Source organism: Schistocerca serialis, chromosome 7 (genome assembly GCF_023864345.2).
Source record: "Schistocerca serialis cubense isolate TAMUIC-IGC-003099 chromosome 7, iqSchSeri2.2, whole genome shotgun sequence".
Taxonomy (NCBI): Eukaryota; Metazoa; Arthropoda; class Insecta; order Orthoptera; family Acrididae; genus Schistocerca; species Schistocerca serialis.
Genome location: NC_064644.1, coordinates 512,661,463 through 512,949,820, shown reverse-complemented (window position 1 = coordinate 512,949,820; position 288,358 = coordinate 512,661,463). Strand labels below are relative to the sequence as shown.

General features: G+C 44.7%; 1 protein-coding gene across 1 annotated transcript; it reads left to right on the top strand.

The window, feature by feature from the left end:
• Positions 1-50,406: 50,406 nt before the first annotated feature.
• On the top strand, positions 50,407-283,253 carry LOC126413181 (furin-like protease 1, isoforms 1/1-X/2). The gene is made up of 13 exons (XM_050083077.1): positions 50,407-50,574; positions 171,681-171,821; positions 187,635-187,763; positions 209,475-209,640; positions 211,470-211,642; positions 214,614-214,823; positions 220,432-220,639; positions 233,687-233,804; positions 239,116-239,197; positions 262,127-262,337; positions 273,253-273,578; positions 273,798-273,912; positions 282,823-283,253. Exons 1-13 carry the CDS (start codon positions 50,407-50,409, stop codon positions 283,251-283,253), a joined length of 2,478 nt encoding a protein of 825 aa, XP_049939034.1.
• Positions 283,254-288,358: the final 5,105 nt, after the last annotated feature.

The window sequence follows — 288,358 nt, the reverse complement described above, 5'->3', positions numbered from 1 at the left end:
GTACTTTTCCTCGTCTTGCCGGTGCTGTCCGGCATGGCGTGTGATTTGACAGCTCCCTTGATTGGGGTATGGATAATTGTTTTCCTTGTCTATCTGTGTTATAGTCGTTCCTTCTGCCTTTGGTGTTTTAAACACTGGATTCTGGAGACGCAGTGCTGTCTGTCACTTCGCTCTCGCCTGATTTATTCCATCGTTGTACTGGTTATTTGGCGTTAGGTGGATTTTCTAAGAAGGTTGATCGGCGTTTAAACCGTCTCTAGTTTGAGTTGCCCTCGTTAGGAGAACATTACTCTTGGCTGCCTGTCTCATCGCTTACACAGCTGTAGTCACCTTCCTCAGGTCGATCCAGGGAGCACTGCCTGTGGATCACTCAGTCTTATTTGCACAAGTTGTCACAATTGTTTAAAATTTACCTTATTGTTTTAACATGTTATTGCCTTCCCCACTTGTAATTCCGGCCTTCAGCCGTTAATTGTTACTAATACTGCTTGTGGCCTTCAGCGGACACATTATTTTCAATTTTCCCTTAATAATGCCTACAGCCGTCACTATAGCCTGTTGCAGTTACTTAAGATTGTTTTAAAAAGGGATTAGTATTTTAATATGCAACTGCCTTCCTTACTTGTAATTCAGGCCTTCAGCCATTAAGTGTTCTGGAAATTGCTTGTGGCCTTCAGCCGACGAATAATTTTGAAACTTCTTAATCAGGCCTTCAGTCGTTGATAGTGTGTAACATGGTTTGTGGCCTTCAGCCGGCCAATAATTTGTAGTTTTTTCTTAATAAGACCTTCAGCCGTTACTATAGCTTGTTACCGTTTTGCCAGGCGGAGTGGCAGAGCGGTTCTAGGCGCTACAGTCTGGAACTGCGCGACCGCTACGGTCGCAGGTTCGAATCCTGCCTCGGGCATGGATGTGTGTGATGTCCTTAGGTTAGTTAGGTTTAAGTAGTTCTAAGTTCTAGGGTACTGTTGACCTCAGATGTTAAGTCCCATAGCGCTCAGAGCCATTTGAATCATTTTTTTGTTACCGTTTTGATTGTTAAGAAGAAAACATCTTATTATGTGTTAACGTGTAACTGCCTTCGTCACTTATAATTCAGGCCTTCAACCTTTGTGTATTTTTGAAATTCCTTCTGGCCTTCAGCTGACGAATAATTTTGAACCTTCTCAATCAGGCCTTCAGCAGTTGATTGTGTGTAACATTGCTTGTGACCTTCAGCCGTCAATAAATTGCGATTCTTCTAATAAGGCGTTCAGCCGCCAGTGTAGTAAAATCTTTTAAAACAGGTTGTTGAGAGTTTTAGTTTTTTAAAAATAAAGTGTTTGTGTTTTCTGTGCAACCAACGGTAACTGATTAGGACCCATCCACGCCTTCCTTGCTTTCCCTAAGTACCACGTCTCAGTGAGCTAAGTGAACATTATTGTGAACCACCAGCATCGCTTCATGCTTGAAGTCTCCCCCTATGGCGATGACTTCCACCAGCATGAGAAGTATCCGTTTTGCAAGCTCAGAATTGTGCTGCAGTGGTTTGAGGGGCAATGTAGTGAACTCACAATGATGTGTTCAAATGGTTCAAATGGCTCTGAGCACTATAGCACTTAACAACTAAGGTCATCAGTCCCCTAGAACCTAGTACTACTTAAACCTAACTAACCTAAGGACATCATAAGGACATCCCACACATCCATGCCCGAGGCAGGATTCGAACCTGCGACCGTAGCAGTCGCGCGGTTCCGGACTGAAGCGCCTAGAACCGCTCGGCCACCGCGGCCGGCACAATGATGTGTTGGCCAGAAAATGTGCGTGATCCGTACCCATTGGAACACAAATCGGGCACCAGCTGCGTGTCCGCAAACCGTCATCCACTCATTTGCGGGACCTGCTTGATCTGTGCGTAGACATCTGGTGCCACGTACTTCTGGAATCCTGTCAACGACTTGTAGAGTCAGTGCCAGTCAGAATTTGTGTTGTACTGTGTTTAAAAAGTGGACCAACATGGTGTTAAAAATTGCCAACGTCAATTAAATTCACCAACAGCCATGTAACGTAAGATGTTACTTTACTTTATTTTGAAGGCTACCAGTTTCGGCAGTTCACCGTGCCACCTCCAGGTCCCATGTGAATCTCTCCAAATGGTGAATTGCTGAAACCGATAGGTTCAAAACAAAATAAAATAACGTCTTCCGCTATACGGCTGTTGGTGAATTTTATTGTCATTGATAATTACTTAATTAGCCAATGTCCACTGTCCGTGGTGGACCAACAGAGATTGCTGTTTAAAAGACGGTTATAATGATTTGGCTCATGGTTGTACATCTACTAAGAATCATCAGGAGCATATTCGTTGGTCTTTCGGCAGATATTTCCAGTTTAGTTTTTGTTATGTGTAGCTGTAGTCAGCCCCAACAAAAACCGCTCATCATGTCTTTCATGCGATGGCCACCGCCGACGGAAGGCGTCGGTTTGATTCCTCTCCCATGTAAATGGGACCCGCTTTCCTCCATTTCCAGTCAGAAATCCGTCCCTGCAGTTTCTCGGTTTTATTAATGTTCACCCTGGATGTATAGACTATGTAAGTAAATGGAAAGTAAGATTCTCGTTTAGAAGTCACTGGTCCTCATGGAAAAATGTAGCTCCGAGATAGGCGCTGTGTACGTTTGCTTAGGCTCCCGAGGCCTTTCAACGACCATAAAAGGCTTCCGGGAGCTTGAGTGTGACTGCCAACAACGCTTCCGAAATGTTCTCTGCAGAAATCAAAGTTGCGACACACATACTCTCTGGTTTTTCTGAATAAATGAATTGTACATGAGATTCGTTCAAATGGTTCAAATGGCTTTGAGCACTATGGGACTTAACTACTGAGGTTATCAGTCCCCTAGAACTTAGAACTACTTAAACCTAACTAACCTAAGAACATCACACACATCCATGCCCGATGCAGGATTCGAGCCTGCGACCGTAGCAGTCACGCGGTTCCAAACTGAAGCGCTTAGAACCGCACGTCCACACCGGCCGGCCTGAGATTCGTCTCGTCAGTTCGTTCAACTACACTACTGGCCATTAAAATGGCTACACCAAGAAGAAATACGTTGGACAAACATATTATACTAGAACTGACATGTGATTACATTTTCACGCAATTTGGGTGCATAGATCCTGAGAGATCAGTACCCAGAACAACCACCTCTGGCCGTAATAACGGCCTTGATACTCCTGGGCATTGAGTCCAACAGAGCTCGGATGGCGTGTACAGGTACAGCTGCCCATGCATCTTCAACACGATACCACAGTTCATCAAGAGTATTGTGACGAGCCAGTTGCTCGGCCACCATTGACCAGACGTTTTCAATTGGTGAGAGATCTGGTGAATGTGCTGGACAGGGCAGCAGTCGAACATTTTCTGTATCCAGAAAGGCCCGTACAGGACCTGCAACATGCAGTCATGCATTATCCTGCTGAAATGTAGGGTATCACAGGGATCGAATGAATGGTAGAGCCACGGTTCGTAACATATCTGAAATGTAACGTCCACTGTTTAAAGTGCCGTCAATGCGAACAAGAGGTGGCCGAAACGTGTAACCAATGGCACCCTACACCATTACGCCGGGTGATACGACAGTATGGCGCTGACGAAGAAACGCTTCCAACGTGCGTTCACCGCGATGCCGCCAAACATGGATGCGACCATCATGATGCTGTAAAAAGAACCTTGATTCATCCCAAAAAATGACGTTTTGCCATTCGTGCACCCAGGTTCGTCGTTGAGTACACCATCGCAGGCGCTCCTGTCTGTGATGCAGCGTCAAGGGTAACCGCAGCCATGGTCTCCGAACTGATAGTCCATGCTGCTGCAAACGTCGTCGAACTGTTCGTGAAGATGGTTGTGGTCTTGCAAACGTCCCCATCTGTTGACTCAGGGATTGAGACGTGGCTGCACGGCCCGTTACAGCCATGCGGATAAGATGCCTGTCATCTCGACTGCTAGTGATACGAGGCCGTTGGGATCCAGCACGGAGTTCCGTATTACCCTCCAGAACCCACCGACTCCATATTCTGCTAACAGTCATTGGATCTCGACTAACGCGAGCAGCAATGTCGCGAAACGATAAATCGCAATCGCGATAGGCTACAATCCGAGATTTAGCAAAGTCGGAAACGTGATGGTACGCATTTCTACTCCTAACACGAGGCGTCACAACAACGTTTCATCAGTCAACGCCAGTCAACTGCTGTTTGTGTATGAGAAAACGGTTGGAAACTTTCATGATGTCAGCACGTTGTACGTTTCGCCACCGGCGCCAACCTTGTGTGAAAAGCTAATCATTTGAATATCACAGCATCTTCTTCCTGAGGGTTAAATTTTGCGTCTATAGCACGTCATCTTCGTGGTATAGCAATTTTAATGGCCGGTAGTGTATATTTTGTTTATGCAGTTTTGACACCAGAAGGCCGTTACGTTCCAAACATTTTTAATTCAAATGTTCGGCGTATCCAGTGACTGCAGCAGGTAGAAGAGGCCGGGTGATGTCGTGTGTTGTCCTGTTCCTCCCTCGCCCCTTGTGGATGGCACTCTGGTTTCACTCCAAACTTTTTCCTCTCCACTGATCTTTGCCGAAACTCGCCGGCGGTATTGGTTTTATGCACGCCATTTAAATTGCCGATGGCGTCCCTCGCTTGTTTCGCTGTCGGCATGGGAGGCGACAGGTGGGACTGAGGAGGATGCCGGCTTACGGCAAAGACTCTGCTGGCGCATGCGAACAGGAAGCTTTCAATTTTTCACTGAAAACTGCGTATCTTTCATTTGTTTGGAGATGTTGCTTGGTGTTACAGAAGAACAGTAATATGACGGAAGTTGAGACTTACACGCAGATTAGAACTGTGTGCCGGATCGAAGTACGAGCTCAGAAACTCAGCTGTCGTGGATAGTTCCACAGCGATTGAACTGTCCAGGCACGACGACTCACGACGCGCCGTCGCAGCTCCACTCGTGTCAGAAGGTCTGTTCCACTTTCCAGACTTCACAGTGTTTGTCCTGAACGACTTACAGGATTAACACAGCTCTAGTAAGACATACCGCGCAGAAACAATTGAGCCACAACCGAGATAGAAGTCGGCCATTGTTTTGGCATGGGAGCCACTTTGTGGAAACGGTGACTGGGAGGGAAGGGCTGAAAAGGGGGGGGAAACATACCATTAAAAATGATTGCATTCATTAGTTATTTTGTCATTTCTAAAAGGTTGTATATGGTATCATAAAATAAATAAATATAAATAAATTAAAATGGTGCCCAACCTAGAATTAAATGATCAGACTCAATTTTCATTTTCCACCTTGCTACATTAAGTCTTCGTTACAAATAGTCGATTCAGACTGTAAACTAATTTTATTTCTGAAAATTTGTTCTATGTACATAAAATAAAAAATTTGTTTACGCCCTTTTTAGTTAATTTAATTATTGTAATATTTTAGAATGTGAACACTCGATCATTTTTGTACCTTCTGTGCAAATACGACCTGTGTAAGTCGCACGTCATTTTTATCTCTGTTTGCGACATTCAGTTGTCACCTGAAAATGGCCTGACAAGCTGGAAGGCGGCTCATGACCAAATAAATAAAATTTTGCAGAACATCAGGAAGTGTTCTTCCTTTTTATTATTATTATCATCATCATTATTATTATTATTATTATTATCATGCTCTGTCACAAACCAACGGAAAATTGAATTGATGTTAATATAGAATGTGTTATTTTGGCTGGCCATTTGGAAGAATTAAGGAAAAAAAAAACAGGGTTTCTGCGCACCGATGAGATCCATAGCTGTTGAAATGAAACTGTCGTTAGCGGGCAAACTCTGGGGAAACTGCCGCACCTCTTTTGTATAAGGCATACCCAGGCATGCGAGGCTCTGTCTGGGCGAACTCTTATTTTCCTAGTTCCTCGTGGGATCGAGATGGAACGCTCGAAATTTTCTTCTCCACCTCCCAGACGAAAGTGTGCGCCGCTGGTAGGTGTCAATACCCAGCTGAAACGGCCTCGTATGACAAGTCCTTCAGGTTCTACATTTATTCCGGGTACTTCAGTCTTCCGTAGCATAACGCATGCTGTGGGTCAGAATGCGTAGTTTTATAGCTACACGAAAGGAGGGAAGATTTTAGAAAGTTTTCCATCTCTACATTTCAAAAGGGTCTAGAGGGCATAGCAGATACATTAAAATCTAACAAGCGGCTACACGATGCGACGCTGCTGTTCGAAATTATGAACTGCACAACAGCTGTAATATGACTCATTCGCTGATACTTAGTGGTGAACGGTTTTAATGTTTACTAACAGTTCTATATGTGTTCATATGGAAACTTGACAATGTATTCAATAGTCAGAAAAATAATAACAATGTACATTAAATGTGTTCTGTCTCGGAAACAATTCTGAATAGTTTATATATCCATATGAAGATTTTTGCTTCAAATGATCGTTGCTGCCATATGCCAGGATATTGGAACTCCTGTGACACGCCGAAGGGTAACCCATACCTCACACCAGTATGCATCTCCCCCCCCCCCCCCCCTCGTTGCTGTTCTGTTGACATGTACCCCATTGGAGAACCTCTGGTTGTCGTGTTCGGAAGTAACGCTTGTTAGTAACGTCGGTTGCAATTCAGCAAGTCCGTCATGGCCGACGCCGTTATATGCTAGGTGTGGAGCCCCCCCACCCTCTGTCAGTTCTGCTGGTAAGAACTGGATCCTACGACGCATGGTATCTCGAACAGCCAGCTCTACCATTAAGGTGCAGAGAGCGAATGAAGGCCTCACATCGTAAACTGCACAGTAGTGGAAACAAAATAAAGGGAAACATTATTTCGTCGAATGATAAGCAATTTAGTATATTGAGGCAATTCGTGGTGGCTGTCGACTTCATTAAAAGCGCAATAATGAAACTGAGAGCAATGGGACGGCAGCTAGTAGAAACACCTTCCGTTCGCTAATGACATGGCTAGCGTTTGGGAGCAACATCTGAGGCACCGCCCTGGGATTTCAGGAGCTACACGGTTACAAATCCTCCTCTAGTCAAAGCGATTCAGGGTTTCTCGTCAAATGCAGATCTGGTTCCTTTGAAATGGACAAGGCAGATATGCATCTTCATCTTTTAGTACCGATCTTGTGCTCTGTATCATGTCATTTCTTACATATCCTTTGCTAAAAATTTTATCACTTCTATCTCAGCTATGTTTACTCGTATATTGGTATTTAATTATTATCTCTACTTTGTCACGCAGATATTTCTCTACGTCCCGTGTCGTTAGACTCATTATCTTCTGCATGCCATTCGTCAATATTAAATCACCCGGAAATAAATGATCTCTTCCATGTTTGTCACTAGTTTCTTAAATCACTGTCAATAAGTAACTTCTTACTACGTATTGTCAGAAGCAATGCAAATATTCCCACTGTGAAGCGAACGAAGCAGTTCGCCGCCTACATTCCCACGAACAGGCTTTCCAGTGCGGTTTGTGGACAAGACGCGTATATAGGGAATCCACTTGCATGCCTCTTTGTGTTGCCTTCCTTTCACAGAGTGTCTGCTCACTGTACGGACAGCGCCATTCACGCCGCGCCGTATCCTCAGGGAGAAGAAAGCAGCATCACTGAGGTCTGGGGCTTCCACGCACAGAACAGGCCTGTGTGGGCGCGAGTGGGGATGGTAGGGGGGGGGGGGGGGGGGGTTGAGGGAGGAGGGGCGGTCGGATTAGAGCGGTCCGCGTGTTTGTTGCCGTCACAAAAGGAGCTACTGCCTGAGATTCGCGGGCGGCCCAGCCCCTGGCAGGGCGGCGACCCGGCGCACAGGCGCACTGTGTGGGCTGCGCGGTGTTCGGTGGACGGATTTCGCCGTTGCCTCGAGGCGAGCGGTGTGTCGATGACACTCATGTATTCCATTCCCTTAGTGTGCAAAAATACAGGGAGTGCTGATGTTTTACGTGTTGTCGAAGATAAGTTCATTACTTTACGCTTAATTCTACTATGAATGGAGTTATATGTTCAGTTGAAATTGTTATATGAAAGCTAATTTGTAAACCAAATAAAGTCTCAGTAAAATGTTTGTTAACGAAAATAGTGGTTGGCGTAACACTCTTGTGATTAGTAGGTCACTAGTTCTAATCTCGCTACTAATGAAATTACTTTTATTGTTATTTAAATTTCAGATTCATTGAAAATAGCAACGAGAGTTAAGAAACTTTGAATCGAAATTTCTAATGGAAACAACTCTTGTTTCTATGTAATTACTGGTCGTGTAAAAACAATTTAAGATTTGTTACGGACGTACGAAATACCTAATTGCTAAGCAAATAATATATATACATCAACAGGATTGTTCAGTCTCTGGAAATCTAAATTTCTTTTGTTTTCTGTTTAACATTTTGCACCAAATTTTAACGTATTGTAAATTCTGGTACTTGGGAACAACTATGTTGCGCACGGCAGTGAGTGTTCATCAGAGATAAAGGTATCGTCAGTAGTGTCCCAAGGAAATGTGAAAGGTTGTTGTTTTCTATATACATAAACGATCTGGCGGTCAGGGTAGGCAGCAATCAGCAGCCGTTCGCTGATGATGTGGTGCACGGGAAGGTGTCGTCATTGAGTGATTGTAGCAGGCTACAAGATAAGTTACACAAAATCTCTAGTTGCTGAGATGAATGGCAGCTATCTCTAAATGTAGAAAAATGTAAGTTAATGCAGACGTGTACGGAGGAACACACCCATGATCTTAGAGTACAGCATTAGTAGTATTCTGCTAGACACAGCCACGTCTGTTAAATACCTAGGTGTAATGTTGCAGACCAGTGTGAAATAGAATGGGCATGTAAGGATTATAGTAGGGAAGGCGAATGATCGACTTCGATTTATTGGAAGAATATTAGGAAAGTGTGGTTCATGTGCAAATGAAACCACATGTACGAGTCTAGTGCGACACATTGTTGAGTGCTGTTAGAATGTTTTGGATCCGCACCAGTTCTGATTAAAGGAAGTCATCGAAGCAATTCAGAGGCGGGCTGCTAGACGTGTTTCTGGTAGGTTCGAACAAAACGCAAGACTTACGGACATGCTTTGCGAACTCGAATGAGAATCACTGGAGGAAAGGCGGCGTTCTTTTCGACGGGCGCTTTTGAGAAAATTCAGAGAACCGACATTTGAGATTGCAGAATGATTCTACTGCCGCCAACGTACGTTAAGGACCATAAAGACAAGATGCGAGAGATTAGGGCTCCTGCGGAAGGTTTTAGACAGTCGTTTTTGTCTCGCACTGTTTGCAAGTGGATCAGGAAAGAAAATGACTGGTAGTGATAGAAGTTACCCTCTACCACTCACCGTACTGTGGATGGCGGAATATGAATGTAGATAGATGTAGATGAGACGAAGTAACACGGGTCCAGTTCTATATCCCGGTTGACAGACAGAGGTCAATCAGTTGACAACATCGGTAGCTCCGTGAGGCTATTTGCAGATGACACGGTTGTCTACAAGAAAGTAGCAACATCAGAAGACTCGTACGTACTCCAGGAGGACCTGCAGAGGATTAATGCATGGTGCGACAGCTGGCAGCTTTCCCTAAACGTAGATAAATGTAATATAATGCGCATACATAGGGGCAGAAATCCATTCCAGTACGATTATGTCATAGGTGGTAAATCATTGGAAGCGGTAACGACCGTAAAATACTTAGGAGTTACTATCCGGAGCGATCTGAAGTGGAATGATCACATAAAACAAATAGTGGGAAAAGCAGGCGCCAGGTTGAGATTCATAGGAAGAATTCTAAGAAAATGTGACTCATCGACGAAAGAAGTAGCTTACAAAACGCTTGTTCGTCCGATTCTTGAGTATTGCTCATCAGTATGGGACCCTTACCAGGTTGGATTAATAGAAGAGATAGACATGATCCAGCGAAAAGCAGCGCGATTCGTCATGGGGACATTTAGTCAGCGCGAGAGCGTTACGGAGATGCTGAACAAGCTCCAGTGGCGGACACTTCAAGAAAGGCGTTACGCAATACGGAGAGGTTTATTATCGAAATTACGAGAGAGCACATTCCGGGAAGAGATGGGCAACATATTACTACCGCCCACATATATCTCGCGTATGATCACAACGAAAAGATCCGAGAAATTAGAGCAAATACGGAGACTTACAAGCAGTCGTTCTTTCCACGCACAATTCGTGAATGGAACAGGGAAGGGGGGATCAGATAGTGGTACAATAAGTACCCTCCGCCACACACCGTAAGGTGGCTCGCGGAGTATAGATGTAGATGTAGATGTAGATGCCGAGTCTCTGATTTGCAAACGGCGTTCTGACATCCCTCGTTTAAGCCGCTGTCGAGTTGTCGCATAAACGCGCAGCCAACTTCTCCCGTGCAGAGGATAGAATTCCGGCGCAGTTAAGTCTTTCCACTGGAGAACCTCTGTGTCGTCTCTACGTAGCAGGGTCATTCACTGCGGCTGAAAGATCTTGAACTTTCTCAAATAATGAACTGCTGATTGTTCTGGCGACGTGGCTCCACTTATAACGGCCGCATTTTTCTAGACGGGGTATGAGAGCGGGAACAGCGTTCCAACAGATGTCTGTTCACCGGGGTGATTACGTCAAAAAATAGCCAATACGTGTACACATAGTAACGCTACATCACGCCTTTCTAATATTCACAGCAGTTGCACCGTTAGGCTGTATCGGAGGTTACGATTACATCTCGCTCATTGGTGTCTTGTGACTAAAGTAAGGGGAAACATTTTTGGAAACAGTGATCAATAGAGTATTATATTTTAACTAAATTTCAGTATTGATCACAACACTTATGTCTCAATAACATAGGTGACCGGTTTCGGTTATGTTTACATCACCATTTTCAGACCTGTGAATCAATTTTAGAAAATACTAGAGACCAATCTTAAAATAAAATGAGAAGTATCTAATGACGACAAAATTTTAACAAGATAAAATAAAACTTATTATACCCATGGCTTCCTTGGAGGATGGTAGGCGGAGCTCTCCTCAGCCACTATGAAGTCAACTGATGGTTATGAGTGCTGAGCATAAGCTTTAATATGCAGAGGCTCCGCCTACTTCCTCTCACACTACTTAACAACTGCCAATCAGCGTTCATAATATGACGCTATCGTCAAAGTATAAAAGTACGAAATACACTAATAACATAAAATTGATTCATTTAAAATGTGTGGTTAACAGATAGTATGTGTAAAACTTCTTTATATTTTAGATAAAAACGGTAAACTACGATGTGTAATAGCTGTGGCCAACCTTAATACTGTTATAGTGCCAGTTAAATCAAAGATGTAAAAATAAAGGCTTACTTATGAATATCTTAGAAGAAATCGAGATATACGCTCATTTGGAAACCAAATCATCAGTGCTGCTCTTTGAACAATTAGATTTTCACGAAATATATTTTTACGACCTTTTTGACGAAATTTTATAATGAAGATGCACCTACTCTTTTGTTTTAAAATATAAGATTAGTTATACCCATGGCAAAAGCTGTGTATGAAAAATATGCTATACAACATATAACATTTTTTTATTAAATTGAGATTGATTTTTATAAAAACTATTAGATCGATGAGTTTTAAAAAGTTAATCAGCGGTTTCATCAGTTATTCAGACATGCAAAATGCGGAACGTACTCCTGGCTGCTACCTTACTGTTATAAAGAATATCACTATGAAAACTACAGTTAAAGTAAGACGATTCTGCAACATCCATCAAAGATGCAATTGTGATTTAGGCGACTCGGTATAATCGATATATACCACAACTCCAAGGACTTTTACATCTTTGATTTAACTGGTAGTGGTGGAGCACTTGCCCGCCAAAGGCAAAGGTCCCGAGTTCGAGTCTCGGTCCGGCACACAGTTTTAATCTGCCAGGAAGTTTCATATCAGCGCACACTCCGCTGCAGGGTGAAAATCTCATTCTGGAAACATCCCCTAGACTGTGGCTAAGCCATGTCTCCGCAATATCCCTTCTTTCAGGAGTGCTAGTTCTGCAAGGTTCGCAGGAGAGCTTCTGTAAAGTTTGGAAGGTAGGAGACGAGGTACTGGCAGATGTAAAGCTGTGAGGACGGGGCGTGAGTCGTGCTTGGGTAGCTCAGTTGGTAGAGCACTTGCCCGCGAAAAGCAAAGGTCCCAAGTTCGAGTCTCGGTCCGGCACACAGTTTTAATCTGCCAGGAAGTTTCATATCAGCGCACACTCCGCTGCAGGGTGAAAATCTCATTCTGGTGACACTATAATAGTATTAAGGTTGCCCATAGAGGGCACAGCTATTACACATCGTAGTTTACCGTTTTTATCTAAAATATAAAGAAGTTTTACACGTAATAACTATCTGTTAATCAGACATTTTAAATGAATCAATTTTATGTTATTAGTGTATTTCGTACTTTTATACTTTGACGATAGCGTCATATCATGAACGCTGATTGGCAGTTGTGAAGTAGTGTGAGAAGAAGTAGGCGGAGCCTCTGCATATTAAAGCTCATGCTCAGCACTCATAACCATCAGTTGACTTCGTAGCAGCTGAGGAGAGCTCCGCCTACCATCCTCCAAGGAAGCCATGGGTATAATAAGTTTTATTTTATCTTGTTAAAATTTTGTCGTCATTAGACACTTTTCATTTTATTTTAACGTTGGTCTCTAGTATTTTCTAAAATTAATTCACAGGTCTGAAGATGGTTATATAAATATAACCGAAACCGGTCACCTATGTTATTGAGACATAAGTGTGATCAAGACTGAACTTTAGTTAAAATATAAAGTAAGGGGGATTAATCGAAGTGTTGAAGTGATACGAGGTCTAGCGAGTGGACAGTGGATAGGCAGACTGGGATACTGTGCGCTGACTGCTCATAATCTTTCGATAATTGCTTCACTTCTGAGGAGGAGTCATGATCAGCAAAAGGAATGTTTTTTTTTTTTTAAAAAAAATAATAGGCGACAAGATTCAACACTCTTGAAGTTGGAAGATTAGTTTGCAGCTAACATAATTTCTGTGTCGTATTTGCACAATAAAGTAAAAATTACACTTAGCGTGATGTAGAGTGTTTAGTGTGATGAAATAAATTACTATATTCGCAGGACAACATAACGTTTTGTGCCCGCTACTGCTGCGTGTTAATTAGCGTCAGAGGTCGCAGCGGCAGCGGTGGCTGTTCAACCGTAACGTTACAAATTATCTGCAGCGTGCAGCACTTAGCAGCAGTCGCAGCAACACAGCATTACTCTCGCCGCACATCAGACACGGTCTAAACGTAACTACACAGCAAATGTATAGCTGATTCTTTCTTCAATACCTGATTCGATAAATAGATTTGTTCTAGGTAACACGGAGAACAGGGATTTCAAACTAACTCGTTTCATACTCAGATAGGGCAGGGAAAATACGAAACATAACTAAAGAGGCACAAACATTGCATTAAAAGACGCTCATGGATAACATTGAGGGACCTCAGCATCATATCATTAGGGAAATATGGACTGGCCGCTACGACTTGAGTAGCTGGTAACATCGCACAGATTGCAAGCTTTTTTTACGAGTATTCGACACAAGAGGGGTAATGTGTGTGTTGGTGTCATGGTGTTGACAATACCGTGGATAAACAGCGCACTCAATCGCATTCGAATTCTGGAATCATCATGTGCTGACGAAGCTCAGTGTCATTGGAACATCTCATTTAGGACAATGCTGATGAGTGTGCAATTCCCCGCTCTCTCTCTCTATCTCTCTCTCTCTGTCACTGACACGTACACAGAAGCTAGGCGTCTGAGCAAAAAGGGAGTGAGGACAATGAGAGTGGAGAGACGGGTAGCAGCGACACTCCTTTGATGGGGTAATTACGCGAGGCGGCAGGCGGCGCGCGGTCCCCACTGTATTAAACGCGCTCTGCTGCCGCTGCCGCGGTCGTGGGTGATCAGAGCCGTCCCTGACAGATGGCCACTCTTGAGGCAGGGACTGGGTGCGTGGCACTACTGGGGCACAAGTACACTCGTCACACCGCGGCCGATGACAAGGGGCGCCGCAGCAATCGGATGCGTGTCGGGTAATTCTTCGCACTCTACTCGATTACTAGGGGGACGAAGTCGCTTACTGCACTGCTTAAGCACCTCTGTTTACCGTATGGTTCTGTTACTGTCCTCCCATCTTCACCTGTCTTATGCTAGTTTCTTCGTCCCTATGCACCTAATACACAAAACACCTTCTACTACCTGTTTCGCATGTTCTACTCTTTGCGTGCCGTTACAATTTTTGGCCTCTACTGTTCTTGCCAGCACAAGGTTAACTACTCGTATTTCTGGTTACTGTAGCACAAGTCCCAGTATCTCCCGAATGTCGGCGTTTCACTGCATGCAATTCTGTGAGCCAGACGGACGCCCTCAGTGACTCAGTTACATATCAGTATGTGGTATTTGTAGACCTCCTGCACTCAAGGAAGCTTCATTCGCCCATGCCAATATACTTCTATCTTCCTCACTTCGGCCATTCTTCTACTATTGTGCCCAATTTTCATATTAACCGAGTTTCTGTTCTCCCTTGTACCACTGTTCATCATATTAGTATTTATCTTCGATAAGAATATAAGCTGAAGTAATGAATTAAAATTTGTGCCAAGGCCGGGACTTGAATCAGGTCTGCTGCTTACTCGCAGCTGCCTGGAGTAGCCAATACTGAAGATTTAAAAAGGAGAAAATCAAGATGGGCTGAGCTGTGAATTGAAGTTTGCGTTAGGAAGGGCATTGGCCTAGGGTATTCCGTGCCACTGCGTTAGCCACAACGGCAGGATGGTGTAGTGAATACACATCTGCCTAGTAAGCATGAGAACCATTTTCAAGGCCAGCATTGTCACAAATTTTAATTCACTTCTTCATCTTCTATCAGAAACGAAGATAAAGTTGAGGTATAATATGTGTCCAGGAAAAATAAATTACATTAAATCAATACGTTCATGTTTGCTGTTTACCCTTGAGGCAAATTCTGTGCTTCGGGTGCTGTCCATTCCTTACAACAGGTCTTGCGAGACCTTCTCATTCGGCCATTAAGTGCTATTTCGTCTGCTCCCCCTCCTGTCCCTAGGTTTTGGTACGTTTCGGTTCTTGCTTCTTAGATGTACAAGTACAGTAGTGATTTAACTATATACCTAAAAGGGACAATTGTTATTTATCGTGATTACCCACCTTGTTTCATTACAAACTCGTCGGGGTCACCACTATCGCAGTTCTCTCTGTGTTCGATGTGTTGAGCGTCTGTAGGTAACTGTATCAGATAGCTGTAATAACGAACAAAACTATCCCACTAGATTCGGCGATGGATATTGTGCACGCACTTGAGTGTTATCGCGCTCGACAGCTCATTTGCAGCGTCAGTCGTGAGTGGACACGCAGATGCGAACTCACAAGGTTGTTCTTGCTCTTACGATATGGGAATAAGACATGTAACTTCAAGGCAGAAACACGTTTCTTGTGCTCAGACACTTACAAAAATATGCTCTAAGAAAAGAAGAAAACAAAAACAGAAACGCACCACGAAGGAATTACCTGAATCGGACGGAAACCGGTAAATGTGATGTACATGTACACACGAACAAATGATGATAATTTCAGAAAAAATGAACGATTTTTTCGAGTCAGCTTCACAGACTGTGAAAGTCAATAAGGCATTGGTTCAGCTCTGGTCTTAACCAAGCAGTTATTTGGATTGTCATCGATTGATAGAACTGTAGGATGTCATCGTAACGGATATTGTGCCAAATTCTGTCCAATTAGCGCGTTAGATAGTCAAAACCCCGAGCTGGTGGGAGAGCAATGCCCATTATGCTGCAAAAGTTTTCAACAGGGGAGACCCCGCGACCTTGCTGGTCAAGAGGTCTGGCAAGCGTGAAGACGAGCAGTAGTACTCGCGCTATCTGCAGGACGGTGTTATGTTGTTGAAATGTAAGCCCAGGATGGCTTTCCACGAAGAGCAACAAAGCGGGGCATGGAATAAAGCCGAGGTAGTGGTGTGCTGTTAGGTGCCGTGGATGACAACCGAAGCAGTCCTCTTATGAAAAGAAGTGGCACTCCAGGTCACCACTCATGTTTGGTGGGCCGTACGCTGGGCGACAGTCAGGTTGGTTCAAATGGCTCTGAGCACTATGGGACTTAACATCTGAGGTCATCAGTCCTCTAGAACTTTAGAACTACTTAAATCTAACTAACCTAAGGACATCACATACATCCATGCCCGAGGCTGGAATCGAACCTGCGACCGTGGTTCCAGACTGAAGCGCGTAGAACCGCTCGGCCAAACCGGCCGGCTGTCAGGTTGGTATCCCACCGCTCCCTTGGACATCTCGAGCTACGTCTCCGGTTGTTATGGAGGCTCATTTCGAGGCGGGACTGACCACTGAAGACAACTGCATTCCAGTCAGTGAGACGTGTCTGGAGACGCCCCGGCAGCGGTGGGGTACCAATCCGACGCCCGTCATACTTCCCAACAATCGGGGGTTATGGCCTGGGGTGCTATGTCTATTCGTCCGAAGAAAATGGACGGGAAAAGTTGTTTAGGTTCTTTCGGGTCCGCTCTATAACATTCAGTGTGAAGCCATTACACGTCCTCCATACAGTTCCTATCTCTGCCCATGCGATTTCCATATTTTTGGAGTGCTGAAGAGTGACATTCGTAGCAGTTGGTTTGCTTCGGACAAAGAGCTGCACGTCTGGGTATAATCGTGATCCCGTAGGAAACCGCAGATATCTTTCAATGTAGGCCCTGACTGTCTCGCGTTACAGTGGGATGTCTGTGTTTACTGTTATGGCGATTAGTTTTGAAAGTGTTCGACAGTTCAGAACCCTTTTTCTGAGTAACAGGCTGACGTATCAAATTGAAATTTATGTCACATGTCGATATCTACGGTCCGTTCGCGATGTAAAAATGTGTAGATTAGAAATCAGTGCAACAAAAAGAGACGGCCATTTATGTCACACATTTCTAAAGCTGCATACTCACTCATCGAAAACTGTGGGGTACTTCCCTTGACATAGTCATGAAATTTGGCGGGTAGTTCGCTTGGCGTAGAATCAGGAAATATGGCAAGAAGAAAGGTTTTAACTTACACGTAAACGAAAAAAATGATAAAAAGGCCAATCTGTAAGTATATCACACGAAAAAAAAGTATTTCTTTCGTCATTTATTAACTGACTTCAGACTTGACATTATCGAAAATCTTGTAATCTCCGGGACAGATATCTTGACAGTATCAATATCGATAACAGGCAAAAATTCTTAAGATCCTCGATTCCCGGAATGGTTGAAATGTCTCTGAGTGATCAGTCTTCTGAGTGGTTTGATGTGACCCGCCACGAATTCCACTCCTATACCAACCTCTTCATCTCGGATAGTAGCACCTGCAACTTACGTCCCTTAATATTTGCTGGATGTAACACAATCTCTGTCTTCCTCTACAGCTTTTGTCCTCTACAGCTCCGTCTAATACCATGGGAGTCATTCCATAGAACTGTCTGAATACACTATTTTGTACGGAACTGTCACTGCGCGGGTCCCAATCACATTAGGACCAATTTTTCATTTGTCTCACTTTCATCCGACTGCCTCTCACTGACAAAGCAAAGCTCCTATTGCTGCGGTTCGTAGAAGTACGATTCATTAGATCCTAGCGGTATACAATTTTATTTACGTTTAGTAATGGTCATACCATCGTTGTTATTTCTGTTTCGGGTGCACGCGCGCTTGTTTGTTGATGTAAGTATGTGTGTGTGTGTGTGTGTGTGTGTGTGTGTGTGTGTGTGTGTGTGTGTATGTATGTTGCCGGCGGGGAGGGGTAAAAAGCAGTAGTAGATGGGGAATTATACACTGATACATAAGAACTGCATTACGAAAAAGAATACACCTTGCCCACATTAGAAAGTAAGCCAAAGTGAATAAGAAACGTTAAAAGGAAGATAAGACGTAAAAATTTGAAGCCATTAACAAATGAGTTTCTCAGAGAGAGTGGGTGCTAGTCTTTCTTAGACTTGCAGCCAATTTCCGTCAACGTGAAAGCACGGACTCGCTTCTGGCGGAATGTAAACTAATCCCGCTGCTCAGAGGCTGCTCGAGCCGTTTCTTGGCCGAGAGCGGACGCTTTTCTTTTAATGAGCGGGCCGGGGCAGACCCTCAAGCGGCGCGGCTAATTGGGTTCGCTCCGGACTGGAGTCCCGCGGCCCAGAGCCCGTGTTAACATCTCAGATCCGCTGCCGCCGGAAGAAAACCCGCGGTTAATTACTCGCCCCGCGTCTCGAGGGCGGACCGAGCTGAGACGCTGGTTGCAGGAGCGGGGCCCAGGTCCTCACGTTTACCTTTTTCGAGATTTCCCGATCTCGCCCGCGAGCAGTTCTCGGAAAGCACCGAGCTCGCCTTCCTGCCGTGCCCCAGCCAGTGATCCGTCTCTGACAGCTGGATCGTTTGAAGGAGGTAGGCCACCTAGCCATTAAGATCTGCCGAAGTTTCGTTGTTCTACATCAGTACTCCGCATGCCGCCCGACGTCGTGTGGCGGAGAGTGTTACAGGTACCACTAACTATTCCCCACCTCCATCCCCCCCTTCCCGTACCAAAAAAATCTCTTTCACATTCCCGAATAGCGTCCGGCAGGGAGTATGATTGTCGGTAAGCCTCTTCTCGGATTTTCTCGTTGTGGCCATTTCACGACTCTTGTGTGGGAGGAATTAATATGTTGCCCTTCTCGAAAAGTACTCTCTCGAGGTCTTCTCCCCCCCCCCCCCCCCCTCTCTCTCTCTCTCTCTCTCTCTCTCTCTCTCTCTCTCTATATATATATATATATATATATATATATATATATATATATATATATATAATCTCGGTACTATCTGGGAAAGGGCGCATATTGATGAACAATAATCAATCGAATAAGTGCCTTGTAAGCCATTTCTTTAATGCATGAATTTCACTTAAGAGTCTATAACTGTCTGACACCTGCGTCACGAACGTTCTCCGTCGCCACTCTAGGCTCAGCACACTCCCTATCCCGCTAAGCTACCGCGCTACCGCTGACAGATCTAAATAATTACAGCACTTCTCCTCATACGACGCTCTGTTTCTGCTTGACACATCAGCAGATTTGCGGCCACCGTATCTATTACTGATAATATTGCGAATTATTTATTACGCAAATACACGCTGAAGCGCCAAAGAAACTGTTATAGGCACGCGTATCCAAATACAGAGAGATGTAAATAGGCAGAATATGACGCTGCTACAATGGCAGATTATCATGATTTAAGTGGGTTTGTACGTGGTTCTATAGTCGGTGCACCTGCAAAGGACGCAGCATCTCCGATGTAGCAATGAAGTGGGCATTTTCCCATACGAGCATTTCACGACTGCACCGTGAATGTCAGGAATCCTGTAAAAAATAAAGTCACCGACACCACTGACGCCGGAAAAAGATCCTGGAAGAACGGGAACAACAAAGACTGAAGAGAATCGTTCAATGTGACAGAAGTTCAACCCTTCCGGCAAATTGCTGGAGATTTCTATGCTGGGCCATCAACAAGTCCCAGAGTGTGAACCATTCAACGAAAAATCATCGATATGGGCTTTCGGAGCAGTGTACCCTTGATGACTGTACGACACAAGGCTTTACTCCTCGTCTGGGCCCATCAACACCGACCTTAGACTGTTCATGACTGGAAACAGTTTTCCTGATCGGACGAGTCTCGTTTCAAATTGTATCGAGCGGAGGGAAGTGTACGGATAAAGAGACAACCCCATGAATCCGTGGAACCTGCATGTCAGCAGGGGAATGTTCAAGCCGGTGTAGGCTCTGTAACAGTATTGGGCTTGTGCATTTGGAGTGATATGTGACCCCGGATACGTCTAGATACGACTCTGATAGGGGACACGTACGTAAGCATCCTATCTGATCACCTGCATCCACTCACCTCCATAGTGCTTTCGAACGGACTTGGGCAGTTCCAGCAGGACAATGCGACACCCAACACGTTCAGGATTGCTACAGGGTGGCTCCAGAACACTCTTCTGAGTTTAAACACTTCCGCTGGCCACCAAACTCCCCAGACATAAACGTTGTTGAGCATATCTGGGATGCCTTGCAGCGTGCTGTTCAGAAGGGATCTCCACCCCTTCGTACTCTTAGGGATTTATGGACAGCCCTGTAGGATTCATGGTGCCAGTTCCCTCCAGAATTACTTCAGACATTAGTCGAGTCAACGCCACGTCGTGTTCCGGCTCTTCTGCATACTCGTGGTGCCCCTACACGACATTTAACAGGTCCAAATGGTTCAAATGGCTCTGAGCACTATGGGAAACCTAACTAACCTAAGGACATCACACACATCCATGCTCTAGGCAGGATTCGAACCTGCGACCGTAGCGGTCTCGCGGTTCCGGATTGTAGCGCCTAGAACCGCTCGGCCACTCCTGCCGGCCATTAAACAGGTGTAGCAGCACAATCAGTAAAAGTCACGTTAATATGCCAGTTCTAATTCCGAATTAACACAGACGTGGCCTTACGATAGCAGGTACCAATAAAAAAACAACACTTTACTCAGCTCAGGTGTGAAGGAGCCGTGACTTCGACAATTCCGAGCAAGGACATTACTGCCTCCAATCCGTACAGGTGATTTTCCAGGTGTCGTAAAATTTAAGTTTGCAGTGTTGGCCGGGAATTTGCTGACCAGCTTGCACGCGGCGTCCGCTTTTCTTCCATGCATCTCGCCACTATGAATTCTTAAACGAGCCAGCAAAGTGCAGACAGCAGGAGTCTCCCAAAACCAACAACTTGACAGCCACGTGCCCTCCAGAACCAGCAAAAAACCAACGACACATGCCTCGACCAGAGACCCTGCCTCCCAACATATGATCGGGATCGATATCGGTAGCCCGAGTAGAGTGCCATAGACGCCAAATATAAAGCCGCCACGGTTCAAGACTCAACTCTGTTTTATGTCCAAGCGGACCAATTAAACAGAAGAACAAAAATCATTTGAACAACTCTGTCATTACAACAATCATCAAGATCTGCAACCAATGAAATATTCATTAAAATCAAGAATTTAGTAACACTATTTACACACCTTACATACTAGGGAAGGCAAGTAATTCAAGTTATCAGTCAAGTAACAGTTTCGCTGAAAATGCCAAAGGCTTAACGATCAGTAATGTAGTTTCTTATCACCGAAGATCAGTCAACAGAATCGAAACGCCTTAATGAGCACCTGAGTCCCTAACGTTAACAGCCGTAACTCACCATACACTGGCAAACGGCATCGGATACGTTATAATAACATCATTTACTGGACATCCGCCCCCCATCCGAGACCATCGTATGTCAGACACATTTTTTTAAAAATCTGAAAAAATACATAATTAGTTCCTGGAAACAAACATCACTAACAGTTGACACCTACAGGAAGTTACCAAAGTCGCCGGTGACTACGAAGACGGCGTTGACGAGAATAACTCTGTTTCACGTCATAAATTAAGCAGTCGTATAGCATCACGGCTCTTACGTAAGGTCCTACCAGCATAATCATACAGAGTTAAATCAAAAGAAATTAGGTGCTAATACGAATCACTTCAATCGATTTTCAATAGTGAAGACACACCTTTGGCCTACTCAAAAACAAATTTCTACGTACATCGGCGTGGTATGCTTGCCGTTGCAAGCCGAACTTACAGACTCGTGGTGCCTGTGCCAAACAAAAAATACTACACGCCGTACCAGCCCACCAAGGCGTGGCCTGTGGCGTTCATAACTCTCAGAAAGGCTACGGAGAAATGGGAAACGACCTGAGCTCGCACACCAATAACACCTGCTACTCATACAGTCAGTTCAGCTGTGCACTCACAACCTTTCGAAGGTAAGAATCTTAAAAGTGGAGTAATTGGTCACCACTGGTATACACCGTGAACTGAACAACCGAAAATGCAGACCACCGTAGAACACAGCAGAAGTACAGGGCGTAGGAACAACCAGGTTGACCTATTGCCTCAGTCCTTTTCGAGACGTAGGTCTGTCACCAAATTACTCTTGTAAGGAAGTCCAGAAATCTCCGCCACAGCCGATCGTTGTGGCCGAGCGGTTCTAGGCGCTACGGTCGCAAGTTCGAGTCCTGCCTCGGGCATGGTTGTGTGCGATGTCCTCAGGTTAGTTAGGTTTATTAGTTCCAAGTATAAGGGACTGATAACCTCAGATGTTAAGTCCGATAGTGCTTGTAGCCATTTGATATCTCCGCCTCAAGTCTCAGTTTTATGACATTCTCACCTGCAGATTAGGCAATCAAATCGGGATAAGGAATGACGTATCAAAACAGCCTCAGCGTCGTTCACCAGACAAGAAACTTCAAAACCGCCAGCATTGCGCAGACACAGTGGACACCAAACGGCGTGCCATCCGAGACCCGCCAACCAACCCCGCTCCTCCGATTTCGGCCAGCGATGCCGCCACCGACGACTGTAAAAGAGACACTCAGACGCAGATGTGCCACTAACAGACACAAATGTTTCACATTTGATTACCAATCTGCTATCGATATAAACCCGTCCAGGCGATAGCAGCGTCACTTGGCGAGGAATGACTGCTCGTCAGACACATGGACGGTACAAGTAGTATCAGTGAGCGTGCTGTCCATGTGTAGAATGGGGATGGTGCACGATCTATATGAGTTTGACCGAGGGCAGATTGCGATGGCTCGGAGACTCTGCACGAGCATTTCCGAAACTGTCGAGTGTTTGAGAAGTGCTCTTGTGAGTGTCTTCAACACGTCGCGAAACCAAGGTGAAACAACCTTCAGACATCGTGGGGTTCTGCGACCACCCCTCATTAGAAATCTACATCTACATTTATACTCCGCAAGCCACCCAACGGTGCGTCGCGGAGGGCACTTTACGTGCCACTGTCATTGCCTCCCTTTCCTGTTCCAGTCGCGTATGGTTAGCGGGAAGAACGGCTGCCGGAAAGCCTCCGTGCGCGCTTGAATCTCTCTAATCTTATATTCGTGATCTCCTCGGGAGGTATAAGTAGAGGGAAGCAATATATTCGATACCTTATCCAGATAAGCACCCTCTCGAAACCTGGACAGCAAGCTACACCTCAATGCAGAGCGCCTCTCTTGCAGAGTCTGCCACTTCAGTTTGCTAAACATCTCCGTAACGCTGTCGCACTTACCAAATAGCCCTGTGACGAAACGCGCCGCTCTTCTTTGGATCTTCTCTATCTCCGCTGTCAACCCGACCTGGTACGGATTCCACACTGTTGAGCAATACTCAAGTATAGGTCGAACGAGTGTTTTGTAAGCCACCTCCTTTGTTGATGGACTACATTTTCTAAGGACTCTCCCAATGAATCTCAACCTGGCACCCGCCTTACCAACAATTAATTTTATATGATCATTCCACTTCAAATCGTTCCGTACGCATACTCCCAGATACTTTACAGAAGTAACTGCTACCAGTGTTTGTACCGCTATCATATAATCACACAATAAAGGATACTTCTTTCTATGTATTCACAGTACACTACATTTGTCCATGTTAAGGGTCAATTGCCACTCCCTGCACCAAGTGCTTATCCGCTGCGGATCTTCCTTCATTTCGCTGCAATTTTCTAATGCTGCAACTTCTCTGTATACTACAGCATCATCGGCGAAAAGCCGCATGGAACTTCCGACACTATCTACTAGCTCATTTATATATATTGTGAAAAGCAATGGTCCCATAACACTCCTCTGTGGCGCGCCAGAGGTTACTTTAACGTCTGTAGACGTCTCTCCATTGAGAACAACATGCTGTGTTCTGTTTGCTAAAAACTGTTCAATCCAGTCACACAGCTGGTCTGATATTCCGTAGTCTCTTATTTTGTTTATCAGGCGACAGTGCGGAACTGTATCGAACGCCTTCCGGAAGTCAAGGAAAATAGCATCTACCTGGGAGCCTGTATCTAATATTTTCTGGGTCTCATGAACAAATAAAGCGAGTTGGGTCTCACACGATCGCTGTTTCCGGAATCCATGTTGATTCCTACAGAGTAGATTCTGGGTTTCCAGAAATGACATGCCGTGCGGGATTAGCCGAGCGATCTATGGGCGCTGCAGTCATGGACTGTGCGGCTGGTCCCGGCGGAGTTTCGAGTCCTCCCTTGGGCATGGGTGTGTGTGTGTTTGTCCTTAGGATAATTTAGGTTAAATAATGTGTAACCTTAGGGACTGATGACCTTAGCAGTTGAGTCCCATAAGATTTCACACACATTTGAACATTTTGAACAGAAATGACATATTACGCGAGGAAAAAACATGTTCTAAAATTCTGCAACAGATCGATATCAGAGATATAGGCCTATACTTTTGCGCATCTGTTCGACGACCCTTCTTTAAAACTGGGACTACCTGTGCTCCTTTCCAGTCATTTGGAACCTTTCGTTCCTCTAGAGACTTGCAGTACACGGCTGTTAGAAGGGAGGCAATTTCTTTCGCGTACTCGTCGTAGGCTGGACAGACTGTAAAACAGGACAGGCGACCAACTGTGGCGGAACTAACGTCAGAGTTTAATGCTTGGAAAAGTAAGAGTGTGTGTGAACACACAGTGCTCCGATCACTCCTAACGACTGGCTTTCGTAGCCGACGACCCACGTATTTACTAATGTTAACACGACGGCACCAGCAAGTACGACTGAAATGGGCACGTGACCATCGGTACTGGACTTTGGCGCAGTGGCAGGGCGTTGCGTGGTCTGATGAATCCCAGTGCTGTCTTCATCATGTCGATTGAAAGCCGCAAACCCTTCGTCTTACAGTTGACAACTGTACTGCGGAACGGAGATAAGCTGGAGGTGGTTCCATTATCCTCTGAGGGACATTCTCGTGGGCATCCGTCGGTCTAGCGGAGCTCGTGCAAGGCACCATGACGAACAAGGAGTATCGCATACTGTTTTCAGGCCGCGATGACCATCATGTTTCCCGACTGCAATGGTATTTTTCAACAAGATAATGCGCCATTCACAAGGCAAGGAGTGTGACGGAGTGGCTCGAGAAACACAGTGGCTAGTTCCAGTCGATGTGCTTGCACCCGAACTTGGCAGATCTGAACCCGACTGAACACATCCGGTGTGTGATTGAACATGGCGTCAGAGCTCATCGCCTCCCTCTGCGGAATTTACGAGAATTAAGTGACTTGTGTGTGCAGATGTGGTGACAACTCCGTACAGCCATCAACCAAGGCCTCATCGCTTCCATGTCACGACGCGTCTCTGCTGTTATCCGTGCCAAAGTGGTATATACCGGCTATTACGTAGGTGGTCATAATGTTCTGGCTGATCAGTGTATTTGTATTTAAAAGTAACTAGTGATAATAAGCGACTTCGTTTGTAGCTATGAGAACTACAGATAAAACTATGTGAAGAATAATGACTGACGTTGGAAAAGGAAAACCAAGAATGGAAAGACAACTCGAATTTCAAGTTGTGTCTCCAACACTACTTCTTGACGGATATACGGATAATACGGATAATCACCACTGTCCGAAAAGCATGAAAACAGTATGAAGACAGGAAAGATGAAATTATTTAGATGAGTCTATACAGGTAATGTGCTGTCGTTTTAGTAAATTTTGACCACGAATGGGTAGTTTAGGCAATCAGACTAATTTATTACAGCTATTAATGCTCCTGTTCTTTTTCACAAACTTATTCTACATCTACATCTACATCCACATCAATACTCCGCAAGCCACCTGACGGTGTGTGGTGGAGGGTACTTTGAGTACCTCTATCGGATCTCCCTTCTATTCCAGTCTCGTATTGTTCATGAAAAGAAAGATTGTCGGTATGCCTCTGTGTGGGCTCTAATCTCTCTGATTTTATCCTCATGGTCTCTTCGCGAGATATACGTAGGAGGGAGCAATATACTGCTGGACTCCTCGGTGAAGGTATGTTCTCGAAACTTCAACAAAACCCGTACCGAGCTACTGAGCGTTTCTCCTGCAAAGTCTACCACTGGAGTGTACATATCATCTCCGTAACGCTTTCGCGATTACTAAATGATCCTGTAACGAAGCGCTCTGCTCTCCGTTGAATTTTCTCTATTTCTTCTATCAACCCTATCTGGTACGGACCCCACACTGCTGAGCAATATTTAAGCAGTAGGCGAACAAGTGTACTGTAACCTACTTCCTTAGTTTTCGGATTGCATTTCCTTAGGATTCTTCCAATGAATCTCAGTCTGGCATCTGCTTTACCGACGATCAACTTTATATGATCATTCTATTTTAAATCACTCCTAATGCCTACTCCCAGATAATTTATGGAATTAACTGCTTCCAGTTGCTACTATATTGTAGCTAAATGACAAAGGATCTTTTTTTCTATGTATTCACAGCACATTACACTTGTCTAAATTGAGATTCAGTTGCCATTCCTTGCACCATTCGTCAATTAGTTGCAGATCCTCCTGTATTTCAGTACAATTTTCCATTGTTACAACCTCTCGATATACTACAGCATCATCTGCAAAAAGCATCAGTGAACTTCCGACGTTATCCACAATGTCATTTATGTATATTGTGAATAGCAACGGTCCTACGACAATTCCCTGCGGCACACCTGAAATCACTTTCTAATACATATAGTAGTACGAGTGTTTTGTAGGTGAGGCCAAACCAACCGACAAACGGCCCTGGTGGGAGAGCTGCGGCATCTTCTGTAGTACTGGGGTGACCGAGCCTGCTGCACTGTCGTCGCGAGACGTCTTATCTCCTCCCCCCTTCCCCGCCCCCACCCTCACCCCTGCACACGCTATCTCCGCTGAGAGTGAGTGTCTCCGAGGCCATCGGGTGCCGTTTCCTCGGCTAACGCGAATCGAACTCGTTCCGAGAAATACGGTCAGTCGGCACGACCCGGCCGCAAGTCACGTGGGATTTACCGTATTTGTTGGCGTGGGGGTGGGGGAGGGGCTTGGAGAAAGGGAGCTAAGCTATCGCTTGTCACCCCCAGGCTGCGCCATTACCGTTCCGGGACCAATTTGTCTCGGCGGGCGCGCGCACCGGGGCGGCCTGGGAACGGTGTTCGCGTGTTGTTTCTCTGAGGGTTTGCGGCTGTTCGTCGATGTGCAAAAGACTATGTGGTTGGAAAATAAAACCCGGTCGCTCTCTTACAGTTCTCTCTCTCTCATTCTGTGTGTGTGTGTGTGTGTGTGTGTGTGTGTGTGTGTGTGTGTGTGTGTGTTTGCGCTACATTTTTTTACGATCAAGGTTCGATTACCTCAGTTTCTCAGGAGCGAACCGTTGTATTACTGTGCTGGAAAGAATCCAATCATTTTTACTGCACCCGCCCCCGCCACCGCCGCCGCCGCGTCTGGAACATAAGACGTGCACAGCCTCGGAATGCCTCTGTGGACGAGCGAGTGCTTTCCCACGCTTACGCCACCCTCAGCTTATATTGCACCAGTCTTTTATATACCTGCCACTTTCGACTTTTGTTCCGTTTCGCGCAAATCCATCGGTGTTACCTCGGAGAGAACGAAGTGTATCAGAGCGTGGCAGAAATTGAACAGCGCCGTGCCGGCGTCTTTGGTATTTCTGTCCGCGGCAGGTCTGCTCTAGGAATCTTTCGCGTCAAAGTTACGTAGGACCGAGCACGCGAAATTTTCCGGTTACCTAGAGACAGTGTGCATCAGATTTTCAACCACGGAAGCAGACTGTATGTGGTACGACTGAAAAGAAATGCAACAGTATTCGGCTTCGGGGGGTACGTTGAAATGTAACGGTTTAAAATTTTCAATGCAAAAATTCTTGACGGTCCTAAAATAAAACATAGTTTATTAACATTCCAGGTCTTTTTTCTTCATGTCTACAGTTTTACTCCTCAACACAGTCATATTGGCGACGAACACATTCCTCCCAACGAGAGACCGGTTTGTGATACCGTTACTGCAGAATGTTGGACTAACGGAGGCACAACCTCACCAGTTCTTGCACAGTTTTATCACTATCAAAGTGAAGTTCCCGAAGATTTTTTTTTAAAGTTCTGAAAATCGGATGGGACCAAGTCGCAATTCTACGAGGGTCGCTCCAAAAGAAATGCACACTATTTTTGTATAAATACAGTTTTCATTCTGCCTGTGTGAAACTTTTACAGTGTGTAGATACATCCTTCCCGCTTGTTTTCAAACTTAGTTCAACCTGTTCTCGTGAGTGGCGCTGTCACAGCAAGTCATCAAGATGGCTGCTATACTTGACGTTCGTCAGAAGCAACGTGCTGTCATAGAATTCCTGTGCGGTGAAAACGAAACAATGGGAAACATCCACAAGAGGTTGAAAAAGGTGTGTGGAGATGTTGCTGTCGATCGCAGTACAGTTAGTCGGTGGGCAAGCAGGTTACATGATGAAAGCGGGCACGACAATATTGAGGTTGTCCTCGCTGTGGCAGGCCTCGTACTGCACACACTCCAGACAGCTTGTGGACATCTTGCCAAGTGGAACCACCATAAATTCTGATACATATGTGACGACACTGAAGAAACTTCAAGCTCGAATGAGTCGTGTTCGACCACATTGGCAAAAGAAGGATGTTTTGCTGTTGCACGACAATGCACGGCCACATGTCAGTCAAAACACCACGGAAGCGATCAAAAAACTCGGATGGACAACACTTAAACACCCGCCTTACAGTCCAGACCTGGCTCCATGTGACTATCATCTCTTTGGGAAACTGAAAGACTCTCTTCGTGGAACAAGGTTTGAAGATGATGACTCCCTTGTGCACGTTGCCAAACAGTGGCTCCAACTGGTTGGTCCAGAATTTTACCGTGCGGGCATACAGACGCTGGTTCCAAGATGGCGCAAGGCAGTTGAGAGGGATGAAAATTATGTGGAGAAATGAAAATATTGTTCCTAAAGGATGTATCTACACAATGTAAAACTTTCAAACCTGTAGAATAAAAGATGGATTTAAAAAAATAGTGTGCATTTCTTTTGGAGTGACCCTCGTGTGGAGGATGATGGATGACAGTGAACCAAGGCGTCAGATTGTTGCAGACGTTGCAGCGCTTGCGTGTCTTCTGAGATTTCCATGCTGAGGGAGAGGTTGCTCCATGTGTGGATGCACTTTTCTGCGATCAGAAACTCGATTGCATCAAGCTGTTCCTCCCGCACCGACATAGTTTCTTCATACACCGCCATGCTACGTGCTGATATTCGGAGTCCACTAGTGGCAGAGCGTTGCAACTAGCGCAATGAAGCTAGAAAGTCTGCCGACTAATATGCATGACAAGTAATATCTCAGTCGGTACTGAAAACAGAGAAGAAAAAAAGAACATTTCGGGGGCATTACTTTTCAGCAAGCCCTCGTTTATTTCGAAATGGAAAATTTACTGGCGAAAACTGCCACAGTAAATATTCTGGAATGGATTGAAGCAAATGAAATGCACAAAATTTCTGACGTAAGGAGAACACCCCTAATGTGTAATAAATGTTCCAAGAGATAGAAAATTATCGACAAACGACAGAACGGAAACTCCTAGTCTTTGCATCTCTCCTATCTACTTTTTTTTTATTATTGGGGTAGAACGACATAAATTCGTAATTTTCTGATGATAGAGTTTATCCACATGGACGAATTATACAGGGTGGTCCATTGGTAGTGACCGGGCCAAATATCTCACGAAATAAGCGTCAAACGAAATAACTACAAAGAACAAAGGCGTCTACCTTGAAGGAGGAAACCACATGGCGCTATGGTTGGCCAGCTAGATGGCGCTGCCATAGGTCAGACTATATCAACTGCGTTTTTTTAAATTAGAACCCCCATTTTTTATTACATATTCGTGTAGTACGTAAAGAAATATGAATGTATTAGTTGACCACTTTTTTCGCTTTGTGATAGATGGTGCTGTAATAGTCACAAACGTATAAGTACGTGGTATCACGTAACATTCCGCCAGTGCGGACAGTACTTGTTTCTCGATACATTACCCGTGTAAAAATGGACCGTTTACCAATTGCGGAAAAGGTCGATATCGTGTTGATGTATGGCTATTGTGATCAAAATACCCAACGGGCGTATGCTATGTATGCTGCTCGGTATCCTGGACGACATCATCAAAGTGTCCGGACCGTTCGGCGGATCGTTACGTTATTTAAGGAAACAGGAAGTGTTCAGCTACATGTGAAACGTCAACCACGACCTGCAGCAAATGATGATGCCCAATTAGGTGTTTTAGCTGATGTCGCGGCTAATCCGCACATCAGTAGCAGAAAAATTGCTCGAGAATCGGGAATCTCAAAAAACGGCGGTGTTGAGAATGCTACATCGACATCGATTGCACCCGTACCATATTTCTATGCACCAGGAACTGAATGGCGACGACTTTGAACGTTGTGTGCAGTTCTGCCACTGGGCACAAGAGAAATTAGGGGACGATGACAGATTTTTTGCGCGCGTTCTATTTAGCGACGAAGCGTCATTCACCAACAGTGGTAACGTACACCGGCATAATATGCACTATTGGGCAACGGAAAATCCACGATGGCTGCGACAAGTGAAACATCAGCGACCTTGGCGGGTTAATGTATGGTGCGGCATTATGGGAGGAAGGATAATTGGCCCCCATGTTATCGATGGCAATCTAAATGGTGCAATGCTGATTTCCTACGTAACGTCATACCGATGTTGCTACAAGATGTTTCACTTCATGACAGAATGGCGATGTACTTCCAACATGATGGATGTCCGACACAGCTCGCGTGCAGTTGAAGCGGCATTGAATAGCATATTTCATGACAGGTGGATTGGTCGTCGCAGCACCATACCATGGCATCCACGTTCACCGTATCTGACGTCCCCGGATTTCTTTCTGTGGGGAAAGTCGAAGGATATTTGCTATCGTGATCTACCGACAACGCCTGACAACATGCGTCAGCGCATTGTCAATACATGTGCGAACATTACGGAAGGCGAACTACTCGCTGTTGAGAGGAATGTCGTTACACGTATTGCCAAATGCATTGAGGTTGACGGACGTCATTTTGAGCATTTATGGCATTAATGTGGTATTTACAGGTAATCATGCTGTAACAGCATGCGTTCTCAGAAATAAGTTCACAAAGGTACATGTATCACATTGGAACAACCGAAATAAAATGTTCAAACGTACCTACGTTCTGTCTTTTAATTTAAAAAACCTACCTGTACCAACTGTTCGTCTAAAATTGTGGGCCATATGTTTGTGACTATTACAGCGCCATCTGTCACAAAGCGAAAAAAGTGGCTCAACTAAAACATTCATATTTCCTTACGTACTACACGAATATGTAATGAAAATGGGGGTTCCTATTTTAAAAAAAACGTCGTTGATATCCGTTTGACCTATGGCAGCGCCATCTAGCGGGCCAACCATAGCGCCATCTGGTTTCCCCCTTCAAGCTAGACAAGTTTCGTTCTTTGTAGTTCTTTTGTTTGACGCATATTATGTGAGAATTTGGCCCGATCACGATCAATGGACCACTCTGTATACAAGTACAAATACTTTTTTGTTTAAAAAACATTGTGCAGAGAAAATTGACCTAAGTTATTACACAGTAAGTACCAATATAACAAAAGTAAAATAGTCTCTGTGCTAGGTCGAGAACTTTTCTTCCGGCTGTCGAAGGTATGGTTTTTTAACGTAGTTTCAAAAATGATAAAACATTGTGTAAAATGGCTCTGAGCACTATGATTCAAATGGCTCTGAGCACTATGGGATTTAACATCTGAGGTCATAAGTCCCCTAGACCAAACTAACCTAAGGACATCACACACATCCATGTCCGAGGCAGGATTCGAACCTTCGACCGTAGCGGTCGCGCTGTTCCAGACTGAAGCGCCTAGTACCCCTCGGCCACACTGGACGGCATTTTTGTAAAAACATATAGCACCGAAGCTGAGCGTTTTGTTGTCTGTTACACATGATCGAGAAAGCACAGAACGCACCTAGTAATACCAGCAAGTAGTGAATTAAATAATGAAGTTAATCGAAAAAATCAGTATGATAACTAAAACGTCATTGCTTGAGCTTGATTAATTCAGAGGATCATATTATTCAATTGAAAGCATTGTGAGGAGAACATTGAAGTTTTTACTCCTTACATCCATACTTTGTTTTCTCAAATTGCTTCCGTTTGGGCCATTGGTTGAAAACTTAGCAACTTAACGTATGGAAGCATCTCTCTCTCTCTCTCTCTCTCTCTCTCTCTCTCTCTCTATTTATCTATCGCTTTCGCTCTACCTCCTTTTTTTCTCCTTGTAATACTTATGGTATTTCTGTATAATTGGTAGAAAGAAATGTATGGAAGGGAGGATAAATACGATGCACACAGCACAGAATCGAGAATATGACCAGAGTCACTCCACTCGTTCTCTTTGTGTCCGTTGTCTCTCTTCTACAGCTGTGAAATATCGAGTGTTTTTCATGCGTAAATTTATTTGCGCAACACGTTACACGTCCAGAGGGCTAAATAGCATTAGCTGTTCCGCCGCAAACCACCGAAAGAAAACTTCGTAATTGGAAAATTCATCAGCGTGCAGCTATTACGTTATTCATGAACCGTTTAACTCTTGTTTTCTTGCTGCGGACCGCAGTAATTGCGACAAATTAGAGACAAAATACTGAAGTTATGAAGGGCGAAAGTGGCAAAACATGCGTGCGCATTCGTTTACGCTACTTTACGGCTGCGGGTCCGCTTGCACTAATCCCGTGTGGCGGCTGGCTGTCTCTTACGTGGTACTAAATTCATTTCAATGGCGCGATAACGTCAGCGATGCGAAATAAACACGGCACGCGTAGTCGCTGCTGTGAAAACATTCAGATTTTTGTACTACTTCGTTTTGATCAAATATCTTTTGGATTTTTATCTCTCACTGTACGATAATTACTACTATCCGATCATTACGTTTGGCATTTCCTATGAACACACATCCCAAATAACGTTTTTGTCACTGCATCTGTATTACGCAACACTTATTTGATATTTAAATATGCAGGGGTTGGACAAAAATACGGAAACGCCACGAGAAATGCTTGTTCAAACATAAATGCAGATACTAGTTAAGCTTGCAGTTGATTCTTCTGTAGCTGATCACGAAAGGCATATTTACAATGTCCACAATACGTTGCAAATGTCAGCCGTGACCAGAACAAAAAAAAAAAAAAAAAATATGGCTCTGAGCCCTATGGGACTTAACTTCTGAGGTCGTCAGTCCCCTAGAACTGAGAACTACTTAAACCTAACTAACCTAAGGACATCACACACATCCATGCCCGAGGCAGGATTCGAACCTACGACCGTAGCGGTCGCGCGGTTCCAAACTGTAGCGCCTAGAACCGCTCGGCCACCCCATCCAGCGTGAACATAACAGTGTTATGTGTAGTTGTGAGTGCATTATGTCGGAGGTAAGTGAATTCTAACGTTGGCAAGTTACTGGTGCTGGTATAGTGTAAGCTTTTGGTGTTTCAAGAGGTACCGTGTTGAAGGTTTATACCGCAGACAAGGAAAGCGGAAAAACATCAGCTACCAAGTCACAACGCGGGCGAAGTGTTGCTTGTGACAGATAGTCATTGAAGTGTGGCTTGTGATAGATGGTCACTGAAGAGGACTGCGATGAAAAATAGGGAGACGACAGCTGCTTGAACCCTGTCAGCGCCAAAACAATCCGAACGTTGCTTCAGAAGTGCGGTATTTCAGGGCAATCTGGAATTCCAAACCACTCATCAGTGATGCAAATGTCCATAATAGAAAAATATGCTGCTGAAGCCATAATCTGGTCTGCGGAGCAATGGAAGAAAGTAATTTGGACGGATGAGTCTTGTTTCACACGGTTCGCAACTTCTGGCTGAGTTTACGCCTGGCGTACTCCGTCACAAGCATACGATGCAATGAGTGAAATACGGTCGGGACTCGCAGATTGTTTAGGCAACCATATCGTGGTATTCCATGGGCGCCAAGCTCGTTCTGCAAGGTCTGATTACTACCAAGAATGATCCGAGCAGTTTGGCTGATCAGGAACATCCCATGCTACAATTTATGTTTCCCAGTGATGATGCTCTGTTGCAAGATGATAGGGCCTTCGTTCGGTCATCTCGTATCGTCCAGGATTACGGTCTACTTCGCAGATAAGGATGCTTGACCGTTACCCACCTCCACCATCATTACAAGAACTTTTAATTTACATTTAAATTTGTGGCAAGGTTCTATGGGACCAAACTGCTGAGGTCATCAGTCCCTAGGCTTACACACTAATTAAACTAACTTAAACAAACTTACGCTAGGGACAACGTACACACACCCATGCCGAAGGGAGGACTCGAGTCTCCGACGGGGGTAGCCGCGCGAACCGTGACAAGGCGCCCTTGACCGCACGGCTACCTCGCATGGGTACATGTACTTACCACTATTTTGCAGGAAGAATGAGACAAAGTTCCCTTTAAAACAGAGCAGCTTCTGTACTTCTACGTTACGAGACGACTGGAAGAGGTTTTGAACGCCAAGACTTTTGCCACACCGTATTAGACATGACAATGTGTTGTGTTCTTTGGTGTTATCGTATTTTTGTCCACTGTCTCGTATAAACAGAAACGGAACTGAGGTAGGAAGATCATTTCGTACCGGTAAAACTGAAACTACATTTTTGATTTTCCTTTCTTTTCTCTCGTCTCTAGGTCACTGATATTCACGCAGACCAAATTTTTTTCACTGAGTAGCTGGATTATTATTCCAGGAATGACTTGTAAGTGGAATGTCAGCTGGCTTCTGCGCCTTCGTTGGACGTGATTCTGTTGTTTAGCTGTTATCGTACTTTCACAGTTCAGGGAAACCATAATCGCAGGCATAATCATTTCCTCGAATCTCGGAGTTACCTTGTGGTAGTCGTATCACAAGCATCTTCACGCTTGTCAAGTCACTACATTCCCTCTGAGAGAATCCACTGGCACACACTTTTCGTCTATCCAGAGTATTTAATCCTCTCGTGGCCCGTGCGCCGTCATCGTCTTGCGCAAGATTGCTCTCCATGCACAAAGCTGGTTGGTAACCTCCGATACGTTATCTCGAACGGTACTCGAGCAGTTTGCTCAGAGTTCAAAGTCTCTTCATTTCTCTTCCAACCCAAGACTGGCCACTTGTGTAGGCGACCCAATTTTTTAGAGTACAAGCGTCACTCATGTGTTTTTTATTTGCATCAGTCTGCCACTGTGCCTAGCGTTCACGGAACCATCCTTTGGCGACCAAGTGTTGTCTCTTCGTCTTCCTATGGCGTGAGTACAGAGGAGCGTGTAGTTAGCACTAGGATATCCCGGTGATTAAATTCAGCTTTGCAACCATCACTGCGACTTATCTGTCAAGTTGCGCTTTAGTTGTACTGCCTAGGGAGAATGTATCTCGCTCCAGTATCCCAAACACGAAGGAAACGTTGGCTGCGTCTGGAATCGAACCCGCATTCTCTGAATAGGTCAGTCACTTCCAACATAGAGTGACTAATATTCTCTCAAATAACTCACTGCCTTTGCTCTTTGCCGAGGCTTTCGGAATGCGCACGTACTCCATAAGCCACTGCATGTTTGTAAGGTGGCGTGGTCTCCAGACCTTCATTTCTTACATACTCCTTCCTCAAAATCGTATTCTGCACATCAAGACGCTTCATTAGAACCCAAACTGGATAAGGTAGAGTCAGTTTTGTATGAATTCATGTAAGCGATATGCAGATCTAATAAGTAAATTGCAAAGTGCGCACCGAGGTTGAAAAAGTGGAGGCTGGTGTACACAAAATGATGGCCACAGGAATTTTCGTTCTAAAGAGGAAATCAGCCCACTGGGAAGACCGTCTGTTCAGAGGGCTGGATCAACAACATACCTACTTCGGCGGAAGCGACCGCACAGAGAGAAGACAGCTTTTGCCAGAGCGAAGGGATAACGGTCCCCGTGTTCGACTTAAAAGCAAATTCCGCTACATTGTGTGGGAGCGCGCAGAAGACGCATTTTTTCACAGACCGACTGTGTAGTTATGGAGTTCTGACAGGAGGACAGTATATGCCTAATGGAGATGCTACAGATTTCCGCATTGGTCGACTTAAACGAAACGTCATTCTCCTATTTAGAAGAGCAACGCTGATTGGTGGAATATTTCTGAACCAAAGAGTCAGAGGAGTGAGGGAAGACAGCGAATGATATACCCTTGCAACTTTTCCAGAAAAAGGGACCGTCCCTTTGTCGCTCTTGGAGCGGGAACACGTAACGAGAGCGAGTGTGCTCGTACGTGTACGCAAAGAGCGAGGAACAAAGTCTCTCCTCAGTACTTCACTGGGAGAGCACCTCTGTCGATAGCGAATTGGAGTGACACTCTATATTGAGTCGCTCACGATTAAGCGTTGTTCACTGTGTTGGCCGCCACACTTATTGTGCGGTGTGAACACAAAACAGAATATTAGTTAAACGCCTGCAAGCGAGTATTGAGTGGCATCGTGGTGGACTGGTCATCTGACCGGTGTACCACGTCAATAATTAGACTAGGGGTGCATAGGAGTCCTTGACTTCATCAAGGCGTAGGGAGAGTTTGATTGGCGAAGGTCAATCCACATTGAGATAGTTGTGTTACTTGTCAGCAGCGAGCGACACAGGCAGCAGTCGTTGCAGCTCACGGTATTGTATGCTACAGTGTATGCAAGCCCCATCTGTCCTCCATAACAGTACACTCCGTTACATTTCTCATGCGATAGTCTTGACCGTATGTAGAAAAGTTATTCAAGTTGTGTAGGCGCGGCTCTCAGCCATTCTGCCGAGTAAATAACATTCTTAAAGGAAAGGGAGAAAAGAACCTTTTAATACGTGGTAAAATAATAGCATTCCTATCCAGAGGCAATCAACTGTTCCGAAAGGAACCCAGATAATTGTTATTTTTTTACATAAGAAAAAGTTTCACTTGATTTATCAGAATTTTTTGCAATAAATAATATTTTTCGTTCGTTTAATGTTTTTCTTACACTAACTAGCAATACTCCCATAGCCAAGAATTCCACTAGTTACGAAAGAATCTATAGAATATTTTTGTGCCTTTTTCTTACAGCGGACGACTCCGGAAGATATTTGTTGCTGAATGTTTTTCAAGCAGTTCTTGTTGGTACATTAGGAGCGTCTGTCTGACTTCGGTAGTAGTGTGAGGTGGAAACTGTTTCTTGCAGGAGCCGAAGGGTACTTGTTGGACCAATCCATTACGCAATTTGACAAAAGAAAACCCACACACTCGCATGTTGCACAGCGGAAGTGTATGCTGAAAGTCGCCATAGACAGCTGATAGGCAATGATAAGACATGAAAAGGATTTTGCTGTAGGTTATTAAGGCGGTCGAACCAAGACGCTTTTCAAGTCGTTAAGCAAATTGCAAAGAAAAGAAGGTCAAGGGAAACAGATGACTACTGAGAGCTCGCAGGTGGACACAGCCTGCGGACGCGGCTCTGCATCGTATCTGTGTGGTGGCTGCCTCTCCTGCGTCGCCTCCATCCTCCCTGCAGGACTCCGGCCAGCAACCCCTCATCTGGCCAGAGGGGCGGTGAGGGCAGGGGAGGGATAATTCTCGCCCCCTGTTCCTTTCCTTCCCTCTGCGGGCAGAATAGCCGCCGGCCATTTCTCCAGGGACCCCCTCGCCTGTCGCGACCGCTGATTAAATATCCCCCACTGGGCACCAGCTGCGCTATCCTGAAACCAACCCTCCGCGGGACCCTATGCTTTACGTAAATTCTTCCACTTTCGAGAGGCTTTCACGGGTGATTCACTATTCACAGACTCTGAGCAACGGTCGGTTAAAATTAGGCTTCTCTGTATCAAATAGGGAACATACATCTCACCTTAGAGTTAACGGAGAGTATTTCGCTGTTTAATTAAGTGAGAAATACTGGATAAAAACTAACTTTTATACCATTTTCTTTCGCCATCCTTGTAGCAGTCGTAAAAATCAGTACGCAAGTGCTGTTATCCATATATTTACAACGGAACAGCTGTTCGCAGAAGAGCGGGTAAATAAAACCAAAGCGATTCCAAATATTGGCACCGGGTGAACAGCTTGAGTTTAAGGTACGTTAAGTAAAATTTCTACAATAATTTTTTCTCAGACGCAGCAACTTGTTGATGGGAATATTCCCACAACATAACAAACATTTTCAGTAACGTAGGAAACGTTCCCGATTCTTGTCTGTGCGTTTGCTATGTACGGGACTATTATTTGCATGTACTTCTGCTCCTTGCCTACTTGTGTATTGAATTCTCGTAATAAAATCTTAGTACGTCTTTCTGGTATTTAAATCGTTATTTCTCACGAGTCTTCCAAAAAGGCCTCGACTTCTTGCGGTTTCTTCAAAAACGGTTCAAATAGCCCAAGCACTATGGGACTTAACATTTGAGGTCATCAGTCCCCTAGACTTAGAAGTAATTAAACCTAACTAACCTAAGGACATCATACACATCCATGCCCCAGGCAGGATTCGAACCTGCGACCGTAGCAGCAGCGCGGTTCCGGACTGAAGCGCCTAGAACCAACCCCTCGGCCACAGCGGCTTGTTCTTGCGGTTTATTTCTGTTGAGATCGTTTGTCGGTACTTGTGCACTGATCACCGTGTATCTTTTGTGTATCTAAAGGTTTCTGTGGATATTCTTTCTGATATTGAATTGAAATCTAGTACGTTGTCTGTGACTGATTTGGGTGCTCTAAATTCTGTGCTAAGCGTTCCACTTCTGACAGCAGACATTTCCTCGTTTATGCTGTAATTTTTTGTGTCGAAGAAGTTTCCGTTTGCGAAACGCGTCTCTTGTATTGCAAGGATTTTAACGTGAATTTTTTCTAGTATAACCGTAAGCTATTTAGGTTTGTCTAATTTGATCAGCATAGTTGTGCTCAGTGTGTCAACATAGTATTTGCGAAGAGGTTAGATGTAAATGTCTTTTCAAAGTCTTTCCATAAAGCGTCTAGAGGCGATAGATGACGTCACGGGGAACAATTTTTGTTACGGGCAAAATGTTCCGCGATGCTTCTCGGCGACCATAGGCGTGTTTTTACCGAGTTCTCGAGGGCTTGGAGGACGACATTTCGGCGAACAAATAATTTATAACCAGTTGTACTGCATCTATATACTACCTATCTCTAGTAAAAATATAGTGATTTTCAACAAGAAAACGTTACGAATAAGTATCTCTATACGGAGAAAGATATCTTTGAAGCGTGTGCTTGCGCCCGGCTGAATCTTGCGGACATAATCAAGAATATAGAACCCCAAGCATCTGTACAAAGCATCAGCGAACATCTTGTCTCTATCAGAGTTGTTTCCCCTAGACGTTTGATGCAAAGACTTTGATACGCCCTGTATATATAGAGTGTCTCAGCTGTCCCTATCCATGAGCTTTGCGCAACGCACAACGCCTTCAAATGTCACGCGGAAGATTTTCATAGTATCTCGCTAGCTGTGAGCAAACTACAGAAAAAAGAATAGGGGCATTTTGTAGGAACTTCAATGTAGTTAACGTTTGTATTGCAATACGTTTTCGCTGGCGGCCAGGGTTTTCGAATTATTTAGAACAACGTGTTTGAAGGTCACTGTTGCATGTTTTTCTTGAATAATTCGAAAACTACGGCCTGTAGCGAAAATGTATCCCAGTAAAAAATTTAACTAAATTAAATTTCCTTCAAAAGGTGCTGTTAATTTTTTTTGCAGGACTGATAGTTTGCATGAAACGAGCGAGAGAATGTGAAATCCTTGCACCTGTTATTTCAGTGTGTTGTGGGTTGCATAAAACCTCTCGGTAAGCGTAGTTGGTTGGTTTCAGGGAAGGAGACCAGACAGCGAGGTCATCGGCCTCATCGGAGTAGGGGAGGATGGGTAAGGAAGTCGGCCGTGCCCTTTCAAAGGAACCATTCCGGCATTTTCCTGGAGCGATTTAGGGAAATCACGGAAAACCTAAATCAGGATGGCCGCACGCGAGATTGAACCGTCGTCCTCCCGAATGCGAGTCCAATGCCTAACCACTGCGCCACCTCGCTCTGTTAAGCGTAGTTGAATCACGTAGTTGAAGACGTAACTTTTCTAGTGCCTTAATTCTGTTCACGCTGCTTCCAATTTTCCTACATGTTAGGCGACGTAGTGGTTACAACAATGAAGTCTTTTTCTCGAGGACAGTGTTTCTATTATCTGTTAGAGTGTCACCTTATCTTACTGCTTAGGGGCCATGATATTTACCGGCTCTCTTCATGGAGACATTCTCCTCCTTCTCAGAAGGAACTTACTGACAGAGCTTCAATCGTATACTATCAGGAGAAAGAAAACTGGCGTTCTACGGATCGGAGCGTGGAACGTCAGGTCCCTTAATCGGGCAGGTAGGTTAGAAAATTTGAAAAGGGAAATGGATAGGTTAAAGTTAGATATAGTGGGAATTAGTGAAGTTCGGTGGCAGGTGGAACAAGACTTCTGGTCAGGTGACTACAGGGTTATAAACACAAAGTCAAATAGGGTAATGCAGGAGTAGGTTTAATAATGAATAGGAAAATAGGAACGCGGGTAAGCTACTACAAACAGCTTAGTGAACGCATTATTGTGGCCAAGATAGATACGAAGCCCACACCTACTACAGTAGTACAAGTTTATATGCCAACTAGCTCTGCAGATAACGAAGAAATTGAAGAAATGTATGATGAAATAAAAGAAATTATTCAGATAGTGAAGGGAGACGAAAATTTAATAGTCATGGGTGACTGGAATTCGAGTGTAGGAAAAGGGAGAGAAGGAAATGTAGTAGGTGAATATGGATTGGGGCTAAGAAATGAAAGAGGAAGCCGCCTGGTGGAATTTTGCACAGAGCACAACTTAATCATAGCTAACACTTGGTTTAAGAATCATGATAGAAGGTTGTATACATGGAAGAACCCTGGAGATACTAAAAGGTATCAGATAGATTATATAATGGTAAGACAGAGATTTAGGAACCAGGTTTTAAATTGTAAGACATTTCCAGGGGCAGATGCGGACTCTGACCACAATCTATTGGTTATGACCTGTAGATTAAAACTGAAGAAACTGCAAAAAGGTGGGAATTTAAGGAGATGGGACCTGGATAAACTGAAAGAACCAGAGGTTGTACAGAGTTTCAGGGAGAGCATAACTGAACAATTGACAGGAATGGGGGAAAGAAATACAGTAGAAGAAGAATGGGTAGCTTTGAGGGATGAAGTAGTGAAGGCAGCAGAGGATCAAGTAGGGAAAAAGACGAGGGCTAGTAGAAATCCTTGGGTAACAGAAGAAATATTGAATTTAATTGATGAAAGGAGAAAATATAAAAATGCAGTAAATGAAGCAGGCAAAAAGGAATACAAACGTCTCAAAAATGAGATCGACAGGAAGTGCAAAATGGCTAAGCAGGGATGGCTAGAGGACAAATGTAAGGATGTAGAGGCTTATCTCACTAGGGGTAAGATAGATACTGCCTACAGGAAAATTAAAGAGACCTTTGGAGATAAGAGAACCACTTGTATGAACATCAAGAGCTCTGATGGAAACCCAGTTCTAAGCAAAGAAGGGAAAGCAGAAAGGTGGAAGGAGTATATAGAGGGTCTATACAAGGGCGATGTACTTGAGGACAATATTATGGAAATGGAAGAGGATGTAGATGAAGATGAAATGGGAGATACGATACTGCGTGAAGAGTTTGACAGAGCACTGAAAGACCTGAGTCGAAACAAGGCCCCCGGAGTAGACAACATTCCATTGGAACTACTGACGGCCTTGGGAGAGCCAGTCCTGACAAAACTCTACCATCTGGTGAGCACGATGTATGAAACAGGCGAAATACCCTCAGACTTCAAGAAGAATATAATAATTCCAATCTCAAAGAAAGCAGGTATTGACAGATGTGAGAATTACCGAACAATCAGTTTAATAAGCCACAGCTGCAAAATACTAACACGAATTCTTTACAGACGAATGGAAAAACTTGTAGAAGCCGACCTCGGGGAAGATCAGTTTGGATTCCGTAGAAATACTGGAACACGTGAGGCAATACTGACCTTACGACTTATCTTAGAAGAAAGATTAAGGAAAGGCAAACCTACGTTTCTAGCATTTGTAGACTTAGAGAAAGCTTTTGACAATGTTGACTGGAATACTCTCTTTCAAATTCTAAAGGTGGCAGGGGTAAAATACAGGGAGCGAAAGGCTATTTACAATTTGTACAGAAACCAGATGGCAGTTATAAGAGTCGAGGGACATGAAAGGGAAGCAGTGGTTGGGAAGGGAGTAAGACAGGGTTGTAGCCTCTCCCCGATGTTATTCAATCTGTATATTGAGCAAGCAGTAAAGGAAACAAAAGAAAAATTCGGAGTAGGTATTAAAATCCATGGAGAAGAAATAAAAACTTTGAGGTTCGCCGATGACATTGTAATTCTGTCAGAGACAGCAAAGGACTTGGAAGAGCAGTTGAACGGAATGGATGGCGTCTTGAAGGGAGGATATAAGATAAACATCAACAAAGGCAAAATGAGGATAATGGAATGTAGTCGAATTAAGTCGGGTGATGTTGAGGGTATTAGATTAGGAAATGAGACACTTAAAGTAGTAAAGGAGTTTTTCTATTTGGGGAGCAAAATAACTGATGATGGTCGAAGTAGAGAGGATATAAAATGTAGACTGGCAATGGCAAGGAAAGCGTTTCTGAAGAAGAGAAATTTATTAACATCGAGTATAGATTTAAGTGTGAGGAAGTCATTTCTGAATGTATTTGTATGGAGTGTAGCCATGTATGGAAGTGAAACATGGACGGTAAATAGTTTGGACAAGAAGAGAATAGAAGCTTTCGAAATGTGGTGCTATAGAAGAATGCTGAAGATTAGATGGGTAGATCACATAACTAATGAGGAGGTACTGAATAGGATTGGGGAGAAGAGGAGTTTGTGGCACAACTTGACCAGAAGAAGGGATCGGTTGGTAGGACATGTTCTGAGGCATCAAGGGATCACCAATTTAGTATTGGAGGGCAGCGTGGAGGGTAAAAATCGTAGGGGGAGACCAAGAGATGAATACACTAAGCAGATTCAGAAGGATGTAGGTTGCAGTAGGTACTGGGAGATGAAGAAACTTGCACAGGCTAGAATAGCGTGGAGAGCTGCATCAAACCAGTCTCAGGACTGAAGACCACAACAACAACAACAACTATCTACTTACCTAGAACTTAAAATGTTCATCGAGAGCAATGGAATGTGCAAATAAATCCAAAGAATCTTCTTTCAAAATAAATTTGCAACCAACTGAGATAGTGCTAACTTCAGATTGTGCGGAGGTACTCTAGTTAGAAATATCATATATTGAAGCTGCCAGCGGTAGCCGGTATTCTGACTTTGAAGTCCTTGAAGCCGGAGCAGGCCTTTGGTATTCATTTAACTGGTTTGGCGACATCTTTCTCGTCACTTATTCTCGAAGTGCCGTAAATTTCCTAGAATTTCAGCAGTGGAAGTCAAAAACTAGCCTTCATGGATTCGACTTGCATAAATTTCTACACGAGTTCGAGCGAAAACATAAACTTGTACAAATACCTTAAGTCAAAGGCCACTCTGTCATCGCCCAAGATGAGATTGTAGACCGATTACCAAGGCCAAGTGTGACACAGAGTCTCAACTATTACGCGAGGTTACCTCATAGTGACTTCATTTCTACATTGAAGAGTCGGGACTTACAGAAATGGAAATACATGCGGTACTCATTCCAGTCGAAAAAAGGATTGCACTACGCAGAATTCGAGGCTTTTATGAAAAAATTCCGTATAAGAGCAAGTAGGTTTTGGGCACGAAGGGTTCCGTACAAACTTAATTATATGTATTCATAGTTTCTCTCTCCCGGAAATCGCGAATCCCGAAGATGTCCACCTGTTGTTGATATCCATACTGGAAAGATAACAGAATATATGACATTAATGACCGTATCTTCTGGCTGCTTTGCCGTAGAAACTTAGGTGTTTAACAACGCCAAGGAGTCGTGGACCTTAGTATGTGACAGAAATTTCAACGTAGTACGTCTACCCTTCATGAGAAAAAGGGCTTTAACAGTCATAGGCGAATAACAAATGGAAGAAAATCGTGTATGTAATTGCAAATTAAAAAGTCTAGGATTTTTTCCTTTACTTGTACTGTGGAACGTTGCTTCTTGACAAATTTCATGATTCTAGTCAACAGAAAAGTACCCTATAGGTTTTGATGAATGAGTGCGAGAATCGAAATACACACATCAAAAAAAGTTATGTATCACCTCGTTTACGAGAGTTCCGGAACTTGTACAGAAAATTGGAATAGAGATGAACATAAACATCATTTCCGCCCTTTTATTTGCTCATGAAAACCACACATTGCATGTTGTACCACCATACAGCGAGACCTTCAGAGGTGGTGGTCCAGATTGCTGTACATACCGCTACCTCTAATACGCAGTAGCACGTCCATTTACGTTGATGCATGCCCGAATTCGTCGTGGCATATTATCCACAAGTTCATCAAGGCACTGTAGGTCCAGATTGTCCAACTTCTCAACGATGATTCGGCGTAGATTCCTCACAGTGATTGGTGGGTCACGTCATCCACAAACAGCCCTTTTCAATCTAACCCAGGCATGTTCGATAGGGTTGATGAATGGAGAACATGCTAGCCACTCTAGTCGAGCGATGTCGTTACCCTGAAGGAAGTTGAGTTGGGTTGTTTGGGGAAGAAGACCAAACAGCGAGGTCATCTGTCTCATCGGCTTAGGGAAGGATGGGGAAGGAAGTAGGTTGTGCCCTTTGAAATCAAACATCCCCGCATCTGCCTGAAGCCATTTAGGGAAATCACGTAAAATCTAAATCAGGATGGCCGGACGCGGGATTGAACCGTCGTTTTCCTGAATGCGAGTCCAGTGTGCTAGCTACTGCGCCACCTCGCTTGGTCCTGAAGGAAGTCATTCACAAGATGTGCACAATGGGGGCGCGAATTGTCGTCCATGAAGACGAATGCCTCGCCAATATGCGGCCGATATGGTTGCACTATCGGTCGGAGGATGGCTTTCACGTATCGTACACCCGTTCCGGGGCCTTCCATGACCACCAGCGGGGTCCGTCGTCCCCTCATAATGCCACCCCAAAATAGCAGGGCACCTCTACGTCGTAAAATTAAATCGGAAGTGCATTAATGAAAATCTGGTAGCAGTAAATTTTGAAGGTAAGAAAAATACACTCACACTGAACGGGTGCAAACGAGCATTCACCATCAAATGGCAACGTAGCTATTGTTTCTCTATGTGGCCAGTTAGTAATACAAATTACAAGCAAACTGCGGCCGGTGTATGCCACACGCATGGTTACTCAAACTAGTGAAATAATAATTAGTTCCTGAATTAGTGTGACGCCATTTAGGATTTCGTCAATAGGCTCTTAATACAAACTATGACTGCCCATATAGGTAACTTTAACCAGGGTTTCAGTTTAAGGCAAGGAACTAACCCCTTCATAACTAAACAAACACTAGCCACAACTTTAAATCAAACGCCCTCTAATAGTAAGGTGAGCCTAAGGGTACTGAATCACGACCAAGTAGGTATATTTCTTGATGAAGGACTTTACAAAAGAAACGTAAGAGCTGCCATTGAGAGAAGTGGACGTCGACAACAACAAATACACGTCCTTTCTTCCTTCAGTACTGCACGAGGTCGTCTAAATAAATATGGAGACGCCCGTGACATAATCAGCATGTACAAGCATAAAAGTCGTTTATAAAACGAAACACTAAGCACTTGCCTTTTTAAAAGCACTAAAAATGTACAACAGGAAATCTGAGATCACACGTCAATCATAAACATGTCATTCCCAAATTACAACGGGAATACAAGAAAACAATAGAGAGAAAATCGACGGCGAACAACATTAAACATGCAGACGTACGTAAAAGCAGGAACAACAATATCGTACAACCAGACAAATATAATACTGTATCAGGCAAAGCTGCAACAAAAAACATGTCCACAGATCATACCTCTAAGCGGACATCTAAGGAACAGTGGAACATGCAGTCTGTCTTTAGTGACTGGTATTGCGCGAAGTACACAGACGTAATACTTTCCGGTCATCCTCTCGAACACGTACGAACTATTTCCTAGTCTCGTTGGATGGCCCGTAATTACCTCCTGCGAAGCTGTAAGTCTTATATATATATATATATATATATATATATATATATATATATATATATATATATATCGTTGGCTTATCTATAATAACATTAACACAGGTAAACAAATTACATATTAACGCCACGGTATCTATTTAGAAGTGTAAGACATGAACGAGGAGAGAACGGAATGGGTTTGCCGGCTGCTGCTGCCGCTGCTGGCTTGTGGATCCCTGGCCGTTTTGCGCCCCGTTGTCCCCTTCAATATGTCAGCCGAAATGAGTTTTCTTGTTTGTGTCGCACACTCGAGCCGCGGCGTGCGCGGCGCTTTGCCTATAAAGAGCGCCTCTGAAGGAGAAGTTTCCGCAAAAGAGAATGCGACGCGCGTCTCCGCCGCCCCGCTAGCATTTTATTTGCGACCGGAGTGCAGCTCTAAGAGTTTCTCGCAATTCCGTCCTGCCCTCACTCCTCCATAGCGGTGCTGTGCCGGGCGCCTCGCTGCAAGCCTGGGGCGGTAAAGCCTCCATAGAAGCCGAAGCCGATAAATCCTTCTCCCTCCCCCTGCCACTCCTCTTCCACCCCTCTTACCCAGTACCATTGCGCCTGCCCTGTCTCTGGTGGAACAACACGTCGTGCCCAGTGGTTGCGAACAGAATACCTGTATACTGTGTCATCACTACACTAGGGACCCTTGCCTACTAATACGAGAAGATAACGAAAAATTAACAAATCCAAAGTTCTTCACGCACCTCCCATCCGCAGTAAAGTGACGCAGTAAGTATTCCCAACTTCGTATCAAGAACAACTGCCAGTATTAGGCACTTAGAACTAGGTACCCTCGGTATAGTGAGTCAGCTTAAACCAATAAACGCACTACAGGCTGCATACCATAGCTTATTTTCGTAGAAAGCTGATGTAATAGTTCCATAATTAAAAATCGTACACAACCGTTCGCTCCACGTAAGGTCCGTACCTAACGACTGGAAAGTTGCACAGGTCACGCCAATACACAGGCAATCCAGTGAATTACAGACACACACCACTGATGTCGATTTGCAGTAAGATTTTGTAACATGTACACTGCTCCAACATTATGAGTTACCTCGAAGAAAACAATCTACGGACACAAAGTCAGTATGCACTTAAGAAACGTCATTCTTGTGAAACACGATTAGCTCTTTTTTCATACGAAGTAATGCGTTCTATCAATAGATGATCTCAGATTAATTCCTTATTTATAGATTTCCAGATAGCTTTTGACCCTGTTCCTCACAACTGGCTTGTAATCAAATTGCGTGCCTATGGAGTACTGTCTCAGCTGTGCATTTGGATTCGTGGTATCCCGTCAGAAAGATCACAGTTCGTAGCGACTGAGGAAAGGTCATCGAATAAAACGGAAGTTGTATCTGGCGTTCGATAAGGAAGTGTTGTATGCCTTCTTCGGTACTTTGCCCATATAAACGACTTAGCAGACAATCTGAGCAGACCTCTCGGTTTGTTTGGAGACGATGCTACCGTTTAGCATCATAACCAATTTGCAAAATGATTTATGGTGTGAAAAGTGGCAATTGTCTCTACATGATAACGAGTGAGTGTCATTCGCATGAGCATGAAAAGGTATTCTTTCATATTTCATGATAAATCACAGAAATTTAAAGAATGTAAAGTCAGCTAAGTACATAGGAATTGCAATTATGAACAACTTAAACTGGAAGCATCAAACAGAAAATGTAGCTGAAGGCAAACCAAAGGATGTGTTTTGTCGGCAGAACACGTAGAAAACGCAACAAATCTACTAATGTGGCTGCCTACATTATGCTCGTCCGTCCTCTTCTGAAATATTGCTGTGCGCTGTGAGAGCATTACCAGAGAGAACTGACAGAGGACACCTAAAAACGTCAAAGATGGGCAGCTCGTTTTGTATTATCACGAAGAAGGGGGGGGGGGAGAGTAATGGATATGATATACAACTTAAGATGTCAGTCATTAAAACAAAGGTGTTTCTCGTTTTCACAAAATTTCAGCGACCGTTTTCTTGTCTCAGTGTAAAATAAGAGAAATCAGAGATCGCACAAAAAGATTTAAGTGTTCGTTTTTCCTATGAACTATTCGAATTGGACGGTAGAGAGGTAAGTGGATTATAATTTAAGCAGCGACAAGCATGGTTTGAAAAAGCTTATGTAAGTAAAACCATTACTGGTTTCTGATTTATTACAAATCCTTCTGAGGACAGCCTACAAAAATTTCTTTGCTTTCCTGTTGAGCCTCGTTTTGTACTCGTTCCTGGTTCCGTTCACTAAAATAAACAAAGAGCTTTTCGTTCACAGTTCGATGAACTTAGACGGAGTTTTTCCACGTCCACAGAAACATTCATGAAGTGATTTTAATGATAATAGAACATGAAATGTAGCGAAAACTTTGGTGGCTTATATTTCTGTGGGACAAATGCGTCCTGTATTTCTGTTGTCGATTTTAACACATTTTTGCGTGCACTACACTTATGAGCCCAAACATTATGACCACTATCCACCGCGACGATAGACGCCGCCTCGTGGCGTTGCGGGCACGTAAAGCGGTAACAAGATGTGGGCTGCAGACAGTGAAATAAATTGAATAAACGACCTTGACAGAAGGCGGTTTATTGTTACGCAGAAACTGTAAACGGCTATCCCGAAAATGGAGAAACAGGTCGGATATTCACGTGCTACTGTCGTATCAACTGAAAGAGGTAGGAGGACAGTGAAGCCACCACTAGGCGCTAAATGGTTGCATGTCCACAACCCTTCACACAACGTGGGTTTCGGAGGCTTGTCTGCTCTGTAAAGTAGGATAGATAGTGGTGTCTCAGCCGAAAGAGCACAATGCTGGTTCACGCACAAGTGTTTCGGAGCACACCTTTCGTCGCACATTGGTAAACATGGAGCTCCGCAGTAGACCACCCCCACGTGTTCACATGTTGACCTAACGACATCGTGATTTGCGATTGCATTGGACACGCGACCATCGAGATTTTACCGAAATGTGTCGGCTCCTAGGGTGAATGACATTTTTGCTACACAATGTCGATGGTCGCCTCCACAAACGCCGTCATTGAGGTGAACGGCGGCTCTTAACGTGCAGCACGCCACGACCGCAGGCTGATGGGAGCAGTATTATGCTTTGGGAGACATTCTTCTGCAGCTGCATGGGACCTGTGATAGTAATCGAAGACACACTGACAGCTGCGAACCACCTGCATCCCTTCACGCTTGATGTGTTCCCTGACGGGGCTGTCATCTTTCAGCAGTATAACTGTCCGTGTCTCGAATAGTTTGAGGAGCATTATAGTGAACTCAAGTTGATTTCTCGGCGCCCAAATTCGTCTGATGTAAATCATATGGAGCCCATCCGGGCCGCCTTCGGGCACCATCACCGCGTACGCATCTCAGCGGCCGTTATTTACCGCGAATTACATAACCTGTGCGTATGTATCTAATGCCACATACTTCCACAAACCTACCAACAAACTGATACGCACAGTCAATGATGCATTTCGTTCTAAAGACGGAGAAACAAGCCATTAAGTAAGCAGTTGGTCATTATGTTTTGGCTCATCAGTGTTTCTAAGTGTACTTTAATCCTCTCGCGACTGCTACGGTCTCAGGTTCGAATCCTGCCTCGGGCATGGATGTGTGTGATGTCTTAAGTTAGTTAGGTTTAAGTAGTTCTAAGTTCTAGGGGACTGATTACCACAGATGTTAAGTCCCATAGTGCTCAGAGCCATTTGAACCATTTTTTTTAATCCTCTCGGAAATGCCTTAACATACAGATTTATATTGTTTATGGCAGCACACACGCTCAACATTTAAAAAAACGTGGCCCAGCTTGAATTCAAGGAAAAAAAATTTCCTTCAATGATGTTTACTAGAGATCTTTACTACTTTTTTGTAGGGTCTTAGGTGCCAGTCACTTTCATACCTGAGGGAGTAGCGGAGAATTTTCTGTGGAGTTTTTAATTGTGCAATGCGTTTAAGTTATTCCTATGGTGATTATAGCACCAAAATATAAAAATTCACCTGCGACTCAGTTCTGATCCAGAACACAGTCAAACCTATGCCAAATGTTGACAGTGTAAGGTGACCACAGAGAAACTCCTCTCATGTATGAGCGGACTAATGCCACGCAAAGCCGTGCAGCGGGTGTTTACAGAGTCTGACTCGTGTTTTCGCTTTGGCCTGTTGCAGATCTTCCCCGACCTGTACCACTTCCAACACAACTCCGTGGTGAAGCGTTCGGCCGAGCCCAGTTTGGAGCATCACAACAACCTGCTGGGCGAGAGGGAGGTGAGTACAGTACCAGGACATTCTAGTCCTCTCCCTGCCATAAGTGTTCCACGTCATTCATATGAACACGCCCGTAATGAGTTTCACACCAGCTTGCCTCTCAGATGTATTATGCGGTAAGCTTGACTCGTATGAAGAGCATTCGTAATTGAAGTATTTTCCGAAAGAAATGCACGTAGGACATAATGGTTATTTGAGGTAGGACAGTTTAAATACTTACTTTCAATATATCTGAATAACAACCTGATTCTAATACACAAGTATATTTTAACAAGATATGCGCTACTGTTAAGTAAATCTTCCCTAAATGCTAGATGTTTCAGCGTATGCTTTTAATGTGAAAATTTGGAAATTTGTGGTAGGGGCTTATGGGACCAAACTGCTCACGTAGTCGGTCCCTAAGCTTACACATTACTCAATCTAACTTACTTACGCTAAGGACAACACACGCACCCATGCCAGATGGATGACTCGAACCTCCGAAGGGGGAGCCACGCGAATTAATGTGAAAAATAATATTTATGATAACATTTGTAGGCCCTTTTCCTATAAATCGGTGTCAGTAGTCTATAATAAGCAAACATGCCTTTCACCAAATGTTACTGTAACTCACAGAAAACATTAATACATAACAGTAATATTATTGTTAGTGTACCTACCATCAGGGAACCATCAGAGAGGTACAAAAATAAATTAACAGAAAGTAACCCGATAGCAAAATACAACTAACCAAATAAAATAGCACTGTTTTGTCCTGTGGTCCATACATTATGATGGGCAGTTTCTCTGGTATAGTTTCTGATTACTGTAGGACCTTCTGTTTCTCTTCTTCTTCAAGCATTTTGTTATCACGAACTACATCATCCACGTACTTGAATAAATCTCTAACATGCATTTCTTTTTCTGGCTGCACTGTACTAAACGCCATTGTTAACAGTCTGAGGTTTTTCAATACACCATCACTGTATCTCTGTTGTCAAAACCGGAATGACGTATATCGACCTATGTATGTTAGCCAGCCTTGTACTGAACAATGTGCTTTGTATTTCAGAACAAAATACTTACGAATTTCAAGTACAGCTCCAGATGATTCAGCTGAATCAGAAATGGTGTCGCACATCAAAGGAACACTTCCCTGGACTCTAGCATTGAGTTAATCAAATAAAACTGCGGTAGAAAATTCTACATAATCCTCAGACTAATATTTGCAAATTTCGCCGAAAAAGGTCACTTAGACCTATGGACCTTTCTTTCGGAAAATGCCTTAATTACAAGAACATTCAGTTTTCATGCCCGCCAACCTGATTAAATATATCGCCCTCCTCCTTCATATGGATGCAAGTGTACGCATGTACCTAAAAAAAAAAAGCATTTGCAGTGTGGACGACATGAGACAAAATCGTCTGCCAGTCTTCAGAAGGCGAGGTATGCTGCGAACAGGAATAACTACTAGTTTCTCATTTTTGCTGTTGTAATGGCTTGAGTCCTTTCATATCACCAAGAAATCACTGTACTAAGTCGGGGTAAAAATGTATCGGATTGTATATAACCTGTTGCTCTGTAAGGAAATATATGCAAAAATCTACCAAATAATGCGAAGCAAAGACGACTCTGCACAGTTTCTCGTATCTTTAGTTACAAAATAATGCACATTTCAGATGGAACTAAACATGGTGTTTAAAGATAGGGAGCGAATGGATAAAAACGTATATATCTGCTGCCATGCGGTCTCTGTTGGATAATCTGTATGCAGGACGATTAGGAAATAAGATCAGGATTTGACGTCCTGACGACGATGAGATAATCAGAGACGGACAGATGAAGTACAGAGAAGAAAACAGCCGTGCGCTTTTTAAAGGAACATTCCTTGCATCCGCCCCGAGCGATTTGGGTAAACAACCGAAAATCTAAACTTGTTTTTTGTACAAGGATATGAAATACCGTCCCACGTCTCGCCAGTGTGCTGTGAACACTTGTGAGGAATGTGCTGTAGTTATAACACATAACTCTAACATAGAGCCATTAATGTTAATGCGGTAGGAGCAGAGGAGCATGCTAGTCACAGGACCTTACAGATTGTCACAGGAACTTGTAGTTCCTTATAGGAACACGTAGTTTGTCAAAGGAGTTGGAAATCGTCACAGGAACTTGTAAATCGTCAAAGCAACTTGAAACTGTCACAGGGACTTATAAATCACCACAGGAAAATGTAGATTGTCACTAGGACTTACAGCAGTATGTTTGCTGTGTGGTGTAACAGGCTGTTCTGCCCAAAATGAGGAAGGACCTGCAGAGATAATATTTACAACATGTGGTGTTCGAATTGGAAAATATGGCCATGGACGGAAATCCACAAGAGACCAGGTCACTGTAGTCACATAGAGATGGTCTGGCTGCTAAATAAATAATTTACACACAGAAAATTCTGAAGAAACTGTAGGAATTCGTATCCGAGAAGCGTAATCACTAAATATCGCGTCAGTTTTTAACATAAAATCACGCTTCAGACTGTACACTCCGCCGAAAGTGCTCACGAAGCAAAGTGCTGTGTTTGATAAAGATTCAGAACCTACAAGAGTCCAAAATATCATATCCTTTCTTTCAGGAGTGCTAGTTCTGCTAGGTTCGCAAGAGAGCTTCTGTAAAGTTTGGAAGGTAGGAGACGAGGTACTGGCAGAAGTAAAGCTGTGAGGACGGGGCGTGAGTCGTGCTTGGGTAGCTCAGTTGGTAGAGCACTTGTCCGCGAAAGGCAAAGATCCCGTGTTCGAGTCTCGGTCCGGCACACAGTTTTAATCTGCCAAGAAGTTTCATACAGGGCACACTCCGCTGCAGAGTGAAAATCTCATTCTGGATACAACAGTCCAGGTCACACTATGGATTACCGAATTTTTCTATTGTGTCCTGATAGAGTCAAGTTCACGCGTTATGTTCTCTACAACCTCCATAATAATGTGCTCGAGTGATGGACGTTCTATTTTGTAACGAGCGACGAGTCTGTATCAGCTTCGTGACTGGAGTTACGTAAACTACGGCGGTGCGCCAGCCAACATGGGTTTTGGTGCCCGCTAGTGCCTAGTTGTCGGACGGACAGTGCGATCGTTTGCATCTAAGAACTGCACCTTCGTCGCGGTAGTGAGAAAAATGGAAAGACTCGAGAGTACGGAGAACATTCTGGGAAGCTGTAGAATTGGTATAAAGACGACGCTAGCCACGTTCACATGCCGTCTGTTACTAGGGAATGTAAAGTGTTTGGACCGCTCTGCAGGTTGGTTCTAAGAAAGATGTGGACGGAACTGGGCTGCAGGCCACTAGAGTGGCAACTGGCTGATTTAATGGTTTAGTGTACCGGATAAACTGAAATAACCACCATTATAGACAGACTAAACTGCCCTGTCACATTGGGAACAACAGAGGTGGTCCCAGTTTTTACTCCAAACGTCGCGTCAAGTCATCGGTTTAGGTTGATGCTGTCCTCCACTTTTTCCTATACTGTGCTACTCTTTTTCATTTCTATGAAGCTACTTCACCAAATATCTTCTCATGTAGTCTGCTTTTAAATTCCTAGTCCGCCTTGCTACTGTCTCTCTCCACTGCCGCTTTAAGTTGCAGGTCAAGTATTCCTGGATGATGAACAGGCGATCCACTTACCTAGCCCTTCTGTTCTCCGTTCAAGTTCTTTCCTCACCTACTCTTATCAGTAGTTCTTGCTTTCGTATTTCATCAAACCAGTTAATTTTTGACATTAAACGTGGGCACCTAATTTCAAATGCTTACAGTTTCTTGTTCTCTAGGTTTCCGATGGTCTGCTTTTCACGTTTCCATATCATTATGTCATATGGTAGTGTTGTTGTTTGGTATCAAGTTTTCTCTCTCTCAATCCATTTAGTTCTGATGTCTCCCCTTCTTCGACCATCCCGTGTTGATGTAAATGTAGGGGAACACCTTCATTTCTTCCACTAGTACATAGTCAATAATTTTGATGTTATCCTTCTTTCTTCTACTCCTGAGGTTCGTCTTTGTTTATCTTAACCAATATTCTGCACTAAATACGCTGGCAATTCTACTCAGCAAGTCTTGTAGATCTGCATTACATGCTTCCAGGGGAGTGTCCTTTTAGGAATCTTAGTACTGTACCCTCTTCAGTTTTATTGCGCTCCTGAAATGTTGTTTCGTTGCTCCTTGGACGTACAAGTGATGGTGGCTTGTGCAATATTAATGTATGTATTGAAAGAATATCTGATGAATACATTCTGTTTTAGTGGAGATGTTCTGCAGCAGTCGGAAAACGTAATATCATCGTGTTTCGCAAGCGCTCCAATGTAGTTACTGAGAGAAGTAGCTCTCAGTGAACCTGTCACGTGCAGAGAGAGAGAGAGAGAGAGAGAGAGAGAGAGAGAGAGAGAGAGAGAGAGAAAAGGCGCCACCAGAGCTCAACAACCCGCCACCCCATGACCCTCCCGCCCTCCTCCCCCCCCCCCTCGCCCCCCGCACTTACACGTGGCAAGTACTCCGCCTGCGTCCCGGATACCTCCAGTGCTGTGAGCGGGTTCGCGTGGAACTCGTTACTGCACCGCGAAAACACACAGTGATTAATATCGTCGCTCTCGGAGGAACCGCAAGCCGAATATTTTTCAGCGTTAATATTTCCGAGATCTGCACGTTTTAATTAAATTTTTCTCTGCTGTTTCTTCTATCTTCCTTGCCTTTTATTCGCGTTTCAGATTATTTTTCTCCTCGTGCTGTGCCGTCGTCGTTCTTTCCGAGATGGCTACTGGTGACAGAGATAAATGGATGGTCATCAGAAGTAGAGGTCTGCGGAAAAGGAAAGCTATTTTTATTCGCTCTTTCCTTCTCGCGCCGTAGCTTTTTCGTAATTCATACAATTACACATTACCGCCACGGGCGACAATTTATGAGTGCTTGCAGCGTACAAATTAATAAAATTAACCGACGTTCAACCTTCCTAAACCATTATTGATCTATCAGAGTAAAAAGCGCTCACAGTCAGGGCTTAGATATATTCCTCACTTCAAAGTTCCATGATTTACTAAGTCATTATAAATTACTTGACAAACGCGGAGTTGCCAGGGATTTCATTTTGCCAATTTTCTATTAGAAGCGAAAACAAAAAACGAACTGTGTAATAAAGCACTGAAAACATTTCATTTCCATATATTTGTGAACAAAGCTCTGAAAGTGTGAAACATTCGTACTGAGGAATAAGCATAATGTACAATTGAGTAAGCATAGTATCCAAGAAATATAATACCGAACAGTTTCTGTACGCTCAACCAAACTGGTTCGCGTGTCTACAACGCGATTTTGTAAAAGTATCTGTGACAACTCCATTTCATAGCTCTATAGACGGCAACAACCATTTATGCATCGCCAGCTGTCAAGGATTTCCTTAAGTTCACTAGACTGTGGGAGTGTCTTAGTAGTAAAGAATAAATGCATTAAAACTTCACACATGACGCGCCACGTAGTGTTTATGACGTCATAGCTTCTGAAATGTGTGTGGCACCGAAGTGCAGTTCCGTAGGTGCGTTTAAAGGCATACTTGGATATTGACTATGAAATTCATGCGAACACATTTAGTAGTACAGAAGTAATATACTTAAACGTCATGTATGATGCGGCAGTGTCTCATACATCTCATTGTTTATGACGACATGTCTTCTGAATGAACCTATGATAGCTAGGTGCTTTTCACCCCCATAATGATTCTTGCCTGACAATAAGATATATGTGTATGAAGTTTGGTTTAAATCGGTCCATTAATTTAGGAGGAGCGCGCGCGCCACACACACACACACACACACACACACACACACACACACACGTGTGGATATCCAAGCTAACGTACATTTACGGTTGAATGACCATGTGAAACTAATCGTAGAAGACGCAGTTACCAAACTGAGAGACATTGAAGGAACCTTCAGGAAATGTACTCTAACCAGATGGCTTACGAAGTCCTAGTTGGACCGATAACTGAGCGTGTCTCCGAGTCTCGTACCCTTACCAAATTGGGTCGATAGATGGAACAGACTGCATCCAAAGAGGTGCAGCGTGACTCGTCCCGCGTTCGTGTGAGGCGACTGAGCGCAAAAGCGTTCCTAACCTCTCCATCAAAGTGCACTGGCAGATGCTACAAGAGAGGCGTCGCGTATGAGATGTACTTACTTCACTGTTAAGATTCCAAGAGCGAACATTATTAGAAGAATACACCGATCGGTACGCATGTGACAGCATGGACTGCCTAATATGTTTCAAAACGCCGCGCATAAAACCGGGATTTTTCGGCGTTCGTACCACGGGTTTTATAGTGGTATTAAGGCAGGGTCAAGTGTTTGGATAAACCTTGGGCTAGGTATCATTGGTATAACAAACAGAAGGATCGTCTTACTGTAACTGTCCTACATTACGGGTTCAGGATTTGAATATTGCACACTTCCTCCAGCTTAGGCAATTGGAGTAAATCGGTTGGTTCTTTTTTAATTAGATGGTGACTAAGGTGCGCATTAAGAGTCTTGTGGAGCCATCATTTAGTTTATAGGTGGTTCCTGAGAAAACTGGAAAATCGTGGTTTTTGGGTAACAAAACAGAGCCCCAAATGGCTGAAATTGTTACAATACCTTCCTAAGATTCCGATGTTGAATAGTCTTGAAAATTTTCTTGATCTCTCTATCTGTTTCCGAAATACGGAGGTTCAAAGTTACCCTACACGTATTCGTAAAATACTCTCGTAAAATCCGATTTGATGCAAAAACTGAGTTTTAAAGTGTCGCAGCATGGAGAAATATGCTACAAAGCGTCTCCGTTATCAGCAGAAGGGCTTTGGATACACAATGATTTTATAGCACTGAAGCACATGGAAAAATTTTGTGCACATAAAATCCGATCTGGGGAGTAGAATTATACGGTTTTGACTTACTTCAATTTAACATAAGTAAGCTATCAAAATTTTACTGACTAGTAAAGTTCTTTTCATATGAATGACATTCCCTGCTGTGGCAGTGAAAGAAGGAGCTGAAAAACCCTACTATGGGAGACGTAAAGAGGAGAATACGCTCTTGTTTATTAAAAGACTACTTTCCTCAGAACGTGTAAAAGTTTCCCAAAAATATTGGCACGGAAAAATGTTAACTCTTTTTTATGGTGAGACAAGAGGAGACACTGTTACTGGGAATGAGACGGAAAATTAATAAGTACTGGGATATAGTGGACAGGGGTTGTGGTATAGAAACACCGAAGGGGACGATGGCAGTGTAGAAAAAGAGAGGGAGACAATGGCAATGGAACATAGTTGCCAATCACAGAAGGGTGCTAGCAAAATAGTGAAGGAATCAATGTCTATTAAAGAGGATAAAAAGAAAGAGAAAGTGAAAGTGGATGAGAGCCATTGATAGTGAGAGACAGAGTCTATGACAATGCCAACGAGGAAGATACAGAGAGTGGCAGTGAGAAGAGAGAGCAGTTGTGGGAAGCAATGAGTGAGATAGTAACAGAGAGCAAGAGGGAGGCAGTGACAATGAGAGGATACAGCAGTAGTTGGACAGAACAAAGGAGACTGCGGCTGTGTGACAGGAGACAGTATCCGAGGGACACAAACAGATAACTACGTTGAGTTGGCCTGGAAGTGTGGATGCGTGAGAATGGGCAAGTGGGAGTGGATGGGTATTCGCGACTTAGGCGATGGACTAGTGGGTGTGAGGGAGCTATACTAAGGCGATATATTGGGAGTGAGTTGTGAGTTGCATGTTAAAAATTGTGAGAAAATTTTTAAAGGTGCTGAGGCAGCTGGTAACCCAATTCGCAGTCAGATTCTTTTAATTAACAGGAACATATGTGTCTTTTTTTGTGCTCCGACCAGAGCATTTTTCCGTTGTTATATTACTTCCTCCTATATACAGGCTCTTTCAGATATGTTTATGTCTGTAATGTACAAAATAATAAATTAATTTCGTTTCTGTGGAACATGCGCCGTCCGTTATAACGTATTGGTTTGTATTGGAGAAATATTCATCGAGCCTATCAAATATTTGTGTCATTTACATCTTATACTTCACTGTTGTATCAAAAGATAAAAATTCGGAGACTATAGATCAAGTTTTCCACATTAATTAACTGTGATTAACGAAATATATTCGTTTAGATGTGATAATATGTAGAACAGAAGGAAATGCTGGAGCACAACATTAGAATGCTGAAATGTTGATGCTTGAAGAGTACAGGAAGAAAGCTCTGTTTCGAAACTAAGTCTCCGACTTTCTAGCAGAGAGTGCGCTACAGCGATTAAAAGTCTATGTCGGACCGAGATTCGAATCGTAAACTTTGCTTTTGACGGGCATTTCTCTTACCCTATGGTTCTCCTGCATGCTAAGATGGAACGAGTGTGCTAGTCCAACGAGGCACAGCACGTGCGAGAACTCAGTGTTCTCGCCTGACAACAACACTCATACGCCTGCTCACAGCATAGCACAGCAGCTGGTACTTAGCGACGATTAAACCTGGAACCATTGAAAAGGTTAACTAACATGTTTTTATGTCATTCGTATCCAGCTTGTAAAAGAAACCCGCCTTTCTTTGTAACTGGGAACATTCTGTGGCAGAGAACTCTTCCAGCGGAACGTGTCGTACGTAGATGTTAGGATTGTACATTCGTTTTCTTAAGTAGTCAGTCCAAAAACGAAGTTAGTGTGTGGTAAAACACCTGGGACACACTCTGACTCGCACGTAAGTTCCTTACGTATTCATTATCACAGCTTGGAAATATACACTCCTGGAAATGGAAAAAAGAACACATTGACACCGGTGTGTCAGACCCACCATACTTGCTCCGGACACTGCGAGAGGGCTGTACAAGCAATGATCACACGCACGGCACAGCGGACACACCAGGAACCGCGGTGTTGGCCGTCGAATGGCGCTAGCTGCGCAGCATTTGTGCACCGCCGCCGTCAGTGTCAGCCAGTTTGCCGTGGCATACGGAGCTCCATCGCAGTCTTTAACACTGGTAGCTTGCCGCGACAGCGTGGACGTGAACCGTATGTGCAGTTGACGGACTTTGAGCGAGGGCGTATAGTGGGCATGCGGGAGGCCGGCTGGACGTACCGCCGAATTGCTCAACACGTGGGGCGTGAGGTCTCCACAGTACATCGATGTTGTCGCCAGTGGTCGGCGGAAGGTGCACGTGCCCGTCGACCTGGGACCGGACCGCAGCGACGCACGGATGCACGCCAAGACCGTAGGATCCTACGCAGTGCCGTAGGGGACCGCACCGCCACTTCCCAGCAAATTAGGGACACTGTTGCTCCTGGGGTATCGGCGAGGACCATTCGCAACCGTCTCCATGAAGCTGGGCTACGGTCCCGCACACCGTTACGCCGTCTTCCGCTCACGCCCCAACATCTTGCAGCCCGCCTCCAGTGGTGTCGCGACAGGCGTGAATGGAGGGACGAATGGAGACGTGTCGTCTTCAGCGATGAGAGTCGCTTCTGCCTTGGTGCCAATGATGGTCGTATGCGTGTTTGGCGCCGTGCAGGTGAGCGCCACAATCAGGACTGCATACGACCGAGGCACACAGGGCCAACACCCGGCATCATGGTGTGGGGAGCGATCTCCTACACTGGCCGTACACCACTGGTGATCGTCGAGGGGACACTGAATAGTGCACGGTACATCCAAACCGTCATCGAACCCATCGTTCTACCATTCCTAGACCGGCAAGGGAACTTGCTGTTCCAACAGGACAATGCACGTCCGCATGTATCCCGTGCCACCCAACGTGCTCTAGAAGGTGTACGTCAACTACCCTGGCCAGCAAGATCTCCGGATCTGTCCCCCATTGAGCATGTTTGGGACTGGATGAAGCGTCGTCTCACGCGGTCTGCACGTCCAGCACGAACGCTGGTCCAGCTGAGGCGCCAGGTGGAAATGGCATGGCAAGCCGTTCCACAGGACTACATCCAGCATCTCTACGATCGTCTCCATGGGAGAATAGCAGCCTGCATTGCTGCGAAAGGTGGATATACACTGTACTAGTGCCGACATTGTGCATGCTCTGTTGCCTGTGTCTATGTGCCTGTGGTTCTGTCAGTGTGATCGTGTGATGTATCTGACCCCAGGAATGTGTCAATAAAGTTTCCCCTTCCTGGGACAATGAATTCACGGTGTTCTTATTTCAATTTCCAGGAGTGTAGATACCGAATTATATTTGAACTGTCTAGAAGGATGCTATGATGGGGAAGGGTCATGGGACGCTCTAATGATACGTCGGAGTAGTGTTGAAATGGGATACATGAATAGCGCATGATATCCGAGCCGTATTAACGTCTCACATTCTATGTGCAGGACAATATTCCAGACAAATCTTTTTCCACGATGCTTTACGCTTATTTAAGAACTGCACGTTTACATGAAGTGACACAGTCCTTTAAATACACAACCGAAATCTTTCATGTATACTGCGGTGAGTATATGTTGTCCCGTTGGTTGCAAATACGCAAATAATTATAACATCAGTAAACTACCAGACAAGATTTTTGCATCGTAAAATAAAGATGCAAAGCTGCAGCATGACTTGATAGATGCCATCGAGAGTAGACGATAAGATTGGCCAGTTAGAGCGTCGTTGGAAGTGAGACGAAATTCGTGGTCGATCTGAAGAGCTACATCCCGCGAAACACGCGGATACTGCAGCCAGTGTGACAGAACAAAGCGCCGCAGACTTTACGACAGGGATTTGCTGTCCCGGAGGCCGGCAGAGGCGCCTGCGACAGACGCCGCCGGGGGCAGCAGCGTCGGCCGCGATGCATTATTCAGGGGAGTGGCCGCGCGCGCCGCTGCGACCGCCTCTAAGCGGCCATCTGCACCTCGTCTCGTCCCGCCGCGCCGCACCTCCTATTGGCAAGTCAGCGGCGGATTGCCTGGCCGATAGCGTCGATCGGTACCTGGGGGCCACGGAGGCCGGCGACGCGATGTCATGCAGTACATCTGGCTGCTGCCCGGAAAAGCTTTGTGTAATTCATATAGAAAGTGTTCAGAAACTGTTGGCTCCAATTACACTACTGGCCATTAAAATTGCTACACCACGAAGATGACGTGCTACAGGAAGAAGATGCAGTGATATGCAAATGATTAGCTTTTCAGAGCTTTCACACAAGGTTGGCGACGGTGGCGACACCTACAACGTGCTGACATGAGGAAAGTTTCCAACCAATTTCTCATACACAAACAGCAGCTGACCGGCGTTGCCTGGTGAAACGTTGTTGTGATGCCTCGTGTAAAGACGAGAAATGCGTACCATCACATTTCCGACTTTGTTAAGGGTCGGATTGTAGCCTATCGCGATTGCGGTTTATCGTATCGCGACATTGCTGTTCGCGTTGGTCGAGATCCATTGACTGTTAGCAGAATATGGAATCGGTGGGTTCAGGAGGGTACTACAGAACGCCGTGCTGGATCCCAACGGCATCGTATCACTAGCAGTCGAAATGACAGGCATCTTATCCGCATGGCTGTAACGGATCGTGCGGCCACGTCTCGATCCCTGAGTCAACAGGTGGGGACGTTTGCAAGACAACAACCATCTGCACGAACAGTTCAAAGATGTTTGCAGCAGCATGGACTATCAGCTCGGAGACCATGGCTGCGGCTACCCTTGACACAGCATCACAGACAGGAACGCCTGCGATGGAGTACGACGAACCTGGGTGCACGAATGGCAAAACGTCATTTTTTCGGATGAATCCAGGTTCTGTTTACAGCATCATGATGGTCGCGTACGTGTTTGACGACATCACGGTGAACGCACATTTGAAGCGTGTATTCGTCATCGCCATACTGGCGTATCACCCGGCGTTATGGTATTGGGTGCCATTGGTTACACGGTTCGGTGACCTCTTGTTCGCATTAACAGCTCTTTGAACAGTGCGAGTTATATTTCATATGTGTTACGACCCGTGGCTCTACTCTTCATTCGATCCCTGCGAAACCATACATTTCAGCAGGATAATGCACGACCGCATGTTGCAGGTCCCGTACGGGCCTTTTGGATACAGAAAATGTTCGACTGCTGTCCTGGCTAGCACATTCTCCAGATGTCTCACCAATTTAAAACGTCTGGTCATTGGTGGCCGAACAACTGGCTCGTCACAGAACGCCAGTCAGTACTGTAGATGAACTGTGGTGTCGTGTTGAAGCTGCATGGGCAGCTGTACCTGTGCACGGCATCCAAGTTCTGTTTGACTCAATGCCCAGGCGTACCAAGGCCGTTATTACGGCCAGAGGTGGTTGTTCCGGGCACTGATTTCTCAGGATCTATGCACCTAAATTGCGTGAAAATGTAATCACATGTCAGTTCTAGTATAATATATTTGTCCAATGAATACCCGTTTATCATCTGCATTTCTTCTTGGTGTAGCAATTTTAATTGCCAGTAGTGTAATGTAGGAGCTACAGAACATCGAAAACAAATGTATTTAGCTATGGTACATCCTATGGTCCACAACGGCAGTTTCTGCTGATGGGGATGATTTACACAGAAGGTAGTTTAACATGCAAATTACGGAAGTGGGATTCACAGGAACTGCTTTGATGAACAACCATTGGCGTTAAAGCACGCAGTGCGTCGTCGGACCGTTGACTGTCACGTCCATTCGAAGATTCCTGGTGAGTCCGCAATAATAGCAGCAGTGACTGCAGTAGCAGCGATGCGGTCTTTTTCTGTTTCCACAATGGTTTCGCACACCAGCTGCTTCCTATGCTCCCAAAGCAAGCTATCGAAATGCGCGAGGTCAGATGACCTGGGTGACGTGGCCACCACCTCGGCCACTTCATCGATTTCCGAGGCTGCATCTCAGATGATTCCTCACAGCAGTGCTTAAATGGCCTGGTGTCCCATCTTGCTGGAAGTACAGCCTTTTCTAACGTTCACATTCTCCAGCTGTTCTGGTAACACATGTTTCGTGAATATGCGATATCTCCGTCCGTGCAATCTACTAGTCACCGAGAATACCCACACATCATCTCCGAATCGCTGTTGATGATCACGAGTACCCCATAGTTTCTTCACATATGCAGAAACATGCGAATTGTGGATATTGACACAGCCATTGCGGGTAAACAAAATCTCGTCGATGTACAGAACCTCGGCAGAAAATAAGCGGTGTAGGGGTCAGGTGTAAAAACTATTGTGCACGCCTGGGGGAAAATGTTTAGTTGCTTCTGCTGCAACGCGCTGAAGATAGAAAGGATGAAGCCGCAGGTCATATAGCACATTCCACAGGAGGCTACACCTGACATTAAGGATGTCTGCTATACGTCGTGTACTTGTACATGAAGAGTCTTCAACGCGTCGCAGAGTCTCGGGAGTTAGCACTGTTCGCTTCCGACCTGTATCGAGCATACGTCCATGGAAAGCGCCTGTTTACGTGGCTGCCGTTGCAGGCGTCCGAATGTTCCTTGTCGTAAAACCAGTCGGCTGGGAAAGTACAAAAATGGTTCAAATGGCTCTGAGCACCATGGGACTTAACATCTGAGGTCATCAATCCTCTAGAACTTAGAACTACTTAAACCTAACTAACCTAAGGACATCACACACAGCCATGCCCGAGGCAGGATTCGAACCTGCGACAGTAGCGGTCGCGCGGTTCCAGACTGTAGCGCCCATAACCGCTCGGCCACTCCGGCCGGCTGGCTGGTTCAAATGGCTCTGAGCACTATGGGACTCAACTGCTGAGGTCATTAGTCCCCTAGAACTTAAAACTAGTTAAACCTAACTAACCTAAGGACATCACACTCATCCATGCCCGAGGCAGGATTCGAACCTGCGACCGTAGCGGTCTCGCGGTTCCAGACTACAGCGCCAGAACTGCTCGGCCATTTCGGCCGGCCCGGCTGGCTGGGAAAGTTCTGTCGGTACTAATCTCACCGCAGCTCGGCAGTTTCCATTCACAGTCCCTTATAGCAGCATACGCAAACCCCTCCATGTTAAGCGTTTTTGTCATAGGGCGGCAGTAATTCCACTGAACTGGTGTGTTTACAAAGAAGTAACAGTTGTTGTCACAATGCGGTGATGCTTGCGACTGAATCGGTGTGTTTCCAAGTAGACATCAGAGTCAACCATCGGTAGACAGAGCAGCTTTGAATGTCAGCACACACCGAAAGAGGTGGCGTAGTGGTTAGCACACTGGACTGGCATTCGGGAGGATGACGTTTCAAACCCACGTCCTGCCATCCTGATTTTGATTTTCCGTGATTTCCCTAAATCGCTTCAGGCAAACGCCGGGATGGTTCCTTTGAAAGGGCACGGCTGACTTCCTTCACCATCCTGCCCTAATCTTATGGGACCAATGACCTCGCTGTTTGGTCCCCTACGCCAAATGAACCAACCAACTGATGTCAGTACAGATTCTCACTGAACGGCACTGAAACAACAGATTACGTCAGCATCACTAACAAAATGTTCCCTAACACTACAAGGTGACTTCAGAGACCACATGTTTCTTATCGATATAAATTTGTTTTGATGCTCTCTCCCTCTCGTATTAATTTGAACGAATAGTTTCGGAACATCCTCTGCACATTTCCCTAGATAGACCCGTTAAAGATGAGAAAGGCCAACTGAGGGACAACACTGGTAAGTGAGATTAAAAGTCATTAAGTTCTCTTGCTGACAGCTGAGGGGGACGCAGTTGCTTGGTCTGTCACAGAGCGAGGAAGGCCACAGAGCCCCCCCCCCCAGGGGGGTCCACAACTCTTTTGTGGATATGTGTGTATCGAGCACGGGACCCCAAGCTAATGTGGCCTTCCTTCCTTTCCGGGCTGCATACCTTCCCTTTCCGCATCCTTCCCCATCCCCCATCTTCGTCCCCCCCCCCCCCCTCACCACCGCCTCTTTCCTTCCCTTTCTCCCCCTCTGGGAGTACGTTTTGTGCCTACGTCCAGAGACGGACGCTCGAAACTGTAACAAACTCTTTGTTTTCTCCACTTGCAAGTCTTCGTCCTTCCTTTATCCTTCTCTTTTCCTTACCTCTTCTCTTTGCCCTTTTTTCCACTGCGGCGTTTGAGACCTCTCTTCTTTTCTTTCCCTTTCTCTTTTTTCCTCCCTGTGCGTGTCGGAAGAAGGCCGACCCACGCATTTCCATGCGTAGCCAGTGACGGGGTAACGCGTAATTCCCCGCCCCGGGTAGACAGGTAGGACACGTACGTACCCCCAGGTAACAGCCAGGCCCAGGGAGGGGTGGTTACCCGAGCTGATACCTTCCGAAAGTGCCGATTGGTCCCTCCGTCCGTTTGTCGGGAGGTGTGACCTGAGGTGTGAACAATCACCTAAGACGGGAGTGCCCTCAGAGAGGGCCCCCACAAGGAAGGAGCGCGCCATCGGAGACGCCGGTAATCATGGGGGATACTTTCGCAATGGTTTCCTCATCTTCTACTATGTCAGCTCACAAGCGTAAGTTCAATGAGTCTCAGCCACAGTCAGTCATTCCATCGTTGCCACAGTTCCTTGTTGTTTCTCGGTCTGACGAAGGTCACGACTTCTCCACAGTCAACCCTTTCATTATTCAGAAAGGTGTCGATGCAATTGCAGGTCCTGTAAAGTCTTGTTCCAGATTACGAAATGGCACCTTGTTGTTAGAAACAGTCAGTGCCCTCCAGACACGAAAATTGCTGCATACTTTACTGCTACACACCTTCCCTGTCCGGGTGGGACCGCACCATACTTTAAATTCATCACGTGGTGTCGTTTCTACACGCTCTCTCGACGGATTGTCCGACGAGGCTATCCAACACTACCTGTCTGACCAGGGCGTAACGGCTGTTCATAGAGTTATGAAAAGGGTTGACACGAACATCATTCCAACCCGTACTGTCTTCTTGACATTTGACAGAGTTCAACTCCCATTGAAAATAAAACCGGGCTATGAGATAATTTCCGTTCGCCCCTACATCCCAAACCCTATGCGTTGCTATCGGTGCCAGCGGTTCAATCACCCAGCGAGTCCTGTTCCAACCCAGCCAAATGTGTTACGTGTGGCAAGGATGCCCATGAGGGTGCTTGTCCACCTCCATCCCCTCGCATCAACTGTATGGGTGACCACGCTGCTTCCTCTCTAGATTGCCCCATTTTTAAAGACGAAAAGCTCATTCAGGAAATCAGAGTGAAGGAAAAGGTTTCGACCTCTGCTGCTCGAAAATTATTCGCCAGTCGACAGCCCACCGTGCCTCGGACAGGAAAATACAGCACTGTCCTTGCCTCTCCTCGGCCAACAAAGCAGGCGGCCATGCAGACTTGTGACCTCACCTTTAGTGCCACGGTCGTCAGATCGGCCAACGCAAAGATCGCCCGTTCAACCTCCCCACTTTCGCCGGCCCACTCTATGGCTCACCCTTCATCGGGTTCTGCTAAATCTCGAGCCCAAAAGTCAGACACCAAGACTTCGAAAAAAGAGCATACTCGTGAAGATTTTTTACGTACCCCAACTTCACAACCATCGGTTCCTCCTTCATCTAAACATCATGTTTCCAAGAAGGCTAGTAAGAAACCCAGTTCATCTCCTTCTCCGCTAAGGCGTGTCTCATCTACAGCACCACCTGGCGGTAATCGCCCTCGGCCGTCTTCTGTGTCGCCGAGGCGCACTGCTGGCGGCCGATCAACCGGCCGATCGCTGGTGGCAGGAGCAGCTCCTGAACAACCTATGGATCAGGATCTTCTGCCTTCGGCTGAATGCCAGTCCATGCTGTCGGTCGCAAGCTCTGAGCAGTCGCTGAGTTGACGGCAAACTTGGTCACATTCCTCCATTTTCTGTTCACCCTATGTCCATTATCCACTGGAATATCCGCGGCCTTCGAGGCAATCGGGGTGAATTGTCGATCCTCTTACGATCCTACTCGCCGGTCATCTTCTGTCTTTAGGAAAAAAAGCTGCGTCCCCAAGACCGCTTTGTTCTCCCCCAATTTCAGTCCGTCCAATTTGATCTCCCCCTCTGTTGAAGGCACTCCAGCACGTGGAGGACTCATGATTCTTCTCCATAATACTCTCCATTATCACCCAATCCCCTTAAACACTTTCTTTCAAGCTGTCGCTGTCCGTCTTTCTCTTTCTGGATATACCTTTTCTCTTTGCACTGTATACATTCCATCGTCCACACCAATGGCACGAGCTGATCTCCTTCATCTTCTTGGTCAGCTTCCACCCCCCTATTTGCTCGTTGGGGACTTCAATGCCCACCACCCACTTTGGGGATCTCCACATCCTTGTGGCTCACTATTGCTAGACGTCTTCCACCAAGCGGATCTAGTTTGCCTCAACACTGGGGACTCTACATTTTTGTCTCCTCCACGGCAAATTTCTCTCATTTCGACCTTTCGGTCGGTACTGTTCCGCTAGCTCGGCGCTTCGAATGGTTCGCCCTTGATGATACACACTCGAGTGACCACTTTCCATGTGTCCTTAGACTGCAGCCTCAACAGCCATATATGCGCCCGCGACGCTGTAAGTTTGTTCAAGCCGATTGGACACTTTTTTCGTCTCTAGCGAGATTCGATGACCGTCACTTTCCTAGCGTCGAAGATGAGGTCACACATATTACAGACGTTATTCTTACAGCTGCGGAACGTTCAATACCACGCACTTCCGCATTGCCCCGGCGCCCCACAGTTCCTTGGTGGAACGCGGCATGCCGTGACGCAATACGTGAGCGGCGACGTGCTCTTCGCGTTTTCCGCCACCATCCTACTTTGGAGAACTGTATCCGCTATAAGCAGTTCCGAGCGCGATGCCGTCGCGTCATCCGCGATAGCAAGAAGGCAAGCTGGAAATTCGTTACTAGCTCATTTAACACCTTCACTCCCTCCTCGGAAGTTTGGAGTCGGATTCGACGGTTCTCAGGCGCGCCTAGTTTCTCCCCGGTCTCTGGGCTCACTGTCGCGCATGAAACGTTGGTGGACCCCGTCGCAATTTCTAACTCATTGGGTCAACACTTTGCTGAGATTTCGAGCACTTCAAATTACCCGCCAGAGTTTCTCCCGAAGAAACGTGTAGCGGAAGTGCGACCTCTTGCTTTCCCCTCTCAAAATCGCGAAAGCTACAATACTGTTTTCTCCATGCGGGAACTCCAACATGCACTCTCTTCTTCTCGCTCCTCAGCCCCAGGACCGGATGGTATCCACATCCAAATGTTGCTGCATTTATCATACCATAGTCTGCGTTACCTCCTTCGCCTTTGTAATCGAATTTGGACCGACAGTACTTTTCCCAGACGATGGCGGGAAGCTATCGTCGTTCCTGTTCCGAAACCTGGAAAGGACAAACATCTCCCCTCAAGCTATCGCCCCATTTCTTTCACGAGTAGTGAATGTAAGGTTTTGGAGCGTATGGTGAATTGCCGTTTAGCTTGGTGGCTGTAGTCCCGCAGTCTTTTAACACCTGCCCAATGCGGTTTCCGAAAGCATCGTTCTGCAGTTAACCATCTTGTTGCTCTCTCCACTTATATCATGAACAATTTTCTCCGGAAACGCCAAACAGTAGCAATATTTTTTGATCTGGAGAGAGCACACGATACCTGTTGGAGGACAAGCATCCTTCGTACACTGTTCTCTTGGGGCTTTCGAGGTCGGCTGCCCCTTTTTCTTCACGAATTTATGGCAGAGCGCACATTTAGAGTTTGGGTGAACACCACTCTCTCCCGTACTTTCTCCCAAGAAAACGGGGTACCCCAGGGCTCCGTGCTGAGTGTTGTACTGTTTGCCATTGCCATAAATCCGATTATGGATTGTCTCCTTCCTGATGTCTTCGGCTTCCTCTTTGTGGACGATTTTGCGACCTACTACAGCTCTCAACGGACCAGCCTTCTTGAACGACGTCTTCAAGGGTGTCTCGATCGCCTCCACTCCTGGAGCATCGAAACCGGCTTCCGTTTTTCTCCCATTAAGACCGTTTGTGTTAATTTTTGGCGACGTAAGGAGTTTCTTCCACCCTCCTTGCATCTAGGACCTGTCAACCTTTCGTTTTCGGACGTCGCTAAATTCTTGGGTCTTATGTTTGACAGAAAAGTGTGCTGGTCCTCTCACGTTTCCTATCTTTCGGCTCGCTGTCTGCGATCCCTCAACACCCTCCGTGTCCTGAATGGTACCTCCTGGGGAGCGGACCGAGTGGTCCTTCTCCGCCTCTATCGCGCCTTAGTGCGCTCGACATTGGACTATGGAAGCCTAGTTTACTCTTCTGCTCGGCCGTCTATTCTTCGGTGTCTCGACTCTATCCACCACCGTGCATTACGTTTAGTGTCTGGAGTTTTTTACACCAGCCCTGTGGAAAGCCTTTATGCTGAGACTGCTGAACCTCCGCTGTCCAATCGGCGAGCTGTCCTTCTGAGTCGTTATGCTAGCCATCTATCTTCCATGCCTGCTAATCCGGCCCATGACATTTTTTTCGGCGCCTTCTTGGATGTAGGGTATGCAGGCCGCCCTTCCTCCGTACTACCACCGGGAGTCCGCTTCCGTCAACTGCTCCACTCTCTTTCCTTCCGCTTTCCTAAAACCTTCTTGACAGCTTGGGGTACAGCACCGCCTTGGCTCCGTCCCCGGATCTGCCTGCTCCGTGAGCTTTGTCAGTTTCCCAAGGATGGTACCCCTTCACTTGTTTATCGTCGGGCATTTGCTGCTCTATGTGCACAAATGAAGGAAGCCACATTTATTTACACTGATGCCTCGAAAACATCGTTAGGTGTAGGGAGTGCCTATATTGTAGGCGACACCCCAAAACGATTTCGGCTTCCCGACCAGTGTTCGGTTTATACTGCGGAGCTTTATGCTGTTCTCCAGGCTGTCCAATACATCCGCCGCCATCAGCGGATACGGTATGTTATCTGTTCCTATTCTCTCTGCTCTCTCCTCAGTCTCCAAGCTCTCTACCCTGTCCACCCTCTGGTCCACCAGATTCAGGACTCCCTGCTCTTGCTCCATTTGGGGGGCGTCTCTGTGGCGTTCCTCTGGCTCCCAGGACACGTTGGTATCTGTGGCAATGAGGCGGCCGATATAGCGGCCAAGGCTGCAGTCTCTCTTCTTCGGCCAGCTATTCGATCGATTCCCTTCGCCGATCTACGGAGCTTTTTATGTCGTCGTGTTGTTCTTTTATGGCACGCACATTGGTCTACACTTCCCATAATAAATTGCCGGAAGTGAAAGCTCTTCCTGTGCTAGGACCTCTTCCTCCCGAACGCGTCGTCGGGAGGAGGTAATTTTAACTAGACTCCGGATAGGGCACTGCCTTTTTAGCCATCGACATCTTTTAAACGGCGATCCTCCCCCACTCTGTCCCCACTGCTCTCAGCTGTCGACGGTGAGACACCTTTTACTTGAGTGCCCCTATTTTACTCCGTTACGCGCCCGTCTACAGCTGTCGCCTGATATATCGTCCATTTTAGCAGATGACATGCGCTCGGCCGATCGCGTTCTCGAGTTTATTAGTGCCAGTGAGATGACGTCAGTCATTTGAAGCTCTTTTTGGGTACAACCAACCCCTTTCCGTAGTGGATTTTTAAGCTTTCCTTCTGCTTTTAGTTCTCCAATTTTTTGAGTTTCGTTCCCATTGCTGCTGCTTTCCGTTTTCGTTTTTTACCGTTTCCTAAGCCACAGACCGGGCGCTAATGGCCATAGCTGTTTTGCGCCCTAAAAAACCAAAACAAAACAAAAAGTGGCCACAGAGGCAGACACTTTTACGTCCATTTCAAAGAACCGGACACACGTCGGTAAGTTGATGCATCTTAAAGACAGCAGCACTCTCGCTGAAACTCACCTCAAGTACCTTGGGACAATTACAAGTTGTTAGGGTCCTGAAGACAAGTTTAGACAACGAAAATACTGTTCAGTTGCAAGCAGAGCATGATAATTGATATGGTTAATATATGTTACATTTTCAGTAATAGAGAATTTCGGAGCTCCTTAACTTCTTAATGTAAGAAATTCGTCGTGCCCAGAGAAATTCAAACTGTAGGAAGACAGGAAAGGTAATGCTCTACACCATTTACAAGGGCATTTTACGTGTATGTGTACAGAAAGAAAACTAGTATTACCTGCCTTCATCTATGAATGTTGTTTAAAGATATGAGTCGTTCCACTATTACTTCTCACCCTTGAAAACATATTTTGTAATGAAGGATTTTCTTCTGAACCCTCTAGTTCTGCATTTGCGAAACGTGTCCGTACGATTTAATTTTGTCGTGCATCGATTCATGCGTTCTTTTCTTCCAACTTACTCATATTTTATTCCGCCTGCTCTGCTACAACGATTTACCAGTCTGAAAGATCTCCATTTTGAGTTTTTTTTCCCACTTATGTCTCTCGTCCTTGGAACTAAGCACTGTCCCCCGGGATTGCGACATATTTCCCGTGTCAGGCGACCAACTCAGCTTAGTCGTATTCAGGGGCAGCATCTTGAACACAAGCGCAGAGCCGAGCGCTTAAGTTTCTGACTGTCCTGTTGTCAAACGGGTCTGATGCACCTGTAGCATTAACAGTCCGAAAATCCTCTTCTAGACTAACATCTAATTTACTGAAGATCAGTTCGCAACGTAGGTATTGAATTATCTGGACAGGTGAATTCAATTGAATGGAGATCACGTCGCATTCGATAGCAAATGACAGCGTAGGGGTAGACCAAGACGTGAGTAGTATTGATAACAATAGTTTACATTTTTGCTTGACAAGTGGCAGGTTTTCTCAGATGAGAACAGTTCGAACGAATACAGCACTTACCAAATTCACAGTCCCAATGCGTCACAAGTTTTGCCAACACACAAACTGTTTTATCTTTCGCGTAATGAGGCCGCTTGGACCGGCAGAAGACGCCAGTGAACTTTGTAGGGGATTAAATTGTAGAAAACAGTATCTAGGTCATTTGTTTGTAAAATACGTGACGTTTTCCGCTTTTCAGTCATCATCACATGGTACGAGTACAGCAGCGACGTATAGACACGTAGTCAACATAAAAACAAATTATGAGATGTGCTAGGTTTCTCATACCTAAAAATTTCAGAGTTACTGTTAAATTACTTGATATATATCTATATATAGAATGAGGCAAGCAGCTAATTAAGAAAGAAAAAAGAAAAAAAGAAGGACATAGCTACTGACACTCGCCTTCAGGTACAAAGGATGTTTTTCATCCAATACGTCGAACACAGCGTATGTTACGCAACTTAACATCGACAACTCTCAATGTCAAGCTGTGTTAAACATGAACATTTGAGTAATGAGTGGTGCAAATTCGACACCGCACCGCCTTGACAAGCGGCCACTCATGGCACCCACTTTGCCTCGGCGCACTCTGAGGTACACTGACTGTACTCGACACGGAAGTAAACATTGCGCCTTTATTTCTCCGCGTTTGGTGTCACCTTGCTGGAGTCTTCTTCCCGCTGACTAGATTACGTCCTGTCGAGTGCAGTCCCGACCAGAGTTACTGGACGTAATCTGCAGCTGCTACTTGACGCTGTGGTCCGCACCATCGGAAGAGTAGGCAACAATTGCAGCATTTACGTGGCATAACAGCCGAACAACGGAAAGTCAGAGTCTTCGCATAAGTGGTTCGTAAAAATGACGGACAACAGGCAGACACTGTAACTCCAAATTCCGTTTAGTACCATTTGTAAGAGCAATTAAGTAATACACGGTGTTCATACTTTACACGAGCTTCTTATCTAAAGAAAAACGCGTGCACCATCGATCGCACAGCACTTTCTGTGCAAAATCGTAATATTTTCCCTAAAACGCACGTTTTCCGTTTTCTCGTATTGCCTGGAGTAGGCACGTTACGCGTGTTGTGTATTTTTTTCTGTCCTCGCTCGTAATACGTTCGACGCAGATATTGAGATAAACTCAGATGTCATCGAAACTGTTGATGGTGTACATCACCAAACAGCCACAATTACCTTTTGGGGTACCTTATTCAAGAAGAACCGATACAGTTTTCTAAATGAGGCAATTAATCATTATACGACGTTCATGCCTTCATCTAAACCCATGTTACGTTGCTTTAAATGTCAGTTGCCCTCGGATAAGACACAGTTACGTAAGTACAATAATGATGGTTGCTTTTGTAACTGTGAGTTATTGTCTGTCCTAGGGCAAGTGTTCTGTAAAGCAACGTAACGTGTGTTTTGATGAAAGCATGAAAGCCATCTGGTGCTGAACTGTATCAGTTCTAAATCGGTAACGGTACTTTCCTAATAAGGTACATAAAACCGGTTAGTGGTACGTTCCCGCTGTACCTCATGAACAGTTTATATCAAATAACAGCCATGGTCCCCGGTCTTGTCTTTGACGAAGTTGCGTCCATTTCAGACGTTATTTCTGCAATCTGCCGTATCTGTAGCTGCGGATATTTCTTATAAAACTCCCCGAGACCAAAAAGATCAATCTCATTTCGCGGCTTCTTATCGGTTTTCCGCTACAGAACGCAGAACAACTTCACAATGTTTCGCATTTCACACGAACAGCAAGACCAAATCAGCGCGGACTGGCGGGAAGAGAAAGCGACTGCCCAGCGATGTTTGAAAGAAGAACTACACGAGTTAAATTTGTAACGCAGTGACTGTAAAATCAGTGCTTTACTGTAATTCATAGCATAATTCAGGGCCGGCCGCGGTGACCGAGCGGTTCTGGGCGCTTCAGTCCGGAACCGCGCTGCTGCTACGGTCGCAGGTTCGAATCCTGCCTTGGGCATGGATGTGTGTGATGTCCTTAGGTTAGTTAGGTTTAAGTAGTTCTAAGTCTAGGGTACTGATGACCTCAGATGTTAAGTCCCATAGTGCTTAGAGCCATTTGAACCATTTTGCATCATTCAGGCTAGAATAACGACAAAATAACCGATAAGTAAATGGGGCTTATTTCCACTGGTGTCACAATGTCTGATGTAGGAGCGCTACGACGGAAGAGCAAAGCCTGAATGTGCTGAGCAGAGGTCTAGCGTACAGTTATTTGGGATGAACAAAGTCGGTGGTGACCAAGCTACGTGCCATAGAGGGCAATCAGTATTTCGGTGGAGTGCGGCATTTCATATCCCCTTTCACCCGCACAGATTTTATCCGTTGGTAAGTTTTCATAAAGATATGTGACTTAATCCGAAAATTTGTATCAACTTACAGCTCTTCCACTAGACGCCGTGGGCGACCTACACGAGTAGCCTGGAGTGAAGCTACAGGTGTCACTGGACGCTGGAGAGTGCACCACGGCTAAGTTGTGCTGCGGCGGAGGAATATCCGCACGTGATCCGTGGACCTAATGTAGTCTGTGGTAGCAGCGCCGCAGTTTTTGCTTCACGCGCTGCCTGTGGAAGATTGTTAGCGTTGTGGCTGTAAACAATATGTTTACAATGAGCACCGAATACAAACAGAAACTCCTCGCGAGTCGCATAAACGTGTCTCGTGAGGAGGAGCGCTTGCAGGAGTAAGTAGCGGCAACCCGCCGAGCGTAAACGTCGTGCCAGTAGCGGAGTGGCTGGGGCCCGGCAGTGCATATATCCAAGACTGATGTCAGTCGCCAGCCAATTCACATCTGTTCTATCGAAGCTGTTGCATTTATTTCGCTTATTATCTGATTATCACATGTTTATGTATTTGTTGTTGTATCTGCTCGTGACGAGCAACAGTTCGTGTCTAATTGGCATTCAGTCTGTACTCGTGGCCGATTCTTCGTGCACCGCGCTGTGTCAACAGCATTGTACCTCAGTGGAAGAACAAAGGCCACAAAAAGATACTAACCAAGAAGGACCGAAAATGTCAATGACAGTGAAAGGAATTATTGCTGTTAGTGAATACGGGACCATCTCAGTCGGTTTCAGAGCGAACATGGAGAAGGGAACTGTATCCAGGGGACGTTTGCAGTTGCATGCCATTGCTCACAGCGGCACATTATACTTCGCCGCTTCATTGGGCCAAACAACACAGAAATTTTGGTCCGACAAGTCACGATTTGGCATCCTTTCAAATGACTCAAGGCGGTGAGTGCACCGACAACTCAGTGAGGTGGTTAACCCTGTGTGTAGTCTTCTCAGGAGGTTGTTCCGGGAAGTTCTAGGGGTGTTTTCGTACCATAACTCAACCCCTCTCATTCAGGTTACCATGAACATTCCGGGTGGCCAATAGGTATCCCCTATTCTACAATTTCATGACGAGTAACCATGGACACTTCTGTACCACAAGATGATAACGAGCGTGTTCTAGTATTAAAAAAAAATTACATCAGTCAGTAGCAAAGTCTGTCGTTTATTGGACCAGATACAGATTTCGAGTATATTCATCAGGTCTCAGTTCTCTCTGTCACTTGCATGCCCTTATAATGTATTAGTATTAGTGCTCCGGTATGCCACCTGTTGGCACCTCCACCGATGATGACTATGTAGTAGTCGAAATCTAGATCTCCTCTAATAAACGGTGGATTTTGCGACTGACTCTTGTCCTTTTCTTAATCCTGAAATTTTGAACGGTCGCTGTGCACACAGGAATCTATCAGTTTAGTTCAAAACAGGGTTCACAGTAATGCACATATGCGTTCGTGGTTTGGCGAACATTCATGTGCCCTATCCATCTACGCTAGTCCGCTATGCATCCCATCTTTACCCAACAGAAATGGTTCTGGACCATTTGGAACAGCAGGTAAAACATAGCAATAAATATCCCTGATACTTGGTATTCTTTAGCGTCCAGTGATCAATGAATATCTTCAGCTGGATATGGCATATCTGAAGAAACTCGTGGACTCATTTCCTTGCCGATTTCAGGTTGTTAAAATTTGAACAACGTTACAGGCTATTAAACTGATGAGTCCTGTGGTGACTAATGTTTTATCCCATGTTCTTAGTACTAAAAGCGAATCTGTCGAGAGGCCACATTCCGTGATGCTATCGGTGCTCCGTTTTCAGGCAGAAGTACCTTTAGACATCTTTTTCCTTCAGCAATTAAGGCACTCTCAAACTTACTATCTCTCAAATGGACAACGACAACAAGAATGTAACTCATCAGTTACCTGCTTCCATTTATTTTGAAAGAGTTATTTGAAATGAAGATGACATCTCAAACAAACGGAATACAAGTGTCCAGTGGGAGCACCGTTTACCAGTCGCCCCCCTGCATTTGGTAGGGGAGTTATTTCAGTTCTTTGTGACGAGCTGCTGATGTAGCAACTGTTGCAGTCCAGTTTCACAACTGGGGTATTGGTGTTGGCGATGGAGACCCCTGCATATAAGCTGTTCTAAAGCGTGTCAGTTCGTCAGTCCATTGCGGGTAACGCATCGTTTGCGTACAAAGTCTGCTAGCGCCCACTACAGAATTATATCACTGGTAAAACGCTACGTACTGGTATGGTTCAAATGGCTCTGAGCATCTTAGGTCATCAGTCCCCTAGAACTTAGAACTACTGAAACCTAACTAACCTAAGGACATCACAAACATCCATGCCCGAGGCAGGATTCAAACCTGCGACCGTAGCAGTCGCGCGGTTCCGGACTGCAGTGCCTAAAACCGCACGGCCACCGCGGCCGGCCTACGGACTGGTATGTTTGAATTAAATTTCACTGGTTTCATTCTGCAGCGTATAAGGGTTTCTAGTGCTAGTCGGTTATACTTGAACTAAGAAGAATTAATCCTTAGTTTTCGGTGGCTATATGGATTGAAATCGTTAGTGGCGGACTAATTCACTTTCTCATAACTCTTGGATTTTCTGACTCTCCGCATAAAGAAATAATTGTACTGTCCTCATAAAGGATTTATCTACGAGGACGTGGAATGATGGAAATTGGAATCGCGTAATGGAAATCGGGCTCAGCTGGTACATGGACAATAATTGTCACTGCCTGGCAAGCGAGGTACAAATTGTGGTATGCCACCAACTTCACGGAAGTTGTTACGGAGGCTCACTGTCTCAGAAGATTTCAATGAGCCAAAAAGAAGAGCGAAGTGATACGTTAGAGCTACAGTTGTAATTACGCCGTAATTATAACGAAGTTGTCTCTGTTACGAGATGAGCACGGGAACGGCTTCCGCCCTTTATCAGTTTTTCTGGTTACGAGGACGTCAGTGTGAGGGACTGCCACTTCAGTCAATAGACACGTCCCCTGGATGAGACACAGTACGTCGGAACTTCCGTCGAGGCGGCGGTGAATGCGAAACCAAACATTTTGTGTTTTTATCCTCCCAACTGAATAAAATTTTAGTTACTCTATTAAAACACCCCCCAAGAAAGTCTTCCTCATACACCAAATTTTGCTTACGAGTTATCCATGTGAACCATAGTCAGTAACCCTTAATAGGTTAAAATATATGTGGTTGATACACACTTGCAGGCGTTTCTCTGAAATTTTCGTACTAGGCTTGACTGGTGTTGACAATTCTCATTTGGTCCTCATAATATATTTGTTTGGATCTCATAGGGAAAATCACTTCCACGATTCTAAATAATCGGTTCGCAGGCTTTCGGTCGCCATGCCAGATAGTATTTTCAGTTGGGAGTTCACAGTGGAAATTAATCCGGGAGAGCGTTGAACGTCGACTGTATATTCACGTTTTGAAAACTGTGAAACATAGCAGACTATGTGCTTGATATCTTATCAATCAACATTATCAAATGGAAAACTGAGAAAACAATTTACATGACATATGCGCATAATAGAAACGACACAGTACTCTGCGTAGATTCAGTATTGCACTACAGCAGTAATGGAATTTGGGTCCCTGATATTTCCGGGCTTTGGCTACGATCCGCAGTATCGTTTGAGAATTTAAAAACAGTGCAAAGTAAGGGAGGAAATTAGAGCAGGGGCAGAGACAGTGACACGTGCTGGACAAGGCAGTGATCCTGGTTCAAGGTCACATATGGCACATGCTTGCAACTTGACATCTGTAAGCTACAGAAATGAAATTTTACACGTTTGTCCTAACTTGATTGATTACTGTAAGTTAAATTTTGAACAAGAACACGATATTATATCGCTAAATAGTAATTATGTGTTGAGACTGAAATACGGTAACAGATATCTCCTTCACAATCAGTGCTTACGAGCCGAAAACTTCTCATGAAATGGTCAGGAGCCTTAGTTGTCATGAGACTAAACAGCTTGTCAGTCTGAAAATTTTACATACACCTAAGGTTACTTAAAATAAGTTCTATCTCACACACTTTGTACGTTCGATTGCTTACTATAGTTCTTTCCTACTTGAAAATTCCCTTTAGCAGTACGATACAGATTAGAAACTTCTAACTTTCGTGGTAATCCAGGGGAACACTAGTACGAAGCCTTCAAAGAGATGGAAACGAAATCCGTGCCCAACAGGCATCGTACAGGAATTACGTAATTTTCCTCAGTCACAGAAGTGGAACCCCGTATGGTTCTTCCAACGAGACGGTAAACCATTTTCTTAGCAATTATATCCATCTCAAACACTGCTTTCTGACTAATGACCATGTCGTCAAAGAGGAATAAAAATCTAATCACACGCTTTATTTACATCTAATTATTCACCACTAATCGGGGTTTTGCAGCTCTCAAGTGCACTGGTTTCATTTCCAACCTACTTTGTTACTGAATTTCCATCTACATCTACATCTACATGATTACTCTGCAATTCACATTTAAGTGCTTGGCAGAGGGTTCATCGAACCACAATCATACTATCTCTCTACCATTCCACTCCCGAGCAGCGCGCGGGAAAAACGAACACCTAAACCTTTCTGTTCGAGCTCTGATTTATCTTATTTTATTTTGATGATCATTCCTACCTATGTAGGTTGGGCTCAACAAAATATTTTCGCATTCGGAAGAGAAAGTTGGTGACTGAAATTTCGTAAATAGATCTCGCCGCGACGAAAAACGTCTTTGCTTTAATGACTTCCATCCCAACTCGCGTATCATATCTGCCACACTCTCTCCCCTATTACGTGATAATACAAAACGAGCTGCCCTTTTTTGCACCCTTTCGATGTCCTCCGTCAATCCCACCTGTTAAGGATCCCACACCGCGCAGCAATATTCTAAGAGAGGACGAACGTGTGTAGTGTCAACTGTCTCTTTAGTGGACTTGTTGCATCTTCTAAGTGTCCAATGAAACGCAACCTTTGGCTGGCCTTCCCCACAACATTATCTATATGGTGTTTCCAACTGAAGTTGTTCGTAATTTTAACACCCAGGTACTTAGTTGAATGGACAGCCTCGATAATTGTACTATTTATCGAGTAATCGAATTCCAACGGATTTCTTTTGGAACTCATTTGGATCACCTCACACTTTTCGTTATTTAGCGTCAACTGCCACCTGCCACACCATACAGCAATCTTTTCTAAATCGCTTTGCAACTGATACTGGTCTTCGGATGACCTTACTAGACGGTAAATTATAGCATCATCTGCGAAAAACCTAAGAGAACTGCTCAGATTGTCACCCAGGTCATTTATATAGATCAGGAACAGCAGAGGTCCCAGGACGCTCCCATGGGGAATACCTGATATCACTTCAATATTACTCGATGATTTGCCATCTATTACTACGAACTGCGACCTTCCTGACAGGAAATCACGAATCCAGTCGCACAACTGAGACGATAACCCATAGGCCCGCAGCTTGATTAGAAGTCGTTTGTGAGGAACGGTGTCAAAAGCTTTCCGGAAATCTAGAAATACGGAATCAGCTTGAGATCATCATTTTACTTACGCATATTGTATTTTATTGCTAACTTATGGTTGACTTTCTGGTGATTGCTAAGTTTAGCGTTCCGGAGAAATTGTTACCCGCTTCACTTCGCTCCTAATGTCGTCTTAGTACCTCCACGATCCTCGATTACGAATGATCTGCACTATGACATTGTCTGCACAGAGCTCCGTAGGAATCGGATACAGACAACAAACCCACTGCCACTGTAGGAATCCCAGATCGTTGGGCAGAGGCCGATGATACCGACCGTGGCTTTTGCAGCGCTGGTCCCGAACATTTTCAACGGGGTACAGTTTTGGGACTTTTCGAAGAAATTACAGTGTTCGCCGTCGAGAGAGAATGTTATATTGGAAGATAAAGCAGCCAATAGTCCCTTCTGAGGTAACGGGCAAACAGCGAAAGTGTCTGTCCAGCTGCACGATGTAGCAGTTTCGATTACAGACATCCGCCAGCGCAGTCACGGAGTCAGTTTCAGATTGTGTCATATACCAGCAGTAAGTCTGATGTGCCGGCAACCCTGCAGACAGAGAAACATCGCACACATGCATATCTCCTAGGCGTCGCCTCCCAGGTCAGGGCCCGCGGCGAGTTTCACTTGCAACCGAGAAACGACGGGGCAAGCGCCACCATCCTCGTGGGAGATCTACTTCCCTCCGCCGAGTCACGTTCGCGCAAACAGAACCACAAGTATACGTTCGCACACTGGATATTCTTAGCGGCGCAGTTCCACTCACTGAAAGTTTCCCGCGGACGCTCTTGACTTACTCGTGTGCCGGCTAATCCTACTCCTTCAATCAAAGCCCGCTTGGAGCCAACGCCTTGGGGACCTCTCCAAAGTCGCCTGCGAGAAGTATCTCCGGCCAGCTGCCGCCGGGTACAATCTTTTTGCTTCCTGTGGGAAACTTCACTGGATTAGTCTCTACATCCTGTCGTCTTAATTAACTTCGTTGTTTTCCAGGCGAACACCTGATAGAAGACTGAGAGTGTGGTATTAACTTTTGATCTGGAACGTGTCGTGTCCTACGTATCTTACTATCTGAGATATAGCAGGGTGTTTATCAACTAACAGACGCATTCCTCGCAGAGGACTTTCCAAGATCAGCGTTGGAGGTCACATTTACTGTATACATATACGTATTAGATAGGGGTTAGATTAGTCTTTCCTACCAGGGAACATATCCCTAGTCTTCCATCACCAATTGTTGAATACTTTTCTTCTACTTTCGTAAAAAAATCACAAAGCTTTTTCGTTCTTAGGCTATCGATTTCGGTTAGTGATGAACATCTTCAGATGTTGGTGTTGATTGCTACTTCGTTTAGAGAGCCATTTCACTCTGCCGTAAGGCAGACATGACACTAGTTTCACAAGCTGGGATACAGATGCGATTAGAACAGTGGTCATTGACAGAAATAAAAGAAAGTCATCCTACACTTCCTGTATCTCTGTCTTAATCATTTACTGTGTCGTAGCCTGTGATCACTTGTTTGTTTGACCTCGTACGTTGTAGCACTGCTGCTTGTCTTGTCTGTTGCTTGTGAGTGTGTCCGAAATGTGACACCGTTTCACTGGTCTGGAAACGGACCAGGCATATTTGGTCCTTGTGCCATGGAGTAATTCATACCCTGTAGAGAGATTTTTTCCCTTTTTTTTACACTCGGTGTTACACATGCCAGAGATCGTGGCACATCGGCGCTGTCTTTCAGTCGTAATTCTAGCCTGGTACACATGTGCGGTCGTCACTGAAGATAAATACAGGGAGCCATACGTGATGGTAAGCCTGCGAAATTTAAGTTTTGTCACGTTCATGGATAGTAATCGTTTCTGTCAGACTGGCACAAACATCTAGCTCTTCGTGTTGCAAACGGGCAGTGTAGCGTTTCTCCTGCGCTGTAGCGCATTATACGTAACCAGTGCGTCCCGCCCCGCCCCGCCTCCAGCAACTCCTGCCATGCTGGAGCGACAAGGGTGAGAGCGCCAGGCAGTCTACCTGCGACCCGCTCTGGAACGTGGCGCTGCTGGCTGGGGCTGCCTGCGTCCATCGCAGTCGGCGTACAGGGGCAGCGGTAATTAATACGTCCAGCGGCAGTTAGCGTTTGTATGCGGGTCTGGCCGGCCGCATCCGCCATTAATTACCGCCTGTTGTGCGGAGCCAGCTGCGCAAATAACGACAAACGCGCCGTGCAAAACGGACGCGTGCGGCAGTTTCCAGCGGGTGCCGCGTGGCGCTGCGGTCGCAGTGAGCGCTGGCGGGGCGCTGGGGCGGCCGTGCAGCTCGCCGCGCTGCTTTGTGCTCTGCAATCACATTTCCTGCGCCAGGCGTCGCTACTTTGTACCACCGACTGCCAGCCACTTTACGCTCGAAAACCAATCTGCATCATATTTCACTCGGCAGCCAAGTGACGGATTCATGCTTGTAACACGTCCGCGGTTTGCGTATAACGACTAAAGTGACTCACCTGTGCGGCAGGTACACAATGCGCGCACAATTTACCGGCGATTTTCGATAACGTGACATAGACTGCTAACAATGCTGCCTCGCTGTGGAGGATAACTACAGAGATGCTTCACAGTGTTTAACGGAATCTTGCGCATTTACATGGAACGAAGGGAAACAGATCGAAATCTACACTGATAAAAAATTGCATAGCACCTAATAGACCAAACAGACCATCTTCTAAGTAGGTCCTGCTGCATATCACACTGGAGAGCATACACACTCACTCACAGCAACTAGCATTAAATCCGTCCTGTAATTAATGGTGACGTCGTCTCATGCATCAGTAGGAAAAATTCCATCAGCGAATGTATTTCAGGTCCGCTTACGAGGCAAACAACTTCTGTTTACAAATGCCTAAACAACTTTCGGGACCTTCGTGCCATCAGCGGTGGGAGCTCTTAATCAGTTCTATTTTTCTACGTTGTTGGCTTTCGTAGGAGCTTCTTTATGTTAATGTATACTTATAGCACGTCATCTGTGAAGTTAGTTTCAAAATATTCATTATCATCTGCGTGCTCACCTGTTTTTGAGGCACTCCACTCGCAAACTACACTTTTTCACTTCACAAAACACAGTGGTGTGCAGATGAAAGCGGATATTTCGGAACTAACGTTGCAGGTGACACGGTTTCAGGATATAAAGGAGTACTCTCTTGCTGTGGGATCTATGAGGATAGCTTTAGTGACAGTATTTCGCAAAGTTATTATCTGCAAACGGATAAGATACAAAGTTTCGTATGATACGTATTCCGAAGCACTATGTTAATCATAGGACGATAAGCCATACACTCAGCTTAAGTGTTTTCTGTTAAAACCGACTGTGCTGAAAAAAAAACAGCACATAGTTGTGTACATAATTATTGTTTAAAATAAGGACGAGGATCTGTAGGAGAAATAATCTGTGTAATGGTTTAAATTCCCTGCTATCATAGGTAAATCTGACTGCAAGAAACAAAGCGACAATTATAACAACATTTTTTACTCTCACTGTCGGTTTTAACAAAAAATCTCTTCATAGTTGTTTAAAAAAATATGTGGTGAGGTGACAAAAGTCCCGGGATACCTTCTAATGTCGTATCGGACCACCTTTTACTCGGTATGGTGCAGCAATTCGACTTGGCGTGGAATCAACAAGTCGTCCGCTGCAGAAATATTAAGCCATGCTGCCTCTATAGTCGTGCGTATCTGCAGAAGTGTTGCCGGTGCAGGATTTTGTGCACGAACCGACCGTTCCATTATGTCTCACAAATGTTCGATAGGATTCACGTCGGGCACTTTCTTTCGCTTACGCCATAGTCCCACAGCAATCGCTGGGTCGGCGTGGTTACAGCGGATGTGGCAATGTTAGTGTTAGGGATGGCCGGATACCCTTCTACCCTTCCTGCCTCCACCCCCCCCCCGCCCCCCCCCGCCCCAGGACGGAATCAGTGTACCCCAACTGTGTGCGTCGAGTGTAAATAGTGAGATAGAGCAGACGTGTTTCAAATGTCTGCGACGCGTGTAACTGAGGTGGAACGTGGGGACCAGCCCGGTATTGACCTAGCGGGATGTGGAAAACCGCCTAAAAACCACATCCAGGCTGGCCGGCACACCGGCCCCCGTCGTTAATCCGCCGGGCGGATTCGATCCGGGGCCTGCGCGCCTGCCCGAGTCCAGGAAACAGCGCGTTAGCCCTCTCGGCTACCTTGGCGGTTTGGATTCACGTCGGGTACTCTTAGTGGCCAAATCATTCGCTCAAACTGTCCTAAATGTTCTTCAAACCAAGCGCAAATAATTGTGGCCCGGTGACGTGGCGCATTATCATCTATAAACATTTCATCGTTGTTTGGAAACATGAGGGCCATCAATGGCTTGAAATGGTCTCTAGGTAGCGGGATATAACCATTTCCCGTCAATTATAGGTTCAGCTGGACCAGAGAACCCAGTCCACTCCATGTAAGCACAGCCCACACTATTATGGGGCCACAGCCACCTTGCACAGTGCCGTCTCTCAATGACTCCGTGAGGTCTGCGTCCGCAAGTGAACCCTGCCATCAGATCTTACCAAGTAAAATCGGGACTCATCCTATCAGGCCACGGTATTCCAGTCGCCTTGGGCCCAACTGATATGGTCGTTGAGTCCAGGATAGACGCTGCTCCGATTGAGCAAATTTACTCGTGTCCATCGTCTGCTGGCACAGCCCATTAACGCCAAATTTCGCCGTACTGTCCTGACGAAGACGTTTGTCGTACGTACCACATTGATTTCTGCGGTTATTTCACGCAGTGTTGCTGGTTTGTTATCACTGACGACTCTACGATAACGCCACTAGTCTTGTTCGTTAAGTTAAAGCCGTCTGTCACTGCGGTGAAACTGTGAATATCGGAATACTGAATTCCCTACAGTTTCCGAAATGGAATGTCCCAAACGTCTAGCTCCAACTACCTTTCCACGCTCAAGGTATGTTATTTCCCACCGCGCGGCCATAATCACGCCGTAAACGTTTTCACACGAATCACCTGAGTACAGATGACAGCTCCGGCGCTTCACTGCCCTTTTATAAGATATGTGCACGATACTACCGTCATTTGTACGTGTGGATGTTGCTGTCTCACGACTTTTCTACCTTGGTGTGTAGCCTTTGTCCGTCTAAATATTTATTAGAATATCGTGTGAGAATTTAAAGTAAATCGATCACGAAGTTTCAGAAAATTTCCTCTCTATATATTAGTAGCTGAGTATCAAGCGTTGCTCGTGTATGTATTTATTCGACTCTTCTATTAGTCCATCTGATCCTCCCCCCACCACCACCCCCCCTGCTCCACCCCCATATCTGTGTTCGTCTTTCCCCTTCGTTCTCTGTCCATGTCTTGCCCCCCTACTCTCCAAGTTACCTTCGCCTCAAGAGTCACTTGCTGATTCTTACCCCCGCAGTATATCTTTCGAGACAGCAAGTAATGTATGAACCAAGATTGGTTGAAATCTGACGATTGGTTTAGGTGTTGTTTTTCGACCCTCGGTTATTCACGCAAATATTTATTTAAGATATTTCATGTATGTCTGTAGGCGTATTTAACATGTATATCCAGGGAATTTCGCCATGCAGTTTAGTTTTCACGCAGCTCAGTATTTAAGACGTTATTTCACCTGAAGTATGTGAAGTAGAACGATATAAATTTGGAGGTATATTTAGCGATATGTTCGGAAACAGTATGCAAAATGTGTCACCAATACAATTAGTTGTAACGAAGTGATATATTTAAACGTCTTGCCTTATAAGGCAGTTTTACTGCAAGGGCAGCATAAAAGTTGCAAGCGATAGACGTTTCTCCTTTCATCATTTTGTGGGGGCTATTAGCGAGGAAACGTTTCGTAAAGGTTTGAAGTTTTGTGTAAGGTTGTCACTAACTGCTCTCATTCTCCAGTTGTGGCTTAATAATGCTTGGGTATTCGCGCGTAGTGCACTACACCATTTTTTCATCCCCACCAGCACCCTCTCCCCTTCGATAGGTAATTGGTTGTTACCCAAACAGCGATTATTTCCGGACAGTAAATGGTATGTGTACAAGCTTCGTTTGAAATCGGTCCAGTGGTTTAGGAGGAGATGTGGAACATACATACATACTTACATACATACATTTTTGTAATACATACTAAAAAAAGTAACCCAAGTCCGTTAGAGTATCATGTAAAAATCTGAAGTAAAAAAGTCAATTTTTCGAGGTTTTTTTAACAACTTTAAACAAAAACTTATCTTTATATAGCAGTATAGATGTCACTTAACACCATTTTTTACAAGACTTGCAGTAAACATTTTTGAGCAGTTTGCACTGTAACTTACGTAATTATGATTTATGTTGTCTTGATGCCTGTTCGCAGTATTTGTGTCATACTCTTGTTGAATTCAGTAGCATTCTTGTCGGATTTGCAGATGATATAAACACGTTGACGCAAAATGTCAGCAGTCCTTCAGGCCGCAATATTCAGGCGAGAACACCGTTTGCTAATCTCGCCGGAACTGACTCACATCCTCAACGACGGCCTTTTCATACGCTGCAAAAGCAAACAAATCGTGAACCATAAGTCGTCGCTGATGCGGCTCTTCTGCCGATTGGGAGCACAGCGCCCCGTTGGTAAAAGCTGCAGGAACGATTAACCATCGTCAAGGATCGGGGTCAACACATTCTGACGACCGAGTCAAATAACTCTTTTTACATAAAAGAGGATTTCACATTTCACTTAAGGGGTAGCCATTGTCTCTATAATATTAACGGCAAGTCTGTTTCCGACTGATTTCTTTAAGTCACGGTCCTCATAGCGAGACGCAGGGGGAGTTTCGACGGTATGGACCGTGTGTCTTGCTTGGAAGCTAACCTCAGTCACGCTACTTGCGCTTCACAACAGTAGTACTCACTTCACTCTGCCCTCAGGCTTGCATTCAGTACTGCTCCATTCTGTGTCGGATTTAATTCTCCGCTGTGTTAGTTATCAGTATTGGCGTGTATCAGTGATAACGGAGAAGTTCACTCGCGAAGAGCTGGGCGATATGCAGCCCCTGTACGGGTCCACTGCTTGCAGTTGTAGGGCGGCACGACATAGCTGTGCTGAACTGCGACGGCAACCCCAGCACAGAACCTCTGCATCTGAGGTAGGTTGTATCGATTTGTATATTATATTGTAAGGTGTAGAAAAATTTCCTCTACCAGTCAGAATAAAAGATTATTTATTCGTCACACGACCGGTTTCGTACTTGTGTCCATCGTCAGGTGTTTATACATACATGTACATATTTATATTGTCCATGCTAAGGTGTTTATACATTCATGTACATGTTTGTATTAACACCTGAGGATGGGCACAAGCCCGAAACCGGTCGTGAGATGAACAAATAATGTTTTATTGTGACCGGTATCGGAAATTTTTCTACACCCTATGAAGGAACAGTCACGGAGTTCAGCAGCATCCACTGTGGATAAAATTCAGTTATTTTGTAAATTTTGGTGATTTCATATTACAGGCTGTTTCTGAGTTCTGAATATATTTTCACAGAGACGGAGGGAATTCGGGTAAAAATCTGAATAAATCGCAATTGCATTATTACTCTGTAACGAGCCGCTGGATACCACGCGTACCTTGCACGAAATTACTCTGTAAACATCCTTGAATAACGTCCCAAGTTTTGTGGGTGAAGTTCTCATTACACTATATCGATCCTATGTGATAGTGATATGTCGGTACGGAGATGCAGAGAGCACGGGTTTTCCACGAGCGCCATTTGGACAGTTATTGCGGACTGGAAGCGGGCTGGGTTGGTGTGACGGCGGCGGAGGCAATCTCCACTTTACCTGGAAAAAAATTATTTCGCAGATTAATCTTCATCCTTTGTTCCAGCGACGTTCTGATCTCTGGATTCGCCCAGAAAAGAAATGTGTTTCCAGCTATGTATACGCTATGGATAACCTCGTTGCTGTCCATATTTTCATAATAAACGACGACACAATTACGTTTAGTGAGAGTGGCTATCGTATAAGAATAGGTCGCTGCCACTACTGCACAATAGCTCTCCCCTATAACTTGTGGGACTAGACCTCCTGGACGAAACGGTAAGGTAGGGAAATAGCTGTGTCGCTAATTGGGAATCATTAAAAATCTAAGAGAGGTAACAGAAACATGTCACCAGTAACAATTAATTCATCAGGAGTTAATACTGTCGTTAAGTCAGAGGGAGACGCTTCCGTGACAAAATATCTTCGAGGGGATTCATATTTTCCTCGTAACTGCAAACCTTGCCAGTCGCTCACCAACAGGGATGTGGCGGTGACGACACTCCGGACTGGCATTCGTGAGGACGACGGCTCAAATCACCGTCCGAAAATCCAGTTTCTAGTTGTCCCTGGTTACCCGGAATCGATTGAGGGAAATGCCAGCACCGTTCCTTTGAAAGTGGATAGCTGAGATCTTTCCTTGTCCTCATCCAGCTGGAGCTTCTGCTCCGTCTCTAGTGACCTCTTCGATAATGTTACGTTAATATTCCTTTGTTTTAACCCATTTGATTTCGACAGTTACTAATTGTCAAGAACAATAGTATCGAAGTTGGAGATCAAATGTACATCACAAATAATTTTACGAAGAAACGCTCTGCATTCCTGTATGCGTGAGATAAGAAGAGTAGACTGTCGAGACGAGATATCAAACGCATTACATAATATGTCGCTCTGCCGCCTGAGCGAGAGCTCTGCCGCTCTGCGGTGTTGGTTCCTGTAAGGTAGGCAGCCCATCAGCGCCCACAGCGATGCGGTTGCATGCCTGGTCAAGCCGCAGGCGCGAGCCGTGTAGGCGCCGGCAGTCAGTGTGTGTGTGTGTGTGTGTGTGTGTGTGTGTGTGTGTGTGTGTGTGTGTGGGATGTTGGAGGGGTGTGGAGGGGGGGGGGCGGCATCATTAGGATGGGCCAAGGCGTGCGTGACGCGAATAAAAGACCGGTAGGCAGGCGGGTGTTGGGAGGATTTGGGGAGGAGGCGGGCGAGGGCAAGCGGAAGAGTGCGAGGCGAGGCGGTCCCAAGTCGGTCCAAACACGCTCTGCAGTTCTGTAGCCGAGAGCCACCAGACTGGCTGTCAACAAACCCAGCGTTAAAATTTGCAGTTACTGACGTGGAATAAGTGCGACACATTAGCAGATCAACAATTACAGTATCGTGAACTTGGGTTCCATCCTACCTAAAGACTCGACGTACTACGTAATATGAGGACCGTTTGTTCGTCCACACTTACAGGAGAGATTCTGAGGAGTTTGGGAGATCTGTGATCAGAGATTAGCAGAATTAGGGGTTTTCAAGAAATACTTTAAACCCCACTCATATCATTCATTAAAGATGATGCGATTCATGAATTACGTGACCATCTTGAGAGTTTTTTAATATTTGTGCATGTGTCTCTCTTTGTAGTTGGCGCCTGTGGACTAGCTGGTGTGTCACGTGGCTTACTCAGCCGCTACGCACTCCTGTAGGCGGCCGTGATAAAGGCGCGTGAAGCGTACTGTAGTGAGGTCTCGTGTTAGCATTGAAGCGCAGAAGAAAACGATAGAGCGCAGTTTTCGTGTGAAATCTGTACCAAGAATTGTAAGGACTTATTTGGTTCCCTGTCAGAAAAAATCCGATACCAGAAAGCGGAGTTAATGTCTTCAACTAAGATCAAATGGTTCAAATGACTCTAACAAGGGAACCTCCCCATCGCACCCCCTTCAGATTTAGTTATATCGTAATTTGGCACAGTGGATAGGCCTTGTAAAACTGAACACAGATCAATCGAGAAAACAGGAAGAAGTTGTGTGGAACTACGAAAAAATAATCAAAATATACAAACTGAGTAGTCCATGGGCAACATAGGCAATATCAAGGAGTAAGTGAGCGTAAGTGTGCCGTGGTCTTGTGGTTAGCGTGAGCAGCTGCTGAGCGAAAGGTCGTTGGTTCAAGCCTTCCCTCGAGCGAAAAGTTGAATTACTATTTTTGCAAAGTTATGATCTGTCCATTCGTTCATTGACGTCTCTGTTCACTGTAATAAGTTTAGTGTCTGTGTGTTGCGACCGCACCGCAAAACCGTGTGATTAGTAGACGAAAGGACGTGCCTCTCCCATGGGAACCTAAAACATTTGATCGGAAGGTCATAGGTCAACCGATTCCTTCACAGGAAAACACGTCTGATATATTCTATGCGACACTGGTGACGGCATGAGCGTCACATGACAGGAATATGTTGTCGACCCACCTAACTTGCATACTTGGCGAATGGGTAAAAAGATTCTTCTGCCTTGCCCGATTTAGGTTTTCTTGTGGATGTGATAATCACTTCCAAAAAAGTGATGAAAACATAAGAATGTGTCATATAAACTGCAACAAATGAATGCAACAGTTTCACAGTCGCACAGTTTTCTCTGTGCTCTGTCAAAACATATGTTTTTAACGTTTTCAAATTTTTCTGTGTGTAGACCGTCAAATCCTGCATATGTCCAAGCAAATCTGAACATGTCCTGGAATTTTGGAGAGCGATGTTGGTTATGTGTGAGTGCCTGAACTCTGATAATTGTCTGAAAATAAAAAAAATTAAAATTTTCACTCGAGGGAAGACTTGAACCAAGGACCTCTCGTTCCACAGCTGCTCACGCTAACCACGGGACCACGGCGCTACTGAGCTTATAATTTCCTTGATGTTGCTTATGTTGCCCATGGACTACTCAGTTTGTATATTTTGCTTATTTTTTCATAGTTCCACACAACTTCTTCCTGTTTTCTCGATTGATCTGTGTTCAGTTTGTCAAGGCCTATCCACTGTGCCAACTTATAACTAAATCTGAGGGGGGTGCGATGGGGAGGTTCCCTTGTAAGCACTATGGGACTTAACATCTGAGGTCATCAGTCCCCTAGAACTTAGAGCTACGTAAACCTAACTAACCTAAGGACATCACACACATCCATACCGGAGGCAGGATTCGAACCTGCGACCGTAGCAGCAACGAGGTTCTGGACTGAAGTGCCTAGAACCGGTCGGTCACAGCGGCCGGCCTTCAGCTAAGTCCTATACCAGTCACATTACCTCTGTATCTTTCACAAGAGCACTTGGGTCACTTACAGTAATTCAATTTGGCAAACATCTGCCGTGTATAGTTTTCACAGTTCTGTGAATCGATTCGCGAGCATTCCAGAAATCACAGGACCGTGCTAGCAAAGGGAACGTTACCAAGTCCAGCCTGACTATCGGCGATTAAACGATCTTCGGAAGCAATCATAAAACGATAAAATGGCAATTGCTTGCATTGATGGAATGTGGCAAAACTGTGAACGATGATGTTTCTCTCGGACATCTACAATGTAAACACTGGGTAAGAAATGTATTTGGTGAAGATGCTAAATCAAGAAGCCGAAATATTTTGAGTTGTATGTGAATTTCAATAACGTTGCCCATATGAACTCATTTTGGCTGGCTGAAAAATACTCGTGCGTACATAATTCCGTTGGAATGAAACACCAATTGACACACAAGGCAGACTTGGTCAGATAATGACATAATCGACGAGAGACTATAGTGTAACGAGGCATGTTAATTACCTTAGAAATAAATTCAGCGGCTTTGAAATAACACTGTAATTAAAGTTTTAAATATTTAAATACATTTACTCACCATGAGTACCTAGTCTAAGTTTATTATGCAGGCGAATATGAGTTTACTGTGGTAGGTGCTTTCGTAGCTACGAACTGTTTATTTATTTTTATTCCCATTAGATTTAATGCGTCGCAGAGAGAAGCGACGTAGTGGATTATACATCAAAGAGCAAAGCGCTGCTTTTTTGAGAGCGGAAAAAAGAGGATGTGGAAAAGGTGATGTATGCTACTGCTGTTGCCATGACTCGCGAAAGCGGGTGGTATGCTCCAGACCTCAGCCGATGTGTCCTCCATCCTCAGTAAGAGTTGCACGTCTAACTAAAAGTATGTGTGTGCTGACACGACAAACATTTGAGTCAGTAGCATTTCTCACACGCTTTCTAATCAGTACTGGTGGTTCACCGCCATATGTCGTTCGAACCATCATCACGACGCAGTTAATGACTGTAGTTGGTCAATCAAGTACATATGTGAACAGTTACTGAATGACGTAAGTTCAGCAGGCCATTCGATTCTTGCCCGCATCGCACTACCCAGGGAAGGGGCCGGGTAGAGGGCCCTGCACATCAGCGACGGATCGCCGACAGTATATTGTACTGCTGAGGAAAACCGTACGCTGTGTTAGGCAGCAGTGGCAAATGATCTCTGTATCTGCACGAAAACAGGCGAAAAATAAATGAGAAGTAAACAGAAATTGTAATTTACTGAACTTGTTTTGAAATCCTTTCTTTGGGACTGTAGGTTACTTTACAACACAGGCAGTATTACTGAAACCTGGTGATTAAGGAAGGCAGGATTGGGTTACAATTGTGGACGGGGCCCGAGTCAATTACTATTGGTATGCTTTGCAATTTCACTCATTTATTTTAATAAATACTTTTTGAAAACAAGCCAATGAAGTCACAATCAGAATTTTAAAGCAAGTTAACCACAGTCACGGCTGAAGGCCTTTAACGCCAGAATGGCAATTATAGAAAAATTAAACAAACATACATGAAATACAGACAGCAAATAATTTTGCCGGCCGGTGTGGCCGAGCGGTTCTAGGCGAATCAGTCTGGAACCGCGCGACCACTACGGTCGCAGGTTCGAATCCTGCCTCTGGCATGGATGTGTGTGATGTCCTTAGGTTAGTTAGGTTTAAGTAGTTCTAAGATCTAGGGGACTGATGACCTCAGATGTTAAGTCCCATAGTGCGCAGAGCCATTTGAACCATTTGAGCAAATAATTTTGGAAAATAAGGCAATGTGGTCGCAACCAGAATTTTAAAGCAAGTAACGACAATCATGGCTGAAGGCCTTTAATGCCCAAAATGGCAATTATTAAAAAATTTAACAAACATACTGTCAAACGGTGAATGGTATAGCAAAAGTTAATGTAAAAAAAGAAGCAACAGTCCACCAACCAGGTGAGACAAATGATAGTAACTTAATAATACAATAATAAAATAAAACACAAGGGCCAGTGATAGACGGTGCTCCAGGAATCGACCTCTCAGTAGGTCACACCAAAAACACTTTTGCGAGTGAAGAGAACGGCAGTCAAGAGTTGCATTCAGACCACAAGATGGTAACTCGGACTAGTGGCAATCTAACTAGCGACTAATGATAATCTTGGTGAGGCTACCTGACATCCAACAAAACAAATGCAAGATGTAAAATTACGTCAGAGACGGAACCGGCGGTCTGGCTCCCGCCTGAGGAATACTGTGCTTAGAGCGCCCGGAACAAGAAGGAATGACTACCACGAAGGTAGAAGAACGGCACCCAACCTACAGTCAAGAAGCTGTCGAACTTACACGCCTCACCGGACAGCAGCGGCAAGGCGAATAAAAATGTACGAGGCGTTTTAAGTAAGAACCGTTTTGAAATTAAAAAAAGACGTGCTAAGATATCTCAATAATTTTATTTTTACAAGGAAGCCTGTACCTTAATCTACTTTTCTACATAATTTCCGCCAATATTGAGGCACTTGTCATAACGTTGTACCAGTATTTGAATACCCTCCTCATAGAAGTCTGCCGCCTGACTTGTTAACCACTACATCACCACTGTTTTGACTTCGTCATCGTCTTGAAGATGCTGACCGCCCAGGTGTTTCTTCAAGTGCAGGAACAGATGGTAGTCACTGAGTGCAAGATCGGGGATGTACGGAGGATGATCTAGAGTTTCCCATCGAAAAGATGTGTTGAGATCTTTGGTGTGATTCACCACATGCGGACGGGCACTCTCTTCCAGCAAAACGATGGCCTTGCTCAACTTGCCACGTCTTTTGTTCTGATTTGAATTGAACGGCGCAGATTGTGCAGTGTCTTACAGTAAGCTGCTGCATTGATTTTCTCATTACGAGGCGACGACGAAGACAACGACGAAGTCAAAACAGTGGTGATGCAGTGGTTAACACGTCAGGCAGCAGACTTCTATGAGGAGGGTATTCAAAAACTGGTACAACGTTATGACAAGTGCCTCAATATTGGTGGAAATTATGTAGAAAAGTAGATTAAGGTACAAGTTTTCATGTAAAAATAAAATTATTGAGATATCTTAGCACGTCTTTTTTTAATTTCAAAACGGTATTTACTTAAAAAACAGGCCGCGTACGCTGCCGTTCATTACACTAACCCCCAGGGCAGCTAACTGGGGCGTTAGCAGCCACAAGACAGAAAAATACCGCTGGTTGAACTTAACGATGTAAGAAGCTGAAAATAGTAAATAGTAATTAGAAGCTCAGGAAAGCTAATCAGATCCGCCTTCCCCAGGTACTCCACTCGCTGCTTTTCTCCTCGGCGACACTACTAGCAGCAACACTAACCCAAGTCATTGGAGAATCGCGAGATTACACAATGGTGGAGGTTTCTCTACGCGAATTGCAATGCACTCAACTTAAACATGCATGATCCGGTTTCGACGAGGTCGTGCACCCTCGTGATCATTGCCCTTCGATCCATACCCGCCGACAGCGGTCCTGGCGTGGTGTCGCTGCTCCTGCGTCCCCAACCGAACTCCACACTCAAACCACACGGAAAAAGAATGAGGTCGCCCTAAAGATATAGCAGCAGAACTAAATATTGATAAGCGCCGCTGCTGCCACTTCGGACAGGCAACGCCTACGAAACCGAGTGGCGCCAGTGAACACGAGAAGAAGACAAACAACGCAACCATGCCAACTAAACGATACAGTCTGGCAGAAACCTACACACGGCTCAGTTACATTTTTTTACTGATACCAAGTGGGTTGTACTCATAATTACAGTGCCCCAATAAAGGAAAGTTTTCGTTTATTAATCCTCAATTCCCTTTTCATTCATTAGTCATATATTATACAGGGTGTTTCAAAAATGACCGGTATATTTGAAACGGCAATAAAAACTAAACGAGCAGCGATAGAAATACACCGTTTGTAGCAATATGCTTGGGACAACAGTACATTTTCAGGCGGACAAACTTTCGAAATTACAGTAGTTACAATTTTCAACAACAGATGGCGCTGCAAGTGATGTGAAAGAGATAGAAGACAACGCAGTCTGTGGGTGCGCCATTCTGTACGTCGTCTTCCTGCTGTAAGCATGTGCTGTTCACAACGTGCAAGTGTGCTGTAGACAACATGGTTTATTCCTTAGAACAGAGGATTTTTCTGGTGTTGGAATTCCACCGCCTAGAACACAGTGTTGTTGCAACAAGACGAAGTTTTCAACGGAGGTTTAATGTAACCAAAGGACCGAAAAGCGATACAATAAAGGATCTGTTTGAAAAATGTCAACGGACTGGGAACGTGACGGATGAACGTGCTGGAAAGGTAGGGCCACCGCGTACGGCAACCACAGAGGGCAACGCGCAGCTAGTGCAGCAGGTGATCCAACAGCGGCCTCGGGTTTCCGTTCGCCGTGTTGCAGCTGCGGTCCAAATGACGCCAACGTCCACGTATCGTCTCATGCGCCAGAGTTTACACCTCTATCCATACAAAATTCAAACGCGGCAACCACTCAGCGCCGCTACCATTGCTGCACGAGAGACATTCGCTAACGATATAGTGCACAGGATTGATGACGGCGATATGCATGTGGGCAGCATTTGGTTTACTGACGAAGCTTATTTTTACCTGGACGGCTTCGTCAATAAACAGAACTGGCGCATATGGGGAACCGAAAAGCCCCATGTTGCAGTCCCATCGTCCCTGCATCCTCAAAAAGTACTGGTCTGGGCCGCCATTTCTTCCAAAGGAATCATTGGCCCATTTTTCAGATCCGAAACGATTACTGCACCACGCTATCTGGACATTCTTCGTGAATTTGTGGCGGTACAAACTGCCTTAGACGACACTGCGAACACCTCGTGGTTTATGCAAGATGGTGCCCGGCCACATCGCACGGCCGACGTCTTTAATTTCCTGAATGAATATTTCGATGATCGTGTTATTGCTTTGGGCTATCCGAAACATACAGGAGGCGGCGTGGATTGGCCTCCCTGTTCGCCAGACATGAACCCCTGTGACTTCTTTCTGTGGGGACACTTGAAACACCAGGTGTACCGCCAGAATCCAGAAACAATTGAACAGCTGAAGCAGTACATCTCATCTGCATGTGGAGCCATTCCGCCAGGCACGTTGTCAAAGGTTTCGGGTAATTTCATTCAGAGACTACGCCATATTATTGCTACGCATGGTGGATATGTGGAAAATATCGTACTATATAGTTTCCCAGACCGCAGCGCCATCTGTTGTTGAAAATTGTAACTACTGTAATTTCGAAAGTTTGTCTGCCTGAAAATGTACTGTTGACCCAAGCATATTGCAATAAACGGTGTATTTCTATCGCTGCTCGTTTAGTTTTTATTGCCGTTTCAAATATACCGGTCATTTTTGAAACACCCTGTAGCTAGATGTATTAATTCAAGTTGCTTCGCAATCTCTATGTGTCTACAGAAATATAGTCAATAGCAGTACTGCTGCTTACCACTTGCTGGTTCCCTAACGGCGGACAGCCGGCTGGAGTGGTCGAGCGGTTCTAGGCGCTACTGTCTGGAACCGCGCGACCGCTACGGTCTCAGCTTCGAATCCTGCCTCGTTCATGGATGTGTGTGATGTTGTTAGGTTTAAGTAGTTCTAAGTTCTAGGGGACTGATGACCTCAGAAGTTAAGTCCCATAGTGCTCAGAGCCATTTGAACCATTTTTAACGGCGGACAGTGGTCAGGAAACGAGACGGGAAAGCAGGTCAAGTGACTATGCTGATTGCCAAACTGCTACCGTGTGGTTTTTGGCCAGAAACGACGCTTCTGACGACGCCGTGTGACAGGGCGCACGCTTGCGATGCATCGCCACAGTGGATGGAGCCATGTTTTTAGCTATTTATTCGTCCCTGTACGTCGACTCAAAATAATGTGTAGTGAACCAAAAGCGCAGAACCTGTCATCACCGCCCTTTTGCAGGCAAAGAGGCATTCTCGTTACTTTAGGACCTCCCATCTACATCTGTATGTATACTCAGCAAGCCGCTTACCAATGTGTGATTCTTTTTCTGTTCCATTCGCGAGTCACGCACGGGTAGAACACTCTAATTTCTCTGACTTTCTTTCGTCGTAGTCCGAGACGTATGTGGGAGGTAGCAATACGTAGCCCGACTTTGAACGCACGCTCTCGAAATATCTAGATGTACAACGCCTGTGTTATAGCGTCTGCCACTGAAGTTGTTGAGCATCACTATATAGCTCTCACGTTTACTGAACGATGCCGTGACCGAACGCGTCGCTCTTCCGTGGTTATTTTTCATCTCACCTGTTAATCTAATTTGGTAATGGTCGCAGACCGATGAACAGTACTCAAGAATCGACCAAAAAGTCATCCATGGGCCACTTATTTCTCCGACCGACTAGATTTCCTTAAGATACTTCTAGTGGCTGCGAGCATGGTATATGCTTTCACTACAACTTGTTTTATGTGGTCATTCCACATTAGGTCTCTCTGGACTGTTACTTGTAGGTATTTTACGGATGTTACTGTTTTCATTGATATTTTGCCAATAGCCTAGCCGGTTAGTGATGTATCTCTTCACCTGTTTACGAACAATATGTTACATTAGTTACGTTGAGGGTCAACTGCCAGTGCCTGCACCAACGGTAGATTCTCTGCAACTCATTTCTCATTTCGCTACAGTCTTCTGGCGTTGTCACCTTCTTTTAGAAAACAGCATCGTCAGTTAAAGAAGCCTCACAGACCTTCCACTAGATCATTCACATATTGTAGGCAGCTTTACCCGTATAATACTACTTTGTTATACTCCAGAAATACTCCTTTTTTGTATTCCGTCGATTGGATTTCGTTAAAGGGACGTCGACGTGAACGGCCTGTTTTTTCATGCTTCGCTTTCGGTGCGCGTTACCAGTTACATGCAGTGCGGAGGAAGTTTCGGTTTTGTACCGACACTGAATGACATTAACTGAAGCTGTACAAGGAAATTTATTAAACTGTCATTTACAGTTTAAGAACAACAACATTTTGTCTAATAGATGGTTTTATAACACTCGTTTCATTTCTTGTACTATTTTCTGGTGCATTATCAGTCTAACAGCATTCATACTGTGGCAGGCTGCTGTCAACATTCATATTAACACATTATGCCTGTCGTTTTGTAGTCTGTATTGCATATGAGGAAACAGAAAAATCTTTATTATACCACGTAATTATTTTACTCAGAAATTACCGCTAAAATTATATGCAGAATGACAAACATAAAAATTTTATGCAATGTATTAGGCATGATAAAATGAGACTATACCATTCTTCACTTGGGAGAAATTTGGTGAACATAGCTCAAACCATAGTGAAGATGTATATACCTAAAGGTCAGAAAATGTAGTTTCGAGAAAGTGAGAAAAGACTGTTCACAGTGCTTTTGACTCACCGAATGCCTATTTCAGAACATTCCAGCAGCATATTCTTGTTGGCCAGCTGTTTCTTTATCCTCTACACTTTTTCATTAGTCCTTTCCTTACTCTGAACTCTTCAATGATGGCCTCCTCAACCTTTCAGCCTCAACTATTCGCTGAAGATCTATGGCAGTAGGAGCAACTATCATATTATTTCCTGGTTAGATGACCAGTTTGTCCGTTATTTTTGTCCTGATAATTGCACCATCATTGAAACATATGACAGCACCCATCGCACCTATTTTGAGTACCGTCCTTCCAACAAACACTGTTTTTGGTACTTCTTGCCACAAACAACTGTTGAAACTCTTGTTATGGTTCTGTGTGTGGCCATGTAGACATCTACTTAATAATTTTGAATCAGCAAAGTCCATGTATATTGACTTTATTGTTTGCATGACTGTGGCAGTGCGACAGTGAACTGAAAGGAGACGTAGTTGGTGTACAGACTTTTGTTCAAAGAGCGTTTAAGAACAAATAAACAATTTGAAAGTTGATAATGCACACATTTTTGGAAACGGGATAGATTTGTCTTTCAAATGGAGATAAACATTTTTTCCTATTTTTCAGTCATTTTCACGTCCAGGTGCTCTTAATACTAACATACTGAGTTTTTACAAAGTCCTGGATCCAGTCACTAATGCGGTCCGATACTCAGTAAGATCGTATTTTGTCCACAAAGTACAGAACTGCTTGTAACACCTTCTTAGTGAAGTCTCGCGAGGCACAGTGCCCTCCGCACCTGTACCAATACGTCACAGCCGTTTCTGAACTACCTGAGAGAATGCCATGCACTGTCATCTGACGCCCTCTTCCTGACACTCGACGCCACTTATAGAAAATGGAATTAACATGTTGCGCTCCTACTGAACCTGTGGGAAAGGCTCAGGTAACTACCTGCTGAGAGCTGACTAAAATGCCAGCACTTCTTAGCTACTGGAATGTAGCGCAGAGATTTTTTGAGGGAATACAACTCCCAGACTGTAATAGCGAATACCCATCAGAAAGAAAGAAAACCAAATACAAATCACTTGATAATTTCAATCACAGATTAGAGGAAAATTTCAAACTCATTGATGATAATCTGAGACCACACTGATCTGTAATTAAGCAGTCATAAAACTCAATCAGTCTTTTATGCAGTTAGAGTAATTTTCCCCAGCCATTGAGAATCACAGAATAATTGCTCACATGGAGGACCACCAAAAGGAGGGCGCAGAGTAATTCTGACATTCTCCATTTGGTTAATTTAGATCATGCTCAAAATGACGGATTTTCTTAACGGTTCCTCGCCGTTACGTTTGCCGCGCTGTGGCGTAGACATACCAGTTGTCCCTCATTCGGAGAATTCGGGCTCAAACAGGGGTCCCCAGCAGAGAGGCAGAGAGACAGTTGCACCATCCGGGACGAGGCTGCACTAGCGATTGGTTCCCTGGCGCTGTCGTGTTGCCTGCTGGGACCTAATTGTGAACTGCAGGCGCAAACTGCGATGCAGTGCTCGAGTTTGCTGATGTCAGACCCCTTCACTTTGCGGATTGCGGAGTTTCGGTAGTTACCGCCATTTTGTTATTGAAGTGTTGTCTCTCGTTACCTCAGGAATGGCTGTGGTTAGGGCTGCCCGTGTGGATCAGTATGTTTTGTATTCGGAAGCTTGCAGCAGTCACATTAATTGCTACCGAGTGGTTACACCACTTGCACAGCGATCACCCAACATTGCAATCTTACAAATAGTAACGAATTAAGCTGTTCGGCACCTGCTCCTGTTTTCGTTACAACCGTTTCATGGGTGATATCTTCTCATTCCCTCGTTCAACCATTCCTCGCTCTCCAGGGACTGTACGTAACCACGTTTAAGGTCATTGTGTTTTGATGTGTCTTCTTGTGTTAATTCCTTATCCTACAACGAGGTGGCTTCGTGCCAAGTCATTCGGATTTGTGAGTGAATGCTAGAAAACTAGTGGCGGGGCTATACTACATTCTTGTGTATTTCTGCAATATTTATCATAATTACTGCCTATTTTGTTATGGACCTTTCCCACTGTTCCCCTGTCATTAAACGAAGTTATCAATTAGGCGACAAAACATCTGCCGAGAGAATGAGTCCGACAGCGCAGGGAACGCAGATAAGCAAACGAGTGTAACTCCCTGTCAGAGATGGAAAGGCGATTGGCAGAAGAACATCATACCGCTTCGGTCATCGAGTACAAACAAAAGACCAGCATCTGCTGCAACATCAACAATTAAGAGTTGGTCCCATTAGAATCGCTGGGAGCCGCCGACCGTTCATGTGGTTTTATTAAAATTTAGCTCTTCAATTTCAAGAAATTGTAGCGAGACTTCTTATTCCCTGTAAGTAATGAAGCCCTGCTACAGTGTAATTTATGCACAAATCCATTCAAAAATTCCCCCAAAAAGGAAGAGAGGACTTTATATTCTTCCTTCTTTTGTCTCATCATAAGTCAAACAGGCGTCAATCAGCTTACTCATCTTTTCTGGTCTTGAGGAACATCTGAAACCAGCGTATAAGACCTGCAAGTTTAAGTTTACTTGTCGCTGTGTGTAGTTGACGTCGAAGCTACGAAAGATGCCCTGGAGAACTTTGTAGATTATTTCTGGGTTCCGCAGCACTGTTCTGCAAAGTTTGCATGAGACCGAAAGGAACTTTGCACCCCTACTCAGAATACTCAGAATTGCCTCATCACGGGATTGCACCTGCGCGAAAAGCCTCTCTCTCTCTCTCTCTCTCTCTCTCTCTCTCTCTCTCTCTCTCACACACACACACACACACACACACACACACACACACACACACGTATTTAATTTATTTTCGGACGCCCCTAGGAAATGGCAAGAAAACTAACAAAAAAAAACTGTGTCACAAATGTTTATCAGTTTTTTTGCATGTACTCCAAACAATACCAACTCTTCTTGTTGCTTGTGAACGTTTACACTGCACTGTTTACTGTTCGTAAGACGCTCCTTCCGTCCGCATCTAACTGTCCATTACGCTGCATCGAGTCCCTCCCGCGAACGGGGCCTTAGTGATTGTATTGACGCATTCTTGGCGAAGTGAGGCGCGCTAGACAAATAACGCGACGTGCTCCTTCGCGGATTTAATCGGAAAGGTTTATTAGCGGACCTGGGCCAATTTTCTGCTCTACTGTACATGTAATACCAGCTTATAAGGTTCACCATCATTTCGTTGGCCCTCCAGACGGGGTTAAAAGTTCTCACAACTCCGAAGTCAATAATTAACGCCCTGTAACAATCCAACCACTTTCAGAAAGTTTCCGAGATGTTACTACAGGACAGTAATATCTTCACCGCCAACAGTTCGGTACACCGCCTCCAACTGGTACTAACAGCTTCCGCCTATAATAGGCACAAAAAAAGAAAAACTCACAAAAATACACCTCTCAGATCTCTCCAGAAAACCTCGTTAGGTTCGTCTCTGACTGAAACACTAGCGGACACACTTCACTTTAAGACTCGCTTAGAACACCGAAAAGCTGAATCCTAAATCCTCTCGGCTGATCATGAAAGGACCACTTTACTCCTACTTCTGAAGGACAGTAGGAAAACAGCAACTAAGACCCAGAGGGCACATGATTCCCACACTCTGCGGGGGCTGGCGGTAGGCTCTTCGATTTCGAGGGATCCAAATAGCTCCGCGACTTTACTTAGCTCTTAACCATACAGACAATCAGAATCTAGAGCAGAATTTGGGCAAACAACGCTTATGTAATGTGCAGCTCCCTGGAGGGACCTTTGCAACTACTCACTGCAACGAATTTTGGAAAACAACGGCCATCACGGGGAAATTATTCGTCTCTGAAATCAGCCTTGATGTTTCCGGACACAACCAGTGTAGGAGGATTTGCGAAGAGTTGCCCAGTACCTACAGGCTGGAGAAGTCTTCCGTGGTGTACAGAATAATCACAGGCTATTTAGTGGTAATGGAGTATTTAAGCTGATTATTTTTCTCGATGGTAACTGTTTTTACGTACTATAAATAATTTTTGCATTTTACATTATAGCAGTATTTCAAAACTAAGATTTGTTCGGCATGTACACTACTACCGGAAAAGTGCTCATATCGTGGCACAAAAAAGGCAAATACTCGTATGCTACTGCTTTAAAAAGACTCTGACTGATAAGTACGGCACTAGCTGCCTTATTCTAGCTCCCTCAGCACCCTTCAAAACTTTCCCAAAAATTTTTGAATAAATGCATTTTCTTGCTTTTTTGCAACTCACATCTCACACTCATAAGCTTCCCTAACTGTAATTCGCTAACACCCACGAGTCCATTGCTGTAAGTCGCTCATACACATCCACCCTCAGTTACCTATTCTCATTCACTCATTCAGATCAACTCTTTGTCATTGTCTCTTTTTTGCGTGTGTTTGTCACTGTCTCTTGCGTCACAGCTAAACTCTCCTCCGTTCTGTCCTGCTGCTGCTGCTGAGAATCTCTTCTCACTGTCACTATCTCTCTCTTCTTCCTTGTAACTCTCATAGACTCTGTCTTTAATTATCACTGGTTCTCACCCAATTCCATTTTCTCCTTCTCTTCATTCCTCTCCCACTGGCAGTGTCTCCTTCACTCTTTCGCTAGCACTGTTCTGTCATTGTCGATTATGTTCCACTGCCACTGCGTCCCTCTCTTCCTCTAACACTGCCATTGTCTCCTTCGTTCTTTCTATATCACAACCACTATTTACCACATCGAGTATTTATTACTGTTCATCTCTTTGCCACTGTCACTGTCACTTCCTCTCTCAGCACAAAAAAAGCACGAGTACATTCGCATGCCAAAACTTTTTAAAATTTTTTTAACCTTTATGAGGAAAGTAGAATGAAGCAGCTGGTTCTCCACTCTTCAGGCAGTCTTTTAAAACAGTAGCGTATTAGACTTTTCTTGTTCTACAATGGGAAAAAATGGCTCAAATGGCTCTGAGCACTATGCGACTTAACTTCTGAGATCATCAGTCACCTAGAACTAATTAAACCTAACTAACCTAAGGACATCACACACATCCATGCCCGAAGCAGGATTCGAACCTGCTACCGTAGCGGTCGCTCGGCTCCAGACTGTAGGCGCCTAGAACCGCACGGCACAATGGGAACATTTTCCTGCTGATTCCCTTCTTTCCCTTGATACAGCAGGTCTTGTCACTCATAAGAAAAGAATTTTTTAAGTCTATAAGTCTATAATCTATAAGGCAAGTATGTAAGTCTATAATCTATAGAAAACTATGTAATTGTTTACGTCAGATCCAAATTTATGGACACAAAAATTTTGCGTGTGCTTCAGTACTACAACATAAGGTTCTTACGACCCTTATAATGATAATGGAGAGATCTTACATCGTATTTCTCCGTTATACGTTATTTCATTAGCTATGTTTTCACCTCACATCCGACATTACGTACGTATTTTACGTATGCAAGTAGGGTAACTTCGAGTGTCTGTATCTCGGAAACGGATAAAGATATTAAATTTTTCAGGGTTGTTCGAGATCAGCATCTTAGGAATATTTTGTAAAAATTACACCTATAGGATGTGGACACCCGTGCTGGAATCAGCGGCTAGGTTTTGGTACCGGAAAAGAATGTTTTTAGGATTTTCTCAGGAACTGCCCAGAAAGTATAAGGTACTTACGTAAGCCCCTAAAGGGCCACCATAGACCACATGTAATGCAAAAATAGCCAGCTGATTTTCTCCATTTGTCTAAGCTGGATGGAAGCAGCAATATTCGAAAATTGACCCTGTACTGTAGGGTAGTTGCGATAAGATGATACTTCTGTGAGATATACAAGTGGCCCTTTGCACAATGGCTATCTAAAGCACTTGAACCTACCTTTCTATCATCAACGGAATCAGATTTAAGAGGCGCGGAAAAACCTCATTTCTATAAGCGGCGATTTAGACCATATAGTTTACTGCATGCTGCCACATGCATACTGATATAACATCTCTGTTTCCTCCTCATTTGTAACAAGGCTAAAAAAATACCAATGGAAACATGGAATAATTATTGGGATTTCCAATTCCTACTTCATTAACGGACATAAGGGGGAGGGGGGATGTAACTCGGTACTGTTTCCTTTGTAATTAAAATATTTTCATGTAATTACGATCTCACAGACTAGATGAGTACCTCGTGCTATTGCAAATATGTATAGGAAAACAATAAGTAGATGCTGCAATTGTTCTGTTCCTTAGATTTGATTTCGTTCACTGACTTCTTGAAACACACAGAATTCTCAAATTTCAAGAAACATTATTAACGATTTAATTATTTTTTAATATTATTAAAGAATACAAAGTACCTCCCTTAGTGGAAGATACGATTTTCCGTCAGATTTTCTCCTTTCAGAGTTGTTGTTTAGTGTGAAGACGCCCATAAAATTGTCATGAGCAAAATCCAAACTAAGAGAAAAAGGATTATGTTTTATTGCTAAAACTCATTAGCAGATGCATAAAAAATAATTTATTAGAAACAAATTCACCTAAAATCACTAACATAACAACCACAACATTCTCGAGCTTCTATGAAACGATCACAGGACCACGAATCAGTTCTTTAAGTTGTTCATTCTTCGTTCCACGTATTCTCATATATTCTTCCCATCTTTTCAAATCTTTCATGCATTTGTTTTCCAACTTGTGTGTTACGAGATTAAACATTAGAACAAATGCGGAGAAGAACAGATGTGAAACCTGAAACCATCGTCTTAACAACAATTAAAAATATCCACTGTGCGAATTCTCTCACGCCCAGGAGCTCAAATCCTCGAAAGAAAGAGATAATGTACACAAAAGTAGCAAACATGCAACCCACGCAAACTTTATCTACACAGGAGCGCGACCTGTGGGAACTAAAGTGTTCGACTCTGCCTTCATTTTACATATTTTATGTCATGGAATCGAAAGAGACATATATTCTGCCTGCGCCACCTATGCTACGATCGCAAGCGACCGAGCTGAAGCGTTTACGTGGTGAAAGTGCTTTTATATCGCAATTATTTGGCAGCGGCTGTAGCAGACGGGACCTGTGAGCAGGCATCACTCAGCTGCCCCGCTCCTACCTCACCGGACCGCCCCGTCACAGCCACCGGCGCAGTGCAGTAATTAGCCCACGTCTCGGTTAATGGACTTGTTCGGGCGCGCCTCTCGTACGCAGCAGTGCGGCCGGCGTTATCTGCACTCGCGAGCCAGCCAGCTGGAGGACATTTGTCAGACTGGCACGTGCGAAATTGCAGGACGCAGCGCGTCGCGATACCTATCTAGCTGGCGCCAGTAAATTACGCACGGCCGCAAGATCGCAATCGCCCGCGCTGCGTGACATGCTGAGCGCTGTGAAGGCTTGCGGCTGCGGGGCTCCACATGCAGCAGGGCTACCAACGCGCGCTGTACAATGTGAGGGCTTGCGGTGGCGGGGCTCCACATGCAGCAGGGCTACCAACCCGCACTGAGCATTGTAGCGAACGAGTAAATTGAGTATGCACAACGGCGTTTTCGGCTGCAAACGAAAGTCGATCAGGTGACATCCCTCGCTCGCTAATTTAGTCACCATATGCAGTCCATCGTACTTTGTTATTTCCGTATTTTAACGTTACTGTTATGATAGAATGCCAAATATATATTATAGTTAAATGTCAGTTAATGGGACATTCACGGCAAGACTGAAGAGAGCTCAGAGTTGTAAGTGATTGCTGTGGACTTGTGGTTAGATTTTATATGAACACATTCATTTTATTGATTCGTCTCAATGGGCACTGCATCCACCTTCTTCAGTGCGGATGCACAACTACTTTCGGGAACTGCGGGTAGATGGTGTCTGGGGAGGAATGTGGGTTGCCTGAAAACAGTCCTCGCAGTGGCAATAAACACTGTGGGTGGCTCAGAGGATCGATGCTATTTACATAGCCGGCACGGTAGCTTAGAGTGTTCGGTCAGAGAGCCGGTTGGCTTCTGTAATAAAAAACTGAGTGAAAGGATCAACCACCGAACTTGAACAGGATATCTTGCGACGTCCGCAACGATCAAACACAACGATATTAAAAAAAAAAAAAAAAGTTATCGCAGCTGCCTAGTAAGCAGGAGATCCCGAGTTCGAATCCTAGTCAGGCGCACACATTTTGACTCGTTCCTGCTGATTTTACACAAAGTCCCAGTGCAGCTGACAGCAATAGTTCCTTCCCTTTACTTTACTTTCTCCCCTCCCCCCCCCCCCCCCTCCACCTTCAATTTACGTAACTTGCTGTCAGAGATGTGCAATTATCGAGTCGAAGGAGGCAGGTTCGCGTAATGATACATGTAACGCAACCTGAGAATTGCTTATTGATGTAATAGAAGTCTGTTCTGTGATATTCGATGCTATTTACATGTAAGAGCTTGCTCTCACAGGAATGAGTTTCTTCGATTTTGTGACTTCAGTCTGATTGAAAAGCGAGATATCAAATGACTATGAGTAAAACAACTTGCAATGACATGTATATTTTATCTTGTCTGAAATATTTGGCCGTTTGTCCCAAATAATTGTCCTATTGGGGTGCAGGTGAAATCTTTGCGGGAAAAGAGGGCGGAATAGATGGACAGACGGAGAGACGGAAGGACAAGACGGACACAGATATGGAGCTGAGGGGATAGGCAGAAAGGGAAAACAAACGGAGAAATGGAAGACGAGGAGATGGACAGAGAGGGGGGCTACGAGGAGATGTGAGAGAGAGAGAGAAGGAGGAGATGGGCTACCTAGGCAAGCGTGGATACTCAAACAGTTTAAATACAGGGCGTTACAAAAAGGTACGGCCAAACTTTCAGGAAACATTCCTCCACACAAAGAAAGAAAATATGTTATGTGGACATGTGTGCGGAAACGCTTACTTTCCATGTTAGAGCTCATTTTATTACTTCTCTTCAAGTCACATTAATCATGGAATGGAAACACACAGCAACAGAACGTACCAGCGTGACTTCAAACACTTTGTTACAGGAAATGTTCAAAATGTCCTCTGTTAGCGAGGATACATGCATCCACCCTCCGTCGCATGGAATCCCTGATGCGCTGATGCAGCCCTGGAGAATGGCGTATTGTATCACAGCTGTCCACAATACGAGCACGAAGAGTCTCTACATTTAGTACCGGGGTTGCGTAGACAAGAGCTTTGAAATGCCCCCATAAACGAAAGTCAAGAGGGTTGAGGCCATGGAATTGGTCCGCCTCTACCAATCCATCGGTCACCGAATCTGTTGTTGAGAAGCGTACGAACACCTCGACTGAAATGTGCAGGAGCTCCATCGTGCATGAACCACATGTTGTGTCGTACTTGTAAAGGCTAATATTCTAGCAGCACAGGTAGAGTATCCCGTATGAAATCATGATAACGTGCTCCATTGAGCGTAGGTGGAAGAACATGGGGCCCAATCAAGACATCACCAACAATGCCTGCCCAAACGTTCACAGAAAATCTGTGTTGATGACGTGATTGCACAATTGCATGCGGAGTCTCGTCAGCCCACACATGTTGATTGTGAAAATTTACAATTTGATAACATTGGAATGAAGCTTCATCCTTAAAGAGAACATTTGCACTGAAATGAGGATTGACACATTGTTGGACGAACCATTCGCAGAAGTGTACCCGTGGAGGCCAATCAGCTGCTGATAGTGCCTGCACACGCTGTACATGGTACAGAAACAACTGGTTCTCCCGCAGCACTCTCCATACAGTGACGTGGTCAACGTTACCTTGTACAGCAGCAACTTCTCTGACGCTGACATTAGGGTTATCGTCAACTGCACGAAGAATTGCCTCGTCCATCGTTCTAGGTCTTCCCCAGTCGCGAGTCATAGGCTGGGATGTTCCATGCTCCCTAAGACGCCGATCGATTGCTTCGAACGTTTTCCTGTCGGGACACCTTCGTTCTGGAAGTTCTGTCTCGATACAAACTTACCGCGCCACGGTTATTGCTCCGTGCTAATCCATACATTAAATGGGCATCTGCCAACTCCGCATTTGTAAACATTGCACTGACTGCAAAACCACGTTCGTGATGAACACTAAGCTGTTGATGCTACGTACTGATGTGCTTGATGCTAGTACTGTAGAGCAATGAGTTGCATGTCAACACAAGCACCGAAGTCAACGTTACCTTCCTTCAATTGGGCCAACTGGCGGTGAATCGAGGAAGTACAGTACATACTGACGAAACTAAAATGAGCTCTAACATGGAAATTAAGCGTTTCCGGGCACATGTCCACATAACATCTTTCCTTTATTTGTGTGTGAGGAATGTTTCCTGGAAGTTGGGCCGTACCTTTTTGTAACACCCTGTATACTTTCTAGAGTACATATAGAAGAGAAACTCTCTAAAATATACATCAAACCAGCATTTCAAGCATGGCCAATAGACAGAGAAGATAGCATTAGAATCGATCTTAGAGTGCGGATAAATATTCGTCACAGTGTGGCGATTGACGAAACGGCTAAGGCCTGATGGACGGTTACAAAGCTTTCAGAGGATCTCGCGTTGTCTCTGTTGCCCAGAAAGTCTGTTGTTATTACGTCACACTGGGCGACACCTTTCGGCGCCACGGTATTACGCTCGCGCAGCCAGCGAACTCGGCTTGAGTGGACTGGTTGAGTGTACAGTGGCGCTGGGGGCGACGGCGCGGCCGGCAGTTCGCCCACAGGCGACGGCGGTACAGCTGACGGACGAGGAATTGTCTCGCGCGTCTGAAAAATATGCAGATTCCGCCGCAGAACGATGGCTGTAAAAAGAAATGGCGCTCTGCAAACAGCTTAACTTCAAAGATCGCTGACGAAGTTACCGCTAAATATTCTACCCCAGCTATACACGACCACCGACAGGGGGGGGGGGGGGGGGGAGAGAGAGAGAGAGAGAGAGAGAGAGAGAGAGAGAGCGAGAATGAATGTTCTTGTGTACTTTGCGAATACAGCTGTCGTTTCGGCAACTTCTTCACATGGTAGTTGAGGTTTTTTTTTTTTTTCATTTTTGACGAAGTAGTGCTGATTGTCAGAGAGTTACATCACGTATTCTGATATTTCTTTTCTTCGTTATTAATAGTACCAGTTGTGAAACATAGTTCATAGACCATGAGATGCGAACAGAAAACAAGAATCTTAACGAAGTATATATTAAATATTATATCAAAACGTCTCCTCATGCGTTAGAAACAAATTATTTTTAGAAAATATCTATTAGATCTGAAATTACTGTTAGCCGTAGAATAAGAAACCAAGCGGGAGAAACCCTTTTAATCTTCTTTTCTGAGAAATGGATGTGGCTTTTTTATAACGGCGTACAAAGAAAGTGAGCAGGTTGAAACTGATACGAAGAACAGTCAACAAAGAGAGAGAGAAGGAACGTGAGTACAGCTTTATGATAAGGTTCGTCTCCTGACGTTTTTGAGTGGAATGAATCGTGAGTCTTAAATAAGAAGACTGTAAGACATTTTCAAACAGTCTGTAAGACATTTTCAAACAGTTCAAATAGACTAGAAGAAAACGGAAGGTGAAATCACAACTGCAAATACCAGGTCTGGAGAGACTACGTGGAAAGTGAAGGAATTTCAAGCGGAGGAGATGTCTCGACAGTCCAGGGCAAATACTGGAACAGTCAATGGACGGCGTAAGATCCGAATGTAGAAAAATACGAGTTTCGTTCAGTGGTTAGTTTGAATTTTAAGGCAGGCTCATTTTAATAACTCGTAGATCCCCTTTTTGTTCTTTCCGCTTTTTTTCAAAATATGTCTTCCTTTAGTGGATCTGAAGGGGCCCAGAGATGGAATTAGTTTCAGAAGTAGTAGTCTACATTGATTGAATTATTTCGAAATAATTCTTGCAGAGTATTGGTGATCTAAAATAGTATTGTATGATCAATATCGCTATCCTTACTCTATCGAGAAGTTTCGACTGTATCGCAGGATTGATCGGCGTGCTGAGGTTCTGTTCCTCAGATTTCTTCTGCCCCTGTTGATCGTTGATGTTCACATTACATGAGACTCACATCTGAGTAAGAAGTGGGGCCTTTTTTCCTGTCAACAATGTCAGATTAATTATGCGTTACGCTTCGATTTAGGCGTGTATCTTCGTCGGCCACGAGAACTGTTGGCCAATCTGCTGTTAACGAATGCGTGCTGTGTGGGCATACACGTTGCTGGGTACACCTGTGCAAGTGCGACATCGAATAAGGTGGCGTTATGGTTAGCACATTGCACTACAGCCTGGAACAGCGCGACCGCTACGTCGCAGGTTCGAATCCTGCCTCGGACATGGATGTGTGTGATGTCCTTAGGTTAGTTAGTCTATGGGACTGATGACCTCAGAAGTTAACTCCCATAGTGCTCAGACCCATTTGAACACTGCACTCGCATTTGGCAGGTCGACGGTTTAAATCAACGTCTCTCCATTGTACTGTCTCCTCCCATTTGTGTATGCGCGAAGCTGCTACGCTGATTCTTTTTTACTGATTATTTTTTGCTTTTCAATAGTCGCGCAGTCGTTAGGTGAAAATGGAGAACAGCGCAAGAAGGTACGGTCTTCTATAAATGTTCTCTTCAGATAAAGTTACAGATTGAAAACAAAGCGCCCTAGTATGTGTGACTTTACGAGGTAATACACGCAAAACAGTGCTACCGACAGAAGCTATACCACCATCTAATTCTATCTTTGAATGTTTTCTCTAGTAATTTGTATATTTTGACTAGAATGGTCATATTCTTATACGTGAACATTCCTTGTCTTTCACATTTAAATAAACATTACGTAATCTAAATTTTTATCTTGATAATTGCCGACTAGCTCATAAATAAAATCCAAAGATATCAGTTATTGCTCGCAGTTAGCTCTGACAACTGAAGAACCTCCGTTGTAAGGAAATTCAGATACCTTTCGTCCTGCAACATTAACACAATTCACAGCGATTCTCATTTAAAAGACTATGCTCCGTATACCTAGCATATAATATCTCAACCATCATTGGATTAAAGAATTCGTTCACCTTTCTTGAATACTCTGTTACGATATTGGAATAGCCGTTCATTGCTTGTATCTTTGCCGGCCACACCGTACGATAAAGTTTCCCCAAAGTACTTGGAGGAAAGTCACTTACTTTCAAAACTGTTGTATTTTCTTTTTTTCCAAACCCACACGAGACAAGATGCATAACTCAGTACGCAAGACGCTAGAGACAAGAAGCAATAAAAACTAAGACAATGCCTTATATTACTATATATCCTAAAAATCAATACACTAGCAGCCGCGCAGGGTATTCGCGTGGTCGAAGGCAACGTCACGGTCTGCGCTGCTCAAAAAAAGATTCAAATGGTTCTGAGCACTATGGGACTTAACTTCTGAGGTCATCAGTCCCCTAGAACTTAGAACTACTTAAACGTAACTAACCTAAGGACATCACACACATCCATGCCCGAGGCAGGATTCGAACCTGCGACCGTAGCGGTCACGCGGTTCCAGACTGTAGCGCCTAGAACCGCTCGTCCACCCCGGCCGGCTGCGCTGCTCACCCCGTCGGAGGTTCGAGTCTTTCCCCGTGCATGGGTGTGGGTGTCGTCCCTAGCGTAAGTTAGATTAAGTAGTGTATAAGCTTAGGGACCGATGACCTTAGCAGTCTGGTCCCATAGGACCTTACCACAAATTTCCAAAAAAATTTCAATACACTAGCGACAGCTTCATGTTCTGTAGACTTCGTTACTCTTAGCCTTTTTGACACTTCTTATTTCAATATTAATTTTGTGAAGATTAATAAAAACTTGTGTCATGACATGTGCTAATTATTCTGAGGTATAATTTCTAATTTTCCGCTGAAATAAGAGAGTGGTTACACTACCCCGCTTTGGATTTTCCATGATTTTCTCACATCGCTCCAGGCAATTGTCGGGATGTCCTTTGAAAGAGCAGAGCCGATTTCCTTCTCCATCCTTGTTACAATCAGAACTTGTATTCTTTCTCTGATGGCTTCAATATCGACTGGATGTTAAGCCCTACTTTTCCCTCCTTCCTAGGACTGCGAATGTGTGTTAACGTATTCATCATTACGGGGAATTTGACTATACCGGTTGCTCCTCAGAGTCACATTGTTTGCCATCTCTATCAATGGCATTTCCTCAGCAGTCAGGAGCCCTGTCAAATGCTCTTTGTTTGTGGATGACTTTACAATCTGCTGCTCTTCCTCTGATCTTACAACGACGACGAGGATGCTGGAAACCTGGCCTGGACAACTGGTCTCCTGTTCTCAATTTTAACCGTGCTCGTTGACGTTTTAACCAACCAGTTCTCACAATGGGGTACAATTTTTACGTTTTCAAGAAACTGTTCGCTTTTTGGGTTAATTATTTGACTCGAAATTAATTTGGCTCCCATACCTGAAGGACCTGTGAACAAAGCTGCCAAGGAAGCATGTCGGGATGTTGCTGTCCCGTCCCGTTGCACGCCATCATCTCATTTTCTGACAGACACATCATGAGTCAATGGGAGACTGAATTGTTGCAGGTGACAGAAAACAAATTGTGGTCGCTCAAATCGACCACACAGGCATGGCGGAATTCATGCCAGCCTCACCACTGGAGGTAGGTTCAACTTACCACGCTGCGCATCGCACATAGCTCTTTAAGACATGGTCTCTTCCTCCGGCGGGAGGATCCATCATTCTGTGAAGCTTGTGGTGTGCCACTTTCAGTCCAGCATATTTTGGCAACGAGCCCTCAGTCTCGACGGAGATCTGCCCACTATCCTCGCAAAGACTGATCCCAGTGTTACAAGAGGTTTGACATTTTGTGTACCGTCAGGCCTCATCCGTAAATTGGTGAGGAGGGGAGGCAGGCTTTAAAACATTATAAACAGCTCCGCATGTGTGCTTCCCACTCATGAAACTGGCATGCTGACTTTCCATCAGGGCGCTGATGACCATGCTGTTGAGCGCCCCTCACCTCAAATCATAATAATAATAATAATAATAATAATAATAATAATGATCATCATCTATACCGATTCCGCAATTACTCATTTCCCAAAGATTCTACCTATTGCAGACAGAATGCAAATCAACATGTCTGGCTTTGTATGTGCGTTTTTTCTATAACGAAGAAAACGATAGTGCTTCTGAAGAGCAGCTACTTCTGATGAGACGACTTGAGAAAACGAACTGTGTAATTCCCTAAATTACGAAAGAGAGCGTCTTGTGACAAGTTCAGGCGGGAGAGAGTCTCTACGGAGGTCACGTAAGCTATCATAGCGTAAATCGTCTTACCACCTCTGTATGTGGCTAAGATGGACCACGAACAGTTTCCACAAGATCAGGTTGTCAGCCTTCCTTACTCACCAGTAAATGATGAGATGACAATACATGTCTGGGGACAAATGCCAGGATTATGTTCTTGAGTACGGAGATAATCTAAATTACGAATTTTTTTAGTAATCTTTCGCACTAGTGTTATCAAACCACGAAACAGAAATAGAAATTTTAAAACAGTAACCGACGCTTCTGAAATTGGCGTAACAACTCTGAAGCATCATTCAAGTTTTTAGGTAAATTAAGGGCCTCAGCGCGCCATATTACTATACTAAAGAACACTTAATGATGCGCATACATTCTCATTACACTACCTGTAGCTGAGACATCTGTTCGAAACAGTACTGCTGTGCATAGTTGTGTACTCAGCAATAGAGCTCAGTGGCGCCAGACTCATCGTATCCAAGTATTTCCTAATTTTGTTATACTTCTAACTGCTGTTTATTTTCTTTTTCATGTTCCCTTTCTTCACTTTCATTTATATTTCTAGGCTTCTTTTATTTTCTAGAATGTGTAGCTGAACAATTTGTGCCGAGTCCAGTAATTCATACACCGCCGATCTATGAGGTTGTGTTCTTGCAGTCTTCTTTCCCATATTGCTTGCGATAGACAGAAATATCATGCTATCTCAGTGTAAGCCGTACTTCATAAAACAGAAATTATTTCTCCCATAGCAGACAAGTACTACATATGCGACTTCTAAATAAACCATTAACATAGTTTTGCGTTTTTTGTTTTCCGAATAATTTTCTTAGCTTATTATTTCTGCTGTACTCCTCAGATCCCAACAGGGAGTGGGTCAAAGAGTACCGACCATCGAACAGAGAAAATATTCTTCTCGCTATGTCAACTGCGAAAGATCATATAGTTGTACGTCTGTAGCAATTGCTTCACTTTGTAATGTAACGAACTACGGGAGGTTAAGCTGAGATTCAACAGCTGAGCCCCATCTCATCTTACGGAATGGGAATAATTAAATCTTCGAAGTGCACAGTTTATTTTTATACTGACCATTTCTGCTTGATATTACAGAATTTAAAAAAAATTGAAAAAGGCATTGTGGTCCTTTTGTATTGTAACAATGTTCGAGAAAATGGACAGATGGCAGTTGCTCGAGTCTCAGCGCTGCAGATGTTCCTCGGTGTTTCCTTTACCTTTACGGTCTCTCAACGCAGTCGGCTGGGCTGCAGTGGTCGCCTGTGCGAGCTTTCAGGTTCAGGAACACTCGCATATACATATGAATCGATGCGCTATTGAGGACGTAGGTTGTACAGGAGGCGTGGCCAGCGGCAGAGGAAATGGAACGCCGTCCGGGTGAGGCACGACTTCCGGGCATACGTCACGCTGGACGCCCCGCCGGCAAACGGGCCACAGCTTCGTCGCCTAGCAACCAGTAGCGGCCTCTGTGCTTCTGGAACCTACTGTCTTCGACGAAAAGATTTATTTACATTTAAATTTATACTCCGCAGGCGACCCAGCGGTGTGTGGCGGAGGGCACTTTACGTGCCACTATCATTGCCTCCCTTTCCTGTTCTACAGAGATACATATGGAAATTTGTGGTAAGTACTGTGGGACCAAACTGCTGAGGTCATCAGTCCCTAATGTTACACGCTACTTAATCTAACTTAAACTAAATTACACCACATACACACACCCATGCCCGAGGGAGGACTCGAACCTCCGACGGAAGGAGCCGCGCGGACCGTGACAAGATGCCGCAAACAGCGCGGCTACGCCGCGGCTGGCGATATAGGAAAGGACACACACACACACACACACACACACACACACACACACATACACACACACACACACACATATATACACACACACACACACACACACACACACACACACATATATATATATATATATATATATATATATATATATATATATATTTATAATACGTGCACCTGCTACCGTTGGGTCATCTGCAGCCCTTTCTCTAACACACACCATGGAATATACGTGTTGGTCGATGACACCACAAAGCAAGCATCACCTCGAAATGACAGGCGCTGAACTATCTCAGTAAAAGACTGTCTGCCCATTTCTTGGTTATCTTAAACTATTGGGAGTGATATCGAAATAATAAATAGTAGAATTAACATGTTTTTGTTAGAAAAATGGTAGTTTATGATGAGAAAAGTTATACCTATAATGAGACCACCTAACAGTGACCTAGTAAGTAACGCTTTAAAAACTAACTAAAAACAAAATAGATCGTCTAATCCTTTAATTGATTGCAAGCTCTGCGCTTAAGTGTATTGCTTTAGTTATCCTTTCTGATTGGAATGTGTCACACCTGCGTGCATTAGTTACAGTAAACCAGTGCAGTTGATGTAAGTTGAGTCCGTAATTTGGATAACGTGATAAATCCATCATTATACAAAGCTGCCTTAACTCTTGGGCATCTCACAAAGCAGCTTTCTAATTTGTCCAACATATATACCAGTACAGTTTCTTTGGTTTCCCTAGTTTACTTACGGCAAGTGCCGGGATGTTTCCTTTTAGACTCTACTGCAGCCGAGTCAATTTGGACGGCAGCCTATTCTGATTATTCAAATAACTTCTGGGAATTCAGCCAGGTAACACTTTCAGCGACCGCCGATATTTTGGCGGGAGGACACCCCGCCATTTTCAAGGCAAACTGCAAAGGACAGGGGACGTACATGCAAATTTAAAACCTGGCTTCTCGGACTGAAGCAGGAAAGATAACACACACACACACTGAACACTAGTGCCACCAAAGATGACCAAAGTCAGAGCTATCGATAGCGAGACTACGAATTCGCAGGTGAGGTAGCACTGACTCTGTCCCTCTGTTTTTTAACAAGGGAGAGAGCCGGATTCCAAACAGAGTTTAAACAAAAACCTCCATCCCTGTTAACGAGGTTGCTCGCTAATTTAATCTCAACTGCATCCTTAATAACACTGTCCCAATAGCTGCACGTGCATGCCAATAACTCTGTGTCATTATATAACATGGGATGACCAGTATCCAAGCAATGTTTGGCAATAGCGAATTTACTTGGTTGCTGTAATCGTGTCTGCCGTTTATGCTCAGTACATCGGTCTTCCACGGTCCTGATAGTTTGACCAATATATGCCATGCCGCAGCTACAAGGAATACGATATACACTCGCCTTACGCAGACCAAGATCATCCTTAACAGAACTCAAAAGCGCTCTAATTTTAGATGATCAGTCCCGTTTCTCCTAGCTCGCCCTCAACTCACGTCCAGGTGAGCATAGCCACTTGCTCAGATCCGAGAGTGGTCGAAATACAATGTTTACTACATTGAAATGTTCTCACCGCTTCAAACGAAAAAATAATGACTGTTAATATTCCTCCCTGTAAGGGCATTCTCATCTGTACCTTTTAAAAATGGTTTTCATCAGTACACTTGCAGACGTATGAAATTAATTTTTTGCCCTTTAATGTGTGCATAATAAATGTGAGAAGAATTGAATACGAACTGCTGCATCTCAAAATCGAAAATACACGACTGGGGCCATTAAAATTGCTACACTACGAAGACGCAGAATTTAACCGACAGAAAGAAGATCCTGTGATATGCAAATGCTTAGCTTCTCAGAGCATCCACATAAGGTTGGCGCCCGTGGCGACACCTACAACATGCTGACATGAGGAAAGTTTCCAGCCGATTTCTCATACACAAACAGCAGTTGACCGGCGCTGCCTGGTGAAACGTTGTTGTGATACCTCGTGTAAGGAGGAGAAATGCGTACCATCACGTTTCCGACTTTATAAAGGTCGAATTGTAGCTTATCGCGATTGCGGTTTTCGTATCACGACATTGCTGCTCGCGTTGGACTAGCTCCAACGACTGTTAGCAGAACATGGAATCAGTGGGTTGCGGAGGGTAATACGGAACGCCGTGAAGGATCCCAACGGCCTCGTATCATTAGCAGTCGAGATGACAAGTATCTTATCCGCATGGCTGCAACGGATCGTGCAGCCACGTCTCGATCCCTTAGTCAACATATGGGGACGTTTGTAAGACAACAACCATCTGCACACTGGAAGCGTGTATTCGTCATCGCCATACTGGCGTATCACCCGGCGTGATGGTATGGGTTGCCATTGGTTACACTTCTCGGTCACCTCTTGTTCGCATTGACGGCACTTTGAACAGTGGACGTTACATTTCAGATGTGTTACGACCCCTGGCTCTACCCTTCATTCGATCCCTGCGAAACCCTACATTTCAGCAGAATAATGCACGACAGCTTGTTGCACGTCCTGTACGGGCCTTTCTGGATACAGGAAATGTTCGACTGCTCCCCTGGCCAGCACTTTGTCGAGATCTCTCACCAATTGAAAACGCCTGGTCAATGGTAGCCGAGCAACTGGCTTGTAGCAATACGCCAGTCACTACTCTTGATGAACTGTGGTATCGTGTTGAAGCTGCATGGGTAGCTGTACCTGTACACGCCATCCAAGCTCTGTTTGACTCAATGCCCAGGTGTATCAGGGCCGTTATTACGGCCAGAGGTGGCTGTGTCTGGGTACTGATTTCTCAGGATCTGTGCACCCAAATTGCGGGAAAATGTGATCACATGTCAGTTCTAGTATAATATATTTGCCCAATGAATACCCATTTTTCATCTGCATTTCTTCTTGCTGTAGCAATTTTAATGTCCAGTAATGTAGAATCGTGAGGTATCAAATAGAAATATTTGGAGGTGAGTGAAAGATCCTTCTCACAGACGGAAGAGAGGAAAGGTGTATTTGAAAAGGAGAAAGAAATTGTATTCTTTGAAATGTAGTCACTGTTTGTGTGGGTAGTTATATCACAGGAAATGTCATAAGTGGAGGAAGTAGGGATTTTTTGTACTTTTTGAGGGGGAAGAGCGATGCTGTTCCTGCAGGACTTGTACTGTGAGCGGCAAAATACGTCGACAGCAGCGATCCACCGTCAAGTTGGGGCGACGCGCCTCGGTCGCTGCGGTGGATGGCGGGTGCCGGCGGAACGACTGCCGGCGTCGCGGCGCCTCGGCGCTGAGCACTTCCCCCCCCCCTCTTCCCTCTACTCGTCTTCCCTCCTCGCCGCGGCTGTTGGCTCTGGCCGGCCATTGTCCTCCCTTATCTATGGCGGCTATTCAGCTGGCTGCGCGGCGGCCGCGCTGGACGCGCCGTGCAGGACACTGGCCCGCAATGTTGGCAACCCTGTGGACGCCGGCTAATCCGATATGCCCACAAGTTGCTGCGAGTCAATAAGGTGTTTAACGTTGGCAGACCTGGATTAGGGCGGGCGGCCGCTGGGCGCGTGTGCCCACCACCCGCCGCCAGTGTGGGCGGTGTAAACATAAACACTCCCCCGTCTGCCGAGAGCACCGGCTTCCGTCCGAAGTTGGTCGGCGTGCCGGCCGCTCCAGCTGCAGTCGGTGGGGGAAAATGCAAGGAGACCCAACAGTTTGTGATCTGGCTCAGAAACTCAATATTAGGCTTGATGACATGGCTGGTTGATATGTTGCTATTCCTCAAAAACGGTTTTTGCGTCTTGTGGAATGTGCAACATTTCTACCATCTCTTTTTACTCAGCACAACATATCTCCAGCTACAAAGGTAACAATGCTATTAATTCAGCTGGGTGTGTCACCGGTCTGCTCGGCAGTTAGTTCTTACGTTCCTAGATAATGAGCGCATTGTCAGGAGACAGCTGGACCACCTGTACTGTTGTTGTTGTTGTGGTCTTCAGTCCTGAGACTGGTTTGATGCAGCTTTCTATGCTACTCTATCCTGTGCAAGCTTCTTCATCTCCCAGTACCTACTGCAACCTACATCCTTCTGAATCTGCTTAGTGTATTCATCACCTGGTCTCCCTCTACGATTTTTACCCTCCACGCTGCCCTCCAATGCTAAATTTGTGATCCCTTGGTGCCTCAGAACATGCCCTACCAACCGGTCCCTTCTTCTTGTCAAGTTGTGCCACAAACTCCTCTTCTCTCCAATTCTATTCAATACCTCCTCATTATTTACGTGATCAACCCATCTAATGTTCAGCATTCTTCTGTAGCACCACATTTCGAAAGCTTCTATTCTCTTTTTGTCCAAACTATTTATCGTCCATGTTTCACTTCCATACATGGCTACACTCCATACACCACCTGTACTAACTAGTCCATTTTCATCGACAGGAATTTTTAGGACGTGTCACACCTTATTAAACTGATACGGGGGTGCACAACTCTGAATATCGTCGTTTAGCATTCAACTATTTTATCTTGAATTCACCTTAGTGGAATGTAAAGTGAATATGTACTATCAACAACGGTATGGAAAGATCAATAATATGTACAGTCACTAAAGAATAGCTGAAACTATCTTCGGTTTTGTTACACGTCTAGTATAACAAATTATTTGCTCAGTCCAAGGTTGCAAAATGGTTCAAATGGCTCTGAGCACTATGGGACTTAACTTCTGAGGTCATCAGTCCCCTAGAACTTAGAACAAAATTAAACATAACCAACCTAAGGACATCACACACATCCATGCCCGAGGCAGGATTCGAACCTGTGACCGGAACAGCAGTGCGGTTGCAGACTGTAACTCCTAGAACCCCTCGGCCACTCCGGCCGGCCCAAGGTTGCACATGTTATGTTTTCCCCTGTTTCACACACGTGATAGTAATACCATATTTTTTAGCAGACCGTCATAACTTATTATGAATACATGAGAAGATACTTTAGGAGGTCTCTCTTAGATGTAAATTTACGAGGCGTATTCGGAAAGTAAGGACCGATTAGGCGCGAAATGGAAACCACTGTGAAAATCCGATGGAACTTTGCACAGATGTGTTTGGCTGTGTCTTTACTGTGCCTGTCGGTCTCTTCACGTCGCTCTTTTCAGTTCAGAACGCAAAGTGATCGCGTAGAAATGCCTAAAACAACAGTGATGATAATTAAATCAAGACCCTAAGCTGCCGACAGGCGTTGATATACATCAACGGGGACAGCTGAAAATGTGTTCCCCGACCGGGACTCGAACCCCTGATCTCCTGCTTACATAGCAGACGCTCTATCCATCTGAAGCACCGAGGGTACAGAGGATAGTGCGACTGCACGGTTTTATCCCTTGCACGCTCCCCGTGAGACCCACATTCCTGTCTTAATGTCCACACACTACATTCATAGTGCCCCTGCCCATTATACTCATTACTCGTGGCAGATAATCTTACCAAGTCCCGAAAGAGTTCGGGCAATGTGTGTGCATCGGAACAGAAGAAGGAGGTCAATGGCCAGTTATCCTTAACTATATGAAAATGGTATCTGTTCTTTCAAATTTGTCCGAAAGAACAGATACCATCTTCATATAAAACAACAGCGTCTCCCGGAAAGTATGCGGATCTGGTGAGAGATTTTGCCTGAAGTTATGCAGCCCACAAAACATGAATGTCATGCGTCTTTTTTGTTCAAGACAGTTTTCAACCACATTCTGCAGGGGTAATGAAGACACTCCTGCAGCATTTTCAACGGGAAGTGTTTGATCACCCACAATACAGCCTTAATTGGTTCCCTACATTGTTCATCTCTGCTCCCCTGGACCACTGCCTACGAACATTTTGGCTCAAACAACAAAAAGCAGACCAGCGTACAGAATTGGCGGAAAGCACAGGCGGCTGCTTTCTGTGACGGGGGTAATGGTAAGTTTGTACAACGCCACGACAGATGTCTATGTCGGAGCGGCGACGATTTACAGAGATAGGTGGAAGGTGTGGCTAGCTGTTGCGAATAAAAAAATGTTTGATTTTCTCTATAGTTTTCATTTCGTGACCGGTCGGACATTACTTTCCGAATCATTTTCGTTCCCCACAACAGCCAGCAATTATTTTTGTGGTGGACCCAGGAAAGCAGGTTTACTCTTTTTTCCATACATAGACACTTTCCTACGCAGTAGTACTGTGTATGTTCGGATTGGCGAGTCTTCTCTGGGTTCTGTTTACGAACACCATCTGATGAAAAGTGTGCAGGCACCTGTTTGTAATTCGGTACTGAGCACTACATGTCACGAGAGGCAGACCCACCACTATAAAGGGACTGGGGAGTACCGTTGTCAGTAGAGAAGCGGTGCCAGCAGAAAGGGTCGTTCAGGAGAGCTGAGTGACTTCGAATGGGGACTGGTCACTGCATGTCACCAGAGTAACAGAGCCATCATGAACATTTCAAACTTCTAAAGCTGCCCGCGCCGACTATCGGCGATGTGACTGTGACGTGGAAACCCGAAGGAACAACCACAGCTAAAATAAGACCAAGCGGATGTCATGTACTGACGGCCACGTACCGCCGAGCGTGACGGTGTTTGCAGGAAATCGCATTAAATCAGTGGAATAAATCACTAGTGACAACCAAACTGCTACCAGCGGTCCTGCTAGCACGGTGACTATGCATAGACAGTTAAAGAAAATCGGGTACAACGGTCGCGCATTTCTACAGTGAATGCTAAGTGTTCTTGTGACGGTGTACACGGCGATGCCACTGGACAGTGAATGACTAGGAACGAGTGATCTGATCAATTACGCTGTATGTTATGGCAATCCGATGAAAGAGTTTGACTGTGGCCGATGCCTGGAGAATGCTACCTGCCATCAGGTGTAGTTCCAACAGGTGGAGGTGTTAGGGAATGGGGGGTGGTTTCCGTGGTTAGTGCGTAGTACCCTTATTGCGCCGAAGAAAACGCTAAATACGGAAGGATATGAACGTATTTTACTGCATTTAGTACTCCATCTCGTACATTCTTCTGATTCCGGCTCTTGAGGCAAAATGGACTGCCATTTATCGGGATACAAGGGTTTTCCGATAAGTAATGTCCCACATTTTTTTTGAAAAACATACATAGACAACCATCCTTGCTGTTGATTCACGTTTCATGTTTTTTTCTGTGCGCTGGTGAAGTTTCGAACAGTCCCAGCAGATGGTAGAGCCGTAATACAGCGTCGAAATGGACGACTCACGTTAGAAGCAGGGTGCTGTTACTGAATTTTTGTGTGCAGAAAAAGAAACCGTAATGAACATCCATAAACGTTTGCGTGCCACGAATGGCGATGCTGTAGTTGATAGGAGTACGGTTGGGCGATGTGTAAAGAACGGTACAGCCTCAGGAAATGCAGAAATAGAGCTCTATGATCAGCCACGCTCGGGGGCATCCTGTCACAGCCACTGCTCCAGAAATGCTGAATCGTGCGGGTGCCATTATTCGTGCCGACCGGCGCATCACAACTCGACAATTGGCTATACAGTTGTCCCTCAGCATTGGAAGTGCGTCTGCAGTCATCGAGACTCTCGTATGTTCAAAGAGGTGCTCACGATTGGTTCCACGAATGCTCACAATCGACCACAAGATTCAAAGAAAGGCCATTTTACCTGAATTGTTGGAGAGTTTTGAGACCGACGGAGAGGCCTTTCTCTCACGGATCGTTACGGGAGACGAAAGCTGGGTGCGCCACTTTGCGTCGGGAACAAAAAGGCAGTCTATGAAATGGCATCGTCCTCATTCACCGGAAAAGAAGTAATTCAGGAAAACCCCATCTGCCGGCCAAGTCATGGTGGCAGTCTTCTCGTATTGTGATGGCGCCATTCACGTGGATGTGATGCCAGGAGGGTCAACCATGTATTCAGGGAGAAGACTGAATAAACTGAGGGACTGTTTCCGACGTGTTCGATCGGACATGGATCCAGCAGAAATCTTGATCCAACACAATAATGCACGCTGAGACACAAGTCTCAGAACCCGGGCCGGCCGGAGTGGCCGAGCGGTTCTAGGCGCTACAGTCTGGAACCGCGCGACCGCTAAGGTCGCAGGTTCGAATCCTACCTCGGACATGGGTGTGTGTGATGTCCTTAGGTTTAAATAGTTCTAACAAAGGAGCCTCCCCATCGCACCCCCCTCAGATTTAGTTATAAGTTGGCACAGTGGATAGGCCTTGAAAAACTGCACACTGATCAATTGAGAAAACAGGAAGAAGTTGTGTGGAACTGTGAAAAAATATGCAAAATATACAAACTGAGTAGTTCATGGGAAGATACGCAACATCAAGGACACTGGGACCGCAGGAGCGTCGTGGTCTCGTGGTAACGTTAGCAGCTGCGGAACGAAAGGTCCTTGGTTCAAATCTCCCATCAAGTGAAAAGTTTAATTTTTTATTTTCAGTTTATGTGACAAACTCTTATGTTTTCATCACTTTTTTGGGAGTGATTATGACATCCACAAGAAAACCTAAATCGGGCAAGGTAGAAGAATCTTTTTACCCATTCACCAAGTGTACAAGTTAGGTGGGTCGACAACATATTCCTGTCATGTGACGCACATGCCGTCACCAGTGTCGTATAGAATATATCAGATGTGTTTTCCTGTGGAGGAATCGGTTGCCCTATGACCTTGCGATCAAATGTTTTCGGTTCCCATTGGAGAGGCACGTCCTTTCGTGTACTAATCGCACGGTTTTGCGATGCGGTCGTAAAACACAGACACTAAAATTATTACAGTGAACAGAGACGTCAATGAACGAACGGACAGATAATAACTATGCAAAAATAAAGAAAGTAAAATTTTCACTCGAGGGAAGACTTGAACCAACGACCTCTCGTTCTGCAGCTGCTCACGCTACCACGGGACCACGGGGCTCCTGAGCTCATATTGTCCATGATGTTGCCTATGTCACCTATGAACTACTCAGTTTGTATATTTTGTTTATTTTTTCACAGTTCCACACAACTTCTTCCTGTTTTCTCAATTGATCTGTGTTCAGTTTATCAAGGCCTATCCCCTGTGCCAACTTATAACTAAATCTGAGGGGGGTGCGATGGGGAGGTTCCTTTGTAATTTCTAGGGGACTCACGACCTCAGAAGTTAAGTCGCACAGTGCTCAGAGGCATTTGAACCATTTGAGAACCCGGGAACACATCGTCAAATTGGGTTGGACATCATTGCCTCAGTCCAGATCTGGTACTCTCGGATTTCCATCACTTTGGGCCGCTTAAAGATTAGCTACGCCTACAGGATAAGAGCTTTTACCAGCAGGGTATACATGCTCTTGCACAACGTTGGCGTACGGCCATAGAACGTGGCGGAGAATACGTAGAAAAACAAGACATGGACGGGACATGTTGACGTATATTGTCACCAAATTGTGACTCTAAACAACAAATATATTCTGAGAAAAAAATGTGGGGCATTACTTACAGAATGAGCCTCTTACATTCAGACATCCCACAGGAAAAGTCCGCAGCAGAGTTTGAGACGTCATAAAGGCGAATAGTGGACACGCCTTATGTTAATGTCCACCAATAGCTGATCAGATACTTTTAATCAGATTGTGTCTATTCTTAACACTAATCTCCTCCCCCCCCCCTACACACACACACACACACACACACACACACACACACACACACACACACACACAGACGCATGCACGCGGTCGATCTGAAAAAAGTATGCGGTTGTCGTTTCACGTACAGCAGGTTTCGCTCTTGTAGATTCGTGTGAGATTGACTCATAACTTGGCGATGTGTTACTCAGTGGGTCCTTTACGCTCCATAGCACTGGCAGAGCATTGTGTGATAGATACGTTTGTGTTATTTTGTACAACGAGTACGGTACGTTTCTTGAAATTGGTTGGTGTACAATCATTCTCACAGCAACCACGGTAGTCTGCACTCCAGTTCATGTATTTAAACATGGTACTGTTATAGAAACTTGAACTTACTGTTGTTCTCGTTGGAACTGTTCAGATTCGCTTGTAGAAGCTGCCAGCTGCCCTCTCGCTGCATCTGGCAGTGTCAAGAGGCGCGCTGTGTCGTCCCAGTCTGCCGTTTGTCGTCTTTAGGCACTTGGCTTTAGAATGTTCTGAAAAGTACAACGTTCCGTCTAGAGTGCCGTGGATATCTCATGCCGCCGGGCTCCACGCTGCCGCTGCTTCACGCAGTTCCCGCTGTCACTGACGGTGGGCTAGATGTGGGCGGTGGGGGGAGGGGGGGAAGGGGGGGAAAGGGGGGAGGGGGGGGGGAAGGCTCGTGGCAGGACGCCGTTGAAGTGGCCACGACCATGATCATTACATGGTACCAAATGTCTGTATCACTGACTTTGTCTTACGGAGCTATGCTATCGTCAGGCAAATAATACCATGGTTAAGTTTCAAGGGACACAGTAAACATCTGTTTGCTGGGGATTAATGAAGTTGCGAAAACGCTTTCCTCTTTTCTTCGTGTCCTTGGTCGGCAAACCACGGCTGACGAGTCACATGCGGCTCTTTGGCCCCTTGAGTGTCTCTCTTCCTCAAAATACAGTGACGGAAAAAGAATCCTAACACCAAAAAATAATTAATGTAGACAAAAAGGGAAAAAAAGGAAATGGACGCCTACGCGCGGTGGAGGCATGCGCTATTCATGCACGATTAAAGTGAACCAGACCATCAGCAGTCTCCGTGTCCAATGGTCAGTGCTAGTTGCATCCGAAAACTGCATGTACGTGAGAAAAGTACCTATTCGGAGCATACAGGCACACACATTTTTCTAACGAACTGCAGATGCCACAGGTATTCTTGTCATCAATTTAAGTATTGTAATTTTGTTGTGTTCTTGGCTTTATTATTACAAAATGAAAAAAAAAATTAGCAGGCATGTTTGACATCGTTACAACGATGTAGCAAAGAAAATGGAAGACGAAACCAGTGACTTTCAAGTTAAATGGATCGAAATTTCAGCGTCTGTGGTCTTCCGACTTGCTTTACTTGTCAGGAAGAACTGACTCAAATTTGGAGACACATATTACAGCTAAACACGCAACATTTAGTATTAACTGTCATGTCGATGATGGAAGAAAGAAAGTAGTCGAGGCACTTAATAAAAGATCAAAAAATTCAAGTTCTCTATTAAGTTACCAATGAAGTTTTGCATCAGTGCTAATATTGAATATTGCAAGTCTTGTGATTAGTCAAGTGATCGCTAAGAGAGGAAAACCTTACACTGAGAGAGACAGTAAAAAGTTGTTTTATAAATGCATCCGAAGAGGTGTTTCGGGGTTTTAAGAACAAGCAGATATGCTTAAAAAGATTGTAGAGTTACCGCCGTCTGTTAAAACAGTGAAAGATGGAACAGTCAAAATCTCTTAGAACATAACCAACCAGAAAATGGAAAATATTAAATTGGTTTCAGCGTTGTTGGTAGCAATCTTCTGACATAAATGATACATTGCAGTTTTATATATCCTGTGATTTATTTCATCTACAGTTCCTAACGAAGAACTTTCCGGATTACTGCCATTCAAAGGTCAAACACGTGCCGTAATTTAAAAACATCGTTTTTCACTTTATACAGGATGGTCCATTGATCGTGACCGGGCCAAATATCTCACGAAATAAGCGTCAAACGAAAAAACTACAAATAACGAAACTTGCCGTCTGTTCGTCTACAATTGTGAGGAATTTGTTTGTGACTACTACAGCGCCGTCTATCACAAAGCAAAAAAAGTATTCCAACTAAAACATTCATATTTCTTTACGTACTACACGAATATGAAATAAAAATGGGGTTTCCTATTTAAAACAATGCAGTTGATATCCGTTTGACCTGTGGCAGCGCCATCTAGCGGGCCAACCAGAGCGCCATCTGGTTTCCCCCTTCAAGCTAGACAAGTTTCGTTCTTTGTAGTTTTTTCGTTTGATGCTTATTTCGTGATATATTTGGCCCAGTCGCTATCAATGAACCACCCTGTATAAGTGTCAATTTTAACAGACAAATTTGAGCGTCATAAGACACTGATTTGTTACTATTTTAAAAGAAAAAATTAATCACGAGATGCTTATCATTGCATCATTTGGGAAGTTGTGGAACTAGTGATTAAGATTATCAACATCATTGTAGCTAAATTTGTTAATCTTCGTTAGTTTAAAGCATTTTTAGTTGAAATGGTGAATGAGTAGGCATATCTTCCGCTGGATAACAAGATATGTAGGTTATCAAGACGAAATGTTTTGAAACGTTTCTCTTTCCTTTTAATAGGAATTAAAGCATTTCTCCTTCCAGAAACAACGAACGATAAGTGGATCAAAAATGTTTTGTCTCGTGTTAGACGTTACCTCTCACTGTGGTGAAGATACTGAGAGAGGAATTATTCATTTTCAAAATCTTTTGAAACATCACCAAGAAAATAGTGCAGATATTCACATTTGCTATTTCAAATCAGAAGTTTCAGATGTGCGGGCAACTTTTCTCGGTTGCTTTCAGGAATTCAGGAACAGGAAAGCGACAATACCCTTTGTTAAAAAGCCTCGTAGTGCTACTGTAACACAATTAAATTTTTCTCCCTTTAGTGCTGACATTGGCAAGCTTGAAACGCAAATAGTCAGTTTAAAAGCAAAGAAACATGGATTTCAAAATTTGAACGTCTTTGTGCTGATATAGAATTACTGAACAAAAGCATACTAGAACTTACGTCACATTCGCAAGTAACCTGCTTTAAAGTACCTGGAGAAGGAAGATGTGTTTATTTTCAACACTTGGATTAGAATTCCTGACTCATTAGCTAAGGAAACTAGCGTTTGCTATTTTTACCTAATTAGGGTCTACATATTCATGCGAACAACGTCTTTCAAACCTGAGACTTATCAATAATATATTGAGAAGTCGTCTTATGGACGACAACCTGGACTCTTGTCTAAATTAAAAACAAGAACATACAAACTACCCAAACTTTCCATGTAGATGCATGACCATTAGAGTTTGTTAATCACACTCATGATTTATTTTTATGGGAACCTCAGAATTTACTTTTTTTAATAAGTGATATCGTTATTAAGTATGATGTAAAATGTACTGCAACTAATCTATAGTTTAACTGAGACTTAAAATTTTAAATAAAGTTAATTTTAGGGAGCAATGGCAATGGAATAATTTGTATCGTCGTGTATTGAGAAAGGTACGTTTAGGTGGTTTGGACGCATAGGAAGGATGTGTGTTTGGCGATAGACAAAACAAGAATGCAGGATGAGTGTGGATGGAAGAATACTTTTTTACCGGAGGCCAGCTTATGAGTACCGTAATCTATGATGATAATAAAACTGTAAAACTTTCGTTTCTGTCTGACTGTTTGAACATGCTCATCTCCAGATCTACTAGATAAATTGTCATGAGGTTTTCACTGGGAACTTTAAACTAGCTCGGAGCAACGTGTGTGTTTTGTTTCATAAAAACCGTGTAACGAAAACAAAAAATCGTAATTTAAAGATTAGCGTGACATAGTCAAACACGTTTTATTTGAAAAAGCTGAAGTGTCTTATTGATTCTGAAAATGCTCTTGTTGACTTGTACCTAACATGATCCAATATAGTGAATACAATGCTTACATAATCCTCCTCCATATCATTATTTTTAAATGGGAAAGTGACTGTCTGTTACGTTTTCAGGACTAAACTGTTAAGCTACTTTCAGTGAAATTTAGTATGACGATAGCTTGTATCCTGAAGATGAACATACACTGCTTTAAAAAGTAAAAGAAATCGACCCCTGAGAGTGTGAAGTGGGGGCAGAACACATTTTTAACGTCTTTCTTTTACGTTAGTGGAGATAAACTGTGTTGAATGATTATTAAAGTTTTTGCGTCATGTCCACGTTGTATGATGTATAATAACTAAAGCACCAAGATACGTAGATGCGCACAACTGTCCACGATCCTCCATAAGCACCACTCGCAACCGCGTGGGGGAGGGTGGGTGGACAAGAAAGGCGGGAGGGGGTTCATTGTTAGCTATAGCTAGTATGCCTACCGGAGCAGGACCTGCACGCACTTCTACATATATACTCCGCAAGCTACCCAACGGTGTGTGGCGGAGGGCACTTTACGTGCCACTGTCATGACTTCCCTTTCCTGTTCCAGTCGCGTATGGTTCGCGGGAAGAATTACACCGGAAAGCCTCCATGCGCGCTCGAATCTCTCTAATTTTACATTCGTGATATCCTCGGGAGGTATAAGTAGGGGTAAGCAATATATTCGATACCTCCATCCAGAATCGCACCCTCTCGAAACCTGGCGAGCAAGCTACACCGCGCTGCAGAGCGCCTCTCTTGCAGAGTCTGCAACTTGAGTTAGCTAAACATCTCCGTAACGCTATCACGCTTAGCAAATAACCCTGTGACGAAACGCGCCGCTCTTCTTTGGATCTACTCTATCTCCACTGTCAACCCGACCTGGTACGGATCCTACACTGTTGAGCAATACTCAAATATAGGTCGAACGATTGTTTTTTTAAGCCACCTCCTTTGTTGATGGACTACATTTTCTAAGGACTCTCCCAGTGAATCTCAACTTGCTACCCGCCTTACCAACAATTAATTTTATATGATCATTCCACTTCAAATCGTTCCGTACGCACACTCCCAGATATTTTACAGAAGTAACTGCTACCAGTGTTTGTTCTGCTATCATATAATCATACAATAAAGGATCCTTCTTTCTATGTATTCGCAATACATTACATTTGTCTATGTGAAGGGTCAGTTGCCAGTCCCTGCACCAAGTGCCTATCCGCAGCAGATCTTCCTGCACCATCACTAATCGTAACAATACATATATATTGTATATGGTTCGAATGGCTCTGAGCACTATGGGACGTAACTTCTAGGGTCATCAGTCCCTTAGAACTTAGAACTACTTAAACCTAACTGACCTAAGGACATCACACACATCCATGCCAGAGGCAGAATTTGAACCTGCGGTCGTAGCGGTCCTGCGGTTCCAGACTGTAGCGCCTAGAACCACTCGGCCACCACGGCCGGCCAATATATGATATATATGTGAGCGCAACCACAGGTATTAGCTAGTTAAGTGAATAGCAGGTACCTACTTAATGTTTTAAGATTGAATAGTTTACCTCGCTAAAGAAGATACAGTTTTTTTACTGTTGATATTTGGCTCTATTGAGTAATGAGTTTCACGAACCGTCGTCTAGGAGAAAAAAGAAATTACAAATATCGTTAACGACTTACTTGAAGTGAAAGTCTGGGCGTGGCTTACCGTGTGCCTACGAATCCTGGCGCCAGTAGTAGCGAATGTAGTTGTGTGTGTGTGTGTGTGTGTGTGTGTGTGAGAGAGAGAGAGAGAGGGAGTGAGAGAGAGAGAGAACGAACAAGGAAGGACGACGAAGATACTGCGCTGGCGCCAACGTCCGCTGTTTCCGGCGCAGATGTATCCTCCGCCCTTGTCCCTCGCGCCTTGTCTCGTCATCCTGCTACTGTTCTCTCTCTCTCTCCCTCTCCCTCTGCCTGCCTCTCTCCCTCTCCCTTAATGCGCGCACGCGCCCACATTCGTCGTGCTGCTTCCAGTGCTGTTTCGTCGGCGCGGCCGAATTAAATTGCGGGGCGTCCGTCACGGCCGTTGCTTGCGCCGCACGTTATTAGATTACTGGACGCTGGCGCTGCACTCGCCACAGCCGGCTGCCGCATTCCACAAGAGACAGACAGGCCGTCCCGTCGAGTCACGGCCGAGAGGCCCGAGAGCTGTGCCATGTAGGTCTAGCTCTGCGCGCTGTTTCTCCCTCCCCCCCCCCCCCCCCCTCCTATCTCACTCGCCACTCTCTTTCTCGCTTTCTTCCTCTCTCTCTCTCTCTCTCTCTCTCTCTCTCTCTGCCGCGCGCGCGTGTGTATGTGTACGTGTGTGTCTGTGTGTGTAGTCTGACGATTCACTTTCCAGCTCACTGAAAAAGCACATCTGACGAGTATTAAAATTAGTTATTAAAGATACTTTCAGCAAAAGGGGAGGAACCGAATATTGTTTCAAATAGTCAGATTTTGGTTGTTAGACAACCTGTTTCGTTGAGCAATGGCTGTCTTCAGATCTCCAGCAAAACACGGGATATTTTAGTACAACAAGTAGACTGTTTACATCCTGAAATATTAAATATGTAGTAATTGTTACTTTCAGAGATGTGGGAACTTGTTCTTAAAATACTACGATGTATACATATTTTACACTCCGTCGTCAGGCCACGAGTGGCGTAACGGGACCATCCGACCGCCGCCTCATCCTCAGTTGAGGATGCGCATAGGAGGGGCGTGGGGTCAGCACGCAGCTCTCCCGGTCTTTATGATGGTATTCTCGACCGAAGCCGCTACTATTCGGTCGAGTAGCTCCTCAATTGGCATCACGAGGCTGAGTGCACCCCGAAAAGTGGCAACAGCGCATGGCGGCCTGGATGGTCACCCATCCAAGTGCCGACCACGTCCGACAGCGCTTAACTTCGGTGATGTCACGGGAACCGGTGTATCCTCTGCGACAAGGCCGTTGCCATACATATTTTACAACTTGTACTAATTTAATGAAACTGTAGCGGATCATCACAAAATACACACAAAATCACCTTAGCTTCGCTGCATAAATCTGAAATTTGGAGTAAGCCGGGCTCTAACACAGGCGTAGTCATACTGTTAACAGTGCTACCTTTTTCGTCAAACTGCAGTACAGCAACGACAACACACGACTGTACCGCTAGCTCGCTAGATATCGCCACTGTAAGTTTACACATATTCATCTGTTACAAAATTGTACAGAATGCAATAAAATAAAGAGTACAATAGTCTGCTGGTGCTGTGGCCTAGCGTACATCATGTTTCAGATATGTGCGACGATGCTAAGCTGATTTGGTGTGTACTTTGTGACGATGCCACTATGAGATAAGTGTATGTTGTAAAAGATGTATGCATCGTCATATTTTAAGCACGAGTTTCCAAATCTATGAAAGCAATATTTCCATTAAGACACTTTTTAAGATGTAAACTGTCTACTAGTTGTTTTAAGATTTCTCGTGTTTTGCTACAGATCTTAAGGTGCTACTTGCTGATCGAAACGGTAGTCCAAGGATCTAAGTACAAAACGTTTCGTGATCATTGACCGGAATAAAAGAAATTTATTCTACATTTCTTGGATCACTGTTTTAATCCTTGATCATGCCGCAGCTTCTGAATGTTGTAATACTTCATTCCATTCTTAAGAAGAAGTCTCTTCATGGAATACTGATACAGGACAACTTTTCGACCTCGGGCTGGTTCTGTGTGCTGTAAAAAATATCTTCAGACTCAAAAATAGGGGGATTCAGACCACAATAAAGTTTGACGAATTGACCCTGATAACTCTTCACTCTTCCGTCTGGTTTGATGCTGCCCCCCCTCCCCCTTCCCCATTCCTCCTTCCCCATTCCTCTCTTGTGGTGATAGTTTCATCCCTACGTGAGTTTTCTTTACAACATGTTTTACATACTGCAGCTCTTGTGTGCCCTCTTACTAGTTTTCTCGGTTGCGACTCGTTCCAGTGGCAGCCCACCCATTCCTCGATGCCATAGCAGACGTTCCTCTAATTTTGTGCTTATTCCATAGATTTTAATGTCTCCTGGTCTTCAGATTTGACTGATTCATAGTGTAACCGAAGTTCAACGGATTTCTTTTAGCACTCATGTTGATGACGCCACACCTTTTTACTATTTAGGGTGAATTAACAATTTTCGCATCATAGAGATATCTTTTGTAAAACGTTTTGCAATTTATTTTGATCTTCTGATGACGTTACTAGACGATAAACCACAGCATCATTTGTAAACATCCTAAGACGGTTACTGAGATTGTCTCCTAAACCGTTTACATAGATAAGGAACTGCAGAGGGCCCATAACACTATCTTGGGGAGCGCCAAGAGTTTCCGTTAGTTATCACGAATTCTGATCTCACGGACAGGAAATCGCAAATCCAGTCGCATAACTGAGGCGCTATTCCGTAAGCACGCAATTTCATAAGAAGTCGCTAATGAGGTACGATTTCGAAAGCGCTCTGAAAATCTAGAAATAACTTATCAATAGCATTGGACAGTTCGTGTGAGTACGGAGGTAAAGGATAACCCTGGGCAAACACAGAGCTGTCAAAAGTTTTGTCGCTTAAAAGTATCTAGTATGTAGCCTTGGCATCTCCTTAAATTTCCATTAAGGAGATGGGACCTGGATAAACTAAAAGAACCAGAGGTTGTACAGAGATTCAGGGAGAGCATAAGGGAGCAATTGACAGGAATGGGGGAAATAAATACAGTAGAAGAAGAATGGGTAGCTTTGAGGGATGAAGTAGTGAAGGCAGCAGAGGATCAAGTAGGTAAAAAGACGAGGGCTAGTAGAAATCCTTGGGTAACAGAAGAAATATTGAATTTAATTGATGAAAGGAGAAAATATAAAAATGCAGTAAGTGAAACAGGCAAAAAGGAATACAAACGTCTCAAAAATGAGATCGACAGGAAGTGCAAAATGGCTAAGCAGGGATGGCTAGAGGACAAATGTAAGGATGTAGAGGCCTATCTCACTAGGGGTAAGATAGATACCGCGTACAGGAAAATTAAAGAGACCTTTGGAGATAAGAGAACGACTTGTATGAATATCAAGAGCTCAGATGGAAACCCAGTTCTAAGCAAAGAAGGGAAAGCAGAAAGGTGGAAGGAGTATATAGAGGGTCTATACAAGGGCGATGTACTTGAGGACAATATTATGGAAATGGAAGAGGATGTAGATGAAGATGAAATGGGAGATATGATACTGCGTGAAGAGTTTGACAGAGCACTGAAAGACCTGAGTCGAAACAAGGCCCCCGGAGTAGACAATATTCCATTGGAACTACTGACGGCCGTGGGAGAGCCAGTCCTGACAAAACTCTACCATCTGGTGAGCAATATGTATGAAACAGGCGAAATACCCTCAGACTTCAAGAAGAATATAATAATTCCAATCCCAAAGAAAGCAGGTGTTGACAGATGTGAAAATTACCGAACTATCAGCTTAATAAGTCACAGCTGCAAAATACTAACACGAATTCTTTACAGACGAATGGAAAAACTAGTAGAAGCCAACCTCGGGGAAGATCAGTTTGGATTCCGTAGAAACACTGGAACACGTGAGGCAATACTGACCTTACGACTTATCTTAGAAGAAAGATTAAGGAAAGGCAAACCTACGTTTCTAGCATTTGTAGACTTAGAGAAAGCTTTTGACAATGTTGACTGGAATACTCTCTTTCAAATTCTAAAGGTGGCAGGGGTAAAATACAGGGAGCGAAAGGCTATTTACAATTTGTACAGTAACCAGATGGCAGTTATAAGAGTCGAGGGACATGAAAGGGAAGCAGTGGTTGGGAAGGGAGTAAGACAGGGTTGTAGCCTCTCCCCGATGTTGTTCAATCTGTATATTGAGCAAGCAGTAAAGGAAACAAAAGAAAAATTCGGAGTAGGTATTAAAATTCATGGAGAAGAAATAAAAACTTTGAGGTTCGCCGATGACATTGTAATTCTGTCAGAGACAGCAAAGGACTTGGAAGAGCAGTTGAATGGAATGGACAGTGTCTTGAAAGGAGGATATAAGATGAACATCAACAAAAGCAAAACAAGGATAATGGAATGTAGTCTAATTAAGTCGGGTGATGCTGAGGGAATTAGATTAGGAAATGAGGCACTTAAAGTAGTAAAGGAGTTTTGCTATTTGGGGAGCAAAATAACTGATGATGGTCGAAGTAGAGAGGATATAAAATGTCGGCTGGCAATGGCAAGGAAAGCGTTTCTGAAGAAGAGAAATTTGTTAACATCCAGTATTGATTTAAGTGTCAGGAAGTCATTTCTGAAAGTATTCGTATGGAGTGTAGCCATGTATGGAAGTGAAACATGGACGATAAATAGTTTGGACAAGAAGAGAATAGAAGCTTTCGAAATGTGGTGCTACAGAAGAATGCTGAAGATTAGATGGGTAGATCACATAACTAATGAGGAAGTATTGAATAGGATTGGGGAGAAGAGAAGTTTGTGGCACAACTTGACCAGAAGAAGAGATCGGTTGGTAGGACATGTTCTGAGGCATCAAGGGATCACCAATTTAGTATTGGAGGGCAGCGTGGAGGGTAAAAATCGTAGAGGGAGACCAAGAGATGAATACACTAAGCAGATTCAGAAGGATGTAGGTTGCAGTAGGTACTGGGAGATGAAAAAGCTTGCACAGGATAGAGTAGCATGGAGAGCTGCATCAAACCAGTCTCAGGACTGAAGACCACAACAACAACAACATGTAGCCTTGGCACGCTTTACTATTGTTGCTGAGTCATTGCTTGCCCCTTCAGGTCTCTGCTATGGAGCTTCCCGAACTCATTTACGGGATAACTTTCGGAACCGGTCAGAGATCGTACTCGCTTCAAACGATTCTTTTGATGGATTCCATGTTGTTGAAGGTAGATTATTGACGTGGTTGTAATAACGCAGGCCACCAGCTGAATCAGTCCGTAGTAAAAGGGGCCCCAGTCCAACTGTGTGCCTTCCGAATAAACTGAACGAAAAGTTGAATTCTCTTATTATGTATTTAAGTCTCAAAAGACTATTCGCTGTGTTAGACCCAGTTGTGCATATTAGTATCATTTCCTGAAATTAAATGGCATTCAGACGTTAGCCTAGTGTTTCTGATGGATATGTAGGCAATAAACTGATGCCTCTCCAAATTTGTGACTGCAGCCATTTCTGTGTGGAACGATTCAATTTGGCTCTGTCGGTTACCGAATTTCTTCATTTCCTTTTCGACAAATCTGCGCAACCATCTTCATGCGAGATGTAGCAATTGGCCAGCCGGCTTACCACTCCAACGCGTGTCCCAGCGCTGCCACTTCAAGTTTTTTACCAGTTTACCAGTTTATCGCTTTCTGTTGCTTCTTCCTAATTTCGTCTCCTCTTACCCCTAGAGTATCGACGTGTTTGTCCAATCACTCGCCATAGTATCGCCTCGCACTCTGACAAAGCGACCGAGTACTGAGAAAACGACCACTTTCCTACATGATTTACTTGTGATTTCAAGTAGATTTGTCTTTTACTGTGCTACTGATTTGTTTGTGAACACCTTTACCGTCCTTTTCGTTCCAAATAAGTCTGCGGTATGGCTGTACAACGTAGTTCCTTGATGGTGTTGCACAGTTTCAGGGGTGGTGGAGAAGGGTTACTGTATCAATTTAAGGTAAGGGACCCAGGTCCGAAAATGACCGGGTCGAAAGTAATAGGCGAAAATCGTTTTGATACTTCTGACAGTGGATGCATACATCGTTATTGTTGTTGCTAAGATTGTGGGATAGGGAACTTTCAGAGGTGGTAGTACCAACGAAAACAAGAAAAAATGTCCAGTAAACAGAGGCTTTAAAGTGCACACGTGAAGAGCCATGGGCACTTGTTCAGTAGAAGAGCTGTGTATCACAGTATCGAACATCGACAAGTACTCATAGCTCTTAACGTATGCCCTTTGGGGCCCTTGTTTACTCGACCTTTTTTCTAGTGGTGGTCCATACTACCACCTCTAAAAGTTGCCTACCCTACAATGTCAGCAACAATAGTACCGGAAAATGTATTTCGCTTAATGTAACTTTTGACCCATTTGTTTCCGGACGAGGGCCCGTTACGTTAAACTGATGCCACTTACCCTTCTTTTTCATACCTGGAAGCCCGTAACATCATCACGGAAACTGGAAATTTATGGTAAGTTCTTATGGGACCAAACTGCTGAGGTCGTCGGTCCCCAGGCTTACAAGTTGCTTAATTTAACTTGCGCTAAGGATAACACGCACACCCATGTCGAGGGAGGCCTTGAACCTCCGACGGGTGGAGCCGCGCGAACCGTGGTAAGGCCCCTTAGACCACGCGGCTACACAGCGCGGCCATCATCACGGAAACACCCTGTATAAATGTTCAACATACTTGAGTAATATATCAGTGTTTTCTGAATCAAATTAAGATTGTGTCTCGTTTTCCTGTTTGTAACATTCACTCCCACTATGACAAGGATCATTCGATTCATTATCAATTCACTTTATAATTGGGGCTGAACAAGAAGTGGGCTAACATGAACGTCTGCCAGTTGTATTCTTATCCAAAAAATGGTATTGAGGCGCTCCACGTAATGTCGGGTTATGCGACAGAGGCTTGGGCTCGCAGTAGGCGATCGTTAGAGGCATGTTTTCTGTGAAGATGCGACTGTAAGGACCTCAGGGTATTTGACAGCAGCTAGAGGAGCCGAGCGATTTCACTGTGGCATCGAATAGGTCGGCTTCAAACGCAATAACCGCTCTGCTGGGTCTGAGGAAGTAACTGACTGGAATATCTGAATGGTGTTGTGTAAATCAGTAGTTTCACATGTGCTGAACACAGACACAGAGATCAGTGGCGGTACGACTGGTCTGCAGGCGATAGTCGTTAGTGGTGGCTTCGCTGTCGGCCAGGTACTGCCGAACACGAGAACGTGTGCGCCCACCAGCGCAGTCGCAAAATGGTTCAGATGGCTCTGAGCACTATGGGACTTAACATCTCAGGTCACCCTAGAACTTAGAACTACTTAAACCTAACTAAGCCGGCCGAAGTGGCCGTGCGGTTAAAGGCGCTGCAGTCTGGAACCGCAAGACCGCTACGGTCGCAGGTTCGAATCCTGCCTCGGGCATGGATGTTTGTGATGTCCTTAGGTTAGTTAGGTTTAACTAGTTCTAAGTTCTAGGGGACTAATGACCTCAGCAGTTGAGTCCCATAGTGCTCAGAGCCATTTGAACCATTTTTTTGAAACCTAACTAACATAAGGACATCACACACATCCATGCCCGAGGCAGGATTCGAACCTGGGATCGTAGCTGTCGCGCTGTTCCAGACTGAAGCGCCTAGAACCGCTCGGCCACATCGGCCGGCCACCACAGTCACACCAACTCCGTAGGGCAAGCTCCTACTTAGTATTGCGCCCTGGTACACGATGATGTCGCACTGAGATGCGCATGTTCTAAATTCCCTGGTGAAAATTATTTAAGAGAATGCGTTGTGGCAACAGTAAAATTTGGTGTAGGATGTGCGACGGAACGAGGCTGTTTGATTTCAAACCAATTTCTTTTAATACACTGTTCAAAACATGTGTATCAACATCCGGTACGTTGAATCAGTTTCGATACAGGCGGTACCTCTGGTCTTCCTGTGTTGTTTGAAATCATAGCTTTCAATGTAGGCGACAAATAAAGTAACTCAGGATCTATTCGCTGGGTTATGTATTAAAAAGTGTCAGGTGATCCGTCACAGAAAGTAGGTACCGGTGACTCAGTACTTTCTAGTGGAGTACACGTGTAACAGTTGTCCTTTTTAGACTCTGTATTCAACCAAGCACATGCAGGATGACATCTTAACGCAGGTGCAAGTAGCAAGGGCAATCTGTTTGAACAAACAATGTTGAACTTTTGGTCGTGTTGATGCAGATTTCAATGCTCCTCCATGTGTTATCCATAGTCGTGAACACGCTACAAGGAGACAGGTCATTACACAAGGGGAGTCGGACAAGGTCGTCGACGCATTACAACACCACGTGAAGACCGATATCTAGCCATTCCTGCGTTGAGCACTGCTAGGTGACCTCAGAAGAGCCACTGGAGCCATTGCGTCTAGTCGGACGGTAATGGACAGGTAACGGAAAAGGACCTTGCGAGACAGATGTCCTGTCAGAGTACCCCGGTTGACACGACAGTAACTCACAGCTCGTCTTTCGTTCTGCCATTCTTGTCTCAACTGGCAACTTCGTCGCCAGCAAAAAGTGTTATTCGCAGACCAGTCCAGATATCCTCTGACGCAAGCTGATGTGGAGACCTGTGGAAGCTGCGCGTGCCAGATGTCGTCCAGGAAGTGGACGGAATTCCAAATTTCTGTGACGATTTGGGGGTGCTTCAGTGTAGACAGTCGTACGGATCTTGTCGTTGTCCATGGTCACCTTACCAGCAGGTAGTACATCGAACAGATCCTTTTGGACAATGTGGTGGCTGCTGCATTCGGTGGCAGACCTGAATTCGTTCTAATGAAGTAGTGGAATGGCCGGCGTTGAGTCCCATAGCCTTACACCTAGCATGCCTCGTAGATGTTAAGCTGTGATAAACGCACGCGATTGGCATACAGCGCGACTGCTACGGTCGCAGGTTCCAATCCTGCCTAGGGCATAGATGTGTGTGATGTCCTTAGGTTAGTTAGGTTTAAGTAGTTCTAAGTTCTAGGGGACTGATGACCTCAGATGTTAAGTCCCATAGTGCTCAGAGCCATTTGAGCAATTTGATTGGCATACACGTTATTGCAGCTCTTAAAGTCCAATGAAAACCACCCTCGATCACGGGATGAATGATTGTTTCCCCTTTGTTTTCGACATCTGTCGAACATCTCAGTTCCTTTAATCCAAACGATCGAGTAGATAAATGATGTTTTCTTGTGAACTTAAATTGTAAAAGGTAAAGGTATAATTTGATAACGTACCCAGTCTTCAATTATTGCTCAGTTGAGTATGGCAGGCGCTTAAAGTCATGTTCCCCTAATTCTTTTGTGCAATTTATTTTGCGAAATGAACTAATACAGCGCGATGATCACTTTCTGCTTGCAGAGGAGCCATGTATTCTACATTCGCTGCGGGATCTACGACTAGGTGTTGACTACTCGCATCACAACACCACATACCTCACCCACAGCAATTGGTCTTCGTGTTAGAAAATACTACATCAGATGCTGCCGAGAGATGATCAGAGCCCCTATGAACATGTGAAGGTCATGCCCCTGTACGGCATATTGTTTTAACTTCTTCGCACATTTTTCTTGTCTGAGAAGGTACTGGACATGTCTCTCTTCGAAAAGGCTGCTGACGCTTAGTATCTGATATGGATTGCCCAGGGTGATTTTTAAACTCGCAGGTACAATCTAACGAACGAACATTGACGGAGAGACAGATTACTCCTCATGATGGTGGACAACTGGTGAATGCTGGTGTCTCAAAGTACAGAAGATGAAACGTCAAACAACTGAAAAAGGCTACAAAAGACTGTCTTACTTTTGCTTAGCAGCTGATTTGAAGATTTTTTAACCACCTGCTCATCTACTTGCATCTTACTGGTGGACTTTGCTAATTGATTAACTTCACTCGTTTCTCAAGTGACTTGCCGTAATGATTCGAGGAGGCTCACACACGGAGGCGTCGGGTGTTGGGGAGCCACAACGTGGTTCTAAAAAAAAAAAAAAAAAAGTGCCCTACCGTGGTCACGAAAACATTTTTGACAATAATACGCTTCTCGTGCTGTGTGAACAGTTTGTATTGGGGTCCCTCACTTGTCAACTTGATAATGCTGTACTGTATTGCAAATGGAAAAAAAGGTGGTGAATAACTTGAATGGCTTACCCATATCGCTGTACGGCATATTGTTTTAACTTCTTCGCACATTTTGGTGTGAACTAGTGCGTTGTATGCATATCAGATCAATTGTTCTCAAAACCAGCAACGAGTGTTACTCATGAAGAATAGAAAAAATTTCGTATTCTTTGTACCAGACGTTAGTGGATCAGCCACTCCACGGGTTCAGTGCCCTAGTGTTATCAAGAGGAATCACACGGGGCTTTGAGTATGTGGAGGCTTTTTAACCACACGGTTTATTTACCAGTCATTTGCATTTACGCTGTACTGACCTAGAGACGGGATTACATGAAGAGATCGATGTGATGAAGCGTCCACTGGTTAGATGTCACACTTTTATCGCTGTTAGTGTCGATGGCCCACGGTTGGTGAACTCGCTCGTCGGCCTACTTGCCGACTGTGATAGCCCACAGAGTCACTGATAATCGAAACACAGGTCAATAAGAGTGTGACACCTGGGGAAGTGGCTGCATCCTTCAGAGGCCGATTGTCGGACATGGGTGATGAACGAGGATGCCAGTCGCGTTACTCCCTTCATATCTCCCTAGCGTAAGGGAATTCTGCGGTGATAAAGTGATGTAGGCAGCTGAAGAGGTTAATGGTACAGAACTTCGTTTAATAAGGGGAGAATTTTCTTTCGTAGGTCCGCTGGTGACCATTTGTGCACGCACTGTCGACCAGGTGAGTGCTAAGTTTCTATAATGAATCGCTCTCTGTGCGTTACGCTGAGGTCGGTCACAGCTTTCAGTAAGTGCAAGCTTTTGCGAGATACGTGCAGAACATCGACCAGTTCTGTCTCCGCTCGTAAAACGTGAGACAGAATGAAGGTTAGCCTGCAGTATACCGGTGACGGCCAATCGGAAATTATTTGTTTCGAAGAGAAATGGATCAGAGAAATTTGTATTAAATTTAGCATTAGAAGAGAATAACGCGCAGCGAAGTTTTATAAATGTTAAATATTGCTTTTGGTGAGTGTGCTGTGGTTAAAACAAACGTTCGGGAGTGGTCTAAGCGTTTCGCCGAAGGCCGTACATTTGATGAATATGACAAGCGCAGCAACACTTTGTCCACTGATGAAATCTTGGGAAAGGCGAAAGAAATGGTTACGAACGATTGTCAAATTACAATGAAGTAAGTCACTGATGGTGGAATATACCAGGTGGATCATGCCATGAAATTTTTGCAGATGTTGCGTATGAAACGTGCGACAGCAAGCGAGCAACGCTCGACAGGAAACTTGTCTGGAAGTGTGAACTGGCGTTTGCAATAGATCTCGTGACAATGACGGGATGTAAATAATAAGTTTACAACCTAAAGTAAATACTATATCGGAATCGTGAAGGTATACGAGGGTGAGTCAAATGAAAACCTTAAATATTATTTATTGTGCAGAAGTGGTACAAAGCTGTATCACTTGTCAACATAATATCCCCCACGCTCAATGCAAGTCAAAAAATAGTGGCTGATGCAAGTTGGTCAGGAATCGCTATCTGAAGTCAACAACGATGCAGAGCTACTGAAACGAGTCAAATCAAAGCGACGTTGATTGCTGTCAGCAGGTGTCCTTTTGCAACATGACAATGCAAGGCCCCACACTTCCCGTACAACAGTTGCAACAATCACAGACCTGCCTTTTGAGTGTTTTCCTAATCCACCATACTCACCGAACCTTGCCCCAAGTGATTTCCGTATGTTTCGACCACTCAAAGACGCTATGGGAGGAAAGAAGTTCCGTTCTGATGAAGAGGTACGCCACGCGGTGCATGAGTGGTTGCGCGGACTACCAAAATAATTTTTTTCTAAAGGAATTTATGCACTTTTTAAGTGCTGGAGGACTTGCATTGGCCGGCCGGTTTGGCCGTGCGGTTCTAAGCGCTTCAGTTAGGAACCGCGTGACCGCTACGGTCGCAGGTTCGAATCCTGCCTCGGGCATGGATGAGTGTGATGTCCTTAGGTTAGTTAGGTTTAAGTAGTTCTAAGATCTAGGGGACTGATGACTTGAGAAGTTAAGTCCCATAGTGCTCAGAGCCATTTGAACCATTTTTTTGACTTGCATTGAGCGTGAGGGATATTATGTTGACAAGTGATACAGCTTTGTACCACTTCTGCACAATAAATAATATTTAAGGTTTTCATTTGACTCACCCTGGTATACCTTCACGATTCGGATATAGTATTTACTTTAGGTTGTAAACTTATTATTTACATCCCGTCATTGTCACGAGATCTATTGCAAACGCCAGTTCTCGCTTCCAGACAAGTTTCCTGTCAAGCGTTGCTCGCTTGACGTAAGTTATTTGAATGTGATGACACACTTAAAGTTGTTCTCTGAATTTTATTCGTTGTCCCCGAGCAAAACATGCTTCGCCCGTCTAGTCGTCTGGCCGCCGATACTGAAATGCTTCCCTTGCCGAGCCGGGGAGGGTCGCTGGCGTGTAGTAATTGAATGAGTCTTCTTTCGTATGGAGCCTTTTTTTCTGATTACCGCTTCAGATGGCTGGCCCGGAGTCAGGCTGACAAAGTGTGATCAGCCACTTTGAGTGGCCCCTTCGTAGCCAGCGGCAAGGCGGCCGCCGCTACACGTGTGCTCCTCTCGTGGCTGTGTGCGGGGCGTTCGGTGGCCCGCCTATATGAACCAATAATCCGCCAAATGAGCGGGCGCTGGTCAGGGTAAACAGAATACGTTATTAGGCGCGTGCACTGGCCGACAACACTGCGGCGCCAGTGCCGGAATTAACATCGCCTAATTGCAGTGGCGCTGCGGTTTCAAAGGACACTTTATTACGTCGCTGCAGGAAAACAATTATAATTTTTGCCGGAAGCCCGTGGCTGAAAGGGATATTAGTGTGCCTTTACAGCGTTTCCGGCCTGCGGGTGCCACTGAACTGCCAGGGCTGTAGACCAGCGGCGAACCGACGTTAACACCAGGGATTGTTCTCGCTCTATCCGTGTTGACCACAAGCAAAAGGATGAGGGGCTCTGTAACCCAGGGCAGTTGAACAGTGCCTCCACAGAAAGGAATTTTGCACCTTTAGATTGAATATCTGTCAGCCGATGGATAAAAGTTATAAAAATGGTACAAATTACTGTGAGCACTATGGGACGTAACAGCTGAGGTCATCAGTCCCCTAGAACTTAGAACTACTTAAACCTAACTAACCTAAGGACATCACACACATCCATGCCCGTGGCAGGATTCGAACCTGCGACCGTAGCGGTCGCGCAGGTCCAGACTGAAGCGCCTAGAACCGCTCGGCCTCTCCGGCCGCCTTAAAAGATATAGCACTAAAAATTATCTTAATTGAATCCTCACATATTTCTGAAAAGTACCGCTGTGTTGTCCCGCGTTGGCCGCGTGGTCTAGGGCGCCTTGTCACGGTTCGCGCGGCTCTCCCCCATCGGAGTTTCGAGTCCTCCCTCGGGCACGGGTGTGTGTACTGTCCTTAGCGTAAGTTATTCCAAGTTACATTAAGTAGTGTGTAGGGACAGATGACCTCAGCAGTTTCGTCCTATAGGATCTTACCACAAATTTCCAAGTTTTTTTCCATGCAAAAACATCGAAATTTGAATAAATATTTTATTTTGTAGTGGACTAAAACGCAGCATTGAAATATTGTGGTTTATCACGGATGTGCTCTAACAATGGTCTTTGCTTTAGCAATGGTCTTCTCTCAAGTCACCACTTACTGTATGCGTATCCTGTTTTTCCTCCGAATGCTTCTCAAGCTTTGTGGATACGTCACCACCAGACTGTAATCACCGTGAGATGTCGCAGTGCTTAAGCCTGCGTCCTGATGCCGTTTCTGCTATCAGCAGTTCCCTGAATAGCTCGATGATGAGCGTCACCTCCATGGGGGGTGGGGGGTCGTTCAATATTTTTTGAAAAGCAGTTTCAATTTTTTGCGTCTTAACTGACAAAAAAAAGGGATCGTCGAACAAATATACCCAAGCTTGACTAACCTTCAGAAATTACACATACTACAAGCTCTTGTGCAGTAAGAATTAATGGTTTGCAGGATCTACTAACGTCCCAATAAATCAAATCCACTTATAGTGTTCTCGCTCGTCCGGTTGGCCGTGCGGTCTAACGCACGGCTTTCCGGGCGGGAAGGAGCGGCTGGTCCCGGCACGAATCCGCCCGGCGGATTTGTGCCGGGGTCCGGTGCACCGGCCAGTCTGTGAATGTTTTTAGGCGGTTTTCCATGTGCCTCGATGAATGCGGGCTGGTTTCCCTTATTCGGCCTCAGTTACACTATGTCGGCAATTCCTGCGCAAACAGGTTCTCCACGTACGCGAACACCACCATTACTCTATCACGCAAACATAGGGGTTACACCCGTCTGGTGTGAGACGTTCCCTGGGGGTTCCACCGGGGGCCGAACCGCACAGTAATCCTGGGTTCGATGTGGGGCGTCGGAGGGGTAAAGTGGACTGCGGTAGTCGTCGTGGGGTTGTGGACCACTGCGGCTGCGCCGGGGACGGAGTCTCTACGTCGTTTCTAGGTCCCCGGTTAACATACAATACAATACATTATAGTTTTCTCTAAAAAGACAGTACTCCGAGTTATAATAGATTGTTCTGGTACCACTACGAGTGATGAAGGAACGCAGTAGATCGATACGACCCAGTTTGTTTTGTCCGGGACGCTCCATGTCGACTTCCGTGTTTTTTTATTATTCTTTTTTTTAAATTTCTGCAAATGCTAACGACCTAGAAGTCTTATGGTCAAAATTGCGTGGTGAAGTTAAACGCTGCAGTTTCTGTTGCTAGTGCCGAGGCCCCATTACGTTAGCATTTCCCCTCACAGGTCTCTTCCCACAGCAAAGACCAATCTTGTCATTTCAATTTTCACTCATCATTTTCAGCAGCTGTTTTTGAAGAACGCCGATGCGAAGAAATAGCACTCTGGGTACATTAAATTTTTGTTTACACAACTGGCGTGGTGTTTTTTTCATATCAATAATCTTGTTATTCCATTCACACTGCCACCCCTAGTGCAATCGGGCAGCTACTTCGTGTCACCCGCACTTGCTTCACACGGTCAAAGAGAAAGATTGGACGTCATTAAAGCTCAAAAAGTAGTAACACTTCTTCGAACAGTGAAATGTTCTACGAGGTTGAGTCAAATGAAAATCTTATATATTTGTTTAAATATTATTTACTGTGCAGAAGTGATACAAAACTGTATCACTTGCCAGCATAATATCCCCCACGCTCAATACAAGTCCTCTAGCACTTACAAAGTGCATAAATTCCTTTAGAAAAAAATTATTTTGGTAGTCCTCGCAACCACTCATGCACCGCGTGGCGTACCTCTTCATCAGAACGGAACTTCTTTCCTCCCATAGCGTCTTTGAGTGGTCAAAACATGTGGAGATCACTTGGGGCAAGGTTTGGTGAGTATGGTGGTTGAGGAAGACACTCAAAATGCAGGTCTGTGATTGTTGCAACTGCTGTACGGGAAGTGTGGGGCCTTGCATTGTCATGTTGCAAAAGGACACCTGCTAACAGCAATCCACGTCGCTTTGATTTGATTGCAGGCCGCAGATGATTTTTTTAGGAGATCTGTGTATGATGCACTGTTGACAGTGGTCCCTCTAGGTACGTAATGCTCCAAAATGACACCTTTTTCGTCCAAAAGAGTGTCAGAATAACCTTCCCTGCTGATGGTTTTGTTCGAAACTTCTTTGGTTTTGGTGATGAGGAATGGCGCCATTCCTTGCTCGCTCTCTTCGTTTCCGGTTGGTAGATGTGAACCCATGTTTCGTCCCCTATAAGGACTCTTTCAAGGAAGCCATCACCTTCTCGCTGAAAGCGCCGAAGAAGTTCTTCACAAGCATCAACACGTCGTTCTCTCATTTCAGGAGTCACCCTGTGGCACGCATCTTGCAGACACTTTGTGAAACTGGAGCACATCATGCACAATGTGGTGTGCTGGCCCATGACTAATCTGTAAACATTCTGCAATGTCATTCAGTGTCACTAGGCGGTTTTCCTTCACTATGGTTTCCACTACTGCAATATTCTGTGGAGTCACAACTCGTTGTGCCTGACCTGGACGAGGAGCATCTTCCATTCAAGCCACACCATTTGCGAACTTCCTACTCCATTCGTAGACTTGTTGCTGTGACAAATACGCATAACCATACTGAACCTTCATTCGTCGATGGATTTCAATAGGTTTCACACCTTCACTACGCAAAAAACCGAATAGCAGAACGCTGTTCTTCCCTGGTGCAAGTCGCAAGTGGGGCGGCCATCTTTATACTGATACTGCGACGGTATGTGTGCATCTGCACTCTGCTGCAACCTACAGGCCATTCTGCACGCAGTTTGTAGCACGCTTACCAACTTACAGGATAACGGCGCGAAATTTCCATTTGTTATTACAAATTTAAGGTCTTCATTTGACTCACCCTAGTGTAACAATTTCAAAAGGACAATGTATACCGAAAGTTGCAAAAAAATATGATATAAAATAAAAATATCGGCACTCGATAAACCTTGAAATGCATGTCGGTATGTCGATGTGTCTATATTTTAGGAACAGCCCTACATCGTACGCGAAGCGGGGGTGTTTCGGCCACGGCGTCGGCTAAGCGGCCGCGGCGTCGCCTGTGACGCGTAACTGCGGCGCTGTGCTGACGTCCGGCTCTGAGCCACTGATACCGGCCGACGGCGCCTCGCTTCCATACTGTGTGGTGTGGCCCCGCTCCCTGCCCCCGTCCCCTGCCCTTGCCCCTTTCCCTGGCACGTGGCAAACACGCGACGTCGCGAGCCCTGCTCGCCGTGTCTGCCACCAGGAAGACAAGCTGTGGCACGTACGTCACAGCACGTGACTCTGCAGGTTTTGCGATTGCCAGCAGACGTCTACGGCGGGGAGCGAGTAACTACACTACTGGCCATGAAAATTGATACACCAAAAAGAAATGCAGATGATAAACGGGCAATCATTGGACAAATATATTATTCTAGAAATGACATGTGATTACATTTTCACGCAATTTGGGTGCATAGATCCTGAGAAATCAGTACCCAGAACAACCACCACTGGCCTTGATACGCCTGGGCATTGAGTCAAACAGAGCTTGGATGGCGTGTACAGATGCAGCTGCGCACGCAGCTTCAACACGATACCACAGGTCATCATGAGTAGCGACTGAAGTATTGTGACAAGCCAGATGCTCGGCCACCGTTGACCACGTGTCTTCAATTGGTGAGAGATCTGGAGAATGTGCTGGCCAGGGCAGCAGTCGAACATTTTCTGTATCCAGAAAGGCCTGTACAGGACCTGCAACATGCGGTCGTGCATTATCGTGCTGAAATGTAGGGCTTCGTAGGGATCGAATGAAGGGTAGAGCCACGGGTCGTATCACATCTGAAATGTAACGTCCACTGTTCAAAGTGCCGTCAATGCGAACAAGAGGTGACCCGAGACGTGTAACCCATGGGAACCCAATCCATGACGCCGGGTGATACGCCAGTATGGGGATGACGAATACACGCTTCCAATGTGCGTTCACCGTGATGTCGCCAAACAGGGATGCGACAATCGTGATGCTGTAAACAGAACCTGGATTTATCCGAAAAAATGACGTTTTGCCATTCGTGCACCCAGGTTTGTAGTTGAATACACCATCGCAGGCGCTCCTGTCTGTGATGCAGCGTCAAGGGTAACCGCAGTTATGTTCTCCGAGCTTATAGTCTATGCTGCTGCAAACGTCGTCGAACTGTTCGTGCAGAAAGTTGTTGTCTTGCAAACGTCCCCAACAGTTGACTCAGGGATCGAGTCGTGGCTGCACGATCCGTTACAGCCATGCGGATATGATGCCTGTCATCTCGACTGCTAGTGATACGAGGCCGTTGAGATCCAGCACGGCGTTCCGTATTACCCTCCTGAACCCACCGATTCCTTATTCTGCTAACAGTCAGTGGAACTCGTCCAACGCGAGCAGCAGTGTCGCAATACGATAAACTGCAATCGCGATAGGCTACAATCCGACCTTCAACAAAGTCGGAAACATGATGGTTTGCATTTCCCCTGCTTACACGAGGCATCACAACAACGTTTCACCAGACAACACCGGTCAACTGCAGTTTGTGTATGAGAAATCGGTTGGAAATTTTCCTCATGTCAGCACGTTGTAGGTGTCGGCACCGGCGCCAACCTTGTGTGAATGCTCTGAAAAGCTAATCATTTGCATATGACAGCATCTTCTTCCTGTCGGTTAAATTTCGCGTCTGTAGGACGGCATCTTTGTGGTGTAGTAATTTTAATGGCTAGTAATGTATTTCGGACCAGTTTAATAATTCTTGTCTGCTCGTTGAAATGAATGTAAGCTTCCGATAGCACGCGAGAAATTTAAGACTTTTAATGGGTTCATTTTCAATTACGCATTGATTTCCTTGGACCCTACACTGAGCCCCGAAGTGTGGCGGACAAGCCTACTGATGTGACGTCGCAACTACGTTGCATGCCCCTGTGTTTTGTTGGCCCCCGTTTGCCGACAGTGACATTATGTCTGCAAAGGGTATTCGGCGAATACCGAGCAACTGCTCGTCGAATGTCGAATGGGCCAGATGTTCGCCGAGATGCGGAAGAGTAGTCACCACAAGGCGGGCGCCTCAAACCGGGTGTATGCACATTGCCGTGCAAAGCGCTGCAACGAATTCTCCTTTCGCTAGCTCTACAAAACTGGAAAGCGATTAGGCACACGTAATTAGTACAGCTCCTTTTGTCGACTGAGGGAGAGTATTAAGAAAGAAGAAGAAACCGAGAAAAAATAGTGAGTAGGTTTTGTCAATTAAAGCAGAGCAACATACATTGATGAATCAATCTGAAATTTTCAGAGGGAAGAGGAAACTCGTGAAGTCAGGTCTGACAATACGCGAGGATCTCATCCCTGAAAGACTAAAGGTTTAGCACAGTGCGACCTCGGGATCTGGGCTTCAAAACGCGTGGGCAGACAATGGCAGGATGAGGGTGAAGATCGGAAACGGAAAAGATTAGTCAGCAACGCAGATGAACTCGAATCCCTGTTGCTTTAGGACCTAAAAACATATCAACTAAGACTGTCTCTAGTCTGTGTACATAGTTTCGTGTCTTTATTTTCTGAAGAAACAGTTAATATTTGTAATACATTCCTTACAACAGGTTCCTGTTATCGTCATTTGTTTGTTTAGTTTTACTTTTAGTACTAATGACGAATTTTCTGCTCAGTTTTCATACTTCCAATGCCAATATAGTTCTTTAATTCACTATTACTTTACTCTTCAAACAGGACTCTGATTCAGACGATTAATTTACTGCCCGACTTCCAGTTTTATTCAGCAATTTCTTATTGTATTACTGTTGTTGTTAATCTTTAGAGCCATTAATGTGAGTAGTACTCTCTCTTTTTGTTCCGTTTATCTTGCTTTCACCACTGCTGCGCACAGATTATTCTGCATCTGTTCCTCAAGTTCCTTCTTTTGTTGCCGAGCCCAGCAGGCTCTACACTGATCGCTGGATAGCCGTCTGGGGCAGTCGCTCTAAATTTCCTTTACAGAGAGCTCGCTATTTAAGGAAAATGTCTGTTTCGTACACTTATAAATTCTTTTTATGTTTCACTATTATTATTATTATTGTTATTATTATTAGTGGCAGGACCTGCATTAGTACAAGTGTTGCCAGTATTAAACTGATTAGTTCATAGCATTAGGTTCACATTACCACTACAGACACTCAAAACATTTTAATACTGTTTGTCACATTAAAATTGTTATTTCTTATGTAACTATGGTGTAGAAAAGGTACTTATGTATAAAAACCCAGGTCCGATGTAGGAGAGATCCTGATAGCCCTACTTATGAGGTTAAACAAATAAAAATAAAACATTATGCCCATCCGTTTAATAACACGGTGGTGCACATTTGGAACGCAGTGCAGGAGGGATGGTGCGTGGCATAAATTCGACAAGCCTTTGGTAGGTTTCTGGGTTTATGCAGCACAATGTAGCTAAGCATAGGTCACGCAATCCACATAAATTAAAGGCAAGTGCTTTGTGAGCGCGGAGCTGGCACCCGATAGAGTCGTAGATGTGGTCCATCGGGTTCAGAACAGCCGAATTTTATGGCCAAGACGTGAACGTGAGTCCAATGTCTTGCTCCTCAAACCACTATAGCACGAATCTAACCTTGTGACACGGACAGTTATACTGCTGGAAGATAGCATCGCCGTCGGGGAAGACATCAAACGTCAGTGGCCTACAGTAGTGTTTACGTGACCCACAGCTGTCAAGGTCCGTAGATTACTATCGCAGTTGCCATGGCAACTGGGTGTTGTGTGATGTCCTTAGGTTAGTTAGGTTTAAGTAGTTCTAAGTTCTAGGGGACTGATGACCATACATGTTAAGTCCCATAGTGCTCAGAGCCATTTGAGCCATTTGCCATGGAAGCACAGGTGAATGTCCCGTACAGTGTAATATTGCACCACTAGCCTGCATCCGCGGCGCGGTGCCTGTTTCCAGCAGCCGTTAGCTTGGACAAAGGCGACACCACCATCGACCTGCTGTAACACCGACGAGGCAACGCGTTTGAATAGACCCGCAGTCTATGAATATACCCATAGTCTAGTCTCGATGAATCCGTGACCACTGCAGTCCCAAGTGACCATGTTGCCGGGTCAGAATGAGAAAGTAGGGGTCACCTGCTGCTGAGTACAACAATGTGCACTGAACCTGTACCAACATTGTATTCTGGCGCCAGTCTGTACCACAGGTCGCCGACCACACCCCTTTACAGAGCGGATGTCAGTTGACTCTACACTGTTTTCCGTGATGAGGTGTTTACCGCCAACATCTTGTCGGCTACATTTCGTTTCAAAGTACTTCAGCCACTTTCGATTGTTGTTCACGTCAGTAACGCTCCAACAACCGACCATGTTCACCGTTTTCCGACGTGCTCATTTCCAGGCTCCAAGTTGTAACAATCTACCCTTCGACAGTTCCATTCGCTGTCCATATCTTCTCCAGAATAGTTTGTCATTCGTATCTACACCTATTATATGGTTTCCTTACCGTGTCACGTATCAGCAACACAGCCAGGCGCCATTTTGTTTGATGTTGGCCACGATCATAATATTGTTTGTCGTTCGGCCGCGTAGACAGGTGAGTTTGTGTGTGCGACATGAGAGCATGCACTTACCTTTTCAGTGTTGTTACTGCTATCGTTACAAGCACACCGGCGTTTTCCTAGCGCACTGATTTCACGTGGTCATAGGTTCCGTGGGGTTATACGGTCTGCATTTATCTACTTCACTATCACTTAGAACAAGTAGTAACTCACGTGGTTTTAGATCAGGTAAATCTGAGAGGTGCGTCAGATATTGGAAGCCTTCGCATAGTTTGCGGAGAGCTGTGTGTCTGTGTGTGTGTGTGTGTGTGTGTGTGTGTGTGTGTGTGTGTGTGTGGGAGGGGGGCTTTGCATCGCCACGATTAACTGTAATAGTTGTAGTGAAACGGTTATGGGCGTGGTTGAAGTGGTGCTCAGGATTCTGCACTCTGTTTCGGGGGACATGGGTTCAAAGCCTTTCCAGACGTCCAAATTTACGTCTCCCATAATTTCCTTGAATCCTAGGATTTCCTCCTCTATCCTTTCCCCTCAAATCTTTGTTCTTCATCGCCGTCGGCATGCTAAACACTCATCTTTAAGGTTTTAAGGTCAGCACGATACCATCGCTGTTTCTTGTGAGTCCTAGGAGCTTATTACAGTCCTGAACTAAACTTCTGTCACCAGGGAAACGCATAAGCTTTCTTTTCGTAGAGGAAGTAACTACGTAGAATCATTTGGTTTCAGCTCAGCTGAATATAGCCACCCTGTGACTTCGTTTTCTGCCGGCCGGGGTGGCCGTGCGGTTCTAGGCGCTACAGTCTGGAACCGCGTTACCGCTACGGTCGCAGGTTCGAATCCTGCCTCGGGCATGGATGTGTGTGATGTCCTTAGGTTAGTTCGGTTTAAGTAGTTCTAAGTTCTAGGGGACTGATGACCTCAGCAGTTGAGTCCCATAGTGCTCAGAGCCATTTGAACCATGTGAACGTCGTTTTCTTTCCGGCTGAGAATAAGAAACAAAACACTGTTTTCGCTTTCATGGGTGCAACAAATTTGACATTCGCACAACGTTTCCTTAATTTGAGCATCCTTGTTTTGATACTTTCCGAACAGAAACTCTGCAGTACACCAGCCTAAACCACCGTTGCATAATGTTTAATTTCGGTGTTTGGTACACGTTGTCCTAGCCAGTACGATATGATAGTACTGGCAACTGCGAGAGATCACACAAGTATTTTACTTTCTTGCGTTGTTTAGCTTCGTACCTAAATATGCTAATATACTTTGTGTGTGGAGGGAGTGTGGAAGTACTCCACGAAAAGCGGAAAATTTAGGGCAGCGCAAAGTAGCGCAGAAATAATACGGATCTGCCCTTAGCAGGACGACGAGGGAACATGTAGTATGTGTGTGTTCCGTAACAAAATAAAGATACAAAAAACAGTGAAAAGATCTCTGTAATATTTGTCGATTCCTAGGAAGACTGCAACAGTGAGCTGCGAAGTAAGATGTTCAAAGCCTTGAAGAGAATGTGAACAAAACGCAGGGGCACGCAAGTAACCCGAGATATGGTGCAGTACAAATGGAACATAATGAAAGAAAAGCCTGTGTTTTGATTGTTTATGGGCTGGGATGCTGTTTGTGGTACCTGCAAGCAGTGATGAACGGCGTAAAAGAGCTTTGTAATGGTACTAAAAGATAACGTATACCAATCAGAAGATTATGCACAGAAGTTTCTTCTTTTTATCAAAAGTAAAGGGCAATTTGATTTTATACAGCCTACTTTCAACTTTGTATTATATATTGTGTTCCAAGGCGTAAGTGGAAAACAGGTGCAGAAAGGAGAACTGCTTCTTCCTATTTCTGGAAGTTAAAAATCCCACCACATGACGAGAAGACGTCTTCTGCACCAACAGAGGCCGTAACACTATGTGTTGTAGTTCAAAAAATGGTTCAAATGGCTCTGAGCACTATGGGACTCAACTGCTGTGGTCATCAGTCCCCTAGAACTTAGAACTACTTAAACCTAACTAACCTAAGGACATCACACACATCCATGCCCGAGGCAGGATTCGAACCTGCGACCGTAGCAGTCGCACGGTTCCGGACTGCGCGCCTGGAACCGCGAGACCACCGCGGCCGGCGTGTTGTAGTAGAAAAGCAATTGTTGAAACGATAGATATGCCCTCTGTTTTAATTAACGGTCAAGCGAATGTGGTGAGAGTTTTAAAGTTCTGTGATTTGACCAACTTGTTTCGTAAAATTTTAGTGAGATGTTCCTAGTATGCTAACAGGGTTACTGGCTCACGCGGTTGTTTTTTTTTTTTTTCTTTTTGTTTTGTAAGTGTTCAGCCATTCACATTTCCCTGCGCCTTTCTTTTAGCTCTTCCATCGCTTTACTTCTGTTTTCATCCCATGTCTAACACCTTTCGCCCTTTCTCAGTTGTCGTAAGGCATGTGAGATAGAGTGATTGTGTAAGTTGACGCGTGTGATGTGGGAGGGAGTGAGTACCATTTTAAATGCTTTCTCCTTATTGCGTGACAACAATTTTAGTCGTTTTCTCCACAGTCGTTTCTTTTAATGTGTGTGGGAGCTGATAAACTCGGTGTTGAGCGCCTTTAAGACACACACACGCGCGCGCCCTCACGCACACGAACACACACACACACACACACACACACACACACACACACACACACACAGGCAAGCTCGCGCGCGCACCTTATTGAAACCATACATCTGAAGCAAAGCGTTGTAGGGAAGTGAAACGACGACACTGCTAATAAAGATTGAGAAAAGCCACATCAAGCGCACGACGGGAGACGTTGCCAACACCGAACCAGTCGAGAAGCTGGCGAGTGCCTTTTGAAGGGGGGAACGGGTGAAGGACGCCTTTGGATCAGCGGAAATTCTGCTCACTATTGGAAATATTGGTTGTGTCAGAAGTTGGCTAATTAATTGGCCGTCCCAGCACGAAGTTACCGTTGTCCTAGACTGTCAGTCTTGTTAAAAGTTTAAGCTACTTAACCTAAGTAGCAGTATAAGCTGCTTAGTTGGCGAGCAAACATGACAGAAAACAACGTTTGAATCGACAAGAAACTGACAGACGGGTCAACAGAAATGCGGCCACTGAAGGCTTTAAAGAATTAGTGACCTATTGGATAATGTTAATGAAGCGGATTACAAGAGTACCATTTGTTTCATCGGTCTCTGATTTTAAGATACAATGCTATAAAGAAACAAACTCATTTTGTATGGAATTTTTCGACTGTCCATTGTGACATAAGCGCAATTGACGCAAGAAAATCTGCAACGTCATTTGTTTCACAACCAAAACACACAGCACTATGGATCAATGCAAAATAAATTATTACAATGATAAATGGACGGCACTTATGCAGTTTAGGGGTTACATGCACTGATCACGAGAAAAGTATCTATTTTTGAAGGAAAAGCGTATTTCTGAAGATATAAGCATATATATATGCACAGAATACCAAAAAAATACTTATTTTCATATGGATGCAAAAAAAGTTCAGTTAACTGTCTGCTTTCACCAAATTATTCATATTGCTCTGCCAGTGTGCTGCAGACACTTTAATATGTTTCTTCACAGAGTTCTTTACCCATAGGTAATGCTTTGTTTCATACATCCTAACCATGATAGCTATTGCTGGCTTTGCATATTGTTGCATGTGGTATATGTCCCTGTTGCTCACAGTTATGTATCTTGATCAGTGCACCAAACAACCTATATTTTTCTGTTGAGGCTATCTGTTTTGAAGTATCGCATATTACTGTGTGTGCCAAAATGTCGAGACATTTTCCAGATTTGAGTGACTTTGTAATGGAAGATATAAACCATGTTATGGAGAACACCCAAAGCTATATACAATGGGCTAGGGAACAAGTTCTTTTGAAGAACGGTATGGTGTGTGAAAATGGGAATTGTGTTGGATACAACAAGATGAAGCTGGAGAAAACTACAGGTAAAGATGGCGAAATTTGGCGCCGCTCCGTTGGCAGGGACTGTAGAAAGAAAATAAGTACTTTTTTGGTGATGAGCGCATCAGATATGAAACAAACAATTTTTGGTATTCAGTGCTTATATATGCTTAGGTCTTCAGAAATACGCGTTTCCTTCAAAAATAGGTACTGTTCTCGTGATCAGCGCATGTACCCCTAAACTGCATAAGTGCCAAATGGACAGTATAAGAGTAACCTAGTAGCTAAACCTACGTACGAAGCATGTCAAAAAATGACGGAACAGGTGACCAGAAAACGTCACCAAATACCCGATGGAAAGTTCTTCACGACACACTGTATCGTTTACAGCACTCCAGTCGCTTTTTGAGTGTTGTTAACTGCTGAGCTGTTTTAACATACCCTCATCTACATCTATACTCTGCAAGCCAATTTACAGTGTAGGTCGCGGAGGGTAGTTTGTGGGCCTCTGTCAACCCCCGATCCCCCCCCCCCCGCCATCTTTTTCTCTGACAGTCCTGAATGGCTTGTAGGAACTATGATTGCTGATAAGCCAAGGTGCGAGCTCGTATCTCTCTGATTTTACCTTTACAGTGTTTCCTCGAGACACATGTGGGATGAAGCAGTACATCAGTTAACTCTCCTTGCAAAGTACGCTCTCGAACTTCGACTGTAACCCACAATGTGATGCAGGAAACATCTCTTACAGCGTCTGCCACTGGAGCCTCTCCGTGAAGCTTTCGCGCTTATAAATGAAACTGTGACGTTAAGTTCTGATTTTGTTTGGCTCTACTCTGCTTCGTCGATCCGTTCTTTCTGGTACGGACCCCAGATTGACGGCCAATATGTAATTATTGGGGGAACAGGAGTTTTGCCAAATACCTCGTTTGTGGATGGATAACATTTCTGAAGATTCTTCCAATGAATATCAGTCAGTATTATTTATTCGATCCATGTCGGGTCGTTCCGTGCACATACACTACTTGCCGTTAAAATTGCTACATCACGAAGATGACGTGCCACAGACGCCAAATTTAACCGACAGGAAAAAGATGCTGCCATATGCAAAAGATTAGCTTTTCAGAGCGTTCACACAAGGTTGGCGCCGGTGGCGACACCTACAACGTGCTGACATGAGGAAAGTTTCCACCGATTTCTCATACACAAACAACAGTTGACCGGCGTTGCCTGGTGAAACGTTGTTGTGATACCTCGTGTAGGAGGGGAAATGCGTACCATCACGTTTCCGACATTGATAAAGGTCGGATTGTAGCCTACCGCGATTGCGGTTTATCGTATAGCGACATTGCTGCTCGCGTTGGTCGAGATCCAATGACTGTGAGCAGAATATGAAATCGGTGGGTTCAGGAGGGTAATACGGAACGCCGTGTTCGATCCCAACGGCCTCGTGTCACTAGCAGTCGAGATGACAGGCATCTTATTCGCATGGCTGTAACGGATCGTGCAGCCACGTCTCGATCCATGAGTCAACAGATGGGGACATTTGCAAGACAACAATGTTCGGTGAGGCTGTACTTTATCCACTAGACGACTAATCGGTTCTGAATCGAACAACTCCCAGAAGTCGAGGAACACTGTACCTACCTGGATGACCCATCCGCTGTTTTCTTAGTCCAGTGAGGGACCAGACCGAGCAGCGACTCACAAGATCGCAGGTTTCGAAAAACTTGTCGATTCCTACGGTGGAGATTTTCGGTCTCCAGATAGGTCGCAGTTCAGGAAACTACGAACAGCAGCGACCAACAGCTGTGTTCTGCCTTTTACAATTCACTGACAGAGAATTTATCTGCTCGTCAACAGTCTCAAGTGTTTTTTTATGCGCAGTACCACGAATAAGGAATTTCATACTTTATATTTGTGCTTATTCTGCAATGCTGTACAAACAATGACTCTCTCGTTGTCTCATTTCGCCTTTCTTGTGTCTCTGATAGCGTTATGAAAGTCACGTCCACTGTTTGTAACGTTATTATTCTACGTACTTCTTTGCTGCACGTGCTTACTGACGTAGTAAATTACATTGTAGACACACGGGATTATTTGCATTTATTTTATAAGTCCAACCCCTCGTCCAAGTCGTGGGAGATGGGCAACGGCACAAAGTAGGGGATTGCCTTTAGGGGCGATGTACAGCGGGGACTTCGTGTGCCCCAGGACCGCTACGGTAGCTGAGAAGGCTCTACGGGAACCCTGAAACGTGACGGCTAACGGGGCTCTGGTGAAGCTGCGATAGGCCTAGCAAGCCAGTAGTGGATAAATCAACTGCTTTTAAAAAGGGAACATGCCTCGGATCACGGAACGGATTTAAAGGAAACCGACCAAGCAATGGAATAGGATTACGAGATGGTTTACGGCTGGGCACCTTAAACGTAAGGACTCTAACTGGGAAGTTAGAAGAAATTGTAGAAATGATGGAAAGGAGGAAATTGGACATCTTGGGACTTGCTGAGACTAGGTGGAGAGGAGTTGGTGAAAAACCACTAAGTAAAGGATGTAAGCTGTACTGGATAGGGAATGAGAGGGGAAGAAATGGAGTGGCAATAGTGGTCAGAGAGGGTCTGCAGGAGGAGGTGGAAGGTATCAATGATCGAATGATAAAAGCCAGAGTACGGGTGAAAGGAAAAAGCATTGAAATCATCCAAGCATATGCCCCACGGGTGGGGTGTACAAAAAAGGAGGAGAAGGAGGAATTTGAAGATGACGTGCAAAAGCAGCTAAATGGAGGAAATCAGATTATAATAGGGGACCTCAATGCACATGTTGGCACAGACAGGAAAGGATTCGAGGAGATAATGGGACCAGAGGGCTGGGGGAACCGAAATAGAGAAGGAAAATTGTTGCTGGAATTCTGCAAGAGGAATGGGCTGGCGATCGCAAATTCCTGGTACAAGAAGTGGAGTAGTCACAAAATAACTTGGTACAGTGGGGACTGGTCCCAAACTTCAGTAGGTGACTATGTACTAGTGGATAGGCAGATGATGAGCAGCCTCACAGATGTTAAGGTCATACCATCTGAGGCCTTAGACAGTGACCATCGGCTGTTGGTAGGCACCCTGAGAGAGAAAAAAGATAGGAGGGCAACAGATATACAGGAGAAAAGGTTGAAGACATGGATGCTGAAAGAGGATGAACGGAGGACCCAGTACCAGACACTGATCAGGAAGAAGCTGCCAAAGGAAGATCAGAGAACAGTGGAAGAAGAATGGGGCGATTTTAAGAGGGCTCTAGTTGAGGCAGCTGAGACTGTGTGCGGAAGAACTAGCACAAAGAGGAGAAGTAGGGAAACCCCATGGTGGAACAACATATGTAAAGAGGCAGTACTTCGAAAGAACAAAGCCTTCAGAGAATGGTTCCAGACCCGAACAGAGGAAGCTAGGGTAAAATATAAGGAAAGCAAGAAAGCGGCACAGACCATAGTAAGGGCGGAGAAGAAGAAGTGGATGGAAAAATGGACAAGAATGTTAGAAGAGGACAGTGAAGGGAACAAAAAAGTACTTTACACCATGGTAAGAAATAAGAGGAACGATAGAAGCGAGTGCCTGAGGATCATGGATAATAATGGAAGAGTTGTGGAGGAAATGCATGAGCTCAAAAAGATTTGGAAGGAGTACTTTGAAGATCTGTTGAATGCCGCCAAGCGGGTAACTAACAGCGATGGAGAGCCTAAGGCAGCAGACGATTATAATAGTGGGGAAATTGATGATCTAACTTGGAATGAAGTGGAATAAGCCATAAAGAGGATGAAAGGGGGCAAGGCACCAGGTTGGGACGAAGTAACAGTGGATATGATACGAGCAGCAGGAGAAGTAGGAACCCAGTGGCTATACAGAGTGCTGAGGATGGTGTGGAAGGAGAACAGAATTCCTAAGGATTGGAAGAAAGGAATTATAGTCCCGATCTTCAAGAAAGGGGATAAAAGGAGATGTGAGAACTACAGAGGAATCACCCTGCTATGCCACTGTGGAAAAATCTATGAAAAGATGCTGGAGAAGAGAATAAGAAGCAGTATTGAAAGTAGACTGCAAGAGGAGCAGTACGGTTTCAGACCGGGAAGATCAACAACGGACCTCATATTTGCGGTAAGGCAACTGCAGGAAAGGCACTATGAGTACGGAAAGGACTTAATCATGGCCTTTTTGGATATTGAGAAGGCGTATGACAGTATCTGTAGGGACAAGCTCTGGGATGTGCTGAACGCAAAAGGGATAGATGAAGAGATAACACGAAAAGTCAGAAAAATGTATGAGGGAAGTGAGAGTTGTGTGAAAGTGGGGAGGGAACGTACTGCATGGTTCAAGCTGGAAAATGGGCTGCGACAGGGAAGTGCACTTTCGCCTTTATTGTTTATTATTGTTATGGATGAAATCCTACAGCAAGTATCAGATGCAATTGGAGATCATAAAATGAAAGCAGTGCTTTTTGCCGATGACCTGATGTTATGGGGAAATTGCGTGAAGGAGGTGCAAGAGCAGTTAGATGCATGGGAGGCAACGGCAGCACAATATGGAATGCATTTCTCTGCAAAAAAAAAGTGAAATAATCGTCACAACAAGGAAGAAGAATAGGCCAAATGTGGATATAACTTGTGGAGGGGAAAAACTACAAGTGGTAGAGAACTTCAAGTACCTGGGAAGCGTGATTGAAAGTAAGGGGGGAAACGCAATGGAAATAAATGAAAGGTGCAGAAAAGCAGGGCAGTTCTACAAATGCATTAGGGGGCTTATTTGGAGCAAGGAGGTGCCACAGAAATCCAAGGGAATTATATACCGAACCTACTTTGTCCCCATATTGACATACAGAAGTGAGACATGGGTAATGCACAAAAGCGACAAAAGTAGAATACAGGCTAGTGAAATGAAGTTCCAGAGGAGCAGGTTGGGTGTAACAAGACGAGACAGATTGCGAAATTTGTATGTGAGGGAAAGACTAAAGGAGGAACCAGTACAGGACAGGATAGAAAAATCAAGACTGGAGTGGTATGGACACATGAAGAGAATGGATGAGGGAAGAATTCCAAAGAGGATGTTTGATCTGCAACTGGAGGGGAAGAGGCCCAGAGGAAGACCAAGAGATAGATGGGTGAAGGGAGTGAAGGAATGTGTGATGAGAAGAGGAGAGAACTGGACGAAGGTGGAAGAGGGGGAATGGTGGAAAGACAGAACACGATGGAGAGGCTTGTGTTCCCGACAGACCCAGTCAGTGGCTGGAAACTGTCCAAGATGATGATTATGAATGTGCCATACATTTAGTATCCTGGGAGCTTAAATGAAAACTTGTTTTGTACACAAGAGCCTATTACTGTGCTGCTAATGGCTTTATAATCTTTACCATTTAATGCTACGAGAGGTCAATTCGTTACGCTAGTAAGTACGTAACGCTTTTTGCAGTACGTTAATTTTTTATAAAACACAGGAGATGTATTCCTTAAATATTTGAAGTCTTTCGTTAATTAATAATCTTTTCCTCGCTGTTTAGTCCCTGAAATTTTACTGCTTTTCTTTGGGGTGTAAACCTCAACAGTGGCTCCTATCTTTATGAGAAGTGACGTAAAGTGATGGAGATTTACGTACTGAGGCCAATAACACTCCAACAGAAATTATTCACACTGAACCTTCGATGCGCTGTTAGAACATTACAGCAATAATGATGTAACAGTTCTGATTTTTTTTTATTTTTTACGTTTCATACACATTTCAGCGTTGGTAGTTCATAATCTTCTTTGGTGTTCGTAGCATACTTGATAGACAGTCTGTTATGCGCCTTCAATGACAAGCCACTCAACTCCCTAGTCGTGGCTGAGAGCTAAAGTCAGTTCCTCAAGAAAGTGTACGCCGTTATCTGTATGAGATGAAAGACACTATTATAAATATATGTTTACAGGAAAATAAATGTTATTACTAATTGCTGAATTACGTAATAGTTAATCCAATCACCGCCATCATCGATTATAGCTTGGCACCTTTTTGGCATGATTTTCAAGAGATTTTCTGCGTATTCTCACGGTAACGATCTCCATATCGTCTTGATGATGTGACGGCTGCTTCAAAGTATATATTGGCTTTCCTTTAAGCTTCATCCTAATATACTATCTTACATTTTCGATCGAATTGGGATCCGGAGACATTGCAGGCCAATCCATCGTGGACACCCCATTGTCTCGTTTCCTCCCTGTACAGAGACGACTGTGATGTTTCGGATCATTATGCTCTTGAAGCACCCAGTTTTCCATGTTCGAACCAAATAGCTTCATAACGGACCTCAGAAAGCATTATTGATAAATATTGCACATTTTTTCACGGTTTAAATTGGCTGTAACAAGTGCAAATAGCGAAACTTCAACTGACAAAACAAAACATTGAACTCTCTCACTGTCTATCTATGGACTGCGAAAAAGTGCATTGTGTACAGGTCGAGACCACTGCCAGAGATGTAGCTGCAGCGTTACATTTAAAATTATGGCGTTCACTTGTTTGTGGAACTGAATCTATGCACACTTGTATCACACCACTCTTTAAAGTACTTTTCATACGTTAAAGCATGGAAATTCCCGCACTTGACCAGGTTTGTACCCTGGGTTGCCATCCGTCAACTACATCATTCAACCAATCCCTTCAGTAGATTACAGCAGCAGGCGGACCCTTTCAAAACAAAAAGTAACGAATTTAGTTATTCGGGGAAAGAATTTCAGCTCGTCAAGGGTTCCTCTCCTCCGCCCTCATCTCCTTCTCCTCTTTTCACTCGCTCCTTCTCCACCTCCAAACCCCCGGATTCAAATGGTTCTGAGCACTGTGGGACTTAATATCTGAGGTCATCAGTTCCCTCGAACTTAGACACTCTCGTAGCGACAGTTCATAGGCGAAGTACTGATGCTAAGCTGTGTTCGCATCCACCCTCTGTCCATAATCATGTTGTATAAATGGAGATGATGTTTCAACTGCTGACGACGCCTTTGGCACCATTGTTTTATTAATCTCCATTGCAGGATGTAATTTTAGGTATTTTACTTCTGATGAAGGTATATTTATATATACCGAAACCATGGTCAAGAATTTTAATAAATCTTTATCCTGCAACTGCTGTGGCTGTCATCATTTACCGTGAATAGCCCAAAGACCTCACTCACATCCATGCCCGAGGCAGGATTCGCCTCGAGTGAAGCGCTAGAACCGCTTGGCCACTATCCCCAGATTATTCGGAGGCTCACCTGCAATAGCACGTGAAACGGGGGGTGGGGCTGCAAGAGGAAGAGAGTTTGGACGGAAAGAAGAAAGTCGAGAGTCAAAAGTTGGCTGTGTGGTTGGTTTCGCTACTCTTGCTGAGACCATAGGACTCGCACTGCACGAAGATGACCGGTGTCATCATTGAGTCCCGGTCGGGCGCTTGGTTCTCACACATGAGCAACGCAGCCGACACTCGTCATAAAGCAAGATAACTCATTTGCAACAAGAGATTTTCCGATGTGTTCGGGTTGGCCAATTTGAACGAAATACACACAGCACATCCGTTTTAAGAATCCAAATGAACAAAGCTATTCTGCAGACCCAGTTGACTCTAAACATACAGTCATCAGTGATTACCAGTGTTTCCGTTGCCGGGGCCAGCTATCTATCTTGTCACCCCATTTCCTTTATGAACCCTTATTCTGATATTAGGCAGAAATAGTCACCAGTCAGCTAGCAATACCGAGAGCCTTTGACCATTATACTAATACCAATCATTTACAGTGGTTCAGTTCTCCATATTGCCAAACATATGAGCTTTCTGTGGTTCCCCAAAGTTGCTTACAGCAAACGCCAGGATATTTCTTTTGTAAAGGAAGCTGTAGATTTTCTCCTCCATGCTTTCCATCTTCGTCTGTAATGGCCTCATCGTCTATGAGACTTTAACCCTGTCCTTGCTTCAGGCATTTTAAATTTTTTACAATGGCACGATCTTCCGACGACCATCCTTATGGGGCTATCTATGTTGCACATGGCTTACAGTTTACTGGTCTTGTAGATGGTCGGCGATGTATGTATCGTGTTAGGTGGTATTTGTTACATATATTCAACAGTTATAACTCACATAACAACCGTTTCCCTTCCAAACAACAACCACAATGACGACGACGACGACCACCACCACCACCACAATAGATTAAATGTCACCAACCATGGCACACCAAGGAATTGCCCCCCAGGGGGTCCACAACTCTTTTGTGGATACCTGCGTAGTGAGCATGGGACCCCGAGCTAATGTGGCCCTCTTTCCTTTCCGGGCTGCATACCTTCCTTTTCCACATCCTTCCCTATCCCCCATCTTCGCCCCCACACCCCTCACCTCTGGCTCTTTCATTCCCTTCCTCCCCCTCTGGGAGTATGGTTTGCGTTACATTTACGAGCGTCCGTCTCCGGACATAGGCACATTCTTTGCCTTCTCTGCTTGTATGTCTTCATCCTTCCTTTGTCCTTCTCTTTTCCTTACCTCTTCTCTTTACCCTTTTCTCCGCTGCGGCGTTTGAGACCTGTCTTCTTTCCTTTCCCTTTCTTTGTTTTTCCCTTTCTCTTTCTTCCTCCCTGTGCGTGTCTGAATGCCAACCCACGCATCTTCGTGCGTAGCCGGTGACGGGGTAACGCGTAATTCCCCGCCCCGGGTAGACAGGTAGGACACGTGCGTACCCCCTTGTAACGGCCAGGCCCAAGGAGGGGTGATTACCCGAGCTGATACCTTCCGAAAGTGCCGATTGGTCCCTCCGTCCGTTTGTCGGGAGGTGTGACCTGAGGTGTGAACAATCACCTAAGGCGGGAGTGCCCTCAGAGAGGGCCCCAACAAGGGAGGAGCGCGCCATCAGAGGCGCCGGTAATCATGGGGGATTCTTCCGCAATGGTTTCCTCATCTTCCACTATGTCTGCTCACAAGCGTAAGTTCACTCAATCTCAGCCACAGACAGTTCTTCCATCGTTGCCACAGTTCCTTGTTGTTTCTCGGTCTGACGAAGGTCACGACTTCTCCACGGTTAACCCTTTCATTATTCAGAAAGGTGTCGACGCAATTGCAGGTCCTGTGAAGTCTTGTTCCAGATTACGGAATGGGACCTTGTTGTTAGAAACAGTCAGTGCTCTCCAGGCACAAAAATTGCTGTGTACTTCACTGCTCCACACCTTCCCTGTCCGGGTTGAAGCGCACCGCACTTTAAATTCCTCACGTGGAGTCGTTTATACACGCTCCCTCGACGGATTGCCTGACGAAGAAATTCAGCACTACCTGTCTGACCAGGGCGTAACGACTGTTCATAGAGTTATGAAAAGGGTTGACACGAACATCGTTCCAACCTGTACTGTCTTCTTGACATTTGACAAACTCCCATCGAAAATAAAACCGGGCTATGAGATAATTTCCGTTCGCCCCTACGTCCCAAACCCTATGCGTTGCTATCGGTGCCAGCGGTTCAATCACACCAGCGAGTCCTGTTCCAACCCAGCCAAATGTGTTACGTGTGTCAAGGATGCCCATGAGGATGCTTGTCCACCTCCATCCCCTCGTTGCATCAACTGTATGGGTGACCACGCTGCTTCCTCTCGAGATTGCCCCATTTTTAAAGACGAAAAGCTCATTCAGGAAATCAGAGTGAAAGAAAAGGTGTCGACCTTTGCTGCTCGAAAATTATTCGCAGGCCGAAAGCCCACTGTGCCTCAGACAGGAAAATACAGCACTGTCCTTGCCTCTCCTCGGCCAACAAAGGAGGCGGCCACGCAGATTTGTGATCTCACCTTTAGTGACACGGTCGTCAGATCGGTCAGCGCAAAGATCGCCCGTTCAACCTCCCCACTTTTGCCTGCTCAATCTATGGCTCACCCTTCATCGGGTTCTGCTAAATCTCGATCCCAAAAGTCAGACACCCGGACTTCCAAAAAAGAGCATACTCGTGAAGATTTTTTACGCACCCCAACTTCACAACCATCGGTTCCTCCTTCATCTAAACATCATGTTTCCAAGAAAGCTAATAAGAAACCCAGTTCCTCTCCTTCTCCACCACGGCGTGTCTCATCTACAGCACCACCTGGCGGTAACCGCCCTCGGCCGTCTTCTGTGTCGCCGAGGCGCACTGCTGGCGGCTGATCAACCGGCCGACCGCTGGTGGCAGGAGCTGCTCCTGAACAACCTATAGATCAGGATCTTTTGCCTTCGGCTGAGTGCCGTTCCACGCTGTCGGTCGCAAGCTTTGAGCAGTCGTTGAGTTGACGGCAATCTTGGTCACATTCTTCCATTTTCTGTCCGCCCTATGTCCATTATCCATTGGAATATCCGCGGCATTCGAGGCAATCGGGATGAATTGACGATCCTCCTACCATCCTACTCGCCGGTCATCTTCTGTCTTCAGGAAACAAAGCTGCGTCCCCACGACCGCTTTGTCTTCCCCTATTTTCAGTCAGTCCGATTTGATCTCCCCTCTGCTGAAGGCACTCCAACACATGGAGGACTCATGATTCTTCTCCATAATACTCTCCATTATCACCCAATCCCCTTAAACACTTCCTTCCAAGCAGTCGCTGTCCGTCATTCCCTTTCTGGATACACCTTCTCTCTTTGTACTGTATACATTCCATCGTCCACATCAATGGCACGAGCTGATCTCCTTCATCTTCTTGGTCAGCTTCCACCCCCCTATTTGCTGGTTGGGGACTTCAATGCCCACCACCCGCTTTGGGGATCTCCACATGCATGTCCGCGTGGCTCACTATTGCTAGACGTCTTTCACCAAGCGGATCTTGTTTGCCTCAACACTGGGGACCCTACATTTTTGTCTGCCTCCACGACAAATTTCTCTCATTTGGACCTTTCGGTCGGTACTGTTCCGCTAGCTCGGCGCTTCGAATGGTTCGTTCTTGCTGATACACACTCGAGTGACCACTTTCCATGTGCCCTTCGATTGCAGCCACAACTGCCTTATATGCGCCCGAGACGCTGGAAGTTTGCGCAAGCCGATTGGACACTTTTTTCGTCTCTAGCGACATTCGATGACCGTCACTTTCCTAGCGTCGACGATGAGGTCACTCATATTACAGACGTTATTCTTATAGCTGCGGAACGTTCAATACCACGCACCTCCGAATTGCCCCAGCGCCCCCCCAGTTCCTTGGTGGAACGAGGCATACCGTGACGCAATACGTGAGCGGCGACGTGCTCTTCGTGTTTTCCGCCACCATCCTACTTTGGCCAACTGTATCCGCTATAAGCAGTCCCGTGCACGATGCCGTCGCGTCATCCGCGATAGCAAGAAGGGATGCTGGAAATCCTTTACTAGCTCATTTAACACCTTCACTCCCTCCTCGGAAGTTTGGACTCGGATTCGACGGTTATCTGGCGCGCCTAGTTTCTCCCCGGTCTCTGGGCTCACTGTCGCGCATGATACGTTAGTGGACCCCGTCGCAATTTCTAACTCATTGGGTCAACACTTTGCTGAGATTTCGAGCTCTTCAAATTACCCTCCCCCCCCCCCCCCCCCCCAGCGTTTCTCCCGAAGAAACGTGCAGCGGAAGTGCAACCACTTGCATTCTCCTCTCAAAATCGCGAAAGCTATAATACTGTTTTCTCCATGCAGGAACTCCAACATGCACTCTCTTCTTCTCGCTCCTCCGCCCCAGGACCGGATGGTATCCACATCCAAATGTTGCTGCATTTATCATACCATGTCTGCGTTACCTCCTTCGCCTTTATAATCGAATTTGGACCGACAGTACTTTTCCCAGACGATGGCGGGAAGCTATCGTCGTTCCTGTTCCGAAACCTGGAAAGGACAAACATCTCCCCTCTAGCTATCGCCCCATTTCTCTCACGGGTAGTGTATGTAAGGTTTTGGAGCGTATGGTGAATTTCCGTTTAGCTTGGTGGCTGGAGTCCCGCAGTCTTTTAACACCTGCCCAATGCGGTTTCCGAAAGCATCGTTCTGCAGTTGACCATCTTGTTTCTCTCTCCACTTACATCATGAACAATTTTCTCCGGAAACGCCAAACAGTAGCAATATTTTTTGATCTGGAGAGAGCATACGATACCTGGTGGAGGACAGGCATCCTCCGCACACTGTTCTCTTGGGGCTTTCGAGGTCGGCTGCCACTTTTTCTTCGCGAATTTATGGCAGAGCGCACATTTAGAGTGCGGGTGAACACCACTCTCTCCCGTACTTTCTCCCAAGAAAACGGGGTACCCCAGGGCTCCGTGCTAAGTGTTGTACTGTTTGCCATTGCCATAAATCCAATTATGGACTGTCTCCTTCCCGATGTCTCAGGCTCCTCTTTGTGGACGATTTTGCGATCTACTACAGCTCTCAACGGACCAGCCTTCTTGAACGACGTCTTCAAGGATGTCTCGATTGCCTCCACTCTTGGAGCATCGAAACCGGCTTCCGCTTATCTCCCAGAAAGACCGTTTGTGTTAATTTTTGGCGTCGTCAGGAGTTTCTTCCACCCTCCTTACATCTAGGACCTGTCAACTTTCCGTTGTCGGACATCGCTAAATTCTTGGGTCTTATGTTTGACAGAAAACTGTGCTGGTCCACCTATATTTCGTATCTTTCGGCTCGGTGTCTGCGATCCCTCAACACCCTCCGTGTCCTGAATGGTACCTGCTGGGGAGCGGACCGAGTGGTCCTTCTCCGCCTCTATCGCTCCTTAGTGCCCTCGAAATTGGACTATGGAAGCATAGTTTACTCCTCTGCTCGGCCGTCTATTCTTCGTCGTCTCGACTCTATCCACCACCGTGGATTACGTTTAGTGTCTGGAGCTTTTTACACCAGCCCTGTGGAAAGCCTTTATGCTGAGACTGCTGAATCTCCGCTGTCCAGTCGGCGAGCAGTCCTTCTGAGTCGTTATGCTAGCCATCTGTCTTCCACGCCTGCTAATCAGGCCCATGACATTTTTTTCGACGCCTCCTTGGATGTAGGGTATGCAGGCCGCCCTTCCTCCCTACTACCACCGGGAGTCCGCTTCGGTCAACTGCTCCATTCTCTTTCCTTCCGCTTTCCTAAAACCTTCTTGACAACTTGGGGTACAGCGCCGCCTTGGCTCCGTCCCCGGATCTGCCTGCTCCGTGACATTTGTCAATTTCCCAAGGATGGTACCCCTTCACTTGTTTATCGTCGGGCATTTGCTGCTCTGTGTGCACAAATGAAGGAAACCACATTTATTTACACTGATGGCTCGAAAACATCGTTAGTTGTAGGGAGTGCCTTTATTGTTGGCGACACCCCAAATCGTCCGCAGCTCGTGGTCGTGCGGTAGCGTTCTCGCTTCGCGCGCCCGGGTTCCCGAGTTCGATTCCCGGCGGGGTCAGCGATTTTCTGTGCCTCGTGATGACTGGGTGTTGTGTGATGTCCTTAAGTTAGTTAGGTTTAAGTAGTTCTAAGTTCTAGGGGACTGATGAAGATAGATGTTAAGTCCCATAGTGTTCAGAGCCATTTGCCACACCCCAAATCGATTTCGGCTTCCCGACCAGTGTTCGGTTTATACTGCGGAGCTTTACGCTGTTCTCCAGGCTGTCCAATACATCCGCCGCCATCAGCGGATACAGTATGTTATCTGCTCAGATTCTCTCAGCTCTCTCCTCAGTCTCCAAGCTCTCTACCCTGTCCACCCTCTGGTCCACCGGATTCAGGACTGCCTGCGCTTGCTCCACTTGGGGGGCGTCTCGGTGGCGTTCCTCTGGCTCCCAGGACACGTTGATATTTGTGGAATTGAGGCGGCCGATATAACGGCCAAGGCTGCAGTTTCTCTTCTTCGGGGCCGGCCGGAGTGGCCGAGCGGTTAAAGGCGCTACAGTCTGGAACCGCACGACCGCTACGGTCGCCGGTTCGAATCCTGCCTCGGGCATGGATGTGTGTGATGTCCTTAGGTTAGTTAGGTTTAAGTAGTTCTAAGTTCTAGGGGACTTATGACCACAGCAGTTGCGTCCAATAGTGCTCAGAGCCATTTGAACCATTTTTCTCTTCTTCGGCCAGCTATTCGATCAATTCCCTTCGCCGATCTACGGAGTGTTTTATGTCGTCGTGTTGTTCTTTTATGGCACGCACATTGGTCGACACTTCCCCATAATAAATTGCGGGACGTGAAAGCTCTTCCCTGTGCTTGGACTTCTTCCTCCCGAACTCGTCGTCGGGAGGAGGTTATTTTAACTAGACTCCGGATAGAGCACTGTCTCTTTAGCCATCGACATCTTTTAAGCGGTGATCCTCCCCCACTCTGTCCCCACTGCTCTCAGCTGTGGACAGTAAGACACCTTCTCAATGAGTGCCCCTAATTTACTCCGTTACGCGCCCGTCTACAGCTATCGCCTGATATATCGTCCATTTTAGCAGATGACACGCGCTCGGCCGATCGCGTTCTCGAGTTTATTAGTGCCAGTGAGATGACGTCAGTCATTTGAAGCTCTTTTTGGGGACAACCAATCCCTTTCTGTAGTGGATTTTTAAGCTTTCCTTCTGCTTTTAGTTTCTCCAATTTTTTGAGTTTCGTTTCCATTGCTGCTGGTTTCCATTTTCGTTTTTTACCGTTTCCTAAGTCACAGACCCGGCGCTAATGACCATAGCAGTTTTGCGCCCGAAAACCAAAACAAAAAAATACCATGGAATCGAATCTTATTTTTATGTCGCCCCATCCCAAACAAACCCATAGGAACGCAGTGTTGTATGACTAACATTAGTGAGTGTAGAAACGCCGAAAACGATGCATTCGGCCTAATACGGATCGATTTGGATTATTTTGTCATTCCTCCTCCTTCTTTCCCCCAAAACCTAGCCAGATGAGTTTTTTTAATTTTTTTTTATTGTTTAGATGATACGTCATATCGCTATTTCGTTTCGTTTCGTTCTCTGGCCTTTGTCCCGCTCCAACGCGGGGTCGGCTTTGTTATGACGGATTTGACAGTGTTAATTGCAGAGGGTGGCCAGATGCCGGTTCTGCCGCCATCCCGAACCCCCCAGGACGGAAGTAGTGTACCGCAGCAGTATACGTCTAGTGTAAGTCATGAAATAGTACGAACGTTTTCAAACGTCAGTGAGTCGTGTAATTGAGGCAGAACTTGGGGACCATCCCAGTATTCACCTAACGGGATGTGGATAACATAAGTCATATCGCTATCAAAATTGAAGGTACAGACATGCGTGCTAAGCGTTACGTCGAGTGCTGACCGCTCGCCCTCCGCTTGTTGCAGGTGAAGTGGGCCAAGCAGCAGGTGGTGCTGTCGCGGCCCAAGCGCGACCTGCTGCCGCTGTCGATGCAGCTGAGGCCCGGCCGCAACTACCGCCAGACGGTGCTGCTCAACGACCCACGCTGGCAGCAGATGTGGTACCTGGTGAGTCAGTCACATTGTCTATCATTGCTTCTGGGATTGTTTGCGTGCTGTGCGTCTGAAACGTCTGAGCATGCTGTGAACGCCGAGAAGCTGTCACTTAAGCCCACTTCATTTGCCACCCCTGCTCAGCGCTAAGGGATAATGGAAACGCATAGTACCAATGTCTCGCCGACTTTTCATCCACTGACAACTCAAATCTTGAAACTTCCTGGCAGATTAAAACTGTGTGGCGGACCAAGACTCGAACTCGCGACCTTAGCCTTTCGCGGGCAAGTGCTCATCACTTGGAGACGAGGTAGTGGCAGAATTAAAGCTGTGAGGACGGGGCGTGAGTCGTGCTGGGGTAGCTCAGATGATGAGCACTTGCCTGCGAAAGGCAAAGGTCCCGAATTCGAGTCTCGGTCCGGCACACAGTTTTAATCTGCCAGGATGTTTCATATCAGCGCACACTCCGCTGCAGAGTGAAAATCTCTTTCTGGAAACTCAAATATTGTTCCACTTTTACAACAGCGATTGTCACTGTGCATAACAAGATATTCATAATAATCGTAGGCATTGTCTCGCTAACGAGTATTTTTTATCTCCCCAGAGAGCCATTCTCCTTTATAAGATGGAAGAGACCAAGCCTGGAACCGCACCTTTTACTGGAGTGAGTTAACGTCCGCCGGCAGGAGTGGCCGAGCGGTTCTAGGCGCTACAGTCTGGAACCGCGCGACCGCTACAGTTGCAAGTTCGAATCCTGCCTCGGGCATGGATGTTTGTGATGTCCTTAGGTTAGTTAGGTTTAAGTAGTTCTAAGTTCAAGGGGACTGATGCCCTCAGAAGTTAAGTCCCATAGTGCTAAGAACCATTTTTTGAGCCACCGGCTGCTGCGGATTTTTTATCGTGACATTTCTTCCCCTACTTTGCTATTCTACTTGTTCAATCTTAGTCTTCGCCAACGTTGTTCGAAATATTGTGAGCTCTTATAAATATTCAGAAACTACGTTGGACGATCGGAATCAGTCGTTTCCCAAATGATAGCGTCTAGTTATTAAAGTGTGATTTCAGAACGCCCTTGTACAGTTTAAGTTGCCATAGTTGTTTTCGATTCCCATATTTGAGTCCGGAATACATTATTTGTTTTGGCAGACGCCTGCTGGGAATTCGGTTAATATGGCCAGACCCTCGAAATTTCACTTTCAGGACTTACCTGACGTAGTGCTGACGATATTTATCGAGAAGCTTCATATGCTTTCTGTAGGTTAGCTAGGTGTTAGACCCATAAGTAAGAGTTCGTATAATGGTGTTCTGATAGGCAAGGAGATTGATCACTGCGCTGGAGTTATGGTTTTCAAAGGTCCTGTCAGGGGTACGCCTACAGGCTTTGCTGTCATATCTTATGCAATAGTGTATTTCAGTGTCAGTACCTCATTTAGTCCATAGAAGACTACAAAACAACAAGAAAAGAGCTCAGCATTTCACCACTGAAAGTTATGAATCGGTGTGTGTAATGGTATTTTGCGAAGATATAACATTTGAATTTTCCCAATGGTATCATGAGGCATGACGCACTTATGAGCCGATGCTCATATGTGCCTCATGGAATCCATTCAGAATTGGGTGAAGGGCTTCCTTGAGTTAGCCATAACAACATTATCATTTGCGTTCTGGAGTTTGATGACAGAGGTTCTCATTACCTTCGCTGTAGCTCGGACTACTAAGTTCGAAGAAGCTCGCATTTGTCCTGTATACTGTTTAATCTTCGATGGGAGTTTCCTTCATCGAATTATAGTCAAGTTCCAGTAACTACTGAAATTAAATAAATGCATCAGACATCCTTGATTAATTCCAATTCGTTTTCGAAGCTCCTCTGGGACTACTAAAATTGCTGAAGTTGGTGACGTTAATGGCGTCATTCAGCAGGCGAAGTATTTGCATACGTTTAGGAGTGGATCTCGTTAAGTCTAGGACCCTCGAAAGAGTTGACGGCTAAGAGAATCGGGAGTTTTGATGGGATCTATGAAAGCACATTCTCGTGGTCTACTGGCAGGGTATCTTCAGCAAGGGGCATTAGGCGGTTGGATAAAATTATGGCACGGATTTTCCCAGGAGCAAAAAGTAGGGACATTCCAGTGCAGTTGTCACAGTCGGCTTTATTCCGCATTTTGAATATAGTAAGTTAGCTGGAATGGTTTCCGTATCCCATATCTTGATTATAAGCAGGTGCATGTGTTGTGAGCTTAGACTCTCCTTTCTTGTAGAGCCCTGCAGGAATCCCATCTATACCAGCTGTTTTGTTGTTCTTCAGCTAACGTATGGTATCTTCGAGTTGCTGAAAGGAAGGAGCATCGTAGAGTTGATACTGAGTGTGTCTTTGAGAAATTGTATTGAATAATTTTCCTCAAAGTACGTGTGCCTGTTTAGTAGTTTCTGCAAATGCTCCTCACATAGTAGTTGTTGGAGCAACTGTCAAGAGGAACAACTCTCAAGAGGTCTAGTGTCATCTGTGAATCATAAGGAATTTAGGCCTTGGATGGTTGCACTATACTTGGTTGTTGGGGCGCTGGAAAATGCCCGAGTGTTGTTAGTGTCATCTATGTTCTGCGTTTCAAGTGATTATGTTTTGCACCATTCATCCACAGGTCCGAGATATTCTTTGAACGTCAGCTTCGGCTGTTAGGAATTATTGTTTCTTAAGGGGTTGAATTGGTGTCCTTCTGTATGGGAATGCGAGCTTGCCTCTTCCTGTCACTAAGGCTTTTAATTTTAAAGTAGGTTCCATCAAACCAGCATTGATATCTTCTCTAAGTGTAGCTAACTGCCTCTTTAGAGGCTCAGAGATCTACTGAAATCGGCCATTGTTCTTCAGTAGCTTTAGGAAAGGTTTTGTTTGGGGATTTGACGAAGAGAGTTAATACTTGGTTTTGTTTCAACCGTTTTTCCTCGTTTGACTCCTGCCTGTCTAGTTTCGGAGGGAAAAGTAAGGTCATTACGGATAACCAACCGATGACCAGTCCAACAACTATAAGCACGAGTCAAAACTCCCGCGACCAGTAAATCGCTCTGGTCCAGGAATCTCATGTGCCAATGCTTCGCCTTGGGTGTTTCCAGGCTGTTTTGAACTTGTCTTTCTGGAAGAAGTCAGTGTTTATAATGCTAAGGTCATGTTCCAGGCATTGAAATAGAATTTCGTTGACAATGATCTTACTTATTCCCTCTTTCTAAAGTGGTATCGGACCACAACGTAGTCTCCTTACTAACACTACCATTGAGATCCCCCCAAAATAATATTTTATCCTATCGGAGTTTATTTGTTAACAGTGAGTCGAGTATAAAATGAGCCTTCTAATTATTCAGAAGTAGTTCGTCAAGGAGAACATGATCCTTTGTGATGGCAAACGAATCTCCAAGTGTAGCTACGACCAGATGGGTAGCCCATCCATGTTCACTCAAGGCAGCAGCGTCTGTGTTAAATTTTCGCAACTCACGAGCTGGTCGATCTCCGTTATCACCAGCGTACGAATGTTCCAGGTTTAAAAATTTTGCATGTGTTGCAACCTCATGTGTTATATCGTCTGGAGGTCGTGACCCAGTCAAATAATTTCCAGACATTTGCAGCCCCTTCCCCATCCAGCATGGGCAGAGTGGATCCTACACTGAAGAGCCAAAGAAACTTGTACAGTTGCCTAATACCGTGCTTGGACCTCACGAGCACGCAGGAGTGCCGCAACACGACGTAGCATGGACTCAGTTAATGTGTGCAGTAGTGCTGGAGGGAACTGAAACCATGAATCTTGCCGGGCTGTCCATGTCCGTCGGAATGTACAATGGGCATGAATGGATACAGGTGATCAGGCAGGATGCTTACGTACGTGTCACCTGTCAGAGTCGTATCAAGACGTTTCAGGGGATCCCGTATAATTCCCAACTGCACACGCCTCACACCATCACAGAGCCTCCACAAGCTTGAACAGTCCCTTGCTGACGTGCAAGGTCCATGGATTCATGAAGTTGACTCCATACCAGTACATACCGATCCGCTCGGTACAATTTGAAGCGAGACCTTCCGACCAGGTAACATGGTTCCAGTCATCAATAGCCCAATTTCGGTGTTGATAGCTCCGAAAGACCATATTGGTGATGTTTCGTTGAAAGGCTCGCATGCTGACACTTGTTGATGGCCCAGCATTGAAATCAGCAGCAGTTTGAGGTAGTGTTGCAAAAAAATTCAAATGGCTCTGAGCACTATGGGACTTAACATCTGAGATCATCAGTCCCCTAGAACTTAGAACTACTTAAACCTAACTAACCTAAGAACATCACACACATCCATGCCCGAGACAGGATTCGAACCTGCGACCGTAGCAATTGCGCGGTTCCAGACTGAAGCGCCTAGAACCGCTCGGCCACAACGGCCGGCGAAGTGTTGCACTCCTGTCACTTTGAAGCATTCTCTTCAGTCGTCGTTGGTCCCGTTCTTGCAGGATCTTTTTCCGGCCGCACCGATGTCGGAGATTTAATGTTTTAATGGATTCCTGATAATCACGGAATACTCGTGGAATGGTCGTACGGGGAATTCCCCACTTCATCGCTACCTCGGTGATACTTTGTCCCATCGCTCGTGTCCCGAATATAACACGACGTTCGGACCGACTTAAATCTTGATAACTTGTCATTGTAACAGCAGTAACCGATGTAATAACTGTGCCAGATGTCTTATATCGCCGTTGCCGGCTGCAGCGCCGTACTCTGCCTGTTTACATACCTCTGTATTTGAATACGCGTGCCTGTACCAGTATCTTTGGCGCTTCAGTGTAGCTGTACAAACAGCAGGTTGAGATTCATTGCACGAATGGTAAGCAGATATTATCGTCTACGTGGGAAGTACCCCAAAACATTCTGCTGGTGGGTCTTTAAGTATTTCCCATATTGGATTAACGGAAGAGATAAAGAAAATACAACGAATAGCTGCGCCTTTTGTAAAGAGTTCGTTTAGTACACCGGAGAGCGTTACGATGATGCTATGCAAAATAAATTCGTAGACGTGACAAGATAGGCGTTATGGATAAAAGAAAAGTTTACCGGTAACGTTCGTAAACCGCACATTCTAAAAAGAGTGGGGCGACATTCTGACTATGACGACTAAATTAAGAAATTAGAGCTTACTGACAATCATTCTTCCATTCACCATTCGACAACAGATCAGTAAATGGAGAAATGATAATGCGAGGGAAAGTATTAGCGCCAAATACTATTTCCTGGTTTCGGGAATGTTTATGTAAATGGAAAATGTCAATAAGGGTCGTGCTGCATGACACACATCTCTCGGCTTAATGAAATGAAATTATTGAAACGTTACGTGTAATTAAATCGTCTACAAAAGTAGAAAATGAAGCTAAATGAAAGGACTAAGGAAGGAAATAAGAGATATTGGAACTGACACAGTTTGTTGGTAGTCTAGAGCCAGAAATTTCAGGTTAAAAATATAAAGAATGCACACTACACAGTCCGGGTTGGAGTATTACAGAAGGGGAATTTTTGCAGAATATCGCTGTTTGTTCAAAAGACGGCGCTCTCCTGCTGTTCCCGCCCATTCGCTCGCGGCGCCGGCTGTTCGGATGACTGGCAACAGCTGGCGCTGCCATCGCGTCGCTTCGCGTCGTGTCGGCTGCTTTTTGTCAGGTTAACTGGAAGCGCAACTGCTCCAGCCGAAAGCTGCTGCGGCCGCCGCTGCGGCGAATGTCAAATGTCGCCCGCATTTTGCGAAAACGCGGGGATGAGTGGCGGCGCCCTTGTTATGCAAAGAGAAGCGAGCAAGTAAGCCAGCACACGCGAATTCACTTGAATGGTACGACCCTGCACTGACAAGGGGGCCGCGCTTCCTCGTCATCACCGACTGCGTCCAGACTTTTAGTAAATGCAGCGCTTGTCCAGAAATAAAAGTCGTGCAAATGGAAGTTCCAGATGCACTTTCGCGCAGGTCGGGCGCGGCACGAGCCAATTAATTACGTTAGCACGGCTTTCAGGCACGGGTGGCGCAACGGAAGGATGACAGAACGGTATTCGTAGCGTCGTAAGTGGAATAGCTAGGTGGAAATGTTTTATTTTCAAATTTTACGTTCCTTACACTGTAAATAATCTAAATAATGCTTAACGCATTGTACGTATTAATATTTTCATGAACGACATGAAAAGGGAAGGCATGGGAAAATTTGGGTTTACAAACATGTTTCCAGGAAATCATTGTAGGGCGTGCATGCGAAATTCATATGTGAAATTACATGCACTATTTTACAATTTATGATTTGCACGCGTCGGGGTGATATTCCATCGTAAAAACGGGGGAAGTAGTAATTTTCTCGACATCTTGCACACGTTATAAACGGTGCTTTTTTACAATTAGACAGTTGTTCTAAAGATTCTAAAGAGAGACAAAATTGGTTTACATTAGTTTCTCTCACGTTGCACGGTTTGGCAGCAATTTGCGCGTAATGCATCATTTCGCCAAATATTGGACAGGATGTCTGGTGATGTACAATGGAATCAGTTATGATGCGATCTTTGCGGGGTTTAATTTCTTGTCATCTGTCGATGAGATAAGAGGAGTTTTGAAGCAACTTGATGAAACTCTTTAAGTAATCTGAAAAATAGACATCGTAGTAGCAGAGTGGATTTGTTGCGAATCAGATAAATACTGCACTATGGCAATCATTTTTTTATCTTGCAACTTCAATGTACAATTACGGATTTGTTTGCTCTTCCTCCGAGGTAGTTAACAGAAGAAATTTGTTGTCCTGCATATAGGGTTTCATCACATCAGTAAAATTTTTTTATATAAGGTTGTTGTGTCTCAGAGTTTGTTAAGTAATGGCGACATACCTATATGTTGCCACGTACTTTTGGATCTTCTGTCCAGGAGGGTCAGTATTTTCTTGTAGGCACACGTGGACTGTTGGTAATAATTTTCCAAGGGGGCTATAGCAGGTTGGGCTGTACATGAGTTGGTTACTTTGTTCGTATTCTGTCGTTTCGCGAGAACCAGTTTTGCACTGGATGGTCCAGAGTTCCGTTAGAAGCCGATTGGTACTGACAACCTGGAAACGCAACACAGAGATGTAAATATTTCACTGCATTTGACGATAGAATAAAAATAATTTCGATGAAGTTCTCGACCTACCTGTTCGATCGGACGCTGCAGGTGCAACTCCTTCTTGGAAAGTTATTTACGGACTCCATATAGGCGTTGTAATTAGAATATTTTCCCGGAAGTTGATCTGCAATCTCATACTTTCCTTTGCCTTTCCATGTCTTCTATGAAAATATTTTGAAAAATACAACATATTGAATATTTTTTTTTGGTATATTAGCAGTGTAACGCCGGCAGGGGTGGCCGAGCGGTTCTAGACGCTACAGCCTGTAATTTCAGTGTCTCGCATTTTATATTGTTTGTCTGTAGTGCGTGGAGAATTCTTCAGTAATAATCTTGCTGAATTTGTAAGTTCCTGCCGGCTGGTGTGGCCGAGCGATTCTATGCAGTACGGTCTGGAACCGCGCGACCGGTACGGTCGCAGGTTCGAATCCTACCTCGGGCATGGATGTGTGTGATATCCTTAGTTTAGTTAGGTATAAGTAGTTCTAAGTTCTAGGGGACTGATGACCTCAGAAGTTAAGTCCCACCATAGTGCTCAGAGCCATTTGAACCATTTTGGAAGTTCATGTCGTAAGGCTTTTTCCCCATGATTACGAGATAAATATGGTGTCTGACTCTGACGGCCGCATGGCATCAAACCTTCTTCTTCCCTTTTCCACACAGACTTATTCAAGCATCGTTGTGCCTTCATCAGTGGGAGCTGTTATAGACACGCTGTTATGCTACAAGACTTGATTACATTCCCATTTTGCCGGCCGCGGTGGTCTAGTGGTTCTAGGCGCGCAGTCCGGAACCGCGGGACTGTTACGGTCGCAGGTTCGAATCCTGCCTCTGGCGTGGATGTGTGTGATGTCCTTAGGTTAGTTAGGTTTAATTAGTTCTAAGTTCTAGGCGACTGATGACCTCAGAAGTTAAGTCGCATAGTGCTCAGAGCCATTTGAACCATTTGAACATTCCCATTTTACTATGGAACTTTAAAAACGAAGTTAAATGTTGCTCTCGCAGAAAAAGTAGCTTTTATTGAATGTTGCACCACACGTCAAAGTGTCACACACTATTTTTTAGCGTAGTCACCAAGTCTCTGCAAAGACGGTCGGAAAGTTATACGAGTACTTCAGATTGTCGAGTACAGAAATGCACTCCTTGGTCACAGTTTCGTGAATGTCGCTATAATTGGAAAATCTCTTCCCCATCTACATGTTCTTTCATCTTGCCAAAAATAGGGTAATCGGAAGGAGACACATCTGGGCTGTATGGCGGATGCTTCAAAACTAAGGGGTTGCGGTTGGGTTGTTTGGGGAAGGAGACCAGACAGCAAGGTAATCGGTCTCATCGGATTAGGGAAGGACGGGGAAGGAAGTCGGCCGTGCCCTTTCAAAGGAACCATCCCGGAATTTGCCTGGAGGGATTTAGGGAAATCACGGAAAACCTAAACCAGGTTGGCCGGCCGCGGGATTGCAAAACTAAGGCTACTGATGAAACATCGATATATATATAGATACTTTTTCCGAAACACAAAAAATGGTTCAAATGGCTTTAAGCACTATGGGACTTAACATCTGAGGGCATTAGTCCCCTAGACTTAAAACAAACCTAACTATCCCAAGACATCACACGCATCCATGCCCGAGGCATGATTGGAACCTGCGATCGTAGCAGCAGCGCGGTTACGGACTGAAGGGCCTGGAACCGCTCGGCCACAGCGGCGAGCTTCCGAAACATATCAGTGTGTATAGGCTATAGTTTTACCCCCGATATATAATATCAAAATGGGAATATCGAGTGCCGATACTTTAAATTTTTTTTTTTCACAATATTCGGTAAATATTCGAAGCTGTTCATTTGGAACGGTAGTAGAAAATAATTTTACTTTCACTGTATGAAGAAGTCTTACTATTTTCTGAGCTTTAATCACATACTGCCTTCTCTTTGACTGCATTGGGGCATGATAGTGTGAACGGAATAACGAAATTTCCGATTTGAAGAAACAGCACAACAGCTGGGTTAAAAAACAGATTAAACGCAACTAATGTGCTATTTCTTCACATCGGGCATTCTTTTTTCAAAAACGGTTGCTGAAAATAATGAACGCAAATCTAAAGACAGGATTGGTCTTTGCTATGGACCGAGACGTGTCACGGGAAATGCTGACGTAGTAGGCGCTCGGCGTTACCAACAGAAAGTGCAACTTTTAGCTTCACCGCGCAATTTTGGCACTACAGCTATTAGGTCGCTGGCGTTGGCAGAAATGGAAAAACAAGGACGTGGACACGAAGTGTTCCGGTGAAATCCGACGTGTGACTTAATCAAATGACGGACCCGTTGGACACATTATATTGTGCCACTTACATGCATGAATCAATAGTAGCAAAGTGGCTTTCACCAAGCGTGAACGTGCATTGTTTACCTTTCAAATGGTTCAAATGGCTCTGAGCACTATGGGACTTAACATCTATGGTCATCAGTCCCCTAGAACTTAGAACTACTTAAACCTAACTAACCTAAGGACATCACACAACACCCAGCCATCACGAGGCAGAGAAAATCCCTGACCCCGCCGGGAATCGAACCCGGGAACCCGGGCGTGGGAAGCGAGAACGCTAGTTTACCTTTCAATTCTTGCTGTAAGGAGGATAGGCAGGCTGCTAGTTTGTTGATGTACAGAATACATAATAATAAATAAATAAATACTTAAATACATAGCTTTAAAAAAGGCGGTATATATACAGTGAGCAGCCGATAATTTTGATGGCCGGAACGTCGACATTTTTCCGTCTGTATATCGATATATCGAGAGCCATGATGGCATTTTTTAAATATCAATGTATCAGATTCCCAATATTTTTAAAAATATCAATTCAAACCTTCTATCGTAAATGCTAAAATAAAGCGGTGCGCAGTGTAGAGAGAGTGTTGCGTTGTCGTGCAGGAGAACAATGCCTCTGCTGAATTTTCGACACACGTCGCGTTCTTCACGGTGTCATACTCCGGTGGCAGTGTTACACGGTACGAATCAGCGTTAATTGTTGTGGGCTTCCCTATAATCAGTGTGTACACAAATCGTTCGCAGTCGAGGGAAACGGCGGATTTGACTTTCCCTGCTGATGACACAACTTTGCATTTCTCTCGCGGAAGCGGGGAGGTTTGTCCCTGTTCCATAGAGGCTCCTTTGTTGCAGGTGTAAAATCATGGCCCTTGTCTCATCGCCGGCCTCAGTGGCTCTTGTTTACAGTTTACAAGTCCGGTATTTCTGTGCTTTCTTACCTGTTTAGAACCCAATTCATTTGTGACGTCCCGTCACAACAGAAAAGATAAGAATTTTGTTGTTGGCTAGTTGCAGATCGCCGAGTAATCCCATACTGTCTACTGATGAAGTAACTTTCACCCTTGACGTTATCAGTGACACTCGTAACTCACGTCGACGTCCCGATGAAAACAGAGATACCTTTGTGGAGATACATTCTCAGAACACATCTCTGTAAATGTGTGGTGTAATGTGACAGACAATCAGCTGATTGGGCCTGTTGTGTTACCTCATCTTCTTATATAACCCATTATCTAGGCTTCGTTGAAAATTGGCTTCTAGCATTATGGCCGCGTGGGATTAGCCGAGCGGTCTAGGGCGCTGCAGTCATGGACTGTGCGGCTGGTCCCGGCGGGGGTTCGAGTCCTCCCTCGGGCATGGGTGTGTGTGTTTGTCATTAGGGTAATTTAGGTTAAGTAGTGTGTAAGCTTAGGGACTGATGACCTTAGCAGTTAAGTCCCATAAGATTTCACACACATTTGAACATTTTTTTTCTAGCATTATGGGAAGAGGTTGCTTTGGTTATTCGGATGGACGTGTCCTTCCAGTATGACGGGCCCCTGTACTTTACATTCCTCAGCTGACGCCTGCATTGAACTTAACATTCCCTGGAAGATAGATCGCCTCAAATCTTCTTTTTCCTCGGTCACCAGCACCTTTACACCTTTAAATTTTAACCGGTGGGGTTGGTGTAAGGCGAAGTGTGAAACGAAAACATAAATATGATAGACGAATTGAATCGCTTATTACTAAAAGCAGATAAATCCTCAAAACGTGGAATTACAGATTTTGTTAGTTTTGAGTTTTCTTGAGCCATAGATAGATCGCTTGGAGTTAAGATGAGGGACAGCCATTGCCTTGCTGCTTGTAGAGAGTGGATTTAGATCTGTAATTCTTTCTAATAGGGCCTAATTCCACTAGTCATCACGTTGGTAGACCTGGAATCATGCTGAACCAATCCGGGATTTTTGTTGAAATCTTTGATAAACTATTCAACTTACAATATTAAGATGGGCTGCTCAGAGTTTAAAGTTCCAAATAATTGTGGAAAAACGATAAAACTGAAGATAGATCGTGCTTGATTCCTTTTTAGTATGCTATGGGTCTTTACTTTTGAGATAACATAGCATGACAGCAAGTGGAGTTACGCTTTACTGTTGCCGTGAGGGCCACTGTAAGAAAGGACCTAATGAAGTTTGCGGCTTTCTAAGCCATTTCATTCAGTACTTGGTCCCTATAAGAGAACACCTGTTGAACAATACATAAAGTAGCCAATGTCTGCAATCACATGGTAATAGTGTTATTGTTCTTAACAGACGTTGACAGTTTCGATAAAATCTGTTACTATTTTCCCGTTTGAGCGCACTCTTGTATATCATCTGATCGCGACGTAGGTGTCATGAAAGAGACTTTACGAAAGTGCGACTGACTACTTATTCCAGGACAGCATATGTCGTTTGTCACCGATTTCAGCCGCCTTGGTCGCTTTAACAATCGAAATAGTGAATTTTAAAACATGATAGATCCTTTTATACAAAAAGGTCGACATCTCAGCTGAAACTATGGGAAGAGGCACTAGAAAATAGGACAAAGTATCATTTCCTACCCGTTAGTCTGTTTGCTATTTCTACAGTTCAGAAAAGAAAAAGGCAAGTAGATATTACGCTCTATATCGAAGGTCTCGAAGTTTTTACCTTTACATTAGTAAAAGTCAGGACATATTTTCCCATCAAGAATATTGTGCTTCGTGAAACAGAGGCATATGGTGGGGAAGTTCCCTTAAACAAGAAGAAGGAACATGATGTTGAGAAACTACTGAAGTATATTACAAATGGATACTATAAAGTTTCTGTAATAATCTGAAGACGTAGCCTACAGTAGAATCGGATGAAGGTGACTGAAAACTGATTAGAAATAGTCATGTCTGTAACGTGTTTCGTCTTCATTTATGTATGAACTTCATATACTTTGTTAACAAGCAGCTATCATCATTTGTAACATATTTTGTATTGACTTTTTATGAAATTAGGGTAGTTTTGTGAGGACTTAGAATTATATATATGATATTAAATATGTTCAGTGGTTTGGATTAAAAACATTTAGTAACGATAACTTACTTGGTGATAATGTAAATGTACTCCAGATATTATATTTATTGCACTTAAAGTATTTTCATTAACAAAAAATAAGCTTTTGCTTTGCTACTTTTAAATAACTGCTTAAAATATATTTACTTCCTCCTCCAGTGCTATATGGGGATATCTGCATGTGAAAAAAGTCACCATGGCAGCTAGAAATATTTTTCAACGTGTTATTATCCTTACAAATTCCAGAAATTCGGTTGTTTCACACGGCAGAAAGAAGCTTGCCATTAAATATTTAAGACAGACTGTGGAATATTTTTCCTTCGACATGAATAATTTATCAATTGTGAGTTGTCCCCTTTTAAAAATAAGCGATTCAGTTGATTGTTGGGTTTTGAATAGAGATGCCTTTATAAAGGAAAAAACATCACAAAGACGACCTTAGAACGAAAGATGGGAAATACATAGAGGTCAGGAGTTTACTTTATCAAAATCAACTTTGAAGTTACACATTTGCCTTTGCTTTAACAGGTTCCGAGAGTATTTGTTTGGGTTACATTCTAACAACTGTATCTTCGCAACTAATAAAAATTAAACACATATCATATGGAATATTTTCTCCGAATTACTTTCTACTACGAACTCCTATAATAAAGGTATTTTTAAGTATCTCTTGAGTTTCGAAAGGTGACTGCATAAAAACCTGAAAACGTATAGCAAAATGACAAATGTCGGCGGATAGGACATATCTCCAAGTTGTGATTCGTAATACACGCTATTGTGTAGTTGTAGGGAGGTGCGGCTGGCCGTTGTGGCCGTGCGCTTCTAGGCGCTTCAGTCTGGAACCGCGTGACCGCTACGGTCGCAGGTTCGAATCCTGCCTCGGACATGGATTTGTGTGATGTCCTTAGGTTAGTTAGGTTTAAGTAGTTCTAAGTTCTAGTGGACTGATGACCACAGATGTTAAGTCCCATAGTGCTCAGAGCCATTTGAACCAATTTAGCGAGGTGAAGGCGCGTCAGAACGTGCAGGCAAATCACACGCAGCGTATTTTTGCATTTCGTTAGTTGGCACCCTTGACAGTGGATTTTACGAATCCCACACACGTATTGGCTTTTACAGTGTAGGAAAGGGTATCCATATTGCACCCAGGCAATATGAGTAAAAAACTTAAAGAGACGCTCTACTGCCTGACGTATATCTATTTTCTGTGTTCCATGTAGTGTTTTCCTAGTCATCTTCTGGAACCCTGAAGGTTCTTATTAATAAGTGATTGAGATGCAGGGTGTAACCTGTATAAGTGCAGATATTTCTTTCGGTGGCAGAGAATTGTGTACTGAACAACATTACATCAGTACTTATGTTATCTGCAGACTAATAATTATAGCCATTGCAAGACGTATATTTTTAGATTGGTTAGTACCTCCAAGTATGTGCGGCTAGAGCAAGCCGTTAATGCTTATTTTTCCTGAGCAACAGTTCAGGTTTGAAGTGTGGACACGTGGACACAAAACGAATAGTCTAAACTGACAGGCGTAACCCACTTACTGATGCAGTTCCGTCCATGCAGAAAACATCAGGTCGTAAAGTTTGTGACATGTTTGTGGATAGGCTATTCGACGCGGAGAAAAAACAACTAACACACTGATGAGTTCACATATTAAGCTACCACGTATAAAAAATCTGCACGTATATGTGTTACACACAGTATATGTTTAACATTGCTCCTGAAACAACCTGTACAGCCATTTTGTATAACTGGCAGGCTAAATGTGTAGGATTAGATATGATACAGTATCACTAGACGAAATGAATACACTAGTGGTCATTAAAATTACTACACCACAGAAGATGACGTGCTACAGATGCGAAATTTAACCGACAGGAAGAAGATGCTGTAATATGCAAATGATTAGCTATTCAGAGCATTGAGACTAGGTTGGCGTCAGTGCGACACCTACAACGTGCTGACATGAGGAAAGTTTCCAACCGATTTCCCGTACACAAACAGCAGTTGACCGGCGTTGCCTGGTGAAACGTTACTGTGATACCTCGTGTAAGGAGGAGATATGCGTACCATCACGTTTTCGACTTTGGTAAAGGTCGGATTGTAGCCTATAGCGATTGCGGTTTATTGTATAGCGACATTGCTGCTCGCGTTGGTCGAGATCCAATGACTGTTAGCAGAATATGGAACCGGTGGGTTCAGGAGGGTAATACGGATCGCCGTACCGGATTCCAAAGGCCTCGTATCACTAGCAGTCGAGATGACTGGCATCATATCCGCATAGCTGTAACGGATCTTGCAGCTACGTCTTGATCCCTGAGTCAACAGATGGGGACGTTTGCATGACAACAACCATCTGCACGAATGGTTCGACGACGTTTGCAGCAGCAGGGACTATCAACTCGGAGACCATGGCTGCGGTTACCTTTGACGCTGCATCAAAGACAGGAGCGCCTGCGATGGTGTTCTCAACGACGATCCTGGGTGCACGAATGGCAAAACGTCATTTTTTAGGATATATCCAGGTTTTGTTTACAGCATCATGATGGTCGATCCGTGTTTGGCGACATCGCGGTGAACGCATAATGGAAGCGTTTATTCGTCATCGCCATACTGGCATCTGACCCTGCGTGATGGTATGGGGTGCCATTGGTTACACGTCTCAGTCACCACTTGTTCGCATTGACGGAATTTTGAACAGTGGACGTTACATTTCAGATGTGTTACGACCCGTGGCTGTACCTTCATTCTATCCCTGCGAAACCCTACATTTGAGTAAGATAATGCACGACCGCATGTTGCAGGTCCTGTACGGGCCTTTCTGGACACAGAAAATTTTCGACTGCTGCTCTGGCCAGCACATTCTTCAGATCTCTCACCAATTGAAAACGTCTGGTCAGTGGTGGCCGAGCAACTGGCTCGTCACAATACGCCAGTCACTACTCTTGATGAACTGTGGTATCGTGTTGAAGCTGCATGGGCAGCTGTACCTGTACACGCCATCCAAGCTCTGTTTGACTCAATGCCTAGCCGTATCAAGGCCGTTATTACGGCCAGAGGTGGTTGTTCTGGGTACTGATTTCTCAGGATCTATGCACCCAAATTGCGTGAAAATGTAATCTCATGTCAGTTCTAGTATAATATATTTGTCCAATGAGTACCTGTTTATCATCGGCATTTTTTCTTGGTGTAGCAATTTTAATGGCCAGTAGTGGACTTTTGTCTGTGTGAACCGTGTGCTTTCAGTCCGACTGAGGTGTGCGTGCTGCGTGTTGCGTTGTTGCAGAACCGCGGCCACGGGCTCGACATGAACGTGCAGGGCGCCTGGCTGGAGGGCATCACGGGCCGCGGCGTCGTCGTCACCATCCTGGACGACGGCCTCGAGACGGAGCACCCCGACCTCGTGCGCAACTACGTGAGTGCCGCCGCACACTGCTGGCTCAGGCTCTGCGGATCTCACATGTGGAGGTGGCTGCTGCGTCGTCCATACCCAGGCAGCGGTGCTGCGTGTGCCCGTTTACACGTCCCTTTTAGCGCGCAACACGAGTCCGTGGTGTTGCACATGTTGTTTGAACTCGTTACCCCCACCTTGCCGTTGCATGTTGTTCGGAACCGAAACCGAGCGAGGATGTCCTCTTCTTGGTTTCCCGAGATTACCGTAAATCGCTGTGCCAGCATGGTTCCTCTGGAAAGGCACGGTTTGTTACATATTCATCCTCGAAACGTTCTGAGCGTGTCCTCCGTCTCTAGTGACATCGATCTCGATGGGACTTTAAACCTGAATCTTTCTTCCTTCCTTCCTACGGGGCACGCTTAGGGACTCAGTTGTTCTCTGCCGTCTCCGAATTGGACATACGCGGTTGACCCACAGCTATCTCCTTCGCCCTGAGAACCCGCCCAAGTGTCGCTGTGATGCACGGTTGACAGTGGTCCATCTTCTGATGGACTGCCGCCTTTTAGGCCCCTTGAGGTAGTCCTTTAATTTAGTAGCTGCACTTCCTTTAATCCTAAGTGACGATGCGTCTATAGCTGACTCAGTTTTACGTTTAATACGTGCAGCTGGGTTCTATCACTCGCTCTAGTGTGGGTGCTCTCGCATGATTTCTCAGGCTACACCCAACCCAGCGACTTTTAATTGTGACGTGGATACCAAAATAGTGTCTTTTATGGTAACAAGTTGTGTTGGCACCTCTATCAACGCTTTCCAGCTGGAGATTCTTAATTTTTAGTTGAGAGGTTGACCTTTTACCTGATCCATCAACCACTGTAATCTGTTTTACTCTAGTCAACTATTTTCTCTGCTCCTTTTAAGTGTCTTCTATTTTGTGTTACTGCGGTGTTCATTTTAGCTCTGTACCCCTTGGTGTTCCTCCCTCTGCGTGCACAGGTTAAGCTTTTACTGTATAGGCCTTTTACAAGTGTGTATGTTTGGAACTGGGGACTGATGACCACGGATGTTCAGCCCCCATCAAACCCCAAAACAAACCGACCTCCGTACGGAAAAGAAGGCAAGTGTAGAGGGTGATACAGCGGCCGCTACCGATGTAGTTTTATGCAACCCCCAATGCCATATCTCGTCTTCAGAACCATGCCCGAGAATGTCACATTCCCCCACTCGCTAAATGCGAACTATTAGTCGTACAGGAAATACGAGTAGGACCTACAAAAGTGACCGTCAGACGCACCCCCGCTCCCATACTCAGCCTCCGCCGGCAGTATTTCCAGTATGTTGTTCATGACACTCCCTCCTGCCACTGTTCAATCCCACATATTTCTGGTCCTCACTGACCGGCCTTACTAAGCCACCGACTTAGTCGATCACTCAGAAATTGCAAAACTGGCATTTCGGTGAATATTACCTAACAATTTTCTGAATTTTGAGAGCATAAAATAAATAATTACGTCGTTGACTACAAAACTACTGCGCTTTTGTAAAGACAAAGTCTGGACCGAATTTTGAACGTAATTAGTTTATAAAGTAATTATATAATTTTATAGATGCCTTTTTCTTTCATTCCCCTTACGCTCACGTGCACGCTTAAATTAATTATGTTAACGAAATAGCCGACTATGCTGGTGGCGTAATAGCATAATTAATAGAGACCAAAAAAGGTCGAACATTGGGAATAGTTCCTGTTGTCGGAAATTTTTGTACAGTGGCGGGAGGGAGTGCCACGAACAGCATACTAGAAATCGTGACTGCTGAGATATAAGTATGGGGGTGGAGATGTGTTTGAAGGCCATTTTTGTACGTTTGTCTTGAGTAACCCGAAACCGTGCCCTCCATAGAAAACGCGTCGCAGTACAAAACTTAAGTATGTTAAATTTCCCTCAAAAAGTCCCTGTGCAATTTTTTTCCGGAGGACTAATAATTTGTTGGTAGCGGGAGAGAAAATATGAAAATCTCACGAGTGATTTTTGAAGGCCAAATGTACCATAGCGAGTTGCGGTTGACGCATCCTGTATGTCCGTGCGTGACAGCGAACCCGTTGTTACAAGACCTCTGACGATACAAGCCGAACTAATTAACCGCAGGTGTGGTTTGGAGATGTCTGCAGCTGTGCACTTCACAGTTCTCACAAACTGATGTAGAGGGAAAAAACAAAGGGGGAATGTGGTCACTTGCTGCAAATAACAGCTGACTACCTAGTTGAGTAGTCACAACAAGAGCAAACGTGATAAATCATTAATCGAAGTATTCTCTACATTAAAAGAGTCTGGCCCGGCAAGCAATGGAATCTTAGAGCTGCCGATAAATTCTCATGAAAGTTTCCCACTTCCTCAATGTCTGTTGCATAACATGACTTCGATTTTCTTTTGTCTTCGAACTGACCGTTTTCTTCTGTTTGTGTTTTTCACTGGCATAGAATACTGCGACCGCACACAAAGCAATAACTACTGCTGTTCCGTCTTTGCGTTCAACGCCATGATAGCTTGCTGTCTGTGCATGCAGTACTGATATTCGCTCCGTGGCGCGTCTAAACATTCACGACTGCCCTGTTTCGCTTCAACGCGCTTTTGTAGTGCGCTTAAAGGAACGTGTGAATGGGCACGACATGCGACTCCCACTGACAAAGAAACCTCACCAACTTGCCCCAATTTTTTAAGGAGACAAAAGCACCCTTGCAAGATGTCATGCCGAGCAATCGATCCTGTTCGATAATTTGGGTTCTAATTGTAATAATAAACTGTTATGACGTTATGAAAGTCCAGCTTTTAAACTTTTACGCGTACCAGTTGTCTGTTACTCGCTCCACCCCACTGCAGCTGCCTAATGCTCGAGAGAGGTGCTGTTCAGCGGGTGACAGCCAGAGTGCTCATATTCATTGAATGTTGAAGACGCGCGGGAAGAGGAGTGTGGAGGTCGACACATCTGCACAACGTGTTTGGAAATCTTGTGTCCAAATAGGATTTTCCAGAGTAGTTAGTAATGTGAATGTATAATACGCTGAGGTGACAAAAGTCACGGGATACCACCTAATATTGTGTTGAACCTCTTTTGGCCCGGCGTAGTGCATCAGCTCGATGTGGCATTGACTCAACAAGTCGTTGGACGTCCCCTGCAGGAATATTGAGCCGTTCTGCCTCTATAGCCGTCCATAATTGCGGAAGTGTTGCCAGTCCAGAACTTTGTGCATGAACTGGCCTCTCGATTATATCCCCTAAACGTTTAATCAGAGTCATGTCGGGCGACCTGGGTGGCCAAATCATTCACTAGAAATGTCCAGAATGTAAACAAATCTCGCACAACTGTGGCTCGCTGACGTGGGACATTGCCATCCAAAGAAATTCCATCGTAGTTTGGGAACATGAAGTCCATGAATAGCTGCAAATAGTACCCAGGTGGCTGAACAGAACCATTTCCAATCTATGATCGTTTCAGTTGGAGCAGAGGACCTAATCCATTCCATGTAAACACAGCCCACACCATTATGGAACCACCAACAACTTTCACAGAGACTCGTGGATAATTTGGGTCCATGGCTCCGTGGGGTCCGTGCCACACTCGAATCATACCATCAGGTCTTACCAACCGAAATCATCACACATCTGAGCAGGCCGCGGTTTTCCAGCCGTCTAGTGTCCAGGCGATATGCTCACGACCCCAGAAGAGGCGCTGCAGGCGATGTCGTGCTGATAGTAAAGGCACTCGCGTCGGTCGTTGCTGCCATAGCCCATAGCCCAATTGTCTTACCGGATACGTTCATCGTACGTCCCACATCGATTTCTACAGAAATTCCTCGCAGTGTCACTTGTCGGTTAGCACAGACAATTCGATGCAGACACTGCTGCTCTCGGTCGTTGAGTGAAGACCATTGGCCACTGTATTGTCCGTGGTGAGAGACATTCTCGACATTCTCTTGACACTGTGGGTCTCGGAATACTGAATTCCATAACGATTTCCGACATGAAATATCCCACGCCTGTGACTCCAACTACGATTCCGTGTTCAAAGTCTGATAATTCCCGTTGTGCGGCCATAATCACATCGATAACCATTTCACTTGAATCACTTCAGAACAAACGACAGCTGCACCAATGCACCAACCTTTTGTGCATTGTGTACGCGATAACATCTCCGTATTATATGTGCGTACCGTTATCTCCACCTCAGCGTACGGCAGCCTTGTGTACATACACGTTCATATTATCTTAACAATATTTTTGTTTTGTATTTCTGGAGGTGTATATAGCCCCAAAATCAAATGAATAAACCTAAGGAACTGAAGAATTGGTGTGAAACGAAGTTAATGAATTTCGATGTACAACGTAATCATGGCAACCACGATGATAAATAGGATTTGTCGTTCTGGAAAAAGCGTTTGACGATGTAAAATGGTCCAAGTAGTTTGAAGTTCTCGGGAAAATAGGCGTAAGCTAGTGAAACGCGGCTAATATGGAGTAGACTACCAACAGAAACCAAGAACGAAAATTATGAATGGAAGACCAACAATGTAGTGCTCGGATTAGAAAAGGTGTCATGGGGGCGACGCAGTGTTTCCGCTCTTCCCTCCCCTACGTGACGTGAAGCAATGACGGGACAAAAAGAAAGATTCAGTTGTGAGATTAAAATTCATTGTGAAGGGATATCAACAGTAAGATTAGTTGCTGTGCTAACTGAAAGTGAGAAAGGACTACAAGACCTACTGAATGCGATGTGCAGTCCTTTGACCACATACCAAGGATTGAGAGTAAACCGACGAAATAATAAACTCATGGGAAGCAAAAGAAATGTCACTTAAATTCAATATTGAGGACTACGCTGTAGACGAAGCGATGGGAATCTGATACCCAGGAAGCAAAATAGCACATGGCGGACGAAGCAAGGGGATTATAAAATAGACTGGCACAGGCAAAGTGGACATTTTTGGCCAAAATAAGACAACTAATATCGATCATCGGCTTCAATTTGAGGAAACTGGAAATGAATCATGGAGTGTGGGATAACCGGAAAAGAAGGGAATCAGAGTCTGATGTGTGACGCGTTCGTTCATGGCACTTGAGAGAGCTGTAGAGAATGAAAACTGAGGAGGAAGACTGCAATTAAAAGATATCCAAGAATTCATTCTGGGCGTTGGGTGTGCACACTGCTCTGATATGAAGAATTTTGTGCAGTAGTGGAGGTCGTCGAGGGCAGCATCGATCCAGTCAGAAGACTGACGAATTAAAAGGAAAAAGAAAACGCAAGAAAACTTCCTTGAAGCTTGGAAAGCGGGATGTCTATCGTAGAGGGGCTAACGCTCCGAAGATGTGGCACTAGTAACCCCCGCGTAGCTCAGTCCGTAAGTATCGATTACGGATTTAGGAGTCTGGGTTTGGTTTCTGCTCTGTCATATGTCTTTAATCACTCGGGTTGTCTGACTGCAGCACACACGCCTTTGTAGAGCAGGGGATGCTTTCTGTTAAGTTATGGTCTCGGTACGGCATGCTAAATGGAGTGTTTCCTGATGAGATATCAGTGATCAAAAACTCCAAGTGAATGTGGTAAATAGCGCGAGTTACTGACTGAACGATGCCCTTGAAGTACTACCTGCGTACCACAGAAAACAGCTGCGTGTCAGAGAGATGCTGATGTTTGTGCTATGGACGCACTGGAGATTGCTGCTGCTTACGCTTCATGACTCCTTGTCGAAGGGCCTTGCAGTAACGCGTACACTAATGTGTGACGTAGCAGTACGTACCGCCCAGAAAACTGTAAAAACTTACAGAGCACAATTACAGAACAAGCATCATGTCAACTGCAACAAAAGCATCACCTTGAATAATAACTTACGAAAAACCGGGTCGCTTAAACCTACATATTTATGAAACTTCCCCTTTGAACAATTTATACATGACTGTCCTTAAACTGACACACAATATTTAGCGCAACGCAATCTGACTTTCAAAATTCCCTACAAAAGAATGGCCCTGACTAACATTAAACTATACCTTTCACAAATCACTTACCTCACAAAAATCTTCGCTGCTCAAGCTACTGCAATACAGCGAGCGCCACTACTGCCAGCTAAATAAAAGATTCAAACTACTGAAGGCACTAACTACTGATAGGGATGGTTAGCAAATGAAAGATATTAATAGAGAACAAACAATGTATTTACCTTGATATCATCATATATAAATATAGCAGTTCATGACAAATTTCAAAACTCCGCCATCTCTCTCCCCACATCCACCACTGCTGGCGGCTCACCTCCAACTGCGCAACGCTACCCGCTGTTCACAGCCAGCTGCCTAACACTACAATGGCGAGTATTACAACAATGCAAAGCAGCCACAGACTGCACACAGCACAGCCAGTGATTTTCATATTGAGCGCTACGTAACGTTGCCAATAAGAAAACATAAACAGCCTACTTACATAGAGAAAACATAAACAGCCTACTTACATAGAGAAAACATAAACAGCCTACTTACATAGCCCCCATGCTCCCCACAAAAAATTTTACAAATTTTTTTTTTTTGGGCAGTGGCCAATAATGATTTGATAAAATTTTTCATAATTACAATAACAAAGAAATCAAATGCACACACTTATTGATATTATGTTGGTCAAAAGCTCAAATTTTCTCACAGTCCATAAAGACAGTCCTAATCGTACATAACGGGAGAATAGCAGTGTTTTTCTCAAAGTCTGAGCAGTAAAAGAAAATGCACACAGAAGTAGTGGATTTCCATGCAGTCTTGAAGAAGTAGTGTTGTCCTTCCAACGGAAAGACAGTGCTGACTCTCGACATGCAGACAAGTATTGGTCCACAACAGAGCAAACCCACAGCAGAGTCAGTCGAAGTTTTGATGAATATTGGTAGGTAGGTCATCACAGAGCAGACCCACTGTAGTCCTGGTAGAGATTACGGTATTGGTGGGCCATCAAAGATGTAGACCCACTGTAGTCCTTGTAGAGACGGCCAGCAGCCATCTGTTGCAAATGTGCAGGTGCACAATCACCATCGAAGAGTCTTGCAGAGAATATAGCAAGTCCATAAACCACCACTTGTGCACTCACAAAGTTTTTGGAATTGTCCTTAGAACCAGCAATGCTGTTATCCAGTCCCTTGCTGAATTATTAACACACGTGAAAACACTAACAGTGCCTACTTCTCACATATTGTCCATGTACTATGACCAACAGAAACGTGTGCAGTGAAATGTTACTTAATTTGAAGAACTGGTAACAATTACAATTTTATAACATGAGAATACAATAACAAAGGTACACAATACATCATTAAAAACATAACAATATAGATAACATTTGTAGTAATAGGGGCTTTACAAAAGAATAGAAATAGACATATACGTCAGTGTTACAGGAATTATGACATGAGTACATACATAGAAGATCAGAATAATTATTGAAACATCAACTTCACACATGAGCATTTAAACAGAATGAATAATGTCTAACATCTTTACAAAGTAAATAACATATTATTAATGCCAATTATATTCGAGGATAACAGTATTCCTCATCATAGTGAATGTAGCTTAATATTAAAAGAAAAAAAATTCTATGAAACTACACAGAGACAGGAAGAAAACAAATACTCAAGGGTACACAAACACATAGTGGGATAACACAAAAGGAAAGGACAGGGTTCGTTTTCAGTGTAACATTTGGTACTGCAGTCCATCCCAAAACTTCATTCTATAGATCTTTCGTCTTATTTCAACCTTTGCTTCCACCAAAAAAAAATTCTAACTAAGCATGCTTTCTGTGTTTATATGTTCACACATTTCTTACCTCAACATTTATTTCCAAGAAAATCCTACCTAAACCTGTTTTCTCAATGCATTTCTTCCAATTCATCGCAACTCATTCTCTTAGAGGCTACCCCCTCTTAAGCTAACTTAAATCTACTGAGCTCAGATGCTAAACTAAGGGACGAGGCAATGCAGCATCACATAACAAATCAACACAAACAGCAATGCAAAAAATGCAAATTGGCAAAGCTAGCAGCATAAATGAGCAAAAGTCAAATTCAATAACACTATGCCTGGCAAACAGCAGCAACTTATACCTAAACATGACATAGCTCAAGCAGAAAAAATATTACAGTAAAAACAACAATGCAGATAAGGGAAATGTATATTCACATCTTAATATCTATGTAATTAAAGTGGTGCACCACAACAACTGATTGTAAAAAGAAATATGACCATGTACTTGTAAAGAAAATTATGAATGCAGTTACTAGTTCCTTCTTATTGTTCTTTCCTTTCCAAGTGCTCCTTTTTTAAAGAATGTGGATCATAAAATAATTATTTAATAGATCTGTTGACAGAAAGTGTTCACATTAGCAAATGCATTTCATTTTATAAAAGCAATGCTGCAACACAGCTGGAAACCAGATATCAAATGAAATAAGCAATTATGTACAAAGCATAAAAATATCGTTCAATAGCCATGTGGCATTTCGTAAGTCAGTAGCTCTCAATTCTCGTAGAAAGACACGTGTCATTATCAGGTTTGCAGATGTAAGAATATTTCCAAGGATAATGGCCTCCCCTTTTTTTTTGTTCTACCTGTGCCGCTGAAAAGGGCTCGCAATGATGGCTTTTTCTCCAGGCGTCTGACAGCTGGGTGCCCGCGACGCATTACGTGCAGGTGGTCACTTAACTTTCGTACGGAAATATTTACGACAGGAGATTCTGCTACCGTGGTAGTCTCATATAAAAATATTTCACAGGTCAAGAATTAGCGTTGCAAATCTGTAGAAACAAAACCCTATAAATATAACAGTGTCCAAAAAAATTTTCAGTGGCATTGTGATACATTCATGCATATACACACACATTTCATAACTCTTAAAGTACAATTCTTGGTTTCCAACAACCTTTTCATAAATCAAAGTCCCTAACCCCTACTCCTTATTCCTTACCTTATTACACATATACATATTCATATTCATCAACACGTCTTCAATATTTCATCATAATAGCTACTTAGCATAATCAGATTCCTCATATAGCATCAGCTTATTTATCATAAACATCCCTCAACAGCATAGTACACATCGTCGTCGTAATAATAACATCATAACACTTCAGTCAAATCTCAAAATCGTCGTAGCTTCCTCCAATAATTAAAAAAATTCTCTGCTCATGTCAAAAGTGTCATCTGCCTCAAACGTACTTTAAAAATCATGATCTCATACCAAATACATCATTCAAAGCTCTCATAGTATCACAATGATTCCGAAAAAATATGAACAGTTTACAAAGTACAGACAAAATACAGTTTCATAAGTGTGAAGTTATCCAACTGTATAATTGCGTAAACATGTGTCACTGATGTAGTAAAATAAATGTTTGTCTCTCTCAGTTAAATGATCAGATAGCTGTGTAATTTGTGTGTTAGAGGAATATGGTACCGATGTGTAAAGTTGTATAAGCAAATACCATATTAGCTAGGGCTCCTTGTGCTTGCCAAACACATGGTACACAAAGTAAGCGTGTACCCCCCTGAGGATAAATGTAATTATACCCTCAGGTGTTACAAATTACAGCAATGGAATGAAATGTATCACGGAAAACTTTCTTTGTAATTAAAAAATCTTTGAAAATAAGTGTTTTAAGTATAAGATTAATCACTCAAATGCGTGTCCTGTAGCGCTAAATGCGCGTCTTGCTGTAAGATAATTCTGTGGAACTGTCGTAGTTATCGTCCTCTGTAAGCAAAGTTCTGCTAAAGTCAATGTACTTACCTCATGATACACAAAAGTGAAATGCTTTGCGTATAGATATCTTAGTTATTACGCTTATTGGCGTGATGAAGAAAGTACTGTACAGTAACGTAATGTTGTGCCACGAAAAAGGCTGTCTCATTGTTGCTATACCACAAAAGTTACTACTAAAACATGTTCTTTCCAGAAGAATTCAGAAAACTGTGCAGATATAAAACAGATACACCGCAAAAGCAACATTGTAAATTGTCACTCATTAGTAGCGTCGTGATAAAAATCGTGTAGCTGTCACATAAACTAACCTCTGTGTCATCTGGTATCTCTCAGAAAGTACTTTAAACCCAGAATGTATTTTCAAGTAAACCAAAATGTTGCATTAAAATCTCATTAGCAGTACCAGATATAATGTTACTTTTCTCGGAGCCAGCCGGCGCACGTGTATGCCTGCGGTGTGAGTCATTGTCTGTCTCTTTGTTGCCGCGCGTCGTTACTGGGATTAGGAGGCCTAACTTCCACAAATTCGCCTTGCCGAGAGGGCCCAGCTCTGTTTAAAGCTCGCCAGTTCTGATGGAATTCAGGTCTGTCGTTTTGTCGGTAGTTTACACAGTTTCTTTCGTGTCGGTCACGTGGTGGAGAATTTCTCCCTGAATCGTAACTCTGCGCCGAACTGTTGCGTCTGAAGTTATTCTGCCTCCCTTGATAATAATTGTTTTGGTTACCATATTGTCTATTTCTATGGTTATCTCTGTCATATTCATTTCTACGGAAATGCGATCTTTCTCTGTAACTATTACTACCCTGGCAACGGTTGTCATACGGGTGGTGTCTATTTTGGTCACGATTTGTGTGGTGAGAATAGCCTTGTCGTGTCAAATTATTACTTCTTTCATCGAGGAATTGCGACGGATGTGACCTGTAATTGTTGTGTTCCTGGTTTCGCGTTCCGCGATTGTCAGTGTCAATTTCTAGTTCTTGTAACAGTCCCTGAAAAGCTTCAATGTCGTCTTTGCAACGTCCTGCCAAAATAATATGTCGTAAATGTTCAGGCAGTTTGATTAAGCAAATGCGGATGAGTTCTGAGGGGCTGTATGGGTCTGAAAGATACTGATTCTTATGCAACATGTCTTCAAAATATTTCACAAGACTGGAGAATTCAGATTGTTCGAAATGTTTCATCATTATGATACCATGTTTTACTCGATCTTGTGTGACTTGAGACCAATATGCTGAGAGGAAGGCATGGTAAAACTCTCCTTCACTGTGGCAATCATGAATTACCGATCGCATTCTTACAGCTGGTTCATTCTCTAAGTAGCCACACATAAATTCTAATCTGTGTTCCAACGACCAGTTGGGAGGAAAACAATGAGAGAATTGATGGAGCCATGCTTGTGGATGAATGTCGTTGGCAGAATTCTTAAACATTTTGAATTTACGTGTAGTAATGAACAGCTTATAGTCAAAATCATCGTGTCGGCGAGTAGCATCTCGGTCATAGTTACGTCGTTTCGGCGGTTCCATCTCAAAATTCGGCGTACCTTGCCAACTTCTTTCACAATTTCCGAAGTGCCCTGTGTTGTTATTTTGTGTCTGTTCCGTATTTGTATGTCCCTCTTCCCGTATTGGGGCGCGAGTGTCCTCTGAAATACGTAATTCTTGTACTACTTGTGCCAACTGATCTTGCACTTCCCGGATTTCTCTTTTGTACTGTGTATTGATTTGATTTTGATTTTGTTTGAATTTTCTAATTTGTTCATACTCTTCTGTGTCAGTGAAGGCTACAGGTGTTGTGTCATTCAGATCATCATCTACCTTTGTAGATAAGTTAGTGAACTGATCTGAAAGTTCGGCTACTTTATCCGATAGTGAAATCATTTCCTCTGTATGTTTTTCTGAACCAAGTTTCAGAGTGTCCATTTGTGTTGCAATCGTGTCTACTGTGACCTTTAAGTTTTCCTGAGTTTTTGCAAGTTGCATAACCGAATCGGTAGATGCAACTGAGTCAATTTTAGCTTGCAAGGTGTTGTGATTTTCATGAAAAATAGTTTGCAGTTCTTTTATGGCTGCTTCATGATTCTGTAATGCATTTTCATGCCGCGAAAAAATAGGTTGGAAATGCTCACAAATTTGTGATTTTACGTCATTACAGACTTTTTGACATTTCGATTCAATGTTATGTAACTCACTAGTTAAATCTTCACGTGTTTGTTCAAGTGTGGTGTCTAACTTTTGAAGATTTTGTTCCATTGTGTCTAACTTTTTGAGATTTTGTTCCACTGTGTCTAACTTTTTGAGATTTTGTTCCACTGTGTCTAACTGTTGCTGTGTTTGTCTCTGGTGTTGTTCCATTGTGTCTAACTTTTCAAGCTTTTGCTGTGTTTGTCTCTGATTTTGTTCCATTTGCTGCATTAATTGCAATAATAATGTATTAGTGTCTGGAATCTGTTTCTCTACGCTTTTCGGCAGTGCATTTGCACCGACAACATTCACATTTTGACAAGCAGAAAATGTGTCTTGACTTATTTGAGAAAACGGTGATGACCCAAAACCTGAATCTACAGTATTTGCGAAATTGTGTCCTGTCATTTCGGATTCCTGAGGCGAGCTGTTGCCGACCGATCGATCGATAATGCTTCCCTCTTCACTAATTGTTTCACTGTCCACGCCATTGTTTGCCGCCCGCTCCATTTCCCTATGCTCAATTACCAAATTACTACTTTGAACATCAGTTAATTCATTACTCGGTGGCGCTAACACACTGCTCTCATTTTCACTGTCATTTCTCAGTTTACTTTGGAGCCTAGTATTACGTTTTTCACACGCCATTATTGTCACAGTATTTCACGCGACAACACAGAAAAACACAATTTGAAGAGCAAAAATAAGAGAACACATTAACATAACACTGAAAATAATATCTAGTTAATTACAGCTGCGAAATACTTGGTGCAAATCTATATGCATGCCACAACTGTTTTACTGTACAACTATGAAAGGCTACAACTACAAAGGAGATTCTCTCTACAATTACGCGCTAGCAATAAACAAAAGCTACACTAAATACACAAACTACAAGAAAAATCAGAAGATTCCAGTGAGGTATCCTAGGCTAAGGGTCGACACATGAAACGTCCCCTTTGAACAATTCTTACAAGACTGTCCTTAAACTGACACACAATATTTAGCGCAACGCAATCTGACTTTCAAAATTCCCTACAAAAGAATGGCCCTGACTAACATTAAACTATACCTTTCACAAATCACTTACCTCACAAAAATCTTCGCTGCTCAAGCTACTGCAATACAGCGAGCGCCACTACTGCCAGCTAAATAAAAGATTCAAACTACTGAAGGCACTAACTACTGATAGGGATGGTTAGCAAATGAAAGATATTAATAGAGAACAAACAATGTATTTACCTTGATATCATCATATATAAATATAGCAGTTCATGACAAATTTCAAAACTCCGCCATCTCTCTCCCCACATCCACCACTGCTGGCGGCTCACCTCCAACTGCGCAACGCTACGCGCTGTTCACAGCCAGCTGCCTAACACTACAATGGCGAGTATTACAACAATGCAAAGCAGCCACAGACTGCACACAGCACAGCCAGTGATTTTCATATTGAGCGCTACGTAACGTTGCCAATAAGAAAACATAAACAGCCTACTTACATAGAGAAAACATAAACAGCCTACTTACATATTTTCTTAAGATCTTTGACAAAGAACTGTTTGCACATTGTTTGTGAGGCGATAATAATTGTGTGTGTGTGTGTGTGTGTGTTTGGGAAGGCGGAGGCCATCAAAGAACTTTCATTAAAGCGCTATTGTCGCACTGAAAACATTTTGTGAGTTGAATCTGGTAGTGTAAAATATACATTGCAACTTGTCAATGAAAAAACTAAGAAATCATTTCGAATCATTAGCATTTTATTTCAGAGCACTCAGTTATGGATAATTATGAACATAAATGTTGTGAGTCACACTGGTTGCGAAATGCAGAGCAGTAGTAACAGATGACAAAACTGTAAGTTATGCGTATTTATAAAAACTAGAGATTGTCGCCAGGTAGCGAGCATAGAGAGCACCGGTCTATTCAGAACGCACCACCTTGCGCATTGACTTGCAGAATCTTTTGCAAATAGATGTTGAAAGGTGAATCTCAAGACACCAATTAGCGTTCCACCTGAGTAGCATGTTTAATCACTATAATGTCAGGGCCTTGAGTACGGAAAATATGCAAAACCTTCAGGGGACTGGGAGACTGTTGCCCCCTGCTTATCAACGAGGCTACATTTTAACGGGTTAGCGGGTGTCTCGTTTGGTAGGAGCCTTATCATTTCTTTTTCTCAAATGGATCGCTGCCCTCCCCATCCTTGAACATCTGAAGGCCGTATGAACTGACAGGTGGCTACATCCGCCACATCTGGAAGCTGGTATTCCTCTTCTGCTGCGACCTCTACGGTCGCAGGTTCGAATCCTGCCTCGGGCATGGATGTGTGTGACATCCTGAGGTTAGTTTGGTTTAAGTAGTTCTAAGTTCTAGGGGACTGATGACCTCAGAAGTTAAGTCCCATAGTGCTCAGAGCCATTTGAACCATTTTTATTACGTTTGTCTTTATTGTGTCACTTACTATTATTTCTCTAAATTTTACGGGTAGGTTTTTGGCTACACAGCTGGTTTTCCAGCACTTCGATTACATTCTTACAGGAATCAGTTATTTCGCGAACATTTGCGCTGCACTCCTTTGTGCACGCAAGATAACCGTTGTTGGTCTACCCTGGTGTGGACCGTACACACTCAAGCAGAATACAAAAACAAGTGTTTTTCGCGCTAGGCGCCAAGTGGACGTCGCAAACGAGAGCGAGGCGACTAGTATCCGTCCATTAAAAAAAACCGCACCAGCGCGGTTTCAAGTGGACTCGCAGGCCCGCCCGAGCGTTGTTTGCGCGCGGCTGCAGCCGCAGGTGGCACACAATGCGCCACGGTCCGCCGGACTTCCCAGCTGGGCTCATTATCATTAGCCGGCCGCTCCCATTGTGTCCGCGCCGTGGGCAGACCGCCCGCGCCCCTGCGCGATAGGCAACTCAGCGATACGGAGCTGCGCGCTAGCCGCCCGCGGATGACGGGGCCGTGTTGTGGGGGCGTCGCGGTTCTAGGCGTCTGGCCCTCTGCTCGCATTTTATTAAATTGTGCCATTGCTCCAGAAATGTTATCTCCTTTATTTAACTAAGAAATCAAGACTTTGGTCACTGGTGCAGATGGAAGAAAGAGAATCATATGAATAGGACAAGACACAATGGAATAAATAAAATATTTCAGATCCGTAGGCACCTATAACTAAAGGAAGATACACGTGCAAGGAAAAAAATCAGAACTTTAGTGACTAAGCAAACATCCAACAGGAAGGTGAAAAAAGAGGAGGAGGAGGAGGAGGAGGAGGAGGAGGAAGAGGAGGAGGAGGAGTAGAAGAGGAAGAAGACGAAGGAGAAGGAGAAGGAGAAGCTACTATCTCATAATCTTAAGAAGCAACTGAGAAAAAAACTTGTTAGATGTTTTGAACTGTGTGCTTTTGGAAGACACAGAAACATGGAGATTAGGGATGCATGTGGGGCAAAGAGAAGGCGTGTGCATAGTTACAGTCATTAGATGGCCTCTAAATGGGTATCGTAGAATCAGAGCGTACGTAGGGTAGGTGTGAAGCACCCAATTCGTCGATGATCAGGACACCCTGCTGGTGATGATGCCATCTGTTTCTGCTGTGTTGGCTGAAGAGCCAACACCGTGTTACGAATGGAGGCCGAAATGCAAGCGTTTTAGCTCACGCAGGCTGACGTGAGGTCTGGAACATAACAAGAAATGAGAATTCAGAAAGCGGACGTAATTAGTTTGATACTTAACTTTAATCCATTAATGATGAACGTCGCTCTTGACGGTACATGAGTCACAATATTATCTGTTCAGAAGACATAGTAACTGAATATGGCGCCTTGCTAGGTCGTAGCAAATGACGTAGCTGAAGGCTATGATAAACTGTCGTCTCTGCAAATGAGAGGGTATGTAGTCAGTGAACCATCGCTAGCAAAGTCGGCTGCACAACTGGGGCGAGTGCTAAGGAGTCTCTCTAGACTAGACCTGCCGTGTGGCGGCGCTCGGTCTAAAATCATAGACGATGGCGACACGCTGGTCCGACGTATACTACGGACCGCGGCCGATTTAAAGGTTACCACCTAGCAAGTGTGGTGTCTGGCAGTGACACCACAGTTTCCATATTCAAGATACCGCCACCTCACACCGTCCTATGCTACTTTCTGTGCTTTCTTACTTACAGATTAGCGACATTTTCTGTCAGAATCCACGTAAACTGGTTATTTAATCAGACGTTGGTTTCATTTCATTAGGAAATTTTAATTGGTCTTTTACCTCTAAAAATGTGATCTAATTTCTACTGATTCCTCCGCGATACGGTATACGTATTATGTCCGCACTTACTGATAAATAGGTTTAACAATGAAAAAGCTACGCGCGTCGTTGTCGACCTAATTATACGCCGAACTTTTATCTCTTTGTACATATGGCCTAATTGCAATAATCACTAATTAAGGCCTTTTATTGGTTTATTTTTGTGTGGATGAAATACAGCGCGTGTGCCGGTAATATCTCATGGTAATTATTTATCTGCCGCCTCACGCGTGCGTATTACGGTCTATTAGCTCCCTGTGTGTCGAATGTTTATTGATAACTGTGCCGTTCTCGATAGTAGTTGAAACACGTGACTTTCATATAGAGCACGCACCGCTAATTTCTCTTACGTAAAAAAAAACAGTAGATATCAGACATTGCGCTACAATTGAGCAACACGATAGAGAATCCGAATGTCACGGGCAGTGATGGAGTCAAGGTGATGGGAAAACTGGTTGAAGGAACTGCAATCACCTGGAAATCTAAAAAGTACGTTTATCTCATCGACGCAGAAAAGCTGACTGCACGGATGAAATACGAAACGGTATCTCATAAATAATAAGCGAAGAATTATATTATTGGAAGCCGTTACTAGAAAAATGAGCGAAGACAGCAGCAAATTATTAACATTGTAGGATTAAAATTCTTTCCGGTGTTGAGTGTAAATAGACATAAAAAGAGGGATATACGTCGAGTGCAGAATTAAGTTGTAAGAAGTACACTATTACTCGCAACTTTTATGTCTTCCATAATACTTAAAACATGCATATAGCAGCGCAATTACTTGTGGAATGAGGTCAGGCAGGCAAGGATCGAATGCGCACGATGGATTAAAGACTGTGGTTGGTGCACCGGCCTTCCTTGTTGCGGTTTTTAGGGGATTTCCTACGCTCGTTTAGGTAATTTCAGGGCTGACCCCAATTTACGCCTCATAAAATACGATACACAAACAGTTAAAATAGGCTCGCACATAGAACAAAGTAGGTACAATTCACAAATAGGTAGCGGACGCGGCGTCCATCTCGGAGGCAACTGACAGTTATCGCTGCAGGTAGATTATGCGGCAGTGAAGAATACAATAATTTTGTCAAATGTCGAGTAAGCAGAGCCCGTAATAGATAAGATTAACGCTGAGGAGGAGGAGGAGGTGGAAAAATGTTCAAATGTGTGTGAAATCTTATGGGACTTAACTGCTAAGGTCATCAGTCCCTAAGCTTACACAATATTTAACCTAAATTATCCTAAGGACAAACACACACACCCATGCCCGAGGGAGGACTCGAACCTCCGCCGGGACCAGCCGCACAGTCCATGACTGCAGCGCCTTAGACTGCTCGGCTAATCCTGCGCGGCGAGGAGGTGGAGGAGGAGGAGGAGAAGTGGAAGAATTACTTGTGTTCTTACATGACATGAGACTTTGGTTATGAATTAAAATAGGAATACAGTGTATGACAGTGTCAAATATCGAAATTAAGCTTGTCCCAAAATTGCAAAATGTGAGGTAATATAGCGCATGGCCATGGCAAAATAGCACAATCAGGAAGGGACTATGCTGTTCAAGCAGATGTGCTGGCACTGACGTTTGGTGTAACAAAATAGAGGACCATAGCTCCATGAAATATCTTAGTGATTATTAATAGTAGCAAGTGGTGACTATTCACTAAAATGCCAGAGCAATCGCGTAGTATCACAATAATCTGTAGTCGGCGGTAATAGCTCCGTCTCAGGTTCTATAAAATTCAAGGACCTACAGATGAGTTGATACAGGTTGTTCCACTAAGAAGAATAAAAGTTCTTGGAACTAGTCAGTGCAGATAATTAAGCGCGCTCTGGTTAGAGGTCCACGAAATTCGGATTTTGGAAATAAATTTTTATTCAAGTCTTATCGTTATTATGCGAGACACTATACAGATGTGATAGTAATCCGTTATATTAGGAACTTCAATAGGTGATAAGAATGGCTATGGGAAAATAATGGGACTAGGATCCACTTCGTCCCCATTTTGTGCTCTCTCGTGGTATACAGACAACAGCGCAACGCAGTGAATCAGCGTTTCAGTTGTTGGTTTTTCTGTTGCTAGGAACTCTTTCGGTTTATTTGTTTTTTAAATAGTTAACGGAGAGTTTAAGCATACAGCTTCTTGAATCCGATGGTATGTCTCGCAGCAGAAGGCGAGACCATTGAGAAAATATTGCGGGTAGAACGACGGCCTGAACCCAGCAAACAAGGCTCGGCGAATTGCTGTGACAGAACGGACGCGTATGTGGGAGGACTTAAGTTCGAATCCTCTTCTGGCCGACCAGGTCGAAGTTAACAATGGTTTCTCCAAAGCTACTCAGAGCAAATGCGATTTCCTTTTCTGTCCTCCCCTGTTTCCGAACACTGATGACCTTCATCGACACAATGTTAAACAGCAGTCTTCCTTCCTTCTCTCTGACACCCAGAACCCGTTTACTACTCGAACTACATATTTCTTCGCCTATATTTTCGCAGGTGCCATTTGTTGATAGACGGGTACCGTATATTCATTTTTGTAACATATCAGCGATAAACTGAGCTTGGGCCCCTTAGATCAGAGAGCATATTGAGAACCTTTCCCCCTCGTCCTAAGCCAAGGAGTTGTGGCACCCACATAGTACAGATATTCTTCATGTTAGAGTTGGGTTGAAGAATCACGTAGAAAGGCGCGACGGTACTTTCATCTCTCTCTGAATTTCCTACATCTGCCGTAGTACAGTGACAAATACGACTGGTTAACATACTACAGGCTGAAGTGGTCCACACGATCTCAGCAATGTTGTTAAGCACAGGAGACATGACCTCGAAGCTGTGAATGATTATTACTCTTCAAGAAATAATTATTCCATAAGACAGGTCTCACAACTGCTTCCTTTCGACGAAATATCTTTTGGTGCGATCTGATTAACGATTGAGTAAAAATGATGGGCTGCTTTAAACCATCAGAAAAGCAAGGTGAGTCATTTCCGTACTGAACCTCGCACTGTCCACCTTCATCGGTGTGATCATAGACGGCAGTGTAGTAGAAAAGCGTTACGTACATGTGTGCTCAACAAGTCAATAGACGGTGAGAGGCGCCATACTGCTGAGCTGCTGTATTACTCCATATATGTGGGGTGAAGGAAGAAAGACCACATCTCTTGCTACCGATCACAATTTCCCTTATCCCATTCTCGTTCATACGCGAGATATGTGTCGGACAATTTATCCCGAATATCGCTTCTCTAAACTTAACCAATACAGAATGAGATTTTCACTCTGCAGCGGAGTGTGCGCTGATATGAAACTTCCTGGCAGATTGAAACTGTGTGCCCGACCGAGACTCGAACTCGGGACCTTTGCCTTTCGCGGGCAAGTGCTCTACCATCTGAGCTACCGAAGCACGACTCACGCCCGGTACTCACAGCTTCACTTCTGCCAGTATCTCGTCTCCTACCTTCCAAACTTTACAGAAGCTCTCCTGCGAACCTTGCAGAACTAGCACTCCTGAAAGAAAGGATATAGCGGAGACATGGCTTAGCCACAGCCTGGGGGATGTTTCCAGAATGAGATTTTCACTCTGCAGCGGAGTGTGCGCTGATATGAAACTTCCTGGCAGATTAAAACTGTGTGCCCGACCGAGACTCGAACTCGGGACCTTTGCCTTTCGCGGGCAAGTGCTCTACCATCTGAGCTACCGAAGCACGACTCACGCCCGGTACAGTTTTAATCTGCCAGGAAGTTTCATATCAGCGCACACTCCGCTGCAGAGTGAAAATCTCATTCTGGAAACATCCCCCAGGCTGTGGCTAAGCCATGTCTCCGCTATATCCTTTCTTTCAGGAGTGCTAGTTCTGCAAGGTTCGCAGGAGAGCTTCTGTAAAGTTTGAAAGGTAGGAGACGAGATACTGGCAGAAGTGAAGCTGTGAGTACCGGGCGTGAGTCGTGCTTCGGTAGCTCAGATGGTAGAGCACAAAGTTATTGACTGCGGATGGTATCGTCAGAATGGAAATAATGAGGTCACTGTAAAAAAGTCAGTAATTTGGCACTTATCTTGAGTGGATTCCCACGTAGATTTCGTCGAAGTCGTTATGGCTCATCTTGTTGATTCTAGGGTGATTCCACTTTGACTGCTAAAAGGTCCAGATCTGTATTTTAGCAATATTTGAAAACCTTACAAATGCGTTTTTCAGGAAATTCTTAATGATCAAACAATCCCAGATCAGAACAATGGGATGGTAGAAGTAACTTTTGACTTGGTGTTCACGATCCACATATTTATTAAACGTCTTGTAAATTCACATATACTTCTGCTTAATTGTCACATCATCAAGAAAACAGTTTTGTATCAATCTTCATATATTTAATTTCCACTTTAACCAAACGCAAGGCTTAACTGTTCTTTTACAAAGCGAAATAACAACTTAACTTCTACAAAGTGAAACAAAGACTGCTCTACGCGCATTCGCGCCAAAACGGTTACAAGGAAGACAAAGATTATGACAGTCTCACAGAAATGAATACACACAAGAACGATATCACTGTAATACATCGATACATCGGAGTACCTATACATTAATAAAACCAAATGTGAATTTTGTCACAAAAATATATCTGTTACTTCGCAGAAAAGCAGTACGATATTAGTGGTATCGAGAACTGAGGTTGGAGTGCCGTAATGGTCACGTAAATAAAGAACCATTACAAGCTGCACCAAACGAAAACACTCCACCACTATCTGAGAAGCAGATTAACTTTGTTCTGCCAATGTAAATACCTATGTAAACCTTTTTTATAATAAAGTTCATATTTAGGCACATGTATTCTTTTCAAAATAATATTATTCCTTTCTTCCACACAAATTTCGAGAGTCCGAGGTGCCAATAGATCAAAGTGATCCCGGTCCTGTTCACATAGAATTGTCAAGACTTTACTGTATTAGCCTTGTTGTTAGTAGCTATTCAGATCTGGTGGTATTTTGACAGACTTGCAAGTTCGACGAACGAGTAGACGTTTTCATGTCAAAGTGTTGGAGAGAAAGTAACATAGTGCACCGATTATCTAAAAGTATGTCACCTAGCTTCACGTATGCAGTTACCTTTATACAAGCGCCACAGTATGATAGAACCATCGGAATGCTGAAACTGTTCCGTATGCCTTCCCCACTAATTGTTCGCAATGTTCTCGTTGCGCGTCCTATTCCAGTGAGACAGGAGACCACGGATATTCAGATCACCGAAGAGTCTCCGATGATGTAGCACTAATATCGTAATCTGTAGGGTTCTTTTTTTTTTTAGCTTTGATATTTCCACAGTGAAGTCCGACACGCCAAGTAGAAGTACTAGCACAGTCGATGGGATATTTATTGCAACTGCGTGGGAGCGATACTCTACAGTAGACGAGCACTGTGGCAGCAGCTGCTCTGTTGTGTTCATCTGACTGTCACCGGCTGCTCGCCCCTGTGTTGCAGGACCCGCAGGCGAGCTACGACGTCAACAACCACGACGAGGACCCGACGCCGCGCTACGACCTCATCGATACCAACCGGCACGGCACGCGCTGCGCCGGCGAGGTCGCTGCCGTGGCCAACAACTCCGAGTGCGCCGTCGGCGTCGCATTCGGCGCCCGCGTAGGCGGTGAGTCCGGCCTATAGGCGCCAGCTGCGAGCGCACGGCGCTACCAGCGCGAGGCGAGCTAGTCTCTGCCGTAGTCAGGTGCCGCGCGAACCGATCCGTAATGCTCCCGCAGTTAGCATGGGGGTGATCACGCGCATTGCAATCCTGGGCTATTAAAGAGTCCGGGGTGTTGGCTGAGGACGAAATGAAAAAGGAGTGGAGTGCTGTGAGGAGAGGAGAGGAGATGCAGACGCTACATGAGGCTGTGCGATAGGTATCACATCCGATGGCTGCTCTTTTCGGTACAGTAGTAGGCCTAAAACATTGCACTCTAGCCGGCCGCAGTGGTCGTGCGGTTCTGGGCGCTACAGTCTGGAGCCGAGCGACCGCTACGGTCGCAGGTTCGAATCCTGCCTCGGGCATGGATGTGTGTGATGTTAGGTTTAATTAGTTCTAAGTTCTAGGCGACTGATGACCTCAGCAGTTGAGTCGCATAGTGCTCAGAGCCATTTGAAGCCATTGCACTCTGGTTGGAAGCCTCAGAGACAGAGCCCATGTCTCATGGACTGCGGATCAGATAGAGTGCTGATTAACACCTGCAAACTTTTTCATGCTCCCCAGAATTCGAGTAACTGTCTCAGAAACATCGTAATTTGACAGGACATTCTCCTGGCCCCGTAAACCGCAGTCTGTTTAGGCCTTCTTCCCTTGCCCTCTGCTGGCGCTGTCTGGAGCCGCAGTTTCCCTCCTCTCCACAGGTCTCTCGAGAGCTTTCTTACTGCTCTTCTCTTTACCTGATCTGCCTTGTTTTGATTCCAGGCAGAATGGTCGAACTCTCCAAATGTGGACAGTATCAGCTCAGAACTGACATGTTCCTTATTGTACGAGTATGTCCTCGATACTGCAATTCCCTTCTTATCCGAAAAGAACCGTCTCGCACTAATTATTAACGATCAAATTTCCGAAGATATTTTATTACTCCTCTGACACACCTGAAGAGATTATTTCGCCAGATTTCTATTTCTGCTATGTATATGCGACAGGAAATTGACAAGCATTCGGAACTCTGTTCCCGAAATCCTTTGACTGTCACTATCTTCCTGCCTCTCAGTTGTGAAAACAGCCAGTCGCCCAGAAACTCGTCCGCCCCGATTTCACTGTCCTAGGCAACCCTATTCCAACCTGACCCGCCTCCAGTCTGCTAAAAACTATGCATCGTCTACAAAATTATGCCGTCTTCTAAGAGGAAAAGTCGGTTTTCCACCGTGTCTTCTGGCACTGTTACAGCCACTACTGTCGTCCTATCTGAAGTACTACATACAGGTGATGTTAACACATTGTGTTGCAGCTGTTTCTAATAGTTTTAAGACGTGTAACTCAAAAAGCGTGTTGAAGTTTCGTGACAATTCGTAATTTTGCAAGTGTTTGGTTTCAACAGCCCTTCTCTGGCTCTGCTAATGGGGGAGAAACCGACGAGACAATTGCTTAATTCTTTTCCAATTTTTTTTATTTTTCTTGTTTTATGTAACCAGGATACTTTGTGTAGTGTTGTAACGTATTTGCTCTACTAAAATTCTCCTATATTGAAGTGAAAATATTCTGACATAAGTGTGTAAAGGAAATCGTTTATTTTGGTCTTTTCATGCACTTCAGGAATGATCTCTCGCCAAATAGAGTTAATTTAAATAAAGTTTTGCATAGCTTGGTGGATTGTGTTCAAGGAACTGTTGAGTGTAGAATGAAAGCTAATGAAACTGTTTCCAAGTGCCGCTTCACCCACATAAGGGCCCTGCAACTAGGCAGCTAGCCACTTGTCAGTGCTCCTGTCACGGTCGCCAACTCTGTTGCAGGCGTGCGTATGCTGGACGGTGACGTGACGGACGCGGTGGAGGCGCGCTCGCTGTCGCTCAACCCGCAGCACATCGACATCTACAGCGCCTCCTGGGGGCCCGACGACGACGGCAAGACCGTCGACGGGCCCGGCGAGCTCGCGACCAGGGCCTTCATCGAGGGAATCACCAAGGTCAGTGGCGGCCACCTCCTCCCGGCGTTACTGCAGCGTTGTGCTATACAGCCGTACGACACTGGCTGAGAGCACAAGTCACTGCTTACTACAGTACTGTGTCCGTGGTGCTCACGCTCACTGTATCGCTACAATTGTAAGAAGTCTACGTATTATACATCATTATGTCTACGATAATACTGGTTATTGAAGTTCAGTAGGTCTCAGAGAGCAAACCATGTAGTACGAGGGCCATCCAAAAAGTAAATAACGTCGGCGCGTACAGTCCGTGCACCTGTCTTTAACCAGCCGCTCACAGGTTTCTGGTGAACAGTGTGATGCGAACTGTTGTCGTATGGGGTTGTGAGTCGGACATCGTCACGAGGTAAGTACAGAGATAGCTGTGAGCTGGGCCGTGTCAATTGCGAATCCTGACGATTGTGAAGTTTCTGCAGGCGGTAAATGTTGGACCCTGTGACATTCACCGCGCACATGGGGTCGTTTAAGGTTAAGGTGCAATGAATGCAGCCAGTGTCGGAATGTGGTGCGTAATGCTTTAAATTAGAACAGATGTTCTTGACGAAGAGAGATCAGAGCGACCCTCCGTCATCTGAGATGCACTGTAAGGTGGATTATATCATTCGAGAGAACCGACGTGCATGAACAGTGTTAGGAAGTGTCTCGTTCAGTTGTGCACGAAACTATCATTCAGCACGGAGGGTACCACGAAGTGTGAGCGCGGTTGGTGCCACGCATGCTCACGGATGACCAGAAATCTGTGAGAATAGGGGTTGCTTTAGCATTCGTGAAGTGTTACGAAAGAGATATAGACTAGACTGTTACGGGAGATGAAACGTGGGTTTCTCATAACACCCACACAGTGAAGCAACTGTCTATGGAGTGGCGCCATCCTCAGTCGCCACAGAAGCCACTCAAATTTTAAAAAATGCATCAATTATAAAACTGATGGTTTATGTATTCTGGTACAGTAAGGGGTCCAACTCGTGTTGCGGGGCACGAAATCGACAACAAACAACGATGCATACTGTCCTATCCTTGAACGTGTTCGTTGGGCTACTCAGAACCGCCGAAGAGGCTGTGGAATTGTTCTGTTGTCTTAACAATGCACGTCCGCATACTGCCTGGTATATCCTGCCAATGCCTTGTTGCGTAAGAAATTCCGGTTTGACATCTTCGAGCATTCTCCCTGCATTCCGGACATGGCAGCTCCGGACTTTTTCGCGCCGAACTCTCTGGTGAACAAATGAACACTGACTGGGCTGGGTCACGTAACAAACCACAATCACACTGTGTTCTGGTGTAGCGAAAAGCGTTTTCCTACGTTATTTGTGGAAAATACGTGTTATAGCTTCGTATGCATCACAACATCTCAGCATGATGCGGAGAATGGAAGTGCTTGCAACACGAAAACGTAACTAAATACGAAAATAGGCGCGAAAACATCGCGAAAAACTAAATTACGTTCTAGAAGATAGGTTAACTCTCAGCAAAAAAATAAACTTTCTCATCAACATTGTTTGGTTGCAGATGACAAGCTACCTGTAATAATTAACACAAAAGTGGTCCAGAAAATTCATGCTCACCAAATGTAAAGGTATTTACAAAAAGAAACGATCTGTTGTTTGAACTATAAATGCACATAACTTTACAATCATGTAACAAAAATGTTCACATTGCAGAAAAATAAAAATTAAAACCCACTGATGATGGCACAGTTTTTCCGAAACATGTCTGGCTATTGAGAAAAACGGTGTTTTGCATAACTGGCGGACCTCAAATCCAAAAAATTTTAACTGCAAACACGGCCAATACAAGGAGCTGAAAATGAAAAATGGAGTGTGTGCCAAACGTGTATATTCAGTTTCTGTATTATTGTTAAGGAATCTGTTAGTACAGCGACGCGTTTTCTACTTTCAGAATGGTCCTCCTGATTTAAATTAAACGCAATCTATATCCAAATTAGGTACTTTCGAGAGGACTTAATATTTTCTTTCTCTATTGTTCTTCCTCTCTTGTTATTTCTTCTATATGACTTGCGTGCTAAGGTGTGAAAGCTCTGTATCGATCTGACTTCCTGCTCTACTGACTTTTTCTATGAAAAGTTATAATGTAATCATTGCTTAAAGATCATTGGTTTGTCTGATTTTAACACACGTTCTACTCTTCAGTTTTTGTCATTGTAATTTCTTACTGTTGCTGCACACGTATTATTTCCGAAATTCAGTCTTTTCTGAATTTATCTGCTCTATTGCAACGTCTTGCTGCTCTGAGAGTCTTATTTTGGGACATTTGTATCTGTTTAGCGTCTTTATTCTTTGGAACCAAGGCCATTAAGGAACAATATAATTGTCTTGATGGAATTTCCGTTTGACGCTTTAATTGATTTTCCTTACGTCTGGTTGCGGTCGTAATGTGTATTATTTTGCGGTTAATGTGTGTCCTGACTGCGGTGAGCAAAGATATCTTGGACGCAAAAACTCCAAATACTGTAGTACATAATTAGAACTTCTAGCTGCGATGCTTTCACGATATGCGCTGTAAAACACTATATTGACTCTGCTCGTTAAGCGGAAAGGAAAAAAAAATCGGTAGCCCGCCGACAAAACACACACACACACACACACACACACACACACACACACACGCAAACACACAACACTACTGGATAGAGAGAGGAACATGCTAATAAGCAGGCAATCGTAAGGTTTTGATTCATCAGGTTTCTTGTTCTTCAACACTTTGAAGATTCATTATAGAAATGACGCTCCCATTTCATGACTGTCCTGAACGTTTTAGGCGCTAATGCATTCACACCGATCTATGATGCAGGCTGTAGAACAATGTCAAGTAACTCAGTGATTGTGGCTCATACATTTGAAGCCCGGTGCACTTCTCAGCGATCAGAGACCATAGAGGCGTTTCGCCATCGCTGCACGAAGCAGCGGCCGCTTGACTCGCCACGTGTTTGCAGGGCCGCGGCGGCAAGGGCTCCATCTTCGTGTGGGCGTCGGGCAACGGCGGGCGCGACCACGACAACTGCAACTGTGATGGCTACACCAACTCCATCTGGACGCTGTCCATCTCGAGCGCCACCGAGAACGGCGTCGTGCCCTGGTACTCGGAGGCCTGCAGTTCGACGCTCGCCACCACCTACAGCAGCGGCGCCTCCAGTGAGAAGCAGGTGAGACACCGACACCGGCTCCCCACTCCTGTCCTTATAGTGGGGAAACGTATCTGAATGAGCAGCCAACGTCCTAGTGTGTCTGTCACTCAGGGAGTTCTTTTCGAACTGGTATGGTAAAAAAGGAAGAATCCAGGGCGTTATAAATTATATTTTGCAGTACTGTTGGCAGTACGTATACGATATGTCGTTTCAGATCAAACTTACACGAGTTCATGAGCAACTGCAACATCTGTATCTTTACTAAAAATTGACATCAGAACATAAATAATAAATACCACTGCCTATATTGGAATCAGGCTACAGCCACCTTGAGTACTTGCTGACACCGTAGTCTCTGAATCTGACGCAGTTCCACAACTGGCAAGACTTCAAAAGCACCTCTACTTCTGCACACGTTTCGTGGTGGAATCGATGTCCTTCAAGGCTGAATGTACCCGTCAAGATAGAAACAAATCTAATGAATATTTAAAGAGAGACTCGTTTTTATATCCAATAGTGTATATCGACGTGTTTCAGAGAAGTACTGAATACTTTCGACAATCACAAATAACCTATTTCGTAGGTTATCGATAAATCTGCTTGCAACGCGTCTCTGAAATATAACCCCCTTTTCAAAGATTACATTCAGGTTTCTGAAGATATATCTGCTTTAGTTTATGACCCTCATCTGGCCAAGAAGTGCTCATTTCCTGAAAATGTGAGAAACTTGCACGTTTACACTTTCGCTGTAGATACTGTACCATGTTAAATAATCTGAAGTGTAAGTGCAAAAACGCAAGCTTTCCACCAGTGCGGAAGACGAACATACAGTGGCGAAACGAAGGTGGTTAAGTGAAGCAGATGTCCTCGAAATTAAATTGCTAAATTTAATCATATGAAACTGAGCAGGAAAATAAAGTATTGTGAATGAACAGAGTGTGTTAATAGAAAAAATTGCCAGAACCTACACGTTGCAGACCATGACGGAATGTCTGTTAGTAGCGCAACATACTCTGTATACACGTGCTGACGCTTTTGCAGCAAGCGTCAGTGACATTTAAAAAGTTTAAATGTACGACATGTAGACCTGACGGTGCATTCCCTGCACTTATACAATTTGTCCCAGAAATGTTACGACGAACTTCGAGTGATTGTAGAGGATTTCATCAGGTACAAATCGACGATAGGAACTCGTGTCCCGAAAAGCCATCCAACGACGAATTTATACGCGTCTGGCACTCGACCACCCCTTTAGCAGCAAACGTGACTTTGTACGCTGACAGACCACAGGAGGAACTTCTACGGTCCGCCACAGTACAAAGGGGTGGTCGAGTGGCAGGCGCTCATAAATCAGACGTTCGATGGCTTTTCCAGACACGAGTTCCTATCGTCGATTTGTACCTCATGAAATCCTCTACAATCCCTCTAAATTCGTCGCAACATTTCTGAACACTCTTTGTAACAATCTACTGTATCTTATTAGAAAGAACAAAAACTGTTCTTTTCCTTTATTAGTATAAGTTATTAAGTCCAGTGTGTTTTAATTTTTACGTTTCATTAATTGTATTTAATTTAAAAGGGCACAGACGTCATAGTGAGGCATAGAGCGAAGGAATTGAGGCCACTCATCCACGGATGTTGTACCGATTACCGTGCCACAGACTTTCTGGTCTTTTGTGAAAGTGATGAAAAACTACTTGGACATGAGAAATAATAATAATGTAAACAAATAGTTTCCTTCTGTACAATAAAATGGTTAGCAGCTGACGTGACCATCATTTCCAAAAATATGAAAGTAATGAGGACTTAATATGTGTTGTGGTGGCCTATAGGCTGAAGACAGGTCCGGTGCAGCTCTCTAGGCTAGTCCGTCCTGTGAAAGCCTCTTAATCCCCGATCGACTGTTGCAGTCCACATTTAAGTTAATCTGCTTAATATACACACATCAAAAAAAGTTTTGCATCAAACCAGTTCCCAGAACTTCTGAAGATAGACATTGACTGTGGATATTGTATCACAGATACAGTCTCTTTGACTTTTAAGAGATGTCACTAAACATGCCCAAAGATGTAAACAAACACATATGAGCAGCGCCTGTTAGATGGAGGGGTCCAACAGCCCACCAGTTCCAGTCATTCCACCAGGAAGGAGGTACACGGCTCGTGTTGTCTTTTGTTCAACCATGCCTAGACAGTCAATGCCGCGGTTTGATCGCGTTCTCGTTGTTACTTTGTACCGGGAAAGGCTCCCAACAAGGGAAGTGTCCAGGCTTCTCGGAGTGAACCAAAGCGATGTTGTTCGATGGAGGAGATACAGACAGACAGGAACTGTGGATGACATGCCTCGCTCAGGTCGCCTAAGGGTGCAGTGGATGACCACTATCTACGGATTATGGTTCGGAGGAACCCTGACAGCAACGCCACCATGTTGAATAATGCTTTTCCTGCAGCCACAGGATGTCGTGTTACGACTCAAACTGTGCGCAATAGGCTGCATGGTACGCAACTTCACTCCTGACGTCCATGGCGAGGTTCATCTTTGCAGCCACGACACCATGCAGTGCGGTACAGATGGGCCCAACGACATGCCGAATGAACAGCTCAGGATTGGCATCACGTTCTCTTCACCGATGAATGTCGCATATGCTTTCAAGCAGACAATCGTCGGAGACGTGCTTGGAGATAACCCAGTCAGGCTGAAGGCCTTAGACGTGCTGTCCAGCGAGTGCAGCAAGGTGGAGGTTCCCTGCTGTTTTGGGGTGGCATTATGTTGGGACGACGTACGCCGCTGGTGGTCATGGAATGCGCCGTAACCATTGTACGACACGTGAATGCCATCCTCTGACCAATAGTGCAACGATATAGGCAGCATATTGGCGAGACATTCATCTCCATGGACGACAATTCACGCTCCTTTCGGGCACATCTAGTGATGACTTCCTCCAGGATAACGACATCGCTCGACTAGAGTGGCCAGCATGTTCTCTAGATACGAACCCTATCGACCATGCCTGTGATAGACTGAAAAGGGCTGTTTGTGGACGATGTGACCCACCAACCACTCTGAGGTATCTACTACGAATCGCCGTTGAGGAGTAGGACAATCTGGACCAACAGTGCCTTGATGAACTTGTGGATAGTATGCCACGACGAATACAGGAATGCATTAGTGCAAGAGGATGTGCTACTGGGTATTAGAGATACGGGTGTGTACAGCAATCTGGACCACTACCTCTGAAGATTTCACTGTATGGTGGTACAACAGGCAATATGTGGTTTTCATGAGCAATAAAAAGGTCGGAAATGATGTTTATGTCGATCTCTGTTCCGGTTTTCTGTACAGGTTCCGGGCTCTCGGAACCAAGGTGGTGCAAAACTTTTTTGATGTGTGTAATAAAGCCCTCATATCCTAAGTTTTTAGCTAGTACACTGACCTCCCTTAGCAAACTGACTGTTCGCAGAAGGCATATGATATGTCCTCTACTGCGATTCCTTATTGTTGTGAAGTTGTGCCACAAAATTTCATTCCTTTCCAATCCTCGTTAGCTATTCCCTCTGTGCGCGTAATCTTCAGGATACGTTTGCAACACCGCATTTCAAAATCTTCTATTCTCTTCTTGTCTGAACTCAACGTTTCACTGCAGACAGTTTGTGTGGCGGCGGGTAGAATTTATTATGTTTCTTATTTAATTTTTGAACCTTGTTAATGTCTGGCAGACCTGCGCTGTTTTTGGAAGCCACAGTCTTTTACAAGGGCTTGAAACCTGTTAGTGCGAACAACCACAAAGTGATGGGGAACGTGGTGTTTAATGATCTTCAGTCTACAAGTCCACAATAAATGTTCTAACTCTCTAGAAATTATTCAGAGGAGTTGGAAACCACGACAGTAAATGAAAGTCAGCTGTCGTTGAACGCATCAGTATATTCGAGAAAGAGCTCAGACGTACAAGCAATATGTATGAAAATAATTAAGGCTTGTCCTCGAAACAGCTGAGACACTATTTTTACTCTTTGCTCATAATTATGTGAAGTTAATTGCTTCTCCTTAAAGTATGAGAATAATCTGGGACACTTGACACGCGGTTTTGTGTAATACAGATGGCAGCACGCAAAACATAACACCGAGAACGAAACGTAGGCTTTCCAGACAACCTATTATGCCAATTAAGTTCACTTTCTGACAGATATAGACGATACTTCATTCGGCCAAAGCAGAATATTGTCAGTCATCTTTAACGCCATCTAATGCTTAAATGACCATTGTCGCCGACGAAATCATGGCATATTCTGTAGCGGAGCGTAGCACGTTTCCGTATGACTGACAACGATTGAATAACTTCACACGTACATACATCTCGTTCTTCATATATGCTTAGTGGGGACAGTGGAGGAAACACTTGCTACAAAGCTGCTTCTAGATTATTTAGCAGCGCCCAACCAGGACCCTTTATGACTGCAAAATTATTTATGTCGTTCCGATTCCAATTTTTCTCTACGTAAATCTGTATTTACTGAACTGTCTTTTGTTTTTGTACCGCTGTAAAATTACGTTATTATCTTGAAACTTGATACAGCTTCATTATTACCTATAATAAACGTCGTGCTGTCATTTTGACTTCGTAGCTTAACAATAAAGGTTAATTAATCTAAATTGTCTCACATAATTTAGGTACAAAAACTTTTTTTCTCAATAATTCAAAAAGTAGACGAGATAGCATCATGAAAACTTCTACCATATGTTTTTATGTTAAACTGAAGCTAATTCCTGTCTTGGAGCTTTCTATCTTTAATGTTACATGTTTCTCAAAGTTTTACAAATTTGAAGTAACTAAGTAATCATATTCAGATTCGCAATTTTTAGAATTCTCGAGTGTCCGTCCGGGTCACGTCGTAATTACTCCACGATATTTCGGCAGTGACTTGTTGCCATCTTCAGGTGGTCGCTGTTGACTGCTTCTCCGCTCCTGTAGGCGTCCTTTATACGCCGGCCGTGACCCCTTCCACAGATAGGAGCAGTCATCAGGGACCACGTGAAGACAGCACCAAGCCTCTGTACCGAAATATCGTGGAGTAATTATGTGACCTGGCAGTATAGCCGAGAATTCTACAAGTCAGAAATACAGCAGGAAAACTTCCGATCCAGATCCACAACAGATAAGCAGACCAAGTCTTCAAACAGTATTTAGACATTTAATTTTACATGAGTATATTGTGCAATCTCTATGCTCACGGCTCTAGTTCGACCACCGTCCCTTATTTTGCTGGCGAAATTACAAAATTCATCTGCTACTTTCGGTGCCCCATTTCTAATCCGATTCACGATTTCATTCGAATACATTCCATTGCATTTGTTTCACTTTTGTTGATGATCATCTCATCTTTCTTTCGGGACAATATTCGTTCCGCACCTTCCCTCTCCTTCACATCTCTGAGAAAATGACAGTGTCATTGATAAACCTTAAAGTCTCTATTTCTTCTTCCTGAAATGTTCCTCTGTTTCCTTCACTGTTTGCTCAGCGTACAGACTGACTAATACTGTGTCTCTCCTTTCGGCTCCATCCCCTCCGGTCTACTGCACGTCAGTCGGGACGCTGAGACTGTTGACGGCAGCGCTCTGTGTCTGGCAGGTGGTGACCACGGACCTGCACCACCAGTGCACGAGCTCGCACACGGGAACGTCGGCGTCGGCGCCGCTGGCGGCCGGCATCTGCGCGCTGGCGCTCGAGGCGAACCGCGACCTGACGTGGCGCGACATGCAGCACATCGTGGTGCGCACCGCGCGCCCCAGCAACCTGCACACCCCGGACTGGAGGCTCAACGGCGTCGGCCGCAACGGTGAGCGCTCGGCTGTTGCCTGCTGTCCGCTGGTGCATCGCTTACTCCGGACACACGTGGTGCAACCGAGAGACAGTCCATTTAAAGTAGCTGCTTCCGAGTAGACCATCAACGGAACGGCAGGGGATGCCAGCATCATAGTTTCCAGCGATGAGGCTTCTGACGTTGACATTTGGGCTTGGGTCTGCAGTAGCGTGTGCTGACATCGGAACTTAACCATTGTCACAGGGCTCACTCTGGTTACAGTAGTGGATTTTATACTGTTATGTCTTCTTTGTCTAAACTTTAAAATTTTCTTTGTTATCGTGGCACACAGCAAATGTTGGATGTTTTTCCAATTAGCGTTTTTTACAAACGGGGCTAGATATCTAAAAGAGAAAACTGATCTGCGTTCTAAAATCTTAAGCCAAAGGAAACGCCTACACTTCTCATATTGACCCGATGAAACAACTTACATTGAAAACGTTTTACTACCTCTGGTGAAGGAGAAAATGTGGCAACGGCCTTGCCGCAGTGGATACACCGGTTCCAGTGAGATCACTGAAGTTAAGCGCTGTTCGGCGTGGCCGGCACTTGGATGTGTGACCATCCAGCCGTCATGCGGCGTTGCTATTTTTCGGGGTGCACTCAGCCTAGTGATGCCAATTGAGGAGCTACTCGACCGAATAGTTGCGGCTTCGGTCAAGAATACCACCATAACGACCGGGAGAGTGGTGTGCTGACCCTACACCCCTCCTATCCGCATCCTCCTCTGCGGATGACACGGCGTTCGGATGGTCCCGGTAGGCCACTCGTGGCCTGAAGACGGAGTGAAGGAGAAAATATTAGTTTGACGCTATATCGTGTCTAGAAAGGAATAAAAAACCACCGTGCCGAAGGACAGATGCTGTATGTGTTTCTTTCTAAATATTGTTTCATGCGTACCAACGTATATTTTTTCATTAGTGAATAAATGTTGATATTTTAATATGTTTCGGAGACACCTTCCCCATTATTTCACTTCTGAGTAATTTATCTTACAAACGTTGTTGAGAATACACGTTATGAAGTTTGCATTGGATATTAATACACACAGCTTGGTTATAATTAAAAGAAAACTTCCGCAACTTGCGCTACTGTAGACGGAAAACTACTTACCGTATGCATACCCAACTTTAAGCGAATGATGTTCAGATTGTGCGCTGCAGGATTTGCATTGTTAGCAGAGTTAGCGTTATGATTTGCCATTAGGCGACCTAGGGCTGAAATAGAAGCACCAGTGTGCGGCACAGCTGCAAAAAATGGTTCAAATGGCTCTGAGCGCATTGGGGCTTAACTGCTGAGGTCATCAGTCCCTTAGAACGTAGAACTACTTAAACCTAACTGATGTGTCGACAGAAGTGCCGACACAGTGTGATTTGAGGGGAGCGCAATGCACGCTATAAACACACGAAGGATGGCGTGAGGTCTGAAACAGGATACGTAATGAATGCTATAAAAAAAAGTACGTAGCTTTTGGAATACTTAACTTTAATCCATCCTTGTTGTATACATCGTTCTTGATGAGACATGCTTTATACGATAAGTATCAATTGCTATGTAAGGCTAATGGCGCCTTGCTAGGTAGTAGCCATGGACTTAGCTGAAGGCTATTCTAACTATCTGCTCGGCAAAGGAGCGAGGCTTCATCAGTGTAGTCGCTAGCAAAGTCGTCCGTACAACTGGGGCGAGTGCTAGTCCGTCTCTCGAGACCTGCCGTGTGGTGGCGCTCGGTCTGCGATCACTAACAGTGGCGACACGCGTGTCCGACATGTACTAATGCACCGCGGCCGATTTAAAGCTACCACCTAGCAAGTGTGGTGTCTGGCAGTGACACCACATTCCTCCCCCGCAAATCGGCGAACGGTCGTGTTATAAGGCTTCCGCCCGCCGTTGGGAGGACCCCATGTTGATGTATGCGATGAGGTGGGGAGCCTAACAACAGGCGAGGCTGTGCCACCCGCACCCGGCCATTCGGTCCGAGGGGAGCTAGGAAACGCCTGAAAACCTAGTCCAGGGTGCACGTCAACATGCGGTGTATGCGCCAGTAAAGAGACAGGAGGGGCCGAAGGGTCGACCTCCATTGCGTCGGGGTACCCGACGCGCGAAGACGCCATGTGGTCCGGAGCGGGCAAGAGTTCCATGGCGGAGGACATCTGGTCACGGGAGGCGATAGGCGCCGCGTGACCCAGGAAGGCGCCAGGCGGTTGCAGCGAAACGTCCACTGCGGGCGGCGCCGGCGGGAGACCAAGCGGCGGCGGCGGCGGCGGCGGCGGCGACGCGTCGCCATGGGGCAAAATGGAAGGCAGCGTCGGTAACACCTGGGGATGAGGCGAGCCAGTAGATGGGTCCCCAGGGCGCTGACCGGACGGCACCGTCGCTGAAAGCAGACGGGGAGCGGCAGAACCCATGCGACGATAGAGGCGCAGCTGATTGAGATGCCGACGCACCTCACCAGAGGCCCCCAAAACCAAATACATCGCGCAGCCGAGGCAGCGAAGAATGCGCCCTGCGAACCAACGCCGTGAACCGCGAAAGTTGCGATAGAATACTACGACGCCTGGAGCAAAAGCAGGAGTCTGCCACTGCACAGGAACCTGATGCGGCGGATGCAGCAAAGACATCAAGGTTCGATGAGGACGACCGTGGAGCAACTCAGCCTGTGAGCGACCATCTCGGGGCTGAGAGCGATACGAAGACAAAAAGAGCAACAACGCGTCCTCCCGAGAATGCGACTCTTTCAACTTCAACATCTGTGACTTGAAAGTCCGGACCAATCGTTCAGCGGCACCGTTTGAGTGAGGCGAAAACGGCGCGGATGTCAGATGTTGAATACCATTGGCTTTGCAGAATGACTGAAATTCTGCAGACATGAATTGTGGGCCATTGTCGGAAACAATAGTCAGTGGAAGACCTTCAATGCAAAAGATAGCAGACAACGCTTGGATGGTGGCAGATGACGTCGTGGAAGACATCCGGACAACAAAAGGAAAATTACTGAAGGCATCTACCACAACCAACCATCTAGCATTCCAGAATGGACCAGCAAAATCGATGTGCAAGCGTTGCCAAGGGGAAGTGGCTTTTGGCCATGCAAAGAATTTCCGCGGTGGTGCGGATTGTTGTTCGGCACACGCCATGCAAGAAGAGCACATTTTCGTAATCACAGCATCGATTCCGAACCAAGTACAGTGCTGACGAGCAAGTTGTTTCGTTCGCACGATACCCCAATGTCCTTGGTGAAGAAGTTTTAAGACAGAGGACTGTAACGAACGTGGGACCACGACTCTGGACTGATCATTATCAGAACGCAACAACAAAACACCACGTCGAACAAAAAGTCTCTCCTTGTGAGCAAAAACTCGGCGAACCAGCGGATCCTCAATCCGCGACTTCGACAAGGGCCATTGCGTAGCAACAAAACGCAAAACGGTAGCAAGGACAGGGTCAGCAGCTGTGGCTGTAGCTACACGACGAAAATCAATCGGAAACGAGTCGACCACGTCATCGGTTTCCGAATCATTGAACATGCAAGCAAGTTCAGAAGAATCGAATGCTCTATCCTCAGCAACAGGCAAAAGGGACAACGCATCGGCGTTTCCGTGCTTAGCCGTGGACCGATACAAGATATCGTAGCGGTACTGCGAGAGGAAAATAGACCAGCGAATGAATTTCTGCGCTGTACGCGGAGGTACAGGCTTGTTCGGATGAAAAAGCGACGTCATAGGTTTGTGGTCGGTGATGATGGTAAAGTGACGACCATACAAGAAATCATGGGACTTTGTAACACCAAATACGAGAGCCAAAGCTTCTTTCTCTATCTGGGAATAATTTCTTTGCACAGATGAGAGCAATTTGGACGCAAAGGCAACAGGGCCATCATGCGATCAATCTTTGTGCGCAAGCACAGCACCGATCCCGAAATCCGATGCATCTACCATCAACAAAAGGGGTTTCTGGGGATCGAGTGGCGTAAGGCAAGTATTAGAAAGCAACGCCGATTTCAACTGGCGAAAGGCGCGTTCGCATTCCGTCGTACAGACGAATGGAACACCTGTACGGCGTAAGCGATGAAGCGGAGCTGAAAGAGAAGAGGCATTGCGCATATTCAATCACACCTTGTGATCCCAAATCGTGTAATGTTCTTGCTACCTCATCACGCAATGCGTGGGGAACATTGCGCGCTCTGAAAAATTTCGGTTGCGCGTTTACTTTCAGTTCCAAATGTGCTTCATAGTTTGTAGCGCAACCAAAGCCCGGTGCAAAAATGTCTGCAAATTCTTCACATAGACGAGAAACATTGGCGGAAGGCACAGCCTGGTTCACTGAGAGGACCTGATTGACTAGTGACAAGTTAAACAATTGAAATAAATCTAAACCAAACAAGTTCACTGCAGTAGAAGAACGAAGAACGTAAAATGACACAAGTTTTGTTTGTCCCTTGTATGTTGCAAGAAGAGTGCACTGTCCTAACACAGGGATATGCTGTCCTGAATAACTAGTGAGCTGAACATTTGCGGCACGCAACGGAGGTTTGCCCAGTTGTTTGTACGTGTCGTGATTGATCAATGAAACTGCAGCTCCGGTATCGAGCTGGAATGGTATGACCTTGCCATTTAAGTCCAAATCTACAAAAAGTTTATTGTCCTGCTGACGACAAGAGCGACTGTCTCGTGCAATTTGAACTGATACAGGTACAGCATCACTTGCTAATTGACGTGATTTCCGGCGACGTCGACACACACTTTTTGTGGGATGAACACAGTCACTGTTAGAGAAAGTGGCACTGGACAGAGTGGAATTAACTACATGAACGTCCACGGGCGAAGGTCCACGAGCCTGAGTGTCCTTGGTTCGATTCCGGCGCGAAGCAAAGGGCCTGGAATGATTAAGAGTGTCTGATCTGAGCGTTTTCTGGCAAACACTCTGAACATGTCCTTTCTTATTACAGTAAAAACAAATAGCTTGGCGTGACGGGCAATTGTCACGCGAATGTCTAGTTGCACACCGCAGGCATGATTTCACTGCATTTGTATGCTTGCGCGGTACACGTGGAGAGCTAGGCGGCAGCTGCGCAGACGAGCGCGAGGGCTGTTTATCGTTCCGTGCAGCGCGCCCGGCGGGCCGGTTAATGTGACACACAGCTGGCGAAGTTTCAAATGATTCCTGTGCAAAGTCAAGTGTGTCTTGTCTATCTAATATGTCTATCACTTGTTGAAGGGAGGGATTAACTAGTTTCAAAATCTGTTCCCATATACGAACATCAGAAACGTTCTGTGCAATTGCATCACGTACCATTGTATCTGAATAAGGGAGTCCACAATCACACTCAAAAGCACAATCCCTTGTAAGGCCTTGCACTATTGCAACCCACTCCCGATTAGTTTGACCGGCCGTACGTTTCGTACGAAAGAAAGTATACCTTTTTGCAACGACATTAACTGTTTCCTTGAAATAGGCATCTAAAGCAGACAAAATTTCTTCATAGGACAGAGTTGCTACGTCGCGTCGGGGAAATAATTTCACTATCACACGGTACGTTTGCACGCCGACACAAGACAATAAGTGAGGCTGCCGCTCGTTACCTTGAATTCTGTAGGCGGCGAGATGAAATCAAATTGGCGTGACCACTCCGTCCATGTTTCCTTAGCTGGGTCAAATGGCCAGAGCGGAGGTGCAACAGCATGTTGTGGCTGCGGTAGCGGTGAAGCGGCGGCCGCCGCATCGTTTTGCATTGCATGTTGACCCGGACGAGCTGTCCAAGGGCATCCAATGACGCCTGCGTCTGCTGATTCTGCAAGCGATAAAATTCGGACAGTACATCTGGAGAAGCCATGACACGAGTAAATGTAAGCAAGTAGAAAGAACAAGACCCTTTTTTGACTCGTCGCCGTATGATGTGTCGACAGAAGTGCCGACACAGTGTGATTTGAGGGGACCGCAATGCACGCTATAAACACACGAAGGATGGCGTGAGGTCTGAAACAGAAATACGTAATGAATGCTATAAAGAAAAGTACGTAGCTTTTGGAATACTTAACTTTAATCCATCCTTGTTGTATACATCGTTCTTGATGAGACATGCTTTATACGATAAGTATCAATTGCTATGTAAGGCTAATGGCGCCTTGCTAGGTCGTAGCCATGGACTTAGCTGAAGGCTATTCTAACTATCTGCTCGGCAAAGGAGCGAGGCTTCGTCAGTGTAGTCGCTAGCAGAGTCGTCCGTACAACTGGGGCGAGTGCTAGTCCGTCTCTCGAGACCTGCCGTGTGGTGGCGCTCGGTCTGCGATCACTAACAGTGGCGACACGCGGGTCCGACATGTACTAATGGACCGCGGCCGATTTAAACCTACCACCTAGCAAGTGTGGTGTCTGGCGGTGACACCACACTAACTAACCTAAGGACATCACAAACATTCATGCCCGAGGCAGGATTCGAACCTGCGACCGTAGCAATCCCGCGCTTCCAGACAGTAGCGCCTAGAACCACTCGGCCATACCGGCCGGCGTACAGCTGCAGATAGTCAACATGGGTATGGGTGACGTGAGACAAGCTTTACTCTAAAGCTTTTATATCAAAATAACTAACAATTCTGATGCTCTTCGCCAGCATCAATGCACTAAAGGAATATGGCGCGATCCTTTTTACGCACAGGCGTTGAAGTATATCATTTGGAAGTTCGAATTAACGGACGTTTTGGGAATTGCTCATGGGAGAGGCCGATGGCTAATTTCGCCACAAATTTTTGAGCAAGTTAACTATTGTCATGGCTGTGAAAGCTGGACGCAATGTGCCGTATTCAAACAGTTCACGAACTGTGTCACAACAAGTGAACGTTCCATGGTCCACCGTTCTAAAAGTGCTGTGAACAATTGTGAAATTGTTATCGTAAAAACTTCCAGGCTAATGTCTATGCAGATGGTCGTCACATTAAGCAACGTTTGTAACCTGGAACGTAAACGAGGAACGCAATTGAAAAATGTTATTTCTCATGTGGAAATTAACATGTATTTTTCATTTGTTTATTCTTTATTTCTCTTCCACATGTCCTTACAAATTTTCCACAAACTCGCTGTCCAACGATTAATCTTTTTTTATGGGGACCCTCTCAAGTTGCGAAAGTTTAATTATAACCACCCTGTATATCATAGCTAGTTTCTTAGGTCTATTCCTATATTTAGACTTTTTGTGTCACGGGTGGTATAACTGTACTGTCACACATAGATTCTCTGCTAAGCGAAATGTTTACCTTCCTTATAGTGTGAACTCACCACCAACTGACGGTAATATTGCTTTCCGTTCCGTTCCGTTGATGTGCACTGCGAATTGGCCTTTACTCTGTGCTATGCACCAGTGTGTGTGTGTGTGTGTGTGTGTGTGTGTGTGTGTGTGTGTGTGTGTGTGTTTGGGGGGGGATCTTTATTTTTCTTATTATTGTTGTTAATTTTGCATGCTGCAACACATTGTAATGGAACGTGCTTGTATGTTAACTTACAGTATTATCTATTTACATAATGTGAAGGACAACCAAACAGTTTAAAATCAAATAATTTATATTAAACTGAGTGAAAGTCCAAATCCGTAATAGCTATTTATTGTGTTTATCCCTGTATGACTACCGGTTTCATGCTCTGGAGGTATATCTGTGGGTTGTACAAAACTAATACTTCATGTGCCACGACTTCCAAGGTGCGAGTGCGAAAAAGACATGCCACTTCTCCGTAAAACCAATGATGAAACGGCAAATGGGCATCTGACCCGAATTGTGCATGATCAGTAAAATACACCCACTAGCGCTATAACCTGCTGTTCTATTTGACGCCAGTGTATTTAAGTATGCTGACGACTCTCAATGTTCGTGTGTCTTTTAATTCTTTGTTTCTCCCGCGGGTTTCGACGATGGTTGCATCCTGTCAGACGCAGATTGTCATGTGCTGTCCAGGCTCGTCTTTTGAGATGTTTTGGAGATGTTTTACTGATTATGCAGAATTTGGATCGGATTCCCATCTGCCGTTTCATCCATGGTATTACCAAGGCATGACTTTTTTTTTATGCGCACTTCACCTTGAAAGTGGTGGCACATGAAATATTCGATTTATATGTCCTCAACATATACCTATATGAAACCGGTTGTCATACAGGGATGAACAAACTAAACAGCTATTGCGGATTGGAACTTTCACTCAGTTTAATACAGACTATTTACCATTTCTGATTTTAAATTCTTTGATGATCCTTCACATTATGGATAAGTCCCTTAGCTGTGATTGCGCGAAATATAAAGTTATTTGTATTATCTGTTTACAGTAACGAAGATGACACAACTCATGCGGTTATATCAAGTGCCTTATTTTACAAATAGAAAATTACTGTGAGCCAGGACATAATAATTTTCTTAAATATTGCGTGTACAGGGTGGTCACTTGATAATGTTACAGATTTTCGGGGATGATGGGGAAAGGTAAATATGTCAGTCCGGGGTAATGGATCGTGCTTTGAAAACGATAGAGTCGAAAGCTTTAAGGAAAAAGAAAAACGTTCTACCTCTAACAATGGAATACATGTGCCGGGACTGTTGCTGTTGAGATTTAAGTTTAGGAAACTTCCGACGAGCACTTGAGATTTGGATTTGTAACTCACCTCATCAAATGCAGATGGCGTACTGTGCGCTGCCGACAGCAATCCTGGTATAAGATGTCTGTACTGTCATAGCCTACTGTCTCTGTTTACAATCTAAAGTACTAACTTCGATCAGTCCTAAACGAATACGGTTGTACCGGGTGAAAACTTGCAGTCTAGATTTTCGTGTATGGGCCAAGCAAAGGAAGCGCAGAGCCTGACCGCTACGGTCGCAGATTCGAATCCTGCCTCGGGCATGGATGTGTGTGATGTCCTTAGGTTAGTTAGGTTTAAGTAGTTCTAAGTTCTAGGGTACTGATGACCACAGATGTTAAGTCCCGTAGAGCTCAGAGCCATTTTTTTGAAAGGAAGCGCAGAGGTTGTACAGGATAGAATATCCGCGTAAAAGACAGGCGGCTCACCCCATATTTCCAAGACTGTTCTAACGATTAAGTGTAACGGGGTAGTTGCTGCCACGATACGACGGCCGAGGAGACCGACGGACTACACGGACTCCCCACTTAGAAGATGCTGTGCTTGCTCTAGTGGATGAGGCGCCTGCAATCGACACTCGTTCAGTTACACGTGAAATGTATGTTTCGCACAGTGCTGTGTTGCGAGTGTTACGAGAAATGCAGGCTTCTGGCTCGGCGACGCTTGTAACAGCAAGCTGTCGACACATGGGGAAAAAGGGCCACAGCTCATAAGTTCACGTAAGATGTAAGATGTGTTACTGATGTCACGTTGGCACCAGATTTCTCCACAATTCTGCTTCCCCCCTCTACCGTGGAAGTGTCGCCCTACGGGAAAGTCGTCACTTCGCCTGTTACCCACATATTACCCATTTATATGACGTTATAGTTTTAGGTCATAACTGCAACACCCGACGTTTAAATTACGCGGTTTTCTTATGAGTAGAGGAGTAAAATATTTCAGACACGACGCCGCTCAGAACTGACAGGTAAACGCCTCACGCCGTGTCGTAATGAGGGTTGATGAAATCATCCCTTTCCCTAGGGCGTTGACTTCCATACATTTCGCGGTCGAAAACGGCAGTTTACAGTTTGATGAACAGCTCCCCAGACGATTCAACTCTAACGGTATTGTGGCTCTGCATCACCACTGAAGATTATCGCACCCGTTTAGAGTGCAGCTCAACAGCAACTTTTGCTCTCGTGTACCGGTTGTTACCATTAGGAACCGTTCAAAACCATTCGACGACATCTTGAACGTGATCCGAAGCAAAAGAGGTTACTTACACTTTTCCAAACCTCCTGTTGCACGACCTCACGTGGTGTGATCACTGCTCTGGCGCGAAATGAACCCGTTTGGTTTGCCTGCCTACAGGCGCTAGAGCAGCAGCCACGCTGATTTGACATCGCAGTTTCTGAAGGCACATGTGTAACGTGTGCAACAAAGTTGCGTGGGTGGCTGCCGGTTTCTTCCCCCACATGTTAATGTTGCACTCTCGAGTGATCACGCCACAGAAAGCCGTGAAAGAAGGTGGTTGGAAAAGCATAAGTACCCTGTACTGCTTCAGATCATCTTAAAGTATCGTCGAATGGTCTTGAAGGGTCCCTAGTGGTTATAACCAGTACACGAGAGCAAACATTGCGGCCTAATTGCACACGAGACGTGTGCAGACACGTTCAATGGGGATGGAGGCCCACTGTACCCTTAGAGACGGCTGAATCTTCTGTGGCGGAGGAAAAGCAGTGTCAAATGGTGTCAAGAACGCCGTCCTGTTGTTCGTTGTGCTGCGAACTGTCCTATTCGTCTGCTAAATGTGTTGGAATCAACGCCTCAGGGAAAGGAGATGTTTCATCTAGCCCTTTACATACCACCCTCTGAGGCCTTTTCTTGTCGATTCTGAGCGGCTTTGTGTGTGAAACGTTTTCCTCGGCGACTCATAAGAAAACGGCGCGACTTAAACGCTGAGTGTCGTGGCTCTGACCTCCCTCGCAGGGCCATCGAAAGAGTGGGTGAAATGCGGGTAGGATGGGGCTGTGAAGAACTTCTCCTCCATGCGATACGTCGGTTGCTTTGGACAGTGTGTTGGTGAAGTTTTGTGCGCCCCTTAGACCTCACATTAACTTCTGAGTAGTGGCCTTTTCCTTCGAATATGACGTCGCACGGTGTTAAGCTTTTGCGCTGTTACAGAGGAAGGTTGTAGGCACCTTCGAGACAAATTTCGGACTTCCGCTTCGCAATGGGTTTCGAAAAAGTAGTCCGGTAACTACCCTCATGCTCATAAATTAACGGTAATTGCAGAATGTGGTGCCACACAACGTGGCGCTACACAAAACTGGAGCTAATAGCATAAGCGCATAGGGAACTCACACGACACAGATCTGTAAGTCCACGGTATTGGTGGTAAGTTGAGTAAACCGTCCCGAAACACAAGTGCTACAGAACGCCACTGTTTCCTGCGCATGGACCCCGACATCAATATGGGATATGATCACCATGCATAAGTACACTGGCCGCACAACGGGTTGGCATACTCTGGATCAGGTGTTCGAGCAGCTGCTGGGGTATAGCCTCCCATTCTTGCACCAGTGCCTGTTGGAGTTCTAGAAGTGTCATGAGGGTTTGAAGACGTGTAGCAATATGTCGACCGAGAACATCCCAGACGTGCTCGATGGGGTTTAGGTCTGGAGAACAGGCAGGCCACACCATTCGCCTGATATCTTCTGTTTCAAGGTACTCTTCTACGATGGCAGCTCGATGGGGCCGTGCGTTATCATCCATCAGGAGGAAGGTGGCACCCACTGCACCCCTGAAAAGGCGGACATGTGCAAAATGAGGTCCCGATACATCTGACCTGTTACAGTTCTTCTGTCAAAGACATGCAGGGGTGTACGTGCACCAAATATAATCCCACCTCAGACCATCGAACCACGACCTCCATACAGGTCCCTTTCAAGGACATTAAGTATTTGATACCTGGTTCCTGGTTCACGCCAGATGAAAACCCGGCGAGAATCACTGTTCAGACTATACCTGGACTCGTCCGTGAACATAACCTGGGACCACTGTTCCAATGGCGATGTACTGTGTTCTTGACACCAGACTTTACGGGCTCTCCTGTGACCAGGGGTCAGTGGAATGCACCTTGCATGTCTGCGGGCGAATAAACCATGTCTTTTCAGTTGTCTGTAGACTGTATGTCTGGAGACAACAGTTCCAGTGGCTGCGGTAATGTCCCGAGCAAGGCTACCTGCAGTATTCCGTGGCCGCCTGCGGGCACTGATGATGAGGTATCGGTCTTCTTGTGGTGTTGTACACCGTGGGCGTCCTGTACTGTAGCGCCTGGACACGCATCCTGTCTGCTGGAATCGTTGCCATAATGTTGAGATCACACTTTGTGGCACACGGAGGACCCGTGCTACGACCTGCTGTGTTCGATCAGCCTCCAGCCGCAATAGTATTCTACCCCTCATAACTCATCAATATGTGTTCTTTGGGACATTTTCAACACACAGTCACCATTAGCACGTCTGAAAACGTCTGCACACTTACTCGCTGCACTATACTCTGACTTGCACCAACACACCCCTGCATTTGTGGACTGCTGCCAGCGCCACCGTGCTACGACCGCAGGTCAAATTCACTGTATGGTCATACCCCGAGGTGATTTAAACCCACTAACCACCCAGCAGATCGTCGTTTCACCATGTATCCTTAATTTATGAGCATGAGTGTATGTTACGAAACGTATTTTTCAATATAAGTTCGTATGTTTTCAAGACCAGTGTCAGTCTTATATAATTTTGGATTTTAGGACCGTCCACAGCTCGTGGTCGTGCGGTAGCGTTCTCGCTTCCCATGCCCGGGTTCCCGGGTTCAATTCCCGGCGGGGTCAGGGATTTTCTCTGCCTCGAGATGACTGGGTGTTGTGTGCTGTCCTTAGGTTAGTTAGGTTTAAGTCGTTCTAAGTTCTAGGGGACTGCTGACCATGGATGTTAAGTCCCATAGTGCTCAGAGCCATTTGAACCATTTTTTGATTTTAGGACGCGTCGTCGTAGTGTCGGCCTAATTTCCGAAATTTTTTGGCAAAAAAAAGGAAAAAAAAACACGATTTCCTACAAAGGACGTACAAAGGCATGGAGAGGACACTGTAGGAAATAACAAGGGATGACAGCAGTGGTTTGAAGGACTGCATACCTAGGCGAAGACGCCGTATACAGCAGGTTGTTTTAAAGGATCAGTTATAAGGAATAACATCCATTAACGACAAAGTTGAAATATTTATGTTTTGTGAAAATTCTGTCTCTTTAACTCCTCCTAGTTTAGTCAACTTTTTCAGAAATACTTGCTTTTTGACCACTTTGTATGAACTAACGCCTCCACGCCTGTGCTTGCCGAATGTTGTGCCGTGACGCCGGCCGTGCTCTGGTTCGCAGTGAGCCACTCCTTCGGCTACGGCCTGATGGACGCCACGGCGATGGTGCGGCTGGCGCGCTCCTGGAAGCCCGTCCCTGAACAGCACCGCTGCGAGGTCTCAGCGCCGCACACCGACAAGTAGGTGGTACCCAGCTGTCTGCTTACTACCTCCTGCTGTCTCCTGTACATTGTCGTAAATTAGGTTGCTTCAGTGTTTCAGCGAAGCTTTCAGCGTCATCGATCCACGCAACAGGTCAAACAGCTACCTACTAGAAGGGGAATCTTTCTTTCAGAACGCTGGCTCGCAGTGTTGTTAAATAATCCGCCTGGAATTGCGATGTCGGGAATAAGCCTCTGGATGCTCAAGTTGTGAGGCGCGCCTGGGTCAACCAGTTGGTGCAGTGTTTCTCGTATATAACATAATAAACCGAAACACAATTTGTCTGTCTTCAGCTGCAGAGCACACTGACAAATTTAGAAATACCCTGCAATCACTAGCAGCAACAGTGCCAACATTTCCGACACGACGAGTAGTTAGTTCTCTCACCTGTATCTCAGTTTCCAACAATGTAAATGGCGGAAGCAAATCAATTGCCTGCAAGTCATTCTACAGCCACGATTGTGTTTTATGAATTCACTTTGGTTCTTAATACCAGTTTTTCCCCCCTGAAACATTCTTAAGGATCATTTTTTCATCATTTGTTCTTCCGAAATTTCATTACTTTCCTCTATACTTAGTCTACAATATTCAGTATTTAATTTAGGGCCTTGCCACTTCTTACGAAAAGTTTCAAGCTACCAGTGCAGAAATGACAACTACTTAACATCCGGTTGTAAAGGAGATGGTAGCCCAAAGAGAGCTTGCTTATTTGTCTGGGGAGACAAATCTGACGAATGCAGATAAAGCTGGAAGCAAAGAATTACTGTGAAGTATTTTCTTTTTCATCTGTATAATTTGTGACTGTAAATGTTGATGTCCAATATTTATGTATATCCTTGCATGTTATACCTACATAGCTGTAACGCTTTTGGGGGAACTCTGCAAGTATACAGTCACGTGATATTGTCATCACCATTATTATTTGTGGCTTATTCTCTATGGACATTGCAGTGTCAACTGTAAAGGAGTATCTCACGATGCTTCGTTGGGCGTATGAATGGCCATGAAGTCTTTTATAATCCCTGATAGAGGCATCAACATTGTGCCGTTTCGTGCTCCTGGAGGGAACTAGACCAACAGAAACTGGAACAGTAACTATAAAGACTCGCAATCCGTATGATTTGCCTTTCAGAATAATGGATGCAAATGGATGACGAACGAAGATACCGTTGCCGTAACATACTTCTTTCGATTGCTTCCAGTCTTTCTTCCAGAAGCTCAACTCTCCCCAGTGATGCTGCGTTTGCAACAACGGCTCTGAAAGAGGTGTGGAGTTTTTCCCTTTCATTGCCTGGGAAATCTATAATTTATAAGAAATGAAACGGCGAACCACCTCTCTTTGAAATCCAAACCAAGCCACCAGATCACAATTCAAGTATATAAAGAGAGATAGAGAGAGAGAGAGAGAGAGAGAGAGAGAGAGAGAAGAGAAGAGAGAACTGAAGACATATACTTTCCTCCTAAATTCATTGCATCATTACACTAATGTTGCTGGACAAAATAATATTAACACTTGTGAAACGTGACAAAAAATTTTCTTAAGTAGTCTTTGGGCATTACTTTTGCTTTATTTACAACTTGAGGTATAGACAGTGACAAGTCATACTCAACTCTAGATGGATTACGTACTGTCTCGTCCTGCAAAAGTTCTCTGATTGAGGGAAAGTACTTGGAGATGGACGTCTATTACGATGCTTGACCTCCGAAATACGTGACAGTGGTTCCATTGTATTCAGAGTCAGTACACGATGTTACACTTCGTCATGTGTGTTTATTACATCATTCCACACAATGAACGTGTGAACGGGAGGGTTATCGTATATAGGCCGCTGTCCATGGAACATGGCAGCATTGGCTGAAGATAGTCCCCCGGTATACTGACTCAACGTCGTTTTCAACATCGATACGCAAGAAAACTTTTATGTGCAGAAAGCGCTAAGTGACATCGCGGTCCACATCATCAGTAAACCACGCAGTAGTTGACAGTAGGACAGGTACAGTTAGCATGACAGGCTTCTGCAGCCGTTCTCCAAACTGGATAGTGTCCGATGGTCGAGAAAAAAATGAACGACAACAGTAATGTTTGGATCATAGTGATGGCTGTTTGTTCGTACTAGCCAGGCGTGATATTCGAGGCGAAAGTATATCGTTAACGCTCGAATGTTCGACTCGATGTTTGTCACATCTCCTGTCTAGTTCCAAGGGTGTTCTAAACAATATATAGATTAAAATATATGAGGATGAATACTGACCTTTAAACACGCCACTGGGAAGCCAGGTACAAAAATTTCTAGATTATGTATGGTACTGTGCAAGTACAAGTGAATTGGCGATTTCTGCCGCCATTGTTTCGTCGTAGGCAATGTCGCTGTCTTCTGTGAACGATGTTCGGCTTACTCCTTTTCAATGCGGTTCTGTTCTCTTATGGTTTGACTCCATAGTCTGTCGGACTCCTGGTTTCACGATACACACATCCACCGATAACAACTGTTGGGATATATCACTGCGAGGTGTCGATTAGACATATACTGTAGATTAATGCGTATGACTTGGGTGAGCTATGTGGCAGAAACATGAAAGGGAAAGGATATAAAAGACGAGGCACTAAGATGTGTTTTTCAGGATTAACAAAACTTCTTTCCATTGTTCGGTCACTTTTTCACATTTTATCTCTCTTCATATCCTACATAGCTGCTTGGACGTCAGTAACAATAGTAAAAGACCTTTCATACGTTTCCGTCAAATGCCTAATGGAATTCAGTATTTTGAATAGCTTCCTTTTATCCAAACTGCGTCTCTCATAACTCGATCTGGAGTGAAACATGTTCAAGAGTGCAGGAAGTTAGAGAAGAGATATCTAAAGTTTATTGATTGGAACACTTGAATCATTAAGCACTGCGAATGTTTTGGAATATGATCAGTGGGAATCTGTATTACTAAATTTAAAGCAGCACGCTAATATTGTACTTTTATTACTCAGATAAAACTGACAGTAAAAGAATTTGAGCGCTATACTTAACCGTTCTGGTAGAATAAATGGATCCTCTTTCCAGCACCAAAGCTCTAAACCTACTCCTTGGGTAGAGAAATTCATTGCATACTCTTTTATATTCGTTGATTTGTCGGTATTATTAGTTGGACAATAATTCATAGTTCATTAGTAGCTCTCGATCTCTCCCGCACCGTCTGCTTCTAGATGATTCGGGCTTTCTTCGTATTTCTGCAAATATATCTCTTTAGTCACTAGACTGGGCACCCACTGTGTGTTTGCTTTACTTATTATTTACTTGCATCCTAACAGCTGCCGTTCTAATTGCGCTTGTACTTCCCTTTCTAATGGTAATTGTTTTTGTGCTGCTTTAAAAACGCAGATGGAAAGCTAACACTTTGGGTTCATGATATCCTATCAAAAACTGGTGTCTCTCTCCTAAATTCCACGCGAGAGAGACATGACTAGCCATAATGTAGTAATTTTTTATCTAGGTCATTACAGCCGTCTCTATCTCTCTCTCTCTCTCTCTCTCTCTCTCTTGCTCTCTTGTTCGTCCCCCCGTCCTCTCTCTGTGTATCGCCGTCGTCGTTGTATCTAATACCAGGGACTTCAACGAGTGGGGTTGCCTAGCAACCCTAACTACGCAATAAATCCGCAATGGCCATGCCGTATAAACTTGATAGCGCTCATTCAGAATTTCATTGCTTAATAAAATCTGAGTAGAATGACTCATGGCAGGCAGTAACTGCTTAAAGAACGGCAATGTACAGGATCACCCATCAACACTGCACATTGAAAAAAGAAAAAAAGCCTCTTCAGCTGTATTCTGTTGACCAAAAAGGATGTCTTATACATGTGCTTTCCCGCTCACTCTTTTGCTGTGTTGCTGTGTTTCGTATTTACTAAAAAAAAAACACTTCTTCCCCTTGATTACCCGATATGTCTGAATATCGTATTTTGTGAAAACTGTCTTTATCACTGAAGTTTCTTTAGGAAGTGGGCAGGGTAAGGTTGACATAGAACTGCCGATATCAGACTGTGCACTATTTCCCATCATTTTTCCCAACAGAAATCGTTAAAGATTCTGCGGTTCCACTCATCACAGCCTGTTGTAAATTATACACAAAAGACACCCTCGTCCATGGCTGTCAGAAATTAGTTGTGAAATCAGTAACTGACCAACAAACAGAAAAGTGGGTAGTGTGAGGTATTATCTTTGGTTTGGAATAGGTTAGGAACAAGACTTCATGCAGATGTGAATTTCGCACATAACATTGATGAAGTGCTTCTAAGGTCTACATTTGATACTTTGTCTTTTCAATCAGATTACGCCATCTTGCGTCTAGTAGTGGGGGCTAAGTGGTGGCCGACATACTGTCGTGTCCACTGCTCACTCTGCCGCCTGCTTAATTCTTACATTCGATCTTGTTTGTCTCTGACACTTATGTCTGAACATTTCAGTTCTCACCAGACCAAATTTCTGTCTATACCTTCTCACAGCACATCCATCGTTTATCAACCTGTTGCTATATAGAGAATCTGAATCTGCAAAAGATGTTTGGCATAACTGCAGAGAAAATATACTTTTTTGATATTCATAAAACGGAAATATTCCAGTTCATTTGATAGCATTCCGTCAACAACATTGCAGAACTCTGCGCCAGTCATTCATTTCATTCACTCAGTCAATCAGTCAATCACTGTGTTCCACTGATTGACACAGCAGTACCACCAGGGATGCGAAATGAGCTGATGTATGCATTCACAGAGAAAAGATTGGGTCAGAAAACAGGCTGTATGCACAAATAAGTGTTATTAACATGGTGTGGTCTGGTTCTGCTTGAAAGTGCTGTGAATGAATACTGTAAAGTCGACAGTTAGCCTTCTTGTACCGCACGGGTGCTATTTGTCCGTTAGTTATGTCTTGATACCAGTATTTGCTTAATTAGACTAACTACGAACAACTGTTATCTACGTGACCTACGTTCTGTGCGATTAGATGGCTGTTACGAGGAATGAATATATTAATATTTAAAATTAGAGTACGAGTTCATGGTGTTCAAAAAGGTTTGTGGGCTGTCATTATCTCCCATTAGCAGTGAAAGGTCAGGACGAAAGAATTTGTTCACTTACGGGTCAACGTATTAGCTCTCACAACGACCGAACTGAAACCTTAGCACCGTTCGCACATGTTCTTCTGTGTCTAAGATATCGAAAAACAGTATTTCAGGATCCATCGTATCTCCTAATTTCAAACTGACTCAAGGCACCTTATGCAACGCGTTTGTGTGTTTCAGACTGATCCCCGCTAAGAGCCAAGTCACCCTGGAGCTGTATGTGAAGGAATGCGCCGGCGTCAACTACCTCGAGCACGTGCAGGTAAGTGCTTAAGCCTCTGTAACGCATTCTATCATTTAGCACTAAGGAGGATGAAATTGATCATCTACAGCAGGTTCCAAATTCAAGACGGCACGTGACAAGTGACAAGTAAAGCAGTGTTAGGAATTCAGATTCATTATACAATCGAGTGGCAACGAACTTCGGCTAGCCTTATGGTGGTGTCGAAAACCTTCGACCATTGGCTTTTAGCCAAACGCAAAATGCGTCGTTGATTGTCGGCTACGGCACCAGTAAAGGTATTAATTGACGAATAGTGCCTAGTGCTAATAACGAATGAGCAGTGGAGGTTTCAATGAAGGTGTACTAGTGACAAAACGCCGGAAATACAAATTTAAAATTTGCCACAAATTAACGAGGCAAACGAACACATTTCAAACTAAAACGAAGTACAATACGTCCAATGTAAAGTAGCCGTTGAAATGAAATGTGATTTTAGGTCGCTGGTGCTATTTTTGTGAATGATTACCGTATCGCGTCTGACACAATATCGCAGTTACTAGTTGCGGGAGGGTAGGTAGCAAACATTCAGAGAATCATTGACCACTCAGGTCAGGGCCAGAAGGTTATAAACAAACGAAAACGTTAAATGTGATGATTTCCGCCACCCATCACGAAAACCAAAATGGTTCAAATGGCTCTGAGCACTGTGGGACTTCTGAGGTCATCAGTCCCGTAGAACTTAGAACTAAATGGCTCTGAGCACTATGGGGCTTAACATCTGAGGTCATCAGTCCCCTAGAACTTAGAATTACGTAAACGTAACTAACCTACGGACAGCACCCACATCCATGCCCGAGGGAGGATTCGAACCTGCGACCGTAGCAGCAGCGCGGTTCCGGACTGAAGCGCCTAGAACCGCTCGGCCACAACGGCCGGCTCACGAAAATCAACAGGCTAGGTTTCAACACATTGTTTTATGATGCCAGTGCAATCTTAAGGGGGCAACAAATTCGTCTCCGAATTTGTGAAAGACTCTCGGGTTTGCAGCTGGATTGGGCTGGATTGCTTCCTGGGGAGAAGACATCATGCATCATGTTACTTTACTTGACACTGATACCAACATTAACAAGTAAGAAAACGCCAATATGTAATTATATTTTGATTTGAATGTCTTTGAAGTCACCGCTCAAGTCGAAAAGCTAGTTCCCTTCTTTTAAATCCTTCACTCTGTCCAGGACATCGTCACTTTTGTGTCCTGTGATAGGAGCATTTTTCATTCTGGTAGTGTAATGGGCTAGTAGACACCATTACAAGTGCTTAGAGGTGCTTGTCTGTATTACTGAAGACAATCCTTGCACTAATGAAATATGTGGTAAACAAGTAAAATACCCATGTGATCAGAGCGGTGTGGAACAGTTTCGATGCGGTTACGTGTACATCTACATCTATACTCAGTAACCAACGTATGGTATATGGCGGAGGGTACCATACGCCACTACCAGTCATTTTCCTGCCTATTCCACTAGCAAATGGAGCGCGGGAGAAAAGTCGGTCTACATACCTCCGCCCGAGACCTTATTTTTCTTCTCTTCTCCTCGCGGTCCGTAACGCGAAATGTACATTGGCTGCAGCAGAATATTTCTGTAGGTAGTTACAAATACCTGTTCTGATAATTTTCTCAATAGTATTTCGCTAAAAGAACGTCGTCTTCCACTCCCGGTATTATCATTTGAGTTCACGAAGTATCTTTGGAACACTCACGTGTCCAACGAACCTACCAATAACAGATACAGCAGCATGAGTCTGAATTACTTAATCCCACCTGGTGAGGATCCCAAATATTCAAGCAGTACTCCAGAATGCGTCGCACAAATTGTAGAGCACGCGATTTACTTTGTAGGTGAGCTATTCTATCCTAAAATTGTCCCAATAAACCGAATTCATCCATTCGTATTCGTGCCATTTCAAGTCCCTTTGCAACTTTGCACCTAGATATTTAGTGGTCGTCACTGTGTCAAAAAGCGCGTTACTAATACTGTATTCTAACGTTGCAAGATTGTTTTTCCGAAACATCGGCATTACCTTACATTTTTCTGTGTTTGGAGTAAGCTGCCATTCATCTCACCAAATAGAAATTCTGTCGATGTATCCTGTATCAGGTAGTGCAGACGGTTTACTGAACGACTTTGTGCTACTTCTCAAGACAAACAGCTGCCATCTCTGTAGAAATGTCTGGAGGTACCGTCGGACTAGGTCTATTACATATGTTACGAGCAAGACCAGACGTACTAAACTGGTTTCCTGTGCACGTAGTGCGAAGCAGTGCTACTAGAGTTAGTGTGTCGCTCTAATCTCATAGCAAGTCAACCCTTGTGAGAGGACGAGCTTTTTGTCGCATAAAAGGAAAGGAACAGCGAATGGCCGCAGGATACACACAACGAATGGTCTGAGGATAGCGCCCTTCTGTCAGTTGGTTCAAATGGCTCTGAGCACTATTGGACTTAACATCTGAGGTCATCAGTCCCTTAGAACTAATTAAACCTAACTAACATAAGAACATGACACGCATCCATGCCCGAGGCAGGATTCGAACCTGCGATCTTAGCAGCAGCGCGGTTCCGGACTGAAGCGCCTAGAACCGCTCGGTCACAACGGCCGGCTTCTGTTATTGATCCGAAGAATCGTTTCGAATGGGATGTGGAATAGCCGGAGATGTATTGTCATACCTTCTGGAAAGGTGTAATCTTGTAAAAAGTAATTATTACATTACTCTGAATCTGTCATTGATAATATGTTTCATGGTATACTGAGAGTACTACTGTTGTCGTAGCTGATCAGTTAGCTGTTACGATCAGTGATAGAAACTGCTGGTTAAAATGAGACTCGCTGGTTTACTAGCGTTCCAGGACTGTGGCTGGCTAACGGAAAAACCTGCGCAGTTCGCAAACTCGCTGAGGCGGCAAACGCACAGAGTACACTCAACTTTGCGGGAGCGTTTACGTTTTCCGGCTATCAGTTCCGCTCCACCGGATCATGCTGTGCTCCTTCTTCCCTTCCATTGTGCGGGCCAAAATTGGCATAAATTTCCATTCAGTTCAATTTTAAAGCAAGAAGTAAATTATAAAAAGAATGTAAGAAAATTGTGAGGGTGAGTGGAATCAAATCAAATGTTTGGTGCGATTCTTGCATGGCTGAACAGCATCCCCCGATGATGTCGCGGATTGATTTCCATGTTTTTCTGTCGGACCAGGTACGATGAAGTTTTCAGTTCACCAGGAACCGCGCTCAATCGTGGCAGCAATCAACGGCGAGTTTTTCTGCCACAGTACTTCCACAGACACAGGAAGCAATCAGAGTCGATGTAATCCACATAAAGTTGCCTCGCCCTCCGATTAGATTTGCAGTAACTCTGTGAGATTCCATTATTCAATTCACAGACCGATGCACAATTTCATTTCACAGTGAAGGTTTGTTTCAGTACACAATGGACGCTGTGCGGTTGCTGTTTTGCTCCCTTTGCTCCGTCGTACCGAACAAGCAACACGTGTTTGTACATCGCGGTTTGAAGGGCGTATTACGTGCCACTGCGGCCGTCCGTGGACTGATACCGTACACGTTGCTTTCTACGATCTCGGCGGCTAATTTCTCTATTCTCCTTGCAATACAAGGAAAAGAAAGAAAGAAAAAACAGACACAAGTATATACAGGCTGTCCCTACCAAAAGTCGTCAAGCGCATTTTCTGTGGTGTTTAGCCAGATATTTCCAATTTGGTTTTTGCGATGTTTATCTGGAAACTGCCCAAAGAAACGCTGCTCATCACGCCTTTCATTCAGCGACCACTGTCGACGAAAAGCGTCGGTTCGTTTTCCATTCCGAACAAATGATTTTTAAAGTGGAATTTTATGTGGCCATTCAATAGAGCGGACCCAAATTAGTCCGGAGCAATTTTCGTTTTATCTAGACGTATTAAATGAGACAGCAGCACAGGAAGAAAACCACTACCGCAGGTGCGACAGCACTGCCCTGGCTTATCCTATTGGCTTCTGCCATGTAGCGGCGGTGCTCAGACGCGGCTGCTGATGGATTGGTTATTTTTTTTTGTTTTTTGTTTTTTTGTTTTACTGTTCCAGTTAATACATGTCGCTAAACCGAATATGGAGCCACTCTATCGAATGGGCATGTAAATTTCCGCTTTAAAAATCGTTTTGTTTGTAACGGAAAATAAACCGACTCTTTCCGTCGTTACCGAGCGTCGCATGAAAGAAGACGAGCAGTATTAGTTTGGATTGACTCCAGCTAAACACAGAAAAAACGAAATTGAAAATATTGGCCGAAACACCAGACAAAATGCGCTTGACAGTTCTTATGACGGACACCCAATATTTAGGATGGTCAGAGATAGGCTGAAAAGCTTCTAAAGTTATTTCGCGGTAGTTGGTGCTGAGAAATAATTGTTCAAAAAGTGAGTAAAAAATAAAAAAAATCTATAAATTGCGCCGTTTCCGAGTTAATTAGGATTGAAGTTAGTGAATTAGGCCGTTGCGTGGATAAATTTAAGTGACCCGTCAGATACAATTCGTGTCAGTTTTTCTCATAATGCACGGGACTGCCCGACCTTTGACTCAGGTGCGATCATGGCTACCGTCCCATTACCAGTTTTGTATCGCTCCTTTGTGGTGTTTTAGTAAACGAAACGAAGTATATATTTGGCGACGACGTCTTTGGCGGGCAGTTTGAATTTGCGGGCGCAAAGGCCTCGTTGTCTAACCTCAGTGCTAATTAACTCGGAAACGGTGCACGGTATCGATTTTTTTTAACAGTTATATCTCAGCATAACCTTCCGTGCACCACACTTCGCATTTTTCCAGACTGCTTCTGAGCACCTGCATACAGGGTGATTCACTTGCCGGCCGCTGTGGCCGAGCGGTTCTAGACGCGCTGCTGCTATGGTCGCAGGTTCGAATCCTGCCTGGGGCATGGATATGTGTGATGTCCTTAGGTTAGTTAGGATTAAGTAGTTCTAAGTCTAGGGGACTGATGAGCTCACATGTTAGGTCCCATAGTGCTTAGACCCACTTGAACCATATGAAGGATGTTTGATGCCGACTGCCAAACGTTGGTTCATCCAGAAAGATCAAGACTGGATACTGCAGGAGGAGAATGATCCGAAGCAGAGCAGCAGGCTTTGCAGCGAATGGCAAAAAGGAGTACTGGATTGGGACTCACAGACGCCTGATGCTAATTCTATTGCAAACGTTTGGTCTTTCGTTTCACCATACTTTGGGGTACGTAAAATCACTCAGTTTTTAATGTTCCGTGCCTTTCTGTTAGCCTAGTATTGTTTCAGTCTCTATGATCTTGCTTTCCTTCCTTTTTCAGAGATTTGGATTGTTCGTTAGGCTTTCATTTTGACCTGGCTTTTTTATTTTCTTCAGTTTTATCCATGAACATGTTTCCCGTGATCTGGAGTTCTCTTTAGTCTTTCTCCGTTTACTTACGCCAATTTTTTTTGCGGAAGTAGTCAAATTTGTTTAGCTACCCTGTTTGCGTTTATTCTTCTTTTCCTCGTGGCGTTTGAATGTTTCTCCGTTGTTTGGTAAAGCGTTTCATTTTTGATGTTAATTAGTTTGCTGTTGAAGAACCTGGTCAAGGATTTTTCTTGACATTTTCCTGTCTTTGATCTCCAGCCTTTCAACTTGGCCATGGTTGGTAATAGACGATGTTTCGGCTGAATACAGGGCTTCCGGTTTGATTACTGCGTTTCCAAATCTCATTTTTGGGTTCCATGACAGGTAATTTCCATCGTACGTGTTTTTAGTGAGTTGTAAGGCCAGTGTAACTTTATCTCTTCCATATTTCATTGCCTTTCTCAAGAGAGCATTCCAACTGATCCTTTCTCCAAGACAATTGTATTCTTTCACGATGTCAGTTTTTTGTTCTCCAAAATTTAGAATGCTTTGATGGGTTTCTTAAATTTGCCAACACATCGGTTTTTTCATAGGAGATTTTGAGACCTATTTCTAAAGCTTCTTTTTGTAGTTCGAGGAGCTGTTCTTTGGTGTCTTTCTAGGTATAGGCCAGTAGGACCAATCATTACCGAGTGAGGTGGCGCAGTGGCTGGCACAGTGGACCCGCATTCAGGAGGATGATAGTTAAAACACGCGTTCGGCCCTCCTGGTTTAGGTTTTCAGTGATTTCCCTAAATCGCTTCAGGCAAATGCCAGAATGGTTCCTACGAGAGGGCACGGCTGACCTCGCTACGTGGTGGCCTCCCCAAGATCAACCAACCAACTAACCATATTATCGGCAAAGGGTAGACAACTGTGTTTGATGCCTTCGTTTCTTGTTCCTAGTCGGACTCCAGTACATATCTTCGTGCTCCTCTTACTAATTTTTCTAGGGGGTAATTAAACAGCAGTGGATATACACTTCTGGTCATTAAAATTGCTACACCACGAAGATGACGTGCTACAGACGCGAAATTTCACCAACAGGAAGAAGATGCTGTGATATGCAAATGATTAGCTTTTCAGAGCATTCACACAAGGTTGGCGCCGATGGCGACACTTACTACGTGCTGATATGAGGAAAGTTTACAACCGATTTGTCATACACAAACAGTAGTTGACCGGCGTTGCCTGGTGAAACGTTGTTGTGGTGCATCGTGTAAGGAGGAGAAATGCGTACCATCACGTTTCCGACTTTGATAAACGTCTGATTGTAGCCTATCGCGATTGAGGTTTATCGTATCGTGACATTGCTGCTGGCTTTGGTCGAGATTCAATGACTGTTAGCAGAATTTGGAATCGGTGGGTTCAGGAGGTTAATACGGAACGCCGTGCTGGATTCCAACGGCCTCGTATCACTAGCAGTCAAGATGACAGGCATCTTATCCGCGTGAATGTAACGGATCGTGCAGCAACGTCTCGATCCCTGAGTCAACGTTTGCAAGACAAAGACAACAACCATCTCCACGAACAGTTAGACGACGTTTGCAGCAGCATGGACTATCAGCTCGGAGACCATGGCTGCGGTTACCCTTGACGCTGCATCACAAATAGGAGCGCTGCGATGGTGTACTCAACAACGAACCTTTGTGCACGAATGGCAAAACGTCCTTTTTTCGGATAAATCCAGCTTCTGTTTACAGCATCATGATGGTCGCATTCGTGTTTGGCGCCATCGCGGTGAACGCACATAGGAAGCGTGTATTCGTCATCGCCATACTGGCGTATCACTCGGCATGATGGTATGGGGTGCCATTGGTTACACGTCTCGGTCACCTCTTATTCGCATTGACGGCACTTTGGACAGTGGACGTTACATTTCAGATGTTTTCGACCCGTGGCTCTACCCTTAATTCGATCCCAGCGAAACCCTACATTTCAGCAGGATAATGCAAAACTGCATGTTGCAGGTCTTGTACGGGCCTTTCAGGGTACAGAAAATGTTCGACTGCTGCCCTGACCAGCACATTCTCCAGATCTCTCACCAATTGAAAGCGTCTGGTCAATGGTGGCCGAGCAAGTGGCTCGTCACAATACGCCAGTCACTACTCTTGATGAACTGTGGTATCGTGTTGAAGCTGCATGGGCAGCTGTACCTGTACACGCCATCCAAGCTCCGTTTGACTCAAAGCTCAGGCGTATCAAGGTCATTATTACGGCCAGAGGTGGTTGTTGTGGGTACTGATTTCTCTGGATCTATGCACCGAAATTGCGTGAAAATGTAATCACCTGTCAGTTCTAGTATAATATATTTGTCCAGTGAATACCCGTTTATCGTCTGCATTTCTTCTTGGTGTAACAATTTTAATGGCTAGTAGTGTATTAATACATAATATATATTTATAAGTTGTAGTTTATTGTCAAATACGTTCTTCTAACGATTAACCTGAGCACGATCTTACCAGACGGCAGATGGAGGTGGTTATTTGAGTGTGTTTGCATTAGCTCCTCGTTCGTGGCCAGTCACTTGGAAAAGGTCGCAACGGGGGTAGTGGTGGTCGGTACAGCCAACAATGCGAGAATGGGCTAGATTCCCGAGCGAGTATTCTGGGGGTGGTAGCAAAGAGGAGGTGGCGAGCGGCGGAGTATTGGGACGGTCCGCGCCGTTGCGGCAAGAATTCCTGAATTCTGCTCCGTTCTATTCCGCTCTATTCTGCTTCACTGCGCTCTGCTCTACTGCCCCGTTGTGTCCCCCTGGAGGTCGCAGGCGCCGGCGCGCGGAGGCGTTCTCCGCCGTTAACGGACGCCGGACGCGCCTCGGCCAAGAATTTAAATGGAGCGACGCTCCAGAGTTAATCGAGCGGGTGAGCTGGCATCGACTTCGCGGTCTGCCGGCGGCCCCTGCAGCGCTCCTGAGACTGCGACGACCGACCGCCAGCTCCCCCACGCCGTCCAACAGCGGCAGCAGTAGCGGCGTGGCCTGCTATCGGCGCCACGGCTGCTACGGTAGCCGAGATGCCAGTGGAAGTTGTCGCAATGCGCCGCGAGCCGGGATACGAGGGCAGGGGCCGTTCCCACTCCACCGACGCGTCACTTTCTATAGTCTCGACAACAGCGCACCTCCAAAACATACGCTGAACGTCCTACTCTCTTTAGACCGATCACGTTGTTTCACATTTCGCTTTTAATAAAACGTTCGCTTAGGAGAATCGTGCAAATGTACAGTCGTTTGACCATCACACAGAGTCCCTTATGAACGACAGAGTAATAAGGATCCCTGGCGTAGTGACACAACTGGAAGAGTTGATAACAAATAAGTCGCCAGGTCCGGATGGAATCCCAATTCGCCGCGCGGGTAGCCGCGCGATCTAGGGCGTCTTGTCACGGTCCGTGGGGCTCCCCCCGTCGGAGGTTCGAGACCTTCTTCGGGCATAGGTGTGTGTGTGTGTGTGTGTGTGTGTGTGTGTGTGTGTGTGTGTGGTAAGTTAGTTTAAGTTAGATTAAGTATAAGAACGTAGGCTTCCACGGCCGGTGTCATAGTGTTTAAAATTCTTCTGGGTACGGGAGGCCATTGAAATTATTAAGCAGCCTGACAACATCAACAGAGAAGATGGCTACAAACTCCCGGCGTCCTGGCTGCCGGCCATCCCAGTCCAACGGGCCGCGAGCGGTCGCGGGGCAGAAGCTACACGGGACACGGGCGTATCTGCACAAACAGCTGTAGAGCAACTGTCAGTCCACTTCCGCGCACACCAGGAGGAAGGAGAACTTGCCGTCCAGAAGCCGAACGCTGATTGGCGGACAGCTACCAATCGTTGACGACATGGACACCCACGAATAGCCTTTTACCTTCCATTTTCCCTTACGTCATGACTAGCCAATCATATTAGAGGGTCAATTAAAAGGTTTACAACAATGACATCAGACACCAATAGTATGTAATAAATAGAAGCATCTATCCCCATGCAAAACCAGTCGTGCCCTGAGGAAGGCCGTTGCAATTCGGCCGAAACGTCGGTTTTAGTTTATTATTGTTGTTACTTTTTAGCAATGACGCGGAATAATACCCAGAAGGATTTTAACCACTTAGATTAAGTAGTGTGTAAGCCTAGGGACCGATGACCTCAGCAGTTTGGTCCCTTAGGAACCTACCACTAATTTCCAAAAAGCCCCAATTCAGTTTTATAAGTAGTACTCTGCGGCATTGGCCGGTTAGTTAGCTTGCATTTACCACGAAACTCAAGCCCAGCTGAAAGTTCCAATAGACTGGAGAAAAGCGCGGATGATTCGTGTATTAAGAATGGTAAAAGAAAGTACTCACAAAATTAGAGACCAAATATCCTTAACACCGGTTATCTGCAGAATTCTAGAAATATAATAAATTTCTTAGAGATCTAGGAGCTTACGTCCATGAAGCGGCACGGTTTTAGAAAGCGTCGTTCGTTTGAAACTCAGCTTGCCCTTTTCACACATTATGTACTGCAAAACTGTGGAAATTATATTTCCGAGAAGCATTGTTAATGTACTGCACTTCAGACTGTTAGCGAAGGTACGAGAATGCGGAATAAGTTTCCAGATAAGTGAGTGGCTCGAAGAAGTAATAGAACCCCGTATGATGCCCTCGACGGCGAGTGTTCATCAGAGACAAAGGGTATCGTCAGAAGTTTCCCAAGAAAGTGTGATAGGTCCGCTATTATTCTCTATACACACAAAATCATTTGGCGGACAGGGTGGGCAGCGATCTGCGGTTTTGGTGATGAAGCGATGGTGTACGGTAAGGTGTCGGAGTTGAGTAACTGTAGGAAGATACAAGACGAGCTCGACAAAATTTCTAGTTGATGTGATGAGTGGCAGCTAGCTCTAAATGTAGAGATATATAAGTTCGTGCGAATGGGTAGGAAAAACAAAGGGACCAACCTGCTGAGGTCATCACACTATTTAATCTACTTAAACTACCTTACGCTGAGGACAACACACACGCCCATGCCCGACGGAGGACTCGAACCTCCGATGGGGGGAGCCGCGCGAACCGTGGCAAGGCGCCCAAGACAGCGCGGCTAACCCAGGTGGCTTCGGATACAGTATTAGTAATGTCCTGCTTGACACAGTTACGACGTTTAATATCTGGGCGTAACGTTGAAAAGCGATATGAAATGGAACGAGCATGTAAGGATTGTGGTAGGGGAGGCCAATGGTCAACTTCGCTTTATTGGGAGAATTTTAGAAAGTGAAGTAGACCTTGTACAAGAAGCGTAAGGATCACGAAGATAAGATACTATAAATTAGGGCTGATTCCCTCGCTCTATTTGCGAATGGAACAGGAAAGGAAACCAATACTAGTAGTGCAGGATACCGTCCCCCAAAAACCGCACGATGGTTTGCGGAGTATGTATGTAGATGAAGATAAGCAATGTGCAGCACGGAAAACAATTCTTATGGCAGCCCCCGACAAATATCCCGGTACTATCTTTCTTTCATGCGGTCGCTCGAGTAGAATTTCATCGATAATACCTTTTCCAGCAGCTAACTAAGCTGTAACGCATTCAGAAATTCGTGCACCATCTCGTTTTATCGAAGCTGTCCCTTTTCATGAAATTACTTCTAACCGCACGATACACAGAATTGTTGAATTCTACAATATTACTGCTCGATGCGAAATTTCTGTATGGTTGGTCGATCACACCTGCTCAGTTCCGTCTCACTATTATTGACTGCAGGTCTAATCAAATGCATGTCATACCCAATTTTTACTCATCTGATATTTCCCGAGTAAAATCTTTTGTGTGCTGTTAAACCAACCCACAGATATCTGTGGAGAGATAAACTTTCCTCTCTCTCTGTCCTTCTCCGCAAAGCGTCACCATACATCAAGGTTATTCCCATTCAGTAGGCACGTAGTTTGCATATCCATTGGATCATCCAGCCGTTCTCCTACTTCTCCCACACAGTTCCTGAATGTGTCAGTTGAGACTATGAACTCTCACTTTCCTTACTTCTTCTGTAGCAGCTTCTCATTTACATATTTTTTACTTCGAAATACTAAAAAGACTCTTCTGCAGCTCTGTGAGAATACGCGGCCATACTTACTGCTGACGTCTCTGATTTTTGCGTTGTTGTTGTTGTTGTGGTCTTCAGTCCTGAGACTGGTTTGATGCAGCTCTCCATGCTACTCTATCCTGTGCAAGCTTCTTCATCTCCCGGTACCTATTGCAACCTACATCCTTCTCAAGCTTGGTGTATTCATCTCTTGGTCTCCATCTACAATTTTTACCCTCCACGCTGCACTCCAATACTAAATTGGTGATCCCTTGATGCCTCAGAACACGTCCTATCAACCGATCCCTTCTTCTAGTCAAGTTGTGCCACAAACTTCTCTTCTCCCCAATCCTATTCAACACCTCCTCATTAGTTATGTGATTTACCCATCTAATCTTCAGCATTCTTCTGTAGCACCACATTTCGAAAGCTTCTATTCTCTTCTTGTCTAAACTATTTATCGTCCATGTTTCACTTCCATACATGGCTACACTCCATACAAATACTTTCAGAAACGACTTCCTAACACTTAAAACAATACTCGATGTTAACAAATTTCTCTTCTTCAGAAACGCTTTCCTTGCCATTCCCAGTCTACATTTTATATCCTCTCTACTTCGACCATCATCAGTTATTTTGCTCCCCAAATAGCAAAACTCCTTTACTACTTTAAGTGTCTCATTTCCTAATCTAATTCCCTCAGCATCACCCGACTTAATTCGACCGCATTCCATTATCCTCGTTTTCCTTTTGTTGATGTTCATCTTATATCCTCCCTTCAAGACACCATCCATTCCGTTCAACTGCTGTTCTAATTCCTTTGCTGTGTCTGACAGAATTACAATGTCGTCGGCGAACCTCAAAGTTTTGATTTCTTCTCCATGGATTTTAATACCTACTCCGAACTTTTCTCTTGTTTCCTTTACTGCTTGCTCAATATACAGATTGAATAGCATCGGGGAGAGGCTACAACCTTGTCTCACTCCTTTCCCAACCACTGCTTCCCTGCGTGAAGAGTTCGACAGAGCACTGAAAGACCTAAGTCGAAACAAGGCCCCCGGAGTAGACAACATTCCATTAGAACTACTGACAGCCTTGGGAGAGCCAGTCCTGACAAAACTCTACCATCTGGTGAGCAAGATGTATGAGACAGGCGAAATACCCTCAGACTTCAAGAAGACTATAATAATCCCAATCCCAAAGAAAGCGGGTGTTGACAGATGTGAAAATTACCGAACTATCAGTTTAATAAGTCACGGCTGCAAAATACTAACGCGAATTCTTTACAGACGATTGGAAAAACTAGTAGAAGCCGACCTTGGGGAAGATCAGTTTGGATTCCGTAGAAATATTGGAACACGTGAGGCAATACTGACCCTACGGCTTAAGGAAAGGCAAACCTACGTTTCTAGCATTTGTAGACTTAGAGAAAGCTTTCGACAATGTTGACTGGAATACTCTCTTTCAAATTCTGAAGGTGGCAGGGGTAAAATACAGGGAGCAAAAGGCTATTTACAATTTGTACAGAAACCAGACGGCAGTTATAAGAGTGGAGGGATTTCTTTGTAGTCTGCCGTTTCTCAAGGTTCGTTTCCATGAGCTGCATCTTACAGCAATGTGTGGCCGCAGTAGTTTTGGCCTCCAAAATTCCTGCAGTGTGGCTGCAGTACACAGAATGCTGCGGGATGGCCCGGTGGTATTGCCGACTCAGCGAGCTGTTGCTGGTAGTTGTCGAAGTATGGCCTTTCGTTTCGCTGGTGTTGTGGAGGGTACTTCGTTTGACTGCGCCACGCCTACATCTGTCCTTGTTGTTATGTGCCCGCATCCCGCTCTCAGCCTTGTTTCGTCTTTCTCACGTCGAGAGCGCCGGGTCACGTGATGTGAACTGGGGAGGCAGTACTACTGCGCTTCAGTTCGTAACTTGGCAGCGGCACCTGTAGACCCTATAAAGGGTGTTACAAAAAGGTATGGCCAAACTTTCAGGAAACATTCCTCACACACAAATAAAGAAAAGATGTTATGTGGACATGTTAGAGCTCATTTTAGTTTCGTCAGTATGTACTGTACTTCCTCGATTCACCGCCAGTTGGCCCAATTGAAGGAAGGTAATGTTGACTTCGGTGCTTGTGTTGACATGCGACAGTACTAGCATCAAGCACATCAGTACGTAGCATCAACAGGTTAGTGTTCATCACTAACGTGGTTTTGCAGTCAGTGCAATGTTCACAAATGCAGAGTTGGCAGATGCCCATTTGATGTATGGATTAGCACGGGGCAATAGCCGTGGCGCGGTACGTTTGTATCGAGACAGATTTCCAGAACGAAGGTGTCCCGACAGGAAGACGTTCGAAGCAATTGATCGGCGTCTTAAGGAGCACGGAATATTCCAGCCTATGACTCGCGACTGGGGAAGACCTAGAACTACGAGGACACCTGCAATGGACGAGGCAATTCCTCGATAACCCTAATGTTAGCGTCAGAGAAGTTGCTGCTGTACAAGGTAACGTTGACCACGTCACTGTATGGAGAGTGTTACGGGAGAACCAGTTGTTTCCGTACCATGTACAGCGTGTGCAGGCACTATCAGCAGCTGATTGGCCTCCACGAGTATACTTCTACGAATAGTTCATCCCACAATGTGTCAATCCTCATTTCAGTGCAAATGTTCTCTTTACGGATGAGGCTTCATTCCAACGTGATGAAATTGTAAATTTTCACAATCAACATGTGTGGGCTGACGAGAATCCGCACGCAATTGTGCAATCACGTCATCAACACAGATTTTCTGTGAGCGTTTGGGCAGGCAGGTGATGTCTGGATTGGGCTCCATGTTCTTCCACCTACGCTCAATGGAGCACATTATCATGATTTACGGGATACTCTACCTGTGCTGCTAGAACATGTGCCTTTACAAGTACGACACAACATGTGGTTCATGCACGATGGAGCTCCTGCACATTTCAGTCGAAGTGTTCGTACGCTTCTCAGCAACAGATTCGGTGACTGATGGATTGGTAGAGGCAGACCAATTCCATGGCCTCCACGCTCTCCTGACCTCAACCCTCTTGACTATCATTTATGGGGGCATTTGAAAACTCTTGTCTACGCAACCCCGGTACCAAATGTATGCTCGTATTGTGGACGGCTGTGATAGAATACGCCATTCTCCAGGGCTGCATCAGTGCATCAGGGATTCCATGCGACGGAGGGTGGATGCATGTATCCTCGCTAACGGAGGACATTTTGAACATTTCCTGTAACAAAGTGTTTGAAGTCACGCTGGTACATTCTGTTGCTGTGTGTTAATATTCCATGATTAATGTGATTTGAAGAGAAGCAATAAAATGAGCTCTAACGTGGAAAGTAAGCGTTTCCGAACACATGTCCAATTAACATATTTTCTTTCTCTGTGTGTGAGGAATGTTTCCTGAAAGTTTTGCCGTACCTTTTGTTAACAGCCTGTATATGATTGTTGTGTACTGGGACGTAGAAGTATCCAAATGAAGTAACAATGTATTTGATAATTGAGTTCCTTCTACGAACAAAGGCAGTTTGATGAAAAATAATATTCTTGCTGTTATCGTATTAGAAAATGGTTCAAATGGCTCTGAGCACTATGCGACTTAACTTATGAGGTCATCAGTCACCTAGAACTTAGAACTAATTAAACCTAACTAACTTAAGGACATCACACACATCCATGCCCGAGGCAGGATTCGGACCTGCTACCGTAGCCGTCGCTCGGTTCCAGACTGTAGCGCCTAGAACCGCACGGCCACTCCGGCCGGCTATCGTATTAGAAGATCTGCAGCAGTGAGCCACAATTGTATTCTAGATTTGTTCCGAAACGTTTAAAGTTTCTGTTACGTTCATTACGTGTATCTCCATATCCATGATTAGCAGCTTACTACATGTCCTTTTTAAGGTTCCGTATCACAGTCGGTAAAAACGGGAATCTTATGGGATCACCTAGTTATCTGTCTGTCTGTCTGTCTGTCTGTCCGTCCATCCATCTATCGGTTAATAATTATTTATCTCAGGAACGGGTAGAGATATCGACTTTAAATTTATGTGAAGTATTAAGATCTATGCTCTCTTGGTTGCGAAAGAAAATTACAGATTCTAAGTCAATTTTATTTTTTTAATTTTAATCGTGTGGCAATCCCACATTGGGCTGGCCGTTCGCCGGGTGCCGGTCTTTCAATTTGACGCCACTCCGGCGGCCTGCAGTCGATGAGAATGATAGGATGATGATGAGGACAGCACAACACCCAGTCCCTGAGAGGAGAAAATTCCCTGAACCAGCCGGGAATCGAACCCGGGCCCAGACGATTGACAATCCCTCGCGCTGACCTTTCCTTGGGGTGGCGGAGGCAAGGTGGGCAGGGGTCGCAACCCGAGGCCTGGCCACGATGTCTCCTACCTCCCATCCTAGGGATGTGGTACAAGGGATGCAATGGGTGTATTAGTGTGGATTTTTTTGTTATTTTATTTATTTATTTTTAATTTTTTTATTTATTTTTTAATAGTAAGTAACTGAAACTAGTAAGTACACCCGTTGCGTCGAGTTGGGGACGCAAATAACTAAAAACACGCTTATAGTTGCAGCAAAGGACATTAAGAAATAGAGCAAAGTATGGGGCTAAGGAAGCCATGAAACAAAACCGAAGGGTGGAATTCATACCACCATTAACCTGTGCTACATCTTGCACCGGATGGGAAACTGCGAAGACCGCATCGGGGACAAAAAGAGGAAATGGGGCAAATACTGCTATAGATTGCGAGGGGACACGACGACACTCTCCATCTGATGTATCTTCCAGGTATGACTTCTCGCAATGACCAAGGTAGATCCCATGTTGTACCATGCAGTGTTCTGTCATCGCCTTGTAATTTTAGCTTCTCTTACCCGTGATGTTCCAGCTACGTGGAGGGTAGGGTCGTGAAATGCACTCTACAAATACACTCCTGGAAATTGAAATAAGAACACCGTGAATTCATTGTCCCAGGAAGGGGAAACTTTATTGACACATTCCTGGGGTCAGATACATCACATGATCACACTGACAGAACCACAGGCACATAGACACAGGCAACAGAGCATGCACAATGTCGGCACTAGTACAGTGTATATCCACCTTTCGCAGCAATGCACGCTGCTATTCTCCCATGGAGACGATCGTAGAGATGCTGGATGTAGTCCTGTGGAACGGCTTGCCATGCCATTTCCACCTGGCGCCTCAGTTGGATCAGCGTTCGTGCTGGACGTGCAGACCGCGTGAGACGACGCTTCATCCAATCCCAAACATACTCAATGGGGGACAGATCCGGAGATCTTGCTGGCCAGGGTAGTTGACGTACACCTTCTAGAGCACGTTGGGTGGCACGGGATACATGCGGACGTGCATTGTCCTGTTGGAACAGCAAGTTCCCTTGCCGGTCTAGGAATGGCAGAACGATGGGTTCGATGACGGTTTGGATGTACCGTGCACTATTCAGTGTCCCCTCGACGATCACCAGTGGTGTACGGCCAGTGTAGGAGATCGCTCCCCACACCATGATGCCGGGTGTTGGCCCTGTGTGCCTCGGTCGTATGCAGCCCTGATTGTGGCGCTCACCTGCACGGCGCCAAACACGCATACGACCATCATTGGCACCAAGGCAGAAGCGACTCTCATCGCTGAAGACGACACGTCTCCATTCGTCCCTCCATTCACGCCTGTCGCGACACCACTGGAGGCGGGCTGCACGATGTTGGGGCGTGAGCGGAAGACGGCCTAACGGTGTGCGGGACCGTAGCCCAGCTTCATGGAGACGGTTGCGAATGGTCCGCGCCGATACTCCAGGTGCAACAGTGTCCCAAATTTGCTGGGAAGTGGCGGTGCAGTCCCCTACGGCACTGCGTAGGATCCTACGGTCTTGGCGTGCATCCGTGCGTCGCTGCGGTCCGGTCCCAGGTCGACGGGCACGTGCGCCTTCCGCCGACCACTGGCGACAACATCGATGTACTGTGGAGACCTCACGCCCCACGTGTTGAGCAATTCGGCGGTACGTCCAGCCGGCCTCCCGCATGCCCACTATACGCCCTCGCTCAAAGTCCGTCAACTGCACATACGGTTCACGTCCACGCTGTCGCGGCATGCTACCAGTGTTAAAGACTGCGATGGAGCTCCGTATGCCACGGCAAACTGGCTGACACTGACGGCGGCGGTGCACAAATGCTGCGCAGCTAGCGCCATTCGACGGCCAACACCGCGGTTCCTGGTGTGTCCGCTGTGCCGTGCGTGTGATCATTGCTTGTACAGCCCTCTCGCAGTGTCCGGAGCAAGTATGGTGGGTCTGACACACCGGTGTCAATGTGTTCTTTTTTCCATTTCCAGGAGTGTAATTGGAGAAATATTGTCGATACTTGGGGTTACAGAGGATCTTGCAGTGTCGTTCCTGCAAATAGTTCCAAAAGTCTAAAGTGTCCTTAGTGCCGTCTCGAAACAAATAATGCACTGCATATCCACAAAGCCACGTCATGGCATTAGTTTTCGCGCGTGGGTAATACGTCTCACTCGGGAATAAGATAGTCTTGGGGTCAATATGATTTGGCGTCACTCGAAGGAAGTATGCTGACATTTGCTTCACTGGGTGCCACATTGCCGTAGACTCGCCACAGCTAAGACGGTGTTCATCGTTGTCTTGAACGCCACAGCTAGTGCACGTGGGTGGGTCTACCATATGGATCGCATGTAGCCTTGATCTGCTCACCTGCTTGCCGTTGACGTCAGTGTGCAGTGCTACGTGGTGAATTGTCCCCCACACTACTCGCCAAATGACGCTCGGGTGCTTCCTCTCCACGACGTTATCGGGTCGTCCACGTTGCAGGACCCGATAAACCGTCTTTGCCGTAGCCACTTGAGTTGCTGGTAAGACAAGTCGAACGTAACTGAGTTAGAGTCCATTCAGCTACCGGGGGCGGCCTCTAAGCCAATGTAATGGAGAGGTATGACAGTTTAGGTCCGATATTTCGAAACTCGCAAAATCACTTACAAAGCCTGTTGATGAACTGTCTTTATACAAAATTAAGTTTGGTTGGAATCCTCAGAGCACAAGTCTTGTTCACACTCGTTCGGTTTCTTAATTTCTGTCTTTGAGCACATCAGCCTATTTTGCAACGCCCAGTTCTCGGGCAATAAATGTATCAGATTTTTGAAATTTATAGTTATTTCAGTGTACTCTGAACCACGATAAAAATTACTAACGTAAATTTTTATTCTCATTTTTCGACGAAAATTACTGACTTTCTTCAGCCCTTCTGCCAAAGCGTTACGAACTTCTGCAACCAAGAGGCGGATAGACCAGAGGTGCAAAATAACTACGTCAAACGTCTGTGTGAATCAGAATTTTTCTTCAAAATCGTGCTTCGACATTCTGTTGAAATTAGTAAAAATATATGTGTCCAGCATCAGTATACGAGTTAAGGTTTAGGGAACAGTTAGTTTATTTACAAAAAGGAAATCATCCACAAAACTCCATTCCTCTTTTTCTTGGTAACTTTTTCTCTTGTGGAACGCAAAAGCAGGAGAAGGCGGCTCACTGGCGCTAGCTTTTTTCGTCAATTTCATAACCTGTCTGAACATTTCTGACACAGAAAGGTACTCCCACAAATACGCGGTGTATCAAAAAGTACCAACCGACTGAAAATCATCATAACTGTTAGGATATTTGAGATATGTGCGTGAACAACGTACTGTTGGAAAGAGGAAATTGTCGAGTTTTACATGGTTCTCGCTAGGTAGCAGCAGTGTGCGCCCACGTCACTTCTAGTAAAAATAGTGCTGGACAACAGAAAGTGTTTTGTGTTCTACGTTTTGCGCAATGCGGGACAGTAATAACTGTTCAATGTGACTTTTGAGGTAGTTGTGATGTGGATTCTCCTACAGCACAGAGCATTAGACGATGGTATGAGCACTGCCGAGAAACTGGTTGTTTGTGTAAAGGGAAATCGCCGTGCCGTCCCCAAGTGTCTCACACAGACGTGGAACGCATGCGCCATTGTTTCACAAGGAGTCTGCAGAAATCCGTTCGCCGTGCAGCTCGGCAGCTCAACATGCCCCCACTGTCCGTCTGGCGTGCATTACGTCCACATTTACACGTGAAACCATACAAAATTCAGCTACTGCAAGCTCTTCGTGAAGGTGACAAACAGAAACGTGTGGAGTTCTGTAATTTCGTTCTTGGCAAGATGGAGGATGACAGTTTTCGTCGACGCTTAGTGTGTAGTGACGACGCGACATTCCATTTAAACGGAAAGGCGAACCGTCATAATGTGAGAATATGGTGTAGGGAACAACCACATGAAGCTGTACAGCTTGACAGGGACTCTCCAAAATTTAATGTATTATGTGCAATCTCACAGGAAAAGGTGTATGGTCCACTTTTCTTAGCCGAGAACACTGTTACAGAACTCGAAGTGCTTGAGGACTTTCTTTTACCATTGTTGGAGACTGATTCGAACGACTTGAGTTACCAACTGGACGGGGCACGACCACACTGGCATGTGGAAGTGTGGGAATTTTTAAATCAAAGGATTATTGAACTATGGATGGGTTTGCACTGGACCAAATGATTCAGACTTACATTACTGAGTTATTGTGGTCGTTTCATAGCTTTGGTTTCTGTAATAACTTGAGACCAGTGCCTATGAGTATACTTTGTACCCTACAGCAGTGAAGATGATTGTAAGGTGCCTCTTACGTGAGGAAGACATTTTTACCAGTTTTAATAAATTATTGTCTCTTATTGATGCATTCACGATAGGAAGTGCTATAGTCCGTAGCCGACCATAAGTCGGAGAGCATTTCCCACGCTGGCTGGCTAGGTGACTTGGCGACCATCTGTCGCTGGTAGTGGGGTGGGGCTCGGCGCTGGACCGTAGCAGCAAGCGTCAGCCTGGGAAATAAGACAGGAAGTACCGCCATCTTGGCGCCAAAGTCACCGATTTTATTTATATTTAATAATTAAAGTCATTTATGATAACCTGAATACTAGGAGGAGCCTCTGGATGTTTAAAACTCGTTAAAATTCACACCCGTTCATTAACAAATGCATATCTTTGTAATTACGAACTTGATCGGAAATCCACGAAGTGTGACGAAACTAGTAAGAGATACGGACTGCGCGCCAAAGTCGGCAGTCGGCGTTAAGAGCTCTTCCTGTCTTGTTCGATGGTAGCCATGCTCTCGGTTACGAGTAGTTTGTGACATGAGTGTTTCATTATTAATCTAATAGGAATAAAAGCGATATTACGGCATTCTGAATGTTAATTTCGAGTAAATAGATACCTCAAAGTTGATCGACAGCAATTTCAGATAATTAGCTTCCACCGACAGAGACATCCAATGCGCCAATGAAGAATCTGCACGGAACGACATTTACGAGAGCTGCACTGCGCACAGGTAGGAGGAAATCCCTCGACACCACCCACCAAGGCGGATCAAGGAAGGTCCGACTTACACTCGCAAACTCCGGGTGGTAATGCTGACCAGTTGTAGTGTACGTCACATATACCACCCTCTACGGACTCGCCGCTAAGCTGAGTAATAACAGTATCAGTTTAAAAGCGAGGGGATCTTGCATTTGGCATCCCTTGCGACGGAATAAAACTGCGTGGGAGGAAGAGCATTAAGAAGACAGTTGCGAAATCTTGCATGATCACTGTGTGATTGAAAATCGTTTTTGCTGTCAATAAACCATCAATATTACGGCCGACGCTGACCTTCCTTCTAATTACATTATTGGCCTCCAAGGTCACCAGTCCTGCCTTTAAATTATTATTCGCCGGCCAGTGTGGCAGAGCGGTTCTAGTCGCTTCAGTCTGGAACCGCGCAACCGCTACGATCGCAGGCTCGAATCCTGCCTCGGGCGTGGATGTATGTGATGTCCTTAGGTTAGTTAGGTTTAAGTAGTTCTAAGTTCTACGGGACTGATGACCTTAGAACTTAAGCCCATAGTGCTCAGAGCCATTTGAACCATTTTATTTGCTCAAAGCCATTTTTGTGATTATTTCTTTAGGGGTTTATAAAAGGTTCTGTATACGTGCCTCCGTTACCAAGAACAGTGAATGAACTGAGACAGCGAATAACAGCAGCTGTGGAACCTGTAACTCAATATATGCTCCCTGCAGCGTGGGAACAATTTGAATACCGCATTGTCATATGTCGTGCATCTCAAGAGGAGCATGTTGAACAGCCATGTGTTTTCAGTTTTCTGTTGATCAAAAAACGAAATTCGTTGTATATGTTTATTAGTTTCAGAAATATAGACTTGCCAAATGGGAGGATTCTATTTGATACGCTCCGTATTATCCAGCAGTAGTCTTAAGAGGGGTAGGACGTCAAACGGGCCGACTTGGAGCAGGAGAGGCATCACAGGACATTTTAATTTTCAGTGTCTATACTTTTACAAATAAAGTCATAAAACTTTGTGAGCATCACCAGGAAGGATTCAGGATTCACACTCATTTCAGTGGAAGTTCGAAAACATAACAAAATAATTTTTTTTACTTGTGAAATTTCATCATTTTTTCACTTCTATTGGCTGCGTTTGTTGCTATACGTACACGTTTCTTCGTAAGAAAGAGATGAATTTTGCACAGCATACAAACCATACTTACAGGCGTATGAAACTCTATAAATTATTTAAATTATGAAAAAATGAATGAGCTTTGTATTTTAAACCTCATGTTTAGAAAAAACACAAATTTTATAGTTAATTACCTCAATTTTTACCACAGTTTTTAATAGATGTGAAAAATTCTAGAGTTTCATACACCTTAAGTATGGTTTGTATGCTGTGAAAAATTCATCGAAGAATCTCTCTTACTTATGAAGAAAAGTACACCTATAGCAACAAATGCTTCCATCAGTAAGTGAAAAAATGATGAAATTTCAAATGTAAAGAAAGTTATTTCGTTATGTTTTCGAACTTCCACTGCTATGAGTGTGAATTCTGAATCCTTGCTGGTCATCCTGACAAAGTTTTATGAATTTATTTGTAGAAGTATAGACAATGGGAATTAAAATGTCCTGTGGTGCCTCTCGTGCTCCAAGTCGGCCCGTTTGACGTCCTACCCCCCTCAATATTACCAAACTGTTCTGTGTATTATCCAGCAGTAGCCTGTAATATTACCAACGTGTTCTGTGACTGACTCTAACGTCGCCATACTTCTTCTGATTTTTAAATGTTCCTACACGAGACATTTGAATTCAGCTTTCGTATTTGTTGTTCTTAAACTCACGATTATCACCTTTCAATAACACAAATGACAGAAAATGCTCGTGTGGTCGGATGTGTCGCCGGACAATATCGCTGGGGTTCAGGTTGTCGGGGGTGAGTAATTTCGGCCGCCCCTGCACGCATCCTCTAAAGGCGGGAGCCTCGTATTTCGTTCGCCAGAGGAGCTGGGATGTGAGTGCAGACGTGGCGCTGTTGCAGGCCAAGATCAGCCTGGTGTCTTCGCGGCGGGGCGACCTCACGATCCACCTGACGTCACCGGCCGGCACGAGGGCGACGCTGCTGGCGCGCCGGCCGCAGGACGTGTCGAGGGCCGGCTTCCAGGACTGGCCCTTCATGTCAGTCCACACGTGGGGCGAGCAGCCCTTCGGCCGGTGGACGCTCGAGATCCACAACGAGGGACGCTTCCTGGGTGGGTAGCAGCAGGTGGCTGCGGCGGCGGCGGCGGCGGCGCGGGCTGGCTCTGCCTACTAACACGACGCGACGCAAGCGTTGCACCTCCAACAAAGTTTACAAACATGGCGCACGCGCTTAGACTTCAGCCCTGCTGTCTAAATGGGGTGATTCAACTGCACTACTCCCATGGGGGAACAAGGGTTGGTCCAGGGGGGGGGGGGGCATGGAATTTCTTGCACCCGAAACCCCCTCCCCCCTCCCCTCCTTTTACTACAAACAGAACTTCCTGTCACATACACTTTTAACGTGGCGCAGCTGTCTAGGATTTAATAATAATAAAAATAAAATGTATAAAATGATTTCGTATGTTGATAGTTTATCTACTCGTTGTCTTAACATAACTTCCAAGAAATTTCAGTCAACACTGTAGTCTTCTTGCGAATTTATTTGTCAAGTTCTCTTTATCAACACAGTTACTGGACTAGATCGGCAATACGTATTGCCATCGTCAGATCCATAAAAAGGGACAGTTGTAGTTACAGGCCATCTTCAGAATCTGTCATGTACAAAGATAGAAATGAGAAGTTATCTTACAGAGCGCCAAATGTTACATACAAAACTGTAGTATACCAGAATACCATGGAAAATTTCTACTGTTTTAGGCCACCTTAAGTAGTGTGATATGGACTTTAGGTAGTGTTAGTGCAGACAAGCTTTCGAAATTACCATCTAAATGATTTAGTGTTAGGCATAAATTCGCTGTCTGTAAAATAAATACTGTACATAAACGGCTTACAGTGTAGTATGGACTAGTATGACAGTGGAAGCACTTTATGATATGACATATTCTTATTAAATAAATATATAAGCTAAGTGTACATAAAATGTGATGACTATAGCAAGGGTGTCAGAGTATTAAAATTAGAATATGTAAACGCAGTTACTGGACTATTTCGGCAATATGTATTGCCATCGTCAGATCCATAAAATGGGACAGTTGTAGTTACATCGTACAGTGCTTAAACGTGTCTGACACGTTGGGACTATACAATATCCATAAGGAAGTGAAGCAATTACAATGCCTTGCCAGATGTGCTGTCAAAATCGATGTACAACTTGGGATACAAATGGCACGAACAAGACAGATGGATGCCACATCCTGCCCCTTCGTGGCGTAATCTTGACGTCCTTATGCATATTTTATAGTTCTAATGTAACAGAGTGGTTCACGCATTATATGATGAAACTACCACTGCCCAGTTTTATGGATCTGACTATGCCGATACATATTGCTGAAACTAGTAAGGCAGTAATAATGTTAGGTTATCTTGGTAAATAAATTGGTTTTCACACGAAGACTAAAGCACAGATTTATAGATAACTTCCTGCACTGAATGATCATGTCAGCAAACCATAAATTTCAATTCAGTTTTTCTAAAAAGTATTGTTAGAAAACTTCAGAACTAATTAAGTAACGCTGCTGATTTAAGATGTGTAGTACTAATAAAAGACAACGATTCATATAAAATGATTATGAATACACTGTCATCATTGCACTAGAGAATGTGAAACTTCGTCTTGATCGCTTTTTTATTGTTCAAAATTTACAGTTTTACGTTGTAGCTTTTGGTCATCTTCAGAATCTGTCATGTACATAGATGGCAATGAGAAGTTGTTATCTTACAGAGTGCCGAACGTTACATACAAAAACTGTAGTTTACCAGAGTACCATGAAAAATTGCTACTGTTTTAGGCCACCTTAATTAAAGTATGATATCGACTTTAGGTAGTGTTAGTGCAGACACGCTTTCGAAATTACCATCTAAATGATTTAGTGTTACGCATAAATTCGCTGTCTGTAAAATAAATACTGTACATAAACGGCTTACAGTGTAGTGTGGACTAGTTTGACAGTGGAACCGCTTTATGATAAGACATATTATTTTTAAATAACTATATAAGCTAAGTGTACATAGAACGTTATGACTACAGCAAGGGTGTCAAGGTATTAAAATTGGAACGGCACTTGAAAGGCAGGTTGTTCGTCAGTATTGTCACTGCCCCGTGGCTGCCCTGTTTACCTTTAGTTGGGACGGAGCGGGGAGATGACGGCAGTGGCTGGGGTGCATTCAGCGGAGCCGCGACCTGCGGCATCTGGAGGGAGGGAGGGAGGGAACGAATGCTGGGCAGCGTCCACTGCAAGATATCCCGTCGCGCTCGCCGTGTTGATACATCAGCAGACCTTCAAAGACGTCACAGTAGGGTTTCGTCTGAAGTCGTTTGGTTCATTAAGCGGGCGTTGTGGGCATGTCTTACCTTATACAAATACGTCCATTTCCTCCAGTATGTTCAGCATGTAGCTTTCCAGTGCTTTATGTGAAATTTCTTGACTGTCGTGTATATTGTCCTCTGTATGTTGGTATGAGTTCAGTTAAGTACCTAGGGCAGTTTTCTTCTCTTCATAGAGATGTTCCCTAACTCAGATGTCGAACTTGCTGCCTGTTTGTTGAATATATAATTCATTAGCCTTAACAATTATGCTGTGCAACAGAATTAAAGGACGACTTTTTCGAAACCCAGTAATTGTCTATCATTCTGATGCATTAGTTTGAAACTTGGTTCAAAGGCACTTACACCAATCTCTGTAATGTTGGTGAAGAGTAGCACTCTGCGACATCAGCTGCCCAAAGTTATTGAGTATTTTAAAAATGCCCCTTTGCAGAGAGAACCTGCAAAGTTCTCCGAGGCATCTGCTGGCAGGCAACTAACCTAGGAGATGTGTTAAGTGGTTTCCTACCTGCAGACACCTAGGGTTACTTCAAATATTTTCTCTGTAAATACACATTTCTAAATTCTTAATAAATGTGGGCAAGTGCCACAGAGGGTTTTGCTAAACTGGGGGACTTAAAGGGATTGTCTGAGGTTTTATCAAGCATGTGTCAATGTCACTCCCTTCAGTGATCACATCATTGAAGAGTGTGAAACAGGAGCTTTGAAAAGGCATAACGACACTTTGCTGCTTACGATCACAATCAGATTTCGACGAATGTTTTTTTAACTGAGTCTAGTGGCTTCATTCTGGACATCAGAGCAATAATTTCGGTCGCACTGTATTCCAAAGGGGTGAGATGTGAGATAACGTTTTATGATGTCCCAACCCGTGATGTCCAACGAAAAGTTTTGTCGTCAGTGCAAAAGGTTGACAAGGACGTCTTCCTGGTCCTCAGAATACTGCAAAATGTCGTTTCCGGCCTCGAAGGGTGTTGGTATCAACGCCACAAGGGAAGACATGATTTAATTTACGCTCTTTACGGTCACCCTCAGACGCTTCTTCGTATCGGTTTTGAGGCAATGTTTCTGGAATGTTTTCCTCAGTCACCCATAAGAAAACAGTCCTGGACATCGCGGTTCTCCCCTCTATCATAGAGGCGTCAAAAGAATGGGTGAAATGGGGGGAAGAGGGGATGTGACGATCTGCCCATCGAATGGCACGTTCAAGGTGGAGTTGAGCAGAATTGTAGTGAAATTTGGTGCCGTTGTGATACCATTAATTCACATGATAGCTCACATGAACTTCCGAGTTCTTGCGTTGTTTTCGCATGTGTCGACAGTGTGGTGTTTGAAGCGTCGACGAGTCTGAGGGTAACATCGCAGGGTGCCAGGATTTTGAACCATAAGAGAGGAAGATTGTAGGAACCTTTGAGCCAAATTTCAAACTTATTTGTCCGAATGGGAGACAGTTAAGCGGTTTCGAAGAAATGATACTTTAGTTCTGTTGCGCAATGTAATTTTATAAAATTTTGGAAGTTTATTTTCTACAAGGTCAGTTCTTACCTTATACTACAACTTTTAGATGCTTCGTTCAGTAGTGTGTCTACACCTACGCTACCTAACGGCGTCAGCTTATTTTACTTACGGCAGAACCTCTCACCAAATAGTAGCACTAGTCCGTCGCATATATACACTGATCAGTCAGAACACATATGACCGTCGACCTACTATTGATATAAACACGTCCACGCAATAGCAGCGTCACCTGGCAAGGAATGGTTGCTAGTCAGACACACGCACAGTGCATGTAGTTGGGTTGTTTGGGGGAGGAGACCAAACAGCGAGGTCATCAGTGTCATCGGATTCGGGAAGGACGGGCAAGGAAGTCGGCCGTGCCCTTCCAAAGGAATAATCCCGGCTTTTGCCTGGAGAGATTTAGGGAAATCACGGACAACCTAAATCAGGATGGCCGGACGCGGGATTGAACCGTCGTCCTCCCACATACGGGTCCAGTGTGCTAACCACTGCGCCACCTCGCTCGGTGTGCAGGCAGTATGTGTGCGTTCTGTCCGTGTGTAGAATGGGGAAGGTGCGTGATCTATGGTGTTTGACGGAGAGCAGATTGTAATTTACAGGAGGCTCGGCACAAGCGTTTCCGAAACTGTGTTCGGGGAGTGCTGTAGTGAGTGTCTTTAACAAGAGGCGAAACCATACTGAAACAATGTCCAGACGTTATGGGGTTGGGCGGCCAGATGGCAGACCTCGTAGGCTCTGCAGACTGGTAAAAGAGGACAGGCGGCGAACTGTGTCTGAACACACAGTACATAGAAGAGTGCTAATGATGGGCCTCCACGGCCGACTAGTCATGCATGTGCCAATGCTAACACTACGATATTGGCAACTACGACTGAAATGGGCACATGACCATCGGTACTGGACGTTGACGCAGTGGCAGAACGTTGCACGTCTGATGGTTCCCGATACCTACTTCATCAAGCCGCTGGTAGGGCGCGAATCCTTCGTCTTCCAGGCAAACAGCTCCTTGAAATCTGTACTGTGGGATGGGGAGAAGCTGTTGTCGGCTCCGTTATGTTCTGGGGAACACTGACATGAGCATCCGTGGGTCCAGTGAAGCTTGTGCAAGACAACATGACGGCCAAGGAGTTCCTCACATCCACGTACATCCCTTCATCACGATCATGTTTTCCGACGGCAGTGGTATATTTCAACAAGGTAGTGCGCCATGTCACGACGCCAGGGGTGTGATAGGGTGGTTCGAGGATTTCCACTTGATCTCCAGGTCTGAACGCGGTCGAACACATCTGGTATGTGACTGAAGGTGGCGACTGAGTTCATCGCTCCCTCCGTTAAATTTACGGGAATGTGCAAATGCGGTGCCAACTCAAAGGCCTCAAGGCTTCCATTGCACGACTCGTCTCCCCTGTTATCCGTACCAAAGGTGGACTACCGGCTGTTAGGCAGGCAATCATAATGTTCTGACTGATCAGCGAATGATGTGTCTCATAACAGTCGTCAGGAGCATTTTCTCTCGTATTTCGACAGACATTTGAAATTTTGTTTCTTTTTTTATAATGTGGAGCGTCAGTCACCGCAGAATAATACCGCTCACGCAGTATATGACAGTATATGATGCGACGTGTAGTGTCGGCGGGAAGCGTCGGTTTGTTTCCCGTTACGAACAAATTATTTTTGAAGCGGAACTTTACGCACCCATTCGACAGAGTTGTTCGAAACTACACTGCTGGCCACCGTAAATGCAACACCAAGAAAGACAAGAGGTAGCACAACAAAATTTATTTTGTAGATAACATGTTGACCAAGTATCAAATGATTACGTTTACAGACGTCTGTGACATGTGGTTCCTGCCAGAACCAGTAGCCAGAGTAGCCACCATTGTTGGAGATCACCGCTGCCACACGTCTCGGCATTGAGTCAAAGAGACGTTGGATGTGTTCCTGGGGTACAGCAGCCCAAGCAGCTTCCATACGTTGCCAAAGATCATCTGGTGTGGCAGCTGGGGATGTAATCTGGGTCACTCGTTGAGCAGCCATGGACCACATGTTTTCTATCGGCGAAAGATCCGGAAAGCGAGCCGGCCAGGGAAGCACTTCAATCTGGTTATTGACGAAGAACCTTTGGACAATGCGTGCGACGTGTGGTCGCGCATTATCCTGTTGAAATATGGCTGTGGCCGAGCCCTGAAGGTAAGGAAGGACAACTGGCTCCAGCACCTCGGATATGTAGCGCCGGCTATTTAAAGCACCGGCAATGCGTACTAGAGGCGTGCGAGAGTAATATCCAATACCGCCCCATACCATAATACCCGGTGCAAAACCAGTGTGGCGGTGCATAATGCAGCTGTTCAGCATCCTCTCTCCACGGTGTCTCCACACTCGAATCCGACCATCGTGGTGCTGCAGACAGAAGCGTGTCTCGTCAGCAAAGACAACGTCATTCCATTCTGCCGTCCACATCCGTCTGTCATCACACCATTGGCGACGGAGACGTCTGTGGTTCTGCGTCAGTGGTAGACGAAGCAATGGACGTCTTGCGGACAGACCACTCTGCTGTAAACGGCGTCGAATGGTACGCGCAGACACTGGATGATGCGTTACAGACGCAATGTGCTGTGCTATGGTTCGGGATGTCACTGAGCGATCCGTCACTGCCATGCTCACAATTTCCCTATCAGCACGTGCAGTGGTGCACCGAGGTGAATACGATCGACCACGTCGGTCCGTCGTACCCTCCTGCATCCAACGGTCACATATTCGCATTACAGTTGTTTGGTTGCGTCCAACACGACTAGCGATTTCTCTGTATGATAATCCACAATCTCGGTAAACCACTATCCTTCCTCTGTCGAACTCGGATACTTGATCAAACGATGTTCGCTGTTGTCTACGAGGCATAACTGATCGTCTTGTGAAACAACCACAAGGTAAACACACGTGCCGAACGTACACTCGTCGAAATCGCCAAGCCTTAAATGGCGCTATGAGGTGGCGCCACAGGCGCGAGTGATGTGCGTCTGCGCTGAAATTCTAATCAGTTGCATATCTCATCGCTGCAAACCCATGATGTAAATTTCCCTTGATTCGAATGATTCCTTCAGGGTGTTGCATTTACGGTGGCCAGCAGTGTAGTTTGTTGAGATATTCGATTATTGACGTGTATTAACACAGACAGTAAAACAGGGAGAATAACAAGTAATGCAGCAACGACTACACTGCCCTGGCCTGCACTGCCTTGTACCGCATACATCAGCGCTGCTCAGTCGCTCCTGGCGTACTGGCTATTCTTTCTGTTCCTGGTAATGCGTATCGATAAAAGTATTGTCTCACTAGACTAACTTGGGGCCGGTTTTTCGAATTCAGATTTAAAAATCATTTTGTTCGTAACTGGAAACAAACCGACTCTTTCCGCCGAGTGTGTTCGTCGCGTCAAAGAAGTAATGGGCAGTACTTGTTTGTGGTGGCTGCCGCTACACACTGCAAGAAATAAAGAACATTTTAAATGCTGTCATAATGTGCTCACTAAGCAGTATAAATTTACGTTAAAGTTTTGGCACAATCAGACAAGTATTAGAGTTAGAACCTTTCTAGACCTCTTGAGGCAGTGTACCTCAAGGTGCCAAAATTAACCAGACTATATTCATCCAGTATTTGAGAATGAGAGCCCTTAGTGACTTCCAAAAAACTTCGACAGTAATTTTAAACCTTTTCCGTATATATTTACCACTTACAGTGCCACAAAACAATGAATCGAAAGAAGGGTACTGCCTGTTAAATGTTAGTTCTTCATTCGATAAAACATCGACATAAAAGAACTAGATTTTCAGAAGAATGTCTTTGCTTTTGTAACTTACTTTCACAATGATTAAGCCTAAAACAATCTGTATGACATTATGCACTGTTTGCTAAAAAATTTCTTAAGAGAAGGTATAAAAGGTTACAGCCATGCGGATAAGATGCCTGTCATCTGGACTGCTAGTGATACGAGGCCAATGGGATCCAGCACGGCGTTCCGTATTACCCTCCTGAACCCACCGATTCCATATTCTGCTAACAGTCATTGGATCTCGACCAACTCGAGCAGCAATGTCGCTATACGATAAACCGCAATCGCGATAGGCTACAATCCGACCTTTATCAAAATCGGAAACGTGATGGTTGGCATTTCTCCTCCTTACACGAGGCAGCACAACAACGTTTCACCAGGCAATGCCGGTCAACTGCTGATTATGTATGAGAAATCGGTTGGAAACTTCCCTCATGTCAGCACGCTGTACGTGTCACCACCGGTGCCAACCTTGTGTGAATGCTCTGAAAAGCTAATCATTTGCATATCACAGCATTTTCTTCCTGTCGGTTAAATTTTGCGTCTGTAGCACGTCATCTCCGTGGTGTAGCAATTTTTATGGCCAGTAGTGTATTCCACTTCACAAAATGGACATTTAAGAAATATTCAAAATAAGCCATTAACTTGCGCCATGAAGGTCGAATGTAAAATGGTGCACTACACTGATATAAACACACAATCAAGTTCGATAGCGAACTCGTTGGGAGCTATAAACCATGCAGGACGTTGATCTAGATGTTCACTCTTAAGGAATGCAAATAGAATCAAATTGGTGTAATGGGATGATGAAAACTTATAGGATGTGTGGCACGCAACCAGGTGTGAAACTATTTCGTGGGGCTTATCGCGGAACTGGCTTTGCTTTAAGGCGTAGCTGTGGACAGTGGGGTACTATGTTTTATAAAGACGGAAAACACGAACATCCAGAAGCTCATTTTATCCAGTGGTTCAGGCTTGTTTTAACTGCAATGTCAGACTCTTTTTAGGAGGAATAGTTTGCTCTAAAGGAGTGTGATTTTTTATGCACAAACCAAGGTTCAAGCAAATCAAAGTTATTTTGACCAGCTCTTGGCCAAAAGCAGAGCTCATACCACATTGTAGTTCTCTTACGCCCATTTTCCCACTCTTGCTTGCTCTGATGTAAAAATTCGCTACTGTCCTGGCAAAATCACGCACTCGAGAGACGATCATATGGAGCAGAACAAATCCAACTTCTCGCAGCACAATAAATAGTTTTCCAGCCAATTTACCACCCAGATTAACAGTTGGCACAATTGTACACGAATGCGTTAAGGCATTGACGGAATCTTCATACAACTCTCTTGGTATCTCTAACTTCCAGGGTTCCTTTCACATGCAGTTCGTCTTCAAATCCCGGTTGGTCCAAGGTGAAAACAAATTCCTTATTGAACTATGGGATAAGTTTGTTTATCTCATCTACACATTTTCAGGCCAGTTCCGCAGTTTGCTGTGCATCGTCACGTTGACACTTTGTTCGAAATTTCGTTGTCTTACGTCTTGTAATTCTGTAGCACTGTTAGAAGTTATGCAACCATCCACTGCTTCTCTTGAAATCACTCTAACCTTTGGCGCGCGCAGTTTGATATGCGTAATTGCACATTCTGTAAGTTATATCGCGCATCCTTGAAATGCGCAAACATTGGAACAAGTGCGTCTTGTGCTGCCTTGAACATCCGTGGTTTTTCTAATGCACTGCGCATGTCATATTGCTGCGGACTTACTCGAAATCTGTTTGAATTGCTTTTTACTAAGGTGTGAATGATCTTCCACGTATTTTTAGCTTCCGCTCCTTGGGAAACGATTCTCTTTTGTTACGTTTCGCTGGAGACGGGATTTTGTGTCTCCCTGTCCGACAAGGGTGATGAACTGCATGACTCGACACCTTTTTCTATATCAGTTATACTTGTTAAGCACTTATAGTCGTCATTGTACTCCTCATGTATGTCATCTGCACAGCCGGGCGTATACGACACCACACATTCCACTGACTCATCTTACAGAAACGTTAATATTTCATCTGCCACTTCTTTCCCAGTCTGGTGAAACGTCAACTTCGGCAACTGTTGTTGTAGCTATGCTGCAATGTTTGCTTTGTTTATCGTTGCCAGTTCTCTGCTTTGTATCAACACCACTAACATTGCAGTACTGTTGTGAGTTATCCGTCGGCTAAGCACTTCAACTTACGTTCACTATCCATTCTCAACTCCCCCCCCCCCCCCCCCCCCCCGCTGTCATTAGCAGCCAATATTGTAGTTATATGCTAGACGCTGGTGACGACTGCCGTACGCGTCATTGTCTTTTCACGATCTGACACTCACTGTTCCTCGTTAGCATTCAATGATAAAACTCAATTTTCTGTTTCTCCTGCATTAAATTTAATTTACTTACAAGTACTATATTGACACTGTTAATATGGCTTCACTCTCTCATTAACTGTTAAATGTATTTTTACATAAAAAACTTTGGTTCTTTTCCTAGTTAATGTAAATATTTGTACATGAGGAGAAAATGTGATACTTTCCTATGTAAACACTCCACACGTTATCAATTTTGTTATGTTTTTTGTAAATATTATCTGTGTAAGTAACACGTCCCTTTAGCTGTGTTTGCGACATTCGGTTGTCACATGAAGGTGATGTATAAACCCGAAACCGGTTCGTGAGATAATGGTTATAATTCTGCTGATCATCTAATATCATTATCACGTTATCCCAAGCACAGACAGAAAATTGCTACTACAGGGAAAGCAACGTCAAATGTGATAAAAATTGTAAACAGACACACAATCCAAATCGATCATACTGTGCGCTAAATTAGAGTCATCTTCATGCTTTAGGTTTTCTTTTCTGTGTTGGTCCAGTAAAAAGCATCTGTACCAGATGGTGTCAGCCACGTATTTGCCACGAGACACACATGCGAAACACACCTCGTAGTAGCTGATGTGTACTGGTGGAGACATGGCTGCGTATATCACATTACCGCCCACAAGGAGTACATGAAGATGACTCCATGTAGCTGGAACCGCTCTCGAGATGAGAGAGCGACTCTTGACACACATCACCATTGGACACTGGGAACACAATATGTCCTGCTGCGCTACTAACCGCTGCTGCTACGTGTGTGATAGTGGTGCGCGTGCATGCCTGGGTGTTTGTGCGTGTGATTGCTGGCGTGCAAGACAGGCGTGGCGTGGCGTGGCGAGGCGAGGCGAGGCGAGGCGAGGCGAGGTGAGGTGAGGTGGCGCGTGGCGGCGCAGGGCGCGCCAATCTGCAGGAGTGGGCGCTGGTCTTCTACGGCACGGCCGAGCCACCGGACGGAGCGCTGCCGCCTCCGGGGGCGGCGGGGGTGGTGGGAGCGCCGGGGGTCGCGGGCGTGCCCGCCTCCGGTGTCGGGCCACGCGGGGGCTTCCTGGGGGCGGGGCCCGCCGCCGCCCGGCCTCCCATCGCCGCGACGCCGGCGCCGCCACCGAGGTCCAAGCCGAAGGTCAAGAAGCAGAACTTCCGCGGCGGCAACCGCACTGGCGCCGCCAAGAGCCGCACCACCACCACCACGACCACCACGACCGCAGCTAGCGCCGCGACGGTATTGCCCGCCGTCGCGACCACGCCGCCGCCGCCGGCCGCCCCCGGCGCAGCCGCCGCCGCCTCTCGCGGTCCTGCGGCCACGCCGGCCCCCGGCGCTCCCCGCCGCCTCCCGCCCCCGCCACCACCACCGCCGCCCCCAGCGCAGCCGTCGGTGCTACGCGGCGACGTGACCATCATGCTGCAGCCGGCGCCGTCGGAGCCGCTGGGCCGGCCGCAGATGCCGGACGCCTTCCGAAAGTACACCAAGGTCAACGTGCTGGTGATGAAGGAGCCGGCGGCGGGTGTCTCCGTGGCGGAGCTGTCGCGCGACCACACGCTGCGCCTGCCCACAGGCAAGCCCCGCTCCCCGCCCCCAGTCACCGCCTCCACTCCACGCCATCCCCGCACCGCGCTGTCCCTGCCCAGCTGCACCCAAAGCCACCGGTAACACCGAGGAACCATGCTAGGCTGCCGTTCACGGTCGAGCTGGAACATCGCTGCTCTCCTAGCTTTGCCATCAAGGCTTCGGCGTTTCTTGGCTAATCTCAGCAACTTGTACGGGATTTTTCTCACGGATGAACGGTCAGTGTGTACTCTTGATGCAATGAAGATTCATCTTCCATGTTGGGTACTCTGTAGCAATTTTTAACTGTCGGGATCGCACAAGTGAAATAAAGTAGCGGCTGTGAAATTGAAAGTCAGAACTACCGCTTGGGTCGTGTTCTTATCCGTCGCATATTTTTCCATCCCTTACGTACAGTGAAACTCTAAGCAAGTGTTGAAACAGCTGTTGATCGACATCGCACCATCTGTTGCGTCACTTTTTTACGAGTTGAAAGTCTCATTCTGTAACAGTCATGGAGTCAATCCTAGAAATAGAACTCAAGATACGATACAGCAATGTGTATGCTCATGCGATCTTCGAAAAGCTATTTAGTTCTTTTTTTAAACATTTTTATGCAGCGACAGCAACTGATATTGTTTATATAAGAATATACCGCCTACAGTTGCAGGTTAACTTTATCGTTTACCTAGGTTTCAACGTTAGTAATAACATCTTCTTCAGAACCTGCAAAAAGTTAATATTATAATGTGCTAGTAAATTATGTTAGATATGGTCATCCTACAGGATGCAACGTGTAGTACTTACATAAAATATATTCAGTTCTGTGCTATCTGGTGCAGCAGTTATGTGTATGTGTGTTTTCCTAAGGGACCAAACTGCTGAGGTCATCAGCCCCTAGACTTACACACTACGTAAACTGGCTTAAACTAACTTATGCTTAAAACAACACACACAGTCTTGCCCCAGGGAGGACTCTAACCTTCGACGGGAGGGGCAGCGCAGTCCGTGACATGGCGCCTCAAACCGCGTAGTAGTTAAGAAACCGAAATGGAAACCAGCTACACGAACAGCTGCATTTTCTGTTTATTCATGCTCAGATGAAAACGAAGGAAATTCTTGTCCACTTCTTTCCCTGCACCAGAATGTGTGTATCCTTACTTCCAGAAATTCACGTTAACGTAGATACCCACTTCACAAGCCATTCATTTTTCATTTAAACATTGTTGACCAATTCGTATTTGTGGACTGCATAACCGCTCTCCTCCTTTCTTTCTGCTCTGTGGTTTCCTCATGTTTTTCGTTATACACGGATATGTTATTCGTCTGTGGCTGCTATCCCCATTCCACCTGTGAATATGTCAGGCGGTGGTATTAAGCACTCTGGCACCCTCTTTATACGACCTACTCTCTCATTTTAGTCCGTGTCATCGTCAGTGTTTTCTTTTTGTTCCATCTCTCCAGTAAATGTTTTTCGTTATACACGGATATGTTATTCGTCTGTGGCTGCTATCCCCATTCCACCTGTGAATATGTCAGGCGGTGGTATTAAGCACTCTGGCACCCTCTTTATACGACCTACTCTCTCATTTTAGTCCGTGTCATCGCCAGTGTCATGTAGCGGGTGCAGTACTGTTCAGTAATATGAAAATATTACGTCTCGATGTCAGAGTATTTTTTTTTCACATACGACCGGTTCTGATGTCATGTTCACCATCAGCTGATACAAAATGTTTGGCTTCGAGTAGCACGTTAATGTGAACTACAGTTTCATAAACAGTGGTCTGTTGCTGAACTGCAATTCACCCTGACGTACTGTTCAAAGCCATGCGTATTATAAGTGATGATGGTGAACGGGGCATTGAAGCAGATTACATGTGACAACAAATACTCTGAAAATTGATTACAACTGGATGGATTAAAAAGCTGTTCACCAAGCAGGAGAAGGAGAAAACACGTACAAACATTAAAGAAATTTTAAAGCCAGTCCTTTATCCTTCATCCTTCTTCCCTCTCCTTCAACCCTTCTGCCAGAAGAAGAAATCAGTGGGTCCAAGAGCTTGCACATTTCCTTAACTTTTGTACGTGTTTTCTCCTGCGCCCGCTTAGACAGTAGATTTCTTGTCTGTCTAATTGTATCAATTTTTCAAGAATTATTTTCGTTAAAAATGCTCGGAGATCGAGATACAAGCTTTGCGTTACAGCTCAGTAGATTTTTGTCATTGTTCATTACGTCTGGTCTGATTTCTAACACCGATCCACCAATTCCTTGCAACTTCATAGGATCAGACAAACAAATCCAAACAAATCTGTTGGATCCAGAATGAGATTTTCAATCTGCAGTGGAGTGTGCCCTGGTATGAAACTTCCTGGCTAAGCCATATCTCCGCTATATCCTTTCTTCCGGGAGTGTTAATTCTGCGAGGTTCGCAGAAGAGCTTCTGTGAAGTTTGGAACGTAGGATACTAGGTACTGGCAGAATTGAAGCTGTGGGGACGGATTGTGAGTCGTGCTTGGGTAGCTCAGATGGTAGAGCACTTGTCCGCGAAGGGCAAAAGGTCCCGAATTCGTCTCGGGCCGGCACACAGTTTTAATCTGCCACGAAGTTTCAACTCTGTTGGATGTTAGACTTTCAGCATATTCATGAGACTAAAATAGGCTGTCTCTTTCCATTTCATTTCAGTTTAAATACTAGATTCATAAAAGATGGCTTCTATTATTTAGAATGTCAGACTGTGTGCTATCAGAAACACTCTCGCAGTTTGCTCTGTTTCACCTTATTGCTGTGCGGTTACACTTTTAATGCTACTTTTCTTTATATACAAGCCTCGACGATGAAGTTTCTTCAGTTTTCTTTTACCAGAGGAACGTCGGCAACTTAGGCAATGCAGCACGCCATCACTTTATCCCTATTTTCCACATTTTGGAAAGTGATTTTGGAATTCCGTATTAATTTATTTATTACCTGATTGTACGGTACTGGTAGTAAAGCGAAACGTTTATCCGGGATATCTTTCCTCCCCTGGTTATCACTCGGAACACTGTTTGTGAGAAATGAATATCAGTCACCCAAATTAAAAAGAGTACATGGACATCTGAATAGTACCGAAGTACACTACGTGTCTTAACTTCGATTAGCACTGCAGTGAAGCGCGACGATTATAACAAGGAAGATTTCGGTTTGAGGTGAAGGGGTCACAGATACACTTTTATTTCGACGTCGAATCGAGATACCATTGTACTACTGCGGGCGAGAGAAGTAAAAACGCATACACAGAGGTCCACTGTCCCTACGCCAGTGGGGAAGAACGCAGTACACCGTAGTGACGTCACCTACCGTCGGCTGTCCGTTATAAAACACACGAGGAATTGGGGACTGCCTCGCCCTAACCTGACTTAATAGACGCTCATGCTCTGCTTTGCAGCACAGCCTCGCATTCTGGTTCCGTCTCGTTGCCGGTGGTTGCCGTGGTGCAGCGTCGCCCCCACCACCCCCTTCCACAGCACACTCTCACGTATCATTGATGACGGCCTTCGCATGCCGACCGCGCACCGGTCATGTCACAGCCGTTCGCTTCTTGTTGTTTGTGAGCACGAACTCGTGTAGTGTACCTTGGCACATCGCTTAGCATGAATATTTTTTTCTTTCGTTTTTGCTTTGTATATTGACATTCTGAGCTTGTATGATTTTGTAGCTGTCGATACATGCCAATAGCAATAAATTATTTGCTTTTACCTCATTGTGTTTTTAATTATTTGTTTCTTTTATTAATTATTATTGTGTTATCTTGATGGTAAGTAAACTATAATAATTCACATTTAATTTAATATTGCTTCTGCAAGACCTCGAAAGGTTTATTCAATAACCTAGGTTTAACAGCGTGGTTTCCAGAGTTACTATCCCTGTGCTACTAGTGAAATCGTCGATAGTGCAATCTCTATTGCTTTTAGGACTGACACCCATGAAAAGAAACTTTCGATTTTTGGTGTCTTGCTACAAAGAGCACGACTTGGTTCCTTAACTTGTACTTAAATTATTATTATCAAGATTACCGTCAGCTGTATGGGTTTAATGACACCACTGTGTTATTTGTGCCACATGTTTCGTTTCACCATTTTGATTTCTTAGCGAAATTTGCTGCCTTCTGCAGCACAATACATGCCTTCTTACTATCGAGTGTCGCCTAGCAGACCCCCGTCTTACTGAACCGTTTGGACCCGCTTCAAGAGCACGTACCTTAAGTGACATTACATTACCGAAAACACAGTGCCCTCTCTACATAACAGATCCCTAGGAGAGACACTGAGTGAGATCTTATCGTGCTTTCTGACAAAATATGCTTCGGTTAGCTGCATGTGGACAAGGCTCTCCTTTTTCCCCGGTAAACTCAGAAGAGGTCTTAATTACTGGCCGATGTACGAAGTCTCTCCTATGTGACACTCTTTATGGCAAAAACAAATTAAAACATTCGTATGCTTCAATTATATTCTTATTAGATTTCAATAACAAATTTTTACATTTAAGTGAAATGAGTGACACAAACACATATTTTAACTTGTACGTCTCATTATTGCTCTCTGTGGGTAGGGTTGGTATGAGATATGGTACCAACCTCGAACTGCACGGATTTTTAACTTCAGATGCAATAAGCAATATGAATTTACGTCAAAGCTTCTTTATCGCTGAACGGAAGGTCATTTGCTAGTTCCGTAGCCGGAAACTCCAAAACTGGAGTGCGGCGGTGGTGGGGGGACTGATTAGTTTTCAGACTGCTTCGATGCGGCCTGCAAGGAATTCCTCTCAGAGTAGCCCTTGCATCCTATGGCATCTGTTGTGTATTGGATGCATTCCATTCTGCCTCTCTCTACAGCTCCGTTTCTACGTAAGTTTTGCTTGATGTCTTAATACATTTCGTATCCTTCTGTCGCTACTTCCTATCAACGTTTCTACATGTTCCTCCCCTCACCAATCCCGCAGAAAACGTCTCATTTCCTATTTTATCACTCCACCAAATTTTAAGCATCCTCCTATAGCAACACATCTCAAACGCTTCTGTCCTCTCGTTTTCCGGTTTTTCCACACTCAGTCGTACACTTCTTTACAATGCTGGGCTCCAAACGTAGGTCTTCAGCATTTATTCCTCAAGTTTGATAGTAATAGACTTTTTTCGGCAAGGAATGCCCTCTTTCGCTGTGTTAGTCTGCTTTATATGTCATCCTGCGTTGTTTTGGTTCATAATCGGCAGAATTCCTTCACTTCCTCTACCTCGTCGTCCCCAATTTCTTTGTTAGGTGTATTGCTAATCTTGTTTCTGTTACTACTCATTACCTTAATCTTTCTTAGATTTATTCTCAATCCACTGCATGTCATAATTTCATTGTTTCTCATTTCATTGGACTTAGTAATGTGATCACCGAATCTTATCTTTGACATTCTTACCCTCTGAATTTCAATCCTGATCTTCCCCCGGTGCTTATGTGTGGCTACCGCCGCATTTGATATCTAGTCTCCCAAAGCTCTAATTCTATTACTGGACCCCTATGTCGACTCTTATTTCTTCTTCTAACAGGTCATCAGACTGCTCCTATCAGTCCGCTGCTCGTGGTCGTGCGGTAGCGTTCTCGCTTCCCGCGCCCGGGTTCCCGGGTTCGATTCCCGGCGGGGTCAGGGATTTTCTCTGCCTCGTGATGACTGGGTGTTGTGTGATGTCCTTAGGTTAGTTAGGTTTAAGTAGTTCTAAGTTCTAGGGGACTGATGACCATAGATGTTAAGTCCCATAGTGCTCAGAGCAATTTGAAATTTGCTCCTATCACTCGTGGATGCCTTCAGTGTTACTCTATATCCCTGTGACCAGAAAACGCTTGTCTTCTTTCCATTTCACTTCGCTTACCCCCGCTGTGTCTAGATTGAACCTTTTGATTTACAATTCCAAATTTTCAAGTTTCCGTACAACTTTCAGTTTCCCGACATACCGTGTTCATACTCGTAGAACATTACCCGTTCAGTAGTTGTATGTTTTGCTCATTGTTACGTCCCCATGGCAGTACTCTCGCAGAGATCCAAATGGGGGACCAATTTGCAATCTTTTTCCAATATTGAGATCAGAAGGGCACTTCTTCAATTAGAAACCACATGTACAATGGATCACATTATGTCCTTAATTGGGTGGTCTCCGTTTCCGTCTGCATCTTCATGCCGTTGATCATTGCTAGTTATTTCGTCTCTGAGGCGTAGCTTCCTAACTCAAGGGCGACGTAGTGTTCCAAACCTCTGCCCCTTCGCCGCCCTGTTTGTTAAGACCCTCGGCAGAACGAGAGTGACTCCTTATACCGGTAGTCTTCGGTCGGCATTGCTGACTATAGTTGTTCCAAATTTAAGCAGCGATGTTTTAAGCGACTATTATTCTCTATTACTATTTTTCTCTATTACTTAGTCACATGAGCAAAGGCACGTAAACCTTCTGGGGAGAGAGTGAAGATTTGGGGAATCAAATGATGACGCTATCAAACAACATATAAGGTTTTATAATTGATGTGGAAAACTGGTCGAATGACTGTTAATAGGAGAATGTTCATAAATAATTGGGAAATGGACCCTTGCCATGTGTAAGCTGTATTCCAGTAGTAAGACGTTTGTTTACTGCCATCAGATGGCCGACGTAATATAGTTTTTCGTTCCCACGGTATCAGAGACATTGAGTTTTCCTTCTAGTTCACTGTTTCTCTTTTCTTTCTATAAGTGAAAATATGTACTTGTTAGTCTTTTGTGCTTCTGCACATCGTGAAGAATCTTACTTGCACAGTTATCCTGTTTTACGTCTATTATTATTGTTATTGGAATTTTAAGATGTTCAGTAGTAAGTTGCGTTAGTCTTAGAAACGTTTGACTGCACGATAAATAAGCTTTACTAGAACCTTTGATATCTTTTTTAGTCTTGAATGAAAGTCTTGTAGGTGTAATGCATTTTTTAAACTTTTACTTGTTGCTGTTTTATTCCTTCATATTTATGTGCACAGTTTGTCAAAATTATTCGTACAATATTATTTACTCATTTAACCTATTAAATCATGAAAAGATATTTCATTATTTTTTGCTCATAGCTTTAGATGTTACTGCACCGATATGTTACATGATGCGAGAGCATGTCTGCATGTGGCATGCAGCCTTTCTGTTTGTGTGCAATTTCTTCTTCAACAATCGGTAATGGTTCATACAGTGTGACACGTTCGTAATTTACTGTCAGAACTATAATTAGAAATTTGTGAGTGAATTATGGTACTCGAACACTGGTTTCTATCGCGGAAACAAGATACCGGCTACATACGTTCTAAGGTGCTCTTTTACTTAACCAAGTTATTGGTGATTATATTCACAAGGCAGCCACAGAAGATGACAACATCGTCGTTCTGAGGAGGAAGCATTTAGTACTTGTCCTTGTACCTTAGTGAAAGGAAGCAGAGGCTGACAGCGAAACATCCGAGGTATGTGACAGCAACCGAAAAGTGACGGATCTATCGAGGTCGTTTAATTGAAAGGCAATTGTACATGGATGAAGCAGTCGTCCAATGCCTATCCATGGAAGGGGGACATAGAGAATGACCGTAACACGACTTCATTGTACAGATGCAGACAGCTGTCACTGACTTGGAGCACCTACCAACGGTCGGAAGTGCGTGCTAGCAGCCGTTGGTAGGACGCGCATCACAGTGTCGGCGCAGAAACCACTGGGAGCCAATGTAATAGATACAGGCCGTACAGGTTCCTTATGCCATCGTGACAACTAGTTGCTCTTGCGACACTCGTATCTCTCTATTGATATTCGGAATGAAAGTAAGCCTCATTGGCTGGTATTACCATTTTATGTGTAAGAGTCCAAATCTGTTGAGAAATCGCACTTGTGTTGGTTGCAGCAGGATCGGTTGAGATGTCCATCTGCCAGTACCATATGCTTCCTACATCTGTTGCTTCTGCACTGCGCTATACACTTATGAGTAGCAGTATTATCCTGGAAAGGACTGAAATATGCCAGCTGATTAGTTCAAATGGCTCTAAGCACAATGGGACTTAACATCTGAGGTCATCAGTCCCCGCTACAGTCTGGAACCGCGGGACCGCTTCGGTCACAGGTTCGAATCCTGCCTCGTGCATGGATGTGTGTGATGTCCTTAGGTTAGTTAGGTTTAAGTAGTTCTAAGTTATGGGGGACTGATGACCTCAGAAGTTGAGTCCCATAGTGCTCAGAGCCATTTGAACCATTTCATCAGTCCCCTAGAATTAGAACTACTTGAACCTAACTAACCTAAGGATATCACACACATCCATGCCCGAGGCAGGATTCGAACGTGCGGCCGTAGCAGCAACTCGGTTCCGGACTGAACCGCCTAGAACCGCTCGGCCACTGCGGCCGGCGTCGATTTAGTGTTTGTATTAAAGTGGGATGAGAGTGGCGTTTTCGAGGCAAGAGGACGCTACGATACGGCATACAGGGATTAAAATTTCGGAGGCCACGTTAGGGCTTGCCCTGCGGTTCGTTCAGCAGCGTGTGAGGGACTACCCGATGAGAAATTTCAGCTGCAATAGACGAGAGAGCAGCCTAAGTTGCAGGTCCCCTTTCAATGACGTTTTATCCACTACGTGTTGGCTAAAGCTACAGGCTGCTAGTCCCTAAGAATAGAGTTGAATGCCCGCTTGGCTACTTCAGATATTTTGTGGTGGCATTAGGTTATGTTGCACCTGTTAAGGCCATAATTGAATGAATAAGCTTCGACACTGACACGCTTGCCGTTAGAAAGACACGAAATCGAAACACTTTGTCCGCGTTGGTTGCCATACGACGCTTTAGTGTGACAGTAAGTCAGGGCTGTTAGGGCAGAGTGGCAGACTGCGGGCTGTGACGCCTCGATGTGTGTTTGTGCGCAGGCAGCGTCTCTGGCTGGGAGCTGGTGCTACACGGCACGGAACAGCCGGCACAGCCAGACGACGCCGCCACCGCCGCGCCGCCGCCGCCGACGGCCGCCCCCGGCACGGCTGCCCCCCGCACGCGGCCCCCGCCGTCGCTGCCCCTGGGGGCGGATGCGGGCAAGCAACAGCAGCAACAGCAGCGCTGGCCCCCGTACCCCCGGCCGCCCGCGCACCACGACAACGAAGTGGCGCCGCCCCCGGCCGCGGCGCCCGCCTCCGCCCCCGACACCGCCGCGCGGCCCCCTTCGGTCGGCGACGCCGCCTCCAGCTCCGCCTCCGCCTCGGGCTGCGTGTCGCTCGCCAAGAACGGCCACGGCTGCCTAGGTTTGTGCCTCGCAGTGGCCGCCGGCGCGTCGGCGCTGCTCCTGCAGACAAGGACGCTCGTCTGATGAGGCGCTGAGCCGAACACTGGTGTCCGAGCTAGCCGGAGGGCGAGGGATCCCGTGTGCGGTAGCTAGAGCTGTAAAGTGTGGAGGGGGCACGTACCCAGCTGGAGAGCGGACTGTTTGTTTGGCACAGCTGTTCAGTAAGACCAGCGCGTGCCGGACACACCTGCCGAAAAAAGTACCAGTGACATCTTACTACCTTCCTCGAGACATCATATTCCTCTCTTCAGCTCCTAACCCTATACTCAAACTATTTTGATCCATCCCGAGATACACTGTCTTGGCTTATCGAAAGCGTTGACCTACACGAAGAATTTTTGACTCTAGAGAATATTCCGAACCATTTCATACAGAACGCTGAGAATAAAATGACCCAACAGAAAATTCGAATGTTTTTATTTGGAATAACGACTGTCATGAAATCTTGGTGACTTATATTCTGACAGTTATTGTTCAGTTTTGATGTACCATATTTTTAATTGCTCTACCATCGGTAGTTCACCCAGTGAATGGATTTTGTCTTCTTTTAGCGTATTCATACACTTAACTAGCTATATTGCTCCTCAGTTTCCACAGAATTCATCACATGAATTCCCCCACCGGAATACCAAAGTTTCCTTCTTACCATACATAAAGCAGTCTACGACAGTTCCACCTCTTGTCGAACAATTGTATCTACGTGCCAAGGAACAGAAACGCCTATTCTTTACCGGTTGTACCGGCGTACCTCTTTCAAAGGCTTCCACTTCATCGCAACAGATTTATTTTGCACTTCGTGTCTTGGCATCTTTTGTGTCATTCACTAACCTGCTGCCACAGCTTGCAAGCACTGTCATGAGCAGTATAAAATCTTCATCGACTCCCATACTTCGAAAAATTACCACATCTCAGAGATGAAGTACGTAATCATCAGTCAATTCATTAGTTCAAAAGTCTTTCCAATACTTGTAAAAAATACAGTTTCCATTTACCAAACACTTAAGTAAGATAATACGTGTCTGTGAATCACACACTGTTAGCGAATGTTACAAGATTTCTATGTCCTGGTTTGCCTATTGGAAATAAAGAAAGTGGACAACGTTTTACACACCTTCCTTATAACATTAAACAGTTTTTATCATGCGACCTAACTCCAACCCACGTCGTTTTATCTTTGACATTGTGAGCCATTGACGTTGTTTACCAACTGACAAGCTAAAGAGATGGGACTACACGTATCTGTTCACCTACAATCTCAGAACGTTAACTGAATCTTAATATTTTGAATGGCTTACTGAACAGCTCTGACGGCAAACATTTGACGAAAGATTACTGTGTGGGATCGCTTGTGCTATTCCTTTTCTGTATGCTGCCTTTCATTCACCATGCATGTCTTCAAATCTTCAAAAAACAGTTTTGTAGCCGAAGAACTTCATTCCTTTCGCGATTCTTTTTACATCAATTTTATTTACGCGCTTCCTTCGGAAGCAACTAGATTGCAGTCTCAAACAAATATTGTTTTGTAACTACGACTAGTGGAACGTGCAAGGAAAAATGTAAAAAAGAATAAATATTTGGCCTATTCGTCCGGTGCTGAACACTAATATTAAACATGTTTTTGCATTTCATTAATTGCTCAAGAAGTTGGTGGAGCTTTTTTACTAGAGGATGTGAATTTAATAACTGCAGTAACTGTAATTGTTTTGTAATTCCGCTGGCAGCTTGACTGCTACGGTAAAAAGAAAAAGAAAGATGAAAAACAGAACTTTTTTCTAAGGACGTATTGTTTAGACCATGATCTTTTCTCGTACCGACCTAAAGTGCATTTTATTTCCGAAACATGTACGTGTGTGTTCATAAACAGTGCCAATTATTCGCGCCTGTTGCGCGATTTCGTAGCGGCTGTGTGTTTGACATTGACTGCGTGCGTGCGTGCATGTGTGTGTGTGTGCGCGTGTGTTTTACGTGATAAACATTCCCTAAGCTCTGAATACTGACGCAATATTCCATAATCGCGAATTTATTGACAAATGTATATTGTTCGTCCATGTCGAATCGGAACAGTCATACACAAAAATTATGTGCCTAGCGTTCTTTGAGCGAAAATATACAGTAGATCGCATAGCCCAGCTAATTTTGGACTGGGGCTCCGGCGTTCTTTACTTCCAAGCGCATGGGCCGCTTATAGAACAGTCTTCGTTCGAGACTGAGCTGTACAAATGTCTTGTGTACGACGGAGCAGCGTTTGTTTGGAGAAGAAACGTTCTCCTGTACTATAATACTTGGTTTCATGAGAACGTTGGGATCATATCGGCTCGTTATCTAAACTGTACACCGCGTGAACACTGCTGATCGCTTTTCGGATGGCGGTTGATGTACTGAGCACTGAGGACACATTTCCCGTTCCACTACAGATGTTAACGTCTACGAATTTTAGCTCTCCAGCCTCAATATAAATTACGCACATTATGTAGTATGTATATAAGACGCTTTTGGGTATGACTGTTCGCGAAGAATCATTACTAAGTGGTTTATATATACACATGTATTCGTATTTCAAGTGCAATTATGAAAAGCGTTGCAAATGTTGGAACTGTGCTGAAGTGGGGACAGCGCCTGTGTGTAGAAACGTTCTCCTTGACATGAAGGAAAAGTCCGGCAATGTCCCAATATATCCCCCAGCAGTATTAATTACGTGTTAGAGTGCTGTTTAGTTGTAGAGATAGCGAAATATTGCGCATGGAAGCGCAATGTTGGTTGTGTTTCCTTATTTGTTTAAAGTTCGGTTGAGTTATTATTGATAGTGGTTTAATATGGGATTAGCTTTAGTATTGTTTGAATGATTTATTTCATTGTTTTAGTTGAGTTATTTTATGTAATGTCAGCCACCGGGAGCTACTCCATTTGCACGTTTGACGCACAAAATGTTCATCGCAGCTTCCACGCAGTAAGGAAATTTTTATAAGTGGTATCGGGAAATTATGCAAGTGGCTTTACTCGCACGCAAGAGTAGTAAGTGCATTAATTTGTTCACTTGCAAAACCTAAATGTGTTTATTGTTAAACGTATTGATTTTACGCACAGCATGTCAGTTACCGATATGTTCCATTAGAGTTAAATAACACAGTCAGAGGATGTAAAAGTTATATGTCAATTATACTGAGGACCTTAGGAGATTTGGAGCAAACTAAATGTGTCCAGGGAAAATGAAGGCACATGTTTCGTAACATTCCCAAAAAATTCTACATTTGGATTTGCAGGATAATTTATGTGCTATTTGCTTTGCTAAGTTTTTATAGTGGGCTCTGTCTAGAAACGTAGAGGCGTTTTACTCTTTCCTAACCCACTGAGTCCTGGAATGTACTGCTTGAGGTGTACGTAATGGGCTGTATTTGTAAATTGTGATGGTTGAAGCTGCCGCGGGAGCTCTTGGTGGTTTTATGTGATAATGATGATAAAGCTGATGATGTATGTTTTCGCCTGTACAGCATGCCTCTTGAGTACACGTCTACTTTATTCTGTTGTAAATCTTTCTGTAAGAAATCCACTGTTACTTCACACCATATTCAAAAACACGTACTACATATTGTGTGTGTGTATATAGTTTCTACTAGAGAAAATCTACGAATCACTCAAATATATGTGTATAACAGTCACGTAATTACTTTTTAATTTTTGTTATCAAGACACGGTACTAAAATACCTTCCTTCATGCGGCCGGTTAATTTCGTCAGTTTTTCCTTTGCTGACATTCTCCGTTTTGCTTGTTTCACGTCTGCATTCGGGTTAGTGTCGAAGGTCTAGTAGCTTCTCTCTAGTAGGAGCTCAGTACCCAAAGCTTACGTTAGTTCCTGTGTGCAAGTAAGTTAATGCAGAGGCAGCTGGTAAGATTGTGTTGAATGATTTGTCTTGATGTTTCTTTGTAAGACGACATATCTTTCACGAATAGAACAGTATTTGTACAGTAAGATTAAGGATGAAAATTATAAAACGAAGGTGTTTTCATACCGATGTTATTGTGATGTAAAAAAAACAAGAAAGCGCATAAAAAAAGTAGAAAGAGAGAAATGATATTATTTAAAAATAAAAACTGATATGAACAGAAGGCAGCTCTTATTGACAACATTCCAATATTCGGACGTGGCGGACGGAACAGCATCATGCAAAGGACGCAAGATGCGATGACTAGACTGCGTGCAGGCAGATTTGGGTAGCAACTAATGAAAATTTGTTTTGAGGAAAAGGTTTGGTGGATTTTGTTCACTTCCAGACGGAGTTCGTAACACTCAGACAGTACTGTTTGATTGTACGTACCTCTGTAGCTCAGAATAGCTCTCTCTCTCTAGGTTTTACGTTAAAAATTGGTTTTCTGTTCCATATTCACATGTAAAATAGCTCTGAGCACAGTCAACATGTAGTAGCTAGACATTGCCTGTGTTAACTAGGGACAAATCACATACTTACAGAAAGTATATAAAATAATTACATACTTAAAATAAAGTTTGTTGTGTTTAGTGGAATAATGATTAACAAAGTAGTAGCCAAAATATAAACAGTGAAATTACTCATTGCGTGACGCAACTAACGTAAATTTGCGAAGGACATCTACGCACATTGCAGCTGTTATTTGGAATTATAGAAACAAAGTAAGATTAATAACTGAAGAAAAGTATTTGAGTATTACATCGTATGCACGAAGAATACTTTACCCCATCTCTAGGGAATTCATCGCAAAAATTTCACTTATGATTCGCACATTCAGTCAACAATCACTAGTTTCACAGAGGAAATTTTCTCGACTGAAGTGCTGAAGCCGTATCTCGCGTTGTCATGTGTGTGATCTGTCCCTGAAACTGAAGGCACAACATCGTCTGCTGCCTGTGCCTGATGCCGTTCCACGTCTTGTGTCCACACTCACTTCCATCATTCCTTTCGTACCAATGTCAGCTTTCCGTTTGTTTCGTCAAGCTGTGCGTCTGAGAGTATGACAGACAAAAGAATGTTTCTTGGCTCACTGTTTCCCTTTTATTTTCTTTTTCTTGTTGACTGGTGTGTTACTGTGCTTCTCTGGTTTTCATTCACGCTTGCAACAGCTGGGAAAAACGAGAAAATATTGTGAATTGGGCTGA

Bases quoted from the DNA above. Each gene is read 5' to 3' on its own strand.
- LOC126413181 (XM_050083077.1), top strand. From the start codon at position 50,407: ATGCCACGCAAAGCCGTGCAGCGGGTGTTTACAGAGTCTGACTCGTGT. The intron at 233,805-239,115 runs GTAGGTGGTACC...TGTGTGTTTCAG, and splicing joins TCAGCGCCGCACACCGACAA to ACTGATCCCCGCTAAGAGCC. The intron at 239,198-262,126 runs GTAAGTGCTTAA...GCGCTGTTGCAG, and splicing joins ACTACCTCGAGCACGTGCAG to GCCAAGATCAGCCTGGTGTC.